Here is a 288,358-nt window from a genome sequence, read left to right as displayed (position 1 = left end):
TATGCACTGCCCAATAAATCAATATAAAAAAAAGGCAGTGCAAGTCCCCCTACCTCTTTAGGTTTGCATAAGTGATTTATTTTGATTCTATGTGTTTTATAGTCCCAGATAAAATTGGTAATATTAAAGTCTAATTTTCTTTTTTAATGTTTTGGTATATATACTGGAATGGATTGAAATAAGTATATTATTTGTGATAGAACTATCATTATTTTAGTGTTTATTCTGCCAATTAATGATAATGGGAGCGTTTTCCAAAATTTAATCAGAGCATTCAATTTATTTGATAATGGAGTAAAATTAGCGTTAAATAATGATTTATATCATCTAGTAACTTGAATACCCAGATACTTGAATTTTTCCGTTGCAATTTTAAATGGAAATTTTAATAGGTGATTCGCTTTCTACGGCTTTAGTGCCATAATTTCACTTTTGTTCCAGTTTATTCTATATCCAGAAATAGAACCAAATTCCACTATTAAATTTAGTAAATTCGGGATACTCGTTTGTTAATTTGTAATATATAAAAGTATATCATCCGCATATAATGAAATTTTGTTATTAGTCAGTATTATATCCCTGAATATTCGGATGCGTTCTTATCTTTTCAGCCAGCGGCTCTATAAGGGCAAATAGCAGGGGTGGTAGAACACAACCCTGCCTATTGCCCCTTGATAATTGGAATTTTGGAGATAACATATTATTAGTTAATATTCTTGCCATCGGTTTATCATATAGTAATTTTACGCATCTAATAAAATTATCTCCCATATTACATTTTTGGAGTACTGTGTATAAATACTGCCACTCTATCTGATCAAATGCTTTCTCTGCATCCAAAGATATAACTGATAAGTCTTCCTTTTCCGTTTTATGTGAATACATTATATTAAAAAGTTGTCTCAGATTATTAGATGATTGTCTTTTAGGTATAAACCCCGTTTGGTCCAGGTTTATCAATTTATGAATATATTTACTCAATCTTCTTGCTAAAGTCTTTGCTAAAATTTTCTGATCTGTATTTAAAAGTGATATGGCTCTTTATAAATCTTTATATTTTTTTAGTATAAGCATGATTGTAGATTCTGATAGTGTTTCTGGTAATTTCTTTTTGGTAAAGGCATACGTGTATAATCATGGGACCATTAACTCCTGAAATCTTTTATAAAATTCATCATTAAAACCGTCTGGTCCTGGCATCTTCCCATTTTTCAGTTCTTTTATTGTTTCTCTTATTTCTTCACGTAATCTGAGCTCCTAATTCCTCTTGTTCTAAGCTATCCAATTTTGGCAGATTACAATTATCTAAAAAATGTATTATTTTATTGTCTTCTATTTTAGTTTTAGATGTATATAAGTTTTGATAGAATTGAGCGAACCTTTTATTAATGTCCTTAGGTAGAGTTAATAGTTCCCCATTCCCTGATTTGATTTTAATAATAGTATTTTCCTTTTCTTGCTTCTTCAATTGTCGTGATAGAAGTTTATGTGGTTTATCGCCAAATTCAAATTGTACCTGTTTTGTAATCTGAAATAATCTTATTACTCTTGCCGATAATATTCGATTATGTTTAAATTTAAATAATGTAATCTTATTATGTTTATCTATAGTTGGGTCTTTTGCGTTATCTAATTCTAATAGTTTAATTTCCTTTTCTAACGTCCATTGTTCCGTTGTATTATTTTTATTTTGAAAACTTTGATATGAAATTATAACTCCACAGATGAATGCCTTCAAAGTTTCCCATAATAAAGATAGTGAAATACCTGGTGTCTTGTTTGTCTCAAAAAAAAATTCATTTGTTGTTTTAAATATTCGTATCCTTGTGGGTTTACAGCTATTTGTTTATTAAATCTCCAAAAAGATTTTATACCTGGCATTCCCTCAAGTTTTAAAGTAAAAGTCAATGGGGAGTGATCAGAAATAATACTATTATGATATTTAGGCTTAATCGTGTATGGGATTAATGTTGTATCCACTAAAAAAGAATCAATTCTTGAGTAGGTTTTGTGTACCGATGAGTAGAACGAGTATTCCCTTCCAGTTGGATTAGCTATTCTCCATACATCTGTTATATTAGTGTTTTTTATATATGTGTTTAAAAATTCACTAGTCTTTGATTTGACGCTGCCTGCCCTTCCTTAGTTTTATTGATTTGTCTAAATATGAATCTATAACACAGTTAAAGCCCCCCCCCCCCCCCCCCTAATATTACATTTTGGTAATTATACTCATCTATTATATCCGTAATTTTCTTTAAAATTTGGGGGTTATCAAAATTTGGAGCCTAGATATTTATCAGAGTCAATGGTGTAGAGTAAATTTCTCCCACCACTATAGTAACTCCTACAAAACCAACCTACAGCCGTTATGCACAATACAAAAAAGAGCAATAAGAATCATTAATAACGTTGGATATCTTGAACATACCAATTTATTATTCTTAAAGTCACATACACTGAAGTTCACCGATCTGGTTAAATTTAAGACTGCACAAATCATGTACAAAGCAAGAAATAATTTACTTCCAGGAAACATACAAAAACTGTTTATGGAAAGACAGGGCAGTTATAATTTGAGATGGGAACTTAATTAAAAAAAACTCAATGTCAGAACAACTCTGAAAAGTATGTGCATAGCAATCTGTGGGTTGAATTTGTGTAATGGTTTGGAACAGGAAATAAAACTTAGCACAAACATAATTCAGTTTATAAAAGGTACACAAAAAAGCTGGAGAAACTCAGCGGGTGCAGCAGCATCTATGGAGCGAAGGAAATAGGCAACGTTTCGGGCCAAAACCCTTCTTCAGACTGATCGGGGGTGGGGGGCGCGGGGACAAGAAAGGTAAAAGGAGGAGGAGCCCGAAGGCTGGGGGATGGGAGGAGACAGCAGGGGGACTGAGGAAGGGGAGGAGATAGTAAGGACTAACAAAATTGGGAGAATTCGATGTTCATGCCCCCAGGATGTAGACTCCCCAAGTGGAATATGAGGTGCTGTTCCTCCAATTTCCAGTGCTGCTCGCTGTGGCCATGGAGGAGACCCAGGACAGAGAGGTTGGAGTTCCACATGTTCCACACCAGGACATCTGAAATGTCCTCATTATTCAGGGAACGGGGGTTCCCCTCCTCCACCATAGATGAGGCTCGCACCAGGGTCTCTTCCATACCCCGCAACACTGCTCTCTCTCCCCATCCCCCCACTCGCAACAAGGGCAGAGTCCCCCTAGTCCTCACCTTTCACCCCACCAGCCGTCACATACAAAAAGTAATCCTCCGTCAGTTTCGCCACCTCCAACGTGACCCCACCACTCACCACATCTTCCCATCTCCCCTATATCTGCCTTCTGCAAAGACCGCTCCCTCCATAACTCCCTTGTCAATTCTTCCCTTCCCTCTCGTACCACCCCCTCCCCGGGCACTTTCCCTTGCAACCGCCAGAGATGCAACACTTGTCCCTTTACCTCCCCCCTCGACTCCGTTCAAGGACCCAAGCAGTCGTTCCAGGTGCGACAGAGGTTTACCTGCATCTCCTCCAACCTCATCTATTGCATCCGCTGCTCTAGATGTCAGCAGATCTATATCGGTGAGACCAAGTGGAGGTTGGGCGATCGTTTCACCGAACACCTCCGCTCGGTCCGCAATAACCAAGCTGACCTCCCGGTGGCTCAGCACTTCAACTCCCCATCCCACTTCGTCTCCAACCTCTCTGTCCTGGGTCTCCTCCATGGCCACAGCGAGCAGCACCGGAAATTGGAGGAACAGCACCTCATATTACGTTTGGGGAGTCCGCATCCTGGGGGCATGAACATCGAATTCTCCCAATTTTGTTAGTCCTTGCTATCTCCTCCCCTTCCTCAGTCCCCTTGCTGTCTCCTCCCATCCCCCAGCCTTCGGGCTCCTCCTCCTTTTTCCTTTCCTGTTTTTTGTATGGCTTTGTAAATATTTGATTAGTGTATAAATGTAAATAAATTGGTGAATACATGGAAATAGGTGTTTACTAGACCATGTGCAGACCCGTTGGGTCTGCTCCCCAATGGTGTGATCCCCCAACCCAATATTCCACCATGCACCCATCTCCTCCAACGGAACTGAAGCCGTTCCCAAATATAAGATTCCAGCACTCCCCTGCCTCCCTCAGCAGTGGATTAAAAAAAATTCCAATTGCACCTCCCTGCCTGCTGCAGCAGTGAGAAGTTCAGAGTGTTACGTTCTTGCAACTTTGTTTTGAAGTGTGTTGGAAGCTGATAGGAAGGAGCAGCCGTCAATGAATCAAAAGGCAGAAAGGCAGCCGGACGGACGGACGGCAGGCGGCAGCCACAGACTTTTATATAATAACTAGACCAAGTGCAGACTCGTTGGGTCTGTTACCCCAACGGGGGGGGGGGCTGCGGCATCACACTCACATTAACCACCCCCCACACACACAGGTGGAGGGAGGGGGGGGTGAGAAGAGGGGAGTGAGGGGAGAGGAGGAGGAGGAAACGGGACAGATTTGGGAGGAAAATTGCAGAGCGGGGTAGGGGGTGAGAGAGGGGGGATGGGGAGAGAGATGTGGGGGAGGATGGGGGGGGATGGGGAGGGAGGGGAGGAGGGAGGGAGGGGGAGAGGGGTGGGGGGAGAGAGGGGGAAAGAGTGGGGAGGGAGAGTGGAGGGGGAAGGGGAAGGGGGAGAGAAGTTGAAGAGTGGAGAAGGAGGAGGAGAGTGGTAGGGGAAGTGATGGAAGAGGGACAGAGGGGTAGGGGAAGGGGGCGTGGGGACAGAGGGAAGGGGGTGGGGTAGAGAGGGATGGGGAGAGGGAGAGGGGAGAGGAGTGAGCAGAGGGAGGGGGAGGATGAGAGGGGGAGAGATGGGAAGGGGGAGAGAAGTGGAACAGTGGGGAGGGAGGGGTAGAGAGGTAGCGGGAGTGGTGGAAGAGGGATGGGGGAGTGGTGGAAGAGGGACAGAGGGGTAGGGGGGAAGGGGTGGGGGAGGGAGAGGGGAAGGGGGAGGGGGAAGAGAGAGGGTGGGGAGGGAGAGGGGGGGGGGTAAGGGGAGAGAAGTGGAAGAGTGGGGAGGGAGGGGTGGGGGAGTGGAGGAAAAGGGACAGAGAGGGTAGGGGAAGGGGCGGGGGGGAGAGAGGGAAGGGGGGTGCGGTTAGAGGAGCGAAGGAAGGGGGGTGGGAGAAAGAGGGATGGGTGGGAGAGGGAGAGGGGTGAGGAGAGGGAAACATAGAAACATAGAAATGAAGTATCCTGTACCTGCCTTCTCTCCATACCCCCTGATCCCTTTAGCCACAAGGGCCACCACTTAAATATAGCCAGTGAACTGGCCTCAACTACCTTCTGTGCCAGTGAATTCCAGAGATTCACCACTCTCTGTGTGAAAAATGTTTTTCTCATCTCTGTCCTAAAGGATTTCCGCCTTATCTTTAAACTGTGATCCCTTGTTCTGGACTTCCCCAACATCTGGAACAATCCTCCTGCATCTAGCCTGTCCAACCCCTTAAGAATTTTGTAAGTTTCTATAAGATACCCCCTCAATCTTCTAAAATCTAGCGAGTACAAGCTGAGTCTATCCAGTCTTTCTTCATATGACATCCCAGGAATCAGTCTGGAGAACCTTCTCTGTACTCCCTCTATGGCAACAATGTATTTGAGCATTGGGCATTGTGACATCACACGATGGAACGTTCACCAGGGGCTGGGGCTGGGGCTGCTTCTATGGGTGTGAAGCCAGTTTATTTTTGAAATATTGGGGGGGGGGGGGGAGGGGGGGAGAAGGATTTGATTAAAAACGTGTACTTAAACACGACGAAATGTAATCAGGAGTGGATACTTAGAAAGAAAAGTGAAATCTCTACCGAAATGGAAAAGATCTCTGCGATTCTTCGTCTGGTTTCGGAGTAGCAATGAATCAAAGGAAGTAAGGCGGCCGGCAGCCATCCATGTAAATGGATCCATTCCGATTGGACATCTGCGAGCATTGGGCATTGTGACATCACATGATGGAACGAATCAAAAGGAAGAAAGGCAGCCGGACGGACGGATGGACGGCAGACGACAGCCACAGACTTTTATATAATAATAGATAGATAGATAGATAGATAGCTGGTAAATTTGTATAAGTTAATTATAAAGATGAATAAGGGGTGTAAATTAATAAGCTTTGGCTTCTTCCTGCTCCTTTTCGGACACATACGATTCATTTATTTATAAATATTGTTTATGATACTTTATAAATATTCTTGTTTTGTTTTTTTGTATGCTGTATGATACTTTATTAAGATTAAATGATAACTTACAAGTTAGAAGTTTGATCTTTATTTTATGAGGAGTTACTTTGGTGATTACGTGAAGAAGCCCGCCAGTGCGCATGCACGTCAAATTTTAAAGCAGCGGTATGCAATCACAGATAACATAATATTTGAAGTAACATAGTAAGATCAGCAACATGAGAACTACCATATGACCTTTATGAGAGAGAGGGTTGGGCGTGGTGGGCACGTAATCACCAACGTAACTCCTCATAAAACAAAGATCAAACTTCTAACTGGTAAGTACACGTTTAGTCTTACTATTTTACTTCGGAGTCACGTGAGTGATTCCGTGAAGAGTTCAAAGCTCTATGATGAGACAGATGTTCGGCAGCTGTGGCAGGGCCTGAATGCAATCACCTCCTACAAGGCGAAACCAGGAGGCAGCTCGAATGTCGGCGAAACATCACTCCCTGATGAGCTCAATGCATTTTACGCATGCTTTGATAGGGAGAATACTGATGTGCCTTCCCAAGCCCCCATTCGCTGTGATGGTATTTCAGTCTCAGTCACAGAGGCCGATGTCAGGAAATCCTTCTGAGGGGTGAACCCCCGAAAAGCACCTTGACCTGATGGTATACCCGGTCGTGTTCTAAAAACCTGTGCGGACCAACTGCTGGGGTTTTTACGGACATTTTCAACCTGTCACTACTGAGGTCTGAGGTTCCCACCTGCTTTAAAAGGGCATCAATTATGCCAGTGCCCAAGAAGAGTAAGGTGACGTGCCTCAATGACTCCCGACCTGTGGCACTAACGCCTGTGGTGATGAAGTACTTCGAGAGGTTGATCATGGCGAAAATCAACTACTACCTTGACAAAAACCTGGACCCACTGCAGTTTGCTTACCGCCACAACAGATCAACGGTGGATGCGATCTTCAGATTCAGATTCAGATTATTTAATGACCACACAGTCAAGCTGGTGGAATTCATGTTCAGTACAGGATGTTACACAATAGGCTAATTCCCGTCAAACATAACATAAAATCCAACAACATACAGTATATAGTGCATGCACAAGGTGGCTATGTGATATTGTCATAGTGTTCAGAGTTCGAATTGCATATGGGTAGAAACTGTTTTTAAATCGTGATGTTTTGGCGGGCAGTGAGCTGTAGCGCCTTCCTGAAGGCAGCAGGGGGAAGATGTGGTGAGCTGGGTGGGAGGGATCAGAAATGATTTTCTTCACCATTTTCTTCACCCTGGGACCGTTTGAGATTGAGTGATTCTATTGATGGGAGGGGAGTGCTGATGATTTTGGATGCTTTGTTGACAATGCGCTGTCGTTTATTACGGGAGTGAGTGTCTAAGCTGCTGTACCAAAATGTTATTGATGAAGTGAGCATGCTTTGGATGATGGCTGTGTAAAATCGGATTAGGAGATGTTTCCTCACTCTGAACTTCTTGAGCTGACGGAGAAAGAAAAGTCTTTGGTTGGTTTTTTTATAAATGTGATCTGAATTGATTTTCCATTTGAGGTTATTGCTTATGTGAGTGCCAAGAAATTTGAATGAGTCAGTGGTGGATATGGGTTCGCCTGAGATGAGTAGGGGGGGTCTTGGGTTGTGCTTTACGTCTGAGATCAATGATAAGTTTGTGTGTTTTTGATGTGTTGAGTAGGAGGTTATTGTCTGTGCACCAAGTGACTGCTTTGTGTGTTTGAGTGCGGTATTCTGTTTAGTTGTTGTTAGAGATGAGACCTATGATGGTTGTGTCATCTGCGTATTTATATATTTTGTCTGAACTATACTGGGATGTGAGTTGATTGGTGTAGAGTGAGAATAACCAGGGTGACAAGACGCAGCCCTGAGGAGCTCCTGTACTGAGGTGCAGAGCATGAGATATGGTGTTATGTATCTTCATCCTCTGTTGTCTGTTCCAAAGGAAGCTGTAGATCCAATGACAGATGCAGGGGTCAATGTTCATGTCCGTTAATTTATGGAAGAGTTTGACCGGGTTGATGGAGTTGAATGCCGAACTGAAGCCCATGAACAGGATGCGGGCGTACGTGTTGGCGGTTTCCAGGTGTTACAGAGTGTGATGGATGGCCAGGTTGACTGTGTCTTCTACTGACCTGTTGGCTCTATATGCGAATTGATGTGGGTCCATGTTGGAGGAAGTGCTGGTTTTGAGGTGAGCGAGAATAATGCGCTCAAATGACTTCATGGCCACAGATGTAAGGGCAATCGGTCTGTAGTCATTGAGGCAGGATGTTGTGTTAGACTTGGGCACAGGAATGATGGTGGATTGTTTGAAGCACTGGGGCACTGAACATTGGCAGAGGGAGGTATTGAAGATGTTGGTGAACACAGGGGCCAGTTCTGCAGCACAATGATGGAGCACTGCTGGGCTGATGTTGTCTGGGCCTGCTGATTTGTTTTTCTACTGTCTCCTGAAGGTAGTCCTCACCTCGGCCTCCTGGATGTGGAATGGAGGGGGAGGAAGAGGAGAGGGGGACGATGGTGGAGGGACTGGAGACTGTTCAAACCTGCCATAGAAAGTGTTCAGTTTATCTGGAAGTTGATGATCATTATCAGGGATGGGGGTGGATTTCTTTTTGTAGTTGGTGATTTCCTGAAGTTTTTTCCAGGCAGTTCTAGTGTTGTTGGTTGAGATTTCTTGTTCTATTTTGGTGGCATAATTGTATTTGGCTTTCCTTATTGTAGACCTTAATTTATATTTTTGCAGCCATGTAGTCTGCCTTATTTCCAGATTTATATGCAGCATTTTTCTCAGTTCTTAATTGTTGAATTTATTTTGTGAACCAGGGCTTATTGTTGTATTGTTTAACCGTTCTTGAAGGGATACAGAGTTGCTCGCAGAATTGGACATATGACGTCACTGTGTCCGTGTAGTCGTGGAGGTCACCAGCTGTGCGGAAAGCTTCCCAATCAGTGCATGCGAAGCAGCCTTGCTGGCCCTCCACTCCACTCTGGACCACTTGGACAATAAAAACTCATATGATTACAGCTCGGCATTTAATACTATCATCCCCTCCAAGCTGGTTACCAAACTCACAGAACTGGGTCTCTGCGCATCCCTCTGCAATTGGATTCTCGACATCCTCATCCACAGACCACAGTCTGTTCGTATTGGTGGAAATGTGTCAGACTCGATAACAATCAGCACAGGAGCACCTCAAGGCTGCGTGCTCAGCCCCCTGCTGTACTCACTCTATACTCATGACTGTGTAGCCGGTCATAGTGCGAACTCCATCATCAAGTTCGTTGACGACACCACTGTTGTGGGACGTATCACTGATGGGGATGAGTCCGAGTATAGAAGAGAGATTGAGCAACTGTCCATATGGTGCCAGCACAATAACCTGGCCCTCAACACCTGCAAAACTAAGGAACTGATTGTGGACTTTGGAAGGAGTAGGATGGGGACCCACAATCCCGTTTATATCAACGGGTCAATGGTTGAAAGGGTCAAGAGCTTCAAATTCCTGGGCGTGCACATCTCCGAAGATCTTTCCTGGTTCGAGAACACTGATGCAATTATCAAGAAAGCACATCAGCGCCTCTACTTCCTGAGAAGATTACGGAGAGTCGGTTTGTCAAGGAGGACTCTCTCTAACTTCTACAGGTGCACAGTAGAGAGCATGCTGACCAGTTGCATTGTGGCTTGGTTCGGCAACTTGAGCGCCCTGGAGAGGAAGAGTCTACAAAAAGTAGTAAACACTGCCCAGTCCATCATCGGCTCTGACCTTCCTTCCATCGAGGGGATTTATCACAGTCGCTGCCTCAAAAAGGCTGGCAGTATCATCAAAGACCCACACCATCCTGGCCACACACTCATCTCCCTGCTACCTTCAGGTAGAAGTTACAGGAGCCTGAAGACTGCAATGACCAAGTTCAGGAATAGCTACTTCCCCACAGCCATCAGGCTATTAAACCTGGCTCGGCCAAAACTCTGAACATTAGTAACCCATTATTTGTTATTTGCACTTTATCAGTTTATTTATTCATGTGTTTTGTAGTCAATGCCTATTATGTTCTGTGTGCTGAAGCAAAGCAAGAATTTCATTGTCTTATCAGGGACACATGACAATAAACTTGAACTTGAACTTGAATTTGAACGCAAAACAGAATGGGCAAAACAGCCTTGGTCGCCAATCAGCCTATGGTAAAAAAAAATTGAATATGCATTCACTTGACCATCATGCGGTCGCGAGGATATGGACGATGAGAACGTCCATTGTCCTGGCCGCTGACGTTGATGCCGTCCTGATGGAATGAGATGTAAAATCGTCCGTATCTATACGTGCATAAAACCAGAACCTGCTTCAGCCACCTTGAAATAGTCTGAACTGACTATCCCTTGTGTGACTGTTTGTGGCTAAACCCAATGCTGATTCCACACCTCGTAGGGTTCTAGTGGCCTCGATATAATATAGCAAACCTGCCCTCACACATAGACGTGAGTCCGTGGGTTATGTCGCAATACGATCTTAAATTCTGCCACCCTTGGTCTGCTCTGCTTGTGTAGATCAGAATTTAAAACGTAATGGCATCTGCAGCCATTTCCATCCTATCTAGACGCAGCTTCTGCAATGTCTGACTCGCTGTGCTGATCCCATGACTAAAGGATGTAGCTGGCTCTGGTGTAAATTGTTAACCCAATGTCAATATCCCATACTACGTTTACGTATACTGGGAGAAACTTGTGTTACAGACATCGTTTGCAACTCGATATCCGGGGTTGAAAAAACCCGACTGGAAAACGTTAGTAATCTGTACCATATTAAATGTAACATTAACATGAAACAAACCCCTTTCCAATATCCTGAATAGGAATGTACTGCTTTTTTGGTGCTCTCCCTACAATCTGCAGTGAGCACCTGCATGTGCATTCAGAATGTGTAAATCAATAATATTTATTATACAGAGGCTGGTTTCCAAACTCACTGTTTGAACCAGCAAAGTTTTCGTTTTTTAAAGTAACCTTATATGGTTGTATTATCGTGCCTGACGGAAGCAGGAAGCATGGCTGCACAGCCAGACAGATAGTACGAAAAGCGAGATATTGCTGACTTTATTTCAAGGCCCGTCTGATGAGGCAAAAATGGAGAAAGGCATAAAAGAACATTCCTCCTTCTTGTGTCGAGAGTGTATCTCTCACCACTGTTATACCACATATTTCTGCAATCAATGTAAAGCATGAACCATATTTGATAAATACTTTGGTATTTAACACTATTCTTTGTTGTCCTGAATCGGAACTTGATGATACACGCGTGGCAAGGAATTAGGTAAATATTCCCGGATATTTTACTTGACTGCCATGTGGCTAACATCTGCCACCACCGTAGTGTATCAACTTGAAGTTGGGCTTGTAGATTATCTATTTCCTCAATAGCCCTTTACCCATGGGATGCGTCTAGAGTCTATAGCTAGGTTACACCAAGAACTGAAGACTTGGCAACTCATGCAAATCTCCAATTTTCCCATCTTAGAGCTCTTAGCTGGAGCAATGCTGAATACTGTTTGTTCATCATTGTGACTTGGGTTGCTTCAGCTGATCATAGCATAAGCCTGTTAACAATCAACCAAATGCTCATTAGAGAGATTGCTAATTTCGACTTGCACAGCTGAATCACAGCTACTATCTTGCTAATACTCTAGATGAATAGAATTCAGTGCTTTGAAAGGCTGGTCCTAGGTCACCTTAAATTATCTCTCCCCCCCCCTCACTCGACCCACACCAGTATACATATAGGGCTAATAGATCTACAGAGGATGCCATAAACACTGTCCTCCATGCTGCACTACAACACCTAGAGGAGAAGGGGTCAAATGTCAGGATGCTTTTTGTTAATTACAGCTCAGCTTTTAATACAATCATACCCAGCAAGCTACAAAATGCTAGACCTTGGCCTCAGCAGTCAGTTGATATTGGACTTTCTCAGTGAACGCCCACAGACGGTGAGACTTGGACCCCACACCTCGACATCCCTGACCCTCAGCACAGGAGCACTGCAGGGCTGTGTGCTCAGTCTGCTCCTCTACACACATGACTGCTTGCCCCATCACCCTGCAAATAGGATCATAAAATTTGCGGACGATACAACCGTGGTGGGGCTCATCTTAAATGGGAACGAGGTCACCTATAGAGAGGAGGTGCACAGACTTTCTGAGTGGTGTGCTCACAACAATCTCTCTCTGAACACTAAAAAGACAAAGGAGATCATTACTGATTTCAGGCAACATAGAGCGGAGCTCAGGCCACTGGAGATAGGGGGCGAGGAGGTGGAGAGGGTGCCTAGTTTTAAATTTCTGGGGATCAACATCAGTGAGGATCTTAAATGGTCTGTGAACTCTGCTGTAGTTGTAAAAAAGGCGCAACAGAGACTTTACTTCCTCAGAACACTGTGCCTTGCCTAATTGAAACGTTGGTTTGAGAATGCCTTGCCCAATTGAAAAGTTGGTTTGAGAATGCTAAACTTGCCTTGCTTAATTGAAAAGTTAGTTTGAGAATGCTTTGCCTAATTGAAAAGTTGATTTAAGAAGGCCTTGCCCAATTGAAAAGTTGGTTTGAGAATGCTAAAGTTGCCTTGCCTAGTTGAAAAGTTGGTTTGAGAATGCTAAAGTTGCCTTGCCTATTTGAAAATTGGTTTGAGAATGCAAAAGTTGCCTTGCCTAATTGAAAAGGTGGTTTGAGAATGCTAAAGTTGCCTTGCCGTCTACATAATTAAAAGTCTAATCTTGACCACTTCCTGTTTGCACTGTATATTGATTTTAAGAGAAATTGTACCACGTACGGCTGTGATTATTGGCCATCACTCAGAGACCCCTCCACTCATTAGGTGTCGAGGATTTTTCCCAACGATAAAAAATAAAAGAGTTATTAGTGTTTAAAAAATGTTGAGATTCTCTCTCCTGTCAATCACACCATGAAGGCCACACCACTTCAGGTGGGAGGGGCAGGGACTATAATACCCAGAAGTGTGGGTGTGGCTTAGTCTCTGCAAGATGGAGGAGGGGGAGGTTACGACTCGCTGTCTTTAGTGGCCTTACACTGTGTGGGAAATGGTATGAAACTGCACTTGAATTTGGTGGCCTTGCACCCTGCTTGAAGTGGTAAGCAACTGTACTTGAATTTGGTGGCCTTGCACCCTGCTTGAAATGGAATTATAAGGAATAGCCGTGAGCGAACTGCCAGCCCACCAGCCGTGAGTGAGTGAGCTGCCAGCACAACAGGCTTGAGTGACTGAGCCGCCAGCCCAAGAAACCATCTGGCCCACAATGTCCGTACTAGCCCACTGGAAACCAGTCACTTCAGCCGACTACACCCATACTAGTTATCACACTGTAAGTATTTTGTCCATTGTGCCACTGGATAGATAAAAAACACACAATAATTCAGGAATGCCTCTTGCAATCCTAAGATGAGGTGGTTAAAGAGTACTGTCTTAATATCTTTCCCCGAGGTCTTCAGTAAGAGATTTACAGGCTAATTCTTGGGATGAGAGTTTCCTATCACAAAAGCCTAAAGAATTTAGATCTGTAATCTTTGGAGTTTAGGAAGAAAGAAGGATTGCCTTATTATACAAGAGCCTGAGGGGAGTCCTTCTCTCCAAAGATGCTGCCCATCCTGCTGAATTACTCCAGGATTTTGTGTCTATCTTTGGTTTAAACCAGCATCTGCAGTTCCTTCCTACATGGGTAGTTGCTAACTATGGGAAAGGCAGTTTAAGATTTAGTTTGAAAGGATGGGGATAAGAGGTCAGAGAAGGTGCTGGAAGAGCGGTTGAGTTTGGGCTGACAGGGTAGATTGCCGGTCATTAGCAAGTTCAGAACCATAGAGAGAGAGAGAAATACAGGATTAGGAACTTCAATTTGAGGATCAGGAGGCCAAGGAAGTCAAGCAAAGAAATAATATGTGAAGGAATCAAGGTAAAAATTCCGTAGAGAATGCAGACAGGGAGACTGTGAATAATCGAGTCAGGGGATATCAGAGACACAGGGAGGGGTTCCAAGTGACAGTTGGAGATACTGAGCAATGTCAAGGTGTGATTGAGAAAGTTGGAGGCAGAAAATTCAGTTGAAGCTCAGGAAATTAAGCAAGAATCAAGTAACGAACGCTAAATTCAACGTATTTCAGCAGCTTCTGCTTTGTACCTGTTTAAATAGACTCGGTCCATCAGTGACCTGCTGTCTCGCTCTATCTCAGCAGAGACATCAAGTGGAGATGTTGCCCAGACTTTGGATTGTGACGACCGCTCTCCTGTTTCTTGCCTCGTGCATCTTGTGTACAAACCCAGGCTTGAAAGTGAGAGTAACGCAGAAAGCGTTGGACTATGGTGAGTGTGGACATCCCTCCGCCAAGATGTGGGGGTTTTATTCTGTAAAAGTTGAAGCACTCGAAACAATTGCCACACGTTGTGACTCGTACTGCCAGAGTGAAAGCAGAAATATTTATGTAAGATTGAAAACTTGAGAGGTTCACACTACAGGTAGAGCGGGGGTGTTGAGGGTTGGGGTAAATCAGACATACTCACCTTAAATGGCAGGGCAGGCTTGATGGGGTGAGTGGCGTACACCTGCTCCCACCTGTACACCTGTGCTCAATGTCCAGGGCATTATCCTGAACGTTGCTTTTTTCCTTTTTTCATCTTTAAAACAGTGCCCACCTCTGCCCTTTGAGACTGGTGGAATGCCCCCTTCTGCCATTGTGAGCCCCAGATTCTTTCTCAATTTCCACACCTATCACTAACAAATCCTCCATCACCTAGCACAGAAGTACACTGCACACATGCATTATTCACTCATACTCAGCTGCAGATAACATGGGGTTTATTCATTCTGTGTGGTTCTCTTGGTCTCTCTTCACCACTACTAACTCCCGTGCCTCCGCACTGGTTCCCTGTGCTCTATAGCATTTGCACCATGTAGGAAGCCATTGGCTCGCTGTACATAACCACTATCTCCCCTGCCTCGCTGCTGGAGCCCTCAACTCCCCTTCTACCCACTTGCTCCTTGGCCACGTCCATGACTCTTTATTCTTCCATTGACTCTCTGAGCTCCAAGCACTAGATCTTTGTACTCCCTAAAGATTGGTTTTCAATTAGCCTTTTAGCACTTGCACCTGGAATATTCAGTAGCTCCTTGTACCTATCTGCTGTCTCCCTGTGTTTCACCGCACCCCTGGTTTCCTGACCATCTCCCCATCACTGGCACCCTTTCTGATTACTGAGCCCAATCCTCTGCACTGGCCCCTTCCTGATTGTTGGCCACCAGGGTCCTCTATATCACTGGCTCCATGAGTTATTCTACATCTCTTTCTCTTATTTCTGAATGTCTGTGAAACCAAGCCTTGCTGAATTCCTTTGACATGCATGACCCAAGCTGGGCCCTCAAAACCACCTTAGTAGTGCAGCTAGTCAAGTCCCACAGCATCAGAGACCCGGGGTTGATCCTGACCTGGGGTGCTGTCTGTGTGGAGTTTGCACGTTCCCCCTGCATGATTTTCCTCCAGATGCTCTGGTTTTATCCCACAACTCAATAACACGTTTGTGGGTTCATTGGCCTCTGTAAAATTTTCCCTTGAGTGTAACAAGTGGGTAAGAAAGTGTGACTTGTGTGATCAATGATTGACACATTGGGCTGAAGGACCTGTTTCCATGCAGTACCTTTAAACTAAACTAAGTCACTCCAATTTTTCTTATTGCTTTACAATGCCTCCTCTACAGAAAACAAGGATGTAAAATACAACATTCTGCCTCCTTTCTATTGTACAATTTCACAAACAACACATCGATCATTTTAACTTCACACTCCAAGCCTTGCAGAAATTAGTATTGTAATCGCATGGCTCATTTCATATTTCTCTCCGCTGATGCTGAATATTTCCAGCATTTTCTGTGTTGATAGCAACACTGACTATTAATCATTAGTTACAATGCAAAAGTGTGTCTAGTATGGGAAAGTTCCCTCTGTGTAACTTCAGACTCTCCTACCACCGGGCTATGTAGCCCTTGGCTTCAGTAACTGTACTGATGTGAGTATCCAGCCAACCATGTGCAGTGGTACCGTGGGAGAGAGGGTTGAGTGTAGCTAAGAGCATGGCTGTATTGATCCAAACCCCACTGTGCACTGAATTCTTGCATGTTTTTTGTCATACAGGTCGACAGGTTGGGATCGGTGTGTTGCAACAGAAGTTGCGAGAGATGCATTTTTCAGATGTTAGCGGTAAGGCGAAAGTCAGCGGGATTGGCAAAATAAAATTCTGGGTCAAATCGTGAGTAGCATATTTCATGCAGTTTTCAGATATATACCGGTTAGACGAAAGTCAGCGGGATTGGCAAAATAAAATACTCAGTCAAATCGTGAGTGGAATTTGTGCTTGATTTTAGTTCATGTATATCAGCTGTTAAATGCAACTGTTATTTTAGGGTTGATGGACTCATTACCACATTAAACTGTGTTAACTGGCATTGATTATGCAGCTTTGTAAATACCACGTCACGTGTTCAGCTGAGGTTTGGAAGCAACAATGAACAGTACGTTCCAGGTATCCACCACTCTCTGTGTGAAATAAAACTTGCCCCACATATCTACTTTAAACTTCCTTCATTGGACTTTAAAGCTATGCCCTCTAGTATTTGAGAGTTATTATTGTCTATACTATGCAACTTGTAATTTTGTAAACTTCCATCGGGTCTCCCCTCTCCCCTGCAATATTGGCTATGTTTCATCCACTGTCGAGTGTTCTAGGATGTCAAAAAAACCTGGCATGGACCAATTATATATGAAACTGTTTGAATAATGAAAGGTTTGCATAGAGTGCATGTGGAGAGGATGTTACTGCTAGTTCGAGAGTCTGGGACCAGAGGCCATAGCCTCATAATAAAAGGACATACCTGTGGAAAGGAGATGAGGAGGAATTTTGTTAGTCAGAGGGTGGTAAATCGGTGGAATTAATTGTCACAGAATGATGTGGAGGCCAAGTGAATGGATATATTTAAGGTGGAGATTGAAAGGTTCTTGATTAGTATGGGTGTCAGAAGATATGCAAAAAAGATAAGCGAATGGGGTTGAGAGGGAAAGAGGTCAACCGTGATTGAATGGTGGAGTAGACGTAATGGGCCGAATGGCTTAATTCTGCTCCTATAACTTGTGAACATATGAACTTTCCATGTTGGAAGACATCTATATTTCATAAAGGCTGAGTTGTGACTAAGGCAGCTTAATGTTGTTTACCAGATAATTCTAATGCTCATCTTGATTTTCCTAGTTTCTGCATTTTAAATGTACTGTGAGTTTGATTTTTATTGAAATTTCTGGAAATAATAATGATCATAACAGCATTCTCTTTAAAACTACTTCTCCCTTTATCCTGTCCATCTCTAGCTATGTTGAGAATATAACGTTAACTCATTGCACCGAATCTTGTCTGCAGGTTAGCCATTGTCAAGTTGGGTTTACCGGAGTCTAATCTGAAATTCTCTGCTGGCCGGGGCATTCAGCTCTCCATCACAAATGGTTTCATCCATGTGAAGGGTGACTTTAGAGTTAAAAAGCGCTTTTTGTAAGTATTCCGTCTTTGTTTTACCTTTGGTTATTTTTCCTCTGATCTTTTTGGAGTAACTGGATCAATTCCAGGGTGCTGTCCACTCTCTGTTTCGTGTTGGACTTGGGAATTTTGAAGAGCTGCTGTAATCCGTCTCGTGTTACCTTCCCTCGCCCCAGGGAACAGAGGCTGTTGCTCAACTCATATCATTCCACCCGCTATTGGTCACTGCAGCACTATATAAAATAAATTTGAAGTATGTGATGGTGTTGTTAATTCTTTAATCGATAATTGGAGAAGATACAACATTAATTTTTTAAGAAGGAACTGCAGATGCTGGAAAATCGAAGGTACACAAAAATGCTGGAGAAACTCAGCAGGTGCAGCAGCATCTATGGAGTGAAGGAAGTAGGCAATGTTTCGGGCTGAAACGTTGCCTACTTCCTTCGCTCCATGGATGCTGCTGCACCCGCTGAGTTTCTCCAGTATCTTTGTGTGCCTACAACATTAATTGCTGGAACTGTTGGTTAACATCCAATTCGGTGCATAATACATGTCTTATAAGTAATATATTTCTTTCATCTAATGAGTTTGTAAATTAAAACCAATGGGATGGAGAGAATGATGGGAATTTTAACCCAACCAGAAACCTTCATCTTAAAAACCCCGCAGATTTGTTGACGTTTGGTGAGTTGTTACCTTTTTTAAATGGTCTATTTGACCCCAGCACGTCTCTGATGTGTTCAATTCCAGGATCAACAGAAGTGGAACTAGAACGGGGCCACTAACTGATTCCTAGAAAGTGGGGGGGCAGTTTCAATGTTTTAATGAGTCCGGCAGCTTCTGATTTAGCCGGGGAACACACCAGGCCCTGGAGAGGTGGGACATTTATGGGAGGAGGGAAACTGAAGATATCTTGGAGGGAAATCTTGGATGGGACATTTCCCTCCATGCTCAGGTTATCAAACAGCCTCACTCCCTCTCTCCTGGAGGCCTCGAGTTGGAAGCTTACTCATATCGTGTTCCACCCAGGGTTCTGAATCCAGCTCCGTACTCTGCTCTCCACTTGACTGGAAGCAAAGTCCACCGACCAGACTGATTGTCAGACAGGCAATCTGTCCAGAAGAAAATTCCCTTGATGTCCTGTTAATGTTGCTTCTCCTGTGGGAATAAAAGCCATGTTTTACATCGAAAACTCCACCTGCAGCCGAGGTAGACAAGTCCAGGCAGTTATGGAGCTGTCTGCAGACTGAAAAAAACCCTCGGAACGTGGTGGGAGCAAAGTGTGTAGACTTACGGAGTTACACAATAAATCATTGGAATGTAATTAACAAGCCACATCAAACTTGCCGTGTGCTTGAAAAGACCGGTGATATCAGGCCAGGAGTTCCCCAAAGAACTCTGGCAGTGGGTTCCCCGGACCTTAGCTCTGTGACTGCCGCAGGACATAGACTGGAATGACTGATCAACAGCTCCATCATAGTTGGACCTTATGGTGGTTGGATGAGGGACAATGAGATTCATGGGACAGCATAATCTCTGGCACAAAACTGATGGGCTGAACAACCTGTTTCTCTGAAGCAAATATGCAATTCCCACAAGAGTATCAACTTCTCAAAACTATATCTCTCTGGATCAAGATAGAGTGGGGTTTAATGCCAGGGACAATAAATACTGGCAGAGCAATGCATCTCCGTTCATTAGTAAGTTTGTCTTCCAATGGTTAATTATCTGATGACTTATGGCATCTTCTCATATCTCCTCACAGTCGGACGAGTGGATCATTTGAAGTGTCTGTGAGCCGTCTGTCAATATCACAGACGATAGGAATGACCCGTGACAGCACTGGCCGCCCAGCTCTCCAAAGCGTTGCCTGCTCAGCCAATATTGGGAAAGTAGACATCAGGTTCATCAAAAAGAAAAGGTAATGTGCAAATTGATTTTTAAAAGAAACGTCTGCATATTTCAATTTACTTTCATGCTCCAGTTTTCCCTCCCCCATGTTCTTTCGTGTCATGATGCAGCTTTACAGGACTTTGGTTAGTCCACTCTTGTAGTACTGTGTCGAGTTCTAATCATTCCAATGCAAGAATAAGGTAGAGATTTTGGAAAGGGTGCAGAGAATGTTTAGCAGAATGATGCCTGGATTAGAGAACAAGGTGAAGTTAAACTTGGATTGCTTTCTCTGGAACCTGATAGGAATGATCAACCATGATCACATTGATTGGTGGTGCTGGCTCAAAGGGCAAAATGGCCTACTCCTGCATCTATTGTCTATTGCCTATTGTCTATATTTAAAATTAGGAGAGGTGTAGATAAGGTTGACATTTTGACTCTTTTTCCCAGCATGGACATATCAACTACTAGAAGGCATAGCTTTAAGCTGAGAGGGACAAAGTTTAAAGGAGATGTGTGGGGCAACTATTTTACGGAGAGGGTGGTGGGTTCCTGCACAGCATTGCCAGGGATGGTGGTGGAGGCAGCTACAATAGTGGCATACTGTAAGAGGCTTTGGGATAGGCAGGTTAATATGCAGAGTATGGAGAGATATGGATTATGTGCATTCAGACAAAAGTTACTCTTGACAAGATGTTTGGCACAGATATTGTGGGTTGTAGGGCCTGTTCCTTGGCTGTACTCTACTATGTACTTGCTCTCTCTCTCTTACCCCTCTACAGTCTCAGCTCATGGGGATGTGCTAAATTTAATGCCGGTGGAATTTGAGTGCAGGTACGGGCGGGCAGGACGGTGGCATTTGCAAGGATGATGAAAGTTGGTCTTGGCATCATCCAGCAGGAACTTAACTTTTTGCAGACATCCAAAGTAATTTTCAGCGCACCTTATGAAAAACGTCACTGCACTATGGAGGACTATGGGTCAAATGCAGGCAAATGAGACTTGCACAGAATGCTAACCGGGTTAGCATGAACACTGTGGGCTGAATGGCCTGCTTCCATGCCATATAGCTCCATGACTATAATTCTGGGAACCAGGGAGAAGAGTCCATCCTGGTATAATAGAAAAGCTCACAGAGGTCAAGACTCGAGCGAGTCCTGAGCTTAATGCTCAGTTGTCAAAGGCACAACAGCACAAAAATAGAAGATCAAACACACAATACCATCAACCTGGAATTATAGCTCAGTCTGCCCCTCGTGGAAGCTGCCTGATCCGCTGAGGATTTCCAGAGCTTCCTGATTTATTTTGGAAGTGCTATTGATGGTCTTGAAATCTGAAACCAAAGACCACGGCAAATGGACACATGAAATATTTAATGTTGCCTTAATAAATACATCCTGGTAAATGTGAAGAGCAAATGGGGAGGAATCCTGAGTCCAAGTCAGAGGCCTCCAAGTTGGAGAGGCACTGAGGTGTTTGGGATAGTGTTGACACAGAGCATTGATGAAGTGTTGTCACAATGTGGTGCAGGTGAAGGCACTGATGCAAAGTTGTTGCAATGCAAAAGGATCCAACCCACTAGGTCCCATCTTCCACTTGGGTAGCATCTGTGGTGGGAAATGGAGAGAAGTGGTGGGGCAGGAGCTGGCAAGTGAAAAGTCGATTTATGTAAAGAAAGGTTTGGCAGATGAGTCAGACGGTGGAGAGAAGGTTGAAGATAGTTACCAAGGCTGCAGGTGAGAAGTGGAGAATACAAGTGCAAATGGTGGTCTGTTAAGAAAGGAAGGAGTGCAGTGTAGCACCAAATGGTGGGTGAAAGTGAATACAGGTAAAATATCACCTCCACACTTAACCTGAGTGTTTTCTGTATTTGAGAGTGTCTGCACAATGCAAATATTTATTTTGTTTTGACTGTAAAATTGTGCTTTGCAGGTGGTTGTACAATCTGTTCCGCAGCTTCCTCGAGTCACCCATTCGTAAAGCTCTTAACAAACAGGTAGGTCTGCTTCCCTCACCATTCATATTGAATATTTGTGCTGTTAACTTGCACAGCTTTCGAGCTGTATAACTCATGGTGGAGCCTGTATCAAACATGGTCATTTCCTCATTGTCATTTACTATTTATTTGATACAGATTTGTCCTAAAGTTGCCAGTGCACTAAGCGGGTTGGAAAACAATCTAAAGACCATGGAAAGTATGTTGTTTTACATTCTCCCTCCAAAAACTCTCGCAAGATGGCTGCTTCCTTTTCTCCAGAAGCTGTCTCCACCCCCCCAACCCTCCCTGGCTCCATCAGGCTCCAGAAGCTTATCTCCACCTATCATAGAAACATAGAAACATAGAAATTAGGTGCAGGAGTAGGCCATTCGGCCCTTCGAGCCTGCACCGCCATTCAATATGATCATGGCTGATCATCCAACTCAGTATCCCGTACCTGCCTTCTCTCCATACCCTCTGATCCCCTTGGCCACAAGGGCCACATCTAACTCCCTCTTAAATATAGCCAATGAACTGGCCTCAACTACCTTCTGTGGCAGAGAGTTCCAGAGATTCACCACTCTCTGTGTGAAAAATGTTCTTCTCATCTCGGTTTTAAAGGATTTCCCCCTTATCCTTAAGCTGTGACCCCTTGTCCTGGACTTCCCTAACATCGGGAACAATCTTCCTGCATCTAGCCTGTCCAACCCCTTAAGAATTTTGTAAGTTTCTATACGATCCCCTCTCAATCTCCTAAATTCTAGAGAGTATAAACCAAGTCTATCCAGTCTTTCTTCATAAGACAGTCCTGACATCCCAGGAATCAGTCTGGTGAACCTTCTCTGCACTCCCTCTATGGTAATAATGTCCTTCCTCAGATTTGGAGACCAAAACTGCACGCAATACTCCAGGTGTGGTCTCACCAAGACCCTGTACAACTGCAGTAGAAACTCCCTGCTCCTATACTCAAATCCTCTTGCTATGTAAGCCAACATACCATTCGCTTTCTTTACTGCCTGCTGCACCTGCATGCCTACCTTCAATGACTGGTGTACCATGACACCCAGGTCTCGCTGCATGTCCCAGAATGCACTCGCAGGAAATTCCCAATCGGCCACCATTTAGATAATAGTCTGCTTTCCCGTTTTTGCCACCAAAATGGATAACCTCACATTTATCCACATTAAACTGCATCTGCCAAACATTTGCCCACTCACCCAGCCTATCCAAGTCACCTTGCAGTCTCCTAGCATCCTTCTCACAGCTAACACTGCCCCCCAGTTTAGTGTCATCCGCAAACTTGGAGATATTGCCTTCAATTCCCTCATCCAGATCATTAATATATATTTAAATAGCTGGGGTCCCAGTACTGAGCCTTGTGGTACCCCACTAGTCACTGCCTGCCATTGTTAAAAGGACCCGTTTACTCCTACCCTTTGCTTCCTGTTTGCCAGCCAGTTCTCTATCCACATCAATACTGAACCCCCAATGCCGTGTGCTCTGTTTGTATACTAATCTCTTATGTGGGACCTTGTCGAAAACCTTCTGGAAGTCCAGATACATCCACTGGTTCTCCCCTATCCACGCTACTAGTTACATCCTCGAAGAATTCTATAAGATTCGTCAGGCATGATTTACCTTTCGTAAATCCATGCTGACTTTGTCCAATGATTTCACCACTTTCCAACTCACCACATCCATCTGACTGTCCCAATACCGTTCCTCCTTCTCCAGTAATTTGGTCAGGATGGGACTACAGGATACATAGGTGACAACACAAAGAAGTTTTGTAAACCTTGGGATTGAGGCCTGTGACTAGTGGTGTATCTAAGGGTTCGCTGTTGGATCCATTTGTGATCTATATCAATGATTTGGTTGAGAACATACATGGCAAAATTAGCAAGTTTGCAGATGATATAAAAGTGAGTGATATTGCAGATAGTGAATATGGATGTCAAATATTGTGTTCAGTTCTGGGCACCATGTTACAGGAAAGATGATGTCATTAGAAAGGGTACAGGGCAGATGAGCAAACAAGATCTGTACAGTAATCTGATAATGATGGAAGAGTTGGATACATAGATGACAACACAAAGAAGTTTTGTAATAGTTGAGATCTCAAGGATTTTAATGCAGGTGGTGATGGTAACTCATCATTAAGGACCAGGACTTCAGCAGCAGCAGCAATCAGTTGCTGAAGTAAGTGATGTGTTTTAGGAACTGAAGGATGGAGTGCTGGCAACAGACTTGATATGGAGTAAAGCAAAAGCTCATCGTGGACTCACTGAGGATGCTAAGTTTAGTTGTTTCATCTCAACTCTCCACGAGCTGGGTCAGGTCAAGAGTCAGACTAGCTGTGCCACAAAATGTCCCCACGTAGACCTGGAACAGGAGCCAAATGCAGTCCTCGCCTTTTACCCAGGTGGTGGCCAAAAAACAATCTGGATGAAGAATTTGGAATGTTTTGTACTGATATTTTATATTTCATGTTCTTTTCCCCCTGTGTTCTTAGTATCGTTCAAAATTAACCCATTTGCTGAGGTTGACTATTCACTGGTTAATCAAATTGAAATCACCAATGACGCCATGGACCTGGATTTTAAGGTATGTCCTTGTCTCCTGGGGAGGGGAGGGTGATGCGCGTGTACTCGGGCAGTTGGATGGGTTGATATTTGGGCTGTTTCATAGTTCTGCTCGCTTTAGACTTATCCAAGACTGTTTTTGAGTTCTCCATTTATACGTTGCCAGTAATCTTGTGATGGATATTCGCTATCCAGGCTCAAAAGTCTTATTGCTAACCTCAAAGTTCTAGCACAACCGAAGCTGACCTAAGTTCAGAAAAGCTTCATGTTAATTAAGATAAGCTTCTAACCAGTGCACTTTGTCCATCACCTTGACATTATCTGACCATGCCACCCTTAAGAGTTTGGTCCTCCTGGTACCAAGAACTGTGGGACCAGTAACCCACTCACCTCTTGAATCCTTGGTTCACATTAGGACCAAGGAAGTGGTGGTCTGTGACCTTGTGGTCAAGTCCAAACTAAGGTTCTTCAGGCAACAGAAGTTTCAAAGATCATTTATATTCAGAAGTTTGAAAATACTTAAGCTGTTGGTAAAAAAATATGTTATTGACCAGCTCTTTTCATTATCAGTGCATTTTGTAACTTTGAAGGTCTTTTTGCATCACGTATACTTCCTGCAGTCTATGTGATTTGGCATCTAATTCTTTTTACAGGGTCAATTCTACAGAGTGGGACAAAGGAAAGAGCCTCCCTTCAGGCCACCTCCAATAAGCCTTCCCACTCAATCCACTCACATGTTGTACTTGGGAATATCTGATTTCCTTGCTAACTCAGCGGGGTTTGTGTATTATGAAGCAGGAATCTTACAAATGAAAATCACTGATAAACTGGTGGGTAAAAGCCATCCTTTCATCATTCAAAGGTTTAGTTTAGTTAACTTTAGTTTAATTTAGCAATAGTGTTACGTGTGCCAAGGTACTATGAAAATCTTTTTTGCTGCACAGTATCGAGTCAGCAAAAAGACTTTACAGGTACACCACTGATTTTCTGGCAAGATATGGTCCTACAGGCCAGACAAAATAACGAGAGTGCATTTGAAATGCCACCGTGAAGTCTTCCCAAAAATGTTGTGCCTAGGCCAGGTGAGGCGCCTGATCTCGACCTCATGGGACTTCTGTGGCCAGACCTCTGATCAGCAGTTTGAATTTGCCCACTGCAGCCGGGGCTCTGGAACTCCAGCCCGGCTGGATCTGGTGGATCCGTTCCCATAGCTGACATCCGAGGCCGACTTTGTGGGCCCTTATCTCGGTCCGCCAGTGGCTTAGGCGGCCTTCGATGCTGTCATGCCTGAGTTTGCGTGTTCTTCCCGTCGCCGCATAGGTTTGACCCGGAGGCTCAAATATCCTAACGCATCCCAAAGACAGTCGAAAAGGCTGATTAGCTGCTGAACACTACTTCCAGTAAATGGTAGGTGGGAGAATCGGGGTGGCTATTTGACATGTGTGATAGAACAGGTTACAAAATAAATGTGGGAACTGGAGGACTAGCATAAACTCAATTGACTCCTAAATTGAGGGGAAAATATGATATGAAGATGAAGCATAGAATAAGATGCAGAAGTAGTGTATTGGTTAATAACTTTCAGTAAATCCAAATTTATTAATAGAGCTTCTTTACAGTTTACAGTTTAGTTTATTGTCACGTGTACTGAGGTACAGTGAAAAGCTTTTGATGCATGCTATCCAATCAGCAGACAGACAATAAACAATTACAATCGAGCCATTTACAGTGTATAGATACATGATAAGGGAATAACGTTTAGTGCAAGGTAAAGCCAGCAAAGTCCGATCAAGGATAGTCCGAGAGTCACCAAGGAGGTAGATAGTAGTTCAGGACTGGTCTCTGGTTGTGGTAGGATGATTCAGGTGCCTGATAACAGCTGGGAAGAAACTGTCCCTGAATCTGGAGGTATGCATTTTCACACTTCTATACCTTTTGCTTGATGGGAGAGGGTAGAAGGGTGTGGCCAAGGTGCGACTCATCCTTGATTATGCTGCTGGCCTTGCTGAGGCAGTGTGAGGTATAAATGGATTCAATGGAAGGGAGGTTAGTTTGTGTGATGGTCTGGGCTGCGTCCACAACTTGCTGCAATTTGTTGCAGTCTTGGATGGAGCTGTTCCCAAACCAAGCTGTGATGCATCCTGATAAAATGCTTTCTATTGTGCATCTGTAGAAGTTGGTGAGAGTTATGGGGACATGCCGAACTTCCTAAGCCTTCTAAGGAAGTAGAGGCATTGATGTGCTTTTTGTCAATGGAATCCTGCAGTTATTTACAAATCCAACCTCAGAATTGCAGTTGAGTTTGAAATCCTTACCAACTATTCAGCGCACTTGCCTTTCAAGATTGTACAATGATACAGTTCCACAAATGACCAAAAATAAAATTGGCTAATTCCTTTCTGTTTTCCTCAGATTCCACCATCATCGCCTATCAGATTAAACACAAAGTCCTTTAGTTTAATTGTACCTGAGGTAAGTGTTTCATGGGTTTGTAAACTCTTGTCTGATATTAACAGCTCCTTGTCCCATATCACTTTTGTTAATATAAACATAGAAACATAGAAAATAGGTGCAGGAGGAGGCCATTTGGCCCTTCGAGCCAGCACCGCAATTCATTGCGATCATGGCTGATCGTCCCCAATCAATAACCCGTGCCTGCCTTCACCCCATATCCTTTGATTCCACTAACCTCTATCTAACTCTCTCTTAAATCCATCCAGTGATTTGGCCCCCATTGCCATCTGTGGCAGGGAATTCCACAAATTTACAACTCTCTGCGTGAGTTACAACTCTCTTTTCACCTCAGTCTTAAATGGCCTCCCCTAAGTCTTATTCTAAGACTGTGGCCCCTGGTTCTGGACTTGCCCAACATTGGGAACATTTTGCCTGCATCTAGCTTGTCCAGTCCTTTCATAATTTTATATGTTTCTATACGATATCCCCTCATCCTTCTAAACTTAAGTGAATAAAAGCCTACTTTTCAATCTTTCCTCATATGACAGTCCTGCCATCCCAGGGATCAATCTCGTGAACCTACGCTGCACTGCCTCAATCACAAGGATGCCCTTCCTCAAATTAGGAGACCAAAACTGTACACAATACTCCAGATGTGGTCTTACCAGAGCCCTATACAACTGCAGAAGAACCTCTCTACTCCTATACTGAAATCCTCTTGTTATGAAGGCCAAAATTCCATTAACTTTCTTCACTGCCCGCTGTACCTGCACGCCAACTTTCAGATCGGTGCACAAGGACACTCGGGTCTTGCTGTACCTCCCCATTACCTAACCTAACCCCATTGAGATAATAATCTGCCCCCTTTTTTTGCCACCAGTGGATAACCTCGCATTTATCTATATTATACTGCATCTGCCACGCATCTGCCCATTCACTCAACCTGTCCAGGTCATGTATCATGCTTCTTTGCACGTTACTCTATGATGGGAGAGATGAGCATTACCAATGCAAAATATTATGGATTCTGAAAACATGAAATAAAAATAGCATAGAATACTAATGCTTAGAGACTAGGCACAATCTCAGGGGGAGAAAATGGTTAATGGCAAAAATATACTTCTTAACAGCTGGAGAAGCTCTATCCTAACTTGCCGATCGAAATGCACCTGCACGCCACTCGATCGCCAGTTCTGAAGGTTGCAACAAACAACATCAACGTTCAAGCATTTGGTGCATTTGACGTAAACGCGGTCCTGCCAAATTCATCCCTCGCATCACTTTTTGTCCTGAACATTGTAAGTACTAAAATCTACTTCTGCTGTAGTACGTCATAAATTTTACAGTTGACAAAACTATTGCCATGAGAAATCTCCTTTATTATTTTCTCTTGTTGTAGGAAGCGAGTGTCTCTGCTCAGGTGAACATTGTTCAGACGAAACTGATTGGATCTCTACAACTGAATCGGTAAGGAAAATAAAACTGAATTACTTTTCATGCACTCACATGGGCCCAGTTTGCTGATTGAACTTCACCTGTAAAAAACAAGTCGTGGTTAAATTTAGTGCAGATGAAATCCTCAAATGTTTAGATTGTGGTTTTACTCCATAACCTTCAGAGGTATATTCATGGCATATTCGTTCCCTCCTACTGAATGCACAACTAACATTTAATACATTGATAGCTAATGACAGTCAATATTGATTAAATATTTTTGCTTATTTCATTAGCGTAGTTTAGACATTTGATCTCTGTTATTAGTTGCTTCAGAAAGGGTGCAACTCCTGTGTTCCTATAGTAGGATGAATCAACCAGATTTTTCTGTGACTCCTGTCTAGTGACATTGAGTGGACTTTGTGCAAGTGTGTACATTGGTTATGGTGATGTTCAAGCAACTAATTTGCACCAACTAGCTCAAAACTCAGCCAAATAGGAGAGCTGTATTGGGAGATCATTATATCCCGAGAGAACTGATGCCCTTCAAATTGATTAAAATCTCTTTCCAATGCTGCAAAAAATTAAAGATAAGGAAATCTTTATCTCTGTCAGACATGCTGCCTGTTTAATTCATGCCCTTCTGCCTGCATTGGATCCCTGTCCCTCCATCCCCTGCATGTTCGTGTGTCTATCTAAAAGTCTCTGAAACACCACTGATGTAATTGCCTCCATCACCACCGTGGCAGCGTGTTCCAGGCATCTATCAACCTCTGTGTAAAAATAACTCATTTAAACTTAACCAGGTTAATTCACGGGATGGCGGGAATGCCATATGATGAAAGAATAGGTAGACCGGGCTTGTATTCACTGCAATGTAGAAGGATTAGATGGGGATCTTATAGAAACATATAAAATTCTTAAGGGATTGGACAGGCTAGATGCAGGAAAAATGTACCCGGGGTGTTGGGGGAGACCAGAACCGGTTTAAGAATAAGCGGTAGGCCAGTTATGACTGAGATGAGGAAAAGCTTTTTCACCCAGTTGTGAATCTGTAGAATTCTCTGCCACAGAAGGCAGTGGAGGCAAATTCACTGGATGGTTTCAAGAGTGCGTTAAATTTAGCTCTTTGGGTTAACGGAATCAAGGGATATGAGGAAAAAGAAAGAACAGGGTTCTGATTGTGGATGATCAGCCATGATCATATTGAATGGTGGTGCTGGCTTGAAGGGCCAAATGGCCAACTCCTACACCTACTTTCTATGTTTGTACTTTACCCCTCTGAACTTCCAGCTTTGTCCTCTGGTATAAATAACTTTATTTCTGTCTGAATAGTGTAATGTAAGTCAACCAGAAGGCAGATACTTTCTACAAAAGCATTAAACCATGGAGGAGGTTTTCAATTGTGCTAGCCTAACAAATGGCAAATCCAACCAATAAGTATATTCAAGAAAAAGTGAACGAATATCTCTTATATTGGACAGAACAATCAGTCAATGGCTACAACTTGGCTCATGTTCCTTAGAATCACTATTGGTTCTTCTCACTGTTACAATATTATTTTTTTTTCTATTTTCTTGACCATTATTACCCATTGACCATTATTATTGTTGAAGACCGACGTCTGTTGAAGTTTGCAATCCTTAGCATCTGAAAGGAAGGAAAACTGTTGCCTGCAGCACTGAATGTGGTAAAGGATAAAGTGGAACTGTGTGCTAGGACAGCACTGAGATAGGAAGGGTCAGTGGTGTTGCAGGGAGAGGTCAAGGGCATGCGTGCACTGAGGCGTGGCGATACGTCTGGATCTCAGGATGCAAAGAGAACAGCGCCTCGAGAAATGCGGGATCGTTTAAATATGTCTGTGATCCAATCCTGCCCATTAAGAATTCAGTGCAAACCAAAGCTGCCATTATATTTGTTGCATGTTGCCTCGTTTCACTGTACCATCATCTATTGGATGAGTTTAAAGTCAGATTGCACAAACATTGCTAAAAAACAACTTCCTTTGTGTGATATAATAGTGTTTTGCTCTTTTACTTTGTTTTTTGTACAGTCTCAAATTAACTCTTGGACATTCTAATGTTGGCCCTGTTCCGGTAAGAAAATCGTCTTGTATATTTTTAAATATCTCATATTCTGCTTGGGTAGCTTATAACCCAATGGCATGGGCATTGAATTCACCAATTTTAGGTAACTAGCAATCTACCCCCCTTGCTTCATCCCGAACCCCTCCTGGACTTATACCTATTTCTCCAATTCCCCTCTGCTTCTATCAACATTCCTTCCTCTAGCTTCACAATTCACAACTATTTAAAACCTGTCTTCATCCATCCATCTCCCTTTCAAAACCCTCTCACCTGCATCAACCTGCCAGGCTGTATCCTGCTTGTTCTCTTTTCCAGCTTTATACCTCCCCCCTAAGCAGTCTGAAGAAGGGTCCCAACCTGAAACGCCACCTATCCATGTTCTCCAGAGATGCTGCCTGACTTCTGAATTACTCCAGCACTTTCTCCTTTTTATTGTCTTGCTTGGTTGAGATAACACTTGATTCTTGGGTGCAAATTGAAGTCTAATCAAAGCCACACCCTTAGACAGTCATCATATCACAAATACATTTTACTATTAAAAAATTAAGAGAGTGAGAGAAAAAAACACAAAACCACTTTAAAAACAATGAAATACAATTATTCAATTCAATAGCAACATTATGGCAGCACAGTGTAACGGCACCTTAAAGTACATACTCTATTCATCTTGGCTATCTCACACACCATATGAAGTATTTATGGGCAAGATCTTCTCTGAGCATAACTCAAAAGTGTCTCATCACAACATTTAGAAAGATACTTCTCAGATAACACGAATGAAATGGGAAAATTCAGCCTCTAAACAGTTGTTAAAAATCCAAGTTCCATGCAATCAAAACAAAAGTTAAATTCACAAAAGGAAAATACTGTGGATTTTAGTTTAGAGATACAGCGCAGAAACAGGCCGTTCGGCCCACTGAGTCCGCACCGACCAGCGATCCCGGCACATTAGCTCTACCCTACGCACACTAGGGACAATTTTACATTTACACCAAGCCAATTAACCTGCAAACCTGTACGTCCTTGGAGTGTGGGAGGAAACCAAAGATCCCGGAGAAAACCCATGCAAGTCACGGGGAGAACGCACAAACTCCGCACAGACAGCACCCATAGTCAGGATTGAACTTGGTTCTCTGGTGCTGTAAGGCCATATCTCCACTGCTACGCCACCGTAAATACTGTGGATGTTGAAGATTTTAAATACAATCAGAAAATGATGCAAAATCGTCAGGGGGTGGTGGATGCAGAGTTCTCAGGGCAATGATCAATCACCTTGTGCTGTGATGATAAGCATGTGGTCACAGATAGCAAACAACAGTAGTTCTGCATGAGGAGACATTATCCAATCCTTTATGAAGAAAGACTGGATAGGCTCTGCCTGTACTCGCTAGAATTTAGAAGATTGAGGGGGGATCTTATAGAAAACTTATAAAATTCTTAAGGGGTTGGGCAGGCTAGATGCAGGAAGATTGTTCCCGATGTTGGGGAAGTCCAAAACAAGGGGGTCACAGTTTAAGGAAAAGGGGGAAATCTTTTAGGGCCGAGATGAGAAAAACATTTTTCACGCAGAGAGTGGTGAATCTCTAGAATGTTCTGCCACAGAAGGTAGTTGAGGCCAGTTCATTGGCTATATTTTAGAGGGACTTAGATGTGGCCCTTTAACCACAAGGGGTCAGGGGGTATGGAGAGAAGGCAGGTACAGGATACTGAGTTGGATGATCAGTCATGATCATATTGAATGGCAGTGCAGGCTCGAAAAGCCGAATGGCCTACTCCTGCACCTATTTTCTATGTTTCTATGTTTCTCACCTACATCCAGGCTACCCTCTAGCACACAGAATTTCCAATTCCTCAGCCCAAGCCCCCTAATAATTTCCATGGATGTCCAGCCCCTTTACACTACCATTCCCTGTCTGGAAGGCTTTGGGGCCCTCCATTTCTGCCTGGAACATGGAACCAACCAGTTTCCCTCAACTTGCACTCATCACCTATCGGAACATATTCTCACCTATAGCAACAACTTCTGATTGCTCTAAGTCTCTGAAGGTTAAGGATGTTTTAGGTCAAGTCTCAGTTGTTGATTTCTCTGTCTCCGTTTCAGGATGTCTGAGCTGTTCTCTTTCTTCATTAAAGGTAGTTTACCGCCCCTCCCTCTTCCTTCCACCCTAGCAGTTGTGAATGAAGCTCTCACCCATGTCTCCTTACATCCCGTGGTTTTGCTGCTCCCTCCAGACAGAGCCAGGATAGAACTCCCTGGTCCTTACCTTTTATCACACCAACCTCTGCATCCAACACATCATTCTGCAACATTATTATCAGCATCATTAGTCACATCTTCCCCCATCTCACTTTTTTCCACTTCCCACAGAAACTACTGTCACTCTGCGATTTGTTGGTTCATCATCCCATTTTAATGACTAACGTGGACCTGGTGGACCGAAGGGCCTCTTTCTGTGCTGGGTCTCCCCACGATCATACGTAAATTAGCTTAAACAACTGTCTCTGATAGAGCCATGCCGCTCCAATGAAATAAATGTAGTCACTGAATCTGTTTCAGTTCTAACCTGGGTCAGCTCCCTCTCCAGATTCCTCAATGAGCTAACAGGAAGCCAACATTCCCACCATCAACCCCATGAGAAGTTCTGCTCAAGAGTGCAGTCAAAAGGACCACAGTGAGGACATCCTGGGAAGCCTGAGACTTCCTTGTTCATATGAGTGGTCTTTGGGTTGTCAATTCCAGCCCCCCCACAACGATGTTGTACACCAGTACTCCCCACTCCCCACCGTAAACATTACATTATCCTAGGACATTAAATTGAGAGAAACCTTTTTTGACATTTTCTTTCTCATCATGTCTTGTTGAAGGTGGCTGGTCTGGACCTGATAATGAACATTGCAGTAAAGTTAGCGGTGTTACCAGGCGTCAATAGTAAGTACATGCTGGAGGCTGTTTGGGATTTCCATGGTAAAAAAGATGGTGATGATGGGGATTTTTCATTTAGAGAAATCTCATTTAAATGATGAGGTTTTCTCCAGTGCATGCTGAACTTCATAAGCTTTAGTCTAGAAAAAAATACCTTTGCTCATTTGCCCTGCAGTGTAAATATGCTGTTCTGAGACTTTGGTTTGCAAATGAAACATTTTACTGACTTGATTATTGTATTGTGTTATGTTGCGTTGTATTGTAATTGTAATATGAATTGCCAAAGAGTAAATGCATGGATCATAATAGGAATTATATTCCTAGCTAAGTCCGTTGCGGTTGAGGGGGGCCTCAAACGTATCTCCATTCTTTGACAAAAGATAGAATGAACATTAAATTATCAACCTCAGTTCATCACAATCTTTAAACCTTTTCCTCCCTCTTCCCCCCAATTTTTCCCCCCAGCTCTTTTCCCTGTGCTCCACCTGGATGTGTGCCCATTTTCTCCCACTGCCCATCCCTCCTTTCCTCCCCCCCCCCCCCCCCCCCCCCCCTTTCTACTTACAATCCTTCCTCTGGCTTCACAATCAAGCCTCCCACCCCCCACCCCCAACACACCTGTGTCCACCAACCACTTACCTGGCTTTCTCCCGCCTGCACCTCATTTCCAGCTTTCTCTTCCCAATACAATCAGTTTGAAGAAGGGTCCAGATCTGAAACATCACCTATCCATTTTTCCCCAGAGATGCTGCCTAACCTGCTGAGTTACTCCAGCACTTTGTGTCTTGTTTTCCGGGAAATAGAAAGTAGGGTAGAGGTAATGCTATTGGAAATGAGGAAGAGGATTAGACTTCATTGCCTTCCATCACAGTGAGGAATGTGGGAATCCACTATGGTGGATGCTTATGTTAACTTTTATGTAGTTGTGTGTATTGTTGCTTTTTTAGTATGGCTGTATGGTAATATGAATATCACTGTACATTAATTGGTACATGTGACAATTAAAGACCTTTGACACCTTTGGAACCTTTGGATAGATGGCCTAGGAAAAAATATTTACAAATAAGATGAATGATCACTTAATACAGTTGGATAGATGGGTGCAAGAAGAATATTTGCAAATTACCCCAGGATCAGACCAGATCAGTCTGAAGAAGGGTCCCAACCCAAAATGTTTTGTCATAGTCATAGATACAGCATGGAAACAGGCCATTCAGTCCAATTTGCCCACGTCGACCAACATGCCCATCTACACTTGTCCCACCTTCCCGCACTTCACCTATAACCCTCTAAAGCTATCTTATCCATGTACCCACCAAAATGCCTCTTAAAAGTCAGGATAGCATCTGCCTCAACTACCTTATTTGGCAGCTCTTTCAATATACCCACCACTCTTTGTGTGAAGAAATTATCCCATAGGATCCCCCCTGTCATCTTAAACCTATGTCCTCTGGTTCCTGATTCCCCTAATCAGGGCAAAAGACTGTGCGCTTACCCAATCTATTCTTCTCATGATTTTGTACACCTTTATAGGATCACCTCTCATCCTCTTGCGTTCCAAGAATAAGGTCCTAGCCTGCTCAACCTTTCACTATAGCTCAGGTTTTCAAGGCCTGGCAACATCCTTGTAAATCTTGTCTGCACCCTTTACAGCTTGATAACATTTTTTCTGACCAAAACTGAACGCAATACTCTAAATGTGGTCTCATCAATGTCTTATACATGATTTCCTAAGTTCTATACTCAATACTCTGACTGATGAAGGCCAATGTGCCTAAAGTCGTTTTGACCACCCTGTCTACCAGTGATGCCATTTTCAAGGGACTATGTACCTGTACTCCTAGATCGCTCTGCTCTTCAACACTCCCCAGAGCCCTACCATTCACTGTGTAAGTCCTGCCCTACTTAGACTGCCCAAAATGCAACCCTCACACCTTTTTGCATTAAATTCCATCAACCATTCTTCAGCTCATGTGCCCAACCGATCAAGATCCTGCTGCAATTTTTTGCAACCATCTACACAATCTACAATATCACCCACATTTGTGTCATCTGCAAATTTGCTGATCATGCCTTGTACGTTCTTATCCAAATTATTGATATAGATGACAAACCATGGGCCCAGACCCAAACCCTGAGACACACTGCTAGTCACAAGCCTCCAGTCCGAAAAGCAACCTTCCACCATCACCCTTCCATGAATAACAATAATAAATTTTATTTATGGGCGCCTTTCAAGAGTCTCAAGGACACCTTACAAAAATTTAGCAAGTAGAGGAAAAACATGTAAGCGGAATGAAATAAATAGTAGAGACATGACTAGTACACAAATTAAAGACAGAATTCAATTCAAAACACAATACGAGGCAATTCAAGCACAGATGAAAAGGGAGGGGGACGTGGGGCTAAGGATAGGCAGAAGTGAAGAGATGGGTCTTGAGGCGGGACTGGAAGATGGTGAGGGACACGGATTTGCGGATCAGTTGGGGGAGGGGGTTCCAGAGCCTGGGACCTGCCCTGGAGAAGGCTCTGTCCCCAAAACTGCGGAGGTTGGATTTGTGGATGGAGAGGAGACCAGCTGATGTGGATCTGAGGGACCGTCAGGGTTGGTAGGGGGAGAGGAGGTCAGTGAGATATGGGGGGGGGGGGGGGGGGGCAGATGGTGGAGGGCTTTGTAGGTGAGGACCAGGATTTTGTAGGTGATCCGGTGGGAGATGGGAAACCAGTGAAGTTGTTTGAGGACTGGAGTGATGCGATACCAGGATGTGATGCCAGCCAATTTTATATCCATTCAGCTATCTCTCCTTGGATCTCATGCGATCTAACCATCCAGAGCAGCTTAGCATGCGGAACCTTGTCAAATGTTTTGCTGAAATTCATACAGAAGCTCCCCGATTTACGATGCTTCGACATACGATATTTTTACTTTACGATCGGCAAATGCTCGGCAACGGCAGCGAGCCGCACGTCACTTCTGGTCACGTGATCACAATGTATTAAACGTGTTTTCAACTTGCGATATTTTCGATTTACGATGGGTTTATCGGAACGTAACCCCATCATAGGTCGAGGAGCAGCTGTATATACAATGTCTACAGCTCTGCCCTCATCAAAATTTTTGATCACATGTTCAAAAAACTCAATCGGATTCATGAGACATGACCTCCCATGTACAAAAACCATCCTGACTATCCCTAACCAGTCCTTGTTCATCTAAATACATGTGTATCTTAACCCTCTCTTAATACTCTCTATTAACTTAATATCTCTTAATAACCCTATCTTAATACTCTCTTGTAACTTTCTGACCACAGATGTTAAGCTCGCTGGCTTGTCCAAGCTTTTCTCTGCAGCCCTTCTTAAATAGAGGCACAATATTTGCCACCCTCCAGTCTTTCAGCACCTCACCTGCATCGAATGATGACTTGTAAATCTCAGCCAGTTGTCCACTGTGTCCTTGGATATATCTGACCAGGCATAGGAGATTTATTTACCTTCATATGCGTCAGGACGTTCAGTGCCTCCTCAACCGTAATACTGATTGCCCGCAAGACACTTCCATTGACTGTCCCAAGTTCACCGGTCCCCATGTCTTCCTCTACAGTGAAAACGGAGATGAAATGCTCATTGAGGACCTTTCCCATCTCTTTTGGCTCCACACAGCGTTGGCTGTCTTGATTTCCAAGGGGTCCCATTCTCTCTCTGGTTATCCTTTTTCCAATTTTATATATATAATCTCTTGGGATTTTCCTTAATATTATCTGCCAGAGCTACCTCCTGTATCCTTTTGTCCCCCCTGATTTCCTTTTTTGGCTTGCTCCTCCAGGGATGCACTTGATCGCACCTGCCCCATGATTCCTTCTTGCCCAGAGCCTCAATATCTCTTATCATCTAAGTTATCTCATGCCACCTGCATTGCTCTTCACTCTAACAGGAACATGCATGTCGTTGACAAAAACATCACACTTTCCTGACATTCCTTTTCCTACAAACAACCTGCTCCAATCAACTTGAGTGAGTTATTGTCATAATCTGAAAGTTGGCCTTGCCCCAATTTAGAATTTAAATTTATGGGCAAGCCATGTCTCTATCCATAACTATCTTAAACCTAACAGACTGGTCCCAAAAAGTAAGAATGCAGAGTACTTTTTAAATGCTGAGAGATTGAGCAGTGTTGGTGTTCAGTTGGACCTGGATGTACTTCTACACAAATCACTGCAAGTTAACAAGCAGATACAACATCAATTAGGAAGCAAGTGATATGTTGGCTGTCATTACAAGTGGAAATGAGTCATTTTGTTTAGAGATGCAACATGGAAATGGGCCCCTCAGTCCACCAAGTCCGTGCCAATCAGTCATCTGCGTACGCTAGCCCATTCTACACTCTAGGGACAATTTACAATTTTACCAAGTCAATTAACCTACAAGCCAGTACATCTTTGGAGTCTGAAAGGAAACCAGAGCACCTGGGAATAACCCACGCTGTCATGGGACGAACATACAAACTCCATCCAGATATTACCCGTAGTCAGGATCGAACCCAGGTCTCTGGCACTGTAAAGCAGCAACTCTACCTTTGCACCACTATGCCACCCCTAAAGATGTAGAAGGGGAAATATATCTTTTGTAATGCAATATGGTGCTGGTGAGAGGCCACATCTGGAATATTATGAGGAAGCCTGATCGTTTTGCAGAAGAAAGGATCAACTGGCAAAGGGGGAGAGCAACAAAGGTTCATCCCGTGATTCCTGGGAAGTGAGGATTATATTTAAAGGAATAAGTAAGTGGGCTGGATCTAGAATTGAAATGAATGTGAGGTGATTTCAATGTAATGTGTTAAATACTTACAAGGTTTGATAGAGTGGACTCGAGGGTAATGTTTTCCTCAGATCAGTGCTTGCAGTCTCAATGTTTACCACAAAGTCAAGCATCCTCTACCTAACACGAGAATCCTCTACCCAAGAGTGTAGTGGAGTCTCGATCATCACAGATAATCAAAATGGAGATCAATAAACCTTTGGATGTTTGGGATTTGAGCAGGAAATTTGTACCAACATAAAATACCAGGCCTCATAGCGACAATATACTATGCAGCTGTGAGGGGCAGAATGGCCTCCTCCCACTTCTATTTCCTGTGTTGGGTCTTTTAAATGTTACAAAAAATTCTCATATTTTTCCTTACAGAGAAACTGGCCCAAGGTGTTCCACTTCCAAATGTGAAAAACCTAAAATTTTTAAATCCCAAAATTGAGGCGAACAAGGTGAGTTACATAAGATGATCTACATGATGTGAAATACGTGTGAATGAAGTTGGGTCAAAACAAATGTCATGAGGCCTCAGTTTCCCTTGAGGATACAAATGACTGGAGACCTATGAGAGACCTATATGTGACCTATGTTCACCTTGTCCCATCTTGGGAATATGGTTCTTTACTGTGAGCTCGCATTACAGTGCAGAGTTTCTACATCTTTTTTGGCCATCAGTTATGATGTTACGACTCCATTTATTAGTGTGATCCTGAGCCATTCCCATTGACTTTAAAATAACTTTAGCATTAAATGTTTTGGTGCCCGACTTTTTTTAATGTTGGAGTTTGAGGGAGTGCATTACTATGAATGAAATTACCTTTCATTTTCATGATATGGGTTTCAATTTAATCCCAGTGTAAAAAGTAAACACTGAGGCACCTTAAAAAGGTATAATCTTTCAATTCCTCAAATTGTTGAATATTTAGAGAGATATAAAAAAGAGCATCAAGCTTTTTAAATACTAAAGCGCAGCTCGAGCCTTTATTACAACTTAAAATGTTTACACAATTAGTGTTTGAGTACTGTAATCAGTTCTGGTTCTTAGACTTTCTGGTGGCCATCTTGGGGTGGGAGTGGGTGCACAGGTTATTGACAATGGTTCCATGATTGAGATGCTCCAGGTACACGACGAGGCTGGGGAAGACGGGATCTTGCAGTCCAGCTTCATAACTCCCTGAAATTGGCAACACAAACAGAAAGAGTGGTAAGGAAGTGTGCCTGCCTTCATTGGTTTTGGCATTGAGTATAAGAGTTAGGAAGTCATGATGCAACTCTATATGGCTTTTGTTCAGCCATTTGTGGAATAGTGCATGCAGTTATATGAATATCAGTACAGGGAGGATGTAAAGTGTTTGGAGAGGGTGCTAGGGATTTTCCAGAAGGCTGCCTAGATTAGCTTTTATTTGCCTCAAAGAGAAGTTGGACAAACTTGGATTATTTTCTCTAGAATGCCAAAGAGACCTGATAGAAGTATATGAATTATAGACGGTCAGAACCTTCAAGTTCAAGTGAGTTTATTGTCATGTGTCCCTGATAGGACAATGAAATGCTTGCTTTGCTTCAGCACACAGAACATAGTAGGCATTTACTACAAAACAGATCAATGTGTTCATATACTATAATATAAATATATACACACATGAATGATAAAGTGCAAATAACAGATGATTGGTTATTAATAATCAAAGTTTTGTCCGAGCCAGGTTTACTAGCCTGATGGCTGTGGGGAAGTAGCTATTCCTGAACCTGGTTGTTGCAGTCTTCAGGCTCCTGTACCTTCTACCTGAAGGTAGCAGGGAGATGAGTGTGTGGCCAGGATGGTGTGGGTCTTTGATGATAACTCCAGCCTTTTTGAGGCAGCGACTGCGCTGGAGAGGAAAATACCTTTTTCTCAGAGTGGAAATGTCAAAGACTAGAGAGCACGGCTTTAAGGTGAGAGGGACAAGGTTTAAAGGAGGCAGCTGCAATAGTGGTTTTTAAAAAAACATTTAGATAAACACATGGAATGAAGAGCTGTGGGATTGGTTATCATGTTCAACCCAGACATTGTGGGCTGAAGGGCATGTTCCCGTCCTGTGCTTTCCTAAGTTCTATGTTCTTGTAGGAGCAAATAAGGCAAACGGGAGATGTAGGGAGTGTTCAAAGCCGTGAGCAAGTTATGAGAATAGACGTGAGAAACTGGTTCCATGGGCAGGAGGCAGAACAAGGGGCAAGGATCTCGGGAGGTGACGTGGTGACCTGTTATGATCAGAAATGCTCTCCTGATAAAGTTGCCAAAACAGATCTAATAGTTACTTCCACAGAAGGAACTGGACATGGCATTGTCATTAATGACCAGAGAGGTGATATCATTAAAATCTCTTTCAAAGGATGTTTCAGTCACTGTGGGCTGAATGGCCTCCTGTGGTGTTTGGCTTTGTTTCATGAGATATAAACAGTAAGCTGTGGCATATCATGCATCTGGGCCAATAGATTTAAACTGTACTTTGAAGCAAGCACCGATGCCATGTGAAGGAAGATGGGAGAGCATTATTTTAATGTTAATATCTTGCTTCTTTTCAGAATATTCTGGTGATTGCAACTGATGTTGAATATCATCCATAACCAGCCGATACTTTGATGGGAAAGACAACTAGTCACTGATTGCTTTGGTTACCTTAAACGATCTGGCCATTTACTAAGCTGGGATTTTATCTAAGGCCACTGTTCAATTTTCTGCATGTTGTCAAATATTAATTTCTAGCTTGTTGGCTTTTAATCCAATATATTGCAAAAAAAAATAAGCTATTGTTAAACTCTATATGCAGAGTTTTTATAAATTTCCAAATTTGAACTTTTGTTTAGGACTTTCATGTCCAACAAAATTGTGCAGAAAGTGATTGCTTCTGAAATCTTCCTGCAAACGCTTTTGGGGAAAATATGAAGCAAAGATCAGGAAATTAAGAGGAACTAAGCTTTTCCTCTAACAAGTAAAAGTAATTGTGAAGCTTCATCATTTTTGATCGCTACTTTTCGTTGAGAAAGGGGTTGCGAGAAACTGTTGGTGTTTTGGAACAATTTTCATTTGAGCTCAACAATTTGTGCTGAGCCCCAAACAGTGCACATTCCTCAGCATATCTGCGCATGGATATTTGTTATACCTAATAGTCATGAAACAACCTGCAAACTCTCTGTAGAGGCGCCTTCACTTTTCTTGCTGAGCTATACAAAAATAAAGATATGAAAGAAAAAGCAGATTTATTTATTTTTAGAGGTCAGAAATGAGAAGAAAAACCTACATGTTTTCAGTTGTGTGTTCTGCCAGTCATGATTCACTCCTCCTCAGAGACCCCTGATTTTAAACTAAGGAAGCATCAGTTTTAAATCAGTAGATTTCCTACACTTTCTTCTGGGGTTCCATGTAATGTCTCCTTTCATTGATATACAAGTACTGACAATTACATATTGGGGCTTATATGATCCATCTTTCCAAGATGCATCTGAAATAAACCAATTCTGGGTATTCTTCAGAAATGAATATAAATGAATATTCCTCGAGGATTGAATCTTCTGATCTTTCCCACACACTGGCTGTTATTTCTTTTGTCACAAGAAATTTCTGTTCACCATTGTGCCATCCAGTAGGCTCTGGTAATGATGTTAACTGAACATGTAGGATCATTCATGCATTGCTTTGTGTAATTATGTTGTGGTGCCTACTGTCAACACACTGATCACGAGAACCCATCTCCCAAACAAGTCCCAGCATTTCAACATGGCCCACGTCATGAAAACGATTCAATATTGTGGTTAACATAGGAAAGTAAGTAAGTAAAACCCCTGACCCACAGTGCAAGTTTATTCAAGAGCTCTCCCGAGTTTAAAAAAAAAATCAAACTCATGGTAAGCACGGAGAATGAACGTAGCAGGTACGTTGGAGTTCGGGGACATCTCTTGGTGGCTCGTAACGCTAATGGCATGCACTCGGGAAGACTCGCTAACGGCAGGTAAGCACGGAAAGACTCGTGAAGATTTTTCAACACATTGAAAATTGTCCACGAGAGCCCCGAGTACCGATGAGTGGCCATTACCGTAAATCTCCAAGTTTGAATCAGGGCAAACTCGGGAGAGCTCTTGGAATGAACTTGCACCGTGGGACAGGGCTATTAGTAAGTAAGTTTATTGGCCAAGTATTCACATACAAGGAATTTGCCTTGGTGCTCTGCCCACAAGTAACAACATGGCATTCAGTGACAGTTACGAATGATTCCGAAAACACTAAACATTAATAATAATAAAACATTAATGATAAAACATCATTGCAAACACCAAACAACAGCAAATTCACACTGCATGGAAACACTGTGTTCTTTCATATCGTAAATTTGAGGTAATATCAGAAAATGCTGGAAACATTGAGCAGGTCAGGTGGCATCTTTGAAGAAGAAAGAGTTGATGTTTCAGGTCTGGAACCCTTTGTCAGAACTGATTATGGTTATGGGTCTAGGACCTGAGACATTCATTGTTTCTCTCTCCAGAGAGGCTGCCTGAACTGCTGAGCATTGCCTGCATTTGCTGATTTTATTTCAGATTTCCATTATCTGTGGTTTACTTTTATTTTATTCTTCAATTTGAGATCATGTTTTCATGCGACAAACTCGCACAACACCTTGTGAGAAAATATTACTTCCCTAATTTTGCTTGTATCAGGTTGTGAGAATTAAAGGTCTTCAAAATGAAGAAGGGTTTTGGCCCGAAACGTTGCCTATCTCCTTCGCTCCATAGATGCTGCTGCACCCGCTGAGTTTCTCCAGCATTTTTGTGTACATTCAATTTTCCAGCATCTGCAGTTCCTTCTTAAACCCAATGCTGATCACATGCTGGGTATGCGAATACTCAGGAAATGACAATAAAGATATACAATACAATACTTCTAAAGCATTTATCTTCCTCGGTAACCATTACGGCCCTGCAAAGCAATAGTATCATAACTTCAAAATATACATTCTTGTATAATCACTTCAGTCAAGATTTGAGATGTTAGATTGAATTGCACATTCTATAAATAGCTTTACTCGACATTACTAATGGTGATGTGAAAAATATTTTGATTAACAAAGATATCAGTTGGAAATTAGAAAATGTTATCTACTGTAGATGATGCATCTAGAGATCCAGATCCCATTCCCAGCACAGAAAGAGGGTTGAATCCAGTTGACGATATCTTGGATGTACAGATCTAATTCACAGATGACTTTAAGGAAATGTTCTATCCTTATTGCATCTAACTTTGATGTGGTTCTGGGCCGGACACAGCCCCAAGCTAATTGGCCATTCCAAAACTCCACAATAACAAAAATAGATGAAGATTTGGCCCAAGGACTGTGGTTCTGCAGGTCAAAAGCAAATCCAGCCCAGACAAAACCTGCAAAATCTTCATCAAAAATCATGCCATGTGGCTGTGTTGTGTTTGCATGCTGACGGTGGGCCAGTCTTGTTGAGCCGTAGGATATTCAGGACGGGTTATATCACACATGATATGATGTTATGTAATTGCCAAATGAGTTCGCTGGGAAGAGAAGGGTAGAAATAGTAACCAAGGCTGGAGATGATAAGCGGAGAAGACACAAAGAAGCAGATGGTGTTATCTGATAAGAAAGGAAGGGGGGATTGAAATGTCGATCCAGTGGGAGGGATGAAGGATAGGGCCTGTTTCCATTCTGTATCTTTAAACTAAACTCTAAACTAAGCTACTAGGTGGAAACCCATGGGCTCACAGGAAGAGCGTGCAAACTCCACACAGATAACACCCAAGGTCAGTTTCTGGCATTGCATATGTGCTGCTTTATCAGCTCTATCTGAAGGAGGGTGGTGACACGAAACATTGCCTGTCCAAGTTCTCCAGAGATGCTGCCTGACCTGCAGAGTTACTCCAGCACATTGAGACTTTAGTACATCAATGTGTTGTGTTTGGACACTCCTTCCTGGGTTTCAAAAGTCAGAGTCCTGTATTATGATCATGAACAAATGGTCTGGCAGTTCTGATTGTTCACATAACTAATGTAGTGTTTCTATTTTCTCCCTAACAGTTTCTACAACATTTAAATCCATTATCATTATTGTTACAATTCTGATTGGCAGAAAACATAAATTATGTGACAGAGCGTGAAATAGACTGTGGCTTTTTGTTAGTTTGAAGTTGGCAGTTAGTTTTATAGTGCCGCTTGGTGCTGAGCTGTAAAGAATTAACTTGCTGATGTTTTACTACCCTTTAATAAGTAGGAGAGCTCTACCAACCATTTAAATAATTCAAGTTCAATTTGATTCAAATTTATCCCACAATACGCAATGTGTGATAACTAATCTTCAATCCATGCAAACACATCTACCCTAATAAAGGGAGCTACCATCTAATACATCAGACTTTACATTGATCCAGTGGCAGTTCCAGACCAGGAGAGGAGTGGCCATTAAATAAAGGCAGTCACCAACCATTGTTAACAACTTCAGAAGGTTTTGTTTGTAATTAAAAGTGAAATAAAGTATTTTTAAGTTAATTTTTCTTGTCATTAATTTTTTTTAATATAATTTTTAAATGTCTAATATCCGAAACATTTAAAAACACAACAAATACCATGAACGTCAATGAGTGGTCAAAGCCCGTCAGGTTGTGCTGAGGGCACTGCTTGAGGCCTGGTCACCTCTTGTGGTGCTTTGCATCCCTTTCACAAGGCACGGGCCTCCAGCAAGTTACATGGATAGGACAGGTTTGAAGGGATATGGATCAACCGGTATGGGCAAGTTGTGCCGAAGTTGTGCCGAAGGGCCTATTTCCACCTTGTATCACTCTATGTTGCCATGGTATGCCTCTTCCCTAGTCTGCTATGGCAGGTAAAAGCAGCCATGGGGTTAGCATGGGGTGAGAGAATAGCCTTGCTTTCTTATTTTAGATTCCAATTCCCACTGTTCCTTACGTCTGAACAAATACTGCAATTAAATTACAAAAGTGCTGTGTAAAGAGGTACAGAACTCGTGGCTCGCCTTAAAAATACCTGCTATGGATAGGTGACCATTTGGGCAACCAAAAGCAGTTCAGAGAAGCAGAGACCAAATGTTCGAAGTCCTCCTCCAGACAATACAAGCAGCATATTTAGTAAAGCTGAGGTCTTGTGGTAGCAAAATAATTCTCTGAAGCAGACAGGCTGAGTCCTTGGCATTCTGTTATATCACACAGGACATCACAAGTTATTAAAGATTTATTTCCAATTGAAATGTACAAAATCATGAGAGGAATAGATCGGGTAGATGCACAAAGTGTTTTTGCCCAGAGTAGGGGAATCAAGAACCAGAGGACATAGGTTGAGGGTGAGGGTGAGGGTGAGGGTGAGGGGGGGGGGAAGGAAAGGGGAAAGGGAAAGGGAAAGGGAAAGGGAAAGGGAAAGGAAGGGAAAGAAAATTTAACAGGAACCTGAGGGATAACTTTTTCACACAAAGGGTTGTGGGGATATGGAACAAGCTGCCGGAGGAGGTATTTGAGGCAGGGACTTGGCAACTTTTAAGAAACATACAGACAGGTACATGAATATGACAAGTTTAGAGGAATATAGAAAGGCAGGGGTGGGACATGAATGGCACATGTTGGTCAAGTTTTAGGTAGGACAAAACCTACCTGAATCGCCAAATCTGCCCACAGGCGCGATTTTTGGCAGGGGGGGTTTTAAAACGCGATTTTTACTAGGCTGTACTATGGCACGATGTTCAGCCTAGTAAATCATCAACGAAAAAATCGCTGGGCGCAAAAGTTGTTTTTTATAGGCCTCGATAATATAGTTAATAATTTTAAATTACTGTTCATTCCATGCCGCCCCAGTATCACTCTTAAAGTATGTACCTTATTTTTACATTAAATGGGGCTATATAAACCCTATATATCACGTTATCTATAACGAATTCATTTTGGGCTTTTTATATCCCGCAGTATTTTTCGCGGCATTTGAGGGCACTAATCTACGCGCTGTCAACATTCTAATCAGTAGAACCCACTGGAAAGCCGATTTAAATGGGCATTTATTTACAGCAATTGAACACTAAATTCCTTCCATTTGGCCTATAAATTAATGTAAATTAGATATAAAAATCATGTTATATTGTGAATTAATTGTGAATAATCTTTGGACACTTAGGCTATTTAAAAATGTTAATCTTTCCTTAAGAAATGGCCTGTTGACTATCCAAGATCACAGCTTTTTTGTAATGTCCATTGAAAATCAATAGGGAACAAGATGCTAATTTCCGAGTATGAAAATGGCCATAACTTTTTCAATACTTGAGATATGAAAGTGAATTTGGTGTCAAATTAAACTTATTGTTATGCTTTATCTGATGGGATAAATTGCAGACTTGATTTTTAAAATCTCAAAATTTTGTAACATTGCTACAAGTTGGGCCGAAGGGCCTGTTTCCATGCTGTATCACTCTTTGACTCTATGAACATATTTAGAATCGTACAGCCTTGCAACACACAATGTAGAGAAAAACAAAACAGGCTACTTGATCTGACATTTTTTATTGTGCTCCTGTTTGATCCAAGCCCTGTCTCACTTCTCTTTATCACACCCTTTTAGTATTCACTTCTATTTCTTGCTCTTTAATATGTCAACAACCCTTTGTTTAATCGTATCTATACGAATGCTTCAACTACCACTCCTGGCAACAAGTTCCCCATTTGAATTTCCCTCTGGGCAAAGAATTTCCAGAATTGCTCTGCTCCCCACCAGTTGATATTCCCCGTCTGTCAAAACACATCTGCAGTAAACACAAGGCAGGAGACTTTTAAGAGCCCGGTTTTAACAGTGTTTCTTAATAACAATGTTAGTCCTGGTCCTGCTTTTATCATCTTTGACACCTATTAGTTACAGTGCCTCTGTGGTGACCAGAATTGCTCACAAATCGACCACTTCTTCAAAATCTAGTTCCTGGGTTACTCATCTCAGTAAAGTACACGTCAAAAGTCAGTTTTCAGGAAGGATTAATGCTGATGTTTCAATAAAGTGCTGAGTTAGTGCTGTGCTGCTGGACCTGCACTCCATCAAAGCAAAAGCTGCCTGAATTTATAAAATGCTGTTAACAAATCAGCAGAATAGAACTCTGATAACCCGGCTCCCTTGGGATTTTGGAATGCTGCACCAGCAGGTTTTCTGGACTATTGGATATTAACGCATAACACGTTTACTTTTGAACAAATTCCAATGAACTTAGCACATGCTGTCAATAGGATTCTGTAAATCGAAATAGTTTCAAGTTGGTTACAAACTGCGTAATGAACTATGAGCTACAGTAACAACTTCAGTTTTATACTACAGCAAATATTATATTTCAAATAACCAGAATAAACATGAAAATAAATAAACAAAGGAATACAAGCAGCACAAACAGGAGATTTGGAATCTGATAAAGGAAAAAAAAACAAAATGTCTACACCCTCTACACATCAATGATACAAACTGTACCAACCAGCTCCATGCCATGCTGATGAAGGCAGGAAATACGTGGCAATTTCTGCAACCAGATCACACATTCAGACACTTGAGATTGAACCGTGGTGTAAAGTTATGAAGCATCATACAGACACTGCTTTTTGTTAATAGAACAAAGGTGGCTTTCTGTACATTTTTAAAGTGAACAACTGTGTTTGCTTCGGAATTAAAGCACCACAAACAATATGCCAAAGAAGATCAAAAATAATAAATTCCAATTAAAATCCAGCTTTCAAGTTCTCATTCACCTGAAACTTGACAGTGCCAGATTTGACAAGTACACTAACTGATGTCATTCTTGTCAGCTTTCATTTCAGATGGCATTCATTCCTGTCAGCAGAAATTCAATTCTTGGAGCTGGTGATGAGCACTCGTTGTTCTAGATCAACAATGTGCGCTCTTTACACAAAATATTCACAGATTGGATAACCATCCCCATTTTGGAATCATACTCAAAGACAAGGTAATTAATTTGCATTATCTCATTGTATGTACACAATAATATTAAATCATTTTTTTAGTTTAGTTTATTATTGGCACAATAAAACCTTTTGTTTGAGTGCTGCCCAGTCAAAGAAAAGACTACATATAAATACAATCAAGTGCAGGGATAAAGGATAAAGGGTACAATCTATTAGTGCAGAGATTTCAAGTTTGCCAAAGTCTGCTTAAAGATAGTTCAACAGTCTCCAAAGAGGTCAGGATTACTCTCTAGCTGAGGAAAGGGCCATTCTGTTACCTGATAGGAGCTGGGAAGAAACAGTTCCTGAATCTGGAGGTGTGCAGTTTCAAACTACAGTACCTCCTGCCTAATGGGAGAGAGCAGAAGAGGAAATGACCAGGGTAAGGCTGGTCGTCGATTATGCTGGTGGCCTTGTCGAGGCAGCGTGAGTATAGTTGGAATCCATGGGAGGGAGGCTGGTCTGTGCGATGGTCTGGGCAATGTGGACATTCTCTACAATTTCTTGCGGCCTTGAATGGAAATGTTCCCAAACCAGGCTGTGATGCATCCTGATAAGGTGGTTTCTACAGCACATCTGTAGAAGTTGGGGACATGTCAAACTTTCTAAACCTTCTAAGGAAGTCGAGGTGTTGGTGTGCTTTCTTGGCCATAGCTTCAATGTGGCTGGTCCAGGAAAAATATGTGGTGATATTTATTCCTAGGAACTTGAAGCTTTTGTCCATGTCTAATTCGGCACCATCAATGTAGACTGGGGTGTGTATACTGCTTCACTTCCTGAAATCAATCACTATTTCCTTTGTCTCGCTAACATTGAGGAAGAGGTTGTTGTCTAAGCACCAAGTTACAAGGTTCCTAATCTCCTTTCTGTACTCCGTCTTGTCATTATTCTATAACTGGCCCACTCCAGTGGTGCCGTCTGCAAACCTGTCAATTGAGTTGGATTGGTATTCCACTGCACAGTCGATAGTATATAAGATGTGTTATAGGGGATTGAGAACTTATTCTTGCAGGGCACCAATAGACAATAGGTGCAGGAGAAGGCCATTCGGCTCTTCGAGCCAGCACCACCTTTCAATGTGATCATGGCTGATCATCCCCAATCAGTGCCCCGTTCCTGCCTTCTTCCCATATCCCCTGACTCCGCTATTTTTAAGAGCCCTATCTAGCTATCTCTTGAAAGCATCCAGAAAACCTGCCTCCACTGCCCTCTGAGGCAGAAAATTCCACAGACTTACCACTCTGTGAGAAAAAGTGTTTCCTTGTCTCCGTTCTAAATGGCTTACTCCTTTTTCCTAAACTGCTGCCCCTGGTTCTGGACTCCCCCAACATGGGGAACATGTTTCATACCTCTAGCTTGTCCAAACCCTTAACAATCTTACACGTTTCAACGAGATATCCTCTCATCCTTCTAAACCCCATTTGTAACTAAGCCCAGCTGCTCCATTCTTTCAGCATATGACAGTCCCGCCATACCGGGAATTAACCTTGTAAACCTACCCTGCACTCCCGCAATAGCACTGTTGAGAATTATCGTAGACTGATCTGTGCCCTATTCTCACTGATTGTGGTCAGTGGGTCAGGAAGTCGATGATCCATTTGCACAAAGGAGCGCTAACTCCACGTTCCACAGGTGTGGAGATGTGCTTGGATGGGATAATGGCATTGAAAGCAGAGTTGTAGTCGAAGAGTAGGTGTCTGATGTAGGTGTCTTTCAGGGATGAGTGCAGGGCTAGGGCGATGGCATCATCCGTGGACCTGTTGTGGCGGTTGGCGATCTGCAGTGTATGAAGGCTACTTGATAGACTGGAGTTAATATGCGACTTAACCAGCCTCTCAAAGCACTTCATGACAGTAGGTGTCAAGGTCAGTAAACGGTAGTCATTAAGGCATGAGATTTTGATTGTCTTTGACACCAGGATGATAGTGGTCTTCCTGAAGCAGATGGGTACCTCGGAATGGAGTAGGAGAGGTTAAAGATGTCCATGAACAATCCTGCAAGTTGGTCCGTGCTTGTCATAATGATGCAGCCAGAGAATCCATCCGGGCCAGTTGCTTTCCATGGGTTCACCCTCAGGAAAGCCGATCTCACCTCTGCAACGGTGACAGGGCACAGTCGAAACTGTCAGGACAGATGTTATTGCCCTGTTGACCTTCTGCTTAAAGTGAGCATAGAATGCATTGTTCATCAGAGTGGGATGCGCTATCGCCAGAGATGCTGCCTGATTTTGCTTGATAGCCCATTGTAGATATTAGGCTTGCTATGTGTAGGAAAGAACTGCACATGCTGGTTTAAATCAAAGATGGACACAAAATGCTGGAGTAAGTCTGAAGTCTGAAGAAGGGTCTCGACCCAAAACATCACCCATTCATTCTCTCCAGAGATACTGCCTGTCCCGCTGAGTTACCTCAGCATTTGTGTCTATCAGGCCTTGCTATAGTTGACGGGTGTTCGAGTGGTTACGCTGGGACTCTAGTTTGTCTTTTAGCATCCCGGTTGACCTGAGCAAAGATCACAGCAAGATTTCTTGTACCACTCGGGATCGTTTGACTCGTACACTTAGATTGGACTTGTACGTCACAGATTGGATACCGTCCCACTCACAAGTATTGCTTCCCCATTTCGGAATCATACTCACAAATAAGGTAATAAATTGGTATTAATCAAATAATGCCACAATGGTCATTCCATTTGAATTAGAGTTTTATAAAGGGTAAATGCAGAAAATAAAGTTTTAATTTATCTCAATAGTCAATAGTCAATAGTCATTAGTCTATTTAATTGTCATTTGGACCCCTGGAGGTCCAAATGAAATGCCGTTTCTGCAGCCATACATTACACACAAATAGACCCCAGACACAACATAATTTACATTTTACATAAACATCCATCACATAGCTGTGATGGAAGGCCAAAAAAAAAATTATCTCTCCACTGCACTCTCCCCCCTCATGTGAGAAAGGAATGGATTATGTAACAATCTTAATACTCTCTGGCTATAATCCATTTGGAGTGGCTGTTTGAGGTCTGGAAACCATCTCTGGAAAAGGAAAGGAAATGTGGAGTGCAGATACTGGGCCCAAGCATTGTACCACAAGGCCAGGTTGCACACATTAAAGTTCTATTCCCTTGAGTACAGAAATAAAGAGGTGATTTAATGCAATTTTGAATATGATTGAAGGGGTTGATAGGGAAATCAGACGCATATTTGGGGAACAATATAAGTGCTGGAGTAACACAGCGGGCCAGGCAGCATCTGTGGAGAACATGCATTGGTTACATTTCGGGCCAGGACTCTTCTTCAGACTAATTGTGTTGAGGGGAAGACAGCTGGAAGGGAGGAGAGGCAGGTCAAAGCTGGCCAGGCGATAGGTGGATATAGGTGAGGGTTTTTTTGGATAGACAGATGGTTGCACAAAGACCAGAGATGAAAAAAATAAAAATGTGAGATAAGGATTGTAGAGTTACGAATAGTGAAGCCAGAGGAAGGAATGTAGAGGGAAGGCTTAAACAGGTCCGAGTCCAGGCGGGGTGCAGGGAAGAGAGAGGAGAGGGATTTAAAAGTTGGGGGGTGAATTTAGTTATCTACCTCAAACAAGAGAATTCAATGTTCATACTGTTGGGTTGTAAACTACCCAAGTGGCACATGAGGTTTTGTTCCTCCAGTTTGCATGTGGCATCACTCTGGCAATGTACGAGGCCCAGGACAGGAACGTCAGTACGGGAATGGGAAGAGGAGATAAAATGGTTAGCAACTGGGAGAACCAGTAGGCCTTTGCCACTGAGTGCAAGTGTTCAGCAAAACGATTGTCAAGTCTACACTTGGTCTCGTCGATGTACAGGAGGCCACATCAGGAATACCCGATGCAGTAGATGAGTTTAGAGGAGGTGCGGGTGAACCTCTGTCTCACCTGGGAGGGTTACTGGGGTACCTAGATGGATGTGAGGGAGAGGGTATGCCTGCCCCGCTGAGTTACTCCAGCACTTTGTGCCTTTTTTTTGTAAACCGGCATCTGCAGTTTTCTTGTTTCTATGGTATAATCTATGGTAAGTGATAAGCCATTCAGTGGTAACATTGGGAAGCATTTCTTCATGAAAAAGTTCAAGTCAAGTTTATTGTCATATGCACGAGAACAGTCAGGTACAGGTACAATTGACTCAAAGTAGTGGAGTCTGCAAACAGATCGACCAGAACTGCTTGAAGGGCTGAATTGCCTACACCTGCATTTAATTTGTATGTTTTTGTATGTCAGCTATATTCTCATTCAGTGGTCAAACTGGTTCTAGTGGTGGAATGCCCCATTTCTGTATTCCTTTACCATTAATTTGAAATGCCGGCATTAAGTTTCACATCATATGATACACAGGGTGTTGAAATACTGTATTTGCTGTTAAACTGCAATACACCTTGATGCATCATTTGAGTAATCTCATGTTTCAACTTTAAACAGAGCTCTATGCACACTATCCTGCATAAATGATAAAGGAAATAGGTCATTGTTTTCTGTAGCCTAGGTTAAAACAAATATAGACCCAACAAGATGACTTTGAGGCTAGAACAATGCAAGATTTACTTGAAGTTGGAGAAATTAATATTCATACCACTGGGTCGTAAGCTGTCCAAGCGAAATATGAGATGTTGCTCCTCCAATTAGCGTTGGCATCACTCTGACAATGAAGGAGGCCTAGGACAGAAAGATCAGGATGGGAATGGAAAGGGGAATTAAAGTGTTTAGCAACTGGGAGATCAAGTAGGTTCAGCGAAACGATCGTCCAGTTCACGTTTGGTCTCGCCGATGTATAAGAGTCCACACCTTGACCAATGGATACAGTAGATGCGGATAGAGGTAAGCTACTGACTCGTACAACTATCTAGACTACACTTCTACCCATCCTGATTCTTACAAAGATTCTATCCTCTACTCCCAATTCCTCCTTCTACGTCGCATCTGCGCCCAAGATAAATTGACCAGGACTTCTGAGATCCTCATTCACTTAGGGAATGGGGATTACCCCCTTCCATCAAAGATGAGGTCTTCACACGTGTTTCCTCGGTGTTTCCTTTATCATTGTTGCTTTTTTACATATCTCGCATTCGTTTTTCTCTATCTCTCTAGAGCACCGTCATTATCTCTCGTTTCCCTTTCCTCTGTCTCCAAGTCTGAAGAAGGGTCTTGACCCGAAACGTCACCTATTCCTTTTCTCCAGAGATGCTGCCTGTCCCACTGAGTTGCTCCAGCTTTTTGTGTCTATTTTCAAATTTGTAGGTTAATCAGCTGCCATAAAAATTGTAAATTGTCCCGTGTGGAGAATAGTGCTGGTGTATGGGAATCGCTGGTTGGTGCGGACTCGGCAGCTGAAGGGCCTGTTTCCATGCTTCATCGCTGAACTAACCTGAACTAAAATTTCCATCCTGGGGAAAAGTTGCTGACTGCCTACCTTCTCTATGCCTCTCATTTGTTTATATTCTTCAATCAGATCTTCCTTCTAGCTCTGGCATTTCAGAGAAAAAAAATCAAGTCCCTTCAATCTCTCTGTGTGGCTAATGCCCCCCTCATCCAGGCATCATTCTGGTAAGGGACACAAACTGCAGAAGTAATCTATGTCTTCTTTTCTAAACCAGCACCTGCGGTTCCTTGTTTCATAATTCTGGTAAATCTCCTCTGCACACTTTCCAAAGTCTCCACATCCTTCCTGTAATGGGCAAACCGGAATTGCATGCAAACCTCAATGTCCTAAAAAGCTGCATCATCACTTCTTGACTCTTATACTCAATGCCCCGGCCAATGAAGACAAGCATAATATATGCGTTCAAAACAGTAATACTGTATGTCAAGTTATATAAGCCAATTCACAAATCTATCTATTTACTTGTCTATCTACCTACCTATGTACCTGTCAAAGCGTTTTTAAATGGTGTTACTATACCGGCCTCAATTACTTCCTCTGGCTGCTTGTTCCATCTGCCCATTGCCTTCTGTGTGAAAAAGGCTCGCATTACCCATATTATACCCCATTTGTCAACATTTTGTCCACTTACGAACCTACCAGCATCTCTATACTGTAACATCATGCCACATTTGTGTAGGAAGGAACTGCAGATGCTGGTTTAAACTGAAGACGGACACAAAAAGCTGGAGTAACTCAGCGGGACAAGCAGCATATCTGAAGAGAAGGAATGGGTGATGTTTCGGGTCTCTCCAGAGATGCTGCCTGTCCCGCTGAGTTACTCCAGCTTTTTGTGTCTATCATCACATATTTCCTTTCCCCATGGTTCTGTGTCATTTGTACATTTGTCTATAGCACATTTCCAGCTCCCAAAGGTCTCAGTTTACATCTTCAAAATTATCCCTTGTGAGCTACTAGCTCTGCTTAATGAATCCTTTGCCTGAATTAATAAATTACCTCCAGCACCAGTAACCTTGCTGAATGCCTTCTGAAAATTAAAATATATCCCCGTTACTCATTTCACTCTGCAACACTCTAGGTAATACATTCTTAGATATGACTTCCCCTTCAAGAATCCATGATGCTCTTTGATCAGGTTATGATTTTTCCCATTACTTCCTTGGTAATTTTTCTGGAAATTTTCCAACAAAAGATGTTCAGCTCATCAGCGAATGGTTATCCATTTTTCCCTTCTCTTCTCTTTTCGGATAAGGATATGACATTGGCAGGATTTCAATTCTCTGGCACCTCTTCAGAATCAAAGGGGTTTGAGTAGATAACAACAGCTACATCCACCATCTCATCCACAGTGACAGATGTTTCATTATTTGTGCAATCTTCTACTGTAATGACTGTCTAACTCTTGTGCCATTGCCCAATTCTCCATAAATATTTCCTCAGCTTCAATCACTCACAGGGTTCAATGTTTGCTTGGAACTTTCTGTTCCTTATTTATAAGCTTAAAGAAACTCTCATTCTCCCTTTACATATTTCTTACTAGTAGGTTGGCCCTTGGTTTATTTTCATTTTCTTCTGGACTAATTTTCAGTCCTCCTCTGTTGGTTTCTAAATTTGTCCCAGACTTAGCACTTACCACAAGCTTTTGTCCCTTTATTCACTTGCTCTTTGAACCTAATGTCTCTTTAACTTGTAGACACAAGGAACTGCAGATGCTGGTTTACCAAAAAGGGCACAAAGTGCTGGAGCAACTCAACAAGTGAGGCAGCATGTCTGGACAACATACTGTAGATAGTGACGTTGAATATCCATGTTGCCCAGGAATGCTGCCTAAACCATTGAGCACTTCAATACAATACAATACAAAACGGTTTTATTCGTCACATTGCACATAAGGTGCAAGTGAAATGAATTTGCCAGCTGCGGTACAATGATAAAGAACACACAATACACAATAAAAATTTAACACAAACACAAACATTCATCACTGTGGTGGAAGGCACACAATTTGGCCAGTCCTTCATATATTTTATATCTTTTAACTTCCTTGATGAGAAATGATTTGTTCATAACTTCTTACAAATCTTGTTGGGAGTCATAAATTAACTCCTTACGTCTCACTCACAGCCTGCCAGTTGTTTTGCCTTTTACCTGCTAATCTATTTGCTCAGAGCACATCAGTTAACCCTATCCTCATTCTTTTATAATCTATATATATATATATTACTAAACTCTCATTTTGACCACTGCGTTGTAATTAAATTTGCCGAAAAACGATCCACCATAGCGCTACGATTTATCGCCAGCTTACTCACCATTCTCCTCTGCTGCAAGTCAAATACGTTTTGTTCCGATCAGTGAAATAGTACAAAAGTTATGAAGGTTTTCAAGGCTCCCCCTCCCTGAGACACTACATCTTGAAAACATGAGACTTGTCTTAGCAGGAAAATCAGAGCAATTTTCAAAGACATGGATTCCTTTCATTGATTCATTACAAGGATAGTATGGTGCAACACAACTTCGGAATTAAACCAATTTACGGACTGGGTGATGGGTGGGGAGAGAAATGAAGCAGGTATATCAACACTTTTATTTTCCGTTTTTGTCTTTTTATTTCTTTACGTTTTTCCTATTTCTTTTACTTATTCACTCTTCGACTACACTCATTTGGTAGCTTAGGGGTTCTATTCTTACACATTCACTATCTCTTTCATTTTCTTTCTTTCTTGCATCTTTCTCTCTTTTTCTATTTCATCTTTGTTAAAATTAAAATTGAAACTGTACAATAAATGTATTATGTCATGTGCCACGGTTTATAATTTTGTACACTGCTTCTAATAAAAATATTTTAAAAACTTTTTTTTAATATAAAAAAAGAAAAAAAAAAAAGGTCCCCTCCTCCCAAACACAGACCCACTCCCCCACCCCCACCCCCACTTTCCCCCCTCCCCCACACCCCCCCCCCCACACCCCCACACCCCCCTCCCCCACACACCCCTCCCCATAGTGGTGGAACATTGCTTTGAGGGAATGGGTAGCGATGGGGAGGACAGGCCTCCTGTGAGACTGGGTCCCAGCGGGTCCCACTTAGTCTAGAATACTATTACTTGTTTGTGTGTGTGTGATTGAGATGGTATCTACGCCAAAACGGTACACGGTAGCGCTTACTCACCTTACTCACCTTGGTCCCGTGGTCATTCCTATAAAATTTCGATCCCTTTGATCTTTTATTTCACAAGTTATTCATAATTTTTAAGATTAAGCATTCAAGTTTAAGAAGAATTAACAGCTAAATCCTTGCGGGCCCAGCTTGCAACAAAGTTGCAATCGAGTCCTTTCAGCAGGTTTTAAGCTCAACGGAAGAGGGCAATTGCATTATTTTTTAATGTCCTCGAAGCAAGAGTGGGGGGGTGGGGTGGGGGGAGGCAGTGCTGGGGATACGCCCCTACACAGTTGGGAGCTATGGGTGAGTGCTGGAATATGGGGGAATGAGTGAGTGGTGGAATATTGCGTTGGGGAATGGGTTGAGTTGGGGGACCAGGCCTCACATGTGTCAGGGACCCAACGTGTCTCACTCATGGGACTGTCCCACTGTACGAGCTAATTCAAGAGTTCTCCCGAGTTTCCCCTGATTCGAACATCGGAGAATTACGGTAATAGCTGCTCGTGGGTACTTGGGGCTCTCGTGGACATTTTTCAACATGTTGAAAAATCTTCACGAGCTTACCGCGTTTCCTGAGTACCTGCCGTTAGTGTTACGAGCCGCTAAGAGACGTGCTGAGCTCTGACGTCCCGCTACGTACATGCTACGTGCTTACCACGAGTTTGATTTTTTTTTAAACTCAGGAGAACTCTAGAATTAGCTTGTAGAATGGGACAGCCCCTTAAGTTTATTTCCATTAAAAACTCTCCTCTTTCTTCCTCTCTATACACCTCTTTTGTTCTACCCCTCTTTTTTTTTAGAAATGTGCAATACATGATTTGTAAGTTTGCAGATGACACTAAAATAAGTGGCATCATAGATGGTTATCAAGAATAACAGCAGGATTGTGATAAGCGGGGAATGGTTAATGGAGTTTGATTCAGATAAGTATGAAGTATTGCATTTTGCAAAATCAAACCACGGCTGGATTTATAGTTCTCTCTAGTAAGCATCCTCGGTAGTGCTGTAGAGCAAAGATATCCAGGAGTACAAATACATAGTTATCTGAAAGTGGCATCGCAGTAGACAAGGTGACAAAGAAGGCTATTAACATGCAGACCTGCATCTGACAGGGAATTGAATATAGGTGTTGAGAGAAGGTACAAATTGCTGGAGGAGCACATAGTCTTCTCCCAGGGTACAGGAACCAAGAACTAGACATCATAGGTTTAAGGTGAGAGGGGAAAGATTTAACAGGAACCCCTCACAGGCAACTTTTTCATGGCAATATGCAGAGTACTGCCCTGCCAACTACAAATTCAGAATGTTCAGAAGGATAGTAGAATTAGGCCATTCGGCCCATCGTCTACTCCACCACTCAATCATTGCTGATCTACCTCCTATCCCCATTCTCCTGCCTTCTCCCCATAACTTCTGACACCTGTACTAATCAAGAATCTATCTTTCCCTGCCTTAAAAATATCCACTGACTTAGCCTCTATAGCCTTCTGCGGCAAAGAATTCCAGATTCACCACCCTCTGACTTAAGAAATGTATCTTCCTCTTCTTCCTACAAGAGTGTCCTTTAATCCTGAGGCTATGACCTATAGTCTGAGACTCTCCAACTAGTGGAAACATCCTCTCCACATCCACTCTATCCAAGCCTTTCATTATTCTGTATGGTTCAATGAGGTCCCCCCTCATTCTTCTAAACTCTGTGGTTGAGGCAGGTACAATAATGACATTTAAAAGACATTTGGACATGTAAACAGATTGGGACGCTTTCGAGGAATGTGTGCCAAGCGCAAGCAGAGTGGACTTGCATTTGATCAGCATGGGTTAGTTGGGCTGAAGAGCCTGTTTCAGTGCAATACGACTCTGTCTATGACACCCCCTCTATTGCCTGCTTGTTTGCCATTCAGATTCAGACAGTGGCACTGATCCAGTTTTGCCCCATTGTTTGTATAACTGGTATAGTTAGTTATCCATGCATGCTGATGTCATTCTTTACCATTGGTGTCAGCTTCTCTGGAATTTTTTTTAACAGCATGAGCAAATTTATATTATACTTTAATTGACTTCCTGTTTAGGTTTATGAGCCAATTGAAAAGCTGGGCATTACAGAAACACACATAGAAACATAGAAATTAGGTGCAGGAGTAGACCATTCGGCCCTTTGAGCCTGCACTGCAATTCAATATGATCATGGCTGATCATCCAACTCAGTATCTTGTACGTGCCTTCTCTCCATACCACCTGATCCCTTTAGCCACAAGGGCCACATCTAACTCCCTCTTAAATATAGCAAATGAACTGGCCTCAACTACCTTCTGTAGCAGAGAATTCCACAGATTCACCACTTTCTGTGTGAAAAATGTTTTTCTCATCTCGGTCCTTAAAGATTTCCCCCTTATCCTTAAACTGTGACCCCTTATTCTGGACTTTCCCAACATCGGGAACAATCTTCCTGCATCTAGCCCAGTGGTTCCCAACGTGGGGCGTACGCCCCACAGGGGGGCAATTGAGCGCGACTGAGGATGTCTGGGTCCAAATTTTTTTTTTTTTTTTGATTTTCCATCAGCTAAACATATGTAGTTTATTTTTCAGATGTTATTGATCATTATTATTATTTTATTACCACCTAATGTTTTTTTCTTTTTTTTTTACAATTTTTTAGTAATTTCTTGCTCAGAACTTTAACTGTCTTTTGTTTATTTCATTTTTCTTTTTCATGGATGCCATGTTCTTTTGAAGCTTGTTTAAACCAAGGTATTGGCGTTTTAAGCTTCTTCAGCTGAAACGGAGTTCACTTTTTAAATGATAAGAATTATATATCACCACATGGGGGGGGGCATGAGGATTTTAGAGGTGATTAGGTGGGGCATGGCCAAAAAAAGGTTGGGAACCACTGATCTAGCCTGTCCAACCCCTTAAGAATTTTGTAAATTTCTATAAGGCCCCCCCTCAATCTTGTTGCCTCATATTGTGTTTTGAATTGAATTCTGTCTTTAATTTGTGTACTAGTCATGTCTCTACTATTTATTTCATTCCGCATACATGTTTTTCCTCTACTTGCTAAATTTTTGTAAGGTGTCCTTGAGACTCTTGAAAGGCGCCCATAAATAAAATTTATTATTATCATTATTAATCTTCTAAATTCTAGTGAGTTCAAGCCGAGTCTATCCAGTCTTTCTTCATATGAAAGTACTGACATCCCAGGAATCAGTCTGGTGAACCTTCTCTGTACTCCCTCTATGGCAAGAATGTATTTTCTCAGATTAGGAGACTAAAACTGTCTCACCAAGACCCTGTACAATTGCAGTAGAACATCCCTGCTCCTATACTCAAATCCTTTTGCTATGAATGCTAACATACCATTCGTTTTCTTCACTGCCTGCTGCACCTGCATGCCTACTTTCAATCTGAAGAAGGGTTTCGGCCCGAAACGTTACCTATTTCCTTCGCTCCATAGATGCTGCTACACCCGCTGAATTTCTCCAGCATTTTTGTGTACCTGCCTACTTTCAATGACTGGTGTATCATGACACCCAGATCTTGTTGCATCTCCCCTTTTCCTAATCGGGCACCATTCAGATAATAGTCTACTTTCCTGTTTTTGCCACCAAAGTGACATTTATCCACGTTAAAGGTATACAAAAATGCTGGAGAAACTCAGTGGGTGCAGCAGCATCTATGGAGTGAAGGAAATAGGTGATGTTTTGGGCCGAAACCCTTCTCCAGACTGATGGGGGGTGGGGGGGAGAAGGAAAGAAAAAGGGAGGAGGAGGAGCCCGAGGGCAGGGGGATGGGAGGAGACAGCTCGAAGGTTAAGGAGGGTTAAGGTTTATCCACATTATACTGCATCTGCCATGCATTTGCCCACTCACCCAGCCTATCCAAGTCACAAACAACAACGTTACCAGAGCCTATGTTCAAAATCTTGGAAAGGATTAATTTCTTGTGTTTTGTGCTTCAGTCTTGGTGTCTGATTTCTTCAGAAGGTATGACAACTAGTATTGTTTCAATTCATCTCATCCAGTAAATCCATTCTTGCCTCTTTACAGTCTTCCTTTACATTGCTATTATCATGATTTACTCCAAGCTATCACGTGAGGTGAATTTCAGACTGATCTGACAATATTAAGAGTTCACTATGCCAGCTACTCCGATTCTTAAGATTGTTTGTCTAATTTCTTCTGCTTCTTCCCCCCCCCACTGCCTTTGTAAAACACACACACACTGCACATAGTCTGACTGTGATATACACACCAGCAACATAGTAATTTTGAAATGCTAGGGTGCATTTTAACTTTACCTTGTATTTCCTGATCTAAAATAACAAGGCGTAGACTTGGCTGAATTGACAAAAATGCCGAGCTGAATGCCAAACAATAACTGTTTGATTAATTCAACTAAACATCACCAAACTTGCAATCTTTTGCAAACCCAAAGGACGTCTTGAGCTGCCTGTTGAAGTTACTGGAGCCAAGGAAGGATTTGGACGGCTTGTAAAACGGTAGGATTGAAGAAGTCTTGAAATATGAATGGGGGGTGGAAAAATGTAAAGGAGGAAATTGCAGGCATTGGGACAGTCGGCTTACGATTTAGTTTGAAAAAGTGGGATAAGAGGTGAGAGAAGATGTCAGAAGTGGGGATCAGTTTGGGCAGACAGGGTGGATCACAGATCTTCCGGTCACTAGAACGCTCAGAGCAATAGAGAAATATAAGTACAAAATTAGGAACTTTGGGTTAATGAGAGCTAATGGAAGTCAATGAGGAAATAATATGAGAAAGAGTCAAGCTAAAACTTCCATAGAGAATACAGACAGGGAGACTGTGTGAGTGATCAAGTCAGGGGATATCAGAGGCACAGAGAGGGGTTCCAAGTGGTAATTATACACAATGAGCGACGTTAAAATGTGATAGAAAGTTGAAGGCAGGAAATGTAGTTCAAGCTCAGGAAATTGAGTAACCATCAGATGACGCAAGCCGAAATCAAATATTTCAGCAGCTTCTGCTTTTTATGTTGTTTAAATAGACTCGGTCCATCAGCGACCTGCCGTCTCGCTCTATCCTGGCGGAGACGACGTGGAGATGTTGCCCAGACTTTGCATTGTGACGACCGCTCTCCTGTTTCTTGCCTCGTGCATCTTGTGTACAAACCCAGGCTTGAAAGCGAGAGTAACGCAGAAAGCGTTGGACTATGGTGAGTGTGGACATCTCTCGGCTTTTATTCTGTAAAATTTGAAGCACTTTAAACAACTGCCACATGTCACGGCTCAATCTGCCATAGTGAAAGTGGAAACATTTCTGTAAGATTGAAAACTTGAAAGGAATGTGCTACAGATAGAGAGGGGTGTTGAGGGCTGGGTAAATCAGACATGATCATCTTCAATGGAGGCTTGATGGGGTGACTGACATACACCTGTTCCTGTCTATTTGTACTCGATATCCAGGGCATTATCCTGAATGTTGCTTTCTTACCTTTATGCAATCTTCAAAATATCGCCAACTTCTGCCCTACTCCATCCCTTGAGACTGCTGGAATGCCCCGTTCTATTATTGTGGCCTCAGATTCTTTCTCTATTCCCACAGTTATCAATAGACAATAGGTGCAGGAATAGGCCTTTCAGCCCTTCGAGCCAGCACCGCCATTCACTGTGATCATGGTAGATCATCCACAATCAATATCCCATTCCTGCCTTCTCCCCATATCCCCTGACTCCGCTATTTTTAAGAGCTCTATCTAACTCTCTCTTGAAAGTATCCAGAGAAGTGGCCTCCACTGCCTTCTGAGGCAGAGAATTCCACAGATTCACAACTCTCTGGGCGAAAGGTTTTTCCTCATCTCCGTTAAATGGCCTAACCATTATTCTTAAACTTTCTTTCTTTTCTTTTAAAATCTTTTTATTAATTTTTTTCAAAAGCAAAAACAAAACAACATCAAAAAAACAATAATGATAAACATAACAGTGATATTGATACATAGGGATCAGGATTACATTAATAAGAAGTATGACCTAAGTATGAGTCCAGTGTCAAAATACACATTGGGCATAGACCTCCCGGTCTCTATGTAAATATCGTTAACTGTTTAAAAGAGAACTCGTATAGATAAAAACATGAAGATAGAAAGGATAAAAAAAGAAAAAAGAGAAAAAAGAAAAAAACAAAAAACCCACTAAACAAAAAAAAAAACAGAACAAAATCTGGGCTACAAAGAATTTCAACAATTTAAGTCCCAGTTTGTCGTCAAGTCCGTTCCACCGTATAAAGGTAAAATAATTATTATAGCGGTTGGAGAGGGGACAATTTATATTGTATGAAAATGTTGAATAAAGCTTCCCCAAGTTCTATCAAATTTAGCCAAGGGTTCAACAATATCACTCCTCATTTTTTCTAAATTTAAACATGATATCGTTTCAGAGTACCAATGAAGTGTGGTAGGAGGATTAGAATCTTCCCTTATTCTTAAACTGTGGCCTCTGATTCTGGACTCCCCCAACATCGGGAACATGTTTCCTACCCCTAGCGTGTCCAATCCCTTAATAATCTTATATGTTTCAATAAGATCCCCTCTCATCATTCTAAATTCCAGAGTATACAAGCCCAGTTGCTCCATTCTTTCAACATATGTCCTGCCATCCCAGGAATTAACCTGGTGAACCTACGCTGCGCTCCCTCAATAGCAAGAATGTCCTTCCTCAAATTTGGAGACCAAATCTGCACACAATACTCCAGGTGTAGTCTCTTTAGGGCCCTGTACAACTGCAGAGGGACCTCTTTGTTCCTATATCAACTCCTCTTGTTATGAAGGCCAACATGCCATTAACTTTATTCACTGCCTACTGTACCTGCATGCTTACTTTCAGTGACTGATGAACAAGGACACTCAGATCTCATTGTACTTCCCCTTTTCCTAACTGGACACCATTCCGATAATAATCTGCCTTCCCGTTCTTTCCACCAAAGTAGATAATCAAAGATGCATTTATCCACATTAAACTGCATCTGCCATGCATCTGCCATACATCTGCCCACTCACCCAACCTGTCCAAGTCACCCTGCATCCTCATTGGATTATCCTCACAGTTCACACTGCCACCCAGCTGTGTGTCATCTGCAAATTTTCTAATGTTACTTTTAATCTCTTCATCTAAATCATTGATGTATATTGTAAATAGCTGCGGTCCCAGCACCGGGCCTTGTGGTACCCCACTAGTCACTGCCTGCCATTCTGAAAGGGACCCTTTAATCCCTACTCTTTGTTTCCTGTCTGCCAACCAATTTTCCATCCATGTCAGTACTCTACCCCCAATACCATGTGCTCTAATTTTGCCCACGAATCTCCTATGTGGGACATTATCAAAGGACACTTAGAACCGTCGAATGACCCCCTAATGGATATTCACAGAATGGCTCCATATTAAGCCAATGGAAGAAATCCATGTGGGCTCATCTATATTGTCCAGTATTAATGCATGACTACACGTTACACTTGTAAACTTACCCACAAAAGCATTTAGCACCATCCAACCAAAAGGATGTAAACTACACATATACTGCTTCCTTTCCATTTAACAGTTTTACCAAGAACACATTGAATGTTTAAAGTTCTCACTTCATGCCTTGCACAAATATTTTTATCACATGCCTCATTTTATTTTTCTCTCCGCTGTTGCTGAAATTGCCAGCATTTTCTGTCTTGATAGCTACACTATTGATCATTAGTTACTAACCAAAAGTGTGCCTAGTATGGGAAAGTTCCCTCTGTGTAACTTCAGACACTCCTGCCACTGGGCTATGTAGCCCTTGGCATCAGTAACTGGACTGATGTGAGTATCCAGCCAACCATGTGCAGTGGTACCGTGTGGGAGAGGGTTGAGTGTAACTAAGAGCATGGCTGTATTGATCCAAACCCCGCTGTTCACTGACTTCTTGCATGTTTTTTGCCATTCAGGTCGACAGGTTGGGGTTGCCGTGTTGCAACAGAAGTTGCAAGAGATACACTTTCCAGATCTAGATGGTAAAGTGCATTTAGATGTGATTGGGACCATACATTACTCTGTCACATCGTGAGTGGAATTTGTGCTTGATTTTAGTTCATGTATATCAGCTGTTAAATGCAACTGTTATTTTACGGTTGATGGACTCATTACCACATTAAACTGTGTTAACTGGCATTTATTATGCAGCTTTGTAAATACCACGTCATGTGTTCAGCTGGGGTTTGGAAGCAACAATGAACAGTACGTTCCAGGTATCCACCACTCTCTGTGTGAAATAAAACTTGCCCCACATATCTACTTTAAACTTTCCTCATTGGAGTTTAAGGCCATTCCCTCTAGTATTTCAAAGTTCCACCTGGGGAAAGAAGTTCTGCCTACACCCTGCCTCTCGTAATTTTGTAAACTTCTATCAATTCTCCCCTTTGTTTCCCCTCCTCTGGAGAAAATAATCCAATTCTGTCAACCCTTTCCCCGTAGTTAATATCCTCTCATACAGGCAGCTTCCTGGTGAACCTGTTCTGTACCCTCTCCAAAGCCTCAACATTCGTCCTATAATGGAGCAACCAGAACTACACACAATACCCAAATGCAACAAAACCAAAGTTTTAAAAAGCTGCAACATGTTTTCCTGACTCTTGTGCCCTGATTGATGGAGACAAGCATTCCTTGTGCCTTCTTTTCTACTCTAAATACTGTCTTGCCACTTTCATGGAGTTATGCACTTGGATTCCAAGATCCTTTTGCACAGCAATTCTCCCAAAGGTCCTGCCATTAACTGTATATCTTCCTCCAACATTCGACCTCCCAAGTACAACACCTCAGACTTGTTCAGGTTAAACTCGCTCTGCCATTTCACCGCCCATATCTGTAACTGACCTCTATCCTGCTGTAGCCTTTGACAGCCTTCTTCACTGTCCGTAACTCCACCAATTTGTGTGTCGTCAAGTTTCAATGAGTTCCCCTCTCTTTTTACTCAACTCACCTGAGCGTAATTACATCAATATGAAATCTCTCCGCCATGCCAGGCGTCAATCTGGTGAACCTTCGCTGCACTCCCTCCGTATCAAGGACACCTCTCCCTAGGTCAGAGTCCAGGACTGCACACAAAACTCAAGGCGTGGTTGCTCTAAGGCACCATACAATTACAGTAAGACATCCCTGCTGCTTCTCCCTGTCATGGCCGAGATACCGTCTGCCTTGAAAACCACCTGCCGCAAACTTGGAAGTGGTGCATTCAATCCACAATGCATTATATCACTAATATATAATCAGGAATAACTGGGGACCCAGCACTGAATTTGCAATTCTGGGTATTTGCCAACAATCTGCCCACCAAACTAAACCCTTGCCTATGGTCACCTATTATCAGCCATGCTCTGTCCGGCCCTTCCTCTTTTCCAGCTTTCTTTGCTGCCCCCACCCTCAGTATTATTGAATAAAGAGAGACTGAAGATGCTGCAATCTGCTGGGGGAACTCATTGGGTCATATGACATCTGTGAAGAGAAATGGACAGACAATGTTTCCGGTCGAGATCCTTCTTCAGACTGATCATTATATGTTCATTTGGGGTAATATCAGATATTCTGGGCCCTTCTCTGGAGAATTTATTGGGAAGTTAACAGCAATTTTGGGGACTTTGTTCAGCAAACTGAACAAGGCAAAGTGCATTTTAATTTTATTGTGAGTTTGATTTTAAGGTAAATTCCTGGAAATAAAAGTAATCATAACTGCAGTCTCATTAAAACGACTTCTCCCTTTATGCTGTCTGTCTCTAGCTACAATGAGAATATAAGGTTAACTCATTGCACCATCTTGTCCGCAGGTTACACATTGACAAGTTGGGTTTACCTCAGTCTGCTGTGAAATTCTCTGCTTGCCGTGGCATTCAGCTCTCCATCACCAATGGTTACATTGGTGTGACGGGGAACTTTAGAATTAAAAAGTCCTTTATGTAAGTATTCAATCTTTGTTTATATTTTATTATTATTATTATTATTATTATTATTATTATTATTATTATTATTATTATTATTATGATCCTTTTGGAAGAACTGGATCCATTGCAGGTTGCTGTCCACTCTGTTCTAATGTTGGGCTTGGGAATTGTGAAAAGCTGCTGTAACCTTTTTCCTTTTACCTCTTCCCTTGCCCATTGGTACAGAGGCTGTTGCTCAACTCTCATCATTCTACCCATTGCCTCTCTATTTTTCACTGCACCTCAATACAATACAATACAATACAATACAATACAAATACATAAAGTGAATTCGAAGGATATGATGGTGTTGATAATTCTAGCATTGATAATTGAAGAAGATACACCATTTTACTGCATGAGCTGTTGCATAACATTCAATTTGGTGCCTAATACATTTCTTATATGCAAACCGAAGATAGACACAATCTCCCTTTTGCCATAAACTTTAACTCCCCTTCCCATTCCCACGCTGACATTTCTGTTCTGGACCTCCTCCATTGTCAGATTGAGGCCAAATATAATCTGGAGGAACAGAATTTCAAATTCCGCTTGGGCTGTTTTACAACCAACCCAGCAGTATGAATATTGATTTCTCTAATTTCAAATAACCCTCACATCCCCTCTCTCTCCGTCCCTCCCCCAACCCGTCGTTGTACGTCATCCTGATGACTTTCATTGTCTGTAACTCGTTTTCATCTAGCCTCTAGCCAACAATGACCTGTATCCTTTATCGTTGTTACTGTTTTGCATATCATTAATTCATTTGTTCTAAATCTCTCTACATTACCATCTATATCTTGTTTCCTTTTTCCCCGACTCTCAGTCTGAAGAAGGGTCTTGACCTGAAACGTCATCTGAGATGCTTCGTTTCCACCAGAGATGCTGAGTTACTCCAACATTTTGTGTCTATATTTGGAACTAGAACTGGGTCACTAACTGATTCCTAGAAAGTGGGAATCAGTTTAAATTATTTAATGAGGCCGGCAGCTTCTGGTTTAGCTGGGGAACACACCAGACCCTGGAGAGGTAGGACATTTATGGCAGGAAATAAGCTAAAAATATCTTGGAGGGAAAAGTTTCCAACACATCTTGGACAGCAGGTGGAAGCAGCAAGTTTTCCTCGCTATCTGCTGCTCCTTTTCGGCCTCCACTCATCACGTACAAGTTCCGTACAGACAGCACCCGAAGTCAGGATCGAACTCTGGTCTCTAGTGTTGTGAGGCGGCAACTCTACCACTGGGCCACCAGTGCTGTGTTCATTAATAGGTTCGTCTTCCAATGGTTATTTATCTGATGACTTATGGCATCTCCTCATTTCTCCTCACAGTCGGACGAGTGGATCGTTTGAGGTATCTGTGAGCGGTCTGTCAATATCGCAGACGATAGGAATGACCCGTGACAGCACTGGCCGCCCAGCTCTCCAAAGCGTTGCCTGCTCAGCCAGTATTGGGAAAGTAGACGTCAAGTTCACCAAAAAAAAAAAGTAATGTACAAATTCATTTCTAAAAGAAACGTCTGCATATTTCAGGTTTCGCTCATCCTCCATCTTCTCTCTCCTCCACCCTCTTTCATGTTATGATGCAGATTTACAGGGCTTTGGTTAGACTGTATTTGAAATACTGAGTAGAGTTCTGGTCATTCCAGTGAAGAAGGTATGGAGGTTTTGGAAAGTGTGCAGAGGAGGTTTACCGGAATGATGCCTGGATTAGAGGGTATTAGCTACAAGGAGATGTTGGACAGACTTGGATTGCTTTCTCTGGAATGCCGAAGGTTGTGGAAGACCTGATTAAAGTATATAAAATTAGGAGAGGCCTTGATAGTCAGAACCTTTTTCACAGCACAGGAATATCAAATAGTTGCGGGGCACTGCTTTAAAGTGAGCGGGGCAAAGTTTAACGAAGATGTGCAGGGCAAGTATTTTATGAAGTGGGCGGTGGGTTTGTGGACTGCACTGCCAGGGGTAGTGGTGGAGGCACATACAAATGTGGCATAAGAGGCTTCTGGATAGTCACATGGATATGCAGGGAATTGAGGGATATGGATTATGTGCAGGCAGATAAAGGTTGGTCTTGGCATCATGTTGGGCACAGATATTGTGGGTTGTAGGGCTTGTTCCTTGGTTGTACTCGACTATGTTCTTGCTCTCACTCTCTTGCCTTTCTGCAGGCAAATGGGACTTGCCCAGAACACAAACTTGGCCAACATGGAGAAGAGCAGAGGTAGCTGGTAGAAGTGGTGGGGCAGGAACTGGCAAGTGAAGTGTTGATTGGGAGATGAGCCAGATAGGGGAGAGAAGAGTGAAGATTGTAACCAAATTTGCAGATGAGAAGTGGAGAAGACAGTAGGGTGCAAATGATGGAAGGTGGGGAGTGAAATGTAGAACCAGTAAGAGGGATAATAGGTAAAAGGGGTTGCAGGTAAAATATTACCTCCGCACTTTCTGTATTTGAGAGTGTGTCTGCACAATGTTAAGATTTATTTTGTTTTAACCAAGTAAAATTGTGCTTTGCAGGTGGTTGTACAATCTGTTCCGCAAACTCCTCGAGAAACCCATTCGTAAAGCTCTGACCAGTCAGGTAGGTCAGCTTCCCTCATCGTTCATGTTGAATAATTGTGCTGTTAACTTGCACAGCATTCGAGCTGTATAACTCATGGTGGAGCCTGTATCAAACATGGTCATCTCCTCATTGTCATTTACTATTTCTTTGATACAGATTTGTCCTAAAGTCTCCAGTGAAATCAACAAATTGGAAAACAATCTAAAGACCATGGAAAGTATGTCATTTTACCTCCTCCCTCCTCCTCAATCTTGCATCATCTTCTAAAAACTCTGAAGGATAGATTGCATGGGATCCAAAGAACGATAACTGAATGGATAGAACATTGGCTTCATGGAAGGAAGCAGAGGGTGATGGTGGAAGGTCACTTCTAGGGCTGGTGGATGCGTCTAGTGGTGTGGCTCAGGGTCCATTACTCTTTGGCATCTATATCAATAGATGAGAACGTACATGACAAAATTAGCAAGTTTGAAGATTATATAAAAGTAGGTGGTATTGCAGATAGTGAATATGGATATCAAAAATTACAGCAGGATCTTGTTCAGTTGGTAAGGTTGACTGAGGAATGGTTGATGGAATTTAATACAGAGAAATGTAAGGCGTTGCATTTTGGAAAGTCTAACATGGGCAGGACCTCCACAGTGAATGGGAGGGCTCTTGGGAGTGTTGTAGAGCAGAGGGATCTAGGAGTGCAGGTATAATGATTCCTTGTAGGTGGTGTCACAGGTAAATAGGTTGGTCAAAAAGGTTTTGGGCACATTGGTCTTCATCAGTCAGGGTATTGAGTATAGAAGTTGGGAGGCCATGTTGCATGTAAGGTATTGGTGAGACCGCATTTAGAGTATTGTGTTCAGTTCTGGGCACCATGTTACAGGAAAGATATTGTCAAGTTGGAAAGAGTTCAGATTTACGAAGATGTTGCCAGGACGAGGGTCCGAGTTATAGTGGGAGGTTGAGCTGGCTGGGAATCTATTCCTTGGAGCGTAGGAGGATAAGGGATTATAGAGGAGTATAAAATCTTGAGAGGACTAGATTGGGTAACGCACAAAGTCTCTTACCCAGAGTAGAGAAGTCGAAAACCAGAAGACATAGGTTTAAGGTGAAGGAGGAAATATTTAATAGGAACCTGAAGGAAACTTTTTCACACAAAGGGTAGTGGGTGTATGAAAGTAGCTGCTAGACGAGGGAGTTGAGGCTGGAACTATTGCAATGTTTAAGAAACAATTAGACAGGTACATGGAGGGATATGGACCAAAGGCAGGCAGATGGGACTAGTGTCGATGGGACACAGTTGTTCAGTGTGGGCAAGTTGGGCCGACGGGCCTGTTTCCACACTATGTACAAGTATATTTGAAACTCTCACAAGTTTGCTGCTTCCTGCACTTGCACTATCCCTTTCCTCCATCAGTCCTTTATTGCCAGCATCTACCTTTCATCCATCTGCCTCTTTCCCAATACCTCCCCTCCCCAGCTCAACCTCCCCTGCATCTATCGGCTCCTGACTTTCCCCTTCACCTCACCCCTCTTTGCACTGGCTGTCCTCCTTCTCCATTCTCAGTCCTGATGCAGGCTTTTGACCTGAAATTCTGATCATTTTCCCCCACTGCCCCACATATGCTGTGGTGTTTCTCTAGCAATCTGCTTTTTACTCCAGATTCCAGCATCTTCAGTTTTTCATGTCCCTCTTGACGAATAATTCAATGAGTTCCCAAGAGTTACCAATGACAAGATGATCAACTGGCCTTTAGTGGTGTTTAAGAAATAAATATTGGGAAAATCCAAGGGAGATGGCATTTGAAACAATGACATCTCATTTTAATTGTGGGTCTTAATTTAACATTTCACTCAAAAGATGTAATGACTGGAAATTCAGAGCTCTATCTGGAGATTGTGACTGGAACCAAAGCTTATACACGATAATTAATGGCCATTGGCTTAGACACATTGTGAAGGCAATGAAGGAGTTGGCCATGGGGCTAAGAGGGGCAGGATTGGATTCTGAGAAGAAGGAATGCAGTCAAATGGACTGGAGGAGTTATGCCCCTGTCCCACTTAGGAAACCTGAACAGAAACCTCTGGAGACTTTGTGCCCCACCTAAGGTTTCCGTGCGGTTCCCGGAGGTTGCAGGTGGTTGCCGGAGGTTGCAGGTAGTGGAAGCAGGTAGGGAGACTGACAAAAACCTCGGGGAGCTGCACGGAAACCTTGGGTGGGGCGCAAAGTCTCCAGAGGTTTCCGTTCAGGTTTCCTAAGTGGAACAGGGGCATAAGAGATAAGAGACAGGGGTTACAGAGATAGGTTGAATAAGTTAGGTCTTTATTCTCTGGAGCGCAGAAGGTTAAGGGGGGACTTGATAGAGGTCTTTAAAATGATGAGAGGGATAGACAGAGTTGATGTGGACAAGCTTTTCCCTTTGAGAATAGGGAAGATTCAAACAAGAGGACATGACTACAGAATTAAGGGACAGAAGTTTAGGGGTAACATGAGTAGGAACTTCTTTACTCAGAGAGTGGTAGCGGTGTGGAATGAGCTTCCAGTGGAAGTGGTGGAGGCAGGTTTGTTGGTATCATTTAAAAATAAATTGGATAGACATATGGATGAGAAGGGAATGGGGGGTTATGGTATGAGTGCAGGCAGGTGGGACTAAGGGAAAAAAAGTTGTTCGGCACGGACTTGTAGGACCGAGATGGCCTGTTTCTGTGCTCTAATTGTTATATGGTTATAAGGCTGGGTGTATTGAAAGAGAAGCATGACTAGTGCTTAAGCACATGACTAGTGGTCAAAGATGAGAGTACGAGATCTGTATGGTAATTTGATAAGGATGGAAGGGCTAGATACATAGGGGGCAACACAAATAAGTTTTGTAATAATTGAAATCTCAAGGATTTCACTGCAGGTTCTGCTGGTGGTGGCGCCTGAAGAACCAATGCCCATTGTTAACGATCAGGACTTCAGCAGCAGCAGCAGACAGTTGCTGAAGTAAGTGATGTGTTCTAGAAGCCAAAGGATATATTCCTGATATGGAGTAAAGCAACAGCTCATCGTGGAACCACTGAGGATGTTGGTTGTTTCATCTCAACTCTCTAAGAGTTGAGGAGGGTCAAGACTCAATCTAGCTGTGCCACTAAAAGTCCACACATAGACCTACGGTTCACAGTTTAGTTTAGTGAAAAGCTTTTGTTGCATGCTATTCAATCTGCGCAAAGACAATACATGATTACAATCGAGCCATGATTACAATAGACTTGGAACTGAAGCCAAATGCAGTCCCCACCTTTTACACAGGTGACAGACGAATAACAATCTGGACTAAGAATTTAGAATTTTTTGTATTGATATTTCATATTTAATGTTCTTTCCCTTCTGTGTTCTTAGTCTTATTCCAAATTAACCGATTTGCTGAGGTTGACTATTCACTGGTTAATCAAATTGAAATCACCAATGATGCCATGGACCTGGATTTTAAGGTATGTCCTTGTCTCCTGGGGAGGGGAGGGTGATGCAAGTGTACATGGGCAGTTGGATGGGTGGACCTTTGGGCTGTTTCATAGTTCTGTTGCCTTTAGACTTATTCAAGACTGTTTTTGAGCTCCATTTATACATTACCAGAGGTCTTGTGATGCATATTCACTATCCAGGTTCAAAAGGCTTATTGGCAACCTCAGTTTTCTGGCTCAACAGTAAGGAACAATAGGTACACAAAATTGCTGGAGAAACTCAGCGAGTGCAGCAGCATCTATGGAGCGAAGGAAATAGGCGACGCCTATTTCCTTCGCTCCATAGATGCTGCTGCACCCGCTGAGTTTCTCCAGCAATTTTGTGTACCTTCGATCTTCCAGCATCTGCAGTTCCTTCTTGAACAGTAAGGAACAATAACCTACTTGCTTCTAGAATCCCATTCTTTGATTCATGTTAGGACCAAGGTCTGTGACCTTGTGGTTAAGAATAAACAAAGGTTCCACTAGCAACATATGTTTGAAAGATAATTTATATTGAGAAGTTTGAAAATGGCCAGGCAGTTGTTAAAAATAATTTTGTTGACCAGTTTTCTGCCTATTAACAGTGCATTCGGAGTCTTCATGCCTTGTATGTGATTTGATGTCTAATTCTTTTTATAGGGTGAATTCTACAGAGTGGGACAAAGGCAAGATCCTCCCTTCAAGCCACCTCCAATCAGCCTTCCCAGTCAATCCACACGCATGTTGTACTTGGGAATATCTGATTTCCTTGCTAACTCAGCAGGATTTGTGTATTATGAAGCTGGAGCTTTACAAATGAATATCACCGATAAAATGGTGGGTAAAAGCCATCCTTACACTGCCCCAGTGTATATGAACGAGGTTACTATTTTCACTGGTGGTGGGTTTCTGCAGTAGGTTGCTGCGAAACTATGCGGAGGTGCAAAACTGAGGCAACATTCACCTGCTGATCACAATTACTCTGAAGATGCACTGGACACCTCATTCCAAGCACTCGTTACCACCTGTGCAGTGACGCGAGTGGGGGTGCATTGCACAGTCTGATTCCATCTTTGCTGTCATTGCTGTCTGAGTTAAAATATTTCATTTTCGACAGAATGACTGATTTACCTCACGGCCTATGTGAGGAGTCATAGTGTCACTGCTGTTTTTACTCCAAATTCCAGGCCGCTGAGTTCATTCCACTGTGCCAGGAGGGCATAAAAAGTAAAGCACCTTCAGACAGAAGCTTGCTCCTTTTTCAGTTGTCTCTTATGAACCTCAGTGCTTTGTTTCAAAATAATAGATCAAAATAGGAATATAATAATAATAATAATAATAAATGTTATTTATGGGCGCCTTTCAAGAGTCTCAAGGACACCTTACAAAAATTTAACAGGTAGAGGAAAAACATGTAAGGGGAATGAAATAAATAGTAGAGACATGACTAGTACACAAAGTAAAGACAGAATTCAATTCAAAACACAATATGAGGCAATTAATGCACAGATGAAAAGGGCGGGGGGTGTGGGGCTAAGGATAGGCAGAGGTGAAGAGATGGGTCTTGAGGCGGGACTGGAAGATGGTGAGGGACACGGAATTGCAGATCAGTTGGGGGAGGGAGTTCCAGAGCCTGGGAGCTGCCCTGGAGAAGGCTCTGTCCCCAAAACTGCGGAGGTTGGACTTGTGGATGGAGAGAAGACCGGCTGATGTGGATCTGAGGGACCGTGAGGGTTGGTAGGGGGAGAGGAGGTCAGTGAGATATGGGGGGGCAGATGGTGGAGGGCTTTGTAGGTGAGGATCAGGATTTTGTAGGTGATCCGGGGGGAGATGGGAAGCCAGTGAAGTTGTTTGAGGACTGGAGTGATGTGATGCCAGGATTTGGTGTGGGTGATGAGTCGAGCGGCTGCGTTCTGGACCAGTTGGAGTCGGTTGATGTAGGTGGAGCTGATGCCAAGGAGAAGTGAGTTGCAATAGTCCAGTCGAGAGGAGATGAAGGCATGGATGAGTCTTTCAGCAGCGGGAGGTGTGAGAGAGGGTCTGAGTTTGGTGATGTTGCAGAGATGAAAGAACGAGGTTTTAATGACATGGCAGATGTGAGGCTCAAGGGAGAGGGTGGAATCAAAGATCACGCCAAGGTTGCGGGCCTGGGGAGATGGGGGAGACAGTGGTGCCGTCGATGGTGAGAGTGGGGTTATTGATTTTGCTGAGCTTTGTTTGGTCACAGAGCAACAAGGGGTAGCAATGTCAGGTGATTTATGGGGCCTGTTTCCGTGGTTGATCAATTGGCAGAGAGGCACACTGATTCATACGTTCATAAGTGATAGGAGCAGAATTAGGCCATTCGGATAATCAAATCTACTGTGCCATTCAATCATGGCTGATCTATCTTCCCTTCATAACCCCATTCTCCTGCCTTCTCCCCATAACTTCTGACCCCTGGTTCTGTAGGTCACGCTACTATATCACTATTCCAGTGACCTGGCATCAGTTCTGACCTTTGGTGATGTCTTGCCTAAGTTTGCTTGCTCTCCATGTAGCCACATACGTTTTGCCCAGTAGCTCATATATCCTTCGACATACCAAAGACACCCTGTTACGCTAATTAGCTGCTGTACTATACCTCTAGTTTAAGTGGTTGGTGGGAGAATCGGGAAAATTACTTTCCACGTGTGATAGGACAGCATGTGGGGGAATGGGAGGGCTGACATAAATTAAAGGGACCCAATGGACTCCAATATGTGAAAAATATGAAACGAGGATGAAACATAGGGCAAGAGGCAGAACTAGTGTATTGATTAATTACATTCAGTAAATCTAGATTTATGAATAGAAAATTAATTCTTTAGAAATGCTATACTCTTTGCAATAACTTCAATAATGTTCCAGGTTTTTGTCAATGAAATCTGCAGTCATTTACAAATCCAACCTCAGAATTGCAGTTGTGTTCGAAATCCACACGGACTGTTACACAATATTTGCCTTTCAAGATTGTACAATGACACAATCACACAAAATACTAAAAATAAAATTGGCTATTTCCTTTCTGTTTTCCCCAGATTCCAAGTCAATCACCTATCAGATTAAACACAAGGTCCTTCAGTGTAATCATACCTCAAGTAAGTATTTCATGGGTTTGCAAACTCTTGTCTGATATTCTGTTTGTCTGATAGTCCTTATCTCATATCACCATGGGCATTGTTATCACATCATGATTCTTTGCACGTTACTCTATGATGGGAAAGATGAGCATTACCAGAGCATAATACTTAATATTCTGTGAAACATAACATACTGATACTAAAATACTGAGATCGGATACAATTTGTGAAATAGGAAATGAAGTCAATGGCATAAATATTAATAGAATATATGTCTCAACAGCTGGAGAAGCTCTATCCTAACATGCCAATGGAAATGCATCTTCGAGCCACTCAATCACCAGTTCTGAAGGCTGCAACAAGCAACATCACCGTTCAAGCATTTGGTGCATTTGATGTGTACGCGGTCCTGCCAAATTCAACCCTTGCATCGCTTTTTGTCCTGAACATTGTAAGTACTAAAATCTACTTCTTCTGTAGTACGTCTTAAATTTTTTAGTTGACTCAACTATTGCCATGAGAAATCTCCTTTATTATTTTCTCTTGTTGTAGGAAGCGAGTGTCTCTGCCCAGATACACATCGTTCAGATGAAACTGAATGGATCTCTGCAACTGAATAGGTAAGGGAAAGACTACTTTTGAAAGGCTGTTCATGCCCTCATATGGCCCCATATGTGCATGTTAAGATAATCACCACACAATTTATTACAGCAATCATCAAAGAAGAGAGGACAGGACAGGTCACGTTTAAACTAAAATGGCAGGGGGATGGGAACCAATGCAGGGAGACAAAGGGCGGTAAAATGCGGGCTGAAGCAAAAGGTAGAAGGGAGAAAAGAAAAGCAAACCTGAAAGATTTGTGCCTTAATGCGAGGAGCATCCGTAATAAGGTGGATGAATTGAATGCGCAGTCAACGGATATGATATCATTGGGATTACGGAGACATGACTCCAGAATGACCAAGGTTGAGAGTTAAACATGCAGGGGTATTCAATATTTAGGAAGGATAGACAGAAACGAAGTGGAGGTGGGGTGGCATTGCTGGTTATAGAGGAGATTAAAGGACCTGTCCCACTTCTACGAACTAATTGCCGACCTCTGCTGAGTTTGCCCTTGACTCATACTCGCAGCATGGTCACCACGAGGTTGTAGGAGTTTCTGGGAGGTCTTCGTTAACTCTTCCTCATGCTCATGAGTGATCTGCACGTACTCGTTGCCTCAAGCAGGTGGCGGTGTTTCTTCAACATGCGAAAAAATGTCCACGAGTAAAAAAAGGTTGGCATAAGTCGGCCATGTGGGACAGGGGCTTAATGCAATAGTAAGGAGAGATATTAGCTTGGATGCTGTAGAATCTGTATGGGTAGATCTGCAAAATAACCTGGGCAAAAAACACTTATTGGAGTTGTTTATAGACCACCAAACAGCAGTAGTGAGGTTGGGGATATCATCAAAAAGGAAATTAGGGATGCATGTAGCAAAGGTACATCAGTTAACATGGGTGACTTATTGGAGACAGTGTAGATGGTTGTCAATAATTACAGCAGGACCTTGAGCGGTTGGGCGTGGGCTGAGGATTGGTTGATTGAATTTAATGCTAAAAGATGTGAGGAGTTACCTTTTGGGCAGTCTAAGAAGGGCAGGACCAACACAGTGAATCTCCAGATCTCCAGAGTTGGGAGATCATGTTACAGTTGTACAAGAAATTGGTGAGGCCATATTTAGAGTATTGTGTTCAGTTTTGGTCATCCTGGTATAGGAAAGGATGTTGAAAAGACTTACGAGGATGTTGTCAGGACTCAAGAACCTCAGCTATAGGGAGAGGTTGAGCAGGCTATGCCTTCATTCTTTGGAGCGCAGAGGGATGAGGGGTGATCTTATAGAGGTGTACAAAATCAGGAGAAGAATAGATCAGGTAAGCACACAAGAGTCTCTTGCCCTGAGTAGGAGAATCAAGAACCAGAGCACATAGGTTTTGGTGAGGGGGGGGGAAACATTTAATAAGAACCTATGGAGCAACATGTGTGGTAGGTATATGGAACAAGCTACTGGAGGAGGTAGTTGAAACATGTACTCACAAGGTTTAAGAAACATTTGGACAGGTACATGGTTAGGATATGTTTAGACAGATATGGACAAATGCAGGCAGGTGGTACTAGTGTAGATGTGGTATGTTGGCCCACGTGGGCAAGTTGGGCTGAAGGGCCTGTTTTCCACACTGTACTATGACTGTAAGAACTACCTGCTCTGTATTGGCAAAATGTCAAAACATCTTTAATAACTATCTGAATTTACCTACAAAAAAAAGTTGTAGTTAAATATAGTGTAGATGCTATGCTCTACATTTAGATTGGGCCTTCACTCCATAACCTTCTGAGGCATGTTCATTCTGTTATACTGAATGCACAACTAACAATTAACACTCATTGATAATACTGATAGCACTCACAGTCAACATTAATTAAATATGTCTACTTATTTCATTAATGTAGTACTAAGGCCTGTAGACTAAGATGAGCCTAGATTTGACCCTTGATCTATGTTATTAGTTACCTCAGAAAGGGTGCAACTTCTGTGTTCCTATATTAGGATGAATCAACCAGACTTTTCTGTGACTCCTGTCCAGTGACATTGAGTGGACTTTGTGCAAGTGTGCACAATGAGTAAGATGAGGTTCAAGCAACTAATTTGCACCAACTAGCTCAAAACCCAGCTAAATGAGACCTGGGACCACTCAGCTGTATGCCAGGGTAAACTAGCATTAGGAGGTCAGTGGCACTATTGAAGACCAATGGCTGTTGAAATTTGCAATCCTTGGCATCTGAAATGAAATAAAACTGTTTCCTGCAGCATTGAATGTGGCAAAGGGTAAATTGGAACTGTGTGCTAGTACAGCACTGAGATAGAAATGGTCGGTGCTGTTGCAGGGAGAGGTCAAGGGCTTGCATGCACTGAGGTGTGGCTATACATCTGGATCTCAGGATGCAAAGAGAACAGCACATTGAGAAAGTTTAAACATGCCTGTCCATCCAATGCTGTCCATCCAAGTATTCAGTGCAAACCAAAGCTGCCATTATATTTATGTGTGAGAAAGAACTCCAGATAATGGTTAAAATCAAAGGCAGACACTAAATGTTGGAGTAACTCAGTGGGACAGGCAGCATCTCTGGAGAGAAGGAATGGATGACGTTTCGGGTCTAGATCCTTCATCTGAAGAAAGGTCTAGACCCAAAACGTCACCCATTCTTTCTCTCCAGAGATGCTGCCTGTCCCGCTGAGTTACTCCAACATTTAGTGTCTGCCATTTATATTTGTTGCATGTTGCCTCATTTCACTGTACCATTATCTACTGAAGGAGTTTAAAGTCAGATTGCACAAACATTGTTAAAAATCGGACCCTTTCCTTTGTGATATAATGGTGTTCTGCTCTTTTACTTTGTTTTTTTGTAGTTTGAAAGTGTCTCTTGAACATTCTAATGTTGGCCCTTTTTCGGTAAGAAAAAACTCCTGCACATTTTAATTATCACATATTCTGCTTGAGACCAATGTTAGTTAACTACCAACCTACCGCCTCCTTTCTTCCCCAACCTCCCCCCTCCCTCCCCCGCCACTTCTACGTATATTCCTTCCTCTAGCTTCACAATTCTTCGAACCTGTATCAACCTATTACCTGCCAGGCGGTGTCCTGCTCCTCCTCTTTTCCAGTTTTCCACCTCCTCAATAATCATTCTGCAGAAGGGTCCCAACACAAAACCCCACCTGTCCATGTTCTCCAGGGATGCTGCCCCCTACTGAGTTTTTGTTGTCTATTTTTCAAGTCATGTTTGTTTGAGGTGACAAATGATTCTTCGGTCAAAGAAACATTCTTAGACAGTCACCATATCGCGAGTAAGTTCTACTATGAAAAATTGAGAGAGGGAAAAATACAAAACCACTTTAAAACCAATTGTTCAATTAAAAAGTAATAATTATGGCAGCACAGTGTAATGGCACCTTAATCACAGACTTTAATCATCTTGACTTGGTTATCACACACACTCCATATGATGCATTTATAGGCAAGATCCTTTCTGAGCTTAACTCAGTAGTGTCTCAGATAACATGAATGCAATTGGAAAATTCTAAACAGTTGTAGAAAATCCAAGTTCCATGCAATAAAAATGTAATTAAATTTACAAAAGCAAAAATACTGTTGATGTTGAAGATTTTATATACAAACAGAAAATGCCGCAAATCTTCAGTGGGTGGTCGAAGCAGAGTTCACGGGTTGATGATCAACACCTTGTGCGGCCATGATAATTATGTAGCCCCAGATAATAAGCAACAGTAGTTCTGAATATGGAGACAAACAGGACTGCAAATGGTGGAATCTTGAGTATCCCTTCTGAGAATGCCCCCCTCCCCACAACCTCCAACATTGTTGTGCCCGTTTCTATCGCAACCCAAAATCCACCGACAGGACAGCGCTGGTAGGACCATTGTTTCCACTGCTCTTGCCCTACGGAGGTCATCTCCACACATCAACTCTGCCTTGACCCCCTCCCCCACTATGCTGACCCTTCCCACCAACACCTAGCAGGCCCCTCTACCAGAAATAAACTTTAATGTCTTGACCCACACCTCCTAATCATTACCATGGACATCCAGTCCCTTTACACTTCCATTCCCTATCTGGAAGGCCTTAGGGGCCTCCATTTCTTCCTTCCGCCAATATGCAGGTTCATAGGTTAATTGACCGCTGTAACTTTCCCTTGGTGTGGCTAATGGGAATGTGTCAAGAATAAGTTGTGTAAAAATAGATTTTTGATGGGCAACATGGACAGTGGACCAAAGAGCCCATTTCCATGCTGGGTCTCTCCACAATCATAAATTGGCTAAAATAACTGTCTGTAAATAGCCATTCCTCTCCACTGAAATAAATGTAGTCACTGAGTCATTTTCAGTTCTAACCTGGGTCAGCTCCCTCTCCAGATTCCTTATTGAGCTAACAGGAAGCTAACATTCCAACCTTCAACCCCACGAGAAGTTCTGCTCAAGAGTGCGGTCAAAAGGACCACAGTGAGGACAACCTGGGAAGCCTGAGACTTCCTTGTTCATATGAGTGTCAATTCCAGCCCCCCCACAACGATGTTGTACACCGTCACTCCCCACTCCCACCATAAACATTACATTATCCTAGGATATTAAACTGAGAGGATCTTTTTTGACATTTTCTTTCTCATCATGTCTTGTTGAAGGTGGCCAGTCTGGAACTGCTGATGAACATTGCAGTAAAGTTAGTGGTGTTACCAGAAGTCAATGGTAAGTACGTGATGGAGACTGTTTGGGATTTCCAAGGTAAAAATGGGTAATGGTGCAAAGTATTTAGATGTTGGGGATTTTTCTAGTGTGTGCCGAACTTCATAATCTTTAATCTAGAAAAATTAGCTTTGCTCATTTGCCCTATAGGATAATCATGGTGTTCTGAGACTTTAGTTTGCAAATTAAAGATTTTACTGACTTAATTAGTAGGACGATCTTAATGTCAGTTGCCAATTGGGAAATGCAGGGAACAGATGTTATAGTTCTATTTCTGCCTAGTTGTAGATATCAAGGGAGAGAAAAATGAGTGACAGGAAAACCAGCTTCGAACATGATTCTGTCAGATTCTCAACAGATCGATGAGGTTAAAGTGGCCTCCAACATATCTCCATTCAACAGATTGATGCAAGAAATAATTAAAAAATATAGATGCTCTAGATCAGAATTAAAAGCAGAACTGCAGAAACACTCAGCAAGTCAGGCAGCATCTATGTAAATGTTAAGTCAAAGGAAATGTTAAGTCAAAGGAAAGAATCAACATTAATTTATCAACGTTATAACACCCTCAGTTCATCACAAACTATCTCAAATCAGTGAAGTGCATTCACTCTGCCCCCCCCCCCCCCCCCCACTCCCATTTATCTGCCACCTCACGTCATTGTGCCTCACCTAAATATCACTCACTTCCTTGCCACACCATTTCTTCCACTAGGTCTCCCCTTTCTCCTCTCTCCCCCACATCTCTCTATCTATGTTCCTTCTTCTGGCTCACAGTTCACAATTCATATCTCCATATTTCACAGCTTTTATTCATCTCTGGCCTTAGTTCACCTGTGCACCAATCAACAATCCCCCTCCCACACCTGTGGCCATCGATCACTTGCCTGGCTTTCTCCTCCCCCCCCCCTCCCCCCCCCCCCCCCCCCCCCCCCCCCAATACAATCAGTCTGAAGAAGACCCCAACCTGAAACATCACCCGCTGAGTTACTCCAGCACTTTGTGTCACTTTTTCCAGGAAATAAAAGGTAGGGTAGAGGTATTCCTGTCAGATAGATGATCGAGGGAAGAATATTTGCAAATAATACAAATGATCACTTAATACAGTTGAATAGATGGGTGTGGGAAGAACTTTTGTAAATTATGCCAGGATCAGACTGGAGCGTCTTTGAAATGTCACAGAAAATTCTCATACCTCTCCTTACAGAGAAACTGGCCAATGGAATTCCACTTCCAAACGTGAAAAAATTAAATTTTATAAATCCCAATCTTGAGGTGAACAAGGTGAGTAATTGCATTACATACGATGGTGTTAATGGTGTGAAATACGTGTGCATGAAGTTGGGTCAAAACGATAGACATGAAGGGGACAGTTTCCCTTGAGGATACCCATGAGGGGAGACTATGTTCACCATGTCCCGTCTTGGCTATTTTATTTCTTTGCAAACCCGCATTACAGCGCAGAGTTTCAACATCATTTTTGGCCATCATTTATTATTATAGAACATAATTTATTGGTATGATCCTGAGCCATTCCCAATGTCTTAAAAATAACTTTTAAATTATTTTTTTTGCCAACTTTATTTTATTCTCTAGCTTGAGTTTGGAGTGCATCACTATTAGGTGAAATTAACTTTCATTTTCATGATATGGGTTTCAAGTTGAACCCAGTGTAAGAAGTAAGCACTGAGGCAGATTAAAAAGGTATAATCTTTTCAAATCCTCAAAAATGGTTGAATATTTACAAAGATATCAAAAAGAGCATCTAACATTTTAAATACTGAAATGCAGCACATAAGAATGTACCTTTAGATTCGGATTCAGGTTCAAACTTTATTGTCATTGTGCAGTGTACAGTACAGAGACAACAAAATTACAAATTAAAATGTTTACAAAATTAATTTTTGAATACTGTAATCAGTTCTGGTCCTTAGACCTTCTGGTGAAGATTTCTGAAGAAGCGTCTCGACCCGAAAGAGTCTGATGGGCCTCGCCCCGAAACATCACCCATTCCTTTTCTTCAGAGATGCTGCCTGACCCGAGTTTCTCCAGCATTTTGTGTCTACCAGAGATTTGTGACAATGGTTCCAGGGTAGAGATGATCTAGGTACTTGATAAGGCTGGGGAAGATGGGATCTTGAGGTCCAGTTTTATATCTGCCTGAAAATGAGAACATAAGTAGAAAGAGTGGTAAATAAGGCATATAATATGCTTGCATAGATGGGGCATTGAGTATAATAGTTAGAAAGTCATGATGCAGCTCGATATGGCTCTGGTTAGACCACATTTGGAATACTGCATGCTGTTCTGAGAATCTCATTACAGGAAAGATGTATAGGCTTTGGGGCGGGAGAAGCGAAAGAGGTTTACCAGAATCCTGCCCAGATTAGTGGTTTAGCTAATAAGGAAAGGTTGGATAAACTTGGATTACTTTCTCTAGAACGCCAAAGGTTGAAGGGAGGCCTGATAGAAGTATATAAAATTATGAGAGGCATAGATAGTCAGAATCTTTTTTCCCCCAGAGTAGAAATGGCAAAGACTAGAGGGCATAGCTTTAAAGTGAGGGGGACAAAGCTTAAAGGAGGCAGTAACAATAGTGGCACTTAAATTACATTTAGATAAGCACATCGATATCTTGGGCAAGGTGGGTTATGGATCTTGTGAGGGAGATGGGATTAGTTTATCTTGGCATCATGTTCAGCATAGACATTGTGGGCTGAATGGCCGGTTCCTGTGTCGTATTTTTTTTATGTTCTCCTTGGAGCAGATAAGGCAAATGGAAGATATAGAGTGTTCAGGGAATTGAGTGAAGAAGTTAGAATAGATGTGAGAAACTGGTCCCATTGGCAGGATGGGCAAGAGGCAGAACAAAGGTTGGTTAGCAAGGGTCTAGGGAGGTGATGTGGTAATGTGTTGTGATCAGAAAGGCACGCGTTAAAGTTGTCAAAGGAGATCTAATAGTTACTTCCATAGGGGGATTTGGACATGTCCTTGTCAAGAATGTCCACAGAGATGATATAATTAAAAACTCTTTCATAGTCTGAAGAAGGGTTTCGGCCCGAAACGTTGCCTATTTCCTTCGCTCCATAGATGCTGCTGCACCCGCTGAGTTTCTCCAGCTTTTCTGTGTAACCCTCTTTCATAGGATGTTCCAGTCACTGTGGGCTGAATGGTCTCCTGTGGTGTTTGGTTTGGTTTCATGAGATGAACAGTAAGCTGTGACATATCATGCATCTGGGACTATAGATTTAAACTGTACTTTGAAGCAAGCACCGGTGCCATGTGAAAGAAGATGGGCGAGCATTATTTTAATGTTAATATCTTGCTTCTTTCAGAATATTCTGGTGATTGCAACTGATCTTCAATACCAGCCGAGTGTTTGATGGGAAAGACAACGAGTCACTGACTGCTTTGATTACCTAATTAGGCCACTGCTTCAATTTTTTTGCATGTTGCCAAATATTAATTTCTAGCTTGTTGGCTTTTAATCTAGTACATTGCAAAAAAATAAGCTATTGTTAAACTTTATATGCAGAGTCTTGATAAATTTCCAAATCTGAACTTTTGTTTCGAACTTTCATGTCCAAGAACATGAAGCAGAAAGAGATCGCTTCTGAAATCTTCCTGCAAACGCTTTTGGGGAAAATATGAAGCAAAGATCAGGAAATTAAGAGAAGCCAAGCTTTTCCTCTAACAAGTAAAAGCAAATGTGAAGCTTCATCATTTTTGATCGCTACTTTTCAATGAGAAAGGGGTTACGAGAAACTGTTGGTGTTTTGGAACAATTTTCATTTGAGCTCAACAATTTGCGCTGAGCCCCAAACAGTGCACATTCCTCAACATATCTGCGCATGGATATTTGTTATACCTAATAGTCGTGAAACAACTTCTGCAAACTCTCCGTGGAGGCGCCTTCACTTTTCTTGCTGAGCTATACAAAAATAAAGATATGAAAGAAAAAGCCTTTTTATTAAAATTAGGTCAGAAATGAGAAAAACCTACATATTTTTCAGTTGATTTCTTTCAGTCACAATTTAATTCTCTACAGATTAGCAATACAGGTGCACAACCTTTTATCCGGAGTTCCGGAAACCGAAAAACTCCAAAAACCGGCCATTTTTTCCAGGATGTCGTCTGCACACCAAAGCTCGCGTTTGGCGCCAAACTTGACCCGAAACGACCCACGGTCAACCCAGGTCTGTACTACTGTAGCGGCTGCCTCCTCCCCGGAGACCGGGGAGACACATAAACATCTGTAAATCATTGCTTAAATGTTAGTCAGTTAGTTTGGAGGGCTTTTATGTGAAAGGGGGGGGGGGGGGGGGGGGGGCGGGGGGGGGGGGGTGAAGGGGTAAACTTTAATTCTTAGTCCCCTACCTGGTCGGAGAGGCGAGGAACGGTCAATGCCTTACCGGGTCGCCGTGCAGTAAGCTCCGCAACGCTGCGGCCGCCAACTCCCAGCTGGGGCTGCGGGAGTCCGGCCGCGGGCGGCGCCGGTTGGAGCTCCGACTCCGGTAACTCTACCCCTGGCTGCGAGGCGTTACAAATCCACCGCCGCCCGCGGCCAGACGCCCGCAGCCCCCAGCTCCGCGAATGTTGGGAGTCAGCGGCCACAGCGCTGGGATACCAGCGGGAAGCGGGCAATGCCTTACCGGGTCGCCGTGCGGTAAGCTCCGGGGTGCTGTGGCCGCCGACTCCCAACATTCGCGGAGCTGGGGCTGCGGGCGTCCGGCCGCGGGCGGCGCTGGATTTGGAGCGCCTCGCAGCCAGGGGTAGAGTTGCCAGGGTCGGAGCTCCAACCGGCGCCGCCCGCGGCCGGATGGAGCCCCCAGCTCCGCTATGTTGGGAGTCGCCGACCAGGTAGGGGACTAAGAATTAAAGTTTCCCCCTTCACCCCCCACCCCCACCACCACATAAAATCCCTCCAAACTAACTGACTAACATTTATGCAATGATTTACAATGATTCCCCAGTCTCCGGGGAGGAGGCAGCCGCTCCAGACTTTTCAAGCCGCCCGCGCAACCTACCTAATCTACGCTAAAAATCTTCCATTCGGAAATCCGAAAATGTCCGAAATCCGACAAGTGTCTGGTCCCAAGGCTTTCGGATAAAAGGTTGTGCACCTGTAGTTTTAAATCTGTAGATTTGCCACCATTTTTCCCGTGGTTGCCAGTGTACTCTGGTGATGGTGGTTACTGAACATGTAGGTTCATTCATCCATTGCTTTGTACACTAACGTTGTGGAGGTACTGTCAACACACTGATCATGAGGACCCATCATCATAACCCTAGGAAGAAACAGGATTTGGTAAACAAGTTCTAGCATTTACAGCAGGACCCACATTTGTACAAAATAAAAATGAACATGAAGCAGCAAGTCCACTCTATATGAAACACTATGTTATTTCATATCTTAAATTTGAGCTAAAAATGGAAAATGCTGGAAACACACAGCAGGTCGGGCGGCATCAATAAACGAGAAACAGTTAATGCTTCAGGTCTGGAACCCTTTGTTTGAACAGACCCTTCTGATTATGGGTCCAGGACCTGAAACATTCATTGTTTCTATCTCCAGAGAGGCTGCCTGAGCTGGTGAGCTTTTCCAGCATTTTCTGTTTTTATTTCAGATTTCCACTATCTGAAGTTTATTTTTTTTAATTCATCAATTTGAGATCAGGTTTGATAACATTGATAACATTGCCAATGGTGACGTGAAAAGTATTTTGATTAACAAAGATATCAGTTGGAAATATAAATGTGCTTATGTTTTTAGGGTAGTAATTGAGAGATCCAGTCAAGACTTCTATTCCCAGCACTGAAAGAGAGTTGAATCCAGTTGACGTTATAATCTGGGATGTAAAGTTTGTATGAGTAACCAGGGCTATGCATTTACATTATCATGCAAACCTATCTAACTCACAGATGCCTTTTAAGGAAATTCTCTATTCTTATTGCATCTAACTTTGATGTGATTCAGGGCCAGACTCAGCCCCAAGCAATGGATCCAGGCTGGCCAGCCCTGCAAATCCAGGCTGGCCAGCCCTGAAAAGTCGTGCCATTTGCCCGTGTTGTGGAGGCCGTCAGTGGGCCAATCTTGTTGAGCTGTAGATTTATTTTTTTGACAAAAGGCACATTAGTTGTGGAATCAACACTGAATTACCTAAATTTATAGAAATTGGCTAAATGTGCAGATAGGCACGAAGTGCAGGAGTAACTCAGTGGGTAGATATAGATATGCCATTTATTGTCACTATACATGTACAGTGAAACTGAAAGCTGCTCGTACTCAGTGCATACATACAATTTTACACAAAAAACAAGAAACAGAAAAACAAAACAGAAGGGAGATGGGGGGGGGGGGGAATAGGTGCACACAAATTCTACGGCGCTACATACATATATACATATATACAGATGGAAGTCCGTGTTGGGCGGTGTAGTCAGTGCATGTGTGGATTTGAATTTATGGTAGATATAATTCTCGGGAAGCAGCTATTCCTGAGTCTGTTTGTCCTGGATTTGATGCACCTATAGCGCCTTCCAGAGGGCAGCAGGTCGAACAGTCCAAACGCAGGATGGGAGCTGTCTTTGGTGATCTTCTTTGCCCTGCTAAGGCAGCGGGAGGTGTAGATGTCCATCAGGGAGGGGAGAGGGCAACCAATGATCCTCTGCGCTGTCCTGGTTACCCTCTGAAGCCTCTCCCTGTCTGCCATGGTGCAGCTGCCATACCATGCTGTAATGCAGTATGTCAGCAGGCTCTCGATGGACGAGCGGTAGAAGGTCAGCAGCAGGTTAGAGTCCAGGTTGTGCTTCCTGAGGACCCTCAGGAAGTGCAGCCGCTGCTGAGCCTTCTTGATGACCGCTGTCGTGTTGTCCGTCCAGGAGATGTCAGCCGCGATATGGACGCCGAGAAACCGGAAGGTGTTGACCCTCTCCACACACTCGCCGTTAATGTGTAGGGGGACTAAGTCGGTGCTGTGCCTCCTGAAGTCGACAATGAGCTCTTTTGTTTTCCTGGTGTTCAGAGCCAGATTGTTTTCTGAGCACCAGGTTGTCAACTTCAGGACTTCCTCTCTGTAGGCTGCCTCGTCTCCCTTTGAAATAAGTCCGACCACAGTAGTGTCGTCAGCAAATTTGACGATGCGGTTGTTGTTGTGGGCCGGACTACAGTCGTAGGTGTAGAGACAGTATAAGAGGGGGCTTAGCACACAGCCCTGTGGGGAACCGGTACTCAACCTGCGAGTGGAGGAGAGGTGGGGGCCAAGTCTCACAGTCTGGGGGCCGGTTTGTGAGGAAATCCTTAATCCAGGCACATGTGAGAGTGGGGAGGCCGAGAGTGACCAGTTTACCAATGAGGATGTCCGGGATGATTGTGTTAAAGGCTGAACTAAAATCCACAAAGAGCATCCTGACGTAGCTCTGCCCCTGCTCCAGATGGCTCAGCACAGAGTGGAGAGCTACGGTGATGGGTCAGGTGGGATCTCTGGAGAATCAGGACTCAGTGTAATGCAGTCTGCGTCTGGAGAAGGGTTCTGACCTGAAACATCACAAGTCCGTTTTCTCCAGAGATGCTGCCTGAACCACTGAGTTACTCTAGCACCTTGTGTTTATCTTCAGTATAAACCAGCATCTGCAGTTCCTTCCTAAATATTTTAAGTGCACAGAACAGCTTGACTGGGTCTTGCTGGCGATCATACTGGAGTAGAATTACATACAAAGCAGCCTTGCCATTTGCTGAACAAGAATGGTCACCCTGAGACTGTCCCGGTACTAAAACGTGGTGTGATGTTTCTCAAAACGACGACCAGCAATGAGGTTGAACACTCGGTTCATATTGCGTCTACAGGAAAACACGGTTAAACCAGTCGTGCCAATAATGAACAGTTCCGGTCACCTGAATCCATGTCTCGGTGTTTCAAGAATGAAAGTTATTTAGTTGGTGCGTGCACATGTTGACATTACTGGGCAGCTTCTCTCCTCCATTGCTAGACTGAGGACACATGCAAACTGGAAGAACATCACCTCATATTCCGCTTGGGTAGGTTAAAGCAATGGTATGAACTAAATTCTCCAATTTTAGGTAACATTTCTCTTTCCTGTGCCTTACTTCAGTAAGCGCACATTTCTCCCACTATCCCACCCCCTCCACCTATATCCCTCCCTCCGGCTTTACATTTCACTCCTCTTATCCGACGTTTCATTTTGATCTCTAGCCTTAGTTCATCCATCAGCTAATCAGACCCCTCTCACCTGTATCACCTTTTCACTTACTTACCAGGCCTTGTCCTGCTTTACCTCTTGGTCAGCTTCCTCCCTCCTGCTACAAAACCTCTATCCTCAAATGTCACCTGGGGCCTCCAGAGATGTTACCCGATCGCTGAGTTACTTCCGCCGTTTCCTGCAAGATTCCAGCATCTGCGGTCGCTTGAATCCACAGGAAATAGCCCACTGCACAACAACCATACGATGAGAGCAAAGGCAATGCCACATGAATTTCAAGATTACTGACATAATAATTGAGTGTTCTTATTTAATGTGTGGATGCTGGAATCCCAGTTACAGTATTTACAAAATATATTAACGATTTAGATGAGGGAATTAAATGTGACATCTCCAAGATTGTGGATGACACAGTGGGTGGCAGTGTGAACTGCGAGGAGGATGCTATGAGGCTGCAGGATGACTTGGATAGGTTGGGCGAGTGGGCAGATGCATGGCAGATAGTATAATGTGGATAAATGTGAGGTTATCCACATTGGTGGCAAGTACAGGAAGGCAGATTATTATCTGAATGGTGTCAGATTAGGAAAAGGGAAGGTGCAACGAGACCGGGATGTGCTTGTACATCAGTCACTGAAAGTAAGCATGCAGGTACAGCAGGCAGCGAAGAAAGCCAATGGCATGTTGGCCTTCATTGCGAGAGCATTTAACTTTAGGAGCAAGGAGGTCCTACTGCAGTTGTACAGGGCCCTGGTGAGACCACACCTGGAATATAGTTTGCAATTTTGGTCTCCTAATTTGAGGAAGGACATTATTGCTATTGAGGGAGTGCAGCATAGGTTCACCGGGTTAATTCCCGGGATGGCGGAACTGACATATGGTGAAAGAATGGGTCAACTGGGCTTGTATTCACTGGAATTTGGAAGGATGAGAGGAAATTTTATAGAAACATGTAAAATTCTTAAAGGATTGGACAGGCTAGATGCAGGAGAAATGTTTCCGATGTTGGGTGGGTGCAGAAACAGGGGTCACTGTTTAAGAATAAGGGATAGGCCATTTAGGACTGAGATGAGGAAAAACCTCTTCACCCAGAGTTGTGAATCTGTGGAATTCTTTGCCACAGAAGGCAGTGGAGGTCATTTCACTGGATGTTTTAAAAAGAGAGTTAGATTTAGCTCTTAGGGCTAAAGGAACGGGGTACTGATTTTAGATGATCAGCCGTGATCATATTGAACGGCAATGCTGGTTCGTAGGGCTGGATGGCCTACTCCTGCACCTATTTTTCTGTTTCTAAAAGATAGCTCTAAAAAAAGGTCAAAGTTCATTGATAGAAGTTAACTCATTGCAAAACTCCACAAAGGAGACTGCTTTAATTTTTTTTTTAAATGCTGGAAATATGCATGTCAAGCAGTACATGAGAAATGAGAAATAGTTTATGTTTCAGGTCAAAAACCTTTGGTCATGCTGCCTGATGATGATTGTTTTCACATTGTTTTTTTCAGATTTTCATATCTGCAGCTTTAAAACAAATGTTTTTAACTGTTTATAATATTTGCTTTTCCCTTACATGTTCTGTTTATATCAACTCAGGCTAGAATCAAAAGAAAAATCCCTTTTCACAGTATGAACTGAAATGGCTGGATATCCATTAAATACAACTTTCAGATGGAATCAGCATTCATCTGAAATCTTTTGACCAAGTGTGCTGATGTTACTACTGATTATAGCAAAAACTTTGATCGCATATTGATAAACATCACCTCTTCAATGAACCCAGACACACCAACAATGGAATATTGATGTGCAGAATGACACCCCTTTAGTGCAATATTTTAAAGTTCTATACTTGCACATTTAGACTTGTATTGTATTGTGATATGAATGTCCTATATCTCTCATCCAAATAGTTTGCCTGAGCAAAGGGGTAAGGTCTAGAAACCCATGGAAAGCAGATGTGGAGCTCCAGCATTTCAGGTTCAGTCCTGACCTCTGATGCCGTCTGTGTGGAATCTGCATATTCACACTTTGACTATCTGGGGTTCACCATGTGCTCTAATTTCTGCTGCATCCCAAAGATGTGTATGTTGCACTGTGCACTGCTATCGTCTGCAGGCAAATTTACAGAATCTGTGGAGATCAGATAGGAATCTGGGGAGCATAAAATGAGATTGGGAAAAGGGACGGTGAAGACGAGGGGGAGGGAGTGTATGAGCCGCGCCTGCGCAGTTAGGGGCTATGGGTGAGTGGTGGAATATTGCATTGGATGCATTAGGGGAATGGGTACATCGCAATGGAATCTCAAATTTCGATTTTCTTTGTGGGGGGTGGGATGGGAGGTCCCCGTTTCTTTGTGTGGGGGGGGGGGTGGAATAGGGCAGAGGTTTCATTTACACTTTCCTTGTTGGGGGAATGGGATGGGAGGAGGGGGGGGGCAGTGGAGGTCCCCATTTCATCATCCCCCCCCCCCCCCCCCCCCCCCCCCCCCCCCCCCCCCCCCCGTGTATGGGTTTTCATTGTGGGGGGGGGTGGAATAGGGGAGGTTTAATTTACAATTAAAAAATCCAGAATGTTTCTTGTGGGGGTGTGTGTGATGGGAGAGAGGTGATCGAGGACAGTTTCCTGCCATTTCAAGCAGTGTGCAGGGCCACCAAATTCAAGTGCAGTTTCATGTCAATTTAAGCAGGGTTCAAGGCCACCAAATTCAAGGGCAGTTTCATACCACTTCAAGCAGGCTGCAAGACAACCAAATTGAAGTGCAGTTTTATACCAGTTCAAGCAGGGTGCAAGGCCACCACATTCAAATGCATTCATACCATTTCAAGCAGGGTGAAAACTGCCATAAAACCACACAAAACCCCTCATTAACACAACGCTCCTCTGCACCTGATGAGTGGCAACGAACTGAGTAAGATGGCCAAAAAAAATCACAGCGGTAAGTGGTAGCTTTATCTAAAATTAATATTCAGTGCAAACAGGACATTATCAAGTTTTCACTAACAACAGCCATTTTTTTTTGCCGTGAAGCCTTTCAAAGCCGTTACCACACCAACACTCATTTTTTACTGCAGTGCAGCCTTTCAAAGCAATTATCACAAGCAGCCATTTTTTTTTTGCAGTGCAGCCCTTCAAAGCAGTTACCACCTCCACAACCACTTTATCTTTTTGCAGTGCAGCCTTTCAAAACAGTTACTTCCACCAACAGCCATTTTTTTGCAGTGCAGCCTTTCAAAGCAGTTACCACCACCAACAACAGCCATTTTTTTTTTACAGTGCAGCCTTTCAAAGCAGTTACCACCACCAACAACAGCCTTTTTTTTGCAGTGCAGCATTTGAAAGCAACCATATTTTCATTTTCAAACCACATTAAGGGCACTCACAGTTGAGCAGACATGTTTTCAGTGTTATTCAGAGTTCAGAGAGACGTGACCCTCTCGCCTCCTCCATCTTGCAGAGATTGTGTGAGGCACACCACTTCCGGGTTTTATAGTCCCTCCCCCCAGCAGGGGCAGCAGAGAGAATGGCATTTTTTTTTTTTAAACATTAATATATCTCTGATGTTTCATCGATGGGAAAAATGCTCTGGTCCAGTCTGGCGCAGGGGGTCTCTGAGCAAGAGAGAGAGAGAGAGAGAGAGAGAGAGAGAGAGTGTGGAATAAGAGAGAAAGCAGCTGGAGAGAGAGAGGAGAAAGAGAGAGAATACTCCAGCACTCTGAAAGAGAGAGAGAGAAAAAAAAGAGAGAAAAAAAGAGAGAAAAAAAGAGAGAGTGAGTGTATATATGTATGTATATGTATATATGTATATATGTATATATGTATATATGTGTATATATATATATATGTGTGTATATATATGTGTGTGTGTGTATATATATATATATATATATATATATATATATATATATATATATATCGATATATCATATATATATATATATAGTGGCTGGCAGTGTTCCTGTCTTGCAAACTTTGTATCAAAGTGTGTTGGAAGCTCTGAGGAATGATTTGAAAAAAACATTTTAAATTTGAACATGTTTATTAATAACTCGAGAAATAAAGCATGATTTTTTTCAGATAAGGCGATTTTGGACTACACGGAAAAACTCTCTACCGAAATATGTAAACATTTTGCCGTTAGCGCGTCAGTTTTTCGAGAAGTTGTAATTATACACTATCACACACACTCACAAATAAAGAAACAAGATCAGAGTTTTAATAGTTACTATTACTCAACCCATTGCCGAAAGAGCACTCCTCAGCAACGATCATAGCTTGTGAACCTTCCCTGGCACTGGAGTTGGAAAAAATAGCATCTTCCCAATTGCAATACCAATTGACCCCCCCTCTCCTGTCACTCCCTCAGAGTGTTCCTGCACGTGTTCCTGTCTTGCAACTTTGTATCGAAGTGTTTTGGAAGCTATGAGGGATGATTTTAACAGGAAAAAACATTTTAAAATTCAAAGTTGTCTCAGATTTTTAAACATTTTCATTAATAACTCGAGAAGTAAAGCATGAAAATTTCAGATAAGGTGATTTTGGACTCCATGGGAAAAATCTCGACTGGAACATTGAAAAATCTTACCGTTACCGCGTCACTTTTCGAGAAAATGTGATCACACACAAACAAATACACACACATCCAAGATAAGACTTTTAATAGTCTTATTAAAAGTCTGATCTTGTACGTGTGTATGTGTATGTGTATATATATATATATACACAAATATATATATACACACACATACACATATATATATATATATATATATATATGTGGTTGTCTTTACATCTTCGCAAAAACACTACGCGGTAACGATAATATTTTTACATATTCCGACTGACGTTTCCCCTCGAGGTCGGGATCAACTTATCTGAACATTTTACCTTTATTTCTCGACTTATTCTCGACATTACTGATTAAAAGTCTAAAAAGTCAAAAGACTTTGAAATTAAAACGACCAGCTTCAACTGATGATGTCACAATGGCTCTGCTAGCAGTGATCAGCCTCACTGAAGATTTCATCCTATATTTGACACATTATTCGCAATTAAAGCTTTAAAAATGCCAACTTTCACAAGAGTTTTACATATTCTGATTCACATTTTTCCCCTCTAGGCAGAGATCACCTTCACAACATTTTAAGCTATATTTCTCGACTTATTACTGATTAAAGTTTAAAAAAATCAAAACGACCATCTTCAACTGATGATGTCACAATGGCTCGGCTAGCAGTGACCTCACAGGAGGGGGAGGGCAAATTGCTATTGCAACACGCAGGGAAAGTGCAATTGGGGGCTACGGGTAGGGAACGGTTGCGTTGGGGGGGCAGACCCAACGGGTCTGCACTTAGTCTAGTATTTAACTAAAACTCTCATCTTGTTATCTGCAGGTTTGCAATGTTTCTCTATTTGCACATAAACAGTACAGGATAGCTCTACGATTTTTGGCCCACCTTACTCACCATTGTCCTGTGCTGTAAATGAAAAAAAGTTTTGTTCAGATTAATGGTATATTTTAAAAGTTATTAAGGTTTAAAAAAATAAAACAGCGCCCCCACCCGCGCATATGCAGTTGGGGGAGAGTTCCTGTGCGCATCTTTACGGGCGTCGAAAAGGGCACCCAATGGGTCCACAGCCGCGCCTGCGCAGTTGGGGCCTTTCCAAAATTCAGAGCGGCATCATTTTTTCACCACGGCGAAAGATGACTTCCATTTTAAATTCTGCCGCCCGGACCCGCTGGGATCCGCCGCCTTGGCGCTGAGGCTGGGGCTGTGACTACGGGCGGATGCGGCAGCCGGCTCCGGGGGCGGGGAGATGAGAGGCCACACCGACGATCCGGGACCTGGGCACCGAGGCCGGCTCCACCGCCTTGGCGCTGGGGCTCGGTCTGCATCTGTGGGCACCGACGATCCGGGGCCTAGACACTGAGGCTGGCTCAGAGGCCTACGGCTGCTGCTGATCCGGGCCCGCGCAGCGGGCTGATGCTGCGCCGAGGACCCAAGGCCTGGTCGCTGAGCCTGGCTCTGAGGCCGACGACTGCAACCTCAAGATCCTGGGAAGGTGAGGACATAGACATAGAACATAGGTGCAGGAGTAGGCCATTCGGCCCTTCGAGCCTGCACCGCCATTCAATATGATCATGGCTGATCATCCAACGCAGTATCCCGTACCTACCTTCTCGCCATACCCCCTGATCCCTTTAGCCACAAGGGCCACATCTCACTCCCTATTAAATATAGCCAATGAACTGGCCTCAACTACCTTCTGTGGCAGAGAGTTCCAGAGATTCACCACTCTCTGTGTGAAAGGGAGTGCGGATTGAGGGAGATGAGGGAGTAGGGAGTGGGGAAAGTGGGAGAGAGAGTGGGAATTGAGGGAGAGGAGGGCAATGGGGGAGGTGAGGAGTGGGGGGGGAGGAGAGGTATGGAGGGAGTGACAGAGTTTGGGAAAGGAGACGGAGGGAGGGATTGGGGGAGGGGAGGAGGAGAGGGGAAAGAAGAGGGAGGATGAAGAGGAGGGGGAGGGAGTGCTGGGGAATGAGGGGAATAAGCCGCGCCTGCCCTGTTGCTGGCTATGGGTGAGTGGTGGAATATTGTGTTGGGGGAACGGGTTGCGTTGGGGGAAGGTGTATGTGGTGGAATATTGCGTTGGGGAACGGGTTGTATTGGGGGACCAGGCCTCCCATGTGACAGGGACTCAACTGGTCCCACTTCATCAAGTTGTTAATTAAAATCACCCACATTAGAATGTAAAATAATTCACAGCTATTTCAATATAAAGTCAGAGAACTTACAGCTACAAGAAAAAGACACAGGAGGAGGTCATAGAAAGACTGAAGTGCCAAGGTATAGCGAGAAGAAAAAAGTGAGAAATGTGTAGAGGAAGGGTTAGTGTTTAAAATTCCAGCATTTAAGGCAAATTTCTTAACTGAAAAGAGACAATGTTAACTCAAGTGGTGAACTGACGAGTTTGTATCATTTTCCCCATGAAAAATGGTGCAAATTACTCCTGAGAAATTACAGCGATAAACTCAAATTAAGAGTTAATCCAGATAAAGATAATTCAGGTGATATATCAAATCAAATTTGAGTGCCACTGAGACAACTATTACCTCCCCACATGATATCAAGGTTCATACCTCATTTTTCTGTCTGCATAAATCAGTCCTTTTTCTTGACAACAGGTAATACATAAATACTTCAATTTAAGGCAACCTCGTCACCAAGCTTATTCAATAAATTAGTAGAATCTGATTATAAGAAAAAGATAAATTGCTGTTTCAGCACTGTACAATACATCTTCCACCACAAGTTGCTATGACCACCATCCACAGTTCTTAATCAACAGTAATTTCACCCAGAGTTGTATAGCTGAAAATATTCTCTCCAAGGACCCAAATTTGATGATCCAAATCTTAACTGAAGAATAGACATTTCCCCACCATTCAAATGGATGCAAAAATGTGCAAAGTAACAGCATTAAAATGGATTTGATATTTTCACTGTAACCTCAATCCCTGCTCTTGGTCAGAGGGATGTCCATTCTCAGTGCAATAGACACCTCTCTAATTAGTTCCAATCATTGCAAGGAAAACATCGACAGTGTTTAAAGCTAATACAGACATATCTTAGCACAGCACATGTACAACATGGGAGGCAAAAACTTGGAATGGTTGACAACATAGACGCAAGATATCAAATATTAATGGACAACTTCATCTTCTTCACTCTCATTTGCCTGTCCATTTCTTAGAAGTAACTCTGTTGCAACTTCACTCAAAGCCACATCATGGATTTTCTCCATCCTTGTGTCTTTGGATGAATCTGTGAAAGATAGAAGGATATATACAGGTCACACTATGCATGAACAATGAAACTGGGACACAACTCTGAAGATGACTATTCTACTGATTGGCCTTTGCCTTGACATTATTTGTAAATTACAGAACTGTTCTATCAATCATGCAGTACAACTGGAATTATGTTAAATGCAAATTTTGAATAGTTGAATTTAAAAAAAATGTATTGGTGCAAACAAGCTTCATTTTAAAAGAAAAAAAGTCTTGTACCTTGGCGCTACTCTGTCACAGCTGTCTTACAACTCCAGCTATCCAGGTTCAATCCTTACCTCTGGTACTCTGTATGTGCAGATTGCATTTTCTCTATATAACTGCATGGGTTCTTCCTGGTGTTCTGGTATCCTCTCACATCTTGTGGACATGCAGCTTAGTAGGTCAAATAGGCACCTTCAACATCATTAGCGTGAAGGTTGTGAATCTGTGGAATTTATTGCCACGGAAGGCTGTGGAGGTCTTTACTGGGTATTTTTAAGGCAGCGATTGGCGGATTCTTAATTAGTAAGGGTGTCAAGAATTATGGGTAGCTGGATGGACAAAGGTTCAAGATGAAAAGGAGACAAATGATTGTAAAATAAGGAGAGAAGCATGACATGTGAAGCCAGAGGGAGTGATATAGGAGGATGGGGGGGGGGGGGGGGGGGGGGGGGGGGGGGGGGGGGGGGGGGCCTGGCAATGGAGGAAGCCCAGGACAGAATAGTCACCATGAGTTAAAATGATTAGTAACTAGGATCCAGCAGGCCTCGGCGGACAGTGTGTAAAGGTTCAGTGAAACAGTCACCTAGTCTATGCTTGGCCTCGCCAATGTAAAGGAGGTCACATCAGGAGCACTGAATGCAGTAGACGAGTTTGGAGGTGCATGTGAACCTGTCACACCTGGAAGAGCTGCTGGAGTTACTGCATGGATGAGACGCGTGTAGGGACTGGTATTACATCACCTGCGGTAGCAAGGGAAAGTACCCGAGGGGAGGGCTGTTTGGGTGGGAAGAGGTGTGTGAACCAATGAGTTGTGGAGAGAGTGGTCTCTGCAGAGAGCGGAATGGGTGGGGATAGGAGGATGAGACCGGTGGTGGATCTTGGCTGTACCAAAGCCAATTAATACACACACCTTCTAACTCGGGTAAAATTTACATCTTGGCCTCAAGGTCAAGACAAGTTTTATATTAATGTTTGTGGAACATAAAAACCTGGCTCCTGAATCATGGGAGAAATACAGGACACGAGGAAGTGTGAAACCTAACTTTGCTAAAAGGTAACCACTTGGTGGTGGTCGGAGGGGCCGTAGGCGCAGATTAGCAGCCACGCTTCCGTCAGTCTGTGGCTACAGAAGTAGCTCACCACCACCGAGTGTGACTGAGGAGTGAATGAATAATGCGATGCAAAGCGCCTTGAGTATCTAGAAAGGCGCTATATAAATCCCATCCATTATTCACACTACTGTAGCAAAACCTGTTTTTAATTCAAGAAGAAGTGGCTGTACCTTCTGAATAAGTTACTTTAAGTGCAACATGTAATGATATTCCAGACAGGCACATTACAAATCCCAACCAGTTTAAAAGAGTCAGCTGGTCACCCATCAGATGGCTCGCAAGGATCAGGACACAGACTTCCTGTAAGAGAAGCATAGAATTCTTTGGATCTAGTATCACAAATTGTTCTTTATAAACCCCCACAAAGCACATGCCACCCCCACTCTATCATTGAACATAGCAAATACAAATGGGCTACTCTGCTCTTCTAGACTGCTCCACCATCCATCAACATCATCACTGAACACCCAATACCACATTCTCCCCATGTCCCTCAAGCCCCAAGTATTTAAAAGAATTCCACAGGCTCACTCTAACAGTAGAAATGTTTCCCTCAATAACTTGCCCCCATATTCTTTCACCAGGAACCTTGGTCCATCAGTCATTAGGACTGTCCCTGCACTGTCCTGTCTGACTAGACGTTTGAAGTGATCTCCTCTCATTCTTTTAAACTCTAGCAAATACAACTCTGACCAAATATCTCTTTGTAGGATTCCAAGAATTAGCTTTATGAACCTCTGCTGAACTCCTTCGATAGCAAGAACATCCTTTCTCAGACAAGACAATGGAGTTAGGGAGTCTAAAACTAAAGGATACAGGGTTTAAAGTGAGAGGAGAGAAATTTAAAGGCAATCTGAGGGGAAGGTTTTACACACACATGTGCACAGTGGTGTTATATTGAACAAGAGGAGGTGGGGAGGCAGATCCAATTACAATGTTTAAAAGACATTTGCACAGGTATTGTTTAGGAAAGGAGAGGAATGGAGTCCAATGCAGAAACATGATCAGGTAGGAAGGCATCACAGTCAGTATGGATGAGTTGTAACCAAAGGCCCCGTTTCCGTGCTGTTCAACTTTACGATTAATTCCCTCTGAGGGGACACAGTCTTGACTGCCTTACAGGCCAAAATAGTTAAGGTGCAAGAACTGGGGTAATCCACTGGTTACATTTTCCCAACTTGAAAAATAAACATTTATTCCAATTTTGTCTGTGTGATAATTACTCTTCAATCCATGCCAACACATCCACCCTAATAAAAGGAGCTTTCCTCTTAAACATCAGACTTTTATGTGGCATTTTATCAAATGCCTTCTGAAAATCCAAATACACTCCATCTCCATGTCCGCCTTTATGAATCCTGCTCATTGCTTCATCGAACTTAATAGCAAATATGTCAAACATTATTTATCTTCCTCGATTGATTTTCTTCCTTGATCATAGTCTTAACATCTTACCCAATAAGCACATATTCCTATGTAGTTAAATGTATTTTGTCTTCCTCTCAAACTGGAAAGTCCAGAGGCCAAGGACTGATTTTTATTTCATCTGATTTGATCTGAACCCAGAACATAGTTAACGTCGACTAACGTCTATTTCCTTCGCTCCATAGATGCTGCCTCATCCGCTGAGTTTCTCCAAATCATTTATATAAATGACCACCTTAGGCAGTCCCTTGAAATGGAGGATGGCTCCAGTTCACTGGGTTCCCAGGTGGCAAAAGAGTGATTGTGGGGATTGCAGACCCTTCCATTCATGGGCCAGGAGTCATTGATGGAGTGGGGTGGGCAAGTGGCGAGATTTTAGTTTAATGTATTGTCACGTGTACAGAGGTACAGCGAAAACCTTTTGTTGTGTGCTAACCAGTCAACACAAAAATAATGCATGATTACAATTGAGTCATTCACAGTGCACAGATAGATACATAAGGGAATAATGTTTAATGCAAGTTAAATTACATAATCTCTTCTGTCACTTGCACCGAACCTCTCTATACCCCAATAATAATTCCAGGTTCTCAAAGCCATCTACGTGGTTCTTCTCCATTGTGCCAAAATCTCAGATTCCATAATGTGGTAGGGAAGCCTTGACGATGTCCGTGAATATTTTGTGTAAGAAGAAACTACAGATGCTGGTTTCGTGTCGAGACCCTTCTTCAGACTGATGAAGGGTCTCGACCCGAAAACATCACCCATTCCTTCTCTCCAGAGATGCTGCCTATCCCGCTGAGTTACTCTAACTTTTTGTGTCTATCTTACGTGATTATTTTCCTCCATCCTTCATGAAATCTCATGTCATGACAGAGCTCACAATGGATATTTTTGAACATCATTTTCCACAAGATCTAGACTAAGAATTATATATTGTTTGGCTATTGGTAGTGTTTTGTGAAAGAAAGATAACCCAGATGTGGAAAAAGTATTCAAAATATCCTGAGGACTAAAATAAATAATTTTGACTAACTAAGAAAATAGTCACCATTTACGCAATATTTTCGGCACCATCATAGTCGCAGCAGGTCTTCGACTTTCAACATGTTGAAAATCCAGCAGCGACCAGAAAATGGTACAACTCTTTGGGCGACTACTCACGACCATACAGGCGTCACCCCGCAACGGGTAAGGCTATATCCTAGTAATGGTTTCATATTTTTGGGTGGGGAGCAGATAACAAAGAGGACTGACAAGTAGTTTAATTAACATGGAATATCTAGACTTCAGCAAGGCTTTTAACAAGTTGCTAATTGGCAGATTTACATATATAAAACCCCATGCATGCAATCCAAGGCTAAATTGTTAGAGATCAAAATTAAAAATTCAACAATTAGAAGCAAATTACAATGGTCTATGCATGTACAGGAAAATGGAAAATTATTTGAAGTGGGGTTATGCTGGGCTCAGTCTCAGATATTTGGCTTTATTCAGTAAATGCAGAAATCTATTGAAGGTTAGTGATTTGGTGGCATCCTCCATTTCTCTTTCAAATGCTGAGTAATCCACAATGCATTCTTAAAAGGAAGGGCCAGCAGAAATAGCTGCAGAATTGCTGCTCAGTGTATTTTTTTCCGGAAGTGGCGGCGCTGGGAACGGCTGCGGCTCGCCTGCAGTCCGTTTGTCTTTTACTTTTTTGTGTTGTTTTTTTCGTTTTGTGTAGTTATGTTTTTCGTTTTTAGGCTGTGTTTATGTGGGGAGGGGGGGGGGGGGGCAAAACGGGGGCTGCTGTCACTCCCTTCGGGGGAATACGACCTTTTTGTCGTATCCCCCTTCTTTGCCTCCGTCTACGCTGAGGCCTAGCGGAGCCGGCGACCTCGGGACTCTGGAGGCAGCTGACAGGACTCGTCCTGAGCTCGCTCCCGGCCCAGCCCGGGATGGAACGGTGCTCCCGTGAGAGCGGCATGGTGAGGGGCTGGAGTGGCCCAGCTGGAGTGGCCCAGCCCGAGGGAGGAACGGCACTCCCGTCGGAGTGGCCCAGCCCGAGGGAGGAACGGCACTCCCGTCGGAGTGGCCCAGCCCGAGGGAAACGGCACTCCCGCTGGAGTGGCCCAGCCCGAGGGTGGAACGGTACTCCTGTCGGAGTGGCCCAGCCCGAGGGAGGAACGGCACTCCCGCTGGAGTGGCCCAGCCCGAGGGTGGAACGGTACTCACGTGAGGGCGATCCGGTCCGGGGGCTGGGACGGTGCTCCGGTGGCTGGGATGACGTTCTGGCGGCGGTGTCCAGAGTCCTGGGTTCAGCCGCAGGCCGGCGGCTGCGTGTGCTGGACTGGAGGTGCGGCGGCTTCGACCACCCCGGGCCGCAGTGTTTGAACCGGCCCGTTCACGGGGTTCGGTGAGCTGCGGGACTGTTTGTACCATCGCCCGGGGGGGAATCGCCTCAGCGCAGAGGGAGAAGAGGGAAGAGCCTGCAGCCCTAAGATTTTTGCCTCCACCACAGTGAGGAGGTGTTTGGAGGACTCACTGTGGTGGATGTTAATGACTGCAGGCACAAAATTTCATTCCGACCGTAAGGTCTGAATGACAATAAAGGAAATTCAATAAAGGAAATTCATTTAACGTTGAAATATTGCACTACAATATGCAAGTCAGAAACACACTGGAATGCCAAGTCTGTCGCATCTGATCTCTTGCTTTGCTGCACGAGCTCACCATACAATGCAATGGCAGCTCCAGACCATGGGGTGGAGTGGCAACCACATGAAGGTAGTCACCAACCATCATTAAAACATTCAGAAGCTTTTTTTGTAATTAAAAGTGAAATAAGGTATCAAAGGAATTTTTTTTGTTAATTTTTGAAAATGTAATCTTGTAATATCCAGAACATTCAAAAACGCAGAAAATATATCAGTGAGCGGTCAAAGCAGCTATGGGGTTAGCATGGGTGAGAGAGTGGTCTTGCTTTCTTATTTTAGATACCGCCTGTTCCTTATGTCTGAACAAATACTGCAATGAAATTACAAAAGTGTTGCGTAAAAAGGTACAGAACTCAAGTGGCTCACCTTAAAAATACCCGCAATGGATAGGGTCAGGCTGGATGTTTTGGCAACCAAAAGGAATTCAGAGAAGCAGAGTCCAAATGCTAGAAATCCTCCTCCAGCCAATACAAACACCATATTTAATAAAGCTGAGGTCTCGTGGTAGCGAAATAACTTCTCTGAAGCAGACAGGCTGAGTCCTTGTGAAAAAAAAACTTGCTGTTATATCACTGCCAAAGTTATTAAAGATTTATTTCCAATTTAACATATTTAGAATCATACCGTCTTGCTAACATAATGTAGTACAAAAAACTAGCAGGCTACATGATTTGACGTTCATTATTGTGCTTTTGCTTCACCCAAACCCCATCTCACTCCTCTTCATCTCACGCTTTTAGCATTCACTTCTATTTCTTTTTCTCTAATATGTTAACATCCCTTTGTTTAAACATATCTGTACAATTGCTTCAACTACCAATCCTTGCAACAAATTACCCATTTGAATTTCCCACTGAGCATAGAATTTCCAGAATGTTTCCAAGCTTTATCCTCCATCTGTAAAACCACCTCTGCAGTAAACAGAAGGCAGAGGGACTATAAAGAGAAGATAGACACAAAATGCTGGAGTAACTCAGTGGGGCAGGCAACATCTCTGGAGAAAAGAAATGGGTCACGTTCCTTTTCTCCTGCGATGCTGCCTGTCCCGCTGAGTTACTCCGGCATTTTGTGTCTATCTTTGATTTAAAACAGCATCTGCAGTTCTTTCCGACACGGGACTATAAAGAACCTGGTTTTAAGTGTTACTTATAACAATGTTAGTCCAAGTCTTGTTTTTAATAATCTTTGACACCTATAACAGTGCTTCTATAGTGACCAGAATTGCACACAAAATCTAACACCAGTTCTTCAAAACTTAGCTCACGATTTGCTCATCTCAAGTAGACTACATGTCAAAAATCAGTTTTAAGGCAGAATTAATGCTGATGTTTCAGCAAAGTACTGAGCTAGTGCCGTACTGCTGAACCCACAATCCATCAAAGCAAAAGCTGCCCAAATTTATAAATTGCTTTCAAATGTAGAATAAAACTGATACACCAGCGCACTTGGGATTTTGGTAATGCTGCACCAGCAGATTTCCTGGACTATTTGACTATTAAGAATAAGGGGTAGGCCGTTTAGGACTGAGATGAGGAAAACGTTTTTCACCCAGAGAGTTGTGAATCTGTAGAATTTTCTGCCACAGAAGGCAATGGAGGGCAATTCACTGGATGTTTTCAAGAGGTAGTTAGATTTAGCTCTTAGTGCTAAAGGAATCAAGGAATATGGGAAAAAGCAGGAACAGGGAACTGATTTTAGATGATCAGCCATGATCATATTGATTGGCGGTACTGGCTCGAAGGGCCGACTTCTGCACCTATTTTTCTGTGTTACTCCCATTAATGCCTACCGTGTTTATTTATGTTTTACGGGATTAAAATGCAGGTTTGTATTGGTTGTCATAGAGGGATTTGCTCGGACTACAAGCAGATGAAGAAAACTCAATCTGCGCTTCCGTTCCCGTTTTTTTTTTTTTTTTAAGTTGCTGGTCAATTGCATCGCTGGATTGAAGTTAAACGCGACTTCTAACTCCTTCAACATCACGGATCACAAGTGCAAGACAAAACAAAGGGTATGTCATTTATTTAACATCTTATCTTGCTTTTTGGTGTGGTTTCATTTTAATCTGATGATCCGAAATATGTTATTTAGACCCCGATATCGACCGCGTCTTGCCTGCCAATCGGGGCTTAAATCATGGCGGTGGCCACATTCCCAACTTTCACAATCCAGAAACATCCACTCTCAAGATAATCAAATTTTTTTTTTTGCACAATCATGTCGTAAGAACATCTAAATCATCTACATTTTGTGTTATTGTCTATCCATGAACAATATTTTCATACTAAATATCTGACTAAAAACTGCCACAGTCATATGTTTAGTATGAAAATATTGATAGACAATAACATAAAATGTAGATATTGACATGATTGTGCAAAAAATAATGATTTTGATTATCTCGAGAGTGGATGTTTCTGGATTTTGGATTTTACAAACATGTCTGTGTAAAACGACATTTGCCTGCTGCAGTTTATAAACCAACAGAGTAAAATCTATGGGAATTATACATTCAATTCCTTCCATTTGGCATAGAAATCCATGACAAAGTGAGATTTACAAATCATGTGATATTGTGAATTATTGTGTGAATGGGATCAGTTTGTTATTTGGATGCTTTGGCAATTTAAAACATTATTTTTAGCTTTTTCTTAAGAATGGGATAGATGTTTAGATCTAGTAATTGAATTTAGATTAATTTAATTGATTTGATGACACTGATTATGATTTTTTTGTGGGTATTAACTATTTGTTTTAAAGTTACAATAATATTAAAGTTCTGATCTTGAGAATATCACATTTTTGAATTTTCAAAGCAGTCTGGGGGTTTAAATACTATTTCTGTCACAATGGTTAATTTTGTAATTAGCTACTTAATTAGGTGATTAACTAATTATATACTTTAATTTCAGGTCATCCAAGTAAGATGTATCATATTTGTTTCAGAATGGTTCAATCTACAATAACTGAAGATGTCATTCAGTTCTCTTAATTTTTAAGAAGGTTATGGGCTTTTATGTCAATTGACAGTCCTCAGCTTTTGTGGTAAGTTAATGGAAAAGCAATAGGGAACAAGATGCTAATTTCCGGGTATGAAAATGACCATAACTTTTTTTAATACTGAAGATATGAATGTGAATTAGGTATCAAATGAAAGTTTCCTTTATGCTTTATATGATGGGGTAAATTACGGGCTTGATTTTTAAAATCTCAACATTTTGTAACATTCCTAATATTAGATCAGATAACAAACAGTTTATCTAAGTTGCGGGTTTTACGGACAGTCTTAAAGAAAACGGTGGACAGGTTTAGGGAATTCTATAGCTTAGGACCTTATCATTCAAGGTCAAGATTAATGGACATTAAAATCAGCAACCTGCAGGAGGCCAAATAGGTGGAACTCTTATCTTGGGCATGGGGTTGGGGGACATTAGAAGACATGATTAGAATATATTTGAATACAATCCTGGTCAGCAAATCATCGCAAAGTAGAAGTAGGACTTTGAGCAAGTTACTCCACAGGCAATGAAGAAGGCAGGCATGGAATCTGGAGGTAAAAGGGTTTTCCCATTTGAGCAGTACTAGAGTTAAGCAGTATTGCATTTGAACTTGGTGATGTTGGCACCCCAATGAACTGGTCGGAATCTGATATGGCAATGAAGTTATGCAGTGTCTTTGCACTGTTGAGTTAAATGGCAGGGAGCAACATGGAAAATGTGATTAGATAATTGATTTTGTAATGGGCCTTATATTTAGTTCACAATTAAATTTAAATTTGATCTAGTCTGTCTCAATGCCTGACAACTAGACTGGAGAAGGGAATAAAAGAGGTGGTAGCTAGATATCAAAGATAGACATGGTAGTTGATTAATATTGCTAAAGGGCAATAAAATTAAATATTTGGCACCTGGAACTTTGGTCCCTGTTCTCACACTCCAAAAAGCCCACCACAGTTGATCCCCTGGCCATGAATGGAGAGAACACATCTCTCATTCTCATCTTGGACACATGCTCAGTGCTTCGGTGGCCAGTCTTTGAATTTCTACACTGTTCCAATGAAGTGAATGCAAGCTGCAAGAGAAGCATTTTTTTTCCATCCGGGTTAAATCTGATACACGGTCAACCCCCTTAATGTTACCTTGTTTTATAACACTTCACCTGATCTGTTGGATATTCCAGTAGGAAAGAACTGCTGATGCTGGTTTAAATCGAAGGTAGACACAAAATGCTGGAGTAACTCAACCTGAAACGTCACCCATTCCTTCTCTCCAGAGATGATGCCTGTCCCGCTGAGTTATTCCAGCATTTTGTGTCTACATGTTGAATATTCCCATCATTCTCTTTTGTTATAGATTTGCAGCAATTGCTGCAATTCTTTCCATGTCAACCTTAATCCTGAAGCATTTATCAATCCATGCAGTATGTTCACTCTCTCTTCCCCCTGCCTTCCCCTCCCCATTGTCCTCACTCCCCTTTCAGACAACCTCGATCTCCATTCTATCACAGACTTTTCCTTTATTCCTATTTCGATTTGAAATACACTTTAAAAGGGCTATCGACCAGAAACATCTATTCAGTTTCTCTCCTAACCCAAGCTTTTATTTCAGAGCTCCAAAAAAAACAGCCACATATTTTTTTTGGGGGGGGGGGGGGGGGGGGGGGGAAATAACATGTGTGAATGGCATGTTGGCCTTCATAACAAGAGTTAAGATTAGGAGCAAAGAGGTCCTGGAGTATTGTATGCACTTTATCTCCAAATTTGAGGAAGGACATTCTTGCCATTGAGGGAGTGCAGCACTGGTTCGCGAGGTTAATTCCTGGGATGGCGGAACTGTCATACGTTGATAGAATAGAGCTACTGGGCTAGTATACACTGGAATTTAGTGTGAAACGGGATCTTATTGAAACATAAGATAATTAAGGGATTGAACACGCTAGCGGCAGGAAACATGTTCCAATGTTGGCAGAGTCCAGAACCAGGGATCACTGTTTAAGAATAAGGGGTAGGCCATTTAGAATAGAGATAAGGAAAAAACTGTTTCACCCAGAGAGTTGTGATTCTGTAGAATTCTCTGTATCAGAAGGCAGTGGTGGCCAATTCACTGGATGCTTTCAAGAGACAATTAGATACTCTTAAAGATAGCGGAGTCAAGGGATATGGGGAGAAGGCAGGAACGGGGTACTGATTGCAGATGATCAGCCATGATCACAGTGAATGGCGGTGGTGGCTCGAAGGGCCGAATGGCCTAATCCTGCACCTATTGTATATTGTCTATTGTTTAAGGGGACTGAGAGGGAAGTTGGAAATGGAGCACTAATTTGCAGTGGGGAAAAATGTCAAATGTTGGCCTTTTGAAGCGTATTATTGGTGGTATATTTGAAAAAAAAAATGAAATTACCTGGAGACAGAAAATTAGCAGCATTAATGAACACAAGAGATATGAAGGAAAACCAAAATGTAGAAACACAGAATTGCAGATGCTGGTAGATAGACACAAAGAACAGGAGTGACTCAATAGGTCAGGCAGCATCTCTGGAGAAAAAGGATGAGTGACATTACGGGTACGGACCCTTCTTCAGACTCAAACACTTTGTGTCTATCTTAGGAAGGGAAACCAGTTGGTCAACATTTCAGTGCGAGTAGAGGAGAATGAGCAAATGATGGATGAGATAGAAACATAGAAAATAGGTGCAGGGGGAGGCTATTTGGCCCTTCGAGCCAGCACCACCATTCATTGTGATCGGTGATGAGCTTGGAGAAAAAGCAGAAAAAGATGTTAATTGTACGGTGGCAGGAAATGCCTAAAGTTATGTCTGGCAAGTCAGGGAGAGGAAGGAAAGCAGCAGAAACGGTTTTACTGGGTAATCTCAATCTGACAAATCTATAAACCCTCAGACATCTCAGTATAAATCCCTTGCTCTTGTGTCATCACCAACAAAAAGATTTCCACAAGGGGAAAAAAAAAGGTTTTCTTTGACTTCCAAGATGATCCTGGAAAAAGTGAACCGTTTTGATTGCTGAAAAAAGGGGTTTACTCGGGCCATTGAGATGCTGCAGTTAGTTGCCAGTCATCCATCCAACTTTGCTTTCCATTCATTCATTATCGTTGAAAACATTAGCTACGCAGTGGTGCTGGTTTCCAACGGGAACAGTGACGGATGCACCACACATCTCTGTCCTCTAATTTCTGCGGACTTCCACCGCTGGGAGTATAGGATTTTGGTGTGTGTGCTTTATCATCATTCCTTACAATGCTATGTACGACAGTGATCGCGACTTCTATTGAAGTGTGGATGGCCATTGGCTCGCTAGAAGCTCATCCGCCCTTTGACAGGTCTTGTTTTTGGTCCTGCTGGGGACCCTCAGCCCCCTCCTCACTTGGCAAATCATGTGGGGGGGGATACGGTTTAGTCGTTGACTATCCGACCATGGAGCAGGTAGCACGGGATTACATGGTACTTGTGGTGGGAGGAACTCCTCTCGACCTAACTGTGAATTGCTTTCCAACATCAGAGAAAATGACGGGTACATTGGAAAGAAAAGGTACCAAAAATGGACAGGTTAGGAGAAAGCACACCAATTGCTGCTGAAATGCTGTGGGGAAATGGAAAGTCAAAGACTTGATTTTAAAAGTACATTTTTAATGGAAGATGCTTTTGCTCAGAACCTAACAGAGAAAGATGTGCTTGACCCAGAGTTCTTCCAGCAGTTTATCTTTTGCTATATGAAGGTGTAGAGTTGGCAAAAAAATGTTGATCTGGATAGAAGAGAGAATTTCAAAGAAAAATCTCAGTCAATTCATCCCAATTCCAAAATCCAGACATATGAAGCAAAAGCTGAAAAGGAGATCAATGCATTTCATAAAAAAGCAACAATATTACTATGTCGAATCTATTGTAAATTACCCAGAGCAGAGGAACCCATAGTTTGAACTTAAGATTTGTTCAGTTGCTATTTTTGAAATAAGCACAAAGATAAAGGTAGACATTCAGCAGATAGCTGTTAAGTTACAGCTGTTGATCCAAAATATTATCTACTTTCCATTCATCATTGCCTAAATAGATGAATATTGGCTCTCATTGTAGTGAGGCTTCAGTGGTGTAATTGTGCACTATATTTGTATGAAATGCAAATATTTCACAATTAATACTGTGACTATTTGCATTTTATGCAAATTTGAGAAGTCGTCTTTTGTTGAGAAGTCTTGAGATCATGGGAGTCATGAGAAGTCATGAGCTGCCTCAAAAAGGCTGGCAGTATCATCAGACACCCACACCATCCTGGCCACACACTCATTTCCCTGCTAGCTTCAGGTAAAAGGTACAGGAGCCTGAAGACTGCAACAACCAGGTTCAGGAATAGCTACTTCCCCACAGCCATCAGGCTATTAAACCTGGCTCAGACAAAACTCTGATTATTGGTGGCCCATTATTTGCTATTTGCACTTTATCAGTTTATTTGCTTATGTGTGTATATCTATGTATTGTGGTACAGGTGCACAACCTGATCTGTCCTGTAGCAAATACCTACTATGTTCTGTGTGCTAAGCAAAGCAAGAATTTCATTGTCCTATCCGGGACACATGACAATAAACTCACTTGAACTTATTAATCAAGAGGAGATCAAATAAATGTTAGTCAGTTAGTTTGGAGGGATTTTATGTGGAAGGTGGTGGAGTCAAAGGTGAGGGGGAAACTTTAATTCTTAGCCCCTACCTGGTCAGCGACTAAAAACCTCGCGGAGCTGGGGGCTCCGTCCGGCCGCGGGCGGCGCCGGTTGTAGCTCCGACCCCGGCAACTCTACCCCTGTCTGCGAGGCGCTCCAAATCCAGCGCCGCCCGCGGTCGGACGTCCCAGCTCCGGGAATGTCGGGAGTCGGCGGCGTCGCAGCGCTGGGATTGCGGCAAGCTCCGGAGCGCTGTGGCATGACACACAACATCGCGGAGCATCGCTGGATTTGGAGCCGCGGAGCTGGGGGCTCCGTCCGGCCGCGGGCGGCGCCGGTGGGAGCTCCGACCCCCGCAACTCTGTGGTGCCGGCTCCAAATCCAGCGACGCTCCGCGATGTTGTGTGTCGGCGGCCACAGTGCTCCGGAGCTTGCCGCACGGCGACCCGGTAAGGCATTGCTCGCTCGACGCTGCAACGCTGCCGACTCCCGACACTTGCGGAGCTGGGGCGTCTGGCCGCGGGCCGCGCTGGATTTGGAGCGCCTCGCAGCCAGGCGTAGAGTTGCCGGTATCGGAGCTACAACTGGCACCGCCCGCAGCCCCAACGGCCACAGCGCTGCGGAGCTTACTGCACAGCGACCCGGTAAGGCATTGACCGCTCCCCGCCTCTCCGACCAGGTAGGGGACTAAGAATTAAAGTTTACCCCTTCACCCCCCTTCACATAAAAGCCCTCCAAACTAACTGACTAACATTTAAGCAATGATTTACAGATGTTTAAGTGTCTCCCGGTCTCCAGGGAGGAGGCAGCCGCTACAGTAGTACAGACCTGGGTTGACCGTGGGTCGTTTTGGGTCAAGTTTGGCGCCAAACGCGAGCTTTGGTGCGCAGACGACATCTGGAAAAAATGGCCGGTTTTCGGAGCTTTTCGGTTTCTGGAACACCGGATAAAAGGTTGTGCACCTGTATATGGACACACTGATCCGTCCTGTAGCAAATACCTACTATGTTCTGTGTGCTAAGCAAAGCAAGAATTTCATTGTCCTATCCGGGACACATGACAATAAACTCACTTGAACTTATTAATCAAGAGATAATGAAAGGAGAAGCAGGTAAATTAAAAGACAGTGAAGGTGCGACAAGATGTGGGGAAACATAAGCACAATTAAAAAAACTAATGACTTGCAACAGAATTTGTATCCCAGTGTATTTCAACATATTTAAACTATGGCTCACTAATTTATAAAATCAAAATTACATTAAATACAGTAAGAGAAAACTCACACAAGGGTAAAGATGGTCATGATCAATGCACCAGCTTGCATGAAAATTCATAACCAAAGTCGGTGGGAATAACCCACCGACTTTGTGGTCCTCCAATGCTTTTGCACAGCATTCCTCTACACCAATTGAATTTGGGCTTGACCTTGTCCTTCTGTCATAGCCTTCTCAAACAGCTGTCCTGCACCCAAACCTGATATTCGCTAACCCTGCAACCCTTTCCCCAATACATCTACATACACTCGTATTAATAAAAACATTTAATCAGAAATAGGCACAGCAATTCACTTTCCTCCAAGGGTCAAATTGGGGGGTAGAAAGGGATAGGGGCATAGAGGGGGTAGCGGGAGCAGGGTGAGGGAGAAGGAGGGGGGTAGAATAGAATAGGGGGGGGGGGGGGGGGGGGGTAGACTTTCCACCTTACCCCTTCCTCATTTCCCTCATCCTCCTCCCCTCACTCGCATTCCCTGCCCCAGTACCTACCCAGATCGTAGAGCAGCGCCAGGGCCTAGAACTCGGCCTGGTTCTCTTACTTGGACCAGCCCTGGCTGTAGACTGCAGCCGTCAGCTCAGCCACCGCCTGGGCTCCAGTCCAGATCCTGACGTCTTCTCCGTGCTCGTCCCTGACCCCAGACCCAGGCTCGTCCTTGGTTCCAGCAGCGGCTTCTTTCTCAGCCCCGGTCACGGCCCCATCCCAAGCCCTATCCCTTCACTCCAACCCCAGCACCACTCCCCCCCCCCCCCCCCCCCACCGGGCGTTGGCAGCTGCCGCCACTCCTCGTTCACCGCGAGCAATGGAGTGTGCCTCCCTACCGGAGGGTCCTGTCCTGCCTTGCGAGTACATTGTGACATCACTCGAGTTTTCGGGCTGTTTTTAAAACTTTAAACAGTTAATAACTTCGGAAATATAGGGAATGCGACGGGAAGATGTTTATCGCCTGGACGGGAAAAATGTGTGAAAATGGGAAGGCTGTGGCCCAGCGTTTGGAAGAAAATAGGAATTAACCAGATAGACTCACACTCACACAGTCACAAACAAGACGAAGAGTTTTAGTTACACAAGATGTCAATCAATAGTTTGTTCCCTGTGTTGAAAACAGATCAAGAAAGGGGAGAGAGATGTCAGAGATAGTCCAAGTGAATTTGAGGTCAGGGATGGAACGTAGTGGTAAAGTTGATTAAATCAATACATTTTTCACAGGTGCAGGAGGCAGACCCGATGCAGTCATCGATGTAGTGGAAAAAGAGTTGGGAGATGGTGCCAGTGTACATTTGGAGCAAGGACTGTTTGACGAACAACCAAAAGGCAGACATAGCTGGGGCCCATGCAAGTGCCCATGGCTACACCTTTAACAGAGAAGGTGAGAGGAGTCAAAAGATGCTATTGAGGGCAAGGACAGGTTCCAGCAGGTGGAAGATAGAATTAGTAGAGGGGAACTGTTTGAGTCTTGTTCAACGAAGAACCAGAGCCCCCCCCCCCGAGGCCTTCCTGGTGGGGGAAATTGAGGTGTAAAGGGGTAAATGTTATAGGAAAGATATTGTCAAGCTTAAAAGGGTTCTGTAAAGATTTACGAGGATGTTGCCAGGACTAGAGGGTATGAGCTATAGGAAGAGGTTGTGTGGGCTGGGTTTCTATTCCTTGGAGTGCAGGTGAATGAGGGGGGGGGATCTTATAGAGGTGTATGAAATCACGAGAGGAATAGATCGGGCAGATGCACCGAGCCTCTTGCCCAGAGTAGGGCAATCGAGGACCAAAGGACATAGGTTCAAGGTGAAGGGGAAAAGATTTAATAAGAATTTGAGGGGTAACTTTTTCACACAAAAGGTGGTAGGTGTATGGAACAAGCTGCCATATGAGGTAGTTGAGGCAGGGACAATCCCAACATTTAAGTAAACAGTTAGACAGATGCATGGATAGGACTGGTTTGGAGGGATATGGACCAAGCGCAGGCAGGTGGGACTAGTGTAGCTGGGATATGTTGGCCGGTGTGGGCAAGTTGGGCCGAAGGGCCTGTTTCCACACAGCATCACTCTATGGCTCTATTAATTAAAAGTTAATGAAATGTTGAAGTGAGTGCGAGTTGTCTTAGATGTAGGTCTAAAGGGATTGGACAAGGTATAATCAAGGTATTTGGAGATGAGTTAGATGAGGCAGGAGCAAGCAGAAACATTGGGTTTACCATGGCAATCCATTTGAGGATTTTGGGAAGGAGATCAGGATGGGCAAGATGGGGCTGGGAAAATGTTGGAGATAGTGACGAGGAGAATGCTCAAGGTGACGAGGTCTGGGAGATGGTGGTCTGGTGCTCATCTGTGGTCAAGGTGGTGTCCGAGAGCTGGTGCCTGGCCTCGATGTGGTACAGGTCAGCATGCCACACTACAATAGAGCCTTGCAGGGGGTTTGATAAGAATATTGGGATTGTTACTGAGTGAGCAAAGGGCAAAGTATTCATAAGGGGTGAGATTGGAGTAGTCAAGCAGGTATAGCAGGCAGTGAAGAAAGATAATGGCATGTTGGCCTTCATTGCGAGAGGATATGAGTTTCGGAACAAGGAGGTCTGACTGCAGTTGGCCCTGGATGAAACCACACCTGGAGCATTGTGTGTAGTTTTAGTCTCCTAATTTGAGGAAGGACAGTCTTGCTATTGAGGGAGTGCAGCGTAGGCTTATCTGGTTAGCTCCCGGGATAGTGAAACTGACATAGGATGAAAGAATGGGTTGTCTGCGCTCGTATTCACTGGAATTTAGAAAGATGAGGGGATACTTATAGAAACATAATATTTTTAAGGGATTAGACAGGCTAGATGCAGGAAAAATGTTCCCGATGTTGAGGGAATCCAGAACCAGGGGTCATAGTTTAAGAATATGGGGTAGGCCTTTTAAGACTGAGATGAAGAAAAACCTCTTCACCCTGAGAGTTGTGAATCTGTGGAATTCTCTGCCACAGAAGGCAGTAGAGGCCAATTCATTGGATGTTTTCAAGAGAGAGTTAGATTTAGCTCTTAGGGCTAGTGGAATCAAGGGATATGGGGGAAAAAGCAGGAACGAGGTACTGATTTTGGATTATCAGTCATGATCATATTGAATGGCGGTGCTGGCTCGGAGGGCCGAATTGCCTACTCCTGCATCTATTTTCTGTTTCTAGGGTAGAAGGCCAGCAGCTGTAGCTCATGAGGAAGAACGTTGGAGATGTGAGAAAGGGTCATCACTGAGAGAAAAAGGCTTGGAGACAGATAGCTTGACCACTATCCCACCCTACTCCAACCTTATCTGACACCCTGTTTGCTCCTTTTCACTTCCAACCTTTGTTACCTACTCCGCCGATCTGCAAAACAAACTGTCCCCCCATCCCTCACCTGTCTCCACCCATCATTTGCCAGGCTCTGTCCACCCTCACCTTTTCTTCATAGCTTTCTCCACACCCCCCTTCCCTCCACCACTACAATTATTTTTAAGAAGAGTCCTGAACCAAAACGTCATCTATTGATGTCTTCCAGAGATGCTCTGTGACCAGCTACATTTCTCCAATACTTTGTTTTATTTTGACAAACCAGCATCTGCGGTTCTTAGTGCAGTTATTGTAAATGGAATTTGGTCTGTGGTGATCAAGATCTTCAGAGCACTGGCCACCGACCCAGCTCGCAGACCTACCTTCATTGAACACAAACAGCGGGAAGAGACCAATAAACATCAGAGGCTGGAGGTGGTACATGGTGTCAATAGGATTCTGTAAACCTGAGCAAGAGTTTCAAATTCAGTTACAATCTGCATAATATTCCATGAATTATAATAACATCAAATTTAGTTATAATTTATACCACAGTTAAAATTGTTATTTAATAGTAATATAACTTTGGTAATAATCCAAGTAAAAACAATTATTATGAGCAGCACGAACAGGAGATTTCAAATCTGATAAAGGGGAAAAACAAAATGTTCACATCCCTTGACACCAATGATACAAACTGTACCAAGCAGCTCCATGCCATGCAAATGAAGTCTGGAAATACTTGGCAATGTCTCAAACCAGATCACACATTCAGACACTTGAAATTTAACCGTGGTGTGTTATGAAGCTTCATATAGACACTGCTCTTTTTAATGGAACAATAGTGGCTTTCTATTAGTTTAAGTGAACAACTGCATTTGCTTTGAAATTAAACTGCCACCAACAATGTGTCAAGGAAGATCAAAAAATTAAATTCCAATTAACATCCACTTGTCAAGTTCTCATTCACCTGAAACCTGACAGTGTCAGGTGTGACAAGTACACTAATTTATATCATTCTTGTCGGGTCTGGGAGATTAAATTCAATTCTTGCAGCTGGAGATGAGAACTCGTTGTTCCAGATCAACAATGTGTGCTCTTTATTCAATAATATTTAATAACTTTTACAGATTGGATATCCATCCTACTCAAGCATTACTTCCCCAATTTGGAATCTCACGCACCAAGGTAATTAATTGGCATTATATCAAATGAAGCCACAATTGTCTGTAATTTTAACTCGTTTTCTAAAGGGCAGGTAGAGAATATAAAGCTTTAAATTGTCTCTTAGGCACTGGTAGAAGAGAGCAGATTATGTAACAATTGTTATGCTCTCTGGCTAAATCCATTTGGAGTTCCAGTTTGAGGTCTGGAAAACTATCTGCTGGAAAAGTAAGGAAATGTAGAGTGCTGATTCTGGGGACAAGCGTTACATCACAAGACCAGGTCGCACACATTAAGGTCCATTCTGTCAAATACATAAATAAATAGGTGGTTTAAGAGAGTGTTTAACATGACTGAAGGAGTCGAATGGAAAATTATGTGGGTTGTTGGGGAATAGACAATAGACAATAGGTGCAGGAGTAGGCCATTCGGCCCTTCGAGCCAGCACTGCCATTCAATGTGATCATGGCTGATCATACCCAATCAGTGCCCCGTTCCTGCCTTCTCCCCATATTCCCTGACTCCGCTATTTTTAAGAGCCCTATCTAGCTCTCTCTTGAAAGCATCCAGAGAACCTGCCTCCTGAGGCAGAGAATTCCACAGACTCGCCACTCTCTGTGAGAAAAAGTGTTTCCTCGTCTCCATTCATAATGGCTTACTCCTTCCTTCTTAAACTGTGGACCCTGGTTCTGGACTCCCCCAACATCGGGACCATGTTTCCTGCCCCTAGCGTGTTCAAGCCCTTAACAATCTTATGTTTCAATGGGATTCCTTCTCATCCTTCTAAATTCCAGAGTGTACAAGCCTAGCTGCTTCATTCTCTCAGCATATGATAGTCCCAAATGCAGAACAAAAGGTATAATCTTTTTTTAAAAAGCCACACATTGCTGGAGTAACTCAGTGGGTCAGGCAACATATCTAGGGAACTTGGATAGTTGATGTTTCAGGTCGAGACTGTTAGTCATAGTCATAGAGAGATACAGTGTGGAAATGTGCCCTTTGGCCCAACTTGCCCACACCGGCCAACAATGTCCTATCCATGTACCTTTTCTAACTGTTTCTTAAATGAGTGCCAAACATAAATTTGCGGTCAGGGAATTGAGTCGTGGTGGATTGCGGGAGGAGAAATTAGCGCCATGGTGTGACTTTTGCATCGGTTTTCCCTGCTCTGCTGATCTGACGACAAATCGGTCATACACGTGCTTGTGCTTGGATTCCCGACAAGATCGATAGAAGATTAGTAGTCTGGCGAGCACTGAGGGCGAGGGTTTGAGGCCCTGGAGAGTTTGAGTCCCCGTCTAGGGGGTTTGAGGCCCAAGGAAGGTGGGAGTTGGGCTCAAAAGGTTCTTCTCTGGTGGGTTAAAGGCCCCACACCATTGGTAAGGCAACAGCTGTTGCAATCGGGGTTCCACTGAAACTGGCCCGAGGTTTGAGGGTTGGTAGACCCTGGCGTTTTAGGGCCCCACTCAGCCTGGGATATAGATTTCAAGATATCCTCAAAGACAGGACTGAGAAGGTCAGTACTAAGAGGGAAAGTACTGAATCGGTGCTGAGAGTGCGACTGGAAAGACGACACTATAAAGATCAGCATCGAGAACCAGCACGAAGCGGGTAGGTGCTGAAGACCAGTATTTAGCGGGTAGAAGGGTTTGAGTCCTAGGGGCTTCGAGGCCGCGCCTGTGTGTAGTTTAAGTCCCAAACAGTACTGGGAACTCAGTGCTGGAGAAAAATTGGCTGAGAATACTTTAAAATCAACACTGAGAGGGGGGAGACGCATCTAGTATCTGGACAGTGATCTAAATTTTCCGATTTAAATTTTACCAAATTCAGGGCGTTTATATTGAAGGCTACTGGTTATTGTATAGAGATCCATTTTGATCTTGTAAAATAGCGCCGTAATTGTATATAACTCCGTAATTGTAATATAGCGATTGTGTGATTAATGCTGCTGTTATACAGGTGCACAACCTTTTATCCGACAGCCTTGGGACCAGACACTTTTCGTAATTCAGAATTTGTCGGTCTTCGGAATGGAATTTTTTTAGCGTAGATTTTAATGGCTGGCTCAGTGGTAGAGTGCTCGGCTCATATCCGCAAGGTCGCGAGTTTGCGCCTTGATCCCGGCAGTTACTCGATCGCGAGTTTGAGTCTTCAATGTCGTTTTTTCTTGCAGAATAAATGTCTGTATGAAATGCAGTGTGTTGAATGAATTCCTGAATTTGTAAATGTGACCGCAGCATTGAATCACCTCTCGCACTCATGTCACCCTAGCGGGGCTACATGCCCTTAGGCGGCCTAGCTCGGGGATTCTTGAATCCCTGAGCTAGGTCGCGAGTTTGCGCCTTGATCCCGGCAGTTACTGTCGCGAGTTTGAGTGTTCAATGTAGTTTTTTCTTGCAGAATAAATGTTTGTATGAAATGCAGTGTAGGAGAGGTGTACTGACTGTGTGGGCAGAACTTTGGAAGTGATTGCCCACTAGTCTAAAAAGCCGCTGTGTCTCCCTGTCCCTGGGATAGCAGGGGGCGATCCAGAGGAATCCTCTCCCCGATGGGCCGCTACGGCGACAAGTGGCAGTTTGCCCATAGCCCGAGCTGCGCCACCCCAAGAACAAGACCACCTTGCACACCATCCGCTTCCCCCCCTATGTTTTCCTCTGCAGTTGGAGCGGGGCTGGGCTGGAGTTGCTGCTGGCTGTGGGTCTCTGGGATCTCCGTGCTTGCAGTGGGGCTGGGGGTCGGTGTCCCGTTGGTCCTGACGTCTCTGGCCAACCCCCTGGACTGGAGCTGAGACTGGGAACTGTACCGCCCTTGCCTCCTCTCTCTGCAACTGCAAACAACCCCACTATCCTGCAAGGGCGGCACAGTTCCCGGAGGATAGCAGGTGGCCGGAGACGTCAGGACCAACAGGAACCTGCTCCCCGATGGCCCGAGCTGCGACCCGTCATCCGCAACCCAGGTTCCTCTGTAGTTGGAGCGGGGCTGGGCTGGGCTGGGCTGCTGCTGGCTGTGGGTCTCTGGGTTCTCTGTGCTTGCGGTGGGCCTGGTGGTCGACGTCCAATTGGACCTGACGTCTCCGGTGACTGCACTGACCTGCTGCCGTCGCCGACGTGAAGACAGTACAAAGCCCCCGCGCCGGTGCAATGAGCAGGGAGCTGGAGAGGGGAGGGAAGGGGTCACACACATGGCCGGGAAGCAGATGGGTGTAGGTGGGGTGAAACTGAAGGGAGCGACAATCTGCTGCTGCCTGCACGCCGAGTTAAAAAGTTCCCACGCTAGACTCACGATACACTGTGTATCGTGTCTACCGTGGGAACTTTTTAACTCAGCGGGCAGGTAGCAGCATATTGCCAATTATTAACCCTCCCGCGCAATATACCCTCACCTTCTCTTTTATGAATGGGGATTTAGTTCCCCTTTCTTCGAGGACCGACCGGAGGTTCCGCTGTCACCTCTGTGGGCCGCCCTCGGTGAACGTCCTGTCTCCCTGTCCCAGGGATAGTAGGGGGCGATCAAACAGCACAATACCCCCCTCCCCCTCCAACTCCAGAGGAATCTGCTCCCCGATGGGCCGCTACGGCGACAAGTGGCAGTTCGCCCACAGCCCGTGCTGCGCGACCCCAAGAACAAGACGTACTTTGCACACCATTAGCTTCTGCCCCTACGGGGAGCTTGTTCCTCTGGAGTTGGAGCGGGGCTGGGCTGGAGTTGCTGATCTGGGATCTCCGTGCTTGCAGTAGGCCTGGGGGTCGGTGTCCCGATGAGGGGGCGCAGCTCGGGGAACGGCTTCTGGTGGTCCTGACGTCTCCGGCCAGTTTGCATTTTTCCTCTGGAGTTGGAACGGGGCTGGGCTACTGCTGGCTGTGGGTCTCTGGGATCTCCGTGCTTGCAGTGGGCCTGGGGGTCGGTGTCCCGTTGGTCCTGAAGTCTCCGGTGACTGGCATTGTATGCTGGCATTGCCGACGTGAAGACAGTGCAAAGCCCCCGCGCCGGTGCAATGAGCGGGGAGCTGGAGAGGGGAGGGAAGGGGTCACACACATGGCCGGGAAGCAGAGGGGTGTAGGTGGGGTGAAACTGAAGGGAGCGACAATCTGCTGCTGCCTGCACGCTGAGTTAAAAAGTTCCCACGCAAGACTCACGATAAACTGTGTATCGTCAGTCTACCGTGGGAACTTTTTAACTCAGCGGGCAGGTAGCAGCATATTGTCAATTATTAACCCTCCCGCGCAATATACCCTCACCTTCTCTTTTATGAATTGGGATTTAGTTCCCCTTTCTTCGATGACCGACCGGAGGTTCCGCTGTCACCTCTGCGGGCCGCCCTCGGTGAACGTTTTCAAGGACCTTTCTTCAAGGACCGAAAAAATGTTCGCTATTCGGAGGTTTTCGTTATTTGGATCTTCGGATAAAAGGTTGTGCACCTGTAATCGTAGTTTGAATCGTGGCTATATATTAATATAGAGTGATCTAGTGCAATTTAAAATAGTGCAATTAACTTTAGAACTGTACTGTAATCGAATGCTTATATTTTATATTGTAGTGTGTTTATGTTTCATAATTATTAGCAGTATTATTTCTTGTTTGAGTGTGATTTTGCTTGCGTGTTACACCTTATCTGCTTTTGTTTGGATCCAAGTGTTTAAGTTCAGGAGATTTGCTGCTGAAGTGCGTTTGATTGTTCCATGTAGAAGGTGGTCCCCACCTTGAGCTGAGAGTGTTTACCATTATAAAAGCTTGTGTGATTTCTGTGTGTGAGATTCTTGGGTACCCGGTTGAAAGGAGAAAGGTTGTGTGAAAAAATTTGTTTGGTGTTAGGAATTTGTGTCCTTGTCTTCTTCTTCTTTCGTGTGGCGTGCACAGCCTAAAGTTGTTGGACAACTTGTTCTATTTGATCTTCCGTTCGTGCACGTCGAGTTGATTGCATTAGTCAAAACAGGGCGGACCACGTGAAGGTTGCAATCTTCCACCCCGTCCTTGTCTTGTGAGGGACTTACTAGTGCGTTGAAGAACTTATAAGGCATTGTAAGTAACAATGGGAAACCAGATTGAGATTGATGCAGCGGCAGACCCCGAAAGCCCATTACAAATGGTTTGCAGTAAGTTCTCTAAAGAGGCAAAGAGATTAAAGTATTTCTCGGGAACTTTGAATAAGAAATTAGAAGATGAGTTGTTGCCTGAAGGAGGGGTTGGAACCCTGAGGGCGTGAGATATATTGAAAAGATTATTTGTCAATATAGTCAAAGTGAGACAGCAAAGGAATTCTTTGGGCTGTGGGGACAATATTATGAAGGATTAAGAAAACATAGTGAGGCTGCAATAATGACAAATTGGCAGAAGGCAGCTTTGAAACTTGGAATAGAATTAAAAGATAAAAGGAATAAACCTCTGGATACTTTGAAAAAGGAATGTGGATGTGCTTATAAAGAACATAGGGAACGGGAGACTAAGAGGACTCTTGAAGGAAAAGTGGCACTTGTAGAATTAGAGTTGAGGGACTCGTTGGTTGGCTTTGGTTTGGAAGGTGAAGACGAGGAATATTTGGAAGATTAGGAAAGTATTCATATCAAGAGAAGTTTGCAGCATCTACCTTATTCCCCTTGAGCTCCCTATGTCACCTCCATCTCCAGCACCTTATGTACCTCACAGACCTCCTGTGCCTGCAGCATCACCCACGCTCCCTGCTCATAGTAATCCTATAGTATCACCTGCTCCCCAGACAGCAGCACCAGCACAGAGTTCCTTGACCCCAACAGCTCCAGCACTAACAGATATTCCAGCAGCGCTCAGTACAGGGAGCAAGACAAAGAAAATAGCATCGATATTTCAAGAAAAAGAATGACCACCAGAACCAGTTTATGAACCTAAACCTAGGAAAATAAAACAACCACCCAGAGAGAAAAGACATGCTTTTAAAAAGTACCGCCTTCCCCCTAGTGATGAGGATGATACATCGGAGGGTTATGTAGTATCTGGGGACACTGAGAGGGAGTCAGGCATAGGAAAAATTATGCAGGCAGAGCAATTATCTCGCCGCCAGTTCCCAGTTAGGGAGATGCCTAACCCAGCCTTTGAGCTGCCTAATGCAGTTGGTGCCAACAATCCTCGAACTATTGATGTGTACTCCCCATGGAAACCAGATGAAATGATGGCTGCACCGAGTAAAATACCTGACAGAAAGAAATCACCTGCTTCCTTTGTGGACTATATCCGGACCACTATGCGTGTGTATCAAGCGGATTTGAGAGATTTGTGGGCTGCAATACAACAGATCATAACTCCTATAGAACATACCAGGTTCCTCGCCACTTTAGGACACCCAACTCACGAGGCACAGGCTAATGTAATTGCCAATAACAATGCAGGAGAAGATGCAGTTTTAACTGCCCTTGCCACTACCCTCCAAACGCCAATAGACATCGCTAGGATTTCGGATGTTAGACCAAAGAAAGGAGAGGGATCAGTGGAGTTTTTAGTAAGGTTCTTTGAACTATGTATGGATCAGTCGGGAGATTTAAATTTTCGGAATGAGGTGAATTCTCCCCAGTACTGTGCAATTTTATTAAACTGTGACAACTAATGTAGGAGAAGCAATCAAGACAAACAACATGGATTGGTCCGAGAATAGTGCAAGTCAAATGGTCCGTGAAGTTAGGTATCACTGGAAAGATATTAGAAAACAAGAGAACCAGCCGGTCGCCAAGGCAAAAACTGAATACATAATGAAAAAGGATGTGCCAAGATCTAATTTAGACTTATGGAATAGTCCTCAGGCAAGAGCAAGGCATGATCCGCCAGATTGGACAAGGGCGCCAGAACGGGATTGTCCAGGTTACCCTGAAGAACCACCTCCCTTAGAACCAATTTCTCCAAGACAACACGGGAAAGGGAATAGAGTATTGGGACCAGGCCAACGTTGTACTTGCGGCGGACAAGGTCACTGGAGTAGGGGGTGCCCAACATGAAACAACAGGAAGGAGGGGGCGAACAGAGACAGCAGAGAGGGAACAGGCAAATAAATCAGTGACAGAGAAGAGAAAAACCCTTCTTTCAATATAAGTCATTCTCATGTTCCCGATTAGCCAAGTTGGTGGTGAACGGATGCAAATCTGATGAAGAACATGTACTATCATTGCGAGTAGAAAGAAGGATATGCACCTGTGTGATAGATACAGGAGCATCCATGTCATCTCTTCAATCAATTTATAACCTTGCCAATTCTAGTGAGGTTCAGAGCCTGTCCGGATTTCAGGGACAAATTTGCCAGTATCCCATCTCTAAGCCAGTTGAAGTTGTGTATCGAAGCAAGGCAATAAAACATAGATTCGTAATAACAACTGGATTGGATTGCAATTTAATGGCTAGAGATTTGCTCTGCGCATTTCAATTGAAAATTGAATGCTACGATGGTGGAATAATAGTAACCCCCATGGGCTCCCGAAAGGCAGTGCTATTCAACAGCAACACCCCAATGGTGGTCCTTAGACTTAGAAGATGAGCTTCCACTTCATATCACATTGGACTATGATAGAAGTGTCAAAAATAAAGAATTAGAAAACAATTTTCAGACCTCAAGAAGGAAAAAAATAAAATGTGAGTATTTTGGCACAGGCAACAGGACAAAGAGGAACTACAGAGTACATTAAAATACCCCAATATTTATGGAAATGAGCTTCAGAGGTTGCTCCACACATAACGAGGAAGGTGAATTTTCCAGCAAGTGTGAAGGACTTGGGAGCAATGGTAAAGAAAGCAATTGATCTGGCAGATCCGAATATATATGAAGAACAGAGCTTGTCTAACCAATGTACTGTTGAGTTTGATCAGACCCCAAGGACAGTTGTCGCCCAGCTATGCCAGCATCTGGGAAGTGAGGTATGCGAGTATGTGGACCACATGTGTGGGCAGAAGATGCAACTCAGATAGGATGTGTTCGCATTGATCCCATCCAGGTTGCTCTCCAGAAAGGGATGACGCTGCCTTCAATACAGCAGTTGCAAACACATGCTTGGGATTAGTTGGGGAAATGATGGGTTGCAATGTTGCAGAGTCTTCCCGCTGCTAATTATGATTGGTCCAGAAGAGGGACCTTACCCACAATGTTTACTTTACCTGGGAGAATGTTTCTTTACCTAACAGAATTGTTTCCCCCCAAGTGCTTTGTGTGGAAACTATGTTATGTGATATTTTATGATTGGGTTAGGGAACTGTCATTCGATGTATTCTGCAACCTTATCGATAAATGGCTTGTAGGGGTTGCCCCCCCACCCCCCGTGTATTTTCACGCCAACGGTCTGTGAAGGTATAAAAGAGGGGGGAGCTCATTGGGGTGTGTTGATCTTCTGGGGTATGTGTTCTATTTGCGCGAGGCTGTTGGGCTCAAATAAGTAGAGACAAGGATCGGACCCACAGTATTGGATTAGGTATTGTATTGGTTTGGTGTAATATAAGAGTTGGATTTCCAGTGCTCATATTTGGTGTTTGACTGAACCAGACTAAGGGGAGTAAATTTAGGACCGGAATTACACATACACCAACCACCCTTTGTGTGAAAAAATTACCCCTCGGATTCCTATTAAATCTTTTCCCTTTCACCTTGAACCTATGTCCTCTGGTCCTCGATTCCCCTAATCTGGGCAAGAGATTGTCCATCTAACCGATCTAGTCATCTCATGATTTTGTACACCCCTATAAGATCTCCTCTCACTCTCCTGCGATCCATGGAATAGAGACCCAGCCTACTCAACCTTTCCCTATAGCTCACACCATCTAGTCCTGGCAACATCCTTGTAAATCTTTTCTGAACCCTTGCTAGCTTGACAATATCTTTCCTATAACATGGTGCCTAGAAATGAACACAATATTCTAAAAGCGGTCTCACCAACGTCTTATGCACTGCAACATGACCTCCCAACTTCTATACTAAATACACTGACTGATGAAGGCCAAAGTACGAAAAGCCTTTTTGACCACCTTATCTACCTGTGTATTGATCTTCAAAGAGCCATGCACCTCTACTCCTAGATCCCTCTGCTCGACAACAGAGGCCTACCATTTACTGTGTAGGTTCTGCCCTTGTTTGACGTCCCAAAATGCAACCTCACACTTCTTAGTACAGGTGCACAACCTTTTATCCGAAGATCCAAATAACGAAAAGCTCCGAATAGCGGACATTTTTTCAGTCCTTGAAGAGAGGTCCTTGAAGACGTTTACCGAGGGCGGCCCGCAGAGGTGACAGCAGAACCTCCGGTCGGTCATCGAAGAAAGGGGAACTAAATCCCCATTCATAAAAGAGGTGAGGGTATATTGCGCGGGAGGGTTAATAATTGACAATCTGCTGCTGCCTGCCCGCTGAGTTAAAAAGTTCCCACGGTAGACTCACGATACACAGTGTATCGTGAGTCTTGCGTGGGAACTTTTTAACTCAGCGTGCAGGCAGCAGCAGATTGTCTCTCCCTTCAGTTTCACCCCACCTACACCCCTCTGCTTCCCAGCCATGTGTGTGACCCCTTCCCTCCCCTCTCCAGTTCCCCGCCCATTGCACCGGCGCGGGGGCTTTGCACTGTCTTCACGTCGGCAATGCCAGCATACAATGCCAGTCACCGGAGACGTCAGGACCAACGGGACACCGACCCCCAGGCCCACTGCAAGCACGGAGATCCCAGAGACCCACAGCCAGCAGCAGCCCAGCCCCGTTCCAACTCCAGAGGAACACGCTTCCCGTAGGGACAGAAGCTGATGGTGTGCAAGGTACGTCTTGTTCTTGGGGTTGCAGATGAGGGGGCGCAGCTCGGGCTGTGACGTCTCCGGCCACCCCCCTGTACAGGAGCTGAGACTGGGAACTGTACCGCCCTTGCAGGTGAGCAGGAGAGTGGGGTTGTTTGCAGTTGCAGAGGGAGGGGGCAAGGGCGGTACAGTTCACAGTCTCAGCTCCTGTCCAGGGGGGTGGCCGGAGACATCAGGACCAACGGGACACCGACTGCAAGCACGGAGATCCCGGAGACTCACAGCCAGCAGCAACTCTAGCCCAGCCCCGTTCCAACTCCAGAATAACCCGGGTTGCGGATGAGGGGGAGCAGCTCGGGCTGTGGGCGAACTGCCACTTGTCGCTGTAGCGGCCCATCGGGGAGTGGGTTCCTATTGGTCCTGACGTCTCCGGCCACCCCCCTGGACAGGAACTGAGACTGGGAACTGTACCGCCCTTGCCCCCTCCCTCTGCAACTGCAAACAACCCCACTCCCCTGCTCACCTTCAAGGGCGGTACAGTTCCCACTCAGCTCCTGTACAGGGGGGTGGCCGAAGACGTCAGGACCACCAGAAGCCGCTCCCCGATGGGCCGCTATGGCGACAAGTGGCAGTTCGCCCACAGCTGCGCCCCCTCATCGGGACACTGACCCCCAGGCCCACTGCAAGCACGGAGATCCCAGATCAGCAACTCCAGCCCAGCCCCGCTCCAACTCCAGAGGAACACGCTCCCCATAGGGGCAGAAGCTGAGGTTGTGCAAAGTACGTCTTGTTCTTGGGGTGGCGCAGCTCGGGCTGCGGGCGAACTGCCACTTGTCGCCGTAGCGGCCCATCGGGGAGCGGATTCCTCTGGAGTTGGAGGGACAGGGAGACACAGCGGCTTTTGAGAATGGTGGGCAATCACTTCCAAAGTTCTGCCCACACAATTCCGAATTAGAAAAGTGTCTGGTCCCAAGGCTTTCGGATAAAAGGTTGTGCACCTGTATTAAATTCCATCAAACATTCCTCCGCCCACCTGGCCAATCGATCCAGATCCTTCTGCAATCTTTTACACCATCTTCACTATCTGCAAAAGCACTCACTTTTGTGTCGTCAGCAAACTTGCTAATCTTGCCTTGTATGTCCTCATCCAAATCATTCTTCTGACTGATTGGGGGGGGGGGGGGGGGGGGGGAAGAAAGGGAGGGACAGGAGGGGGTTTTGACAGACAGATGGTTGGGCAAAGGCCAAAGGAAAAGGAGCGATAAAAAGTAGGAATTGGAAATAGCAAAGCCAGAGGAAGGAACACAAGGATACAATACAGCAATAGCAGTGACTCAGGACCAAAGGATCAGTATGGGAATGGGAAACGGAATTAAAATGGTTAGCAACTGTGAGATCCAGTAGCCTCTGATGGATTGAGTGGTCATATTCGAGGAGAAGGTTGCCAAGTCCACGCCTGGTCTCGGCGAATTTGTTAACCAGTATCTGCAGTTCTCTCTTTTTACAGTATAATCTTAAAGCAGGTGACAGGCCATTCAAAAAGTAACATTGGGAAATATTTCATATAAAATGGGTGTCAAATTTATTGTCATATGTACACGAACAGTACAACTGACTTATAATAGTGGTGATGACTAGCAGATCGGCCATAATCTTATTAACAGGTGGAGCAGATTTGAGTAGCCAAATTGCCTGCACCTGCACCTAATTTGTATGTTTTTGTATTTAAGCTCTGATCTCATTGAGTGGTTAAACAGGTTTAAGTAGTTGTATGCCCATTTCTGTATTCTTTACCATTAGTTTTAAGTGCCTGTGTTTAGAGTCACATCATATGGTACACAGCGTGTTCAAATAATACTGTATTTGCTATTAAACTCCCACACTTAATTGACCCTATTACTGCTTTCCCCAACATTGCAGGCAATTTTATACACCTTGCTGCATGGTCTGAGTAATATCGTGTTTCAACTACAAACAGAGCATTATACACACTGCGCTGCATCAAAAAGAAATCAAAATTACCTAGATCAGCCTTCTGGGTAAGAATCTGTGTCAATGTCCATCGTATTCCACCGAGGAAGGATGCAATCAATACCAGGATAAATCCTTTTGTGTTAAACTGAGTTGACTTGTATGTGAACATGAAGAGGCCTCCAGCTATTAACACAATAACTATTAATAGCCATGATCTCTGAGAAAATAAATAGCAATACAGAAAACACATTATTCAATAAATGACCCGAAAAAAATATAATACATCTGTACTCAATTAGACAGATAATTAAAATACTGCAGATAAAATTCTCCCATCCAAAACAACACTTTTAGACAACAACCAATCAGTTGGTCCGTCTTCAAGTAATCCCTCGAGATGGAATAATTGGTGAATGCAACACAAACCTAACTCTACAAGAATTACAACATATAGCGAGAAATCAGAACAATTTAGGTTTTTACTTTTACATTTACTATATTCAATATCCATTTTTTATGCTCTATATTTTCATTTCAAGTTTTGATAATTTATTTATTCACATGTGTTGATTAAAATGAAATTAAAGGAGAATAGAAACAAATGATTTAGGACTAAAGAGTGAGTGGGCAATGTCACATGGAAAGTCTACAAATGGAGTTTTATCCATCAGCATTGCAATCGGTTATGCCCGTCCCACTTAGGAAACCTGAACGGAAACCTCTGGAGACTTTGCGCCCCACCCACGGTTTCCGTGCGGTTCCCGGAGGTTTTTGTCAGTCTCCCTAATGGTCGAAAGTGGTTTCCACTTCTTCTATGTTCCGGTGTTTCAAGCTCCCCAGGAGCTTTGGATTCCTGCTTTATCCAAAAGACACACTAGTTGGTAGGCTAATTGGCCACTGTAAATTGCCTCTTGGCGAGTGGTGGAAAATCAGGAGAAGACGATGTGCATGAGTGAGAGAATAGATTTTAGGGCAAAATGTGAGGTAAATGGGATGGAATAGAATGCTCCAAGAGGCGGCAGAGACTCGATGGGACAGATTGCTTCCTACTACATTTTAAATGAATAAGTTAAATTATCCTGGCTCCAGAAAAAACACATCAATGTTGCTGATTGGTTCAGTGTGTTCACAACTAGCCATTTTATTGATTAATATACAATCGTTTTCAACCATTGCATTCCCTGTGGTGAAGATATTCTTAACATTGCTATTAGGTAGTGAGTTCCAGAATTTTAACCCGTTGACTTAAGAATAAAGCATTCCACCACATGTTCAAGTCACACTAATGAGACATGTTCCCATTTGTCTCATATATTCCTGTTATATCAACATGTCCTCATTTAATCTACACACGAGTCAATATTTTACTACTATTGTTTTATCATTGCAAACAAAGATGGATACAAAATAAAACCGTGAGCCCAAGTTTAATTGAGGACGTGTAAAACCTTTCTCTAACTATGCGGGAAGGGGAGCAAGAGAATTATTAAATGATGAGTTTCCTCCCAAGGAGGAGGGGAAATAAAACAAAAATAGAATACGTAGTTCCATAAACTGATTGTTGATTGTGACGCCTGCTGAAATATATTGGCTCTGGTCAAGTGGACAGAAACAGTCCAGGCAGGCTACGACACCCACTGCAGCAAAAGAGCATTGTGGATCACTGATGAAAAAGCCAACAAGGTGCCAGAGAGATGCATCTTACACAGGATCTTACTACCTTTCTTCTTGGAGAAATAGCGATATTGAGACTTAAATATTGAAACTGCCACAATATTTGGATACGATTCTTGGTTTCCAAATGAATTACAGGTGAATATCTCTATGCACACAATCCACACTGTTAAAATCTACAATAATTGAACCTTCTCGCCTTCCCAGATGAACTCAGTTAGTCCTATTCTACCTACCTCTCCCACTTTTGAATGAGCTGCACTTGGATAGATGAGCAATAAAGTAAGTAAGTATATTGGCCAAGGAATTTACCACATACAAGGAATTTGCCTTGGTGCTCCACCCACAACATGACATACAGTGATAGTTATGAATGACTCAGAAAACACTAAACAAAGCTAAACCCAAAACTGTACCATTATTTTTTATTCGGTATACTATAACAACAGACCACTAGCAAACTTTTAATATACAGAATCACAAAGTATTTCTTCCATTAATACTTTATAGTTCCTCTTCCCCAATTCATTGTTGTATTAAAATCAAAACCGAATACAATTTAAGCTCAATATTTTTTTTCAATACTCAGAAAAGTGGGACATTACCCATGTGTCCCCCTACTGTAAACTCTTCAAAAGGTAAACATGGCACCATACTTCCTCATGTTATTGGGATTATTCGGATAGTTACGGCAATGGTTTTAGACCAGTAGTTGAAATATAACAATGCTTACCAATTTCTCTAGCTTGAATATGATTGCAAAGAATAAAATAAATAGGACAGCAGTCGACTTTGTCATTGTATACCTAAAAGAAACAGTAGCTCTTACAAAGGCTCATTACAGTGTGATAAATCTTAACAACAATATTTTAATGCAGTTAAATGCTTTGGGCTGCTTCACAAGTTCTTCAAGACCCAGAGCCAAATCTTACAGGAAAAGTGATCAAAGTCGAGCTTAATGAATACCTTAAAAGAGGAGAACGGTAAATGAATTATGGAGGGAATTTCAGAAACTTGTAAGTTGAAGGGATTATTGCAAATTGATCTATCTGCTACTGATAATTAATAGACAAGCATAATTGACACCCAGCCTTTTTTTACCTTGAGCACAGAAAAAACATAACTGAAAGGGTTAAACTAGGTCAGCACTACTCTGCATACAAGATTAAAAATAGGTACTGATGATTTGTTACAAAGCTTGTAAAAAAAAAAAATCACCAAATTAGAGCAATTGATTGAAAAATATAATGTTCAAATAGCTTAAGCATGATGACATTGCACAGAATTTAACATTATAAGCAATCTCAGTACCAAGCCTGGTGACTTACAGTGAGATAGTGATAAACATGAAGCTCCAATTAGACAGCCCAATGTCTAATGCAGTTGCCAGGGCTGCAATAGAAAAGGTTTTATTTTAAAATAAGATAGGTAGGAAAAATAGCACAATTAAGTTAATAATCAGTTTTTCTTCCATGCCATTGTTAATAAATGAACACAGTTCCTACGTGCATTTGCCAGTTTACCACAGTAATCTGCTTTCTCTCTCTCTAGCCCTTGGGATGCTATATTTGCTTCTCCTACTTGTTTTGGTCAATATCTTAAAAGTTTCATTTCCAATAACATAGTAAAACACTCAAATTAATTTAGCAAAATTCAATTCCATTGTTTTATTGTCTCTCTCTCTTTTCATTGGCTATCAATTTCAATTTATTCTCCGCAGATTCAAAAATAAAATTCTAGCCTTAAGATCCCTCCATAAATATACATGGTATGCAGCATGTTTTGAATGACTGTTCTTCAAGATCCATACACAATGCTGTGCATTACCATGTTGATTAACTATATGCACTCTCTGGACCACCTTCATCAACAACATTCATTCACTAGTTATCCTGATCTATAGTTACATGAACAGCTTCATGTGCTTTGGAATCCTTTTCCTTACATGTGTCAAGGACTCCAAGCAAGAACCATGTCTTAAACTTGCTTTGAGTTAAACACCGACACTTACTTAGTGTTAAACTTTCTGTCACTATTCCTTCTTCTGCATATCACTGCTTCTATTGACCCCCAAACAATCCCCCAAGAATACCACCTTCACGCATACATGTCAATCTATTTCAAGCTCAAAGTCTCATGGCGCCTCCATCCTCAGTTCTTTGGCCAGGAATCTTTCCTCAAGGAACCCTTCTATGTACAGAATTCACTTTTCACCTGGAGCCCTCCGTCTATTTTTTTGTCATCCTCTTTCAATGTTTGCACTGCCAATTTCATCACAACACGAGTGGTCTCAATTTCTCTTCTCCCTTCACTCATTCTAACCTGCAAAATATCTGAACTTACAGCTGTTCTCCAAGTTCCGATCCTGACATTATAAACAATCTGCTGAGAAATATTGCTGGAGATTGACGACAGACACTTTTTTTTTTAAAAGAGAGGCCGAGTGCCATAACCCTAGCATTCCTTCCTTTATTCTCATAGACTACAACACCATTAACAAACATCAAGCCGTTATTTTCCAGATCATCACTGATCGCAGCTGACCTATATGCCATCCAACGTTGCCCCCAGGCCTTCAGGTCATACAACACAGAAACAGGTCCTTTGACCAAACACATCCATGCTGACCAAATTCCCATCTAAGATTGTCCCATTTGCTTACATTTGGCCCATCTCCCTCTTTCCTATACAAGAGGCTTATATATGCTGTTATAATACTACCCCAACTACCTCCTCTGGCAGCTCATTCTACATATGCACCAGACTCTGCATTCATCCTGTCTATTCCCCTCCTAATTTTATACACCGCCAAGATATATACCTCACAGCCTGCAGCACTCCAAGTCCTAGCTTGGCCAATCTCTCCCTATAGCTCAGCCCCTCAAGTCCTGGCAAAATCCTGAATTTTTTTCTGCACTCTTTCCAGCTTAATAACATCCTTCTTATAGTCAGGTGACCAAAGGTGAACACGGTACTCCAAATGGGAACTTACCAACGTCTTTACAACTGTAACATAAGGCCCCTCAACGTCTATTCTCAATACCCTGACGGAAGAAGGTCAATGTACCAATAGCCTTCTTTACTACCCTGTCCACCTGCGATTTTCAGGGACTATGTACCTGTAATCCTAGATCCCTCTGCTCTACAACACTCTCTAGGGCCCCATTATTCACCATGAAAGTCATGGCCTGGTTTGATTTTCCAAAGTCAACACCTCGCACTTTTCTGCATTATACTTCATTAGGAATTCCACGACCCACTTGCCCATTTTTGATAATCATCTTACTAAACACGCCTTGTGTAGACTTATCCAAATCATTGACATAAACCACAAACAGCAATGATCCTTGCAACACACCACTCGTCACAGGCCTCCAGTCCAAACGACACTTTTTCACCATCCCCTTCTGTTTTCTTCCATGAAGCCAATTCTGGATCCACTCTCCCTGGATCCCATGTGATCAAACCTTCCTGAGCGTTTATCTCTTTTGCATAATTGAGACTGGATTGGTGCCATTTACATTTTGCCTGGAACTGAAAACTTATCAACTTTGCTTCAAACTTCTTCGACTTATTCACCCTCCACCTACATTTCTGATACGAATCCTCAACTTCTGCCCATCATTACTGCGACTTTGATTGTACTTCCTTCCACACCTTTCACTTCAATAACTTGATTCGAAACTGAACCTCTGATCTACACTGAATACTAGCTTTCATATCTGTGCTTCTGTTAAGATTTTCTTACCCTCTGCCTTCACCGTGTTGAATCTACCACTAAACCACACCCATACTCATTGCCCACAATTTTAATCTCACCCTTTTTCTCTTCTCACAAATTAACAAAGAAATGTTTGACTTAAAACTCACTCAATTCACCATAAATGTTCAAACACAGCTCCCAACCACAACCTCAGAGTACCACCAATTTAATTTTTCAAATTCATGTTCACCTCACCACTCCCTGAATTCTACAAGCAATATTGCTTCAGGTTAGCCGAGTGAAAGGTTGTAGTGGTGCAGTTTACCACATTCCCTACGCTGATCTTAAATTAACCATTACAGGGTTAGGAAGCAGGAAATTGCTTCCAGCAGTGGTTGACCAAACTCTACAGCAATAATTGAAGAGAGACCAGCAGTTGCACAGAGACATGGTGAATTGTGGACCCTGTGGCTGCCATTCTCTCTGCTGTCTTTCCTCTCCCTCATCACTGTCTTGTTAAACCACTGAAGGGTCATCTGTCAGGGCTCATTCAACTTTAGGAAATAAGTCAGTCATACGACATGGAAATGGACTCCTTTGACTAATTTGGTCATGCAAACCGTGTTGTTTAACAGAATTAGTCTAATTTGCCCGAACCTGGCCCATTTCCCTCCAGAGTTTTCCTATCTATGCACCCGTCTAAGAGTCTTAAATGTCATAATTCTCTACCACGTCCCCTGACAGTTTCAAATTTACAAAATTCAATGTGAAAAAAGTCACCCACCACATTGTACAAACAAGGAAATGCAGATGCCGGAGTCTCACAACATTTATCCCTCGTCCTTTAATATTCCACTCAACTGCATCCAAACAACAAGCTTATATATTGGAGGAGTCACTCTAGCCAACTACCATCTGATAGGCCACCCATTCCTGCTGTCACCACTGCTGCTGATCCACAACCTGGCAGCCTTTGTCTCTGATACACCATTCCCGTCCCTTACACCTAATCTAACACAACATCAGAGAAAACCTACATCTTCTTCCCTGTGCAGAAAGTACTTTATTTTACCTTGCTGCTTAATATTATGAAATGGAATAATATTAAATGGAAAAAAGTAAATTCCCTTCAACGTTCCTTTCAGTTGAAAGTAATATACTATCCTTTTCATTTAATATTATGGATTTGTTGCTTATTTATGACACTGCTTCCAACATGCAGACTAGGTAAACATGCATGCAAGACCAAATGCAGATCAGGTAAACATTTTGCTGCTCACACTTCTGCGAGAAATCTCCAATCTTATAATAGTTTGATACTTCTGCCACTCAAACCTGATCTCTCTGACCTTTGCCTCTCACTACAGATAAACACCATCACATCTTTCAGATTATACCCCTCTGGATGCAAGTAACTGCAACTGTGGCTTTCATTATTTTCCACTAGACAGTGATGATTCTGTCAATCCCATTTACACCTCCAGACATTTTTGGATTCTTCTCTTTTCTCATGAACATTCACTGCTGCTTTGCAGCCTTGTCATTAACTCCCATTCCAATAAAAAACTATTATTTCTGCTTCTGGACATCAGACCCTTTCGCCGTCTCTGTATTTTTCATTTAATATTTCCCAGTTTTAACAAAAACAAAATCGCAGAACTAAAACATTAACTTCAGTTCATTCTCTACGACTGCTCTATGGCCTGGCATGTATTGTCAACATTTTCTGCTTTATATTTAACTGTTATGCCTATCTTTGGTTTAAAGCAAGAAGGCAGCAAGGGAGAGAGAGGGCCCCTTAAAGATCACGTCCCCCTCATGTTTTGAGAGGTGGGGGACATCCCCACCAAGTTTTTGTAATCCGGATTTTAAAACCCGGTGACATCTCCGCTTTCCACGGGACAGGGGGGTGGGGGGCTGATCGAGGGGTTGGTCAGCAGGGGGGGGGGGGACATGATGCTTCAGCGCGATCATTGGAGGAGGGAGGAGGAGGGGGGGGGGGGGGGGGGGACTGACCTGCGCCTCATCCGCAGCCAGGATCGATCCCGGCCGGCTCTCCGGCGCTGTCCCGAGTGCCCCCACCCCTCCCCACCACGGGTGGCCAGAGAGGTCGGGATTCAGACAGGCGTGGTGCCCCCAGGCCCACAGCCAGCGATGAGAAGCAGCGCTAAACCCAGCTCAACTCTGCCTCTCCCGCCAGGTAAACCTGCCTGGGCTTGCAGGAAATATGGCCCAGGTTTACAGCCAGCGCGGAGAAGTATCGCTGGTGTCCCGTCAGTCCAGAGGGGGCTGTAGGTTAACCCGGCGAGACAGGCAGTGTTGAACTGCGTTTAGCACTGGATTGAGCCTCCAAAGCCTCGCGCATGTGTGTGAGTGTGCGCATTCGCGCGGAGCCGCCAAATAATTGTGCCCCCCTGTCCCCCGGTCCCCTCCATATTTTGATAGGGAGTTCCATGCCTGACTGGGGCCCTGGCTGAGATTGTTATATCTTTGTTAGCCCCAGGTGAGGTACCTGCACTGATAGTTAATATTTTGCCTATATTTAAGAAGCGAAGCATGGATAAGTCGGGGAACTACAGGCTAGTGAGTAGTTGGAAAGTTATTGGAAGGGATTAAATAAAAAAGTATCCAGTTGCATCTGGACAGTCAAGGTGTGATGATGGAGAATCAGCATTGTTCACATCTCACAAACTTCATTGAGTTTTTGTTTTGAAGAGGTGACTAAGATGAAGGGGTGCACATTTGCTACGTGGACTTTAACAAAGACTGGTCTGGAAATTTAGAACACATTGGATACAGTGCAAGCTAACCATTTAGAATGAAACTGGCATGGTGGTAACGAGCAGGCATTGATAGAGGAAGGGTATTTTGCAAGATTGGAGGCCTGTGACCAGTGGTGTGTCACAGGGATCGGTGCAGGGCCCCAATATTTGCCACATATATTAGCATATAAAATATACGTGGTTTCAATAGCAATTTTGCAGATGAGACCAAAACTGGTGACATAGAAGACAGTGAATGTGGCTCTCCAAGGTTACAACAGGATACAGATAAACAAGTAGGCAAGGGATGACAGGTGCAATATAATTCAGTGACAATTTGAATACTGAACAGATTGGGAGTCGGCTCTACTGTTTACACGAGTATGACTAGCAGTCTACGAAATGAAAACGGTTCCTGTGACCTGGGATTCTGTCCCTATGTGTCCTTGCGCAAATATCACAGATTGTCACAAAATGATGGAGTAACTCAGCAGGACAGGCAGCATCTCTGGATAGAATTAGTGAGTGACGTTTTGGGTTGTGACCCTTCTTTAGATGCGCGACCCAAAACGTCACCTATTCCTTCTATCCATAGATGCTGCCTGTCCCACTGAGCTATTACAGCATTTTGTGTCCATCTTTAATGTAAATCAGCATCTGCAGCTCCTTCACACACATATCGCAGATTGACATTGCCTGGTGTGGATTAACAAAACACAGTTGTACGAATATAGAATAAAAGAGTTACCTGTGGCAGCAACCCTCTTCAGATACGGTTTCCATGACAGACAAATGTGTGGCTTCCCTGTATACCATGAGACGAGTGTTCTGCTTATTCCAGAGAGCACAAAGGTCATCGCCAGGTGAACCAACGTCATGAAGATAGGATAATGAAACCTCTAGAAGACAAAGGGAAAAATTGCTTAATCATTAAAATGTGAGAATATCTACTATTGTCATTAGGATTTTAGTAATGCAATAGAATGTAAAACAGCGCAAGAACAATGTATGTGCCAAACACCCCCCAATGTCTGTGCCAAACATGATGCCAAAACCATCTCTTATCTGTCTGCACATAACACATATACAGGTACCTCCATATCCATATGTCTATCCAAAAGTCTCTTAAATCCAACATTGTATCTGTCTGCATGGCCACCCCTGGTGGTGTGTGTCCCCCCCCTCCCCTCCCATCCCCCCTTGTATCTCTTTTAAACGTTCCTCCTCTCACCTTAAAGCTGTGCCTCCTAGTATTTGCAGTAGATTCCATCCTGGGAAAAGATTCTGACTGTCTACCCTATTTTTAGACTTTAGACATACAGCACAAAAACATGCCCTTCAACCCACCGAGTCTATGCCAACCAGCTATCATCCTGTACACTAACACTATCTTACACAATAGGGACAATGTTTCCAAAGCCAATTAACCTACAAACCTGTACATCATTAGAATGTGGGAGGAAACTGGAGTACCCAGAGAAAACCCACGCAGTCACAGAGGGGACATACAAACTCCGTACAGACTGCACCCGTTGACAGGATTGCATCCAGGACTGTGGTGCTGTGAGGCAGCAACTGTACTGCTGTGCTGCCCTCTATGCCCCTCACAATTTCATATACTCTGCCAGATCTCTCTGCACCATTCCAGAGAAAACAATCTAAGTATGTCCAACCCAGTAAGTAATACCCACTATTCCTGCATCTTTCTAGTAAACATCCTCTGCACCCTTTCCAAAGCTTCCACATCATTCCTGTAATGGGGGCAACCAGTACTGCATGCAATACTCCAAATGGCACCCGAACCCAAGTCCTATAAAGCTGCATCAGGACTTCCTGACTGTTACATTCAATGCCCTGACCAATGACGGCAAGCATACCATATGTGGGCAGGTGGGATTAGTATAGATGGGACAACGTGGTCAGCATGGGCAAGTTGGGAAGAATGGCATGTTTCCATGTTGTATGACTCGATATGGTTTCAATACGGTAATGTATCATTTTTTTTCCAAAGTTGGACTGTGTCCTTTAATATTAAACAAATTATCTGTGCTTAAAACTTGGTGAGGTCAAAATGTACTTTGATTTTTTTTTACTGAGATCAGAGGTTAAATGAATAAGAAAGTATGGATAATGAAAGTATTTGCTTTTCCTCGTGGGGTTAACTGATCACAACAGAACAGAAAAGTCCAAGTAAACAAATGGGTAATAAAACAGATACCGATAATTACAATAGAAACAAAATGTTATTCTTCTCTCCCAAATAGCTATTCCGAAGTGTTATCTTGCTTAACTGGGAGTTAATCAGAACTAGCTATCAATACCATTGGACTTGGGAAGGAAATTAACCAAACAGTGTGCTTTAATGCAGCAATATACTGTGGATCAACTCACTCAGCAGACCACTATCTGAACTCTAGACCTTTAGTTTTGAGTGGTTTAGTGCTGTACCAGCACCAGAATATCGAGATACGGTTTTACAATTTAACAATTAGAGTTTTTAAGTTCAACATTCCAACCATTTAAACATTCAAAATAATAAGACATTAATCCCAAGTTGCCATATGCAGAAAATGCTTGTTTATATATTGCAAGTCGGAACTCAAACTCATAATTGATTTGTTCACTGAAGCATACACCAGAATGGCCCTTACATTTAACATTCACAAAAAGCTCCTCTACTAACTTATCCCTGCTGCAACATCAGATTCAACAACACAGATCCATGATGAGACTCTGGAAAGCATGGATCACTCCCATATCGCAGAAGCTATTTTTCCATAAAGACGTATCAATGAGGATTTTCACCATCAATGCACCAGCACTACCTTCTGACATCAGGGAAACCTGGCATAAACCTCGTGGTCAACCAGGCTTCTGATACATGGATCACCTTTAACAGGTTGTTTAAGAAGGAACTGCAGATGCTGGAAAATCGAAGATAGACAAAAATGCTGGAGAAACTCAGCGGGTGCAGCAGCATCTATGGAGCAAAGGAAATAGGCAAACTTTTTGGCCCGAAACGTTGCCTGGTAAGAACTGGGGATATACAACTAACAGTGCCTCTGCAAAAACCTCCAAATCTAATATTAGAAAAAGCAAACTAATATCGTAAACATGGAGCATTAATGTTTTTATGGGATTAATGTTTTATCATGTTGAATGTTTGTTCTGAGAATTTGTATGTTGTATTGATTAACCTTGTAAAACTATAGTTATTAAGTTTCTAAAATGTCCTGCACTGATATAATTAAGAGACTAAAACGAAAACTGCTGCAGAAACACACCAAGTCATGCAGAGAAAGGACTTTGCGATGATTTGGGTTGAAACTCACTCTCAGTTCCAATGTAAGGCCTCAACCTAAAAAGTTCACAATCCCTCACCATCCCGCCACAGATGCTGCATGATCCCCGAGTTCCTCATCAGTGTGTATTTTGCTCCAGATCCAGCACCCGCAGTCTTGTGTTCCGTGCACAGCAACTTTCATTCCACTCAATCTTCTACATAGGGCAGGCTAGCTTATCCATAACCTGACAGTAATGTCCAGACATTCTCCTCAAAGATCCATCATAGCATGGGGGATACAGGGAATTATTCAAATGTGTTCTCAAAATCTATACATAACTAAAACTCTGATCTTGTTGTATACCGGTGTGGTGGTCATTCTATTTGCGCAAAAACAGTACGCGATAGCTCTACGATTTTTCTCCAGCTTACTCACTGTTCTCCCATGCTGCGATTGCACCAAGTTTTGTTCCGATCGGTGGAAGCTTGTAAGAGTTATCGAGGTTTAAAAATCTTAAAAACCGGGCAAGCGCAGATCGATTGCCTCTCCTTCCATTCAGCGCCGCGCGGATTGGTCCCTTCTACAGTCACTCCTCGGGACGGTCCACCCCTTCCTGCGCCATCGCGTCTTTACTGCAGTTGCGGGAGGCTGGCGGAGGTCTCCAACCGGACACAATTTTCGGAGGGAGGGCTTGGAAATGGCCCGACCCAACCCAGCCCAGCCAGCACGGACATAAACGTGCAATGTAAATTGGTGGAAGGAATGCATCACTATTCGGTTCACCTATCCTGTCAAGCTGAGTCTGCAGGCTCCACATTACCTCATCAGCTACAATAGACGAGAAGCTGTGTGTAGGAAGGAATTACAGATCTTGTTTTAAACTGAAGATAGACACAAAAAGCTGGAGTAACCCAGCGGGTCAGACAGCATCTCTGGAGAAAAGGTATAGCTGAAGTTTTGGGTCGAGACCCGTCTTCAGACTGACTCTGATGAGTCTAATTCACACACTCCGATTCAGATTGAGTCTGAAGAAGTATCTCGAAATATCACCTATTCCTTTTCTCCGAGATGCTGTCTGACCCGCTGAGTAACTCCAGCTTTTTATGTCTATGGAGGGGAAGTTATTTTGTATTCACTTTGGGTAAACAGTTGTCACAATAGTAAGGAGCATGACGTCAGAAGATTTGAAGACCAACCAAGCCTCAGATCACAGATAAGGAGTCCAAGTTACAGCCATAAAAAAGCATTTGCAAGATAGCATTACAATCTGTTGCAATACAGGGGCAAAAAAACAACCAAGATGCAATTAAACAAAATGATACATCAGCAACTTACCAAATCACATGTTTTAGGTGTGGACTCCTTGATTATGGCAAGACCAAGAGCAGACTATGGACAATCGACAATAGATGCACGAGTAGGCCATTCGGCCCTTCGAGCCAGCACCGCCATTCACTGTGATCATGGCTGATCATCTACACTTAGTACCCCGTTCCTGCCTATTCCCCATATCCCTTGACTCCGCTACCTTTAAGAGATCTATCTTTCTTTCTTGAAAGCATACAGAGAATTGACCTCCACTGCCTTCTGAGGCAGAGAATTCCACAGATTCACAACTCTCTGGGTGAAAATTTTTTTCCTCATCTCCGTTCTAAATGGTCTACCCCTTAATCCTAAATTGTGGCCTCTGGTTCTGGACTGCCCCTATATCGGGAACATCTTTCCTGCGTCTAGCGTGTCCAAATCCTTAATAATCTTATATGTTTCAATAAGAATCCCTCTCATCCTTCTAAATTCCAGAATATACAGGCCCATCCGTTCCATTCTATCAACATATGACAGTCCCACCATCCCGGGAATTAATCTCGTGAATCTACGCTGCACACCCTCAATAGCAAGAATGTCCTTCGTCGAATTTGGAGACCAAAATTGCACACAATACTCCAGGTGTGGTCTCACTAAGGCCTTGTACAACTGCAGAGGGACCTCTCTGCTCCCATACCCAACTCCTCTTGTTATGAAGACTAACGTGCCATTCGCTTTTTTCACTGCCTGCTGTACCTGCATGCTTACTTTCAGTGACTGATGAACAAGGACTCCCAGATCTCGTTGTCCTTCCCCTTTTCCCAACTTGACACCATTCAGATAATAATCTGCCTTCCTGTTTTTGCCACCAAAGTGGATAACCTCACATTTATCCACATTAAACTGCATCTGCCATGCATCTGTCCACTCACCCAACCTGTCCAAGTCACCCAGCATCCTCATAGCATCCTCCTCACAGTTCACACTGCCACCCAGCTTTGTGTCGTCTGCAAATTTGCTAATGTTACTTTTAATCCCTTCATCTAAATCATTGATGTATATTGTATTCGGCGATGGTTTTGCTGAACACCTTCGCTCAGTCCACCTACGCCTACACGATCTCCCGGATATTAATCACTTAAACTCCCCCTCCCATTCCCATACTGTCCTGGGCCTCCTCCATTGTCAAAGTAAGTTCAAATGCAAATTGGAAGAACAGCACCTCATATTTTGCTTGTACAGCTTACAACCCAGCTGTATGAATATTGATTTCTCTAACTTCAAGTAACCCTTCCTTTCACTCTCTCTCTGTCCCTCCGCCACTCGAGGACTCCGATTAATTTCACTGTCCTCCTGATTGATTTTACTGTGTGTATGCCTCGTTGTCACCTTCTCAACGGCCAACAATGAACCATTCTACATTTCCTTGACCATTGTCTGCTTCAATCTGTCCTTTTCACACCTCACCCTTCCATATCTCTAGTTTCTCTCTCTCCTGTCTCTCAGTCTGAAGAAGGGTCTTGATCCAAAATACCACCCATTCCTCTCCAGAGATGGTGCTTGTCCCACTGAATTACTCCAACATTTTGGGTCTATCAAGTCATAGTCCTACAGCATAGAAATAGACATTTCGGCCCAACATGCCCATGTCAACCAAGATGCTACATCTACACTAATTCCACTTGCCCATGTTCAGCCTGTATTATTTTAAACTTTACCTATTCATGTATCTGTACAAATGTATTTTAAATGTTGTTTATAGTACCTGCCTTAATTACCTCCTCTGGCAGCACGTTCCATATACCCACAAACCTGTGCAAAATTATTACTCCTTGGGTTCTTTCCTATTAAATCTTTCTCCTCTCATTTGTAACCTATGTCCTCTACTCTGGGTATATGACTCTATGCATTCACCCAATCTATTCCCCTCATGATCTGATACATCTCTCAGATCACCCCTCAGCCTCCTGCGCTCCAAAGAATAGAGTCCTAGCCTGTCCAACCTCTGCCCATAGCTCAGGCTCTCATGTCCTGGCTCCCTTGTAAATTTTCATTGCCCTCTTTCTAGCTTAAACACATCAATGTTGGGTATTTGCAGGTCAACCAAAACTGAACAATACTTAAAATGTAGCTTTAGCAACGTCTTGTACAACTGGAACATAACATCGCAACTTCTACACCCAAACGAAGGCCTTCTTGACCACCCAATTTACCCGTGATGCCATTTTCAAGGAATTATATACCTGCACTCCCAGGCCACTCTACAACACTCCACAAGGCCCTGTTATTTACGGTGAAGGTCCTACCCTGGTTTTACTTATCAAAATGCAACATCACACACTTGTCTCCCATAACCACTCTTTGCCCACCTGCCCAAATTAACAAGATCCAGCTGCAATTTTTTGATAACCATCTTCGCTATCTATGATACCACCCACTTTGGTGTCATCTGCAAACTTACTAATTATGCCTTGTACATTCTCATCTAAATAATTGATAAAAACCACAAACAGCAATGGGACTAACAATACCTATCCCTGACGCACACCACCAGCCACAAGCCACCCTCTCCTTCCTTCCACGAAGGAAATTATCCAATCAGTCATTTCTCTCTGTATCCCATGTGATCTAATCTTCCAGAGCAACCTACCATGCAGTACCTTATCACATGCCTTGCTGACGTCCACGTAGACAATCTCTGCTACTTTGCCCTCAATATAAATCATATTTGTAAAAGGCACAGTCGCCTATACACCAAGTCTTGTGCAATCGTTAACTTTAAGGACGAATCTTTGCATGCAGCAAAATACCCATCAAATATGCCAGGTGGGCAAACTCCCACTACCACAAGTTCCCCAGAATCATGTAACTTTTTACACTCCTCTTTGCTGCACCTCTACTACATAGTAGCCGCTACATATTTCACGTAACAACGGTGATTGCCTTCATTGGATATGAAACACACTAGTGTGGTCCGAGATTGTAGACTCTCAAATTTAAAGAAAGGTGAAAATGCAAGACAGTCGTTATGCTTTATGTAGGACGGAACTGCAGATGCTGGTTTAAACCGAATATAGACACAAAAAGCTAGGGTAACTCAGTGGGTCAGGCAGCATCTCCGGAAAAATGGAATAGGTGACGTTTCGGGTCGAGATCCTTGTTCAGACCATGCACAGTGCCTGGTGATTTTACAGCCGCAGAGTCCAGTGGAAACGCTGCACAGTCAGTGAAAGGAGGTCGCATCGATCAACTCACCTTCATCACCCACTTGTTGTAGAAGGTGATTCCGATGGAGAAGCAGTAGTAAAAGATCACCAGTAAAACTGTCAACGAGGCTTTCTTTATGAAGGACAGGTACAGATCAAAATGAGTCATGCTCTCTTGCTGCCTGTGCTGCTGCTGCTGCTTCTCCAGACAAGTGTGTATTGCTGTCAGCGGCAGCTCCAGGCTGCTGGAGGTACCAGAGCAGCCAGATGCCTGCTGTCCATGGCCATGTCCATGTCTGCCGGGACACGGCGCCACGTTTAGCGCCCTCACCCGCCCGCCCGCCAGCCAGCGCCGCGACGCGAACGGCACTATGGGCGCCTACACCTGAGCACTAAATTATTGCTTCGAAGCACGGTGTCCGTCCGCTTCTCTCCACAAACGCACATTCGTCGGGGTGGATCAAGAATCTCTTTTATTTTCTCGCAATGGTAAATCAACCAACCAGGAATGTTGTCCGCCGTGGTCCGCCATGTTGGTGAGGTCAAAGATAGCCGTTGCTTCCAACGTTATTCTGTTAGGGTCATAACTGGGGGCAGCTGGAGATCAGAACTAATCTAGTACCTCAACCAGAGTCAATGATGGTCACTTTCTCCACGCCTTGCCATACATTGGCACCAAGAGGGGTGGTGAATATAGAACTAAAGATGTTACATCCACATGCATGAACTTTTTTTCTCGTTTATTATGTTGTTTACATAAGAGTACTATGTTTACATATTCTGTTGTGCTGCTGCAAGTGAGGGTTTCATTGTTCAATCTGGGGACATATGACAGTAAAACACTTGACTGTACAAAACAAGGTGGGTGCGCTTGTAGGTACACAAAATTGCTGGAGAAACTCAGCGGGTGCAGCAGCATCTATGGAGCGAAGGAAATGGGTGACGTTTCGGGCCGAAACCCTTCTTCAGACCAAAGATCTTATACCAGATGGGGGGGAGAAGGAAGGAAAAGGGGAGGATGAGGAACCCGCGGGCGGATGGGAGGGTGGGAGGAGACAGCTCGAGGGTTAAGGAAGGGGAGGAGACAGCAAGGGCTAGCAAAATTGGGAGAATTCAATGTTAATGCCATCCGGACGCAAGGTCCCCAGGCGGAATATGAGGTGCTGTTCCTCCAATTTCCGCTGTTGCTCACACTGGCAATGGAGGAGACCCAGGACAGAGAGGTCGGATTGGGAATGGGAGGGGGAGTTGAAGTGCTGAGCCACCGGGAGGTCAGGTTGGTTATTGCAGACTGAGCGGAGGTGTTCGGCGAAACGATCGCCCAACCTACGCTTAGTCTCCCTGATGTAAATCAGCTGACACCTAGAGCAGCGGATGCAGTAGATGAGGTTGGAAGAGATGCAGGTGAACCCTTGTCGCACCTGGAACGATTGCTTGGGTCCTTGAATGGAATCGAGGGGGGAGGTGAAGGGACAGGTGTTGCATTTCTTGCGGTTGCAACGGAAAGTGCCCAGGGAGGGGGTGGTGCGAGAGGGAAGGGAAGAATTGACAAGGGAGTTGCGGAAGGAGCGGTCTTTGCGGAAGGCAGACATGGGGGGAGATGGGAAGATGTGGCGAGTGGTGGGGTCACGTTGGAGGTGGCGGAAATGGCGGAGGATTATGTGTTGTATTTGCCGGCTGGTGGGGTGAAAGGTGAGGACCAGAGGGACTCTGCCCTTGTTGCGAGTGCGGGGATGGGGAAAGAGAGCAGTGTTACGGGGTATGGATGAGACCCTGGTGTGAGCTTCATCCATGGTGGCGGTGGGGATTCCCCGTTCCCTGAAGAACGAGGACATTTCTGATGCCCTGGTATGCGCTTGTAGCTCAGTTAGAAATTGGCAGATATGACATTCTAGGCATCACAGAGTTGTGGCTGAAAGAGGATTAGAGCTGGGAGCTGAACATCCAAGGATGCAGGCAAGTGGGCAGAAGGGGTGGGTTGCTCAGTTGGGAAGGAATGAAATCCAATGCTTAGCAAGAAACAAAATGGAATCAGATGTAGAATCCTTTTGGTTAGAGTTAGGTACCTGCAAGGGTAAAAGATCCTGATGGGAGTTATAGACAGGCATCTGAATAGCAACCAGGATGTAGGGTACAAATTACATCAGGAGATAGAACAGGCATGTAAGAAAGGCAATGTTACAATGGTCATGGTGATTTCAATATGCAAGTAGACCAGGAAAATCAGGTTGGTACTGGATCGAAGTGAAGACATTTTTAGAATACCTGCAAGATGGCTTTTTAGAGCAGCCCGCAGCCCACTAGGGAAAGCAATTCTGGATTTGGTGTTGTGTAATGAACCAGATTTGATTAGCGAGTTGAAGACGAAGAAACCCCAAGGAAGCAATGAACATAACATGATAAAATTGAACATGTAGTTTGAGAGGGAGAAGCTAAAATCTAATATATCAGTAACATTGTTAAGTAAAGATAACAACGGAGTCTAGAAGGAGGAGCTGAATAAAGTTGATTGGAAGGGGACCCGAACAAGAATGATGGTGGAGCCGTAATGGCAGGAGTTTCCAGGAGTAATTCAGAAGATGTAGGATCTCTTTATCCTAAAGAGAAAGAAACATACAAACTAAGGGAATAATGAGACAACCGTGACCGACAAAGGAAGTCAAAGACAGCGTAAAAGCAAACGAGAAAGCATATAATATGGCAAAGATTAGCAGGAAGTTAAAGGCTTGAGAAGCCTTTAAATACCATCAGAAGGCAACTAAAAAGCAATAAGGTGAGAAAAGATAAAATATGAAGGTAAGCTTGACAATAATATAAAAGAGGATACCAACATTTTATTCCGATATAAAGAGTAAAAGAGAGAAGAGTGGACATTGGACCACTGGAAAATGAAGCTGGTGAAGTAATAATGGGGAAGAAAGAAACGGAATAGATTTTTAGCGTTGGTCATCTCAGTGGAAGACACCAACAAGCCAGAAACTCAAGCGAGTCAAGGGGCAGAAGTGAGTGAAGAGGTAACTGTAGAGATTATGGAGGCATTAGTAATGATCGATCAAAAATCACTATAGTTAAGAATAGTTCCAGAGGACTGGAAAATCGCAAATGTAACTCTACTGTTTAAAAAGGAAGCGAGACAAAATAAAGGAAATTATAGGCCGGTTGGTCTCACTTCTGTGGTTGGTAACATTTTAGAGACGATTATTAAGGATGAGGTTTCTTGGAAGTGCATCTAAAAATAGGCTTGTCATCTTGTTTTTGTTAAGGGGAGATCCTGGCTGACAAACCTGTTGAAATTATTTGAGGAAGTAACAAGCAGGACAGACAAAAGAGAGTGAATGGATATTGTTTACTTGGATTTTCAGAAGGCCTTTGATAAGGTGCTGCATGTGAGGCTGCTAAACAAGGTAGGAGCCCATGGTATTAGAGGCAAGGCAATTTCATGGATAGATGATTGGCTGAGTAGCAGAAGGTATAGAGTGGGATTAAAGAGGGCCTTTTCTGGTTGGCTACCAGTGACTAATGGTGCTCTGCGGAGGTCAGTTTGGGGTCTGTTACTTTTCACGTTATTTTAAAGTGGAATAGATCAGCCATGATTGAATGGGGGAGAAGACTCGATGTGTCAAATGGGCTAATTCTGCTCCTATGTCTTTTTGTTTTTACCAAATTAAATCTGATTGAGGGATTGTTAAAATGTCCACCACGATGGGCACCGCCAATGCTTGACCTGCTCAATCAGCACCATCAATAGGCTCCTCAACTGTAATAGCGATAGCAATGAAGAATTGTGACAGGAAACTCAATATAGGTGTCCTGGACAACCCACAGCGAAAACTATTCAATTAGCGCCTATCAACAACTTGACAACTTATTTTTACTGTCCAATTGCACGCTGTCTGAGCTGGCCTGATGTCCTCCAGAATTAGCACCGGTGAAGAGATTTTCAGCCTCCTTAACAGAAGAATCAAGGTTGGTAGAAGATATAATAACAAATTAGTTATAAACCTCTAATATACTTATGATAGACACAAAAACCTGGAGTAACTCAGCAGGACAGGCAGCATCTCTGGAGAGAAGGAATGGGTGACATTTTGGGTCGAGACCCTTCCTCAGACTTGGTTAATATACTTGGTTAGGAACCAGCAGCAAATCTTAATGTGTGGGGGAGAGAAAAGATTAATTGACATCTGAAGGTTTGAGATCCAATATAAAAGAATTCTTAATTTAAAGAACAGATGGTGGGTGCAAAGAGCACTCCTTCAGGATGAGGACAACACGCAGACTAGTCTGACTGTTTACCATCCTCCTGAACATTCATGGGGCCCAAGCTAAAGTTGTCTTTTGTTGATTAATTATCTCCCAATCAATTTACTTGCAATAATCAGTAAAATGATGGAAGTTGTAATTAACTATGCACTTGCTCATTTGGCACAAAATCCCTGGGTAGGAAAAAGAAATAAGGTCCTGCAGAGCGAATACAGGGAGCTGCGCAAAAGGTTATAAAAGGGCTCAAGGATAGTAATCTCTGGATTGCTCCCAGAGCTATGTACTCATGAGAGTAAGAACGGGAATATATGACGTGTACATGTGTGGTTGAGGAGTTGGTGCTGGGGGCATGTATTCAGATTTTTGGACCATTGGGATCTTTTCTGGGACAGGGATGGCCTGTACAAGAGCTCTGGGTTGCACCTGAACTGGAGGAGAATCAAAATCTTGGTGGACAGGCTTGCTAGTGCTACTCGGGATGGTTTAAACTAGATGGGCAGGGGGCGGGATCCAATGCAGGAATGATGCATGTGAGGCTGGAAGTTGGTACTGAAGGCATTAAGAACAAGTTCAGTAGGCGGCAGCAGCATAGCAGGGAGTGAGGACGGACTGGTGGATTAAATTGCATTTATTTCAGTGTGAGAAATACTCAACAGATCTGGCAGCCTCTGTGGAAAGAGACAGAGTTAACATGGATAAGATTTTATCTGTACTTTATGTGAAAGTAACCATATTTTCTAAATCAAATCTGGGGACAAACATAGATAAGACCTGAAATATATGTAATGTAGAAAAAGCAGCACAATAACAGTGGTTACTATATTTCTTCCTTAAGTTAATGACCAAAAAGACTTCAATGCTCCAAAGTGTTTGGGATGTCCTATGGTTCTGAAAGGTCTTGTTTACAAACAATGAGACTAAACGCTTCCAACATGATCCACTAGATGGGGATATTTCATTGAAGAGATTTATGTAAACTGAACATACATAGTAAGTGTTCAAGAAGGAACTGCAGATGTTGGAAAATCGAAGGTACACAAAAATGCTTGAGAAACTCAGCGGGTGCAGCAGCATCTATGGAGCGAAGGAAATAGGTAACATTTTGGGCCGAAACCCTTCTTCAGACTGATAGGGGGTGGCGGGGAGAAGGAAGGAAAAAGGAGGAGGAGGAGCCCGAGGGCTGGTGGATGGGAGGAGACAGCTCGAGGGCTAAGGAAGGAGAGGAGACAGCAAGGGCTAACAAAATTGGGAAAATTCAATGTTCATGCCCGCTGGATGCAGGCTCCCCAAGTGGAATATGAGGTGCTGTTCCTCCAATTTCCGGTGTTGCTCACTCTGGCAATGCAGGTGACCCAGGACAGAGAGGTCGGATTGGGAATGGGAGGGGGAGTTGAAGTGCTGAGCCACCGGGAGGTCAGGTTGGTTCTTGCGGACCGAGCGGAGGTGTTCGGCGAAACGATCGCCCAACCTCCACTTAGTCTCACCAATGTAGATCAGCTGACATCTAGAGCAGCGGATGCAGTAGATGAGGTTGGAGGAGATGCAGGTGAACCTCTGTCGCACCTGGAACGGCTGCTTGGGTCCTTGAATGGAGCCAAGGGGGGAGTGTTGCATTTCTTGCGGTTGCAAAGGAAAGTGCCCGGGGAGGGGGTGGTACGGGAGGGAAGGGAAGAATTGACAAGGGAGTTGCGGAGGGAGCAGTCCTTGCGGAAGGCAGAACTGGGGGGAGATGGGAAGATGCGGCGAGTGGTGGGGTCACGTTGGAGGTGGCGAAAATGACGGAGGATTATTTGTTGTATTTGCCAGCCGGTGGGGTGAAAGGTGAGGACTAGGAGGACTCTGCCCTTGTTGCGAGTGCGGGGATGGGGAGAGAGAGCAGTGTTGCGTGGTATGGAAGAGACCCTGGTGCGAGCCTCATCTATGGTGGAGGAGGGGAATCCCCGTTCCCTGAAGAATGAGGACATTTCAGATGCCCTGGTGTGGTAGTAGTAAGTGTTCATTCAGTAAGGGCATTGACAAGGACCACAAGGGAGACCTATCCAAGTCCTTGGATTCAAAGCAAGTTGGCAAGCTGGATCCAAAATTGGTGTGATAATGGAGGGTTGCTTTTGTGATTGGAAGCTTGTGACTAGTGGGGTAGCACGGAGATTAATGCTGACACCTTACTTTTGTTATATGCATTTTACGATTTGAATATGATTGTAGGAATAGTTGTTGAGTACAAGATAGTATTGATCAATTGATAAGATGGGCAGAGCAATGACAGATGGAATTTAATCACAATAAGTGCAAGAAGATGCACTAATGGTATACACCAAGAATGGTAATGAGTATTATTGTGAGTATTTAAGAACAGAGGATTTTCAGTGTACAAGTTTAAAGAAGATAGCAGCACACATAGAAGACAAACGGATACTTGTCTCTACTTAATGGGCCATAGAATATAAAGCAGTGAGATTAGCTAACAGCAAGAGTTTGTGTACAGTTCTAGTTGCCATGCTACAGGAAAATGTAATTGCACAGGAAATAATGCAAAGGGGCAAGGGATAGTTGACATTTTGGAATCTCAACACCACTAATGTAAGAGACTGCAGATAGAAAACAGAACTATATAGCTCAGGAACAGATAGAACTATATAGCTCGGGAACAGGCTTTATGGCCCTCAACGTCCATGCTAAACACAAGGCCAAATTATACTAATCTTTCCTGTCTGCATATGATCCATATCCCTCAATGTCATACATATTCATGTGTCTTGGATCACGGTTTAAGGATAAGGGGGAAATCTTTTAGGACCGAGATGAGGAAAACATTTTTCACACAGAGAGTGGTGAATCTCTGGAATTCACTGCAACAGAAGCCAGTTCATTGGCTATATTTAAGAGGGAGTTAGATGTGGCCCTTGTGGCTAAAGGGATCAGGGGGTATGGAGAGAAGGCAGGTACAGGATACTGAGTTGGATGATCAGCCATGATCATATTGAATGGCGGGCAGGCTCGAAGGGCTGAATGGCCTACTCCTGCACCTATTTTCTATGTTTCTATGTCTTATCCAGAACCTTCATAAATACCACTATCATCTGCTTCAATCACCACCCCTGTTAGCAGATTCCAGGCATCTGTGTAAAAGAACTTGCCATGCACATCTCCGTTAAACATTTCCCCTTTGCTAAGACAGCAAAGATGGTTATCAAGAATCTTAATTCGCTGGGCAAATGGCTAAGAAATAGCCAATTGAGTTTAATTCAGATAAATATAAGATTGTTGCATTTTGGGAGGTCAAACCGGGGCAAGATTTTCATGGTGGAAATGGTAGGTCCCTGGAGAACAGTAGGTTCCAAGAGTAAAAGTAAATAGTTCCCTCTATGTAGTGTCACAGGTAGAAAAGGTGGTGAAGAATGTTTTGGCACCAGTCAGGGAATTGAGTATAGAAGTTGGGATGTCATGTTCCATTTGTATAAGCCATTGGTCAGATCCATTTGGAGCATTGTTTTCAGTTTTGATCGCCCTGCCATTAGGAAAGACATTAATAAGCTGGAAAAGATAAAGATTCACGAGGATGTTGCCAGGGTTCGAAGGCTAGGCTATAGGGAGAAGTTACACAGGCTAGGATTTTATTTCTTGGAGGGCAGGAGGCTGCAAAATCATCTTATAGAGGTCTATAAAATCATGAGGGGAACGGATAGAATCCCTATCTGTAACTGATCTATATCCTGCTTGCATCAATTTCCAAGTTATTTATATATATCACAAAACAATAGAGGACACAGCACTGATCTCTGCAGAACACAAATGATCACGGATCTGCAACCAGAATAACACCCTACCACCACTACCCTCTGTTCTTTCATGGGTAAGCCTGTTCTCAAATCTATCATGAAGGCAGTTCCATGGACTGCCTGTTACTTTTGCTAATGTTTAAACAATGGATCCCATGCATCTTAATCTTCTGGGGTAGTCAGTCTATCATGAGGGACCTGGCTTGTCAAATGCCTTACTGGTCTATAGAGCCACCATTCACACTCCTACTCTCATCAATTATCTTTGTTATCTCAAAAGATTCATTCAAGTTGGTAACACCTGTCCTGGCCCACACAAAGCCATGCTGATTGTGCATAATTAGATAGATAGATAGATCCTTTATTGTCATTCAGACCTTACGGTCTGAACAAAATTATGTTGCCTGCAGTCATACACAGAATCAATAATAACAAAACATACAATAAACACAAATTAAACATCCACCACAGTGAGTTCACCAAGCACATCCTCACTGTGATGGAGGCAAAGTCTTAGTTTCCATCTCTTCCCTCCTTGTTCTCCCTCTGCGCTGAGGCGGTCGATCCAGGCCGGAGATGCCGCTCTCCAGTCCAGCGGACCTCCGTGGTGATGTCGCCGCTGCCGAAAGCCAGAACGCCATCTCCGCTCCGAGACGGCCCGCCACAGCATCAGCTCCGGGCCGCCGCCCCAGCTCCAGGTCCCGCAGTCTCCGCACCGGGTCGCCGCCCCAGCTCCAGGTCCTGCAGTCTCCGCTCCGGGCCGCCGCCCCAACTCCGGGTCTCGCAGTCTCCGCTCCAGGCTGCTGCCCCAGCTCTGGGCAGCCACCCCAGCTCCAGGCCGCCGCCCCAGCTTCGGGTCCCGCAGTCTCAGCTCCGAGTCCCGCTGCATCAGCCCCAGGCCGCCGCCGAAAGCCAGAACGCCGCACCAGCAAGTCGGGCCACCGCTGCTCAGCCCCGAAGACGGCCAGCTTCTCGTTGGTAAGTCCTGGCTGGCTCTGCCTCCGGAGCCTCGGGGTCAGTCGCAGGCTGGAGGCCGCCAGCTCCGCCATTAGGCCTCAGCGCAGACGGAGGCAGAGAAGGGGGATACGACATGAAAAAAGTCGCATTCCCCCGAAGGAAGAGACAGAGAACATGTTCCACCCCCTCTAACACAACCCAACAAACTAAAACTTAACTAAAACAAGACAAAAAAAACAACAGAAAAAAGTAAAGACAGACGGACTGCAGGCGAGCCGCAGCTGTTAACAGCGCCGCCACTTCCGGATGTGCCCATTCTCTTCCAAATGGGAGTAAATGCTATCCATTAGAATCGTCTCAAATAGCTTCTGTACCACTGATCTGAGGCTCACTGCCTAGAATTTCCTGGATTATCCCTATTTCCTTTCGAAAGCAAAAGAGCAGCATTGACTACTCTCTCCAGTCCATTACTCTGGGACTTCATCTTTGATAGAGGGATACAAAGATCTTTGTCAAGGCCCCTTCAATCTTCTCCCTTGCCTCACTCAATAACATGGGATAGATCTTATCAGGTCCAGGGGACTTATCCATCTTAATGCACTTCATAAAAGCCCTACCTTCTTCCTTGATCACAAAACACCCTAATTCTGGTCTCACTTTCTCTGTGTCCTTGGTGAATATTGATGCAAAGTACTTACTTAATACCTTGTCACATTCTCTGACTCCAAGCTCAAATTTCCTCTTTTATCTTTGTGTCGTTATAACCTCTCCCTAGTTACCTTCTTGTTTTTATTGAATGTATACAATGCGTAGGAATTTTCTTTATTCGGACTTGCCAATGACATTTCATGGCCCTCCCAATTCCCTGCTTGAGTTCTTTTCTGATCTCTTTATATTCCTCAAAGGCTCTGCGTGATTTCAGCTTTCCTTCACCTCTTTTACCTCCCTCTCTATCACATCTGAAATATTGAAACATTGAAAGGTTGAGCTGCCATTCATGTTCTCTTGCAACTAAGTCTCTGTAATGGCTATAAAATCATAATTTCAGATACTACAACTGGAGCAAAAAATAAACCGTTTAGTTTATTGTCACGTGCACCGAGGTACAGTGAAAAGCTTTTGTGTTAAAAAGAACTACAGATGCTGGTAAAATCAAAGGTAGACACGAAAAGCTGGAGTAACTCAGCGGGTGAGGCAGCATCTATGGAGAAAAAGAATGGGCGATGTTTCGAGTCCGAAGAAGGGTCTCAACCCAAAACGTCGTCCGTTCCTTCTTTCCATAGATGCTGCCTCACCCGCTGAGTTATTCCAGCTTTTTGTGTTGACCAGTGAAAAGCTTTTGTTGCGTGCTATCCAGTCAGCGGAAAGACAATACATGTTTACTGCTGGAATAACTCAACAGCTCAAGCAACAACTATTGGGGCAAAGTGATGGTCGATGATTCAGGTCAAACCCTGTATTAGGCTGCAATTTCTTGTGTCTGATCTCCTTACCCAAGAAGAGATATATGTATTTGCTAAAGAGGGCAATGAAAGTTCACCAGCTTGATTCCTGGGAATGAGGATTTGGCTTGTGAGAAGATTAAGCAGATTACGCATTATATGAATAGAATGCCTTTTATTGTCATTCAAACAAACAAAAGTTTGAACGAAATTTCACTCCCTGCAGTCATAACAGCAAAAAAACAAAACACACAAATTAACACGCAAACATCCATTACAGTGAATTTCCAACACCTCCTCACTGTGATGAAAGGCAAAAGTCTTATCTCTTCCCTGTTCTTCTCCCGCGGTCAGGCAGTCAAACTGCTGCGTCAAGGTGATTGAGGCTCTTTACTCAGAGAGTGGTAGCGGTGTGGAATGAGCTTCCAGTGGAAGTGGTGGCGGCAGGTTCGTTGGTATCATTTAAAAATAAATTGGATAGGCATATGGATGAGAAGGGAATGGATGGTTATGGTATGAGTGCAGGCAGGTGGGACTAAGGGAAAAAAAGTTGTTTGGCACGGACTTGTAGGGTCGAGATGGCCTGTTTCCGTGCTGTAATTGTTATATGGTTATATTAAAGCCTCCCGGCGGGCAATGGTAAGTCCCGAGCCGATTAAGCCGCGCCGGGCGATGAAAAAGCCCTGCGATGGGCCGATTCAAACATCGCGATTCGGGGAGGGTGAAGTTGCCGTTGCGGGTGCTCTCGAAAATCAGTCTCCTACCGGGGACCTGCAAGCTCCCGATGTTAACGTCCACAGGGCCTGTGGCCGAAGCTCCGAAGTCGGGTCGCAGCCACAGCACCACCGCAGCCTCCGAAGTCAGCCAGCTTTGTGATGGTAAGTCCACAGGCTCTGCGACGAGAACCATCAGATCGATTCCAGTTGGAGGCCGCCAGCTCCACGGTGTTAGGCCTCAGCGAAATGAGGACACGACAAGGAAAAGGTCGCGTCCCTGTTCAAGGAAGAGGTTTAAAAAGTTTCCCCCACCTACCCACATATACACAACTGAAAATAAACTAAAAACATACCTCTAACAAGACAAAAAAAAAGACAAAAAGAAAAAAGACAAACGGACTGCAGGCGAGCTGCAGCTGCTTAGGCAGCCCCGCCTCTGCTCTAAAGTTTAGAAGAATTATAAATGAAATATAGAAAATTCAAGTGGATTTGGCAAGTCAAATGCGGGGATGATATTTCCTGAGCTGAATTGTTTGGAACTAGGGACACAGTGACGAAGATGCGGGTGGATGCTCGGTTGGTGTTCTGGATCACCAACTACCTGACTGGATGACCACAATATGTCAGGCTACAGAACCGTGTCTCGGACATGGTAGTGAGCAACACAGAGGCCCCACACCGAACGGTCCTCTCTCCCTTCCTGTGTACCATCTACACCTCGGACTTCAGATATAACTCCGCCTCCTGCTACCTGCAGAGGTTTTCAGATGACTGCAATTGTGGGCTGCATCAGTGAGGGAAGAGAAGCTGAATACAGAGGTGTAGGCAACAACTTTTTTGAGTGGTGTGGGCTGAACCACCTGCAGCATCACACCGACAAGACTATGGAGTTGGTGGTGGACTTTAGGAGGAGAGGAACACCCCTGTCCTGTTTCCATCCATGGTGTGGATGTGCAGTTTACCAGGGAGTACAAATACCTGGGAGTGTACCTGGTCAGTAAACTGGTCCAAGAACGTTGAGGCCCTGTAGAAGAAGGGACAGAGCCTCCTGTACTTTATGAAAAGGCTCCACTCCTTCAACGTCTGCAGTGAGATGCTGCAGATGTTCTACCAATCAGTGGTAGCCAGTGGCATCTTCTTCACTGGCGTATGCTGAGGCAGCAGGGCGAAGGCTGCGGACACCAATGGGATCAACAAACTCATCAGGAAGGCTGGCTCTGTCCTGGAGGCAGAGTTGGATTCATGGGAGATGGTCTTGGAGGGGAAGATGCTCCTCAAACTGTAGAGCATCCTGGACAATACAGCTCATCCCCTTCATGACGTCACTGGTCAACCTGAGGAGTACCTTCAGCAACAGACTGGTTCTACCAAGATGCAGCACAGATCCTTCTTCCCTGTGGCTATCAAACTTCACAACTCCTCCCCCTGTCGTGGGGTAGACGGAGACTGAATCCCTCCCCCCCCCCCACCCCCACCTCCTCAATCTTTGCACATCTCCAAAGCCTTTCCACTCATCACTTTAATTTCATGTTTCATGTATTTTGTATTTTTTATGGCTGTTGGCAAATTCATTTCCCTCCTGGGATAAATAAATTCTATCGTATCAAGATAGGGGCCAGATGTGCAGGAAGACGGAAGAAATTCTTCACCCAGGATAATATATCTTTGGAATACTGCATAAAGAGAACAGTGGAATCTCAAAGAGAATAAAATATTTTGGAGTTATATGGAACACATGAAATGGGGGTAATATACGAATGTGGTCTAAAAGTCAGTTAATGGATAGAGAGCATATAGCAGGTAAAAATCTTGAGTACTACAGTAATTCATGTTTGAGTCCCAACTGTTCACATCCATTACAATGATGATGGAAGAGATTAAAAATAATATTTCCAGCATTGTTATTGATATGAAATTGAGTGTGAACGTAAGCTCCCCAGTGTCCTGGAGTTCAGTTCGCACTGTCCCTCCCCTCAAATGGAACAAGGATAGATGTAATAAAAAGGAGCTTCAGATGCTGGTTTACACCAAAGATAGACAAAATGTTGAAGTAAATCAGCGGGATGGGTAACATCTCTGGAGAAAATGGATAGGTGACGTTTCTGACAGGAGTGTGAATGGTCCTGATCCAAAACGTCACAGATCCATTTTCCCCAGAGATGCTACCTAATCCGCAGAGTTATTCCAGCATTTTGTGTCTTTGGAACCAGAGTCCAACGTGCTTTCACCCCACCTGCTTCCGCATCCAACACACCATTCTCTAGTTTCCACCACATTCAAATGATCCCACCACCTGTCACATCTTTCCCTCCCTACCCCTTTCCGCATTCCAAAGAGACCACTCTCTCCACAACTTCTTGGTTCTCCTTGGTTTACTAATCCCTTCCTACCCAATCACCCCCTCCCCAGGCATTTTCCCCTGTAATTGAAGGAGATGTAATGCCCTGCACCTTTCTCTCTCACTTCCATCCAGGAGCCCAGCAGCCCTTTCTGGTCAAACAGGCTCACCTGCACTTCTTCCAAACTCACCCATTGCATTTGGCCTCTTTTATATCAGCGAGACCAAACATAGACGACCGCTTCACCACACATGTGCTCCGTCTGCTGAAGCTCCCATTTGCTATACATTTTAACTCTCGTTCCCATACTGACCTTTCTGGAATTGGCATGCTCCATGGCCAGAGTGAGGGCACGCCCCTCTCTTTCAACCACCCCCTAATACCCACACATTACTCCCAACATCTCCCATCTCTCACCTTGCTCATTTCCCTTCTTAATATGCTCCGTTCCCATCCCCAGGTCTCAGCAAGGCCCCTACCAGCCTCACCCCGGTCACCTCCTCTTCTCCCACCTCCTATCAGGCAAGAAGTACAGAAGTTTGAAAATGCATTCCCCAGATTCAGGGACAGATTCTTCCCAGTTCTTACGGTCCTCTTCAGCTAGAGTGCGGTACTGGTCTCCCATCCACCTCATCGGAAACCGTTGGACTATCATTAATCGGACTTTATCTTGCACTAAAATATGTCCCTTTCTTTATCTTTGATCTGTGCACTGTGGAAGGCTTGTTTGTATTCATGTTTTATCTTTTCTTTGACTAGATACCACGCAAACAAATGCTCTTCACTGTACACATGACAGTAATAAACTAGACTAAATATATTTGCCTTTTATCCCCCCCCCCCCCAACCCCCTCCCATCCCTATTTCCTCCCCTCTCATCCACTCCCGTCCACCTGCCCCCCCCCCCCCCCCCCCCTATTTCCTTCATCCACTCCCGTCCACCTGCCCCCCCCCCCCCCCCCCCCCCCCATATGCTTCCACCTGGCTTAACATTTCACTTTTCTTTTCTCCTTTTCACCTCTAGCTTTTGTCACTTACTCTATTCATCTTCAATCACCTCAGCCCTTCTCACCTTATGTACCTATCACTTAAGATAGACACAAAAAGCTGGAGGAACTCAGCGGGACAGGCAGCATCTCTGGAGAGAAGGAAAGGGTGACGTTTCGGGTAGAGACCCTTCTTCATACACTTGCCAGGCGTTGCCCCACACCCACCTCTCTTTTCCAGATTTCTCCCCACTACCCCATCAGCCTGAAGAAAGGTCTGGAGCTGAAACGGCGTGCAGCCGCCCTTCCACAGATGCTGCTCAACCCGCTGAATTCCCCCAGCACTTTGCCTTTCCCTGAAGATGCCAACATCTGCAGTTTCCTGCGTCTCTATTTCTAATCACCGCATGTAGTGGTGTGCACCATTTAAACACCGTCTCAATTTGCAAATAATACGTGTTTTAAAAACGCTAATTCGCCATAAGATCTTTAGAATGAATCACCCATTCACAATATGCAGAAATATCCGATGACCATAATAACTTCCGCAACGCTCGGATTCGCTTTAATTAATGTTTACATAAAACGTCGCCAAGCACGCCTTGTAGCTAAAATGAGTGATGGACGGTTGGGCCAATGGATTTGCAAGTTGCCTGTATTTTATGTTATTGGCAAAGCCCCGTTTGGCCGGTTGCACCAACGGGACGGGTTGCTTCCTAGCTGGTCCTGCCCTTCACACAGAGAGACGAGCCGGCGGTGCGGTGTATCGAATAGTGTGGCTGAGGCAGAACTGGGAAGAGGACGTCGGGTTTGCTGAAGGAGACTGCAGCCTGAGCTCAGGTAAAACGCAACAGAGGCTGAACCTTGTTTCTGGGCATTAATGGAGGATATCTCTCCTAGTCCTACTGCCCCCTACCTCACCCATTCTATCTGCACCCCCATCCTCCGCATTGCAACTGGCTCATTAAGGTAACACTTCATCGGTATGATGAGGTTGCAAAGTGGCTTTAATGTATTTACCAGGAACTCTTTTACCAAAAATATATCTGGACAGTTACTTCAAACAGATAAAATGCGTCCCGATAGTGTTTGGTGCTGTATTGGAGAAAGTTTTTGAATATCAAAAATAATAAATTGCATCCAAGGAAAAGAGCGAACAGGATGGCCTTGAGGTTGAGCTATTAACACAAAGGCAATGCATAATTATTATTCGGGTGAATTATTATTTAATTAGACGAGAGCAGAGTGCGTGCCTGTAGATTTAATCACAATGTGGACAGGAGAATTATTCACACCTTCAAGAGGGAGTCAGAATCTGTCTCACAACCATATGGAGATGGTGATGCTGGAAAATCACATCATCAGCACTCGGATGCAACATATTTAAATATGCTCAAGTGAAGCTGAAGTAGCAGGAGGGTGCTAATTTGTACAGATGTAATTCAATTGGTTAGGCTACACTTGTATATTTTTTTCTCAAATTGTGTGTAGAGACCGTTTCAAAAGATTAATTTGAAAGTACAACTGTTCAAATTGAATTGTGTTGTATTTCTAGAAAAACCTTATGAGCTGAGTCCTGCTACAATGTAGTGTGAAAAATGTTTAGTTTTTTTTTATAAATATATTCAAATTGTGATCTGGAGCTATGGAAATCCTTGATTATTTCTATTATTCTGCTAGTAGATGGTTTTGATGTAACCAACTATCCTCAATGAAGGATCTGTAGGACGGTTTTGGCATGAATGTCAGTTGCATACATTCTACTTCATTGGCAGTTCAGCTTCACTGTAAGGATGTGGCTTGCTTTTTGGGGAGGGAGAAAGGTTGCTTCTGATCCATCTGTGAAACTTCACATTAGGCAATTGGGTAAGCTTTCACTTTTCCCCCATGTGCAATGTTTCCTTTAAGTAATTTGAAATATTAATCAGTTTTCCTCAATGTACAGCAGGTAAAGGAAGATAGGGAAGCTGAAGTGCCAGGAGGGTGATAACTTGTACAGATGTAATTCAATTAGTTAAGCTACACTTGGAATATTGTACGCAGTTCTGGTTGCTACACCATAGAAAGCATGTGGAAGCACTAGAAAGATTGAAGATGTTCACCAGAATGTTGGACACAAAAGGCTGGTGTAACTCAGCGGGACAGGCAGCGTCACTGGAGAGAAGGAATGGGTGAAGTTTTGGGCCGAGACCCTTCTTCAGACTGAAAGTCACGGGAAAGGGAAATAAGAGATATATAGACGATGATGTAGAGAGGTATAGAACAAATGAATGAAAGATATGCAAAAAAGTACCATTGATAACGGAAACAGGGCATTTGCCGTTTGCTAGGTGAAGTCCAGTTTGGCTTCACCAGAATGTTACCTGGAATGGAAGGTTTTAGTTACAAAGAGAGATTGGGTAGACTGTGATTGTTCTTGATGGAGCAAAAAAAGGCTGAGCAGTGACCAGATGGAGGTTTGTGAAAGTATAAAGGGCGTACATACAATAGATGTGTCACAGACTTTTTCCAAGGATAGGAGAGTCTAAAACTACAGGACATAGATTTAAGGTGAAAGGGAAAACATTTAAAGGAGATCTGAGAAGCAAGTTTTTCACACAGGGTGCTGGGGATATGGAATGAGCAGTCAAAGGAGATGGTAGAACCAGATACAAGTGCAGTATTTTAAAAACAATTGGACAGGTGTATATATAGGGAAGGAATATAATTTTTTTTTTCTGCCTTGGATCATGGGATTAGTGTAGCTGCCTATCTCGGTCGTCATGGCTATGTCGGGCTAAAGGAACCGTTTCTGTACACTGACTCTATGAGTCTCTAATTCCATGTTTAAAGTAATGCAGTCTGTTTCAGTTGATTATTACAGTTATGTGAGGATGTTTGTGCTATCCTTTCAGGAGACCTAACTGCTGTGGTAAAAGATGTAATTACATTCTGCAAGTGTGCATTGATATTTTCCATTGTGGCTATGCACAGAGGGATTGGCAAAGCAAATGGAGCATGCAGCCAAAAGATTTTTAATGTTTCCAAAATTAAGGGACATATACAGAGTAGCATAAAGTGTGAATGAGAGATAACTTAAATTAGGAAGTGGTAATATCAAATGTGAACTTCGGAATGTCAAGAGAAGCCTGAATGTTTGCAAAGTAGAAATAATTAGAGTTGGTGTGGCACTCCATGATTTCAACGTCATGGAATCCAAAGGAGAGAATGCTGTGCTGGGAGATATGATCTGTAGCTCGGGAATTTAGTTAATTCTGAGTGGCACAGACGAATAGCAGTGATGGGAAAAGAGGAAAACTATTGTTACCAAGAGAGAAAATTATGTAGGAGGATATTTAGAACATGTTAGAAAGTTGAGCAAGGATGCAGCAGGACATAGATCAGGTGGAGTGGTGTAAGATGTAATTTAATCCAGACAAGTGAGGTGACATTCTGGTCAGACATAGGGAGGTGATATTTTGGGAGGTGACATTCTAGTTCAGACATGGTGTAAACGGCAGAAATCTTGGGAGCATTGATGTGCAGAGAAACCTTGGGATGCAAGTGCATAGGGTCCTGAAAGTGGCAATGCAGGTGGATGGAGCAGTGAAAAAGGCATTTGATACGTTTTCCTTTGTAAGCCTCGACCTTGAGCAGGCACGGAACTCACTATCAAAATATGGAGGGGACAGGGGGGACACAATTTTTTGGCAGCCAGGCGTGCATGCGCACACACACACGCACATGTGCGTGGCTTCGGAGGCTCAATCCAGCGCTAACTGCAGCTTACTGACGGGACACCGGCGCTGCTTCTCCGCGCTGGCCATATTTCCCGCAAGCCCAGGCAGGTTAACCTGGCGGGACAGGCAGAGTTGAGCTGTGTTTAGCGCTGCCTCTCTGCGCTGGCTGTGTGCCTGGGGGTACAGCTCGCGCCTGACTCCCAACCTCTCTGGGCACCCATGGGGGGGGGGGGGCTCTGGGTGGGGACTGGACAGCGTCGGAGACCCGGGCGGGATCGATCCTGGCTGCGGATGAGGCGCAGGTCTGTGCCACGTCGCCCTCCTCCAATCACCGCACTCTATCTCCCCCCCCCCCCCCCCCCCCCCCACCCCACTCCTCCCCCACCTCCAATCATTGCGCTGAATCATCATGTCCCGCTCCCCATTGCCTGCTGACTGACGTCTCTCACGTCCAATCTGCGCCCTCGATCAGCCGTCCTACCTCCACTTTCTCGCGGAAAGCGGAGATTTTAAAATCCGGATTACAAAAACTTGAATAGTATAATATATAAGAAGAACCCAATTATTCACAATATAATAAGAATTTGGAAGCAAATAAAAGTATCCTTGTGCCTCAATAATTTATCAGTACTAACTCCACTATTGAACTACCCCGCATTCAAACCTTCTCTTATCGACAACACATATCAACAATGGGATAGACTGGGGACCCATGAAGGGGGGGGGGGGGGTGACTTTATGAAGAAATATACACATAGATTTCAAACTATATTTTTAGATCCTTTAGAAGAAGCAATGAATTAAGGCTGATTCACAAAAATTAATATCATACTTTTATAATAATATATTAAATAGAGAATCACCCTCAACAGAAGCATTAAGGGAAGATTGGGAACAAGAGTTAATGATAAAGATCTCGAAGGATAGATGGGATGAATACACATAACTGTTCTATTAATGCAAGACATAATTTAATTCAATTCAAATTATTACATAGACTATATTATTCAAAAAAACGAGGTTGAATAAATTTTATCCAAACGTCTCTCCCAGATGCGATAAATGTTTGTTTCAAATCGCTAATCACACTCATTTGCTGGATGTCTCAAAGTTGAATAAATTTTGGAGTGATATATTTACAAAGATTTTCAAGTCAAGAATAGAACCTAAAACGGAATGGATTATATTTGGAATAATAGGAGAAGATACCAATTTAAATAAAGATCAAAATGTTTTTTTTTAATTATGGGTTAATAATTGGAAAGAAATTGATACTTAAATTTGGAAAAATACCCCCCCAACTGTTAAAATGTGGATTAGGAATATGATGGACATAGCACCCTTGAAGAAATGAGACTCCGACTAATAGATAAATATGACCAATTCTTAAAGAGTTGGTCTCCTTTCATCGACTTTTTGGATCATGTGATGCAGCGGCGCTGATTTCATCATGACCGGATAGAGTTACATCCCGATACGCCTTGAAAAATTCTCTTTTAAGGGGCGACGTTTCTACTTTCCACTCTCTCTCTCCTTTTTTTTTTTTTTTTTGTATACACACTTCACGTTTTTCTACAGTCTATTTTCCACTTTTTCCCTTTCATTGTTTCTTCCTTCTTATAACATAAAAAAGAGGTTGTACATAGAATGGATTACGGTATTAATAGTTGGCACCTACTGTTTTGTGCTGTATTATTATAAAATAAAAAAAAAAAAAAAACTTTGGGGGGGGGGGGGGGGGGGGGGGGATGTCCCGCACCTCTCAAAACATGGGGGGGGTCATATCCCCTCTGGCCCACCCGGGTTTTCCGTCCCTGACCTTGAGTGAGAAGAGTCACAACATTCCATTGCAGTGGTACAAATGTTGCGTACGTAGTATTGTGTACAGTTCTGGTAGCCACACTACAGGACGGATGTGGTAGGAATAAAGCAAATGCAAAAGAGATTCACCAGGATGTCGCCTTGAATGCATGGGTATACTTATAAGAGAGATTGGATCGACTGGCTTTATTCTCACTGGAACGTAGGAGGTTTATAGAATTGCGTGGCATGGATGGATTAATATTCAATCTTTTACTTGGGGCAGGAAAATCTAGAACTAGAGGCCACGGGATAATTTAAAGGAGATCTGAGTTTTGCCACACTCTGTGATGAATATATGCAACGGGCTGCTGTGAAGGTAGCTACTGCTAAGTTTAAAATGTGTTTGGACTGGCACTTGAACAAAACAGTCATAGGCAGATGTCCCTAATGCAGGAAAATAGATTGTTCTCAAAGTTGGCATGGATGAGGTGGGTGAAAAGGGCATGTTTCTGTCAATACGTTTCTGATTTTATGATCTACAAGAAAGCGTGTTCCTTTATTCGTCTCCTTGGCAAGAAATGATCGAGGAAGAATCGGTGCTTGGCAATTATTTCACTTATTTTTGCTGTGCTAAACCACCATTTCATTTATTGCTGACATCTATGTGGAACATCCACAAGAATAAACCCGAGAACTGGCATTAGGGTAGTTTCATTGAGCAACGTGCTCTCAAGAAGGAACTGTGCAGTCACTGACAGAATTAGACTCTGCTGAGTGCACCTTCTGACAATTTGCTCCACCCCATCTAAGAAGGGCTTGATGGCAGCCAGACACAAAGGGGAGTTGCCAAGGTTGCGAGAGAAGCTGAATGGGATGGGGGGGGGGGGGGGGGGGGGGGGGGGGGGGGGGAGAGAGAGAGAGAGAGAGACCCCCTCAGATTTTTGAAAGAGACTTGCACATTTTTATCAATGAGTTGAATGACTCGATGTCCTGTGGGCAGGGAGGCCAAAGGGCTTGTCAGAATCTAGTTGAACCTTGCTTCCTTAGCTTTAGTTACCTCCTGCAAAGCACAAACACACATCCCACTGCCACAAGAGATGCTGGGGTGAGCACAGAACAGTTGCATCAAGCTATTTCTGTAACTAGATCGGGGACTAATTTGGTGAGGTGGGCCCACAACACGGCATGTATTGGATAATATTACGCGTGCTTTGTGCATGAGTGCATTGTATTGTGGTGGGAAGATTGGTCACAGGGTTTCATTTACAGAACATGATTTTGAAGGCTCCTTTTGAGAAGTGCCTTTCTATTCACGGACTTGCAGGGCCGAGATGGCCTGTTTCCGTGCTGTAATTGTTATTCTGGAGGTACATTATCCTGTGCCAATAATTCTTGTCTGTTGAGGTGGATGCTGAGGCTGTGAATGCTGAGTTGGGAAGTTCGAGGCGAGCCTTGTGACTCTCTGCCTGTAAATGTTTGCTTGCTTCTGACACCAGTTGCTGTCTTTGGTTGGCCAGATTGTAGCACACCATGATAAAATCTCAACCTGGTTAGCCTATGCGGCAGGCTGTCCCTGTATTGAAGAAGGTGACAGCATCTCATTTTTAGAAGATTGTTAGCATTTGTACAGTAGTTCTAGTGATTATGTGGCTCTATATTAGGTCTGTGAATTGATGCTTGAATCCAGAAAAGCAGGGAACTGCCAATTACCCCAGGATCCAGCACTCTGAGTAGCACTGGCCACTGAAAATGTCTGCGTGGAATGTGGAATGGTGCAGCACAGGAACATGTCTGTGCTGTCTACGATGCCAATCTAAACTAAACCCATCTGCCTGCATGTGGTCCATTTTCCTCTATTCGTCCCTGCCCATGTGATTGTATAATTGTCTATTAAAATTTCCCATTGTATCTCTTCCACCACCCCCTTGGCAGCATGTTCCAGGCACCTACTTATATAAACAACAAAAAAAGTTGCCTTGCAGATCTCATTTTAAATGTCTCCCATTCACCTTAAATCTACATTCTCTGGTATTTGACATCCTACCTTTGATTATCCATCCTGTCGATGCCCCTCATAATTTTACATACTTCTATCGGGTCATCCCTCTGACGCTCCATAGAAACCAATCCAAATTTGTCCAACTCTCCTTTCAGCTAATATACTCCACTCCACTCTAGGCTTCAACCTGGTGAAACTCTTCTGCCTTCTTCTAAAACCTCCACATCCTTGCAATAGTATGGCAACCGGAACTATACACAATACTTCAAATGTGCCTAACTAATTCAGTCTGAAAAAGGGTCTCAAGCAGAAACATCACCCATTCATTCTCTCCAGAGATGCTGCCTGTCTCGCTGAGTTACTCCAGCATTTTGTGCCTATCTTTGTGCCTAACTAAAGTTTCATACAGCTGCAGCATGACTTTCCATGTATTATACACTAAGCTCTGACTGATGAAAGCAAGAAGACCAATTCCATTTTCAGAGAACTGTGGACTTGAATCATAAGATCCCTCTGCACGTCAATGTTCAAAGGTCCTGCCATTTATTGTACACTTGCATTTGACCTCTTCTAAATGCAACACCGCACTCTTATCTAGATTAAACTTCAACTGATGCACATCTCGTTGTTTTCCCAGAAAGGTAACATTGACCCTAAGAAAACCTAAGGAGGCTAAGGAAATATGTTTGGGTTATTAATGGCTGATTGTTAATATTTCTCAGTGTCTGAGATATCACAAGTTCCTCACTAAAATTAAATTAGATGAGCGCTTTCTTTGCAAACAAAGTCTTCTTTGAGTAGTAAGCAGCAGATTGGGAGATGTGACATCCTGGTAAACTCCTGTGATAATGAAATTGAGTGTCAATGTAATTTTAACCAACGTGATATTGTTAATAAGGGTTATAGAATTAAAGTGATAAGATGTTACAATGTCTTTCCATCTTAATCAATGATGATTTTAACGGAACATACTTTAGAAGTTTAATGATCTACATGCATGTTCTTTTGCCAATATCTCGGATACAAGATTCATATTTGATGGCTTTATAGCAAGGTGAGGAGATGCGTCTAGCATGTCCATCTACCATTGTTGGCATGCTATTTGTATGTACAGGAAGTTATGAGCCAACAACATTCCGAGTTTCCTCTACAATCAATGTGTGTACATACAGTAACTTCTAAAGGGTCACATTGAGCAATTTAGCGAGCCTGGCCCTGGTTAATTCTAGATCTGCTACAACCTAGACATGCTACAAGTTGTAGCACTACAGTTACTGCCATGCTAGACACTCACCAACTCACCAATTCAGTATTGACTCGATAGAATATCTCTCCCCCCCCCCCCCCCCCCCCCCTTCTAAATTTTCATCTTGCCTCCTTCCATGGTGGAACTTCCTGGTGTCTTCTGATATTTTTCCCAAATGTCCATTTTCTTTCTTTTAAAAGTGTCTTTTGCTGGGTATTGTATTGTGCTGATATACCACAAGGGGAACCCAAGATTTCTATCCTTGGCTTATGACCATACACACTAATTTCCGAAGATAGACACAAAGCTGGAGTAATGGCGGGGCAGGCAGCATCTCTGGAGAAAAGGAATGGGTGACGTTTCGGGTCGAGACCCTTCTTCAGACTCTGCTGTCCTGGTGTGAACAGCTGAATCCCTGCTTAAGAATCCTTTACAATGGAAGTGAATGGTTCTTTGGAGCTCCTTATTTGGCTAAGACTTTCTGGAATTCAATGTAAAAATGTTAATGAGACTTCAAGGGCATTGCATGCTATTTGGCTTGGAAGGTTTCGTGAATGATGTCATTGAATCTGAAGGCAGAGCTTTTATTTTCATTGTTCTTTGTTATCATTGAGGGTATGAATGCCTTTTTTTCACTTCCCAGTTTCACTAGAGCTATGTCTAGTAAAGAGCTATGTAAGTAACTGATGAGTGGCAGGCTCTCTAATCTGCTTCTGGATCTCTGCCAGTCTCACTATTGAATGGATAGATGAGAGGAAATAAGTAATTGCCTGAGGATGACTGTTTCTATTCCCCATCTCCTCGCCCCTTTTGTAGAGTTCGAACACCAGGGCCTGTGTCCTGCTCTTGCTGTTGTGGAGCAGGATGCTCTATACAGTTTTTTAAAAAAAAAATTATTGCTGCACATTTTCACTTTTTACTCTACCCTGTATTTGTGCTGCAAGCTCTGTTGTATCTTCATTAATGCAATTATTGGTTTTGCTTGCTAAGTACAAACAAGGAATTTTATAAGGCCACCACCTCCAATTGTTGGCAAGTTTTGAGAAATTTCAGTCTCACTGGATAGCCATTACATTTTTTTTCTTTACGATTTTGGACTTCCACTTAAAGAGGTTGAAGCTATTTTAATGAAACATCTGCTTGGACGGCGATATTAACCCTTTACCGTTACCCCAGAGCCAGGGATGATATTGATTTTTTTATTGCTCTTTGAGTAAATGGAATATTTCACTCCATTCCTATCCAGGGTGTTTAGAAGTCTCAGAAAAGATATAGCACAAACTGAGTAAAAAGTAATGCATGTTTCAAAACGGGTAGTATTTATTTATTTTTGATTGAAAACTACAACATGGAAACAGGCCCTTTGCCCACTGAGTCACCCAAGCCATTGGTCACTCCTTCACACTAGTTCCTATGTTATCCCATTAGCATCCTCTCCTTACATAGCAGAGACAATTTTCGGAGGCCAATTGGTATGTTTTGAGATGTGGGAAGAATTTAGAGCATCTAGAATAAACCTACAAGGTCACAGGGTGAATGTATAAACCTCACACAGCACCCGAGGTCAGGATCGACCCCATGTATCTGGCGCTGTGATGAGTTTGTATTTGTTCCATCATTGGAGATTGAAGAACTTGATGATGAGAAAAAGAGGAAGGTCGTCATTTTAAAATCTTTTAAGTACAATGAGAGAGTTAGTAGACTTTTCTGCATGCTGATTATGTTTGGAGTGTGGAGTGTGTTACCAATGTGATCAGTGGTCCAGTGATCAACTGAAGATCATCAGTTCAAGTCTCAACCAAAATCCAGCCTGAGGTTGATTTGAGTTCTCTGCTGGCTTTTAGACGAGACATTAAAACAAGGTTGCCTTGTTGGATGACCATTTAAAAACTCCCATGAACCTTCAAAAAACAGTAGGGGATTTATTTTGGAGTACTGACCAATATTTAGTCATCAATCATCATCAAAATAACAATACTCGTTATGTAGTTACTGTTTGTGGGACTTTAATATGCAAATTGATTTATTTTTGCTACAGTGTAATAGTGACTACACTTCATTCACTGTAAAGTGCTTTGGGCTGTTGCATTGATGTGAAAGACACTATAAATCTATCTTAAGTGAATCATTATTTCAAGACAATGCGTAAGTAGCATGCCAATGGAACCTGTTTGAATTTCTGTAAACATCCAGAATAGATCAATTTAATTATGTGTTTTTGTGATATTGTTAATGCATTTAAAACAATTATTAGGTGATCTAAATTGGTGCTCATTGCTAGTAATTAAAAGTAGTCCAATCTGTATCTGGTCAGGGTTATTCCGGAGGATGAAGTATAGTTGTGGTCCGTTGCAGGTCTGGATTGTGAGAAGGGTTTCGGCCCGAAATGTTGCCTATCTCCTTCGCTCCATAGATGCTGCTACACCCGCTAAGTTTCTCCAGCATTTTTGTCTACCTGTATCTGGTCATGTCACTTAAGGGCCTGCCCCACTTAGGCTATTTTTTCGGAGACTAGGGTGTCGCCACATGGTGCCGCCTGTATGGTTGTGAGTAGTTTCCACAATCACCCAAAGAGTCGTAACGTCTTTCTAGTCGCTGCTGGATTTTCAACATGTTGAAAAATGTTCGGAGACTATTGACGACAGTGGCTTTGACACCAATGAGAGTAGCTTGTATCCCCTGACGTAGTTGCTGTCGTAGTTATCGTCAGGTTAACGTAGGTTGTCGCCGGTGCTGACTTTGGCTTTTTTTGTTGTTAAAGTAATGATTCTATTTCAAATTTTATGTCGAAGGTGGGGGGTGGGGGGGGGTGTCCAGTCGCCGGTTTTCCCGCGACCTGCTACGACTATGACAGTTGCCCGCAGTTGCCTTAAAATAGCCTGTTAAAGGACAGGGCCTTTAGGATGAGTTCCCTTCATCACATTAAAGAATGACCCACTGATCATTGTCAGTTTGCTTTTTATTTTCAGTGTTGAGTTTGATTTCAGTGACTGTTACATGGGCAGAAGAAGGTCATTTTTCTAGTCTTTGTCTTACATTCAGAGTGTCACGGGTAAAACTGCAATCTTTTTCTGACATGTAGCTGCTTTTCTTTGGTCTGATTTTGCTTCTGAAGAAGCTTGGATATGTTACTCAGCAATCGGTTCTCTATAAATACAATGAACTGTTGTCATTGACTAAGCAACTCTTCCTGGACATCGCATCAAAGGGATGAAAATCTAACCTTGTAGGGTCGTAGAGTAATACAGTATCCACTTGATCTGCAATATGAATGTTGAATGGGAAAGTAATGATCTTGGGATCAGCATTGCAGATGAAAACAGGAAGGTTATGCTAAAATCTACTGAGTTGGTAAGAAATGGAGTCTGAAGGATTCTCGAAATGTTGCTGAGATGGTATAAAAATGCTGCAATTTGGCATATTTAAAACTACTGCAACTCATTTCTGTATTAGAAGTCTCCAGATTTAAACAATGCTAGTAAACCCAACTGCCTTGTGGTCTGGCTTCAACATTTACAGTTTTGAGGGATGGGAAGTCTGTTTGGAATTGCATCCTTAATTTTTTAGTCGGAGACTATGACTGTGAAATAGTCTGACACGTTGATTGCACATTGTGCTCATTCATTATATTGATACTGTCTATTAATTTAATCTAATCATATCAAATTTTCATCCTAGATTCTCCATAAAGATTCCAGGATTGAAAAGTTGAAAAGACGGGAATGATTGAATAATTGTGTCTTTTATTCCCTTGAAGGTAGACGATTAGGGGATGATTTGATAGCTGTGTTCAAAATTAAAATATTATTTAGGCAAATTAATTTGGGTTCACTATGGGAATCCAGAAATAGAGAGTTTATTAAAAGTAGAAATAGGCTATTCAGGAGTGATATTAAAGAAGCTCTATTCAAAAGATAGTAGAAATCTGGAACTCTGTTGGCGTGAAACACTGAACAATGGTGAACAGAAGCCATCAATACTGAGAGTGCTGGGTTGGCAGTTGTCCACTGTTTTATAGATAGGGCAAAAATGGAAGAAAAATAGAATTAGTGTTTTGATCAGCTATAATTGAATAATGCTTCAGACTTGCATTACTGCGGTTCTTGTTAAAGATCTTTGACCTCTTTAGTCTAGGATCACATTTTGTGATTGTCAATTTGCTACTGTGCCACGATGGCACAGTGGCAAAGTTGCTACGTTACAGTGCCAGCAACCTGGGTTCGATCCTGACTACGGGTGCTGTCTGCATGAGTTTGTACATTCTACATGTGAAAACTCCCTGTGTTTTCTCTGCGTGTCCGGTTTCCGTGCTCCAAAGAAGTACAGGTTTGTAGTTTAGTTGGCTTGGGTAAAATTGTAAATTGTCCCTAGTGTGTAGTACTAGTGCTAATTTACAGGGTGACTGCTGGTCAGCACGGACCCGGTGGGCCAATGGGCCTGTTTCCATGCTGCATCTCTAAACTAAATGACTTGAATTTCAGTATACAGTTATATCCAACATTGAAGAATAAGTATATTAGGGCAATTTCACCTCATTTTTTTAAGGTAAGCATCCATTGTTATTTTCCTTAAATGGAAATAAAATTTTATCCTTAGCATGTATAAAACTTGAAGTTGATAGTTGTTTGCACTAATCTTCAATGGGAATTTTCCAAAATGTAGAGTAAAAGCAATGTTCTCTACTTCATCTCTTTTGGGTGGCCCACATCTATGTTGCAAGATATCATAAACATCTTTTCCTGGCATTGTCATAAAGGCAAGGGGTTGTTGGATTGATTGAAATATGTAATAAATTACAGGGCTGCCAACATTGGGTGAGAGTTTGGAGTGAGAAATTGCGAGAGACCAAGTCCCCTCTCCCCCCCCCCCCCCCCCCCCCCCCCCCCCCCCCCCCCCCCCCCCCCCCCCTCCCATTGGTGTGGAGCTTTTGCATTTTTCAGCTTGAAATTGTGAAATCTGGTGCATACTGTAGTGAGTCTTTTAACTTACACTTGAATGCAATATTTCCTTGTTATGAAACATGCTAGTTACTTTGCCAAATAAGTCATCAATTGGTTGAACACAATTTCTCATCCATAAAATTATATTCACTCGGCTGTGTAAGTATTCTGTTACCATTTCCTTCATTTTCCTAAAAAACTGTCCTGAAGTCATTTGCACCCTCAATATTTTCAGTAATTTGCTGTCTTCCTCTCAGCTGGGACTTTTCTGAAATGCAAGGTCCAATAACTATATATTTAAGCAATAATATTCTATTTAATGTGATCTTGAGAGTACATAATATTTGATGTGATATTCATAACACAACAATGATAAAAAGATCTTTGTTTTGATTGCACCTACCAACATGCATATATTATTATATTACAGTTAATTTGTACCGAGGGCAAATTTTTGGTCCAATGCTCCCCATTCCCAATAACTTTTAGATTGAAGTGATTGAAATCCAAGTGAAGTTTAAATGGCATCAGAAAAATGAAACCTCCGGTGGTTGGTTAGTTGGAGTCAGTATCAGCACAATTACTATATTAAACTTTGAATCTTCAGATATGCTGGTTCAAGCTAAAACTAAAGACAATGAATAACCTCCTCACACATTCCCCTGCGTCTGTCACTCCTTTAAAATATGCCCCTTCTTTGAACAATGTCTTAAACATCACAACTGAATCATTTTCCATCTGATTACACTCCTTGAGGATGTTCATCTATGTGTTCAATTAATAAAACAATGAGATTGGGAACATTTCTATTCAACCTGTCCAGGGAATGTGTGGGGGTGGGAGGGGGGGGGCTAGAAATACTCAGTGAGGTAAACAAACACAATAGTTGAGTGGCAAATGACAATACTCCAGAACCAGGGGCCACAGTTTAAGAATAAGGAATAAGCCATTTAGAACGGAGACGAGGAAACACTTTTTCTCACAGAGAGTGGTGAGTCTGTGGAATTCTCTGCCTCAGAGGGCGGTGGAAGCAGGTTTTCTGGATGCTTTCAAGGGAGAGCTAGATGGGCCTCTTAAAAATAACGGAGTCAGGGGATATGGGGAGAAGGCAGGATCGGGGTACTGATTGGGGATGATAAGCCATGATCACATTGAATGGCGGTGCTGGCTCGAAGGGCCGAATGGCCTACTCCTTCACCTAATGTCTATTGTCTATTGTCTATAATAGTGCTACCTTCCCAATATTTAACTGAATGAAATAATGGGTTGTTGAGGCTGTATGTTGTGACAGACAGCCTGACACCTTGCATATCATTTTAATATTACTTATCCCATCCCCCCGGATATTCCAGAATAATAAATTAAGGTTTTGCAAACTAATTACAAATCAGGCTAATTACAAATCGATAACATTAGCCACATCTGAAACACGAAGCGCTGAACATTGAGATCCAGACATCACGGACAACCGGCCTCAGTTCCCCGCTCACATCTGGCAGTATTCTCCGTCTGAACCAAGCAGAGCGTTTTTGAAAGTGGGGAAGCTGAGTGATCACTGATCATTGGCCTTGGAGATACCCGGCGAGGGAGTGGAGTGGCTCAGTGGGGGGAGGATATGGGAGGGGGGGTGCCCCCCCCCCCCCCCCCACTCCCACAGTAGGGACTTTTGAAATTTGATGTATCAAAATCATGTTTTAGTGCATTGTAGAAGTATGATTTTAATGTTTTTTGTTTGAATTATTTTTAAGAGGTTACTGTTTAAGGGGTAACTTTTTCTACACAAAGTGTGGTGGGTGTATGGAACAAGCCGCCAGAGGAGGTAGTTGAGGCAGGGACTATCCCAACATTTGAGAAACAGTTAGACTGAAGCATGGATAGGCAGGCTTGGAGGTATATGGACCAAAAGCAGGTAGTGTAGCTGGGATATGTTGGCAGGTGTGGGCAAGTTGCGCCGAAGGGCCTGTTTTCACACTGTATCTCTCTATGACTACATTATACCTCCGCCATGCATGAATGCTTCAAAATCAAGTGGCCGAATTTCTTGCCATATACTCGAGCATAGAAAATAGGTGCAGGAATAGACCATTCGGCCCTTCGAGCCAGCACTGCCATTCAATATGATCATGGCTGTTCATCTAAAATCAGTACCTCTTTCCTGTTTTTTTTTTTTTCCCCATATCCATTGATTTTGCTAGCCCCAAGAGCTAAATGTAACTCTCTCTTGAAAACATCCAGTGAATTGGCCTCCACTGCCTTCTGTGGCAGAGAATTCCACATTCGCAACACTCTGGTTGAAGAAATTTTGTCCTCATCTCAGTCCTAAATGGCCTACCCCTTATTCTTAAACTGTGAGACCCCTGGTTCTGAACTTCCCCAACATCGGGAAATGTTTTCTTGCAGTTACAGTAAGTGGAAATCTAGCAGGCAAGCAGGATGCTTTCTCCAACCACCGCCATTTGAAGGCCACTATCTTCCACTGCTTCTACCTAGCGCTTGATACCTACTTCCAGCAGCCACTGGTTGTCCTCCAGGATGCACCGAGCCACAGCCTGGTCCAAGCCGGTCACCAGGGTGAATTTGGCACAGAGACTCTCACGGCAGCGGTGCAACACTTCCAACGAACGCCCGGGACTCTTGCGCTGAGGCTGCTCCATGTCCGGAGCTACAGCGAGCGTCTCACCAGCCCTGCAAATACTCTCCAGCCCCGGATCCCGTCTGCATCTGCCCCTGCCGCTCCATCCCTCCCTCCGCCCCGGCTCTCCAACACAGTTTATATTAGTTTTGAAATTCTCGTTGATCACAAAATTTCTCAGAATAGAGCATGAGAAATTCTGTGATCAGCGTGAGAGCGTGAGAATTTGGCGAGATGCGTGATTCTCACGCTCAAGGTGTTGGCAGCTCGGTAAATGAAACCACCCTTCTTCCCTCTGCTCAATTACAAGGGAGAGGTGAACGAGTTCCTTCATTGCAAAGGATGACAATGTTATTTGTATTTCCGGAGCACCTTTGTGAAATTAATTGAAATAGAAAATGTAGGAAATGCTGAGTAAGTCTGGCGGCATCTGTGGCTAGACAGTTAATGTTGACCTGAAATGTTAATTCTATTTCACTCTCCATAACTAAAACCTGATCTGATGAGTGTTCCTTGCATTTTCTGTTTGTATTTCAGATTTTGAACAACATTTTTGTTTGCTTTTCACCTTTCTGAAAGAGCTTTTGTTTTAGTATATTGAAGGCTGTATACTCTACTGAGTACTGTGTAATTATGAGTACTATTTTAAAAGTACATTTTTTGTAGATTAGACGGTGTAATGTGGCATCACTTTTTGGAAGACCACTGCAGTACCTCTTTGGTGTGAGGTAAAAAGGAACCAGAAACGGAACTCTTTACTCCATTAGGGAAACACTTCATTCAGTTCCCGTTTGGGAAGCGAATAGGATCCTATTCTATCCATCATATTCTATCCATATGATCCTATCCATCATAACTGAAAGTTGACACCAATGACAGTGCAACACTCCATGCTGAATGCACCAGTCTATACTGCTCAATTCTGTGAAAGCTTGAACGAAACCAACTGAACTGATACATGACTTAATTCTTGTTGTAACCAGGCGCAGGCACCAGCAAATTTCTATTGCTGTAGGTTTTAATTTATTTCCATCATAGTAAATAGTAAGGCTCCATCGCAATTGATTTGGCTTTTAGACATGATAAAATTGCATTACCAGCTAGAGTTAAAAAAATGTAGTAACTTTGAATATTGCTAAGAGTAGCTGTTATTACTAGCAGAAAAGATGATAACTAGAGAAATAGATTCAAAATGATTACCGAAAGATCCACGCAGCAGAATGCCAAATCTGGAAAACTCCTCTGAGAGGCTGGGAGAAAGTGTGTGGGGTAAATGAATAAAATGATTTAATAACTTTTAAAGGAAAATAGGATATTTACTTAAAGGATATAACTGCAGTGCTATGTTAAACTGCAGGAGAATGGTGCTGATTGAATAGCTCAGAGCCAGTATGACCACATGTCTCTTCTCTGCCCTGTAATGCCACCCCTAACTGTGCTGGATGTGATGGCTTTATCATTTCTCTTTCCTTTCTCCCTGCAATATCTGATGGACGTTCCATTTTAAATGACTTTTTTTTAAATACCGCATATTCCTGGAAATCCCTATATGAAAACGAGAGGTAGAAATGATCACTATTGGGTAGCTTCTGTGGTTCTGATGAAGTGTGTGACATGAAATGTTAACTTTGTTTCTCTTTTCCCCAGATGCCTGACCTGCAGTGTTTTGAATCATTTTTTAAATTCCATTTTGGTATTCATATTATGATAAATCTATGGAGTCTCAACTTAACATTGGTACATGAACACTTTAGTTACCTGTGGGCTGATGGAATTGAGAGATGAAAAGACAACATTGACCTAATCCAAATTCATCACATGGTCCTCCTAAGAACCTCCTTCACACCTGCTGCTCCATTCATTCTTCAATTCAAAATAGTTGACACAACTTCCAATTGTCCCTATAAGCTTTGTCCCTGACATCAGTTCGCAGTTGTATAAGAATTTAGTAATGTTTATATACTTGCAAGTTGTAACACTGAGTTACTTTAGGGAATAGGTTGGCAGAGGACTTCTTCACTGGCTTTGCATACTGTGTGGGTATGTAATGTGGCAGAATGGAGGTTGCTAATGAAAATGGAGAATGGTGAGAGTCCTCAGCAGATCAGGCATTAACCATGGAAAATGGAACTTAGTTTCATCAGAACCTCTATGTTGGCTCTGGTACTAATGGGAGCCATGTTGAATGGAGACTGTGATGCCATCTATGGGGGGGGGGGGGGGGGGGGGGGGGGGGGGGGGGGGGGGAGAGGATTGAAATTGAAAAGGATGATGTCTCAGACCAGCCAAACATGACGTCAACAGTCTGGAAATGAGCTGCTTGCTCATCTGGTCACCATAGAAACATGATGAGGCATGTGACTGCAGCAGCTCTGGGCATGGAGATGTCACTGAATGCCAGCAGCCTGTTGAAAAGCCGCTGGATTGGGGTGAGGGGGTGGAGATGGAAACGTGGATGGGTCTGATCTTGTTTCCTAGTGACAAAACCATGACTTTTTTTTAACCATTTCCCTCTTGAGTCATATTGGTTTATTATTGTCATGTGTACGGAGATACATCAAGAGTCAAGAGAGAGTGTTTTATTGTCATATGTCATATGTCCCAAAATAGAGCAATTAAATTCTTACGCAGCAGCACAACAGATAGTTTAATGGTGCTTTATTTGTCCCATATGCAACTGTACAGTGAATTTAAATTTGCATATATTGCACATGTGGGCATCATTATTCAAACTCTAAGGACTGGTCGGCCCAGATGCTCCATGTGTTAGAGCAGTTAAACATGGTACTCTGTAGACACTTTCATAAACAACAAAAGGAAGTCCAATATATAAAAACAAACAAACAATGTAGTGCATGAGTACAAAGGTAATGCAAAAAGAGAAGGGAAACAGAGTGTGGAATATAGTGTAGGAAAGAACTGCAGATGCTGGTTTGACTAAGGTAGACACAAAATGCTGGAGCAACTCTGCAGGACAGGCTGTGGAATATAGTGTTACAGCTTTAGGTAATGTAGAGATTTTTTAATGTTCAAGGGCTGAAACAGGGTAGATTTAGGAGATCAGGATATTATTTTATAATCTTGAAAAGGACAAGTGGTTTTTGTGGTAATCCTACATTCAGGTTTGTTTAATGAGCACTGAAATTTTTAAGGAGATGATGCAAACTAGCACTTAGTTTGATGGGTCAGCTTTTAATCTGAAATATGATATTGCCTAGTGACGTGAAAGCCGTCTTTTCTAGGGGGAGAATTCTTACACAATTGTTTTGGTTCTAGGTGGCTTGAAACCATCTGTGGACAAACTCATCCTTTCAGCAGAAGATGGCAGATTTGATTAGGAGGAACTGGTTAAAATGCAAAAGGAGATACTGTGAGATTAAAACTGAAGAGCCTTGTTGAATAGGGTGGAAGGAGTTTCACTCTACGTATAACCTTGTGATATTGCTTGTAGCAGTGGGGTGATGGAGATGGGAAGGGGAGGAGTTTTGACTTCTGGATTAATATCCCCACTTTGACGGCAAAACCTCAAACAAAACCATTTGTCAGGAAATTTAATAATCAAATATCACTTATCGTCCTGATTTCTAATTCTACTTTACAAAGTATGGCATGTCATATCCTCAATATAATGGCACAGTAAGATTGCACAAGTTGTCAATAAATATTGGGGTGCACAAAAGTCTTGAACTGTGGGGCACAGTGGTTTCAAATTGTCCAAAATGGAACTTTTCCTTGTGCCTTGGACATGAAGCAGAGTGCTTGCAAATTGAAAATTGGACATTTTCCTTGGCAGAGTAAATAATTGAATTGAGTTTATTAGGCAGGCAGCCATGATCAAGTTCATTTCGGAATTGGACATGTTAAAACTAATCATAATCGTAATTTATTAGCCAAGTTTCTTTTGCAATATACGTGGAATTTGGTTTGCCATACAGTCATACCAAAAAAGTAACAAGACACACAACTACATAAAAATTTGACATAAACATCCACCACAGCGGCTCCTCCACATTCCCCACTGTGATGGAGGGCAATAAAGTCTTATCTTCTTTCCTCCATTCCTCCTGGGGTCAGGGGAGTCGAACCATCCACAGCCGGCGATCGAGCTCCCGCATCGGGACGGTGCGGGACCTTTGCTGCTTGGAGTTCCCAAAATCGTCCTTAACCAGGGATTGCGAGCTTCATGATGTTAAAGTCCGCAGCTCCCGCAAGTTGGAGCACCAAAGGCCGACCCCTGGCAAAGGAATCGCCCGCTCAAAGTTGTTAAAGTCCGCAGGCTCCACAGTTGTGGAGCTCTAGAAGTCCCAAACTATAGGCCGCCAACTCCACGATGTTAGTCTGCAGTGTGGACGGAGATATGACACGAAAAAAGTTGCACCTCCGTCGAGGAACTCCGTGGACTTTGGTAGGAGAAGGATGAGGACCCATAATCCTGTTCATATCAATGGGACGATGGTGGAGAGGGTCAATAAGTTCAAATTCCTGGGCGTGCATATTTCCGAAGATCTTTCCTAGACCCAGCACATTGATGCAATTATATAGAAGCGACTATACTTCCTGAGAAGATTACGGAGATTTGGCATGTCGAAGAGGATTCTAACGCGACTCACTTCTACAGGTCACGGTTCAGCAATAAACACAACAGCGAAGCTAGAGAGACTGGTTTGCATCATGGCCCTGGTTGGGCAACTTGAACATCCATTCTGACTGGTTGCATCATGGCCTGCAAAATTCTATATTATTTTGTTATTTGCACTATATTTGTTATTTATTGAACTTTGTTTTCAACTATGAACATATTCACAGTTGTGCTGCGAAAAAGACTTCATTGTCCCATCCGGGACATATGACAATAAAACACTCTTAACACCGCACTGTAGATGGCACAAATTTGAAAGAGGTTCTTAGGAGGGCCATGTGTTAAATTTGGATTAGATCAATGTTGTCCTTTCATCTCCAACTTGCCCATGTAGACCAAGCTGCTCAATCTACACTAGATCCACCTTGGTACATATCCCTTTAAATCTTTCCTGGTATTGTGGTAATATCAGAAGAGATCTTGATCCAATCTACTGCCACTCAGGCGGCGCGGGTGGGGGGGGGGGGTGGATTGGGGGGTTTGAGGGGGGGTGTGGGGGAAAGGGGTGTGGGGGCAGGGGGGCCGTTATGAGGGAGGGGAGTGTTGTGTGGGGGGGGGGAGGGGGTGGGGGGGGGAGAGAGCTTGGAGAAAATTCTGGGAAGAGCCATGGGGGAGAGTGCGGTATCACGGGGGAGGGGGGCCAGAGGGGAAGCGGTAGGCGGTGCGATGGGGACTCGCAGCGGTCGCTGGCCGCTTCGCTGGTCGTTCTCTGCCGGGATCAGAGTCTCCGGTTTCCGTTTGGCGACATCGGCGCCATGTCCAACTCCACGCTGGGCTGGGCTGGATCGGGCTGTTTATGGCCCCTCCCTCCGAAAATTATTTCCGGTTGGAGACCTCTGCCGGCCATCCAGAGCCTTCCGCAGCTGCAGTAAAGGCGTAATGGCGTAGGGAGGGTGGACCATCCCGCGGAGTGACAGTAGAAGGGACCAATCCGTGCAGCGCTGAATAGCAGGAGAGGCAATCGATCTGCTCAAGCGCGTTTTTTAAGATTTTTAAACCTCGATAACTCTTATCAGCTTCCACCAATCGGAATGAAACTTGGTGCAGTCGCAGGGAGAACGGTGAGTAAGCTGGCCAAAAATCGTAGCGCTATCGAGTACCGTTTTTGCGCAAATAGAATGACTGCCAAAGATAACAAGATCAGAGTTTTAACTATGTGTAGAAGATAAATGGCTTTATCCCACCATATCTTTTTATTCTGATGAATTTGTGCCTCATAGTTCAGGCCTTTTGTGCAGCCCAATATTGCTGCACGACCGACAATTGTTTTTTCAATTATCATGGCCTTACGTTTTAGAATTCTGTTTCCCAATACATCTCTGTATCTTTATCCTTTAAGATAGTCTTTAAAATCTGGCCCTTTAACCCAACATTAATGATCTGACCTTAATTCTTTATGTATCAGATAGAGCATCTTCCAGTATTTTACTTTGCATTATGTACATAGAAATGTTTATGTATTTTTTAAAAAAGATGCCACGTGCCAAATAGTGTTTCTTTCACCACCAATCTCTGTAAATTCCCCTTAAGTCTTGAGGCAGGGTCTTAAACCAAAATGTCAACGTACACCTTTTGCTTCCATAGAAGATTACTGCATGCTCTCCTACTGTTTGATTAAAAAGGGAGGTCATATACTGAATACTTTACCCCTTTGTATAATGCTTTAAATATAAGAGCAAGTAAATCTCACAATTTGAATCTACTGTAGTCTAATTTGTATCCACTGTCTAATATACTGGACCAGGCCATGTAACCAATCAAATCTGCTCTGCCATTTTTTAACAACATTATTTTTTTAATCTTGGCCTCAATCACCCAACTCTCATTGTTCTTGGCTCAACAATTCTTGGCTTTCTTATGGTTCAATGTCACTTAAATATTCAACACAGTAGAGGGAATTCCAAACATTTACAGCCCTCGAAGAAATGCTTCCTTGCCTTCTGTCCTCTCATTGTACAGCTTTTGCCAGTTTTTTCCCCACATCACCGATTGTCTACTTGCAGCCTCATTGACGCTTTCCCACCCAGGTCTTGAAGTTTGCTGAGCATACCAATCTAATTTCTCCAAAGATGCTGCCTGACCCGCTGAGTTACTCCAGCATTTTGTCTATCTTTGTGTTAAACATTTGTATTACTCTTAAGTGACACCTTGTTGAATGAAATAAATGCAGAATATCTACAGGCTATGTTCTCAAATATCTTTTTTTTTAAATTGTCAAATGCTGTTTTCCTTCCACAGAATTTGAGTCAACATGATTTTAACTTCTATACTCTAACCTCTCCCCCCCTGAAACCTTACCTACTCTAACCTCCCCTCCCCCCCTCCCTGAAACGTTACTTGCGCTAACCTCTTGAAATGCTGAGCTGCCCTTGCACAGAGGACTCCCCTAATGTTTGTTTCTTAAAAAGCAGATAGCACCTATACTACACTTCTTCTTTACCCTGCTATCACCAATGAGCACAAACTTCCTTCCCGGGCTTCCAGAACAACCAGTTAGCTACATTTTCTTATGAGTAAAACAGCTTCTACCAAGTCTGAATATGCAGAAATGAGGTTTTCCATACATCCAATAACAAGTTATTAGGTCATCGTCAGATATCCTCATTCTTTAGGAAACATGTTATTACGGCGGTTTTATTGAAAAGACCCCTCCATTCCATTATGGATGAGGCTCTCACCACGGTCTCCATCGATTGAGTATTAGATGCAGATCCGCTCTTTGCTCCCCCTCCCCCCTCCCATCCGTAACAAGGACAGAGTCCCCCTTGTCCTCGGCTTCCACCCAATCAGCCGTCGCATACAGCATATAATCCTCCAACATTTTCGCCACCTCCAACGGGATCCCACTACTGGCCACATCTTCCCATCTCCACCCCTTTCTGATTTCCACAGAGACCGTTCCTTCCGCAACTCACTGGTCAACTCGTCCCTTCCCATCCTCCAAACAACCCACTTCCCCAGGTACTTTCTCGAACAATCACTGCAGGCGTACACTGCCCATCCCTGAACTCACTTCGGTACCTCCCCCCTTCACCACTCGACTCCATCCAAGGACCCCTACTGTTTCATCTCATCTTTGCAGGCGAACCATTTGAAACCCACTGACTCCCATAGTTCACTTTCCCACCCTGCTATCCCCCTCTTCCACCTCATCTACGCCGTATCCGCCCAGGGTGTTTCCAGGTGTCAATATCCTCCTTCTTTAGGATCAGCCCTCTTCCATTATAGACTAAACGCAGGCTTGGCTATTGTTTGTCGCTGAACGCACTTTTCGCTCAGTTCCCACTACCTTTTCCAACCTACAACTGGTCATCTCCCCCAGGTACTGCTCAGCAACACCTTCACTTTACCTCCCCCCCTCGACTCCATCCCCCTTCCGAATTCCCAATCCTGACCTTTCTGTCCTGGGTGTCCTCCATTGTCAGAAAGTGAGGCTCGAGCACAAATTCGCTCAGTTCGAACACCTGCACCTCTCATTTAACTCCCCCTTTTTCCCAATCTGACTTGGGTAGATTCACACCCAGCAGTACGAACATTGACTTCTCTAACCTCAAATTGCCCTTGCTTTCCCTCTCTCTCCATCCCCTCCCTTTTCCAGTTCTCCGACCAGTCTTGCTGTCTCCGACTACATTCTATCTCTGTCCCGCCCACTCCCCTGGCATCAGTCTGAAGAAGGGTCTCGACTCGAAATGTCACCCATTCCTTCGCTGCCTGTCCCGCTGCGTTACTCCAGCATTATGTGTCTACCTATGGTTTTATTATGATTTTTTTAAATGTTTTGCTAATGCTTCCTTAATAATAAATTCCAGAATGTTCTCAATGACAAACGTAAGGCCTAATGTTCCTGGCTTTCTATCTCTCTACATTCTTATAGTGGGGTTAGATTTGTTGTTTCCCACTTTATTGGGACATTTTCAGAATAGAGAATTTTGGATTATTATAACCAATGTCACCAGTTACCCATGTCACCTATGTAATCCAGGTAATTTCAGCCTATAGTTCAATTAGTTTGCTTGGAGCTTTTCTCTGGTGCTAGTGATGGAAAGTTCCTCCAGACTTTCTGCCCATATGTGGATGCTTTTATCATCAAGACAGAATCAAAATATTTGAAAGCCTCTGCCATTTCCTGATTTCCCACTATTAATCCCTGTTTCAGCCTCCAAGGAATGATTGGTTATTTTAGTCACTCATTTTCTATACTTGTGGGAACCGTCACTGTCTGTTTTTGTGGCTTAACAGTTGACTCGCATAATCTATATTTTTCTCTTATCTTTAATATCTTTTAGTCACTCTTAGTTTTTAAATGTTTTCCTGTCTTTCATCGTACATGTTCTCTTTCAAATTACTATATATTTGACCTGTTGAGTCTTTGTTCAAATGGAATATATGGTTATATATGGAATATGTTCTTAAATGTCTGCAAGCCACCTTTTTAGTCTATTTTATCAATTTCTGTGCCATCTCTGCAATTGCTTTTATTTCTGACTCGAGCCAAATGGGAGATTCTGCCATATTGTTATTATTCTTCCCCAGGGCATCCTTCAGTTTTCAGTTTTGCTTGTTTCATTATATATGATTAAGTCTACAATTTCTTGGTCCTTGCTTAGTTTCACAACTTGTTGTATTCAGCAGTTTCTGAGAGCAATATGAATTCATCCATGAGATTGCTTTCTAATCGTTGCATTGCTTGTCTTACAATTATTTCTTGATTTAGAACTTGTCCTACTGCTGGAGTGGCATAGCACCACTGACTTCATCCCCCTGCTAGTTCTCATCTCCACTCGACCTTGGCTACTTGGTGGGCCAAGATAATTTCTTATTAATTCACTAGTTTCTATCCGTTGGTTTACTAGAACGACCTCACTTATTTTACTTTTTTGTTTCTGCCTGTTGGTCAGTCCCAGAATAATCTACAATTTATGAGTTGCTCGTTCATGATTTATGTACAAGTTACTGTTCTTATTTTTTTCAATAGTTAAGCCTTGTGATTAATTTTGCAATAGATAAAGGGGATTATCCAGAAGAAATGAGTTATGTTGTACTGGACTTGGACAGAACACAGCATCTTGTTTTGCTGCTAATTAAGAAAAATACAGGTCAACATGACCGTCCACTCTTGTTTCTGTGTGACTGGTGGAAACTGTTGGATGATGCACAGTGAAGCTTGGGTCTCTTACAATATTGTACTTCTCCGCATCTTCAGCACGGTGGCGCAGCGGTAGAATTGCTGCCTTTGAGTGCCAGGGACCCGGTTCGATTCTAATTATGAGTGCTGTCTTTATGGAGTTTGTATGTTCACCCCGTGACCTGCATGGGCTTTCCCCGGGAGCTCTGGTTTCTTCCCACTCTCCAAAGATCTACAGGTTTGTAGGTTAATTGATTTGATAAAATTGTCCCTAGTATTTAAGAAGGATAGTGCTAGTGTACGGGGGTCGCTGGTCGGCGTGGACTCGGTGGCCCGAAGGGCCTTTGTCTGCACTGTATATCTAAAATTAACCAAACTTTGTTTTGAAAGATCACATGGGTTTCTGTGATTGGTAAATAGAAGAATATGTGTGGTTGCCAAGAGCAGTTATTGTGGGCTTTGGAAGGAAAATAACAGGTGGAGTAAATTGTTTTCCTGCGCAGGCCTTGCTCGTGGCCTGGTCTGATGCCCACATTTGCCAAGTGTGCAGCAATCTGGACACGATGTGGACTGACCTTGTCGGGTTGCTCCCGTTTACCAGTCAACGAACTACGAACCCAACCAGAGTGGTGTGTTGGGCAGAGAAAGAGTTACAAAGGCTATCAAATCTCTGTAGTATAGCTTTTAATTTGACTTGCACTGATGTATAGAGCTATCTGTTTGTATGGCCTTGGATTAAATTTATTCCTTTTAATCACTCTCCGCTCAGTGGCTGCTAGTATGCCAAGAATTTGTTCTTTCACGGTGGAAGTAATGAGTTTGTGAGGTTGCCAAGGTAATGGCAGTCTAACTCAATGAAAAACGTACTCCCACTGGGCTTGCTTATCCCCTTCATTGTTTGTTTGTATTTTTAGTGTAAAATGCGACCACACAGACACTGATTTTATTTTTCTCTCTCTGACCAAAATGTGCTTTGATACAAATGGAATTGAGGTGTTTTGAAGATCTATGTGTCAGTAAATAAGAACTGTCCATTTCAAAAACTGGACAGGTGACTATTGAAATGTAAGGTTCTTATGGTGGACAGGATAAATACTTAGATGATGCTTTTTCTCATGGGAGAGTCCAAGAACAGAAGGGGTTGCTTCAGACTAAAGGGGCGACCATTTACGCCTCTGAGATTAGGAAGGGTTTCTTTCAATGGATTGCAAGTCTTTTATATTCCTTGCCCCAGAATCAGTGGAGACTAAATCCTTGAATTTATTCAACAGTGAGATGGATGGATTTTGTGTAACAGAGTAGTGCAGCAGTTTTGAGTTGCTGCCAGCACCAATAACCAGATATCAGACCTATCATCATACGTGGAGTTGGAAGGTCCATATAGCCATGTGGGTTTCCCTGGTTGCTGCAGTTTCTTCCCATATCCCAGAGACTTGCCAGTTGATGGTGTATTGGCTAATGTAAATCATCACTGGTGGATAGACACAAAGTGCTGGAGTAACTCAGCGGGTCAGCCAACATTTCTGAAGAAAAGGATGGGTGATGTTTTGGGTCTGGACCCTTCTTCAGACTGAAAGTAGAGGGGAGGGAACTAGAGGTAAGAAAAGGGCCGGCAACAGATGGCCAAGGAAGGGTGGAGCCCATGATGTTCCATTGTTGGCTGGGGAAGAGCTTGTAATGAAGGATGCGAACAGTGGAACTTGTAGGACAACCAGGGTGGGCGGAGGGGGAGAGGAGGGTGTCAGAGGGAAAGCAAGTAGCGGTTACTTGAAATTAGAGAAATCAATGTTTATACCGCTGGGTTGTAAGATGCCCAAGTGAAATATGATGTTCTACAGCTGGCATAGACGATGTCCCAAATGGGTTCCTGTCTCATAAGAAGGTACAAGAATATATTCATCCGATAGAAAATGTTCTGGGAAAAGCAACAAGGAAAATTGGATCAGTCGTTATATTGTTGTGGATGTAACCCAATCCATCTCTCAGACCCGACTCCCCACCATTGACTCCCATCAACACATCATGCTGGCTCGGGAAAGCAGCCAACATAATCAAAGACCTTTCATATCCTGATCATTACAGTGTATTCAGAATGTATTCAGACCCTTCACTTTTTCCACATTTTGTTACGATCTCCCCAGTCCTATCCGGCAGAAGATGCAAAATGAAAGCACACACCTCCAAACTCGGGAACAGCTTCTTCCCCTCTGCTTTCAGGCAACTGAACGGTCCTTCCTTAAGTTGGGGTCCCGTCTGATTTCTCCTCTACCTCATTGTGGACGTTAGACTTTGTCTCTGAAACTATTGAAATATAATGCTGAGAACTATATTCTGCACTGCATTAGGGTTAGGGTTTCCTCCCGCACTCCAAAGGTGCACAGGTTTGTATAAATTGTCCCTAGCGTGTGTGGGATAGTGTGCGGGGGGGGATGGCTGGTTGCAGGTTGGGTCCACAAATGGGGGGGGGGGGGGGGGGGGGGGGGGGGGCGGGGGGGGGGGGAAATGGGGGCAGGGTGGGGAATGGGAGAAAGGGGGTGAGAAGGAGATGTGAGGGGAGGGGGTGGGGGAGAAGAGTGGAGCAGGGGGAGGGAGGAAGAGGGTAGTGGAGAAGGGGAGGGAGGGGGGGAGTGGAGAAGGAGGGATGGGGGGAGAGGGGAGTTCAGTCTACATTCATTGAATCCATCCCTGTGAAAAGTTATAGAGACGGCGATCGGATCTGGAAGCGGACCAATACATTTATAAATAAAACAGAACGACTTGGACATCATTTCATTTGCACAATTGATTTTATTGTATTAATTTTAATATATTAATGTTTAAAATCCATGCATTGAAGGAAGAATATTTTACAGCCACAACCTTAACCGGGCTTCACCCGCATGACAGCATCCGTCAACGTGTATGTCTTGCAACTTGGTGGTTTTACGGGCGTCAGTCACTGACGCTGCGCAGTTGCCCAAATGTCGCCCAAGTGGGACAGGTCCTTAAGTCATCAGTCACATGCTTAGGAATAGCATTTGGCTGTATCTTTGATGTACTGAGTGAAGTTTAGTAATTGGCCTGTACAAAACCCAAAACCCACTTGCTCATGCAATCTATCAATGGTGAAATCTGTTGCAATTTAAGATGCATTAGCAGTTTTGTATGGCTGTTGCGGATGGAGAATGATCTATAGCATTCTGGTGATGAAAATATAGCCCTGGTTCAGAGCTTGTAAGACATAATGAATTTGTTGTTATCTATGCATTATTGTTATTTTGATGAAGTACAGTAAATAAAACGAGTTTATTTATGAATGTATCCCTTGGCAGCACCATTCAACTCTTTTTGGAGCTTCATATTTGGGGCTGATGGCGGGTTTTGTTGTAACCATCTAGATTTGCTCACTTGTGAGATTAGTCCCTTACGCTTTCCTTCCCCTACACTGCCCATTCAGGGATTCTCCCCATGTAATGGTGGATTCTGAGGATGAGATAGTTGGTATTAGTCGCTCTTCCAGGGAGAGAGCATGTGGGTTGAATGTTAATTGCCAGGGATATACCCAGCATATCAGACCCACGCCTCACAAAAATGGCAAATCCCATTGTTGGGGCCGTTGATTCCACCACTGTGAGGAATATTCGGTAGGTTTTCTTCAGGTTGAGTCTGGGAAGAGTGGGTGCATGCACTGTTAAAGTGGAACCTAGTTTGATACTTCTCTGGCAGTGTTCCGTGAGAAGTATGTGTTCTGGCACCGCTTCCTTTTGTATTAGCTGTCGGATTTCACTGTTCTTAAACTTGATGTCAAGATTATATCCTGTTTGCCTACATCAGCTCGTTCACGACATGGGTTGTTGAGGTTCATTGTAATGGCGTCACTCCCTACTGTTGTACTAGGAGGTTGTTATTGTTATCTATCTTCGTGCATTATAGGAATTTGATATCTTGCTTCAGGTCGGGCCGGGGGAGGGGTGGGTTTCCCCGCCACGGGTACCATGTAATCCCATGCTACCTACTCTATGGTCGGATAGTCGGCAACCAAACCGTCTCCCCCACTTGCTTTGCCAGGTGAGGAGGGGACTGTGGACCCCCAGCAGGACCAAAAACAAGACCTGTCAAAGGGCGGATGAGCTTCTAGCGAGCCAATGGCCATCCACACTTCTGATAAAAGTAAAGTAAAGTATTGTCATTCAGACCTTTCGGTCTGAATGAAATTTCATGCCTTGCAGTCATACATATAATAAAATAAACAGAAATTTAACATCCACCACAGTGAGTTCACCAGGCACCTCCTCACTGTGATGGAAGGCAAAAGTCTTAAAGTCTTCGTGTCTTCCCTCCTTGTTCTCCCTCTGCGCTGAGGCGATCCAGGCTTCCGATGTTGTGACCCCACCGGGTGATGGTAAGTAAGTCCCGCGGCTGAACCCGAGCTCCACGAACGGGCCGGTTCAAACTCCGCGGCCCGGGGTGGTCGAACCTGCCGCCCTCCAGTCCAGCGGACGAAGCTGGTGTTGCGGGAGCTCCGGTAAAACAGGTCACCGACCTGCGAGCTCCCGACGATGTCGTCCACTGGCCCGCGGCCGAACCTCTGAGGCTCCGAAGTTGAGTCGCCGCCGCCGGATAAAGCACACACAACAAAACCCTATACTTCCAGCAGCGGAAGGACACAGGAAGTGGAGGACAGAGATGTGTGGTGCGCCCTTCACCGTTCCCGTTGGAAACCAGCACCACTGCGTTGCTAATGTTTTCAACGATGATGAATGAATGAATTCTCGATGCTGCGCTTGTGAGCTCCTGTATGGTAAATTGCACCCCTGCAAAGACCTTGATGATGGTTTATGTAATGTTTAATATTTTTAGATCAACTTCGCTGTATTAATTTTCTGCTCACTTACTGAATTTCCAGGCGAGGGCAGAAAAAAAATCTATAAACCACATTGCAAACATCTTAATTAAACAACAAATGTTTTCCCTTTTGATGGCAGGCTAGGGATTACTGGATCCTTTAGTGCATCTCCCTTGTCTAGTTTTCCTGTGGAATTACTTGCAATTATTATTAGCTTTACAAAAGTAATGGCCTTAATGTAAATTGAGAGAAAGGCATTGACTCTGCCAGTGGCATGCATTTCTGACACTGGCCCAGTCGGAGCTGCATGTGGTTAGTTAAAGTGTAGGACGGAACTGCAGATGCTGGTTTAAACCGAAGATAGACACAAAATGCTGGAGTAACTCAGCAGGACAAGCAGCATCTCTGGATAGAAGGTAATCTATATAGCTTTCTGGCCTGACAATGGAGGAGGCCCAGGACAGAAAGCTATCTAGTCTGAAGAAGGGTCTCGACCCAAAATGTCACCAATTCCTTCTCTCCATGGATGCTGCCTGTCCTGCTGAGTTACTCCAGCATTTTGTGTCCAACTGTGGTAAGTTAATGTTTAAGAAGGAACTGCAGTTGCTGGAAAATCAAAGGTAGACAAAAATGCTGGGGAAACTCAGCGGGTGAGGCAGCATCTATGGAGCGAAGTAATTAGGCAACGTTTCGGGTCTGAAGAAGGGTTTCGACCTGAAACGTTGCCTATTTCTTTCACTCCGTAGATGCTGCCTCACCCGCTGAGTTTCTCCAGCATTTTTGTCTACCTGGGGTCAGTTAATGTTTGCTCAATGCTGTCTGATGCAAAGTGGAATTGTTATCTGACAATCTGTGGGTTTGAGAGGGGCAGCTGCATGTCATTGCCGTCAAGGTCTGGTGGTTTTGCTATTCTGACAGCAGCGTAAGATGAATGCTGCCAATAATCTGAAAGGGGGAGAATGGCAATGCGCTGAAAACAAATGTCAACAATATCAGATTAAAGAGCACCTGCAGTAAGTATTTTTTCGAATTCCTCTAGGCCATTCTTCCCTTAGCCACTGCTGGCGAGGAATTTTGTACATTCACAACTGGAAATATTGGAAAGGGAAAGTTGAGTGATGTGATTTGACACTCTGGTTAGTATCGATGAGGAGATTACTGGTGTGCAAGGGCTACTTAATAACACTGTAAAATACAACTGATTGTGTTCAGGGTGGTAATTGGCTGGATTGGATATCCCCTGCTTTCTGAACAGGATGATCAAGGCAATTCTTCACATTATCAGGTAGATGCAAGTAATTGTTCTATACTGGAATGGCTTGGGAAGTTATGGTGCGTGTTGTTCTTTTGCTATAACAAAAGCACTTGGGCATTTCTCTATTGCATGGAATGAATTGTCTGAAAGTCTGACTTCTGTGATGCAGAGACCTCGGCAGGAGGCTAAGATGGATCAATTCAGAGGTGAGGGTAGCTGCCAAACATTCAGCCTTGTCATAGAATCATACAGCACTGATCCGGTCCTTTGCCTTACCATGTCTATGACCATCAAGTGCCCATCTATACTAATCCCATTTACCAACAATGTGTTAGCAATTCAAGTGTTTGCCTAGATACTTAAATGTTGAGAGATTACTGTCATGGTAACTGACGTTATATTTAAATGTATCACGTGTTACTATGAGTTAGAAAGGTCAGGGGATACATGTTGCAGCAATGTAAAGGAATGGTGGATGAATAAAACAAACCGTTTATGTTTAGTGTCCTTGAAGCGTGTTTATTACATTCAGATCCAGGCGAGCATCTGACAATTACAAGCCGTCATTACCCCCTCAATGCATTCCAGATTCCAATCTGTCAGAGAATCTTCCAATCACCCCTAAATCTCTTGCCCCTAATCCTTAACCACTTGCCCCATACCTGTTGCACTCTACTGTTAGATTCCTCTACCAGGGATATGGTAGGAAACTTTTCCCCATATCTCTGAACCTCAAATTAATGCTGGGATTGCTTTCTGGTAGCAGGGTGGAGTCTAGGAAAGTTGTATCAAAGGCACAATCTTATGAGTCCTTTTGGTTGATGTTGACTGCTTATTTGTACTTTATGTACAAACTTGCCTCTCAATGAGTTGGTCAGCACACAGAGCTATTGCATTTCATTTGCTTTCTTCACCCACCGTATGCTTTTTATGTCATGAGTTTCTAGTGTGGCCAGCATTCAGATGCTGACGTGATGGGTCTTTGAGCCATGGTGCTTTTGATTAAAGGAAGCCTAGTGTTTGTGATTTATTAGCCCTGGATCTCCTGATCATTGTCCGCAAATCAGCCTAGGTGTATTTTGTTTTGTTTTGAAGGAAAGACCAGTTCTGGGGTTGAGCTGATTATGATGAAGTACAAGGTTGACTCGGATCTGTGGAAACTGCTTATGATTCACTGGTACTTAATTGGCACATGTATCTAGGTACAGTGGTCTTCCTTCAGTAGAAAATCTTGCAATACATAAGCACAATCATGCCAAGATTATGCAAGAGTGTAAGAATAGTAGATTATACTGAGGCAGCACATAAGAGTTGCTATGTTTCCTGCACCACCCTGTATTCTACAAGTTCAAAATTCTTTAAAATGTGGTGTCTTAGTTTGGCCTTTAAATAATAATAATAATAATAATAATAATATCATTTATTGTCATTGCACATCAGTGCAACGAGAATTAGTATGCAGCTTCCAACCGATGTAAAAAATAATATAAATAAATAAATAAACTGTGTGACGTGACCATCCGAGGGAGACAGTCCAGGGGGGATGGGGGGCACTCAGCAGGGCTGGTTCAGAGCCGCTATAGCTCTGGGAATAAAGCTGTTTCTGAGTCTGGAGGTTCGGGCGTAGAAGGCCTTGTAACGTCTGCCGGAGGGAAGTAGTTCGAACAGTCCGTTACAAGGGTGTGATGAGTCTTTATGGATGCTGACGGCCTTCCTGAGGCACCGTGTGTGGTAGATGCCCTCCAAGGCTGGTAGCTGTGTCCCAATAATCCTCTGCGCTCTGTGGACGACGCGCTGAAGAGCTCTCCTCTCCGCCTCCGTGCAGCTGAGATACCACACGGAGATGCCATGCGTTAATATGCTCTCTGTGGTGTAGCGGTAGAAGGTTGTCAGCAGCTGTTGGGGCAGACCAGTATTTTTTAATGTCCTCAGGAAGAACAGTCGTTGCTGTGCCTTCTTGACCAGCGCAGCGGTGTTGGTGAACCATGTGAGGTCCTCTGAAATGTGAGTGCCCAGAAACTTAAAGCTGGGCACTCTCTCCACATTTTCCCTGTAAATGGAGATTGGGGCATATTCTCCATTATGGAACCTCCTGAAGGTGTTTTGGTCTTGGAGGTGTTTAGTGACAAGTTGTTACGTGTGCACCAGTCGGCCAGGTTCTGCACCTCCGCTCTGTATTTTGTTTCTTCACAGTTGGTGATCAGCCCAATCACTGTTGTGTCGTCTGCAAACTTCACGATGGTGTTGGTGTCGAATGCAGGAACACAGTCATGAGTGAAGAGGGAGTAGAGCATGGGGCTTAGTAAACAGCCCTGTGGTGTGCCGGTGCTCAGGGTGATAGTGGAGGACAGGTGCGGGCCCAGTCTCACTGCCTGTGGTCGCTCCGTCAGAAAGTTCAGGATCCAATCGCATATCGGCGAGCTGAGGCCTAGCTGGTGGAGTTTGATGGTGAGCTTGGTGGGGATGACCGTATAGAATGCAGAGCTATAGTCAATGAAGAGCATCCTCACGTACGTACCCTGTCTGTCCAGGTGAGTCAGGACAGTGTGAAGAGCCAGAGAGATGGCATCCTCTGTTGATCTATTTGCCCTGGATGCAAATTGATGAGAGTCCAGTGAGGCAGGGATGCTGGATTTGATGTGGGAGAGGACCAGCCTTTCGATGCTTTTTAGCACTTCATTGGGATTGGAGTTAGGGCAACCGGGCGGTAGTCGTTCAGGTTGGTGACTTTGGACTTTTTTGGCACCAGCACTATGGTGGCTGTTTTCAGGCACTTGGGGACCGTTGCCAGAGATGGAGATAGATTGAAGATTCTCGTGAATACCTCCGCCAGCTGTACAGCACAGTCCTTTAGTACCCTGTCCTGAACTCCATCCGGGCCTGTAGCCTTGCGTGGATTGATCCTACGCAGAGCGCACTGTACCTCCTCAGTGCTCAGTGTTAAGGCCTTTCCTTCCGCCATGGCCAGGGTTAATCCACTCCTGGTGGTGTTGTCAGTTTCGAAGCGGGCAAAGAAGGTGTTTAGTTCATTGGCCAGTGTGATATCCCCGTGAGGGCAGGCGGGGCTGCTCTTGTAGTCAGTGATGTCCTTGACACCCTGCCACATGCTTCTGGTGTCCGCGCCATTGAAGTGGTCTAGAAGTCCACCCTTTGCCTGTGGATGTCTTTGGCTTTTTTTATGCCTTTGTTCAGGTTCGACCTGGCCGCACTGTATGCAGGCAGTAGAAACAGTGAGAGGCGATCGGATTGTCCCAGGGATGGGCAGGGGAGAGCTCTGTAAGCGTCCTTGATGTTGGTGTACACTTTATCCAGTGTGTTTGAGCCCCTAGTGGGGCACTGCACATGCTGGTTCGAATTTGCGGAGTGCAGCTCGTAGGTCGACCTGATTAAAGTTCCCTGCAACAATGAAGGCACCGTTGGGGTGAGCATCCTGCTGCTTACTGATGGCCGAGTGCAGCTGTGCTAGCGCTAGGTTAGCATTAGCCTGTGGTGGGATGTATATGGCCATGATGATAGCCACAGTAAACTCCCGAGGCAGGTAAAACAGCACGACATTTAAGCAGTAGGTATTCAGTCTGGGGAAGAACAGTAGCTCTCTACACAGCCCTGTGGTGTGCCGTGCACCAGTCATAGTTGATGTAGATGCAGAGCCCGCCACCCTTGCTCGCTCCGGAGTCCTTTGTTCTATCAGCATGATGCAGTGACCGGCTGGTGGAGGTCCACAGCCCCTTGGTGGGAACCAGCGCGCTGATAGGTCAATGAAGAGCAGCACACAGCAGTCTTTCAGGTGATCAGGGGTGTGAAGAGCCAGATCCTTACCTCATCCTCTGTTGTTGGTAAGTGACCGGACATTTGCGGAAAGACCAGTGGGAGCGATGGTCTTTGTGGAGCCCTCCTTTTAGCCTATCCTGCACCCCCGCAATCGGGCCTTCCACATTTGATGCTTTCGCTCGCTATGGTGGCTGGCTTTCAGGCACTTCCTACCCTCCGGAGTGGTGATCCAGGGGGCTGTTCTGCCCAGCTCCATCGGGATTTTGGTGCACAGTCCTGTAGTACTCACAAGCCAGTTCCCGGCCTGTAGCCACGTCCGATATTGAGAGCGCACTTCCGTCCTCAGTGCTCCATGTGCGATCCGTTCGGGATTGCGATGTGGTTAATCCCTGGATTTCCAGTCCTGGAGGTGCAAAGAAGTGTTGAACTGACAGCAACACTAGGTTGGAGTTACAGGGGCCGGCCTGGCAATGATGTCGATGCACTTCCCGGGGCTACTGTAAGCGGTGTTGGATCCGCGCGCTTGGCTGATATCAATGGCACGTCCAACGACGCCTGAACCAAGCGATCTACGTGCTACTCCGGGCCCTTCTGAGGCCGACCCCACAAGGAATTCATGTGAGCTCCTGACTGAGTACAACTGTCAATCCTTTGTTAGTTTTCCTGTTACAGTTTCTGTTGCATCATCCTTTTGGGCTTGCTGAGGACCGTCTAGATGAGATGTTGGTCAGTCTAACAGTTGTTTGCTTTTGCCGTGGCAAGGGTGACACTAATAATAATAATAATAATAACTTTATTTATAGAGCACTTTAAAAACAACCAGGCAGGTGCAACAACGTGCTGTACAGTGATTCCATCATGGGGAAAAGTAGCTCACTATTGCACGTGTGGTTGGTACACCATTCAAAGTTGATGTAGTAAAAACCCGCCACCCTAAAAACTTACCGGAGTCCTTTGTTCTATCAGCACGATGCAGGAGCAACAGTCCCATCAAGCAGCGCGCAAGCCAGCCAAAGATCATACACAGCAGTCTTTAAGGGATCACTGGTTGTTGAAGATCCTTACCTCACAGTGAGGGGGACCGGACGTTTGCAAGAAAGACGCTTGGGAGCGGCAGGTCTTTGTTCCAGAGTAGCCTGTCCAGCAACAGAGAAGGCTGCTATCCGCTCTGAGCTTGCTCCGTTAGACCCTCCGGTACCATCCAGGGGCAGCTGATCAGCTGACCTGAGGCACCGGGCAGGAGTGTATGGATGCTGTAGTACTCAGAGAGGCCAGGCGGGGCGCAGCCCATTTAATATTTTTAAAAACAAATAAAATGCGGCTCCAAATGCGACCCGTCGGGATTGCGACCGTGGGCCAGTGGAGGGAGGCCAGAATTGGCGTGTAAGTGCTCCAACACTTTCGAGTTCCAGTTAAAAGGATGTCGATGCACTTCCCGGGGCTACTGTAAGCGGTGTTGGATCCGCGCGCTTGGCTGATTTCAATGGGACGTCCAACGACGCCTGAACCAAGCGATCTACGTGCTACTCCGGGCCCTTCTGAGGCCGACCCCACAAGGAATTCATGTGAGCTCCTGACTGAGTACAACTGTCAATCCTTTGTTAGTTTTCCTGTTGCATCATCCTTTTGGGCTTGCTGAGGACCGTCTAGAGATGTTGGTCAGTCTAACAGTTGTTAGCTTTTGCCGTGGCAAGGGTGACACAAACCTCCTTGTAACCCCTTCCTCAATGATGATGTAATCCATCGGGTGAAACATCTAGGGGTGTGCTGTTGTGAGGTGTTGTGCTTGTAACCAGCGTCTTGCAGTAGAATGATAATGAGTCCATGCAGTAATCATTTTACGACTTGGAACTCCAGTTCACCAGTACAAACGTTTGACTGCCTGAGAACGAGTATGGAGATCAAGATCTCGAACCTCGCGACAATGTCATGGTCTACCAAGCAACAGTGATTCTGGTCTTCCTGTATGCCTTAGAAATGTGGACAAATTCTAGCAGGCCCTCAAAACAGTGACAATACTAAACCAATACAAGCATCCCATCCTAAGCCAGTGTCACTGGCCTTCAGACACTTGAGCTAAGTCACTTCCTCTGTTTCCAAACTCTGCCATGTTCAAGTAAATTCTTAAAGTAGTGGGATTGGGGAGGGGAGAGTGAAAGGGCAATGCCAGCATTAAAATATTGGAAACCCTAGTCCAAGGCTGGGGCTAGTCCACCCTAATATTGTTAAAATCTCCAGACACAAATCCAGTGTTGTGTGCAATTTTGGTCTCCTTACCTGCGAAAGAATGCACTTGACTTGGAGAAAATGCAGCAAAGGTTCGTTGGAGTGGTTCTCAGGATAGTGAGAGCACTAAGTGGGAAGTGACTCGAGTAAACTCTGATGGTGTTGCCTCAGTTTGAAGGAGAGATTATGTATCAAATTTAAAAGATCTTAAGAGGATCTTATGCCCGGTGCAGGAAGTGTCCATGACTGGAGTCTCAGGACCAAGAGTCAAGAGTGTTCTATTGTCATATGTCCCGAAACAGAACAATGAAATTCTTACTTGCAGCAGCACAACAGAATACGTAAACATTGTACTCTGTAAACATCATAATAAACACATATGGTGGGTATACATATGCGCACGCAAACACGTGTGTATGTATATAAAACAATACATGGAAATTTCAGGAACCTGGTTTTATTTTGGAATTTCCAGCCACAAATAGGAAATAGTTTCAAATAACCTTTGAAATCCCACTGTCTTTAAATCATTGCATCCTCTTTAGTATCTTATGCGATTCATTAAGCTATAACTCTATTAGTTTAAATAGATATTCATCAGTAGCTGTAGCTCCAGGAATATGAACAATACGGAATAATGCCCGGGTGTCCATGTTCTTGCTTGTTCTGTGATGAACTTCCGAGAGCCTTGCCTTATAGCCGTTCTTTAGATGTATGTTTCATTCTTGATTAGTACACCCTTACTAATCAAGAATCTACCTGTCTCTGCCTTAAAAAAAAAATAAATAAAAAAAAAATCAGTCAACTTGACCTCCACAGCCTTCTGTGGCAATGAATTCCACAGATTCACCACCCTCTAACGAAATAAATTCCTCATCTAATTTCTAAAGGTACGTCCTTTAATTCTGAAGCTATGGCCTCTGGTCCTAGACTCATCCACTAGTGGAAACATCCTCACTCTATCAGGGCTGCCAGCTCTCACGCTTTGAGCGTGAGACTCACGCCCTCAAGCAAACTGTCACGCCCTCACGCTGATCAGAAGTTTCTCACGCTCAGTGGTGAGAAATTTTGTGATCAACGAAAATGTCAAAACTCGGTTAAACTGCATGGTCCGCGGGTGTTGGAGAGCCGGGGCTGCGGGAGGGATGGGAGCAGAGCCAGCGGCGGGAACAGATGCGGGGAGCCGGGACTTGCGAGTGTTTGTGGCGCTGTCGAGTGTTTGCGGGGCTGACGCTGCAGCTCTGGCCATGGAGTGCGAGTGTCCCGGGCCGCGGAGCCGCGGAAGCGTTGCGCCACTGCCGCGAGAGTCTCTGTGCCGAAGGGGCAGACTCTCAAAGGTGGAGAGAGAGAGGAAGGAGACAGGGAGCCAGTGGGGGGGGAGAGAGGGGGGAGAGAGGGGAGAGACAGAGGGGACGTGAATGGAGAGAGAGAAGAGGAGAGGGGGGTGAGAGAGGTAGGGGAGAGAGAGAGGGGGAGGAGTGACTTGGAGAGAGGGGGAAGAGGGGGAAAGCGGGAAGAGAGAGGGGGTGGAAGAGGGTAGGAGAGAATGTGAGAGAGGGGTGGCAAAAGAGAGGGAGAGGGGGGGGAAAGAGAGGGGGGGGGGTAAAGAGAAAGAGGAGATAGAGAGACAGAGGGAAAGAGAGGGAGAGAGAGAGAGGGAGAGAGAGAGAGGGGGGGGGGAGAGAGAGAGAGGGAGAGGGGGAGGGGGAGAGGGAGAGAGGGAGATAGAGAGAGAGAGAGAGAGAGAGAGAGAGAGAGAGAGAGAGAGAGAGAGGGTGAGAGAAAAGAAAGAGGGGGGGAGAGTTAGGGGAAGGAGAGGGGTGAGAGAGGGGATGAGAGAGAGGGTGAGAGTGAGGTGGTAGGGAGAGAGAGGGGGGTGGGAGAGAGCGATAGAGAGGCAGGGCTGCCCAACTCCCATGCATTGAGCGTGAGAATCACGCATTTCACCAAATTCTCACGCTGATCACAAATTTCTCTCGCTCTGTTGTGAGAAATTCTGTGATCAACGAAAATTTCAAAACTCATATCAACTGCATGGGCCGCGGGTGTTGGAAGCGGAAGCAGCGGCGGGGACAGATGCGGACGGGGAGCGGGGCTGGAGAGTGTTTTCCGGGCTGGCAAGTCGCTCACTGCACCTCCGGCCATGGAGCAGCCTCAGTGTAAGAATCCAGAGCCATCGGAGGCGTCGAAGCGTTGCGCCGCTGCCGTGAGAGTCTCTGTGCCGAATTCGCTCAGGTAACCGGCATGGATTGGACTGCGGCTCGGTGCATCGTGGAGGACAGTGGCTGCTGGAAGTAAGTACCAAGCACTGGGTAGATACGGTGGAAGATAGTGGACTTCAAATGGGGGTGGTTGGTGAAAGCATCCTGCTTGCCTGCTAGATTTTCACTTACTGTAACTGCAGGAAAAATGTTCCCCATGTTGGGGGCGCTCAGAACCATGGGTCACAGTTTAAGAATAAAGGGGGATGTTTTCAAGAGCGAGTTACATTAGTTCTTGGGGCTAACGACATCAAGGGACATGGGGGAATAAACAGGAGTACTGATTTTAGATGAATAGCCATGATCATATTTGATGGCAGTGCTGGCTCGAAGGACCGATGGCCTATTCCTGCACCTATTTTCTATGTTTCTATGCTTGAGTATATGGCAATAAAACTTGATCACTTGATTTTGAAGCATTCATGCATGGTGGAGGTATAATGTAGTCATAGAGTGATACAGTGTGTTAACAGGCCCTTCAGTGCAACTTGCCCACACCCGCCAACATGTCCCAGCTACGCTACCTGCTTTTGGTCCATTCCTCCAAACCTGTCCTATCCATGTATCAGTCTAACTCTTTCTTAAATGTTGGGATGGTCCCTGCCTCAACTACCTCCTCTGGCAGCTTGTTCCATCACCCGTTGTGTGGATAAAGTTACCCCTTAAAAAGTTACCTCTTAAAAATACTTCATACAAAAAAACATTGAAATCATATTTCTACAGTGCACTAAAACATGATTTTAATACATCAAATTTCAAAAAGTTCCTACCCTGGAAGGGGGGACACCCTTCTTCCACACCCTCTCCCCACTCGGTTGCTCTACCCCCAAGGCCAGTGATCAGTGATCGCACAGCCTCCCCCCTTTCAAAAACGCTCCAATCCAATTTAAAGCATATATATTGCATTCAAGTGTAAATTAAAAGACTCGCTACTGTATGCACCATACTGCACAATTTCAAGCTGATAAATGCAAATTTTCCGTACCAATGGGAGGGGGATACTCTCCCCCCCCCCCCCCCCCCCCCCCCCCCCCCCCCCCCCCCCCCCCCCCCACCCCCCCAAGCGGGTCGCTATACTCCCTCTGGCTTGGTCTCTCGCAATTTCTCACTCCCATCTCTCACCCAATGTTGACAGCCCTGTCTCTATCCACTCTTATCCAGGCTTCTTCACATTGTGTCAACGCTCTTTCCATCCATTTCCTGAAGAGCCCTCTGGATTTTTAGTTCAGAAAATCTGTTTACATCAGGTGAGAAATGCATCAACTTGGCTACGACGCCTATGGTCCAACATCCAGCTGACATTTGTCTTTGGCAGGATCTTTGCCTCCATTCGTAACCCCTGTGGGTGCATCTGAAACAGTTGCATGTAATTACAGAGAGCGCAGATTCCAGCAATCTTCATTTCTGTGCTGTGGTCTGCTTTGTTTTGTGTTGTGCATTTCAAAGATTTAAACGAGTACAGTCTCTTAAAAACCCCAATACTGGCCGGCTTCCAAACTGCTTTTTGTGCAAGTTTTATGAAATATTTGGAGCTCTGCAGACTGGCCTGTCTGGGATCTTGGGGCACTAGGTTTATTTATTTTCCAAGCCGAAAGATGGGTTATGGGAAGGGGTCATAGGGAAGGTGGAACAAATGTCTTCCACTCTCCTTCAGCTGAGCAATTGTTTGTTCAAGTGTTATTCAGGAAGTACTTCACTTCCTGTCTTCAGTCCCTGCTTCCCAAGGCACACTGCTCCCACAGTTTTAATTATTCATTTCCTGTCAGACAGCAGTTGACTTTCCTTACTTGAAGTTATACTGTCTTAGTTTACTTCTCTTTTTGAACCCTTGACTGCAGATGCTGGACTTTGGTGGTGAAGTGGCACAGGTGGAAAGTAACGGCGGACAGCATTTCCTTGTTATTTTTTCATTTGAAAATACTTCCCAGCCTCTACGCAATGGTATCCGTTTTGCAGGACCATGTATTCAATACCCAATATTTTGGTCCAGAAACCAAAGCATGCAGTCCAGTGTGACAGCTCATTGCAGTACCAAGGGAACTCTGCAATGTTGCTCTTTGCTCCTTCGTGATGATATCAGGGTCCTTGAGGTACAATTTCAAAGGAAGAGACAAAATTGATATAAAAATAAAAAATAAATCACTGTCTTCACAGTGGAAGACACCAGCAATGTGCATGAAATTCAATTCAGAGGTGGTGGGGGCAGAGGTTAATGGAACTGCTATTACTGAGGAGAAGATGCTTGGGAAGCTGAAAGGTCTGAAGATGGATAAGTCACCTGGACCAGATGGACCACACCCCCGGGTTCCAAAAGAGGTAGCTTTAAAGATTGTGGTAGTATTAGTAGTGATCTTTCAAGAAACAGTGGACAACGGGCCAAAAGGCCTAATTTAGATCCTTCTGAGCATGTAAACTCGGCATTACATAGTAATACCTGTTTGCAACCAATATGTATGGTTCCACATGTAATACTGTTGGAGGAAGTTTTTCATCTATTGTTAAGAGTTTTATAAACTGGCAAGATCTTTAATAAGATAGAGATTTGTAGTTCTTTATATTAACCATACAATTTGGGTTGCGGTTCTGTTAAGTCAGAAGGTCAAATCTCTGAAATGTTAACTCTGTTTCCCTCTCCCTGACCTGAGACCTCCAGCATATTTCTGTTCTTTATTTTAGATTTTGAGGAATTCACTTTTGGCATCAGCAGTAAGCTTGAACAATGGATGCTAATGTAGATGCTGCCGGTGTACAATAGCCACTTTCATTTTTGGCTGTACCTGTAGCTCCCTAAAATTGAGGAAGATCTGTACAATTTCCATGTTCTGTTATTAATTCAGATTTGTTTTGTCGTATGTGGACTTTGAAAATCGTTTTACATTCAACATTGGTGGGATATTTCAATATTTAAAAAAAAAATAAGGTTTGCATTCTGAAATTATCCATATTAATATACAGTGCCCTCCATAATGTTTAGGACAAAGACCCATCATTTATTTATCACCAGTGCGCTCTTTCTTCGTAATGATGTTCCAAACAGTTGATTGTATTATATTGAATTTTAATGAATTTTGGGTTGTCAGCAGTGATACAATAATAAAGAACACACAACCACAATAAAAAAAATGTAACACAAACATCCACCACAGCATTCATCACTGTGGTGGAAGGCACAAAAATTTGACCAATCCTTCTCCATTTCCCCTCCGTGGACAGGACCAGAATCAGTCCAGGATCGGCTCTTCCTCATCGGAGACCGCCGCTTTAAGTTGTTGTAGGCCGCAGGCCGGCGGTCAAGATTTAAAGTCTCCGCCGCAGCCAGGAACACCGTAGACTGCAGGGCCGGCGGTCGAAGCTCCCCTCCAGGGGTGTTGGTAAGTCCATGCCGGCCCTGCGGTAGAAGTTGGCCGCGGGCCGGCAGTGATGGCTTCTTCTTCCCCCGGGTCCCCCACGAGGGATCCCGGGCTGTAGACGCCGCACCAGCTGGAGCTCTGCAGACCACGACTTCAGGCTGCCGGCTGCCCCGGGCCAGCGAAACGCCGAGAGTCCACGCTGCGCCTGCCGCTGAAGCCCCGGGCGCGTCGCCGGGAAGGGCCGCGCCGATCCTTGATGTTAGGCCACGGGGGAGGCGACCTGGGAAAAAGTCGCCTCTCCATGGAGGAGGCGACCAAAGCGGTTTCCCCCTTGCCCCCCCCACACAAAACACACCAAGAAACATCAAACACATACTTTAAAACATACTAAAAAATAAGAAAAAGTTGAAAAACTGACGCGTTGCTGACATGGCTGTTGCCAGAGCAGCGCCCCCCCTTCGACATATATGATTTTGGTAAGTCTAAGGTTTGGCTGATGTCTCTAACAGTTTTATTCGTGTTTCTCAGTCTCATATTGGCTTCTTTGACTTTTATTGGCACAAGTTTGGTCCTCATGTTGATGAACAGCAATAAAAGTTTCCAACGGTGATGGAGGAAAGACTAGGTGCTGAGAGCTCTCTTATTACTGCATTAAGGAGGCAATTAAACACACCTGAGCAATTGCAAACCCGTGAAGCCGTGTGTCCCAAACATTATGGTGCCCTGAAATGGGGGGACTATGTATAAACAAAGCTGTAATTTCAACATGGTGAAACCAAAATGTATAAAAATTTCCTTTAATAAAATCTGACAATGTGCACTTTAGCCACATGTCATTTTTATTCTATTCCAAATCAAAAATTGTTGAGTACAGAGGCAAATAGATAAATGATGGATCTTTGTCCCAAACATTATGGAGGGGGCTGTACTAGGGCCAGATGTGCAACTGAAAAGGTGAATTAATTGCACGTTTCAGGTCCTGGCACTGGGATTTGCACGCTCCACTTTTCTCATATTCTGTCTCCCTACTTAAGTTATATGTGCCATAAAGCTCTGATGATAAAATATACAGCAAAGTTGGAAATGAGGCGCATTTGGCATAGCACAATTTGTCAGTGATTCCATATCCTGGGAGATGCAGTCTTCTATCTGTACGTAGTTGGATGGAGTGGGTGTAGGGGAGAGCAGGGAACAATGTGATAAATCGCGGCAAGTTTGCAGTGTGATTAATATTTGATGAACCTGTCTCTGCTGAGGATCCTGAAACTCCATCCTAGGAATACATTTCATTACTAGAATTTTACAGATAATCTCTTCCTTCCTCTTGGAATTGCATTACTTCAAACATTGTTTTCAATTAGTGCTTTGGGGTTTCAAACAGTGCATCAATCATCTTTTAATAAATGCTAGTATCTGTGGACATGAAGAGGAAAACTATTTTGGATGAAGATCCTGAGGTGGGAGCTGCTCTGTTCTTTATTAGTGTCTTTGTGGTATGCCTAAGGTTCCAGCCCCTTGGTAAAACTTGAGATTTTGAATAGATTTCCAGGACTTTTGACCAAGGTCTCTTGACAATGAGGATGTTTGGGTACAAAAGGAAATGGACCAGACATTCTTAAACTTGCAAATAGGGTGTACGAATTGCAAAATACACTTATAGGTGTTCTATAAATGGAATTCTGGGGGATTAAATACATTTGGAAAAAGCTGGTTTGGGATGGATAGCATGGTTATGCACCTGGGAGATCATGACTCACAAATTTGAGTTTTGAGAAGAAGTAACCAAGAAGGTGATGAGGTTAGCGTTGTAGATGTTGGTCCATATGGACTTTGGCAAGGGCTTTAAGGTTCCTTGTGAAGGCTACTCTGGAAGGTTAAATTGCATGGGATCCAGGGAGAGCTAGCTAACTGCATACAGAATTAGCTTCATGGTAGGAAGCAGAGACTGGTGGTGGATGGTTGTTTTTCAGACTGGAGGCCTCTGACTAGTGGGGTGTGCCTCGTGAATCGGTGCGGGGCCTGTTGCTGTTGTTACCTGTATAATAATTTGAGTGTGAATGTGCGAGCCATGGTTGGCAAATTTGCAGATGACACTAAAATTGGTAGTGTAAGGAGGAACTGCAGATGCTGGTTTAAACCGAAGATGGACACAAAATATTGGAGTAACTCGGCAGGATAGGCAGCATCTCTGGAGAGAAAAAATGGATACTGTTTTGGGTCGAGAGCCTTCTTCAGACTGATAAAGATAAAATTGGTAGTATTGTAGACAGTGAAGAAGGTTGGCATGAATTACAGTGGGATTGTGATCTGCTTGGCAAGTGGACCAAGGAATGCTAATGGAGTTTAATTTGGATGTGTGAAGTGTTGCCGTTTTAGTAGTTGAACCAGGATGGGGCCATCACAATAAACTGCAGGACCCCTGGGCATTGTGCAGAGCAGAGATATCTTGGAATACAAGAACATAATTCCTTGAAAGTGGTGTTGCAGCTTGATAGGGTGGTGAGAAAGGTTTTCTAGTACATTGACCTTCATCAGTCGGGTATTGAGTGAAGAAGATGGGATGCTATGCTAGTTGTACAAGATGTTGGTGAGGTTGCTTTTGGAACATTGTGTTCAGTTTTACTAACCCTGCTACAGGATAGATGCCATTTAGCTGGAAAGACTATAGTGAAGATGTACAAGGAAGTTGTCAGGACTCGGGCCTGAGCTATAGGGAGAGGTTGGGCAAACTCGGACTTTATTCCCTTGGACACCAGAGGCAGAGGGGTGATCTTATAGAAGTGTATAAAACCATGTATAACAAATGTATGAAAAGTGCTGGTTGGGGCTGGTGCACCACTGCTTGTTTTCAGCATCCTAATGCCCCTGTCCCACTTGGGAAACCTGAACGGAAACCTCTGGAGACTTTGCGCCCCACCCAGGGTTTCCGTGCAGTTCCCGGAGGTTTTTGTCAGTCTCCCTACCTGCACTACCTGCAACCTCCGGGAACCGCACGGAAACCTTGGGTGGGGCACAAGGTCTCCAGAGGTTTCTGTTCAGGTTTCCTAAGTGGGACGGGGGCATTACTGTGCTGTTTGAAACTCTCGCCCAGTGACGTTTTACTATCAGAAGCTACTGGTGATCCATGCAGGAGCAGGTATACCACTTAACTGTGAGGTAGTAAGGCAGGGATTTGCACTGTTAAATCCTTTCTAATGAAGTCAAACCTGTAAATAAAGACTCTCAATAGGAGAATGTAAAAGATTCTCTGGTATGTTTGAAACTGCAGCAAGAGAATTCTTTGATGACCAGGACAATGTTTATTACTTAACTATCGCCACTAAAGTGGATAATCTGGTTTTTATCACACTTGTTTTGTGCTTTACTCTTGACCTACAATCCAACTGTGACAATATTTTAAAAGTGCAAATCAGGACATGGTTTTATTCTGAGATCCTGTCAGATGTTATATAAATGCAAGCCGTTGCTTCTCAATCCACGTACTGAAAGCTTGTTGTTACTATTGGGACTTGATGACTATCATTAATGCATTTATTGTATCTTGACCTAACGCATGTGTTAAATTGTACATTACAAGGAAGACGTGATGACATTTAGAATTTAGAAAAGTACAGCAGAAAAACAGGCCTTTGACTCGATGTTTGTGCCAAACATGCCTAAACTAATCTCCTCTGTCTGCACATGATCCAGATCCCTCCATTCCATGCATATCTATGTGCCTACCTAGAAACTTTTAAACAGTACTATCATATCTGCCACCACCTCTCTGCAGCGGGTCCCATGTGACCATTGTTTATGTTTAAAAAAAAAAAAAAAAAAAAACTTGCCCTACTCATTGCTCCTTTCACATTAAAGCCATGCCCTCCAGTCTTTGACATCTCCATTCTGGGGGGAAAAGGTTCTGGGTGTCTACGCTGTTCATTTGTTAATGAAATCCCAACGTGGTCTCAACATCTAGAATGTTTTGATGAAAGAACCCACTCTTAAACTTGTGGTATGTACTTGGTATATGGAATGGTCGCTGTGGCTTAGGCTGTCTCTTGGGAAAGAACAATTGTGCATTCAGAAGCACAAACTAGGCTATCTGAATGCAGCATAAATCTGGAGACCGGAAGTGGCGGCGCTGCCTGGCGGCTGCGGCTCGCCTTAGTCCGTTTGTTTTGTTTTTTTGTTATTGTTTTCTTTTGTCTGTTTTAGTTAAATTTAGTTTATTAGGTTGTGTAAGTGTGTGTGTGTGTGTGTGTTGGTAGAAACAGGGTTTTAATCACTTCCTTCGGGGGGGGGGGGTGCGACTTTTTCTTGTTGTGTACCCCGTCTCCGTCTGCGCTGAGGCCTAATGGTGCAGCGGGCCCAGTGGATGACATCGTTGGGAGCTCGCAGGTCACAGGTTGGCTCCCGCAACAACAGCTTCGTCCGCTGGACTGGAGGGCGTCAGCGTCGACCACACCGGGCCGCGGAGTTTGAACCGGCCCGTTCGCGGAGCTTGGATTCAGCAGCGGGACTTACTTACCATCACCCAGTGGGGTCACAAAGAGGGAAGAGATAAAGATTTTAAGACTTTTGCCTTCCATCACAGTGAGGAGGTGCCTGGTGAGCTCACTGTGGTGGATGTTAAATTTGTGTTTATTGTGTGGTTTTGTTATTTTTATTATATGTATGACTAGAGGCACGAAATTTTGTTCAGACCGAAAGGTCTGAATAACAATAAAGGATACTTTGACTTTGACTTTGACTTTGATATCATATGAGCAGGGAGGGATTCTGGTGTCCAGCGTGCATTTCCATCATCCAAGAAAAGTAATTCCTGTAAGTGTAGACTGCCAACCCTTCTGAAGAAGGGTTTTGACCTGAAACGTCATCAATCCCTTCTCTCCAGAAATGCTGCCTGTCCTGCTGAGTTACTCCAGTATTTTGTGTCAACCCTCCTGATAAATTGGGCAACTGTGCATTGCTCTCAGCATGATTTGTGTATGACTCAACCCAGTGAATACATTCATGGAGCGCAAGTATCTTTATTTCTTGTAACCCTTTTCCTTTCTAATACTTTTCCATAAGTTTTTCATGAGCATTTTTGCTACTTGAATCTCCTCATTGCAAGTAGAGGCCACGAAATGTGTTCATTTGATACATGTCTTAACCACTGATTTGAAACTATTGATTTATTAATTGTCATTAATTTCCGAAGGTAGCATCAGCGAGTTGGTTGTATTTAGTATTTCTTGCGGGAGTGCCGTGAACAGTTGGTTGAAGGATAATTGATGAGGTAAAATTACACGGCTCTAAATGAAGAGCAGGAGTAAGAGGCCATTTTAAAATGATGGCTATGTCAAAAGCGTGGCACAGGCATGATGGGCTGAATGGCCTTCTGTGTTATAGAATTTTATAGTGTAACCCTGGCCAAGTGTGCTGGTGAATAATTTCTCTGTTGGTGTTTTATCGGTTGGGCTGCATCAATACACCTAGTGGCTGCAGGTAGAACTAGAAAGTGGCCCGGGAGCTTTCAGTCGATTCCCTACTGAGGCGCCCCTACTGAGGTTTGCAAACTCCACTTATGTGGAGACAACTGCAATCTTCTGATTTGGTGTGGTTAAGGTGTGAACAGTTGAAAAATGTACTTAATTTTGGTCGATTTTTAATTCCAAATTATTTTTGCACAGATTTGAGCTCCCAATGTGTCCCCATGCTGGTCGGTCTCTTTGAGTTGCAGTAGAAGAGGTGCTGGACGGTCTGTTCCCAATGCCACCCCCATCAGACATTGTGAAGGTGGCAATCGAATGGCCAGGAGCTAATGCCCAGCTGATCGAAATAGACCAGGTGAGTGGCTGTGGTGCTGAGCAGAGATCTTGTGATGTGGAAGCTGTGTCATGGGGAAAGAACACTGACATCTATCATCATACATACTACCTGAACTGTTGAATATTTCTAGCATTTTCTCTTCTTATTTTGGATTTTCAGTAACTGCATTTTTTTTTGCTTGTTTGTCAAAAACCACTCTGGACATTTCCACAGTGGAACTGCTGGGACAAACCAGGGTAATTACAGAAGGATACAACAAACTGCAGATGCTGGAACCTTGAGGGGAAAAAAAACAAAAGGCTATACGAACTGAGTGGGTTCAAGATTCAAGAGAGTTTATTGTCATGTGTCCCTGATAGGTCAATGAACAACAGAACATAGTAGGCATTGACTACAGAACAGATCAGTGTGTCCATATACCATTGTATATAAATACGGTATATACACACATTTGAATAAATAAACTGATAAAGTGCAAATAACAGATAATGGAATATTACTGGTCAGAGTTTTGTCCGAGCCAAGTTTCATAGCCTGATGGCTGTGGGGAAGTAGCTATTCCTGAATCTGGTTGTTGCAGTCTTCAGGCTCCTGTACCTTCTACCAGAAGGTAGCGGGGAGATGAGTGTGTGGCCAGGATGGTGTGGGTCCTTGGTGATACGGCCAGCCTTTTTGAGGCAGCGACTGCGATAGATCCCCTCGATGGAAGGGAGGTCAGAGCCGATGATGGACTGGGCAGTGTTTACTACTTTTTGTAGTCTTTTCCGGAGGGGGGGGGGGGGGGGGGGGGTTAGACAGAGACAGAGGGGGGTGTATTGTGATAAATGTAGGACAGAGCCTCCTTAATTGGGATAAGGTCAATGTCAAAATTCCTTGCTGGTTCCCCATGTGTGCCATTGTACAACAGGTGAGATGTGCTATGCGGGGCAATTGTAACTTTCTTTCTGTGCTGTAAAGTTCTGTTCGGTCAAAATATTTCTTCTAATTGGCAGCTTGGTTGAATGACAGCCCGTATCACTCAGTACATTTGCCAACTACTGTTGAGGGACTTTCTTTCATATTAATTAAGATCTTAATTTGACAGCTTAATCAGGCTATCAACCAGAATATTTGACTGCAAAATGTTAATCCAACACATTGGACTCTTGTTATCCCCACACCTGCTGGAACGTCACTTTGTCTATGTGACATCAAATCTTTGCTGATGAATTTTTTTTTTTTTAATTAAACAATGTAAACGTGTGAACTAAAGTTCTGACCATCTGTCCAATTGTTGCAAGTTTTCGTCTGATTATACTCCTGTGTCATGCTTTGAGATGTTGCAATGTCTTTTTTAAAACTCCATAAAAATCAATGTTTCCCTCTCTTAATGCATTCTTTAATTCTACTCACTTTAACGACAAACTGAAGACAAATTGGGACATATGAAGATGCTGATATTATGCGCTGGTGACTAGCTGAATCTTGGATTTTCTTTATATTTGCCTTTAATTATAGGATATTTGGTTCTTATGATACTCATCCACCAGTGAAGAGTTGACAGATTAGGAAGACTTCAGGCTTGTTTCCAAATCACTGATAGACACAAAGTGCTGGAATAACTTCAGTCTGAAGAAAAGTCCCGACCCGAAATGTCACCTCTCCAATTTCTCCAAAGATGTTGTCTGGCCTGATGGTTTAAACCAACATTGTTATTTCAAACCTCTGAATTGGATAATTTGGCCAAGCTGATACACTAGCTTCAAAACCCTGATCTAGGGCATGTGCTGCTGGTTACCATCCATTGACTTTGGTGTCAAATGAAAATGAAATCCTGTTTTGTTACTGCTACATTTTTAAGGATTGGGGAAAAAGCAAGCCTGGATGGGCCCCATGCATCTGCTTGGCATATTAATTTGTTAATATCTACTTGTCCACTGCACCATTGCTGCTCTGCCATTCTCCATATCCCTTAACTCTCCTGTGCCAAAAATCTATTTGTCTCAGATTTGAACATAGACTTCCCATGCATGCTTAATTTTTGCAGTTAAAATTGTTATACTGCTCACCATGACTGTGTACTTCAAGGATAGCTTGTACCCTGCGGTGTTAAGATACCTGCACTTTGATCTCTATGTAATGTCTCCAAATGTCGTCATATGATATTTTAAAATAAAAGGCACCCCCCTCCCTCCCCAGTCCCTCACAGTTCTTCTGGGTAGGGGACGAGGGAGTGAGAGTAGAATGGAGCAGGTATGGTTGAGGGGAACCCATATTTTGCAAAAAAAAACTTTTTGGTAGCATTAATATGAAAGGTGTAATCCATAGAATATTCTAGTTAGATTATTCTAATCCATCAGAATAGGTAAAATGCAGCCATAGGAAAGGTGGAAATGGATTATTTTGCAGGATTTAAGGTTGGTGGGTGTACAATTAGGTTTGCTACAGGGTTCTGTGAGTTTGTAAGGGGTACTGATTACCAACCTGTGCTCCGCTATGGAGATGAAGTCGAGGAAGGGAAGAGTTGGAGATGGACCATGAAGGTGAATGTGGTTTTGGGGGGTGACGCAGGGTTCAGCAAAGACCACACCGACGCTTGCAGTGGGATGAACTTGTGATATGTTTTATTGACATTGACCAGGAAGTCCAAGACCGCACGGGGGCATTGTCCCTTGTTGTCATGGAGCATGTACGGTAATGCTGGCAATCTCCGACTTGTCCCGGGAGCTCAGACTTTGTCTAGAAGGAGGAGATGTAGTGATCTCTGGCTTCTCTCTGCAGTTCACTCTTGCCTCTAGAGGAAGCGTTGGCAGTCTGGTAGCCAGTGTCAGCCAGTGATAGGGATCAGAGCGGCATCCGAGAGAGGTTACAACTTGCCGTGGGATCTTCCATCACCCGGCGAGGGCTTCAACATCGGGACCCTTGATCGCCTCGACGCAGCAATTTGACCGCGGGGCGATGGAAGACCCAGCAGCCGGTTTTAACCCGCGCCAGGCCGGGCAATGAAAGGCCCCGCGAACGGGCCATTTTAAGCTCCGCTCTATGATCTTTGCTCCACCAGGACATCTCCCTCCTCCAATCACCGCGCTCTATCCTCAGTCCCACTCCCCCTACATCTGCCTCTGACCGACACCTCCCTCCTCCAATCATCGCGCTGAATCATCATGTCCCTCACCCCCACCCCCCCCGAGCCACTTACGCGATCTTCTTCAGCAAAAAGAGCTGAAGAAGATCCTGAACCATGTGTCTGTTCCTTGTGCAGATACCTAACCCACTGAGTTCCTCCAGCACTTTGATTTTGCTTGCGTTAAAGAAGAAGTTGTTCATTGGAAGATTATGTTTGGTGCTCAGGTGCTTGAGCAATATCTCCTCATCTTTTGAATCAACATATTATATCTCCCATGACTCATTGCTAAATCACACTGCCTTTCAAGTTTAACAGGTCATCAACCTGTAATAACTTTTTTTTGCTCAGCATAACTGTTGCCTAACCACCTGAGTATTTATAACATTCTGTTTTATATTTCCACCGCCTACAGTTTTTATTTTGCTTTCTAGCAGTGATAATCTAACATGGTTCTTCAGCCTATGGGGACTAAATGAAGTTATGAGTATGAATCAAAAAGATGAGAACTGTCGGATCAGAAAAGTCAGCCGTAGTTCATTTGCTGTCTTCGCATGGAGCAATAATGCGAATGTGGTCAAACTCCAGTAACTGATCTCTAACAATCAGCCTCCCAAAACCATAGGCATTATGTAAGGGCAGATTCTCATAATAAAGTGCTTTGGTAACCCCAGGCAAAGACACTTCTTTCCTCCGCAAACTACACTTTGCATGGTATGTGCTCAGAAGCTGCATGCAATTGCAGCTCCCCCAACAAGGCCCCAGGAGAAACTATAAATGGAAACAGTGGGCAAAATAACTGGTGCTTCAAATTCATATATTATGTAGGATTGACTATTTGTGCTCGTTGTTTGCTCAAACTAGTATCAGTTTTCTTGGTCATTTTTATCAGCATTAATATCCTATATTCTGCGGTAACATATTTGTGCCCTTAAGTGTTTTTATACTACTTGCTTCAGCCACTCTCTGTAGGAGTGAGTTCAACATTCTCACCATGCTGTGGATGAGAGTTTCTTCTTAATTTTACTTATGGTTTTCTTGGTGACTGGTTTTATATTGATGGCCTTCAGTCACCCCTTTCCCACTTGGAAGCATTCTCTCTATAACAACTTCAACAAAGCTTCCATAATGTTGTGGACCTCTACCAGGTAAACTTTCAGCTGCTTTAAATACCTATATGACCCGGTACAGGTGCACAACCTTTTATCCGAAAGCCTTGGGACCAGACACTTGTCGGATTTCGGACATTTTCGGATTTCAGAATGGAAGATTTTTAGCGTAGATTAGGTAGGTAGCGCGGGCGGCTTGAAAAGTCTGGAGCAGCTGCCTCCTCCCCGGAGACCGGGAGAATCATTGTATAAATGTTAGTCAGTTAGTTTGGAGGGATTTTATGTGGTGGTGGTGTAGGGGTGAAGGGGGAAACTTTAATTCTTAGTCCCCTACCTACCTGGTCGGCGACTCCCAACCTCGCGGAGCTGGGGGCTCCGTCCGGCCGCGGGCGGCGCCGGTTGTAGCTCCGACCCCGGCAACTCTACCCCTGGCTGCGAGGCGCTCCAAATCCAGCGCCGCCCGCGGCCGGACGTCCCAGCTCCGAGAATGTCGGGAGTCGGCGGCGTCGCAGCGCTGGGATACCAGCGGGGTGCGGGCAATGCCTTACCGGGTCGCCGTGCGGCAAGCTCCGGAGCGCTGTGGCCGCCTTCTTCCAACATCGCGGAGCGTCGCTGGATTTGGAGCCGCGGAGCTGGGGGCTCCGTCCGGCCGCGGGCGGCGCCGGTCGGAGCTCCGACCCCGGCAACTCTACCCCTGGCTGCGCGGCTCCAAATCCAGCGACGCTCCGCGATGTTGTGTGTCGGCGGCCACAGCTCTCCGGAGCTTGCCGCACGGCGACCCGGTAAGGCATTGCCCACACCCCGCTGGTGCGGAGCTGGGGCGTCCGGCCGCGGGCCGCGCTGGATTTGGAGCGCCTCGCAGCCAGGGGTAGAGTTGCCGGGGTCGGAGCTACAACCGGCGTCGCCCACAGCCCCACCGGCCACAGCGCTGCGGAGCTTACTGCACAGCGACCCGGTAAGGCATTGACTGCTCCCCGCCTCTCCGACCAGGTAGGGGACTAAGAATTAAAGTTTACCCCTTCACCCCCCCTTCACATAAAAGCCCTCCGAACTAACTGACTAACATTTAAGCAATGATGTACAGATGTTTAAGCGTCTCCCGGTCTCCAGGGAGGAGGCAGCCGCTACAGTAGTACAGACCTGGGTTGACCGTGGGTCGTTTTGGGTCCGGTTTGGCGCCAAACGCGAGCTTTGGTGCGCAGACGACATCTGGAAAAAATGGCCGGTTTTCGGAGCTTTTCGGTTTCTGGAACACCGGATAAAAGGTTGTGCACCTGTATATTCATTTTTTCCCGATATTACTTGCACCTCTATTGTCCTTGTAAATACTTTCTGCACCCTCTTTGCTGCTATCATATTTATTTTTTTAATTATAAACCAGCTAACCAGGTTTTGATTTTGTGTTTAGCACAATTTCTCTAATCTTGGGTTATTTTCCTCCAGATGTAAATCTGAATGTGGAATTTGCTTCCTTTTTAACAACCTTTCAAATCAGCAGTGCAACTTCTAGTTTGGTTTTGTACTTCCTTTGTTCCCTTCAGGGCCTGAGCCACTTGCACGATTTTCTTTTGGCACCCTTCATAGTCGCGGCGGGTCGCAGATCACTGGGTGGCACCTTCTTCTTCTTTCGTGTGGCGTGCACAGCCTAAAGTTGTAGGACAACTTGTTCTATTTGATCTTCTGTTTGTGCACGTCGAGTTGATTGCAGTAGTCGAAACAGGGCAGGCCACGTGAAGGTTGCAATCTTCCACCCCGGGTGACGCCTGTATGGTCGAGAGTAGTCGCCCAAAGAGTCGTACCGTTTTCTGGTCACGCCGGATTTTCCACAATTTGAACATTTTTGGCGACCTGCTGTGACTATGACGGGTGCAGGCAGTCGCCGAAAAGATTGTGTAAGTGGGACAGGCCCTTTACTCTTCTCTGGGTTCAACCTCTGCAAATAAATGACCTTTCTTCCTACCAAAATACACGATCTTGCCTTTATCTGTGTTGAACTTAATTTTAAAATTGTGGGTCTGTTCTGCAACTTATTAATGCCCTATAATTCTCAGCTTTTCACCCAATTTGGTGTCATCAGCAGCTTTAGAAATGTCATCCAGATATAATGTCATCCAAATCGTTAATATAAATTGTGGACATCAGTTATTCGAGCACTGACTCTCATGAAACACCACTGCCCCTCTTCACACTTTCCACTATGATTGACTGCACTTTACTGCTATCCATCCTAAAGCCACCTGGCTATCCTTTTGCAGACTGTCCACTGGCTTGTTATCTGACATTATTCATGCACCTATTATACCATGCCTTATCAAAGACCTTTTGAAAATCCAGCTAGATTGCCGGTCCTGTTCCCACCCCAATCTTTAATTGATGTAAAATATTTAACTTCTGCATGTTCTTGTATAATTTAAGCTCCTCAAAGATTTCTTCATTGTTATTGTTGGTCTCTCTTATTGTGCATTCCTCTATTGTCTGCGTATTGCACGTACATCTTCTTTTGCCCCATTGTTCCTGTGTCACTATTCAACTCTGCATGTTTACTTCATCTTTTATCACACTTTTAAATGTTCCCTGTTCTACAAACTGGAAATGGAAGGGGTGGGGTGGAACAAAAAGCTGCAGGTTTTAAAAAGCTGAACTAAAAACATTTACGTGATTGGAGACTCAAGACTGCAGATGGTGCAATCAATCTTGAGCAGAAACAAAGGATTTGAGGCACCCAGCTGGTCAGGCAGCATCAAGGGGATGATTTTCTGAGCGTTCCTAACTTTTTTGTTAATATACGAAAGAGGAAGATGTAGGGAAAAGGGATGCATGTAAGGAATAAACAAAATCGCAGGCGGGAAGTGAAATTTGAAGGGGTTTTTTTTGGGCGGGGGAAATGTGTGGTTTGCTGGAATTGCCTCTGTAGAAAGTTGAGAAATGTAACCTCGTGTTTATAGGCATTTGTAAGTAAAACCAATACTCCTGTGTCTTTGAGTTGCTGATGAATTGGGGATTTAGTGTAACTGCTGTAAGATGAATGTGATCTGAAATGTTAATTGCTTGAGTTGGTTGGTAACCTTTAAACTCTTTCTTCTTTGCAGAAAAAACCACTGATTGCAATAATCAGAGAGGTTTGCGATGGGTAAGTACTACAGTGCCAAAGCAGCATGGGTTTAAAAAAAGGTGTCCAATTTTGTAATTGGCAAAATGACAATGCTATTCAGGAGGTTTTCAAAGAAATAGAAAGGTATAGAATGACTGTTAAATAAAGATTTGTGGGAGGGATTTTGTATTGAATGTTGCATTTAACTAAGTGTCGGTAAACTTGTATGATAATGAATTGGTAATATTATTTTGTACTTGTAAAAATTATGCAGATTATACCAAGGCATCGAGTGATTATATGTAGAACATTGTACATGTTTTTGCTGGCTGTAAAACAAAGGTGTTCAGCTGTGATATTAGCTTTGCTTTGTGGAAGTTTAAACCGAAGTTGACTGTTGTGTTTGGCTACAACGTAATTGATTCGCGTCTGTTATGATTTAGTTTAGAGATACAGCACGGAAACAGGCCCTTCGGCCCCCCAGGTCCGTGCTGACTAGCGATCCCCACACATTAACACTATCCTACACCCACCAGGGACAATTTTTACATTTAGCAAGCCAATTAACCTACAAACCTGTGCGTCTTTGGAGTGTGGGAGGAAACCGAAGATCTCGGAGAAAACCCACGGGGAGAACGTACAAACTCCATACAGGCAGCACCCGTAGTCAGGATCGAACTCGGGTCTCTGGCGCTGCATTCGCTGTAAGGCAGCAACTCTACCGCTTTGCCACCGTGACAGCCCTGGTCTCTACTGCACAAGTCAATAGCATTCCTCAATATGGAGTACTTTATTTATTAAATATTTATTAACCTTCATTTAATAAGCCTGTTTTTGGTGGGACAGAGATTGCAGATGCTGGAATCTTGAGTGAAACTCAAGTGCTGAAGGATGTGGGTCAGGCAGCATCTGTGAAGGGAGAGAACAGATGAAGTTTTGGGTCAGGCCCCTTCTTCAGACTGGAGTAGGGGGAAGACTGGTGGAAAAATGTGATGGGGGTTGGGGAAGATCTGGCAAGTGATAGCTGGATGCCGGTGAAGGGGGGTGGGGGGGGGGGTTGACTGGAAAACCAGTAGAGTGAGTGACAAAAGCCAGAGGTGAAAAGGAGACCAAAGGGTGTCAGATAAAGAAAGAGGAGGATTGAAATATAAGGTGGATGGCGGGATGTGGGGAGGTGTCGGATTATGGATGGCGGGATGTGGGGAGGTGTGGGATTGGGGACAAGTGGAAAGAAGGAGGTTAAAAGTGAAATATGGATTTTTTGAATGAGAGTTCAGTGTGGGGAAAGGGGCAGGGTGTCCAGGGTGATGGGAGATGGTGAAAGAAATGGGGTGGGGGTGGAGGCATGTGAGCCTGTCGCATCTGAAAGGGCTGCTAGGGTTTCTCATCTGGAAGTACGACTGGGGTACAAGCTGCCTGTGCTCCCAATGTGGCCTCCTTTAAATGACCATATATTTGAGTCCCATGTTTCCCTTTTATTTGTCCTCTCCCACCACACCCGTTGCCATGGATATCTATCCCTTACACCTCCCCTTTCCTTATCCAACACTCTTGTGTCTCCTTTTCACCTGTAGCCTTTGTCACTTACTGCATCCATCTGCCAATTTACCCCCCCCCCATCCCCCACGTATCCTCCGACCACTTGCCGGGCTTTGCCTCATCCCCACTCCCCTATTTCTAGCCTTCTCCCCAACTCCATCAGTCTGAAAAGGCTCCCGTCCCAAAATGTCATCAGTCCGCTCCCTCTTTGTTTGCTGCCAGACCCATTGAGCAATTTTGTTTTATCGTCTATTTGAAAGGCATTACTGCAGCAAAAATGTGCTTAGATGCTGAAATCTGTCAGCTCACGGCTTGAATCCAAACCTGCTGTGATGTTTAATTTTTATACCTTTTATCTTGCACACTCTACATGTGTTGTATTATGTGAATGTAGAAAATCGCCCCATAATTAGCTCCAGTTTCTTTGTACCTTGACAATTTGCTGTTTTTCCTCAATTTATTATCAATTGGTTGCACTCCTGTTACATAAAGTCGCTTTCTGCCAATTTTCCCAAATCCTAATTCCCTAGGATTTGGAAAGGAAATTCCAGACCTTTTGGGCCTCCGAGAGAAGAAAATGTTGGATGTTGATGGGCGTGATGTAATGTGATGCCCCTAGTCACCGCTTACCACATAGAATGGTGCCTTGGGTAAAATGCCCATGGGTTTGCTGCCAGCTGAATTGTAACCCAGAGCATTAGAGCTGAAGAAGAACATTTGGATGTGTTGCCTGGTTGGTGTGGAGAGAGTTGGGAAAGTGGAGGGAGGGGGGTGTTGGGACCAGGAGGTGGTGGTTGAGACGAGAAGGGGAGATGGAGAAATTTGGAAAGTGGGTCGTCATCATCAGCCTCGCAACTGAAATTCAAAACGTTCCTAATTGCATACAGTGACTCGTTTCAGGGCCAGTTACTTGTATCTCTTGATAGCTGATAGTCGCTTTTAACTTCACGTTTGTCCCTTGTTTAAAAGACTGCCCAACAGGGTTCTGCCGCTGCGTGATTACTCCCAAGGCAACTGGATCGTAAATCTCCCTGCTTTTTTGGTGCCGTGGACCTTTCTATCTCTGTCTCCCTTCTTCCTACCTCAAGATCCTTTTCAACCAAAGTTATTTGTCAAATATTGAAACTGCTCTCCATATCTGATGCTGGATGCTGTTGAATGAGTAATTGGAGGTTCTACCACATTAAATTGGCTCTATAAATGAAAGTTACCATTTTTATACCTTTTTATGTCCATGAACCAACCCACTTTGCGTGCTGTTCAGGAAGAGACCACACACAAGAAGGAATTTAGTTCCCAGTGGCCCACTGCTGTCAGAGCCAAGCCATCTAGACTAATGCAATCTAATTTGTTCCAGCCTGCAATCATTGAGTGAGAGATGGATGGGAATTGTAAAAGCAGTGATTAACTCCAGCACTATTGTCTACATTTGCTTTTTTCAATGTAACCTTAACCCAAGTCTGTGTGTGGGAAGTACGTTTATTCAAGCTGGTGAACATTACTGAATGTTCGTGCATCTCTGGAGAAATCCCTGTGTGTGTGTGTGTGCTCCAGGTTGTACTGCTCTCTGTGGTGCTTTCTGAACCCTCTGATCTCAAATCTGGAGCGGATAATAGGGATCCCCTATGATAGGGAAATAGCTTGCCGATGGGGAACCAATCTGTGAAATAGTGTAACTGATGAGACGAGTGGCCCAAGGATAGCTATGGTCTGTAGAAAGAAGAAAGGGGCTGATGGAATGAAGGAGAATTTTAGCCAAGCGTGAAGTAAAGGAATGAATAAGAATTGTAGATTTTCTCATTTATCGTCCCATTATACTCATCCTGGATCCTTGGTTTAGGTTTATTATCGTCATTTATACCAGTGTACAGTGAAACGCTTTGTTATGCAAGCTACCCAAACAGATTGGATGTATTCTGCATAAATACTATCAAGTCAAACTCAAGTACAATAGTTGAGGTAAAGGGGCAAAATACAGTGAGAATATAGTTCTCGGCATTGTAAAGCATCAGTTCCATGGACTAAGTCAATGTCCACAATGGAGTAGTGGTGAATCGAACAGTACCCTAGCTAATGAAAGGACCATTCAAAAACCTGACATCCGGGAAAGAAGCTGTTCCCGAGCCTCTGTACCTTTTTCCATTCTGGATTAGAGAGGCGGAGGAATAACCGAGGTGGGATAAGTCTTTGAGCATAAGAGCTGCTTTTCCGAGGCAGCGTGAAGTGTAGATGGAGTCAGTGGTGGGAGTCTGGTCTGTGTGATGAACTGGGCTACATCTACAAGTCTGTGCAATTTCTTGCAGTCTTGGACTGATGGCCCCGTCCCACAGCACGAGTTAATTCCAAGAGCTCTCCCGAGTTTGCCCTGATTCGAACTCGGAGATTTACTGTAATGGTACTCGGGGCTCTCGTGGACATTTTTCAACATGTTGAAAAATCTTCACGAGTCTTCCTGAGCTTACCTGCCATTAGTGAGTCTTCCCGAGTACCTGCCGTTAGCGTTACTAGCCGCTAAGAGACGTCCCCGAGCTCCGACGTACCCGCTACGTTCATTCTCCATGCTGACCACAAATTTGATTTTTTTAAAACTCGGGAGAGCTCTTGGAATGAACTTGTACCGTGGGACAGGGCCATGAGCTGTTCCAACATCAAGCCGTGATGCATGCAAGCAGTAAGCTTTCTATGGTGTACGTGTGGAAATTTGTAAGTGTAATTAGAGACATTCAAAATGTCTTCAATATCCTGAGGAAGTAGAGGCATTACTGTGTCTTCTTGGCTGCAACTTGCTTCAATGTGGTTGGCCCATGATAGATCATTGGTAATATTAATGAAGCTCCCAACCATTTTCACTTTGGCACCATTGATGCAGATTGGGGCTTGTACTCCACCATGCTTCCTGAAGTCGATAACGAGCTCTTTGGTCGTGCTAACATTGAGGGAGAGCTTATTGTCCTTGCACTATGATACTAAGTTCTCTATCTCCTTCCTGTACGGTACCTTATTTTCCCACCAAGTACCTATCCAATTTTCCTTTCAAATAATACATTTGAATCTGCTTCAACCACCTTTTTAGGCTTCCAGATTGTCATTTTTTTAACGAGCAGTTTCCTCCTAAGATTTTAGAATCACAGAATCGTAACAGTACAGCAAGAGGCCATTCAGCATTTAGAATCCATATTGGCTCTCTATGGTGCCCTTTGTTTTATTATTTAGCAAATTGGTGATTCCACTGGTTAGTGAGTGCAGTTCACATATTGATCGCTTGCCTCTGATTGCGTTACGAATCATAATAAACCTACCTCTTTATTGATTCATTGACTGATGGAAGCAATATTCTGGCTGGCCCCTCATTGTTTTGAACACCTTCTACATCTCTTGGCCTTCTCAATGGGAAGGTGGAGTATCCCAACTTTGCAGCGGAAGCTTGTTTACACTTGGGGTTGGGACACTTTTTCTGACCTGTGCTATCACCTCTCCATGTTCTCCAGAGGTGCTATCTAACCCACTGAGTTACTCCAGCAATTTGTGTCTTTTTTTGGGGGGGGGGGGGGGGGTGATCATTGTCACTTTACTGAGTGTCTGAGGTTTGTGCTGTCTGGAAATTTTCAAATTATTTCTGTGTACGTTCAAATCCAAGTCATTAACATATACTGTGAAAACCAATAGTACTTGCACTGACCTTTGAGCAGCATTACTCTGTATATAGCTCTTGCTGTTGGTCCTATTGCAAATCATCTCATCTCTCAGTCCTCTGGGAACTGAACTCTTTATTGTGACCCTTATTGATTTTGAGCATCTCTGCAAAGGGGAACAACTCCAACTTGCCTAATCTTGCCAAGTAACTAAACGCCTTGTCATTGGCAACGTTCTGCTGAATCACTTCTGCCTTCTCACCATTGTTATAATGTTCTCACCCCAAAATGGAGCATGGGCCATGACTTGTAGCGCCACCACCCTCTTTCCCACTATTTCCCTCCCCTGCCTGTTAAGTTTCCAGTCCCAGTAGATCCTTTACCCTAGCACAAGGATGCAATGGAACTTTTGTGCCAGTGGTTGTGGTTTTACCCGACTCACTAGATCTTGTTATCTGACACATACATGGAGATGCCCTGGAGCAACTTGCCCAAGGCTTTTGTCTTTCCTTGGCTGCCATGAGCTCAATATTTGTTTGAGAATGTCAAACTAGGAGATGATTCCTGCTTCCTATCCCATTTGGTGGTTACCCCCCTTAGTTTTACTGAACATTCTGCAGCACCACAATGAGCAACTCCTAGAATCTCTTTTCTTTCTGTCAGCTGATCCTCGAGCTCTAGACCTGTAGTTAAGTTTGAGCAATTGGTCGTACTTTCTACATGCCTGTTTATCCAAGGCCTACTACATTATACACCACTGAGGTGAATTTGGTATGTTTATAGCAGTCTACATAAGCATTGGTTTATTGTTGCGTAATGGGACAAAGCTAGATATCATGACAAAGTGATTTTGTTCGGCCCTAATGGCTGCCGTGAACCTCCCTTTGTTGACTTGGGTCCACTGGCAGTGTTCGTAAAGCCAACAGTTTTAAACCTGGGTTTTATGATGGACAGTGATTTTAAATTGGATAAACAAATAGGCCCAGTGGTTAAGTCCAGCTTCTTTCACCTAAAGAAGCTGGCAAAGGTGAAGCCCATTCTCTAGCGGCAGCATTTTGAAACAGTAATCCATGCCTTTATTACATCTCGGCTGGATTACTGTAACGCACTCTACTCTGGAGTTTCACGAGCTTCGTTGGCTCGTTTCCAGTTGGTCCAAAATGCTGCCGCTCGCCTTTTAACCGGAACTCGAAAGAGGGAGCACATTACGCCAATTTTGGCCTCCCTTCACTGGCTCCCAGTGCACTTTCGAGTTCATTTTAAAATTCTTTTATTTGTTTTTAAATCATTGAATGGCCTCGCCCTGCCTTACCTCTCTGAGCTGCTCCACCTATATGCTCCTGCCCGGTGCCTCAGGTCAGCGGATCAGCTGCTCCTTGAGGTACCAAGGTCTAAGCGGAAGCTCAGAGGGGATACAGCCTTTTCTGTTGCTGTCCTGGCACTTTGGAACACCTTGCCGCTGCAGATCAGACAGGCCCCTTCACTGTCCATCTTTAAATCCTCCCTAAAAACTCACTTTTATTCACTGGCTTTCGACACTGGCTGAGACATTGTTCCTGTTTTTAGTGCTTTTAATGTCTTTTAATTTTTACTGTTTTTATAGTCCTGTCGTCTTAATGGTTTTAGTAATTCGTAATAACTTTTTGTTGACTTCCCCTGTACAGTACTTTGTGGTAACTGATGTTGTCTAAAAGCGCTTTATAAATAAAGTTATTATTATTATAAAGTTATTATTATTATGACATGGGTTGGAGGAGGAGAGGGGTGAAGAGATATTCCAGTGTTTAAGGTTGAAGGAACCATTATCAATTGAAGGGACAAAAGGAATCCAGTCACGGGATGCTGTGGAGGGAAGGGTGCAGGAACTAGCTTCACTATTGACCAACCTGGCTGTGCCTGGTCCATTGCCCTGGGACACTGCAGAGCAACGGAGGAGCAGGCTGCAGCATTGCTGAGATGGAAGGGAGCTGAGTTACCTTTGCAGTTTGTGTGTGATGACCCATGATGCTAATTACTGTGGAGGAGATGTTGAGGATTAAGAGCTGGAGAATATTTCCTTAGTGTCAATGTCCTCTTAAAAAATATATATATATTTTCACCCTGGTTTTGACTGGATGTTATCAGAGTAATTAGTGCTCAAGGGTGGTTAGTAGCATCTGTTTTTTTATTATTCGACGAGCCAAAGCAGGTGACTAGAGTTGAGGACAAGGTTTATTGTAGACCAGCTGGAGTGACAGACAGGTCACTCATTTTCCCATGCTCCTGATTGTTGTATACTGGTGATGTATAGTCATTATGTTGTCAGCTAGTGGTAAACTATTAACCAAGTAATTACATTTAGGCTTACTGTTACTGATAACCAACTGTTAAGAGTTACTGCTGTTTATTACGGTTGATCACTGGTCCATGTGACTTTGTGTCGATTTTTGGTTATTATTATTATTGGGTATGCGTCACAATATGGTTTTGGAACAGCTCTGCCCAAGACCACAAGAAATTGCAGAGAGTTATGGATGTAGCCCTATCCACCGCATAGATCAACCAACCCACTGTCGACTCCATCTACACATCACACCTTGCGAAAGCAGCCACCATATTCAAAGGTAGACAAAAGTGCTGGAGAAACTCAGCGGGTGCAGCAGCATCTATGGAGCGAAGGAAATAGGCAACGTTTCGGGCCCGAAACGTTGCCTATTTCCTTCGCTCCATAGATGCTGCTGCACCCACTGAGTTTCTCCAGCACTTTTGTCTACCTTCGATTTTTCCAGCATCTGCAGTTCCTTCTTAAACAACATATTCAAAGGCCCTTTTCACCCCAGCCGTAGCGTCATCTGCCTGACGGGTAAGGGTAGAAGAAATACAATCTTAAAAGCACGTACCGTACGTTTCAGGAGTACAGTACATCTATAGAAGTTGGTAAGAGTCATATTTACACCTTGAAGCTCTTGACCATCTCCAATACAGTACCATTGATATTGATTGGAGCAATTACTTGAAGTCAATAACTACGTCCTTCGTCTTGCAGGCAATGAGGCGGAGGTTGTTGATAAGAATCTGTTTCTCACAACGTTTTCTCTCCTTCAACTTTGTACTCCACCTTGCCATCATTTGGGATGCAGTGCACCACAACGGTACCATCTGCAAACCTGTAAATGGAGTTAGAGCAGAATTTGTTTGCACAGATATGAGTGTATAAGCAGCTTCGTAAGGGGTTGAGAATTATGGAGGATGCTTTGTCACCTAGCCTCGCTGGTTGTGGTCTATGGATTAAAGTCAAAGGATGCTAATTCCTAGGTCCAAGATTTGGAGATAAATTTGTTTGAGATTATGGTGTTGAAGGTGGAGCTGATGTGAAAATGTCCTTGTTATCTAGATGTTCCAGGGAGGGATGTAAGGCCAGGAAAATAGTGCCTGCTGTGGATCTGTTAAGACGATGGACAAATTGTAGTGGATCAAGTGTATCTGGGAGGCAGGAGTTAATGTGCACCATGACCAGCCTCTCAAAGCACTTCACGATGATAGATATCAGAGCCACTGGACGGTAGTTATTAAGGCAAGCTACTTGACATTTCTCAGGCAGGTAGTAGTTGGTTTAATGAGGGTGGAATCTCAGAATGGAGTACGGGGAGGTTAAAGATGTCCACAAATGTTCCTGCCATCGGGTCCATGCAGGTTCTGTGGATACGATGGGGTCCGGGTTCGTTGCTTTCCTTCCATCTGGGTTAATTGCTTTCCACTAATTTACTCTGACATTTGCAACACTGACCCATGGGTACAGATGTACCTGAAGCAGTCGGGGCGGATGACATCATTCAACGGATCTTTTCAAAAAAGTGTAGAATGCATCAAGCTGATTGTGGAGGAACATGTCGCTGCCAGCTGTACTGCCTGGCTGCATTCTTAGCCTGCATACCTTAGTTAATACTCTTGGTGGCAAATTACAATGTTGCCTGCAGAAGTTGATGGCTCTCCTGTGACGTAGTTTGTTTTCATTTGCAGGTGGTCCTTGCCAAACCCAGAACACTACACACTGCGTTACGCTGATGGGACTCAGCTGTACATCACCGAGAAGGTCAGTCCCCCCCCCCCGCTCTTACATTCGTACCAATTTACATAATCCCTTGAATATAATTTTCTTCAGTAACTTAGTAACAATCATTTCATGTGCAATATAAAGAAGGATGCGCTCATGCACCATCCATCTCTTTCTTGAATTGTTCCCAGATTTCCCCTTTTTGGAACTGTACATCAATTTTTAGGCAAAGAGGTAAAAATTTCACTGTTCTTTTTAACGAGGTTTCCTTTTTTTTCTCCCCCTCTCTCTCAACCTCTCTAGACTCGCAATGAAATCAAAAATGGGACTATTCTGCGGCTGGCTATCTCCCCAGTGAGTATTCATAATGGTGACGATGCATCTTCTCAGAGATGGTAACAATGAAGGGGCAGTTTTGGGTCACATTAGCCTGCTGCAACCGTGGGATCTGAGGCACATTGGATATTGGACTGCGCCTCATTTAGATGAGACTCGTGAGTTTCCAGATGCCAGATCTTTGTTCCTGTGATTCCAGATTGGTTTTATCAATAGTCAGTCATGCTATTTAAAACTTGGAAAATTGCTCACCTTATTTATGTGCATCGTCTGAAAGACCGGAACCATCAAAATATGGATATTCAAAAGATCAAGGAACAAAGTTCAGCATTGTGCTGTGCTGAGGGGATAGAATTACAGTTGAAGCATCTGAAATGTTGCCAGAATCTATTCTTGTTGACTGATCACATGAGGGCAAGATTTAAAGAGGCTGCTATTGTCACCGCACATCATTCAGGAGCCTGTTGAGAACACTTAGGACTTGCAGGATAGGGCCATTGTGAGGGAGGCCTTAACCTTTCGGGAGAGGAGGAATCCGTTGGCCTGCTTCCTGAAGGGCAGATATGTCAAATATAGAAACTGATAATACCAGCCAAATGCATAACTTTTGAGAGGGTGTGTGTGTGTGTGTGGAAGTCAGGCATGTAATATGGAAAAGTGTGGAAGCTTTGTCATTGCTCATTTTTGCAGCGAAAGATATTTTTGGTTGTAGAGCTTGAGATGCTGAGAACATCGATGCTCCTAGTGCAAGATTAGTAAAGGGCCTGTCCCACTTGCGTGTCCTTGGCACGCAAATTACGCGACCTCGTGCTCGCGTTGAGCCGAGACGGTCGAGCGAAGGTCACATGATTACATGCGTACGCATAGGTGTCTGGAGCGCGTGACGTCATTTGAAGATGGGCACAAAGTTGGAGTAACTCAGCGGGACCGGCAGCATCTCTGGAGAGAAGCAATGGGTGATGTTTCATGTCGAGACTCTTCTTCAGTCTGAAAAGTCTGAAATTTGCGAGCCACGTACGCGCAAGTGAGACGGGCCCTTAAGTCTGGCACACAGGTCTAGCAAGTACTCTGCGCCTCGCATTCCACTTGGATACACAACTACATGAACATTGAATTCTCCAAATTTAGGTAACCTTTAACTAATCCCCACCCTTCTCCTCCCATTTATCCCACCTGGAATCCCACCTATTTCTTACCCCCTCGTTATTTTCCTCCCTCTGGCTTCACAATTCACAGCTCTTCAATTTTGTTTTACACCTGTTTTTATCACTGGCCTTTGTTCCAGCCATCTGCCTTTCAAAAACGTCCCTCGCCTATTACCTGCCATGCTGTCTCCTGCTTCTCTCCTCTTCCAGCTTTCTTCTCTCTCTCTCTCCCCCCCCCCCCCCCAACCCCAACAATGTTTGAAGAAGGGTCACTCTCAACCTGAAAGTTAACCTATTCACCTCGGCATACCTGACTGCTGAGTTAGTCCAGCACTTAGTGTCCTTCGGTGTATTAACTAACATCTACATTAGGAAACAAGAGTTATCTCTGATTACGAGGAAAACTGAACACAAAAGTGAGGAGGCAGCGTGTATTTACATAGACATCAGTGAGACCACAGCTGGAACACAGTGAACAATATTGGCCTCCTTATTTAAGGAGTTAATGCAGTGGAAGCATTTTGGAGATGGTTTACTACACTAATGCCAGGAATGGGCATGTTTTCTTTTTGAGAAGAGATTGGGCAGGCTAAGCTTGTGCCTGCTGATGTTTGGAAGAGCAAAGGGAACTTGGATGAAACATGTAGGTTTACGAGGAGTCTTAACGGGGTGGATGTGGAGAGGGTATCTTTTCTTATGGGAGAATCTAAGGCGCACTATTTTCTAATAAGGTATCACTTAATTTAGACAGCAGAGGCAAAAATATTCCTTTCAGATGTTCCTCAAAGGGTGGTGGAAGCAGTTTTTGAACATTTTTAAGGCAGAGTATGGGAGTACAGTAAATGAAGATGGAGCTAAGATTACCGGCCGGTTTGCCATGATTTTACTAAATGGGGCAGGTTTGATGGGCCGACTGGACTAACCACTCCCTGCTGCTTATTTGTCAATAATGGGATGGACCTCTATGGTGTTATGTGGTTGACATTTTTTTGTTTAAATTGTAATCTTTGATTTTGAAGAAGATGGTTAAAGTGATCTTTAGGGATTTTGATGAATCCTAACCCAACTCTTGTCCATAGAATCGTGCAGCCCGTCAGCTGTTGGAGAGGATCCAGTCCTCGTGCCTGGACTCGCGACTGGATGCTCTGAAGGAGCTGGCCAAGCTCTCAGCCGATGCCACCTTTGCTACTGAATTCATCAACATGGAAGGAATTTTTATCTTGATGTTGCTGGTGGAGAGTGGAACCAAGTGAGTTGCCTTTTTTTTTGTTCAATACATTGTAATGCTGAAGTGAAGCAGTTATTTGGAGGTTATTCTGAGAGAAGATGTTCAATGGGGAGGTTATGGTAATAGTTATAAGGAGAGCTATAATGAACTTGAAACTACAGGACATAGAATTGAGGTTATTAACAAAATTAGTCTCGAGATGAGGGAAAAAAATTGTTCGTTGGTGATTTCTTATAATTTGGGACATGCTGTCTGAATGGATGTAGATGTAGACTCAGCAGTAATTTTTGAAACCGAAATAATAAGCACCAATGAATGACCGGTTTTAGGGAATGTGCGTTGGTATAACCAGAAGGCTAAACGTAAACACCTTGAAGGAACAGTGGATGTGCTGTATGAGCCCATGCTATAAATTGGTTATAGCCTTCTGAGCACATTGCAAACAGTCTTCATTCTCACTTAAACCATGGGCATCGATGCCTTGAGTCGTTATAGAGAACGTCCTTTAGCTAGTTACCGTGCCCAATGCTTGTCAAGCAAAACATCTTCTGCAAATGGCGATCTGCCCTGGAAGCATCCCTTCTTGTGTCATGGTGCCGACAACGACCCCTTGAAACCAACATGCTGCATCCTGTGCATTCAGTTGCTGGTTTTCGCACGGGCTCCTTTTGGTTAAAGTAGCCTCCAATCACTGGCAGTTTTGTTAATCAACCCAGTTGCTGTGCAGCAGTATGCTGCCTCCCTTCAGTAGCTTCCTGAATTTGCTGTTTACAATCAAACTCATTCAGAAGCTTTGGCATCACGATGCTTTGGTTACATGGCTTCTAATCTTCTGGAAAGTGGACAGTAACATGGGATCACCTTGTCTTTCCTGAGCCTTAAAATTATCTTCTTATAAGGGTAATTTAACAGGCTAACCATTGGCTGAGCAGCTTACTCTGAAGTTAGCTGTTGACTTAAAGGGCAGCACGGTGGCGCAGCAGTAGAGGTGCTGCCATACAGCGCCAGAGACCTGGCTTTGATGCTGACCACGGGTTCTCCCCGTGACTGCGTGACATTTCTCCCTGTGCTCCGGTTTCCTCCCACGCTCCAAAGACGTGCGGGTCTGTAAGTTAATTAGCTTCTATAAATTGTCCATAGTGTGTAGGATAGAACAGGTTTATGGGTGATCGCTGGTCGGTGTGGACTTGGTTGACCGAAGGGTCTGTTTCGACTCTGTATCTCTAAACTAAACTTTGAAATCTAAACTTTGACTAGATCTAGCTTGAGATGAAGTGGATAACTAGCTGATTTGGAGGACTTGTGTATTCCATGTTGCTGGATTGCTCTTGCCATGGCATAGAATGAACCCCTGGTTATTGTTCCTTGCACAGCCTCCCAGACCATGTTTCTGGGATGATCCTGTGAAGGGTAGAGAGTTGATTGCCATGAACTCTATGTATGACAATAATATATTGTGGAAAACAATCCAAGTGCATGAACTCCATGCTGTGTCTACTATGACAGTGTTGGTTAGACTTCAAGAGAAGCAGTGAGTATTGTTATGGATTTGTGGATGAAAGTGAAAAGTAAATATTGCCTGTTCCTCCTTTCTGGTCTGTTCTAACACCAAGTATCCTCGTTTACCTCCTTTGTCCATCACTTCAAGCAACTTGCTGGATAAATTCAGGTAAATGATGCTCTTGTGTGAAACTATTGAGACGTGCTTGGCTGTTTTGCTTCACCCTCATTGGATAACCACTTGTATCAACATTAAATAGTCATGTTGCTTTATAAGTAATCGACAGCCATGGCCATGTTAAAGAGTGTAACATTAACAGTCATGTCCCATGGTAAATCCGACGTCCTTCACACCATCCTGAGGTGAAATATCATAAACAGCTGAATAGCTGCCTGCCGACTGGTCTTTGTTTATTGGTTGATTTGTCCAAACCCTGGTGTGTACCTTGAGGCGACATGGGTTCTAATCATCTGGAAGGTGGTCAGTGACGTGAGATAATACTGAACATTAAAAATATCCTATTACAAGGGTGATTTGACAGGCCAACCATTGTCTGGGCAGTTTACTCTGAAGTTACCTATTGACTGACTGAGCAGTATTCACGAGTCCTGTCTGATTGTCTGCTCTCTGTCTGTAAATAGTGTCATTGTCGTATAGCATTGAAACAAGCCCTTCAGCCCACTGAGTCAGTGTTGCCCATCAAGTAATCATTTATTCTACTAACCAAGGGTCAGTTTACAGAGTAAAGGGTCTGTCCCACCAGCATGCGACGAGCGCGACCAAACCGGAAGCGGGGGCCGCGCGGAGGTCGAGTGACCCCGTACGAGTTGACATGAAGTTCGAGCGAAATCCACGGGAAGTTTGCGTGCGACGTACTGCGTCATGACGCTATGTACGGCGTTGAGACGCTGCGCACGCCCGTCGAGGCGGTGCGTATAGCCTCAATGCAGCTGCAGGCTGTTGCCGCGCGGAATTTTTTGACAGCGTCAGTTTTTCGGAGCCCCGCACGATGTCGGGACCAGCTCCGCACAACTCCATACGGCTGGCGATCGAAGTGGGACCGGCCCCACGAGGCCATACGGCTCAAGCGACCACGTCAGGTCGCGCTTGCCGCATGCAGTCGCATGCTCGTGGGACAGGCCCTTTATCCTACCAACCTGTATGTCTATGGGAGGAAAAGGGAGCGCCCAGTATAAGCCCACATAATCGCAGAGAATGTACAAATTGTAAAGGGCACTGGCGATCAGGATTGAACAGTCACCGAGCTGTGAGGCAGCAACATAACCTCTGCACCACTGAGCCCCTACAATGTAGGTGACCTCTAAGAGAAGCAGCTTGTGCTTGTAGATTTCTCTGAGCAGGCAGATCAGATGCTATGTAAAATCCCATAAACACTGGTAATCAATCAGAGCCGAAGACTTCTAGTTATTATCGTGGTGGGCGACGATTGACAGGTGATTGGATCGGGTTGATTAAAATGTTCTAAGAATTTGTTAGGTTAGGCATATGGGAAATTATTTCCTGTAATATGATGATCAAGATCAAAGGGAGGGTTGCTGGCCGTCGGAATAAATAGTTGGTTCTCACTCAAAATGAAAATATTTTACAGTTGGAGCAAAGTCTCTAGATGGAGAAAGTATTCAACCCCGGATGTTTGACTACTGCTCTGTATGCACCACAATTGAACTGAAGGCCGTCAGTGTGAAGGCAGAATTGAACAGAGCTGCCATGAATGGCTCAAGATGGCAGTATCTGCATCGTGTATCTCCACAGTCGGGGCAGGTCTTGTCTGTTTGGATCATTATCTGTGTTGGGTAATGCATTTCCAGCTGGGTAGTGTAGATTGGTGAAGGTTGTCTGATTTTCACACAGGATGGTGTGATCACTGCTGTTGCTTTCATTCATTGATTGAAGAAATTGGATGTACTGTAACTGACTAGTTTCTGTGTGTTGACCTTTGAAATGTTTTGCATGTTTCATTGCAGCTTTGGGGAAATGCTGGCCTTCACACTGACGGCCTTCCTGGAGCTCATGGACCACGGTATCATCTCCTGGGATATGATCTCCACTGCTTTCATCAAACAGGTCAGAGGAATGAGAGTGAGAAGGAGACTAATTAACTGATCATGAGGTTAGCTTCCTGTTCAAGATTCACTTTGCCCTTAGTTTATTGAGTTGGTCAAACATGGGATTTATCGCTGACTATCAATTAGTATTGTCATTATTCATTCTTGCGATTGTTGGAAGAAAATATTTGAATTTCATGTCTTGCAATACCTCAAAATGCCAAATGTTGTGCAACTAATGAAGTACAGATATTCCCCGACTTACCTAAGGGTTACGTTCTGTGAAGCCTTATGAAAGACAGATTTTACATGTTGGAATCACCATCCCCTGCCCGACATAACTCTAGTATTAAGCTGCCTCCGGGGCACTTTCTGTAGCCCACTGCCTCCTGGGTTTCACTGTCGCCATTGCAGGCTTAAATTCCATCTCGGCCCTGGGCCACTTCCTGCTGCATGCGGCCCTCTGGGTAAGCACCTCTGCCATTGCCTGCTTGTTTCCAATGTAAACTTGAGCGTCTGGAATCTATTTCCAAAAGGAGTGGTGAAGTTAGAAATATACTCCATAGTTAAATAGTACCCATAGATATATATATACTTGAAGCCATGATCTGCAGAGTTGTGAAGCCGGTCCTGGAAGACCTAAGAGCTCAATCTCAATTGCCTTAGTCTAGTACAGCCTGGGTCAGAAACGTTCCATTATATTATAACTCTGGCTTTATGTATTCTTGACCTTGGGACTTGGTGTTGTCAATCCAAAATGCTTTGCATTTATGATTTATTAGCTCCTGCCCATTCTCACGGTACCAATACTGGTGTTTTGTGGTTGACAAGCTGTTTATTAATGATCCACAGCAACACACATAGTGAAGAGCAATCTTGATTTCCACAGGCAAACAGGAACATTCAAACAGCAGAGAGAGAGGGGACTTTTAAACTTCTGTTATGCTAGTGGCCTTGCCGAGTTAGTGCAAAGTGTAGGTGGAGTCAATGGAAGGGAGGGTGGTTTGCACCGGTGTAGGACTGTGGTCGGGGGTCAGATGCCCCCCCCTATTTTGAGAGGTGGGGGACAGCCAGCACACACATACGGGCCCACAACCAGCGCAGACAAGCAGCGCTAAACCCAGCTCAACTCTGCCTGTCCCGCCAGGAAAACCTACAGCCCTGCCTGGGCTTGCGGGAAATATGGCCCAGACTTATAGCTAGTGCGGAGATGCAGCACTGGTGTTCCGTCAGTCCAGGTAGGGCTGTAGGTTAACCCGGCAAGACAGGCAGAGTTGAGCTGCATTTAGCGCTGGATTGAGCCTGCGAAGCCTCGTGCGCGTGTGTGTGTGAGTGCGCATGCGCGTGTGGCCGCCAATAAATTGTGTGTCCCCCCTGTACCCTGGTCCCCTCCATATTTTGATAGTGATTTCCATGCCTGGTTTGCACGATGTCTTGGGCCACATCCACAACTCTGCAATTGCTTGAGGGCTTGGATGAAGCTGTTCCCAAACCATACTGGGTCAATAAAATGTTTCCGCAGCACATCAGTAGAAGTTGGTGAGGGTGGTTGGGGAGGCTGAACTTCATAAGTCTTCTAAGGAACTTTTTCCCATGTTGGCCATTCTTGTGGTTAACATCTAAAATGACTAGATCTTCACTGGTGCTGAAGGAGGTTGGGTGTCATGTGGCTAGAATCAAGGAGTGTCTTCGAGACGGAGGGAGATTCACTCTGTACCTTTGACATACTCAGCCTCAGTATCAACAACTCGAAGGCTATGTCTCTTGAAGTTGTTTCTGATGCGTTGTTCCCTGGGGTTCTCACTTCAATGAGCCAACATTTGTTTGTTTTTGTTGATGAGCGAGTATTGCTGGTGAACTCCTGGCAGGAAAACCTCAGATTGGGCACTGAATATTTTCATCCTCCAAAGAACGCTTTTAATCCTGAAGCCAGTACTGTCTGAAAATTCTGGTTGGAATTGTGGGGGAAGGGTGTGATGACTGGAGGTTGGGGGAAAAAATATCCACAAGCTCCATGTGAGATGTTCTCATCAGCCAAGATAAATGAAGCCTTCAGAGTATAAAGTTGATTAATGGGATTGTTGGTTTAAAAACCAGGAGTGGTTTTGTGTCTGAGCAAATGAGACCAATGAAGGAATTGCCACAATCAAACGTTTAACCTCGAGGGTTTGTAATTCCCACTGACTCTAATCTTTACTTGCTGTGACACAAAGAGTTATTGCGGCTGGAAGCAATTCCAGACTCCCTGTCTTCTGGGGGATCTCTAGTGCTTGCTTCAGCCAAGAGATCCTGTTCCCACGACCTGATGGCACAGAGCCAGTGAGTTAACTCATTTTATGCTGTGTTCTCCCCACTGCCCTGAGCATGTGTGCACTACTGCTGTTTAATGACCCACCAAGGCATTCCTTCTGAACAGGTGAGGAAGAAAATGGAAATGCTGGACAATCAGCCTCAATACAGAAACTGCTGAATTACAGCTGTGTTCATGTGTGTGATTACAGGCTAATGCTTTGATGTAAACTCTTGGTAAGAATTCACTTCAAAATTAAAACTGAATAAGAGATAATCATACTTATTTTGCCATACTTATTTGGGTGGAATTGAGCCTTTTTGCATGGCAGCGTAGAGGGGGGAGTACATGAATTTTTTTTTCATTCACACAGATTATAACTCTACTTGCTCTCACTCACTAGCCCATAAGTTCAGGCAGGGTCAGGGAGAGAGGAACCATGTGTTCTCATGGTCCCGACACTACAGTTCAGTTATTGTACCTTCTCCACCCTCTGCTTTCATAAACTCTCAGTACTCATCTTGAAATTTTAATTGCAGAGTTAAAATCTTGAACTGGGTCATTCTGAGCAGTCGGGAGATCTGGGTCATCCTAGATTGTAGGAAATGACAATCCATTTGGTTCCATGTCTGTGTGGGACTGTGTCTGTGTGGGAGATTTAATTTCCACACAGACTTTGTTTGCCATCACTGTGTGTTGTGTTATATTGGCAATATATTTATCAGACTATTCTGGACATCTGATTAGCGCTGATGATTCTGAGAAGAGTCATTCATTTTAATCTCATTCCCCTATTTTGATATTTCTCTTCTCGTGCAGTTTTTCGACGTCACCGTTACAATAAGTAAGGGTGACAGTGGCGTGGCTGGTGGAGCTACTGCTTTGCAGCACCAAAGATCAGAGTTCAAATTGACCTCGGGTTTTATCTTGTGGAGTTGGTACGTTCTCCCTGTGACCATGTGGGATTCATCCGAGGCTCCAGTTTCCTCCCACATACCAAATTCGTGCTGGTTTATAGGTTAATTGTCTGCTATGAATTGCCTCGAGTACTTAGGGAAAAGATTAGAAAGTGGAATAGCATAGAACGAGTGTGATCAGTGGTCGGCATCAACGTGGTGATCCAAAAGGAGCTATTTCCAAACTGTATCTTTCCATTCAAGAGTTGGGTCCTTGAAATAAGTGGGAAAAACTTGCAGGGAAAAAACGACCAAGTGTACCGTTGAATAGACATACTTATTGGTGGGTGTGTTTATTCTTTACCATCGCCTCCATCCCATGCCCCCTTCATTTATTTGTCATCTTACCTCACTCTAACACACGTCCGCACTCGGATCCCCTCTCCAGTTCCCCCTTTTTACTCCTGGATTCTTCCCACTCTTGCTGTCGTGGTTTCCATCTCTTTCTCTTCTCTTCATTCCTCTTCCACACTCTCTCACCTTCCTATCTGTCTTGTTCCGTCTGTTTTTCAGTCAGTGGTTTCTCCATCCCACTGTGTTCCGTGCAATGCCATGAGAATTGTCGAGGGTGCGAGATCCTCTATCATCAGCAGTGGGTCACACTGCAGCTGAGTGTTGAGGTTCGCAGGTTTTCATGTCACACTCTGGGAACGTGCTGCATGGTTTAATTAACATCAGCCCTGCCTTGTCCTAATTGGTGCTGACAAACTGTGCCTGATTAATGCTGTTTGGTTTTCCAGGATTTCGGACTGTAGTCATTCATTTTTGGTGGTTGAGTAACTTGGAGCACATTGAGAGTGCGTCTGGTTTGAGTACAAGCAAGAAGAGAGCTGGTTACACAGCCCAGTGGCCTGCCCTAAAGAGGGAAAGCAGAGTGCCACTGTGTTGTGCCTGTGTTGTCCACTGGTGTTGAGTGGCCCAGCCAAGCAGTATTCTTTCATTGAAGATAGACACGAAATGTTGGAGTAATTCAGTGGGTCAGGCATCATCTCTGGAGAAAGGAATAGGTGACGTTTCGGGTCGAGACCCTTCAGACTGAGAGTCAGGGGAGAGGGAAACTTGGGATATGAAAAGCTACAGAACAAATCAGCCAGCACTCTGGAAAGGTGGAGCCCACAATGGTCCATTGTTAGGTATTGAAGAGGTGAAAACTAAGGCATACACACAGTGAATCAGTTCTATGTCTATGTGAGGACAAGGAAACACCCAGGATGAACCCACATGATCGCAGAGAATGTCCAAATTCCAACAAAGAGCACCAGAGGTCACTGAGCTGTGAGGCAGCACCATAACGTCAGTCAGATGAAGGGTCCTGACCCGGAATGTTGCCCATTCTTTTTCTCCAGAGATGCTGCCTGACCTGCTGAGTTACTTCAGAACTTTGTGTGTCTCTCTTTGATCTGTGGTGGAAGGACAATGTTCAGGTTGGAGATCTGTGACCAGTGAAATTCTGCAGTGATCTGTGCTGGGACCTCTGCTGTTTGAGATGTATGATTTGGATGTGAACATAGATGGGTTGGTTAGTAAGTTTGCATGTGTCACCAAGATTGCTGGGGCCACAGACTGTGAGGAAAGTTGTCAAAAGTATGCAGCTGGATTCTCTCACTGATTGAAGTGTATAAAATAATGAGAGGCATAGATGGGATAGACAGTCAGACCTTTTTACCTCCAGGATGCAAAAATCAAAAACTTTATATTTTAAGGTGAGAAGGGCAAAGATTAAAGGAGATGTGCGGGGCAAGTTTTTTTAAACACACAGAGGGTGGGAGTACCTGAAACACGCTGCTGGAGGTGGTAGTTGAAGCAGATACGATCGCATTATTTCAGACTTTGAATAGTCGCAGGGATATGGATTATGTGCAGACAGGTAAGTGTTGGTCTTAGCATCATGTTTGGCACAGACATTGTGGGCCGAAGGGCCTGTTCTTTATCTGTACAGTTCTATGTTCACACTCTGTTTTAATAATCGTACAGTTCAAATCCTTATCTTTGCTTCCAAGCCTGATTCCTTCCTGATGCACCCATTCTTACCCTTGCTTTTCTTTCCTTGACTTTATTTTCTCTCTGCTCCTGCCTCTTGTGGTCACGCCTTGTGCTCCCTGTCCTTTCTGTAGTTATATTAAATTGTCTCCCCTGTTGACTGGACATTTAGAAAATTGACCGGGCATTTACAAAGACGATTCTGCTCAGACCCCTGGGCGATATTTATCTTTGTTTGAGAAATAAATTATCACAAAAACATCTTTATTTGATGTACCTTGTGCACAATTTGTCAGCCATGTCGCTTTCCCTCCACCATGTCAACAGTATAAAATTGATTGTGAGCGGTAAATTGCTTTGGGATGCTCTGGGACTGTAAAACACAGTCTGGTTTCTGCAGACTGAGGAAAATCAAAATGATTCCAATTGCAGGGTGTTTTTGGACAGCTCTTCTCCATTCCGGATTTATTTATGGTGCTCTGCAGTATTGAGCATTGCCATATGTTCTGTTTGTTTACTGTGGTGATGCAAAATAGCCACAGAGAATGTTTGACTGGTTTGTATCTGATCCACATACCAGTTATAAAAAATTCTAGGATGCTGTTAAAATTTGTTCTTAATTTGTGTATGTTGCCAACATGGCCCTCAATCAATGTCCATCTCTAATCCCTCGCCAACGATCGTTGAGAGCCCATCTCGTTGGTGAATCTGATGTCTCATTCAGCCCATCCAGCTGAAGGGCGGTGGATTTCTTTTCTTGAAGGAGACGGATGTGTTTTTAGAACAGACTTAAGGGCCTGTCCAACATGGCCGTCATTTACGCAGCAGGCCTGTAGTGACTGTCGCGCGTGCCATCATGCGCCCGCACAGCCGTCTGGAGTGCGTGACGTCATTTGAAGATAGACACAAAATGCAGGAGTAACTCAGCGGGACTGGCAGCATCTCTGGAGAGAAGGAATGGATGATGTTTCGGGTCGAGTCTGAAGAAGGGTCTCGACCCGAAACTTCACCGATTGCTTCTCTCCAGAGATGCTGCCGGTCCCGCTGAGTTAGACACAGAATGCTGGAGTATCTCCAATCGTTTTGGCCCCGCTCTGGGAGTAGGAGTGGGGGCGGATCCGGATCCGAAACGGCCATGAGCCCCAGGCCGAGCTCGGCGATCGTTTCCCTGCTTCTGCTGCTGTTGGACGTGAGACGTGAGACGTTGCGCCACGCCAGGGCCTTGGGCCTGTCCCGCTTTGGCCGTCCGTTACGTGACAGGCCGGTGGCGCGCGAAGATTTTGTGCAGGACGAAGTCCACGCTCCTCCACACTCCATGCGCCCGTCCCGCGCTACCCACGCGCTACCCACACGCTAGCAGGTCGTGTAAATGGTGCGCGAATGACGGCCAAGTGGGACAGGCCGTTTAGTTTAATGACTTCCAGAAACAAGAGAGACTGCAGATGTTGCAATCTGGAGCAAAATATCAACTGCTGGAAGAAGTCAGCAAGTTGAACAGCAAATGGATGGTCGACATTAAGATTTGTAACCTTGTATCCAGACTGGGAGTGTAGAGGTACAATGAGCAGCATATAGAAGTGAGCGGGAGCGTGTGATGCAGGCTGTGAGGTGATGGGTAAACAGGCGAGTTGAAAGATGATAGGCAGATGGAGTGTAGGAAAGAACCGCAGGTGCTGGTTTACACCGATCATAGACATAAAATGCTGGAGTAACTCAGTGAGACAGGCAGCAGCTCTGGATGGGTGATGTTTTGGGACAAGACCCTTCTTCATGCAGATGGAACAAGGTGGTGGGGTAGTTGGGAACATGACCAAGGAAGAAACCCAGGTAGATATGTGTGGGCAGACGGAATCAACAGCAAAGAAGTTGGCAATGAGGGAGGAATGGGCAAAGTGAATAAAAGGAGAGTGATCAAGGTGGGTATGGGGAATGGAACATCCTCTCCCCTTCCCCAACTGGCTCCATCAGATTGTTTTCTTATCTTTCCATCTATTAGCCTCTGCCTCGCAGGTCCCGCTCCCTTCTATGTACTAATTATCTTTCTTCTACACTCTGTCCTGATGCAGGTTCTTCATCCAAAATATCGACCATCCCTTTCTATCCAATTCTATGCCAAATTTTTCCAGCAATTTCTTTTTTTTTTTCTGGCTACTGCTATTATTTTTATTTGTACTGGATTTATTTTCATTAGTTTAATTCTGTCTCCTATCCTCAACCTGCCTACCCCTTGTGGAATGGTACAGACCTCTGCAGACACACCTGATATTTGAAACACAATGCCACTGCACCAGCCCTGTCCAGCTCGCCGTCTGTAGGTTAGGTCATCATTTGCTCAAGGACTGTCTACTGGCTTCTATCCATCAAATTGAATGTGTTTTAAATGGATGTTAATTCCAAATGTTAATAACTTTCACAATGCTGGGGTGTCTGTCTCTGTGTTGCCTCTTTGCTTGAGTGACCCTGGGAATGTTAGATTTAACTTTCTCACTCCCAAATAAGGGACAAAAGGTCAAAATAAGGGACAAATTCCCGACGGCAATTCGTTGACCGACTCGTCTGTGGCTGGGTGAATAATGAGTTGGCCCGGGTGCTGGACTGCACACAAAGCCCAGCCGGCGGGCCAGCTGAGGAGTTTTGGCCCGGGCGCCAGGCTTTGCGCGTGACATCGCAGTAAGCGAAGGTTGGACAGCTGGCCGGGCTGCCGACCGACGGGGCCATGGGCGAGGCGCTGCTGCTGCACTCCATGGGCTGCACTAGCTTGGGACAGGTGAGGTGGGGCCAGACGCGACGCGACGCTCTGACCCGACAGTCCCCTCGACCTGAGTAGTAGCAGTCAAGTACGGGACAAGGGCGGTCCTGTATGGGTCAAACCAATTTAGCCCGATATACGGGATGTCTCAACTAATACGGGACAGTTGTCAACCCTCGTTAGATTTGACCCTAGGGGAAAGAGTAAACAAACTGGGCCGAAATACTCCAGAGTTGAAAAATGTCCATTTTTTTTCAGTGTAATGAACTAAGTTCTTGAGGGGTTTGACTGCTGGTCTTTTCCCTGTCTAGGGGGTTGAGAACAAAGAGTTACTGTCTCAAAATAAAGCCATTCAGGATAAAAATATTTCTTCACCCTGGCAAAATCCTGGAAATATCTAAAAATCTAATTAGTTGCTGAGTCGGTTCCAGATAGAGTGGTAAACTATTAGATGTTAAATAAGAAAAGAGAGATAGGTTTAGTGTGGGCAAGTGGATCTCTATAGAAAGATCGTTCAGCCATAATCTTACTGTATAGCAGAGCAGACATAAGTGACGGAATGGCCTGTATTCTTATCCAAAACTCTTCTATGTTCATGTATTTATCCCTGTTCCAAATTATGCTCAAATTAAGTATTAAATGGAACCAGCATCCGCAGTTCCTTGTTTCTACACTCCACTCTGGGAGTTCAGTACAGTCAGTCCAGTGGAACATTTAACCCACTTGCACTTGTGTATTTGGCTATTGGTTCCTACCATTCACGGGGAAATGTTTGATTCCTCAGATTGCAAGCTATGTCAACCAAACGACGGTGGATGCTTCCATCCTGCAGAGGTCTCTGGCCATTCTAGAGAGCATGGTGTTGAACAGCCAGAGCTTGTACAAGAAAGTGGCCGAGCAGATCACTGTGGGACAGCTGATTGCACATCTTCAGGTGTAAGTATTACAGAGCTTGCTACACCAGTCTAGATTGGTGCACCTTGAATCCTGGCCAAAGATATAACAAAAATCCTAAGAGTTCTTTTGGGAATGGCTGCGTACATGTTTGTTTCCGCGACTGCATTTCTTGTTTTGGAGATGATGCTTGTTTTGTCATCTCACTGTGATGAATGCTTCTCATTCGTATACTGAAAATGTATGCCCACCTGCCCAAGAGTGATTTGCTGCTAAACAAGAAGCCTTGGTGAGTCTTGTCCGAAGATAGACCGGTTAAACATAATCCTGGAGTAACTCAGCGGGACGGGCAGCATCTCTGGAGAGAAGGAATGAATGACGTTTCGGGTCAAGACCCAAGAACTAATACGTCACCCATCCCATCTCTGCAGAGATGCTGCCTGTCTTGCTGAGTTACTTCAGCATTTTGGGTCTATCTGCTGTTGCTTCCTACCAAACCGGATAGACGAGCTGTGGGAATAAGGATTTAGTGGAGGACACTGCCACCTAGTGGCACTCTGCCATTGACAATGCACGGACACATTTCAGATTAACCTGTGTAGGAAGGAACTGCCTGCATTAAACCGAAGATAGACACACAAAGCTGGAGTAACTCAGCGGGACAGGCAGCATATTTGGAGAGAAGGAATGGGTGACGTTTCGGGTCGTGAACCTTCTTCCTCCAGATTAACCTGTTGTTGTCACACTAAAGAAGAAAATAGAAAAAGCACAATCTCGTGGCCTACTGTCTTGCATTTCTTGGGATAGAATTCTGCGCTTTTATCCTTTTTCAAATATTTATCTAATTCACATTTTAAAAGTTACTATTGAATCTGTGTCCAGCATAGTTTCAGCCCTGGTATTCCAGAACATCGTAACTCTTTTCTAGAGAGAAAGAGAGTTCAAGAGAGTTTTATTGTCATGTGTCCCTGATAAGGCAATGAAATTCTTGCTTTGCTTCAGCACACCAGAACATAGTAAGCACGAATACAGAACAGATCAGTGTGTCCATATACCATTGTATAAATATATACACACATGAATAAATAAACTGATAAAGTGCAAATAAACAGATTATTGACTATTAATGTTCAGAGTTTTGTCTGAGCCACGTTTAATAGCCTGATGACTGTGGGGAATAAGCTGTTCATGAACCTGCAGTCTTCAGGCTCCTGTACCTTCTACCTGAAGGTAGTGGGGAGATGAGTGTATGGCCCGGATGGTGTGGGTCCTTGATGATACTGCCAGCCTTTTTGAGGCAGCGACTGTGATAATCCCCTCAATGGATGGGAGGTCAGGGACTCTTAACTCCTCTGTTCTCCTAGAAACCCTGGATTTGTGTGGCTCTAAGCTTTACTTGGGTGCAATTCATATGAAACTTAAGCAAAAGCTTCCTTGAGGTCCAGGTTAAATGCATCATTGGCAGTTCATCCTCTGCAGTATCAAAGTGGATTGGAAGGTTATTGGGCCAGGGCTTCCCCTTTACATCCAAGCGGTTTGTTTCTTGATGAATTATTGATTTTTAGATATGGATGCAAATTTAAGGCTTAAGAATAAGACGTGGTTTTTTTTCGCAAGTTTGTGGGAGTACTGAGAGAATGCTGAACTGCAGGCGAGTCATTAACTAGATGTCTCTGCAATCTTTTGAAGATAAATAAAAAGTTCTGTAGACTGTTCAAAGAAGGGAAAGGTAGATTTCCAACTATCCAAGAAACAGAATTAGTACCGGAGCACCTCAAGGCTGCGTGCTCAGCCCCCTGCTTTACTCACTCTATACCCATGACTGCGGTGCCGGTCATAGTGCGAACTCCATCATCAAGTTCGCTGATGACACCACTGTGGTTGGACGAATCACAGATGGGGACGAGTCAGAGTATAGAAGTGAGATCGAGCAACTGACCAAACGGTGCCAGCACAACAACCTGGCTCTCAACATCAGTAAGACCAAGGAAGTGATTGTGGACTTTAGTAGGGGAAGGATGAGGATGAGGATAAAAAATCCTGTTGATATCAACATAATCGTAATTTATTAGCCAAGTTTGTTTTGCAATATACGTGGAATTTGGTTTGCCATACAGTCATACCAAAAAAGGAACAAGACACACAACTACATAAAAATTTGACATAAACATCCACCACAGCGGCTCTTCCACATTCCCCACTGTGATGGAGGGCAATAAAGTATTATCTTCTTTCCTCCATTCCTCCTGTGGTCAGGGGAGTCGAACCATCCACAGCCGGCGATCGAGCTCCCGCATCGGGACGGTCGAAACTTTTGGAGTTCCCAAAATCGTCCTTAACCAGGGATTGCGAGCTTCATGATGTTAAAGTCCGCAGCTCCCACAGGTTGGAGCACCAAAGGCCGACCCCTGGCAAAGGAATCGCCCGCTCAAAGTTGTTAAAGTCCGCAGGCTCCACAGTTGTGGAGCTCTAGAAGTCCCAAACTATAGGCCGCCAACTCCACGATGTTAGGCTGCAGTGTGGATGGAGATATGACACAAAAAAGTTGCACCTCCGTCGAGGAACTCCGTGGACTTTGGTAGGAGAAGGATGAGGACCCATAATCCTGTTCATATCAATGGGACGATGGTGGAGAGGGTCAATAACTTCAAATTCCTGGGCGTGCATATATCAGAAGATCTTTCCTGGACCCAGCACACCGATGCAATTGTAAAGAAGGCACATCAGCGACTCTACTTCCTGAGAAGATTACGGAAATTCAGCATGTCGAAGAGGATTCTCCTAAACTTCTACAGGTGCACAGTAGAGAGCATTCTGACTGCTTGCATTGTGGCCTGGTTCGGCAACTTGAATGTCCAGGAGCGAAAAAGATCACAAAAAGTTGTGACCACTGCCCAGCCCATCACCGGCTTTGACCTCCCCACCGTCGAAGGGATCTATCGTAGTCGATGCCTCAAAGGCAGCCAAAATCATCAAGGACCCACACCATCCTGGCCACACACTCATCTCACCATTGCCATCAGGAAGAAGGTACAGGAGCCTGAAGACTGTAACGTCCAGGTTCAGGAACAATTTCTTCCCCACAGTCATCAGGCTATTAAACACAACGAATAAGCTATGAGCTCTGAACTGCAAAATACTATTTTATTATTTGTTATTTGCACTATATTTGTTATTTATTGAACTTTTACTTTTTTTCCCATTATATACAATGTTTCCATATTCACATATTCTGTTGTGCTGCAGCAAGTAAGAATGTCATTGTCCAGTCCGGAACACATGACAATAAAACACTCTTGACTTGACTCTTGACAGAACTGCAGATGCTGCTTTACAAAAAAGAATGTGATCTGTGGAGAACATGGATAGGTGATGTTTTAGGTCAGAACCCTTTTTCAGAGTTATTGTGGGGGGAGGAAGAAAGGTGGAAGAGAGATAGGGCAGGCCAAAGCCTGACATAATAGGTTGATACAGGTGAGTTTGATAGGCAGTTGGTTGGACAAAGGCTAAAGATGAAAAGACTGAAGGTGTGAGGCGAGAGGTTTGAAAAGTTGCACATTGTGAAGCTAGATGAAAGAATGTAGGGGAGAAATAGATGCGAGTTTTGGCAGGGCAAAGGGAAGGGGGAGGGGAGGGAGGTTTAGTTTCATATCATTGGCGAGTTCAATATTCATACCATGTAACCCAACCGTATAAACGTTGAGTGTAGGAGGGAGCTATAGAAGCTGGTTTACACCGAAGATTTGTGGACACAAATTGCTGGAGTAACTCAGCGGGTCAGGCAGCCATTCTGGAGAAAAGGAATAAGTGATGTTAAAGGTCGAGGCATTTCTTCAGACTAAGAATTCTCCAGTTTTAGGGAACTGAACCGCCCCCACTCTTTTTGTATTTCCCCCAATTATCTTGGTCAATAATCAACCCATGTCACTCTAGCAGATAGTGTGGTCATCTATCTCGCGACTGTTCCTGCAGCTGTGCTCTAGGAACATTGATCATCAGTCTTTTCTATCTATGGTGACTACATTTAATTTTTTTTTTTTAAAACAGGCAGCTTTCATTTGTCCAACTTTCCTTTCATTTGTAAATCTATTGTGATGGATTCTTTGGATTGCAGGTTTCAAAGTGAAATCCACCTTCTTGGTGCTGTGAACAGAGAGCTTGGTTACCACAATATTAATGTGTCTTTGTACTCCTGCTATACTATCTAGACTGGTGTTTATTAAATCATGCTGCCATTGAAATGTTTCGTAATACCGGATCATCATGTAGTCCAACAATCTCAACCGTTTCTGAACAATCTTTCGCCTTCCTCAACCAAATGTGACTAAAATACAAATTTGATAGTTTTGCTTATTAACTGAATTCCTTGTGACTCCTGTGAATATTAATCTATTATAATTTGAATGCTGCCTCATATCCTTTGGCTGTAATCTAGCCCAAGCAGTGAATATATTTTAAGTAAACCTAGAGAGGTTGAAACTCTGCTCATCCGACTGAAGGAATATAAAGCTCCATTTTTCCATTTGTTGATTCCCAATGAGCAGGGTATTTCCACAAGGTCCTCTGTACGTGAATTTGAGACAGCGCTGTTTCTCTCTTTGCTATTCAACTTAACAATGTTGTTTTTTTACAGTGAGTTTAATGCAGTATAACTTCAAAAGCTCAGAAAAGGACACGCAGTGTGGGAGTAACTCAGCTGGTCGGGCAGCAAACCTAAAGAACATGGATAACTTCAAAAGCTGTTTACAGGAACATATTTGCATGAAATTTGACACTGAGCCAAATTATTAGCGATGAGACAGGTTTTAAGGAGCATCCTAACGATTGTGAGAGAGACGGGGTGGTTTTGGGAAAATCCTACAGTCTGGCATTGAGGTATTACTAGCAATGATAAGTCCAGGAAAACTGCAAATGCAAGAGACCAGAATTTGACGAGCACAGATATATCAAGAATTGTTGGGCTGGAAGTTGCGGAAGAAAATGTGGATAAAGGCCATGGAATAAGTTGAAAGTAATAATTTGAAAGTGTGACTTAAAAATCATGACAATAGCCCCATGGATCACCAGTCATGTTTGTCTATTCACTACATTCTATCAGTACCCTGCTGGTGATCGCTGATGATCCATAAAGTGAATACATGGCCTCATTGTTATGAATTAGGTTAGTTTCCCAATTAGAATATTGGTTCTAATATTTTGTCTTTGTAGAAGCCATTATAATATCTGTAAATGGTCCATTGGGTAGCACTCTTGTCTGGATTCAGAAGATCATGGATTGAAGTGATGTTGCTAAACCAATACTTCAAGCACATGGGCTACTGCATTTTTGAGCTGTTCTCTTTCGAGTGGTATATTGAAGCCCAGCTGGTGTTTGGCGACGTAGAAAATCTTGGGGATTCTCCTAGTTGCCCGGGCTAATATTTTGGTCACCATTATTTTGGGACATTGATATATCTATGTTAGATACCATATTCTCTGTTCTCACAATAACTATGTGTCAAAAGGCTGTATCATTGTTTACGGTGTGCTGCAAGATATACTGAGGTTGTGAAAGACACTTTCTATACTGTAAAAGAAAGGTAGCTGGATGCTTGTCTGCAGTGGTCAGATCAGTAAACGTGTCTTGGCTGGGTTTGATGCTCCCTATACAAAGGAGGGACAATTTGAAAGCACAAGGGTCGATCTGGAATGGCTTAAACATTCTGTACATGCCATTCTCTCTGCAGATCGAACCAGGAGATCCAGACGTATGCAATTGCACTCATCAATGCTTTATTCTTGAAAGCACCAGAGGACCGAAGGCAGGTTGGTCACATTGTGTTTTTCTTCTCTCTCTCTCTGGGTTTTACTGTATGGGTATCTCATTCTCCTGTCTGTAATCTCTACATGTCCCTCCTGTAGCTTGCTTATCCTGTATTGTCATCTGCCTTGGAATGTCGCTTTGCCTTTGTTACTAACCGCGTCTCCTCCGCTGCTCACTATCAACTGAAACCACTCTCCATTTCCAAATGCTCTCGTTTCCAAACTTTCCTTCCGGCAGCAGCAGCTGCTCACACTTGAAAGGCCATTATTCCTAAAGTGCTTGAGGTGACCTTAATTGGGACAAAATGAGATTGCAATTGAGGCATTGGGACAGAGAGCTGAACATCTCAAGGGCCCAAAATGGTAAGAGATGAAAAGGTTTTAGCAGAGAATTCCAGACAATGGAAATGAAGCCACTAATGGTGGAGTGGAGGAAGTGGGGATGAATGACATCACAATTTGAGGAATGCTGAGATCTCAGGTTGTAACACAATTAAAATATAATCTCAACACCCTCAAATCGATGTGCAATGGAAATGGTTTCTTTACCAAGACCTTTGTATTCCTGAATCGTATTTTATCGTTCCTCCCCTACTTTCGTTACCCCAGTTGCTCCTTATAGCGGAAATCACTCGCGCTGACTTAGTGAATCTCTTCTATACCTGACATTCTTTCTTGATGGTAGTTATAGCATATTAATGTAGATTAAAATAATATTCTGATTTCCACATTCCCCTTGTGACACTTGACTATGTTTATTGACCATAAACACACAATGAGTATGCTTATTGACGAACCATGTTGATCCAAATTTAATGGTTTCCCAATCCTGAACTCTCCCTTTTTCAAAAAGAAACTTGTGATCCTCCTCTACGTCTCTTGTGTTCTTTCCTGTCTCTCACATTAACCGCTTGTCTCTTCTTGTTGCTGCTGTAACTCGTGCTGTGTGGATGCGGCCCGTTGGCTTCACAATGTTGCTTGGGGTCTCTGCTATCATCATCAGTCTGTTCTTCCCTCCTCAGAAGGGGAGGATTCTGATCTCCATCTACCTTTGACAGTAAGTAGTGACTTGTGGAGGTAATAGGAAGCGTTGGGACCTTTTGAGGCACTGCCTGTAGGAGGGGAAAGTGGTTTTGTGCTAATTTGTGGATAGTTTGTGATCAAAAGGTTCTTCCTTGAGGTGAACATTCAAGTGCCACAAAAGGCACTGCTTTCTGCTTGTCTTGTTACCTCTAGTGGAATTGAGTTGGTGGCTCTCTGGTATGTGATGTCTGCGACATCAATGCTTTCTTTTAGACACCACACCACAAAGTTTAGTTGTTTAATTCAAATTCCCCACACGAATTACTGGAATTTCCTCCCCTTTCCAGGCTTTCATCCCTGGAAACCAGGAATTTCTATGGATTTTTACATAGATTACAGAGGAACATTTGGCTCTTTGACCTGTATTGCTGTTCCACAAGATGATGGCTGATCTGTCATCTATATGGATATAATTGGCATTCTAAATTCATTTATTTATTCGATTGGTTAACAATTCCCTCGGCCTCCTGCATTAAAATTAACAACTGACTGGCGTCACTGCCTCTTGCTGCCAAAGGATCTGATGAGCCTCTGTCCTCTTTGTATGAATATTGACAGGCAATTTGGCTATGGAATGTGTCAAAACCCAACTGATGATACTAATGGATGGTTCCCATTCCCTGCACAACCCACTGGGTAACAATGATCGATAGGAAGTCTGACTAAACCTTTTCCCCAGCTTGCTCTTGATTTTTTTTTTTTTAAATTCTGAGACACAAGCTTTATAGAGAGTGAGCCTGATATATTTCCCATACTTGGGAAGAGAAGGAAGTGGTGTAGGGGGGTGTAGAGGGGAGATGCAGAGTTAGGCTAAAACGATGGAAGGCTGTGGGTGACCATAAAAACTGCCAGCTTTCCTGGCATTCGTGGAATTAATCTTGCTCCATTGCCACCGTATACCGGGATCTGGATATGATGTTGGCACTCATTCATCACATCAGTCCTGATCTGCTTCAGTTTATGCAGCTCAGTCTCCAACTCACAGATGAAATGGAGAATTACGTGCAATCAAATCCGGGCCCATCCAGTTAGACTACTTGCCTCTGTTCAGAGTGTCTGTGCCAATCTTGTCTCTGGCAATTGCTATCGGCAACAAGCCTGGTGCACTAGGCTCAAGCTGACCACCCTGACACTAGCTTGTAGATCAGAAATCCAATTGTATAATGAGGTGCAATTTATAGATTAGTGGAAAGAAAAAAGAGCTTTTGGTCGGAGCTCAGCGGATCTAACAACTTCAGCGGAAGGAAATGGACAGTCAACGTTTTGGATCGAGATCCATTATCTACACACTGGATGAAGGAACCTGACCTGAAGTGGCAACAATCCATTTCCCTCCATAGATGCTATCTAACCAGCTGAGTTCCTTCCGCAGCTGTTTTTCCTACAGATTCCAGTGTCTGTAGTATTTTGTGCCTTCATAGACTAATGTCTTGGTTCAACTATATCCTACGTTAAATGCTATAAATTCCTCGGATTGGATAGGTGGAAAGTAAATCAGGGAGTTGGTGAACATGTGGTAGAGAACAGGTTACGGAGAAATAACTGGGGGGATAGGACTGATGAAATTGCTCGGAAGGTGGTACAGGCTGAGTGAGTAGCATCCTGTGTTGCAAGAAATTATGACAATTATAGATTTACAGAATCAAATGAGAATTTTGCATCTGTTGTGACGAAAATATGGAGGGACATTTCCTGATGTGGTTTAAAAAAGGGACGCCATAAATGTGTGCTAAAAGCTTGCAACAGAATGCCGAAAGATTGTGATAAGCAAACTATGACGTAAAATGAGCTCATTCAAACCAAAAAGACATTAGACCGTTCTAAATGGATCTTTGGAGAAATGGAGTTACCCATTAGTTGTACAACCACAAACAAATTAAGTGAGAACTAGTGAACAAGGTACAAGAAAAATAAGGGAATTTTTTGATAACCATCGTGAATACACAGGGACCAAAAGTTGCTATGTAGTTTTATAAACCTTTTGTTGATCCAGGTACTTGCTGGTTAATTCTGGACTCTCACAGGAAGGATAAATTGGACACGGAGGCTGGTTGAATGAAGAGGATTAGGTGCAGATGCAAGATTTTAATCTGTTTGAGAAGAGACAATTAATGGAGAGTATAATTAAGTTGTTTTGACTGATTAATGAAGTTGATAGATAGGAAGGTGGGCTGTACATTGGTAAAAGAGCATTTCTTTATACATGTATGGCGTGAGATTATCACCAGCAAGACTAACATGTATTTGCCTTTACTAATTCTCATCACATGTTGCCATCTTGAGGTGCAGTATTTCGGCTTGATCTGTTCCCACAGTGATGTTCAGTATAGGTTTAGAATCAGCAATGGTATTTTTTTTTCACACAGAGGAATGGAGACCTCAAAAAATTATTTAGAGAATAGAACCGAGAACTGGATGAAGTTAACACGCAGATCAAGGGAGATCCATTTGACTAGTGGAACAAGCTGGATGCCGGAATAACATGCTCCTAATCTTTTATTCTAGCTGCAGATTTAAAATTACCTTTAAACCAGTGAAGCAATGTGAGATGTGCTGTTTCAAGATATCAAACGTTTCCTGTAGGTGGTGCACTAGTCCAGCCTAAGGCCTGAGATGTGGTTTACACTACTGATGTAGAAAAGAGAAATTGCAGATGCTGGTTTACAAAAATAGACACACAGTAACTCAGTGGGTCAGGCAGCATCTCCAGAGAACATGGATGGGTGACATTTTGACCTAAAACAACATTTTTGCCATGCTGCTGTTGAATTTTGGTATCCAAGTGAAATCTGTGTCTGAATCCTGCTTTGTTTCCACAGGAAATGTCCAATGTCCTGGCACAGAAGCAGCTACGGTCCATAATATTAAATGTAAGTTCAGTGATTGGCAAGAAGTCAATTGAGTTCAGATATTTTAACAAGGGTAAAATCTGTTTCATTTCCAAGATGGACACATAACCATATCAATTTGGGGATAATGGGCAACTGTCTCACATTAGAGTAATAGGTGACTCCTGTGTGGGAAGCAACTGCAAATACTGGTTTAAACTGAAGATAGAGACCAAAAGTTGGAGTAACTCAGCAGGTCAGACAACATCTCTGGAGAAAAGGAGTAAGTGACGTTTCGGGTCGAGAACCTTCTTCAGACGGTCTCTGTCTGAAGAAGGTCTCGGCCCAATACGTCACATATTCCTTTTCTCCAGAGATGCTGTCTGACCTGCTGAGTTACTCCAGTTTTTTGTGCTAATAATGGATAACTCCTCCTTGGAACAGTACAACAGTGGTCAGAGAACAATGGCTGAAATCCTCTAGGAGGTTGAAGATTTAATTTTAATTTTAATTTTTTTTAAAACACAGTAAAAATGACTTTAAAGGAGGTTCATTGAATTGACTCAGTGATGTGAAACAAGTTATCCTGAACTCATTTGGCCCATTGTTACTCGATCCCACAATAAATGCTTGATTCTTTATTTTCATCTAAGATCATCTAAGAGGCAGTCATACCCCCATCCATATAAACGGGACTGAGGTGGAGCGCGTCTCCAGCTATAAATTCCTTGGAGTACACATCTTGGAGGATTTGTCCTGGTCCCCCAACACCTCCAAGCTGATCAAAAAGGCACAGCAGCGCCTTTACTTCCTGAGGAGGCTCAAGAAAGCCCACCTGTCCCCCCGGATCCTGACCAACTTTTACCGCTGTACCATAGAGAGTATCCTGACCGCCTGCTTCACGGTATGGTACAGCAGCTGCACTGCTGCGGACAGGAAGGCACTACAACGGGTGGTGAAAACCGCGCAGCACATCATCGGTGCCCCGCTCCCTGCCATGGATGCCCTCCACCGAAAACGGTGTCTGAGACGGGCTGGGAAGATCATCAAAGACCCCTCACACCCCAACCATGGACTGTTTGCCCTCCTCCCATCAGGGAGGCGGTACAGGAGCCTCAGGCCATGTACTAGTAGGATGAGGAACAGCTTCTACAATAATGCAATTACATTGCTGAACTCGGAGTCCCGCCGATAGATTTCTCCGGTCCCTCCGTCCCCATTGTTTAATTATTCTGTATTTTTTGATTATTCTGTATCTTCTCTCTTTCTATTTTTTTTTTATTTCTTTATGCACAACTACTACGGACTGACGCAAAACTGCATTTCGTTGTACTCATACTTGTATTTGTGCGATGACATTAAATTTGAATTGAATTGAATTCTCTCCAACTAGTGGTGGTCAATAATTATTAGTTCGGAGGCATTGTTAATGTGAAGAATGAATGGTTAGAAAACCTGACTCCTGTGGGTGCAGCTTTATCTATGCTGGTAAATATGCAGTTCTGATGGAAATATAACTGGCCATTACAAACTCTTTATTTAGACTGGTTTGACTTGGAAACTATTTTCAGTAGATCCAAGATTATTGAATCGTAGATGAATTTTTCAGTCGCGAATAACATATTGTGTTTATTCATTGTCAAATATGACGTCAAGGGTTTTTCAGGACTGGGGTGTGCTCTGTGAAGAGTCTGCCTCTTGTACAATATTTTGTAACAGAGTAAGTACTGTAAAGAACCTTTGCGTTTCCTTTCTGCAGCATATTATTCGAGGAAATCGTGCAATAAAAACAGAAATGGCCCATCAACTTTACGTCCTTCAAGTTTTAACATTCAATCTGCTGGAGGAGCGAATGATGACCAAGATGGACCCTCAGGATCAGGTCAGTGATTGATTTCATAATTAGGCTTGGTCTTACTGTTTTCCTGCCATTCTGTATGTTTTTTCTCTCTTGCATTGTTTTGTGTTTATTTGTCTATGAGCTAGAGCCTCTCACTTTGTGGGCGCATATAGTGTACGAGATGGTTTACTGCTTTGCATGTATATGTGAACGTATCTTTAATTATAGTTCCTCACCTGATCTGTGATCCTGTTGCAATCCTAAACAACTGTATGGCATGTCAGCTCTGAATATGGGTTCAATTCTCAAGTGGTGATTGAATCAATGACTGTGACATGTAAATGTGGTCCTAATGATGTGGTTGAGCAAAAATTTTAAAACTAGATGATGGAAATCTGAAACTAAACGGGCATTGCTGGAAGCACTCAACAGGTTAGATGGCATCTAGATGGAAAGATGAAAACAGTTAACAATTTGGGTCCAAGGTCCAAAGTTAGAAGTGAGATTGCAGAGCTGGCCTGTTTTAATGCAGATGGAGGTGGTTGAATTCCAAATTGAGACTGGCAGGCTGCAGTTGCACAGAGGAAAGATGAAGTGTTCTTCCTCAAGCTTACTTTGGACCTTGTTGGGAATTGGAGGAAGCCACAGTCAGATCGGTGGTAGTGGGATGGGTTTGTCCCATAAAGTTCTGTGTTTGTCCACTTCTGGTGTGGGAGCAAGGAATACTGTGGGTGGGAGATGGGGTGCCGGTGCTGGGAATGGAGAAGGGTGGGGCTGGTGTTTGGGGTTCGTGACCTTTGGTGCTGGGGGAGGGGGAAAGAAGATCAACGACCTGAAGCATCAGCTCGGTTTCTCTCCCCATGGAACATTTTCTGTTTTTAATTCAGATATGCAGCAACTACTGCGTTCTGCACCTCACAATTCCACAGCCTCGCTCTATTCACACCTTCCCCTAGACAGATGAGTTGCCATTAAGAAGCCTGCAGCACCCTCCCCGTTTGACCCAACCTATATCATCCATTTTCTCTAGGTTTCTACCAATGACAGACATTTGTTCTCCCCACCCCTATCACTTCTCAGCAACTTAAAATATGCCTGTTTTTTTTTTTTAACGTTTTAACGTTAACTCTGTTTCACTTTCCACTGGCCTGTATTTGGTTTCTCCGATGTCGAGGAATATCAGCAGAGTTGGTGTTTTGTGTTGATTATTTTTATATGGTCAAGTGTCATCTGGCAGTCATGCTTCTCCCTCCACAAATGCGGACTGGCTGAGTAACTTTGGCAGGTCCAAGCTCCCCCTTCAGCTCACGCTCCCCCTTACGCTGCTGGGGCTGACATTGAGGTGGTGCAGACATATAAATACCTTGGAGTGCACCTTGATAACAAACTGGACTGGTCTGTCAACTCTGACTCCCTCTACAAAAAAGGCCAGAGCAGACTCTTTCTCCTCAGAAGGCTCAAATCCTTCAATGTGTGTAATGACATGCTGCACATGTTCTACAACACTGGGTTGCAAGTGTTATTTTCTACGCTGTTGTCTGCTGGGGCAACAGCACTAGTGAAAAAAACAACAAGAAGCTGGTCAAACTGGTTAAACGAGCTAGCTCAGTGCTGGAGGGGAGAGTAGACTCTGGGATGGATGTGCTTGAGAGGCGTATGAGGCACAAGGTGCAGGTCATCCTGAAAAACCCCGGGCATCCCCTCCATGTAATTCTGGAGAGTCAAAAGAGCACTCGGAACAACAACCAGCTCCTCTCCCTGCCCTGTAGAACGGAGCGGTTCAGGAGATCCTTCACCCCTGCAGCCATTAGATTTTATAATTCAGACCGCTAGGCTGTAGGGGGATGCATTTTTGCAATTTTTAATTTTTAATTGTTAATTATTGGTCTTTTTAAGTATTTATTGCTCTCAGGTAGTGTCCACAGTGTATTCTATGTATTTTCTGTCTGCGTTTGTTTTGAATCTGTGGGTTGTTGGTTGGGGGCTTCTGGACATCTGAATTTCCGTGAGGGGATCAATAAAGTATTTATTATTATTATTATTATTATTTCCAGCATTTTCTGCTTTTATTTCAGATTTGCAGCATGAGCAATTAGTTGCTTATTTTCTTCCTTCAAAGATGCAATATTTTTTTTTACAGTTCCAAAGGCATCCTTTGTCAATCTCCTCCACACGCGTTCTGGTGTAATCAGTCTTTTCTCTAAACTGGTGACTGGAACTGTGTACAAAACTCCAGCTGTGATCCGATGAGTGCTGTTTGTGGTTCTCGCTTCACCTCCCTGCTCTTGCATTCCTTTGCTTCAGTCTATGAAAGAAAGGAATCATTGGAGCTGCAGGCTGACAGGTTTCCAGGCCTTCACAAACTTCTTTCTTGGTTTTGGTAGAAGTGGCAAGTGATACAGTTCATTCCCACAAATTGGGAAGGTTCCATTGGATTTAATAATTAAAAATGTAACTCCTATATTCAAAGAAAAAAGGAAGGAGACAAAGCAGGAAGCTGCACGCCAGTTAGCTTAACATTTTCATTGGAAACATATTAGAAACTATAATTAAGGGTGTTATGGCTGAGCAGTTAAAGTTGAAAGACAATCAGAAAAAGTCAACCTTTCATCAGAACCTGCATGGTATTTGCAGTGTTTTCTGTTTTTCGAAGGAGGACATAAGGAGGCTGAACAATAGGGAGAACAAGAATCTATTAAATGAATGTGAGAAAATGTGGAATTGTCCTCTATGATAGGAAAAACAAAGCAAGTATATTATCAAAATGGTGAGGGATTACCAAGCTTGAGATGCAGAGATCTCAGGAAAAGTCACTACAGTTTAATGGGAGTGTGGAACTGATATGACTATCAGGTCATCCATGACCTTATTAAATGGTGGAGCACACTCGAGGTGCTAAAGAGCCTGTTCTTGTTCCCAATTTGTATGTCCATATAAATATCTTTAACTGCTTTATCTTCCTGTCCTGTTACCTTATAAGAATGTGTTTGTCCGCTCAGGTCCTTTGTCCTCCACACTTCTCTGTCCACCCAATTACTGTATATTTAATTGTTGTGAATTTCACTTATCTTGATTAAATTCCATTTCATATTTCTCTGCCCAACTGAGCAGATCATCTATATCTTCCAGCAGTCTAAAGCTTTTTTCCGCTTGGCTTATTTTTCCCTTTTCGACCGTTGTTTGAACCTGGGACACCATCGTGCAGTGAACTTTGCCTTGATATCTGTAATCTGTTTATATCCATATTTTGACTTTACTGTTTTTGCCACCATTGCATTCTTTTCTCTGAGAGTTGTCTTGTCCTTGCACTAACTGCATGCATCTGTGTTTGTTGTCCAGGTCTCCTGTTGCAAATGGAGACGACTCGCGTTACAAATGTTTACTGTCCCAGCCTGCGTTAGATCCACCATTACATACTTTCCTTTTTTTGTTTTGCAGTCACAAAGGGACATAATTTTTGAACTTCGAAAAATTGCCTTTGATGCTGAATATGATCCAAACAGCAGTAGCAGCCTTGAGAAGCGCAAAGCCATGTATGCAAGGGATTATAAAATGCTGGGATTCATGGTACGTACAGTAATTGGAGTATCTGATGCACGATGACATAGTGTCTTTCCCACAATAACAACTCCATTAAGATCTGAAGTTGAGAATTAATACCAAGCTATGCAGTTTTGGTCACCCAGCTATAGGAAGGACATCCACCAGCTGGAAAAGGTGCAGAAAAGATTCACAACAATGTTCCTGGGGTTGGAGGGCTTAAGTTCTAAGGAGAATAAGTTAGGTCTTTATTCTCTGGAGCGCAGAAGGTTAAGGGGGGACTTGATAGAGGTCTTTAAAATGATGAGAGGGATAGACAGAGTTGATGTGGACAAGCTTTTCCCTTTGAGAATAGGGAAGATTCAAACAAGAGGACATGACTTCAGAATTAAGGGACAGAAGTTTAGGGGTAATATGAGGGGGAACTTCTTTACTCAGAGAGTGGTAACGGTGTGGAATGAGCTTCCAATGGAAGTGGTGGAGGCAGGTTCATTGGTATCATTTAAAAATAAATTGGATAGGCATATGGATGAGAAGGGAATGGAGGGTTATGGTATGAGTGCAGGCAGGTGGGACTAAGGGGAAAAAAAAGTTGTTCGGCACGGACTTGTAGGGCCGAGATGGCCTGTTTCCGTGCTGTAATTGTTATATGGTTATATGGAGAGACTAGATAGACTAGAACTTTTTTCCTGGAGCAAGGATGGTTGAAGCGTGACTGTATAAAGATAAAATCATGAGGGACCTTCAGATACGGTCACAATCTATTTCCCAGGTAGGAGAGTCTAAAACTAGAGGACATCGTTTCAAGGTGAGAGGAGAATGATTTAATGGGACCTCAGGGGCAACTTTTTCTCACAGTGGGTGATGGGTATAAAGAACGAGCTACAGTTCCAGAGGCAGGTACAATTACAAAGTTTAAAAGACATTTAGGCAAGAACATGAGAGAAAATGTTTGGAGAGGTATGGGCCAAATGCAGGCAAATGGGGCTAGCTCAGCCAAACATCCTGGTTGGCATGGACAATTTGAGACATAGGGCCTGTTTCTGTGACTTTTCTTAAAAGCAAGTTACCAGCTACTAGCAAGTTGCACAATCGGAATCGTTTTTGTTTGTATCCGTGCAGAGGTACGTTTGGAGGCACACACTTAATGCAGTCTAAAAATCACTTGTTCACTCTCCCCTCACCGCCTGCCTGAAATGTCTCGTGCATATACTAACATGCACAATGATGAGAACTTTGCAGCGTTGTGGCCTTGTGACCTCCCATTTCAAATGAAGCAAAGTTGTAGTAGCTGAAAGTGGGAACATTCACGGCAAATGATGCATTCCAAATCAGTGCCAGGATAATAGCCCATTTGTAATTGGCTTCCTGCTCCACCAAACCGGACACATCCCAGCAGGTGCTCATCGTAAATCTCCTCCTCCCTATCTTAACCCAGGAACACAGTTGACAGCCTGACTGTTTTGCTGCCTCTTTGTTGTTCCCACTGTTAAATTGTTGTCACTGTGTCATTGAGCTGCACATTTCTGGTTACAAGCTGCGTTGGTTGGCACTGATTCAAACTCTTCCCCTACCCCTTGCCAACGTTCCCCTTTGTCTTGAAATTATGTGTCTCTTGCCCGTCTACAATTCACTGAAAGCCCTTCACACTTCGAGTAGTGACAGACAATTCTGTAAAAGGAAATTACATTTGAGGTTAATGCTGTCCTCCACCCAACCTCCTCGTAAAATCACTTTCTAACACTAAGTGGTTATGAAAGAGCCAACACGCCATCTTTTTTTAAATATTACTCCAGTAACGTCCAATTAACTTGTGGGTAGATTGCTTGCTTTTTTGACCACTTGCTGTTTGTTCCCAAAACAGTTTTGCCCACAGCAAATCAATATGAAATACTGGACATCTATTTATTCCTGTAACTGTAGATGAACAGCAACAAACAGGAAGAGATTCATCGCTCTATTTAGCCTGTCCCTTATTGTGATGGTTAATGTGCACATCCCCATTGGTACCCAGAGCCTGGGAGAGGCAGCGACTCAGTTAGAAGCCCAGACCAGTCGTAGAAAGTGTTAACCAACCAAAATGAGTCCAGAGCGTTGTAGCTGTAAATGTGTAAAGCAGTAGTTATCGGCTAATCTCCGGATAACTGCATTTTGTTGTCTCTGTACTGTACACTGACAATGACAAGTTGAATCTGAATCTGAATCTGAATAAGCCACGCATTTACAGAAGTTCATGAATTGTCATCCAAGAGTGTATTTTTTGGAAATGGTTCTTTTGAAGTGGTACAGCGGTTTAGTTGCTGCTGCACAGCGCAAGTAACCCGGTTTCGATCCTGACTACGGGTGCTGTCTGTACGGAATTTATACATTCTCTCTGTGACCCCGTGGGTTTACTCCAGGTGCTTAGGTTACATCCCACATTCCAAAGACGAGCAGGTTAGAAAGTTAATTGACTTTGGTAAAATGGTTAAATTGTCCCTGGTGTGCAGGATAGTGTTAGTGTAGGGCTAATTTCTGGTTGGTAAGGACTCGGTGGGCCGAAGGGCCAGTAACCATGCTGTATCACCAAAGTAAACATTCCTTGTATCTGTCTTGCTGATTGTATTGCATAACTTGACTGTCTCATTGTTTTTGAATTCTCAGAAACAATAGAAGATTTGTGTATTTTTCCCACATCAATACTACACCTTCACCTTGTATTCACAGAATCATGTCAACCCAGCCATGGACTTTACCCAGACTCCTCCTGGAATGCTGGCACTGGACAACATGCTGTACCTCGCAAAACTCCATCAGGACATGTACATCAGGGTGAGAATCCATGCAGTCCGTTCTTTCCAAAGTTCCTGCCTCCTGATTTGATTGAAGGAACTAGATATCCCATGGTAACTTGGCCAGCAGCTGGTTTTCACATGTGCCATGTGAATTGGAACCCCTCCCCCACCCAAAATGTGGGCATTATCCAGCAGCATCACTGAGCAGCTGTGTTTTTTCACTGCTGTTCTTAGCCATAACGTTTAAAATATAACATTTGGACAGGTACATGGATAGGATAGCTTTAGAGGGATATGGGCCAAATGCAGGCAGGTGGCACTAGCGTAGATGAGCATGTTGTTTGGCGTGGACCGAAGGGCCTGTTTCTAAACTGTATGAATTTATGACTAAATTATCTGAGGCCAAACGTAGCAGGCCTGTAAATCCCGTGACTTAAGCATAAATCTAGGATAGGACTTTGGAATACAGAAATGTATTCTATGGGATATCTCTGTGGGAGTGAGATATTACCAAGGGCATGTTTTAAAAAATGCATGTAGTGCAGGTAGGGACTGTTAACATGCTGGCTAACGTTTACCCCTTCACCAACTATTGGCATTCTAAATAGACATTCACGTTTCTGACATTTGGCAGTGCATGTGCCAACAGATACATTTGCTAAAGATACACAAAATGGTGGAGTTACTGGGTCCCTCCTCCACCCGTCACACCAGCTTTTTGTTCTCGCTTAACAAACAGCTGACAATGAATGGCCTGTTTCCTTTATCATTGTTACTTTTTTGCATATCGGTGCGGTCATTCATTTGTTCTATATCTCTCTATATCATCGTCTATATCTCGTTTCCCTTTCCTGTGACTTTCAGTCTGAAGAAGGGTCTCGACCTGAAACGTCACTCATTCCTTCTCTCCAGAGATGCTGCCTGTCCCTCTGAGTTACTCCAGCTTTTTGTGTCTATCTTGTTTTAAACCAGCATCTGCAGTTCCTTCCTACACAGATATATTTGCTAACATTGAATGTGTGTCCTGAGATTTTGAAAGGTGAACAATAGATGTTTTCATTATTCTCTCTCACTCGCAAAGTAACATTTAAAGTTTTGAAAAGATCTCTAAAATCCAAACAAGTTGAGTTAACAGCAAGCTAATGAAAACTAGTCAGATACTCTATTTCCCAGTGTGAAAATGTTAAATACAAGAGGGCATAGGTTTAAGGAGAGATGTATAAAAGAGATTTGCGTGGTCATAGATTAAAAAATGAGGAATGAGCCATATCGGAATGAATTGGAAAGAGATTCCTTTCCTCTGAGTGAAGAAAATGTTTGGAATGTTCTTCCAAGGAGGGCAGTGGAACCTCAATAGCTGAGTACATGGAAGCATGTTCGGAAATTGGAGGCACAAAGGGAATTCTGGTGCTGGATATCCAAATAGTTAACTTGCAAGTTGAATCAGTAGTAAAGGCAAATGCAATGCTAGCATTTATTTTGTGAGGACTAGAATATAAAAACAGGGATGTCATTCTGAGGCATTATAAGGCACTGGTCAGACCGCATTTGAAGCGCTGTGAGCAATTTTGGGCCCCATGTCTGAGGAAGGACGTGCTGATGCTGGAGAGGGTCAAGAGGAGGTTTACGAGAATGATCCCGGGAATGATTGGGTTAGCATTTGATGACACCGGGTCTGTACTCGCAGGAGTTTAGAAAGATTGAGGCGGGATCTCATTTAAACTTGCCGAATTGTGAAAGGTCTGGATTGGATGGATGTGGAGAGGATGTTTCCATTGGTGGGAAAATCTAGGTGCAGAGACCATAGCCCCAGAATAAAAGGAAGTGCTTTTAGGAAGGAGTTGAATTTAGTCTCCGTGAATCTGTGGAATTCATTGCACAGAAGGCTGTGGAGGCCAAGTTAATGGATATTTTTAAGGCAGAAATGGATAGATAAATTCTTGATTAGTACGGGATTCACGGGTTATGGGGAGAAGGCAGGAGAATTGGGCTGAATGATAAATCATCCATGTGTGAATGGTGGATTAGACTTGATGGGCCGAATGGCCTAATTCTCCTCCTATCACTTCTGAAGCGCAGGCCCAGTCAATTTTGGGAAATTAAGGGATATGAAGTTATGTCCTGTAATACCCCAAAGAACGGAAGAAGCACTGAGAAGAACTCAGCTGTGATATTACTGTCATGTAGGTATGAAAATTGTCAAATGGCCTGCTCTTATAGCTAAAGTACTTGCACCAGACCTGGTTAGTTCAATTAATAATATCCATGTTGGACAACTTTAGGAAGATCGGGTTCAAGTTCACTTTAAAGTGAATGCAGCATTTGTTCCAATGACTTGTGTTTTCTGTAATGTTCATGGATCTACTCACTGATGTTAAACATCTGGCTGCAGATTGTCCTGGAAAACAGCAGTCGAGAGGACAAACACGAATGTCCTTTTGGACGCAGCAGCATCGAGCTGACTAAGATGATGTGTGAAATCCTGCAAGTTGGAGAGCTGCGTAAGTGTTATTAAACATCTACACACTATCCCCGTGACAGACTATAATACAGCCTGTCTCAACATGGGGCCTTACTTGTGCAGCGTCTTTAACATTTAAAGAAAATCTTGAAATACTTTGCAAGGTCGCAATCTTATGACACCCTTCCTAAAAGTAACATGAGATGAACAGTTCAATGAAGGCCTATTTCCTTGCTTCGTCATCCTTATGATAGCATTAAAGAAGGCCCTTCAGCTGATTTGGTCCACTTACTGCCTGGGAGTAAAGAGGGGTCCCATTTCCCCTCTTTTTATTTGCCCCTGCAATCTGTTCTCTCATGCCCATCATCTCTACATTGAATCCTATTGCCACTCACCTATATAAAGGGGAAAATCTTATGGTAGGTGATTATCTCGGTGGGCGGCGCGACTCGCGTCGCAGCGGCCTCTGCAGTCCGTCTGTCTTTTTGTTATTTTTTGTCCCGTTTTAATGTAGTTTTTATTTTTTTTTTGATGGGGTATGTGTGTGTGTGTGTGTGGGGGGGGGGGACTTTTAAAATCTTTCCCCTGCACGGAGAACCCGACCTTTTCCCTGTCGGGTCTCCGTTGTCGTTGGGGCCGAGCACCGTGGAGCGGCCTCCAACCGGAACGACCTGGGGCTCCAGTCACGGAGCTGCGGACCTACACACCATCGTAGAGCTGGCCGGCTTCGGAGCGGGTGGAGCTGTGGTGGCGCTCGGCTGCGACCCGACCCCGGGGATTCGGAGGCTTACTGCAGGTCTGGTGGACAGTGACACTGGGAGCCCGCGGGTCCCTGCTGGGAGACCGCTTTTCGGGGCTTCCACAACGGCGACTTCTCCCGCCCGAGTCGCGGGGTCGAAGAGTACCTGGAGCGGAGCCTTACATCGCCCGGCGTGGCTTCAACAGCTGCGGGACTTTGCCAGCGCCCGGCAGGGGCTCCAACAACAAGACCCCGAGCGTGGCCTTGCATCACCCGGCGCGGCGTTAATGGCCACGGGACAATTGCCATCGCCCGCCGGGGGCTTTGACTCTGACATCGGGAGGGGAATGGGGAGTGCAGGGGAGATACGTTTTTTTTGCCTTCCATCACAGCGAGGAGGAGATGCGCTGTGATGGATGTCTGTGTAAATTGTGTTGTGTCTTGGGTCTTTTTTTCTTGTGTGTATGACTGCAGAAACAACATTTCATTTGAGCCTCTGAGGTTCAAGTGACAAATAAATTGTATTGTGTATCCACTCCTGCCAGAGATAAGCAGATGGTGAGAACGTGCTCCATTGAGAGGATGGTCGGCTTCTGCCTTGTGTAGGGTGCCATTGCCTGCACAGACATTGCTTTGTGGCATCATATTCACTAATGTCTAACAAAACATTGAAGGATGATCCTCCCTCAGAAGGCAGCTGGTTTGCTAACCTATGTAAACCTATGTTTGATAAAATATATAAGCAAACATAATGCAAGTCCAAGATGGATATCCTGACACTCCCCATTCTTTCAAACCACTGCTGTAATCGCTGCATTTCATCCATTACAGCCAACCAAAAGGTGGCTACTAGGCGATCAGTTGATGCATAACACGCAACTCTGCTACTTATCTGCTGTACTGTTAAATAACATGTGTTCAACAAATTCATTGGCGTACAAAGAGTAAAAGTCGATCTTGGACGGATATGATCCGAATGCAGATAAATGGAAATAGTGCAGATGGGTAAATAGGTCAGCATGAATATAGGTCTGTCTCTCTGCTGTACAACACAACTGAATGGTTCTTTTGGGTGGTGCAGGTAAGTCTCTGCAGAATAGGCCCCAAGATCTGAGTGTTCTGCATAATTCAGCCTCAATACAGAGGGCTAAGTTATTGCCAGCAAAGGATGTGAGCAGTTGGGTAGAAGAGAGGCAACATAGATGTCTCATTCCTGGCCAGGGTGCCTAGACTAATTGTCCATTTGATAGGGGTGCTAATCTGTATAGAGTTTGTACGTTCTCTCCATGACCTGCATGGATTTTCTCTAGGTGCTCCGGTTTCCTCCCACACTCCGAAGACATACAGGTTTGTAGGTTAATTGGATTGGTAAAATTGTAAATTGTCCCTTGCCTGTGTAGGATAGTGCTAGTGTGCGGAGATCGCTGGGTCAGAACGGACTTGGTGGGCCGAAGGGCCTGTTACAAGGCTACATCTCTAAAAAACTAAAAGGCAACCCAAATAATACAGGTTGGTCTATAATAGGATAGATCGTTGAATCCCCAAGAAACCTAATATTATAGAAAATCATGTCACAAAGACCACTATATCAATGGAGTACAGCGGGTTAGCGGACTAGAAAGTTTCAGACTTGCTATAACAAACTGACATGCCAAGTGGAAGAATGCTAGTGATGAGACCTCATTCATAGAGATTGTGGTTGGATGAGTGTTAAGGCTTTGTTGAGAATGTGTAGCTGATGGTGCAACTTGTTAATGTGGTCATAGAGAATGCATTTACTCACCTTGAGCATATTTTGAGGTCTGTGTACATCCTGTATCCCTGGTCTTGAGTTTGGCTCCTGGCTTTAACTTTCACAGCTGTCCTCACAAGTTATTGGTGTAGAATTAGGCCATTCAGCCCATCGAGTCTTCTCCGCCATTCAGTCATGGCTGATCTCTGCCTCCTAATCCCATTTTCCTGCCTTCTCCCCATAACCCTCGACACACGTTCTAATCAAGAATTTGTCTATCTCTGCCATAGATATATCCACTGATGGCCTCCACAGCCCTCCGTGGCAATGAGATCCACAGATTAACTACCCCTCTGACTAAAGAAGTTCCTCCTCACCTCCTTTCTAAAAGAGCACCCTTTAATTCTGAGGCTATGACCAGTGGAAACATACATTCCACATCCACTCTATCTGTGCCTTTCATTATTCTGTAAGTTTCAATGAGGTTCCCCTCAACCTTCTAAACTCCAGTGAGTAGAGGCCCAGTGCTGTCAAACGCTCATCGTATGCTAACCCACACATTCCTGAAATCATTCTTGTATACCTCCTCTGGGCCCCCTCCAGAGCCAACACATGCTTCTGCACATATGGATTCTCTCACTCTCGTCTTCTCCCACTGGTATTCTTCACTCTTCACTCACTACCTGAATCCGTTTGAAGCAGCTCCAAGAGGATCTGTTTTCCCCATCGTCCCCCATTAGGGATTCCAGTACAGTGCCTGCAATCTATGGCCACGAATTACATGGTAAATTGTAGTCGCCTCTGAGGTGGCTTCCTCCGCTCCTGCACGTTATGACTTGTAACCGTGCTTGAACCGGTGCAATCACGTGTACTCCCTCCTAAGGCGCAATGGTTCGAAACAACATGCTTAGTACTGGAAAGACCCGGAAATAATTGAACAGACGGCAAAATAAGTGTGCTGTCCGCATCAGATCCAATGCCCTTGAGTTCTCTCACCGATTTTCATGTCTTACTAATTTAACTTATAGACAAGGCGGCACTGCGGTAGAGTTGCTGCCTTTCGGCGCCAGAGACGCGGGTTCGATCCCAATATGGGTGCTTGTCTGTACGGAGTTTGTACGTTCTCCCCGTAGCCGAGTGGGTTTTCTCAGTGATCTTCGGTTTCCTCCCACACTCCAAAGACGTACATGTTTGTAGGTTAATTGGCTTGGTTTAATTGTAAAATTGTTCCTAATGTGTTTAGGATAGTGTTAATGTACGGGGATCGCTGGTTGGTGCAGACTCGGTGGGTCGAAGGGCCTGTATCTCTAAACTGTGCTCATTTTGTTTTGTTATTCGAGTGTGGTAAATTGAGTAAAAAAAATGTTGGCGTCTAATTGTTATTACTTTGTGGGTGTAGCTAATGAAGGCTGCAATGAGTACCATCCTATGTTTTTTACTCACGATCGAGCTTTTGAGGAGTTCTTCTGCGTCTGCATCCAGCTACTGAACAAAACGTGGAAGGAAATGAGAGCAACATCAGAGGACTTCAACAAGGTGAGGTGGTGCTGCCAGATCAAGTCTAGTAGTGACTGAAACAGGAATCTTGAATTGCAGACTCTACATTAACTGCACTTACACGGAGAATTGTTTCCTAATATTATACTTCCCATGTAATTTGAATTCCCCTAACAGCAAGTCATTCTGCTCTGGGAAAGGGATGTATTCCATCCACCCACTGTGCAGCTGCTAATGGCACTCGCTTCTTGAGCGTAGGATGTATGTTATACAACTATAATGACAGTAGAATGTTGTGGAGTATCACTTTGTGCTGCGTTGACAAGGCCACCAGCATAATACACGATTCTCACCCCAGTCACTCCCTCTTTTTCCCCTTTCCCATCAGGCAAGAGGTACAAAGGTTTGAAAATGCAAACCTCCAAATGCAGGGACAATTTCTTCTGTTATCAGGCAACTGAACCCTCTTCTGATCAGCTACAGAGTGGTCCTGACCTCCCATCTGCATTAATTCAATTAACAGTGCTTCAAACTATCTATAATTGGCATTTATCGTGCACTAAACGTTCTACCCTTTCCCCTGTACACTGTACACTGTGAATGGCTTGGTTGGCTGACTGGATAGCATACAGCAAAAAGATTTTCACTGCACCTTGGTACATGCTATAATAATAAACTAAACTAAACTCTTTGTGTTTGTATTATGCTTTTAAAACATCCAAAAGCATTTTAAGAGTGGAAATGGGGGGAGAGATTTGGATCTGAATGAAAGGATGTCCTCGGGCAAGGCTAGTAATGGTGGTAGATTTTTGTGCGAAGAGAGATTAAAAGGACAGAACAAGAAGTTAAGACTTGGGCAGCTCAGTACAGAGCCTGTCAGTGGTGGATGAAAATGAGGGATTCAGTACGGACCAAAGTTTGAGGAAATGGGAAGTCAGGAGGTCGTTTGGTGGGTCAGTGGTGGAGAGTTAGCAGCTGCAACGGTCTGAAGAAGGGTCTCGACCCGAAACGTCACCCATTCCTTCTCTCCAGAGATGCTGCCTGTCCTCGCTGAGTTACTCCAGCTTTTGTGTCTATCTAGCAGCTTCAACACTGATGATCTATCGTGTGTTCAGCACGCAGGTGCAATCATGAAGAAACCGTGTCAACTTACTACCTTAGAAGTTTAGAGAGGTTCAGCAGGTCTTTGAATATTCTAATTTTTTAGAAAGTATCTTGACTAGTTGCATCATGGCCTGGTATGGTAATTCCAGCACACAGAAACTCAAGAGGCTGCAGAGTGTGATGGACTCACATGCACAGAAGCCATTGCCTCAAGAAGGTACCATCTATCTTCAAGGGTTTCCACCATCCGGGCCATCTGGTACACCAGCCACCATCTCCTGGCACTGTCACCATATGATACAGGTGGCAGGTGATACAGAAACCTGAAGTCTCCCACAACTAAGTTCAGAAACAGCTATTTTCCTACAACTGTCAGGTTTTTGAACCAACCTACACAGCGATAATGCTGCCTTGCACTACTGTAGCTTTTTCTTCTAATTATGATTTTGCACATGTTTTTTTCTTTCTTTTAAAATTGTGTGTATAATTTGCTTTGAAAGGCATAGTTAGAGTGGATGTGGGAAGTATGTTTCCACTGATGGGAGAGTTTAGGACCAGAGGCCACATTCTCAGAATTAAAGGGCACTCTTTTAGAAAGGTGAGGAGGAACTTCTTTAGTCCGGGGGGGGGGTAGTTAATCTGTGGATCTCATTGCCAGAGGGCCGTGGAGGCCATCAGTGGCAAAATCTCCTCTCGGGCGTAGCAACTGCCAACTTAAAGGGCCTGTCCCACTGTACGAGGTAATTCAAGAGCTCTCCCGAGTTTAAAAAAAAAATCAAACTGGTGGTAAGTACGTAGAATGTACGTAGCGGCTACGTCGGAGCTCGTGGACGTCCCGTAGCGGCTCGTAATGCTAACGGCAGGTACTCGGGAAACGCGGTAACTCGTGAAGTTTTTTCAGCACTGCAAAAAATGTCCACGAGAGCCCTGAGTACCTACGAACGGCCATTACCGTGATTCTCCGAATTCGAATCAGGGGAAACTCGGGAGAACTCTTGAATTACCTCGTACAGTGGGACAGGCCCTTCCGAAAACTGATGTAGTAGGAGGTCATAAAGATTGGTCAATTCTCTCTCAATCACTAACAAAAAGGGTCTTTTTGCACAAAAGGCCTTTGCAGACTGTGAATGAAAACGTTCTGAATTGTGGCTGAATAGACTTGACTCAGTGGCAGCATTTGAATTGGAAGGTTGTGGGTTCAAGTTATGCTTGAGGATGTTGTGGGAATATTTTAAGCTGCAATCCAAAACTGAATTGAAGATCGCTACATTGTGGTGGGTGGGGGAAGCATTTAAACAAAGTCCCCTTTTGCTTACTTGCATGGATGTAAAAATCCCATGCGGTGCTGTGGGATGGAATGGGGGGAAAAAAATGAATTTTCTTGGGAGTCTCGTGCTATGTTTATCCCTTAACCAGAACAGTGAAATAGCTTATTTTTGGTGATGACTTCATTGTTGTTAATGGGGGTTTGTTATATCCAACTTTCTACACTACAATGGCGACTACTTTTGAAGTAATTAATTATCAATGAAGTAGCTTTGCAGTACTGGGCAACTGTGGAAAAAAATCTCAATGTCGTACTATATTCTTGCCAATGGATCTTTACCATAACATTCACTAGGGCAATTAGAATGGCAAATGCCTTTTGCCTGTGTAGTCGAATTGATTGGGAAGTAATGCTTGTAAACGATAGGACTATGAGATCCAAGGGGCTGCTGGTTTTTCCAGCAGGATGATTGATGCTGTCTGGCCTCTTACCTTTGAGTTCCTTTGGCAACCTAAAATTACAGGGTAGCAGATAATTGCAGGGGACCTGAAGGGGGAGATACAGTGGAGCAGCTCTGCTGTCAAAATAACTGCCAGCCCCAGCTGTGATGGCAAGGTTATTCTCTGCAGTTTTATAATTTCACTCCCATCAAAATTGCTCAGAAAATTAACATTTTCTGTACGAAGCAGGCAATTATTTTCTACCCTTCCCATCGCTTCGATATTCTTTCCTTACTGCAACGTGGTTGCGCTTTTGGTATGTGCCCAATGATCTAAACACAGAATGCAGCAAGGCGGCAAGGAGGCACATCAGTAGACCTACCGCCTAGCAGCAGCGGAGACCCGGGTTCGATCCTGACCAAGGGTGCTGTCTGTACGGAGTTTGTACGTTCTACCCGTGACCGTGTGGGTTTTCTCCGAGTTCTTCCGTTTCCTCCCACACTCCAAAGACGTACAGGTTGGTATGTTAATTAGTTTGATATAAGTGTAAATTGTAAGTTGTCCCTAGTGTGTGTTAATGTGCGGGGATCATTGGTGGGTGCAGACTCAGTGTGCCGATGGGTAAATTAAATTAAAAGGCATCGCTAGCACATGGAATCTGTTGTGCGGCTTTGTCTATTATCTGATACCTGCACACACACACGTGCAATATCACAAGATGCAGGGATGAACATATGGACACTTGTAAACGACAGGACTATGATATCCAAGGTTAGTCGGCCAGGATTGATGCTGTCTAGCCTCTTGTCTGAGTTCTTTGCCAACCTAAAATTGCAGGGTTAGAGATAATTGCTGGGGACCTGAGGGAGAGATTCAGTGGAGCACACTGCTGTCTGTGGATGTGTGTCTTCCAGATATACAGGTATGGACGGTGTCATTGTATCTGATGGACACGGAGATGGGCAGGGAGATGCATGAACTCACGAAAGCTGGATCAGGACATCCCAGCCACCCATCCCTTGAACTCTCGCCCACACTAGCCTTCTCATCCATGCAGATTGTGTTCTGAACCTAATGTTCGTCAGAAGCAGGATAGACCAGGGTGCAAGACGGGTAATGGCAGTAGGCTTGGATCGGTGGACAGATTACCAAGTGGCACAACTACAATGCTTCCAGCCATGCCGAGGTTACTCATGTACCTCATCTGTCACGTTCAGGTAGAGGTGGATGTGTCGGTACCTACCCCCCCCCCCCCATCCAAAACGATATGACCATGACGGGTTCAAGAAAAGTGTTTGTGGCAACTATAGAACAGTTTGTGGAAACTATCCAACAATAAAAATCCTATATCAGGTCCCATGAGAGCTGATCCCACATCGGTTGATCCATCATTCAAACAAAGTTCACAATTTCATCGAGGCATAGAATGCTTGTAAATCAAGACCTCAAAGACCTTAATAGACTCGTGGTCTATTAAGTAGATGTGATTCCTACCCTCCTGTATACTTCTGAGATGCATGTAAAAATGCCATGCCGTGCATGGTAAATTTAGTTGACTTGATGTGAAAGGTTGTTGCATGCTTCCCATGCATATATTCGCAGGGGAATAATATCATGGGTCATTGGTGTACCTAAATCTACCGTGTACCACCTGCATGTTGTCGTGGGTGGACGTGAGTGAACTAATGAATGGCTGACTCTCAGTCTGAAGAAGGGTCTCGACCCTAAACGTCACCCATTCTTTCTCTCCGGAGATGCTGCCTGTCCCTGTTACTCCAGCATTTTTGTGTCTATCTACTGAATGGCTGAACATGCAAGGCAAAATATTTTATGAAATCTCAAAAAAGGTATACCAGAATTACAAATGACTAATTCAACGACTAATGTAGCAACTTTATGATCTCATTGTGTGGCATTGTTGGGAAGCCAGTTGTTCTATTAACATGGAGTTTGCTGACTGCACTGACAGGAATGTTAATTTGCAAAATGTACAGATGTCTTCAAATCAACGTTGCACAGGCGTTTAACTGCTGATTGGAAATTGTTGATTCAGTTGTACAAACCAAGTTGGGTTACCTTCGATTGAAGAGAAGCATGGAACGTCACCGTCCATATCTACCATCGATCACCTGCTCGCACTAATTCTATGTTATCTCACTTTCACATCCACTCTCTACACATCAGGGATAATTTAGAGGCCAATTAGCTTACAAACCCACGCACCTTTGGAATGTGGAAGAAAACAGGAACACCGGAGGAAACTCACGCAGTCACAGGGAGAATGTGTAAACTTCACACAGATAACACCCAAAGTCAGGATTGAACCAGGATCTCTGGCAGCAGTGTGTTAGAATTAGGTACCTGGTAGAATTAGGATTATGTTTTCTTCTCTAGGTTGACTGCAAAGTCTAAACAAAAGCTCTTGTGCAGTCCAATTTAGCCCCATTACATTAGCACAAAGTGAGCAAAATCTATTATTGATTTTATTTTTATTCTTGCATTGGTTAGTGCTGCAGCCTTGATAATTGTCCTGAGAAAAAAGCAACTTCTGTTTGCACAACTGAGTTACCTTAAACCAGCCTTGTAGATGGGATTGAATGTGTTGGTAATATGGGCAAGTGTTTATAGTTTGAACTCAGCGGGTTCCTTTTAGTTAGATTTTTGGAGTAATTCCACAACTTTCTGGTAGCACGTGACCAGATTTGGCGCATTCTGCTCTACTAACAATCAAATTTGCTCATTTCTAATCCAGAGGACTGGCTACTGTACCTTAAGAATGCGTTGAACGCCCCCAATGGTTTATTTAACAATTAATGTTACACAGTAACCTCTGGCTTGATGTCCAATTGAATCTGTGGGTTCTGAGGCACAAGAGACCGCAGAAGCAAAGAAAGGGATCTGCTGGAGGAACTCAAGGTGTCAGGCTGTACTTATGAAGAAACATGGATAGCAAATATTTTGGGTCGAGACCTTTCCATAGGCGGAGGAGTGAGAGGGAGCCTCGCAGAACTCCCATCAAAACGCGGAAAACTTGTTCAAAGAGAACATACCTTGAAAAATCTTCACAGTAAAGTAGTAAGTTACACATGTAGTAAAACATTGTAATAATGAACATTGAATTCTTCAATTTTAAGTCATTTCTACAAACACCCCCCTTCTTCTTTCCCCCTTCACACCCCCCCCCCCCCCTTATTTTTCCACCATTCCCTTTCCCTTCCACTGCCTGACCCTGCACCAGTTTCTTCTCTTCCCCCCCCAAAAGCCCCTGCTAAAAGTCAGTTACCAGCTTCACCCCTGTATCCCCTTGGCCTTGCGCCTGCTTCTCCCCCCCCCCCCCCCTGGGGAACCCCCCCCCCAAGCCCTATGCTAAAAGTCAGTTACCAGCTTCACAGTTTGCCCTGTATCTCCCTTGGCCTTGCGCCTGCTTCTATCCAACAATTTGCCTATCTGGGGAACCTCCACACCCAAGCTCATCTATTGCTGACCCTGATTTTCACTTCATTCCATTTATTTTTCCTCCTCTCCCAATCCCAATTCTCCCAAGTCTGAAGAAGGGTCCTAAACTGAAATGTCACCTATCCTTTTCTCCAGAGATGCTGCCTGACCCACTGAGTTACTAGAGCATGTTGTGTCCATCTTTAGTGAATTAGAGATGTCGAGACATGAAATGTTGACTGTACATTTTGGTCCACAAATGCTGCCTGACCAGCTGAATTCTTTCCTCCTTAATCCTTTGGTTAGTGTAAAGAATCAGTGGTCATCTCCTAAAATGCACTTGACATCAAATGTATTTTCTTGGGAACACAAGGAACTGCAGATGCTTGTTTACCAAAAAAACCCACTGCTGGAGCAATTCAGCAAGTCGGGCATTTCAACTCTCCTGGAGAGAAGGAATGGGTGATGTTTCGGGTCGAGACCATTCATCTTGAGTTACTCCAGCTTCTTGTGATGCTGCCTGTCCTGCTGAGTTACTCCAGCTTTTTGTATCTATCTTCGGTTTAAACCAACATCTGCAGTTCCTTTTAACACATTTCAACTCCCGTCCCATTCCCATACTGACCTTTCTGTCCTGGGCCTCCTCCGTTGCCAGAGTGAGCCCGCACGCAACATGGAGGAACAGCACCTTGTATTCCACTTGGGTACCTTACAAACCAATGGTTTAAACATTGAATTCTCCAATTTTGGGTAACTGCCCTCTCTCCCTTTTTTTTCTTTGCCCCCCCCCCCCCCTATTCCCTGTGTCCCACCTGGGTGCGCACCCATGTTTTTCACTATAATAGCCCCCTTCTCCATCAACCCTTCCACCTATTTTGTTTTCTCTGGCTTCATATTTCACACATTTTCATCTTTCATCTTTGGCCTTAGTCCACCTGTCTGCCAATTATTTAAAAAAGCTCCCCCTCTTCACTGCCTCCCCCCCACCCCCACTGGTACTCATCTATCATTTGCTAGGTCTTGTCCAGCCCCCATCTCTTCCAGCATTCTTCTCTCAATTACAATCAGCATGAAGAAGAGTCCCGACAAAACATCGCCTATCCATGTCCACTAGAGATGCTGTCTGATCTGCAGAGTTACTCCAGCACTAGTTTTTTTTTTAACGTATTTTATTATAGACCTGTAGCGTTTGTGTGATGTATGGGAGATTAATACCTATGGAATTGTCTTAATACAGTCGATAAAAGGAAAGATGTTTAGTTGGGTTGGGAGCTAAAGAGAAAGTAATGCGTTCCCACCTTCTGATGAGGACCATTTAAAATACTCTGGTAACAATGTTATTTCTGAACAGAAATTATTCATACACACATTTGGATTCCGCTTCATGTGTAAATTTAACATGTGCCAGTCTTCAAAGAGCTGGTGCATTACAAAACATTACAGAAAAATCTGCATAATAGTTGTGGAATGGGAAGTGTTAATGAGATGATGAGGGGAGAAATGGAGTGAGATTTCACAGCTCATTGAGCTCTTTGCCACACCCCTCGATATATCATTCCTGTTTTGTATGTGTTATTTGTCAGTGACTGTGTGGCTCTGATTGTCCCTGCTCTACAGACATGGACAGGCCTGTTGGTGAGTGTTTTGCATTTTGTGTTCTACGACATGGATTTGTTTGCACATTGGATGTTCTTCACTTTATTATTATTTAAAATTCTATTCATTTCCAACTGCTCTTGCAATTCTACCTTTTTTCCCTTTCTTTATTTCTTCCAGTTTAGTTTTGAATGCGTATTAGTTTGTGGCCTTAGAAAGAAATAAGTATTAAATATGCATAATATGTTTACATTTTGTACATCCTGTAAATGTATTCCCGTCTCATTAGCTTAATAAACATCAGCCATAGACCTGGATGAATATTAAGCCTTGGTATATTGCTATTCATTTTGTGAAATCAAAGATACTTGATCATTTTCATATAAGAAAATATTTGACATTGAGAGATTTAAGACTAGTTACTGCAATAAACATAGCCTTTGTTAGTTCATGCAAATTGATACAATTCCTTTTGTCAACACTCTGCTCCCAAAATTGGCATTGGCTGTGCCAAGTGTCAGCAATGTTTCAACAAATTACTCGAGCACTATTAGAACTACTACTGTTTGCTGTATTAGTTCTGAATTTAATTGTGCTTAAGTACATCTTTGGCCCCCTTTCAGGGATCACATCCTCCATGACTTTGGTAATTGATTCTGAGATTGGGTTCCCCCAGAATTAAAAGTTCAGATATCAATTGCAGAGACATCTTGAGTTAATGACTTTATTATCAAGGTAAATGTTTGACCAGGTGTAACATCTCTGAGCCAGTATTAAACTGAAATCAATTTTATTTGAGGGTAAATCTCTGTGCAAATGCTGGAGTTTCACACAACTCAAAGAGAAATAACCAGAACCATTTTAACACATCAACACCAGCGCATGGGCTTTTCATGGGGTGGCACCTAGGTTCTGTTTCTTCAATGGCTTTTATTGCATTACAAGTCCAGAGCTGGTGATGTTCTCTGAATACAAAAGATTCAGTAAAGTTCCATTTATCACTGCATGGATTGTGAAACAATCCATCCCTGTGTGTAGCAAGGCAGGACAACTTTGAGGCTATCAATATCTAACAACCATCTCCACTTATTCAATGGCAATACCAATGTTAAATTGCCCACAGTCAACATCCGTTACTTGCTTTAGCCACATGCAAACTGTGGCTGGATGTCCTGTAGCATATGGCTTGGCTGTCAACAGTCTTTCCACCATCTGTGAAACACACCCAGGAGTGTGATAGAATACACTCCTTCTGCCAGAATAAGTGCAACTCTCAAAAATGCCTTAAACTGGCTACCAACTGAAACAAAACTTAACTGGCTCCTGATATACTGGCAGTGTGGCTGCAGTAGGTAACACCAACAAGATGTACTGTAGCAACTCGCTGAAGCTTCTTCAGCAGCATCTTCCATATCCTTCGCTCCATAGATGTTGCTGCACCCGCTGAGTTTCTCCAGCATTTTTGTGTATCTTCCATATTCTTGACGTTTACCAGATATAAAGGTGAGAGCAGCAGGTACATGGAAATGTATCAGGTATCATTTTGTTCTAATTTTTTATTAGGGCAAAATACTTTGGGATATTCTTATGCAACTAAACTCTATCAGTACCATTATCAAGTTGACTGTAGCATTTAAAGGTGGCAGCTCATCACCTCTGGTACAATTTAAAATGGGCAATATCTGGTGGATTGTCAATAATACCTACATCTCAAGAATTAAACAATATAATGGAACTCAAGAATCAACTATTTTGTTATAAATGAATATTTTGCCGTTCTTCGTTCCATTGTTCATTGTGCATATGTAAGGTAGTATTGTATTTGCATTTTCAACAACCAATTGTCTTCAAATTCATGGACCTTGCAGAATGCACTGACCCAGCAACACTGCATGCCATTAGACTGACGGTGATAGCTGATAAAGAATGAGCATGCAAGATAACTGCTTGTCAACTGCTCTACATCAGTGCGACCAACGCAGGCTTGGCGATTGCTTCGCCCAACACCTCCGCTCAGTTCGCAATAACCAACCTGATCTTCCGGTGGTTCAGCACCTCAACTCCCCGTCCCATTCCAAATCCGACCTTTCTGTCCTGGGCATCCTCAATGGCCAGAGTGAGTCCCACCGCAAATTGGAGGAACAGCACCTCATATTTTGCTTGTGTAGTTTACACCCCAGCAGTATGAACATTGACCTCCAATTTCAGTTTGTCCCTGCTTTCTCCCTCCTTCCCCTCCCCTTCCCTGCCCTGAAGAATGGTCTCGACCCGAAGCGTCGCCTATTCCTTTGCTCCATAGATGCTGCCTCACCCACTGAGTTTCTCCAGCTTTTTTGTCTACCTTTTTTACAGCTTGCACCCTGGCCTAGATTTTTCCAGCATCTGCAGTTCTTTCTTAAACATGCAAGATAAATATGGTGTTTTCAACCTTTGAACTGGTCTGCTGGTTTGTCATTGCCTTGCTCTGCATTTGAATTTCTCAGCTGGAGCCTGATTTCTTAAGATATACATAATGCTTAAGATATTGCATAAGGTGAATGTTTGATCAACATATTGAATGAATTCTTTATATTAATTTTTATAAAGGGGTATATGCAAAATAATTTTGCTCGTCATCTAACATGCCTGATTGCGTTATTCAAGAAAAGAAAACTGTCAGAAAGAAACTGAATTCTTTGGCAGATAAAACTTTCTGAAATCCTACCCGAGGAGTAATTGGTAATCAAAAAAAAAAGCAAAACTTAAATCTGATAGCTACAGAGCAATTAGCCTAATTCGGCAAGATTAAAAGCTTAAAAGATCTTCCATTTGATGCTGGCAATGAACATTTGTGATCTTGCGTGTGAATGGATCATAACTTGCGACTTCCTGGTATTCATGGGTGGCACAGTTGGTAGAGTTGCTGCCTCACAGCGCCAGAGACCTGGGTTCGATCCTAACCTCTGGTGCTGTCTGTGTGCAGTTTGTACGGTCTCCCTGTGACCATGTCTGTTTCCTCCGGATGCTTCGGATTTGCCCCACATCTCAACGACGTGCGTGCTAGTAGGTTAGCGTAAGTGGGATAACATAGAATTAGTGTGAATGGGCGATCGATGGGCGGCATGGACTCAGTGGGCCGAAGGACCCGTTTCCATGCTGTATCTCAAAACTCAACCTTCAAGTATAACCCTTGTTTCAGCATAAAACTCTGATCTGCAGTGTTCTGCACCTGTGTTTGGCTTGTATATTTACCCCTGCTGTGACACAGATTGCTTGATTTACTGACTCTAACACAAAATGCTCTTGCAGAAACAGCTGAGAAATACCCACATGTACAGAAGTCTTTGCCAATGATATTTCAAAAAACTGAGGTGCTCTGGCAGATTTCCAGACTCTGTGAAACCAGATCAAGCACATTCTCTTTTGCTGCAGTTGCAACACTCGTATATATTGTTCATGCGGATCGCGTTCTGGAGACAAGGTAGGATTTTGCGCAAGTCGCACTGCTTGGCCTGTAAACATCGCTGACTAGTTGTGGTGAGTGATCCTAAATTGGACATAATTACTTAGGATATTTCTAATTCTAGATATTAATAGTGAGAGGATGGACATATCTGTCAATGCATGCTGTGGGTGTGGAATTGAGAGGAGCAGAAGATACATGTGCAATCTTGTCTAATTTTTAAAAAAAAATCAATCTTGCCAACAATTACCAATTTCTGTACTGTAGAGGGCAGGGCCAGAAACTGGTCATGGGATAGTGTAGATGATGACTGAAAGGCAAAGAGACGCAGTGTGCATCATGTGAAAGCTTTGAAAGACTTCAAGAAATTAAAGTGGTTTCCCTAATATACATGTGAACAGATTTAAAAAAAAAATTCAAAGTAGAAGTCCATTGAGTCGCTGGAAAGAAATTGAAAATATTAATATTGCTTTTAAATCAAAGTGGCAAGCCTCCACAAATATTTGTCTTTCAATATTCATCTTTAAGATGCTGGACAGAAACTGTTCTGATCCCTGCTGCAGTCCTGTGTTGAAGGCAATTGCTTAGAGCTGTCGAAGACCCAAACATGAGGAGCTACACTCTGCCATGGGGCCTGCACCCAGAGCTCCTCTTCGTGGCAATTATTATTATTGAACATTGATCTTTTGTACAACTACAAAGAACATCTACGGGATTACAGTACTATACACATTTCTGGTCTCCATACTAATTAATTGAGCGGAGGTTTGTGAAATAGAATTATAACGATGATAGTTCTTTGAGAGATTAAAGTTGTGGGGAAAAAAAACATGAGTTGAGCACATTTTCCCAGAAAATGAAACTGGATGAAGACCCAAGAGATCCATAAGATTATTGAGGGGTTTGATGTGTGTAGCAGGAATGTGCAAACTGTAGGCCATATTCATGGAGATGAATGAGTAGGCAAATTGAGGTTGAGAAACTCATTGGCTTTTGTTCATTCAGGGTTGCTAACTTTGACTGACCTCCAAACTAGCTGCAGATGTCAATATTCTCACAGCCCTTGCTTGCTGTAGAATTATGTATGTGACGTCAAATGGGGACCAGACAGCACTCTGCATGCCCTGGGGCCTCTGTGTGCTTGTGTGTCATGTGCAAAGTGGTGCCAGAAACAGCCTGACCTGAAAATAATTCTTCAAACATTAAAGTCTGTGTACCCCGGCGAATATATAATGATTCAATTTTTGGTAAATTTGTAAACCAGGAATAAATAGTCTGTAATAAATCTATAGGAATGTTTGTAGAATATATAATCTGCTGCCAATTGGAGTGGTAGTTAAAGTTGGCTGAGTACATGAGGAAAAGAACAAGATGAGTTTAGTTTTGTTTATTATTGTCATTGTATCGAGGTACCTGTACAGAGAAAAGCTCAGCGGATCAGACAGCATGATTCGCTGAGTTACTTCAACTTTTTGTGTCTATCTTTGGATTAAACCAACATCTGCAGTTCCTTCGGGTACAGTGAGAATCTTTTTGTGTTCTATCCAGTCAGCGAAAAGACTATACGTGATTACAATCAAGCATTTAGTTCAAGATAAAGTCAGATTTACAGATAGGTCTCCAATGCGGTATATGGGAAGTCAGGACCGCACTCTAGTTGGTGAGAGGACGGTTCAGTTGCCTGATAACAGCTGGGAAGAAACTGTCCCTGAAACTGGAGCTATACATTTTCAAACTTCTATACCTCTTGCCTGAGGGGTGAAGGGGGTGTGACCAGTGACCTTGGAGATGAAACAATGGTTCGCAGAGGGCATCAATCTTTGTGTTTTAAATGCTCTAATTCTCTCCTCCTATCTTGGCAGGTAATGCAAGTGGTGCGTGAGCAGATAACAAGGTCCCTGAGTACAAAGCCAAACTCTCTGGATCAGTTTAAGAATAAAGTCCGTTGCATGAGTTACTCCGAGATCCTGAGGCTGCGCCAGTCTGAGAGAATGAGCCAGGATGACTTCCAGTCGCCACCAATCATGTACGTCACCTCCACTTCACTTTTCACCACATTACTTTTTAATAAGATCATAGTGGGTGCAAAGCCGTGTTGGTGTCTGCTTGTCCTGCCTAATTTAGAAAATAACATGTCCAAGTTGCTCCTAGACTTTGCAACACAAATTAACCTGATGTTCCAGTATTTCATTGGAAGTGTGCTGTAATACCAAAAGCTTATGTTCAACTCCTCATACAAAGGACCTTCATGGTGGTTCCCACAGCGGTTCTGGATCCCACAGTTATATTTGATGATCAGGGAGTATCCTCGCATTCCTTTTTCGCTCAGTACAATGAAATGAATACATTAATTAGATGCTTGTGCAATGCTTGAATTGCAAAATGGCTGCTAGATTTGCTCAACAATTACTGCATTATATGTATATCTGCTTGAGATTTCACCTTGCAAAGCAAGGCCAGGTCGCACTTTTCCAATTGGTTCTGAATCCAATTTATGACTCCATTTTTTGCTTTTAATTGCACTCAAGGCAAAAATGGTCCTCAACATGTTATGGTATGAGTGCAGGCAGGTGGGACTAAGGGGGGAAAAAATGTGTTCGGCACAGAATTGTAGGGCCGAGATGGCCTGTTTCCGTGCTGTAATTGTTATATGGTTATATAACATGGACATCATCGGTTAATAATGAGAGAACCCAACAGCAAAAAGATATCACTGAGAGACAATGATGTGTAGAATTGCAGAGTTAATTTGAGCATTTTTTGTTTCTGACATGTACAGTGTTCCTCCTACATTTCATGTAACTATGTACTTTTGGTTCCATCATTGATGCTGACTTCAATTTCCCTTCTCAGTGAGCTACGGGAGAAGATTCAACCCGAGGTGGTGGAGCTTATCAAACAGCAGCGTCTAAACAGACTTTGCGAGGGCACTAGTTTCCGTAAAGTTAGCAATCGTAGGCGGCAAGGTATTGGCTAACTGCTGGTAACTGTTGTGAGTTGTGTGGTTAAAGATAAATATCGTATGCGGTTTCACTGTTCATTCTGATCTCTCTAACTTCACCTTGTAAGGTCAGGCTCCTTAAAATACTTCTTCAGTCTTCCTATCCACTGTGCCTGCTTTTGATATATTTTAATCGTATCACTTTGTAGTACTTTGTTTATTTCCTTCATTTGACTGGTTCCATCTGCTCTCTGGTAATGTGATGTGTCATTCTTTACCTTACTAAAAATAGGTTGCAGCTGTGCCTTTACAGGCAGGTGCTGATGGAATCACTATATAACACAACTTCCAGTGCTTCTGTAGAACCCCCCTCTACCCACCTTGCTCTTCAGAGCAGTAACACTGTGACCATTACTGTCCAAAATGAAATAAATGCAGAAACGACCCAGGTTTAGTTCCGAGTGTGCAGAAGCAGGCCCTTTGGCCCATTGAGTCCAGGTTGACCATTGACCCCGCACACTAGTTCCACTTTATCCCACATTTGCATCCTTGGGGCAATTTACTATAACCAATCAACCTGCATGTCCTTAGATTGTGGGAGGAGACTGCAGCACCTGGAGAAAACACACGTGGTTACAGGGAGAATGTACAAACCCTGCACGTGCAACACCCATAGTCAGGATCATACCTGGACTCTGGCACTGTGAGACAGCAGCTCCACTGTTGTGCCAATGTGCCACCCCATTTGTTTCTTTTCTTTTGCTTGAGACGGTCTCAAGGTCCATTGCCTGGCATGCTGAATCTTTCTAGAAATTTCAGATTTTTGTTAATTATATCTGAAATGAGATAAGAAAACCTGATGAATAATGGTAAATACCTGTGAGTTTTTTTGGTCGTGTGTGCATTTACTCGCCAGCTGCCTGCCAGTTGAGGCAATGTGACACTGAAGTGGCAAGAACTGTTCTTGATGGTAGTTACAATCTCAGTAAAACCCACGCAGGTCACTGGGAGAACATACAAACTCCGTACAGACAGCTCCCGTAGTTGGGGTTTAACCTGGGTCTTTGGCGTTGCAAGTGTTGTATGGCAGCAACACTACTGCTGCGCCACCGTGCCACCCGATCTCGACTCTGTCTGTGCCTTAAAGAATATCCATTGACTTTGCCACGGAAGGTTGTGGAGGCCATGAGTATTCTCTGGTATTAATGCTAGATGGCAGAATTTAATCAGCTATTCTTGTGTGTGAATCTTAATTAGTGCAACTGTAGTAATTTGGGGATACCTGGTTGTGATGTTCATGGAGTTGTGTGTGTGGGGTGAGGGGTGGGGAAAAATATATCCGTGCCCTGGCCTGTTCTTATTATTCCTTCCTCTACTATTTTCCACAGATAAGTTCTGGTATTGTCGACTATCTCTCAATCATAAAGTTTTGCACTATGGAGACCTGGACGAGAACCCACAAGGTGAAGTGGCCTTTGAGTCACTGCAGGAAAAACGTAAGCAGACATACATGAGTGGAATAGTGTACAGGGCTGTGTATCTTTCTTCATAATAAATGGAAGCAGGCTTTGTGGCTCCTTGTGACTGTTCAGCCATTTCATCATTCTTTTTCCCCAGCACCACTTTACTGCACCAATCTCTTTATTTAACATCTAAAAAAAAAATCTAATGTCCTCCATCTTGAATATACTAAATGACTGAGCTTCTACAGCCTCAAGCTATGAATTCAAAAGATTCTGCCTCTGGGGGAAGAAACCTATTCTCTTTGTTCAGAGTGGCCGACTGCTTTTTTTCAACTGTGCGCAAGAAAAACAAGAACACAAGAAAATAGGAACAAACATAGGCCAATAAGCCCCTTAAGCCTGCCTCCTGTTCATTGCAATTATGGCTGATCTGTCCCAAGCCTCAACTTTCCTATGCCAGTTCACCATAGCTCATTATTCCCCAATCTTTGTCAAATTTATCTGCTTGTTTTTTAAATGCCTCCAATTATCCAGCTTCCATAACCCTCCATGATAGCAAATTCCAGAGATTCACCAACCTTTGCAAGAAGAAATTCTTACAAACCTCGCTTTTAAATAACCACCCTCAATCTTGTATCAATATCCACTTGCAAAATATCTCAACATCTACCCTTTATACTATTAGGATCTGGTAATTTTCAATTAAGTTCACCACTCATTCTTCTAAACTCCAAAGAATACAAATCCATCTTCTTTAGCTATTCACTGACTGACACGCCATAAATGACAACCCTCTTATCTCAGCAAGTAACCCAGTAAATCCTCTGGCCCGCCTCCACTGCTAGTACATCCTTTCTTTAATAAGAAGACCAAAACTATGCAATATTCCAGTTGCAGCCTCACTAGTACCCTGCCCAGTACTAACAATACTTCTGTATGTCTACACTCTAACTCCCTTGCAATAAATGCCCTCCTAACCACTTGCTGCACCTGCCTGGATACCTCAGTATTTATTTACAAACTCTCTCCATATGGATCATAGTCCGCCATTAGATTCCTCTTAGCGAAGTGCAGAACTTCACACTTTCCCAAGTTAAATTCCATTATTATTCATTTTATCTATATCCGTGTACAGTATACAAATATCCTCATCACAACCTCCCACCTAATTTCTTTCATGTCATTAGCAAATTGACACCGTGAGCTCTCCACCCTGCCGAATGTCATTAATATAGATTGTAAATAATTGAGGGCTAAGAATTGATCCTTGGAGCACTCTATTAGTTACATTTATTCTGACCCATTTATTCATGATAATCAGTCTTCAATTTACATTAACATGTCTCCCCCAGTAACATGAGCTCTTACACAATGTTTTTTTATGTGGCATCTTGTCAAATGCCTTCTGGAAATTAATCTACAGGTTTTTCTTGATTGACTCTGCTATATCTTCAACCAACTACAAAATTTGTCAAACACTATTTTCCTTTCATAAAATGATGTTGTTGTTAAATGTATTGCATTTTTCTAAATGACCAGCTTTTCCTTTCTCAATTGTAGACCCCAGCATCTTGCCAACAATAGATTTAAGTTCACTAGCCTTGGGTTTTGTGCATCCTATCCTAGGAAAACATTGACCTTGCATCTATCCTGGCTTGCCCCGAAAGAATTTTGTAGGTTTCCATGAGATCACCTACCATTCTTTTTCTAAATTTGAGAGTATAGCCCCATTCTGCTTAAATGTTCCCCATGGCATAAACTGCCTAATCCAAGAATCTGTCAGATGCATTTTGGTTGTATTTCTCTATGAACAGCATTTCTTCTAGACAGAGGTTGATAGTCCAGGTATGTAGGAAAGAACGGCAGATGCTGGTTTAAATCAAAGTTAGACACAAAATGCTTGAGTAACTCAGCGGGACAGGCAGCATCTCATTCCTCCTTTCCAGAGATGCTGCCTGTCCCGCTGAGTTACTCCGGCATTTTGTGTCTACCTTTGATATTCTAGGTGCAGTTTCAAAATGCCCCTGTATAATTTCAGTAAAATATCTTTACTTCTCTTGCAATAAAGACATCCGCAATTTGCCATCGCATTGATTTTGTCCCTTTTGTGTAAACTTTTAATGATTTGTCACGGTCTGATTACACCCCAATGGCTTTTGATTTCTTGCCTTTTTGAAAAACATGCAGCCTTTCCATTTCTACTATAATGTTTCTGTTATATTTCATCTGGCACCTCCTTATCTATCCATCCAGTCTAGACATCCTTGAAGTCCCTCTCCATCTTCCCTGCTACCTGCATTCCCACTCGGCTATATATCATCAGAATATTTGTGTCTATTTCACCTGGTCCCTTTATTCAAATCATTGATATAGATTGTGAATAACTAGAGACCCAGCTCTGAGCCCTCCGGCACTGTTCACAACCATTGAAAATAACATATTTACTGTTTTCTATCCATTGACAAATCTCTGCCAGTTTATTACTGTCTATCCAATGTGTAATTTTGTCTAACAGCATGTTACTGAAAGACTTCTGAAAGTCGAAAACACACACGCTGTTCATCCTAATCTATATCAAGATGGGGGCACCATCTAATTTTTTTCCTTATTTAGTTCCTGTTGCAGATATTAAAGCTGTGGTAACTGGGAAAGACTGTCCCCATATGAGAGAGAAGAGTGCCCTGAAACAAAATAAGGTACATTGTGTGTTTGTGTGTTTGTGTTTGGATAGGAGCATTGTAGGTGTTTAAAGTATACCAATATGGCAACAGTTGGATGAAACAAGACTAAGGTCCCTCCAGTTTATTTATCACACGAGGAATCTTGCGATGGTGATAATGGAGTAGTTGACTGATTATTCACCTCTATCAGTTGTTCTGCATCAGCTCTAGCCAAAGTGAGGAAAGCTGTGGTAGTGGAGAGCTTCGGAAGAGTGTCCTGTTTTATTTTCCTCAAGAATTGTATACATAACCATAAATCATGTCTAACTTTATTCGGAGTATCCTAAAATGGTGATTTCTGGAGAGAAAAAAAATCTTGATTTGCACTTAAACTAGTCAATAGCAAATACTTCAATCTATGAAGACTTTTTCTTGGACTACATTCATTCAAATATATTTTTGAATTCATTTTAATTCAAATGTTATTCAATTTCTATTTCCCCCTGCCTGACTATTTAGCCATCTCCAATCTTTAAAAGCCTAGGCTATGTATTTGCTGCCACTGCCCTGTAGACAGTGAATTAACTCGTTATTTATATAATGATGTCCCTTTAGAATCATAAAAACAGCAAGCATGTAGTCTTCTAATATCCATTCTAGCAAGAACATGACCAATTTACTTTATCACTCCTCACAATCCAGTCTTTTCACACCATAATCATTTTCATAACCTTTTATTGGCAATTTTATTTACGCGGTGATGATGAGAATTGTAGATGATATTTTAAGTCTTATAGTACAGATGATTTATAATTGGCGGTATGAATCTTTAACTGCCCCTGAGCATACATCAACATAATCTCTATATGTACAAGCATGAATGCAGTGTGTGTGTCCCAGCTAAAAATAGAGATTTTACACTTCACAACAAGACTGGACACTGCTGTTATGTCCTACCTAAGAAATGCATAGACCCTCTGGGAAAAGATTATCTTGCTCTGTATATAATGCAATAACTTTAAATTTGATGAAGCATTATTATGGTGTTCATTACATTATTGGAATTCACATTTAAAAATCTGAGATCTGCTGTTTGATATATAATATCATTGTAGGATCAGACCAGAAATGCAGAGGTTACATAAATGTCAATTCATTTCTACGCCTAACTTTGTGTACAGTTTTCATTCCCTTTCCACTTCCTTTTCCAGGAAGTCCAAGAATTGGCTTTCTCAATCCTACACGATCCAGATGAAGCTCTAAACTTTATTGCTCCAAACAAGTATGAGGTGAGCACAATTTGCTTTACTTTTGAGAAGTGTCTGTTGCTCAATATACAGTTTGACAGAACATGCATTTGAAGAGAAAACTCATTCCGAATCATGGTGTTCTCTTTAACTCAACAGAGAGACTTCGAAATGCTGCTTAATAACCTTTGAATACCTAGGAATCGTTTTGCCATAGTCAAAGCACATGCCATTATCTTTCTCCTGCCCCTTCTCTACTCCCCTACTGTCAGTTTACCACTTTCAAGCAAATGTCATAGTACTTCAGTCTGGGACATGCTTAGGTGGTCAGTGAACTTTGTAAGCAGGCACACTATGGTAATGCGTAAATCCTGAGCCTGTCATTTTCCGTGGTCAATGGCTCTGCGCCTTTTGCAGGGATATGGGTTATAAGGAAAGTTTGGATAGCCTGGGACTTTTTGCTCTGTTGTGTACGAAGCTGAGGGGGTGATCTTATAGAGAGATGTATGAAATTACGAGGAGCGTAGAAAAGGTGAATAACAGTCTCTTTTCCCTGAGGGAGGAAGTCTAAAACTATGGTGGACAGATTTAAGGAAAAGACTTAAAGGGAGCCTAAGAGGCAACTTTCTCAAGTAGAGTATGGTGGGTATGTGGAACGAGCTGTGGTAAAGGTTGGTAAAATCACAAAGTTTAAAAATCGTTTGGACAATCGCAGGCAAATGGGACTAGTTCTGGCCTAGTTGGACTGAAAGGCCTGTTTCCATGCTGTATAACTGACTCTGGCTCCTTTTGCTTCTTTTTAACACTCTGTTTGTGTTCTCTGCAGTACTGTATCTGGACCGATGGACTTAATGCCCTTCTGGGAAAAGAAATGACTAGTGAACTGACCAAGAATGATCTGGATACTCTGCTGAGTATGGAACTTAAACTACGACTGCTGGACCTGGAGAACATACAGATTCCAGAGGCACCTCCTCCCATTCCTAAAGAGCCAAGCAGCTATGACTTTGTGTATCACTATGGCTGAACAACAGTGTGACCAACACCTGTCAAGCACAAAGACAATTAAAACAAAAACACCCAACCAATAATGCCCTATTTGACCAGCTGTTTAAGTGACCCCTTTGTTAAGAAACATGCAAAATCCTATCATCTATGGTGAGGCAGCATAACGGGAAGCAAAGGTACAAACCTGGTGTGTTTTTGTTCGGTATAATGTAAACAAACAGAAAACTGGTCCCCTTTACAAAGAGGTATATAGCCCAGTCTTTTTTTGACAGGTTGAACAATTTGGTGAATAATGTGATTTGATACAGTGAAGTTTGTATGCTGTTTAATGTTCAATCAAGCTAACTAGATCTTTCACTGTATTAGGCAATCCTCCGAATGCTATTCCACCTTTAGGATTATGTATATTTTAATACTGTAATACAGCACATGCAAATTGTCACAGCACAAATTTACAAAGAGAGCCTTGTGCACTTACCATTTCTTGGATTGTCTGTGAGTTTGTTGCACGGAGATGCTTTCTACTCTCTCGTGGTTCTTACTTTGAGGACCAACTTTTATTTTTCTTTCTTTATTCAAATGTATTCTTATTTAGCCAAATCTCTGCTTCAGCACCATCAGTTTTCCAGTGGTAAAGTAAGATGCAAGGACAATTGGAAATACTAGCACATAGATGATTGGATCGAGAGTGCAGTGCATCCATTAACGTTCCATGATTTGATATTGTACATAATTCGTGCTTCACTTTTCTCTTTAAATTATCTACAATATAATTAGATCAGAGCCTTGTATCTTATTTTGATTACATATCCCAAGTCCATATCATTTTTAAAGTCCAGGAGCACATGTTAGGCAGGAGTGAATAATGACTAGTATTGGTTTATTATTGTCGCCTGCACCAAGATACAGTGAAAAACATTGCGTACTATCCTAATATAAAATCAAATCACAATATACATGAGTACAATCAAGCCATACATAAATATAACAGATTGTCATTGAAAATGAAATCTGATGCAGAATATAATGTTACAGTGTAGTTACAATGTACAGTTAGAGACATTTTCTTTTAAAGTGCAAGGTCTGTAATGAGGTGGGTTACACAGGTTGAATGGTTACACAGTTGCATGGTACTAGGTATGCTTAAAACCGTTTGAACTTCAGGAAATCAGTCTTATTGCTTTGTCTCAGCTTTTGCATTTCAATTGAGACCTTAGCACAGGAATTGAACAGGTACTTGAATGGATTGTATTAAAGAAACTGAAAATATTCATTTTGTGTTGGCGAAGTATATGAATGAAGTTGACTAGATTATAGACTGAACTTAAACCATACTTGAATAATAGGCAAAAATACTAATTTGAACAATTCATATTACTGAATTAAATCAGTCAATCAATGATAGCTATAGTATTACTGTAAATAAAATGACCATTAATCAATAGTTTTAGGCATTCCTCTCTAATCAGTAGCGTTTTTAATCTTAAACTAATTCTGTCACTAGGTAAAATAATACTTTCAATGGCAAACCTGTGTTTCATTGAGGTCAGAATAAAGATTTCCAGACTGGAAACAATTTATGGCCGGTCTCGTTTCTGCTCCCATGCTACTGTGATTTTAACTGACACCTTTAAAAATACTTCACTTAATTATAGGATGCAGGAACACATAAATACTGAAGAGAATGTGATAACTGAAACCACTTAAATGTTTTTTGTTGCTTTGGCTGACTGGTTTTTACTTTGAGGTAGTCATTGACTCTACAGGGAAACCAAGAAGTAATAAAGATTTAAAAGCAAGGCGCACAACTTCATACTGTATCATAACTTCTAATCTATGAATGTCTAAATCTGAGCATATGGTGCTTCAGATTTACAATCTTTGACAATTGACTGTTTTCGTCTTCACAATAACAGGATCATTTGGGACTAATTTAAAAGCTTCAGCAAGCAATCATTGCATATGTTCATACATACTGCACTGGTAATCTGTTTGGCCAAGGATAACATACGTAGGAAGCATATGTGACATCAAACTGAGCTGTATCTAAGATAATTTAAATGGCACAGTGTTAAGGGGCTTTAATATTTTTATAAAAGTACAGAAGATTGTACCTAAAATCTTCTGATTTAAGTGCAGGAGATTTGGGCAATAACTCTATGGGTGATGGTAATCGGTACCACCTACTATTCTAATTTCCTTGTGGAAAAGGAAGAAGTGAAGAATGTGAAAATACTGACGTTAAGAAAATTACTATAAGTCTAGTGCCAGATTATTTTGTTTTGAAACCTTGCATTGTCCATATCCATAATATATTGGCAAAGCCGTGCACTCTTTACTTTTTGGTCTGATCAAAAAATGTATGCTTATTTCTGTTAGGAATACAGAGTGAGTAAAACAAATTATGTTTGTTCCAATTTAGCAATTAAGGTGAAACATTTTTTTGCAAGTACTTATAAAGAAAAATGTTACAATTTTAAATTGGGAATTAATTCTTCCAATGTTGCTGATTCTTTCACAAACCCTGTTGTTAAAAGCGTGGCTGAGTGCACTTGAATAAATCAAGGCATTTGTGCTGAAACAAGCTTGCTGGAAGCCACCATATTTACCCTCATGAGGTGGCAAGCTTAATGAACCTGGAGACAACCTGTTAAAAAATTAAGGGATCTTAAATGGATGTCTGTGAACATTATTTTCTAATTACGTTAATTACTTCCATGGGACGACAGTGAAAAGGCTTACATTGTAAACTCCAATATATATCGCTAGCAAAAATATTTAACAATTTATTATGATCCTTCCCCTGTAACAATCCCAGAGGTAGTATGTGAAACTTTTTGAGAATATTTGTCTATTATATCTGTGCATTGGTCAGTGTTATAATTGTTGGAATGTAAACATTTACACTGATAAATCTGCTATAATGTGTCTTCATTTTTATTTTGAAATAATTGGTGACAAGCAGAATCTGCATTGAACTGGTGATGTTGGAAGACTACTACATAGACTTATTAACAAATGTTACATCACTCGCAACTGTGTATGATCATACTTTCCAGTTGCAAGGAGTTGCTAATCTCAATGTCACGAAAAATGATGAAAACAATGTAATTCAATCTGCCCTGGGTACACCAGTGCACTTGTTTCTCCCCCTCATCTGCATTGCAGAGCACCATGATCTTAAAATCTGTTTATTGAATATCATCAACCTGCTAATAACCAAAACTAAATGAGGTGTTGGTGACCCAAGTCCACCCTCTCTCTCCATCTCCCCTCCAGTCAGCTCTGGAAGCATAATTTAATTGTCTTAATGTCTTCACTTCCTCACTCCAAAACAATTGAATAATCTTCCCAGTTCTCTGGTTGCTCTTTTTTCAGGTACTAATTGTTTTGTATATATGGACTGATCAGTAAACTGTTCATTGCCACCTCAAAGTCCCCATGTAAGAGATTTATTTTCAGGGGCAAAAAAAATACGGTTGGAGATACTCAGCAGGTCAGCCAAAATGTGTGGAGAGTTAACATTTCGCCCTGATGACCATTCAATACAATTTTTGAACTTTGTTATTGCCCACCCTTTGCCTCTCCTCCACATTTCTTGTTCAATACTGAAACATAAAATCTAGTTAAATAGATATTTTAGTTTTGGTATTTCTGTGCATTCTGTTCTATGTAGGCTTGGAACTGAATTAAAAGCTTGGCTTCTGGGCTGGGATGGAGGGTACTCCACTCCAAAATAAATAATAGAGGATTTTTTTTGTGCTGGTATATTTAATGATCTTGATTAGATTTAACACACTGGCAGATGCACAAGGTCATAACTAGTCAATCCTCGATCTTCAATATTCTTTTTCTGGCAACTTTTATTAACTTTTTCCTTAGACTTTCAATTCTTCTATTATCCATGAAAGGATTTTTATTTTTTTACTGCTATGGTTTTGTGTCACATACCAAGGTATGTCAGAGATTTGATGGGAATCTCTCCACTTGCCTGGATGAAAGCAGTTGCTTGGTGCCATCTAGGACATTGCACCCCACATCATCAGTACCACATTCACAGAACCACACCCTTTGGCCTAACTTGTCCAACCAAGCTGGCACACTGGGCTAGCCCCATTTAAGTCCAAATGCCTTTTTAAAGTTGTAATTTTATCCTAGCTGGGATAACAAATGTGTGTAATCACTTTATCCATTATCTTGTACACCACAATAAGACAACTAACCCCTCGGCTTTCTATTCACCATAATATGGTGAGTGGGTGGGCGAGTGGGGTGGGTGGGGGTGTGGGGGGGGGGGGGGGAGTTGGGTGTTGTAGTTGTTGTCTGCACCATTTC

General features: G+C 43.5%; 3 protein-coding genes across 5 annotated transcripts; 2 read left to right on the top strand and 1 right to left on the bottom strand.

Annotated features, from left to right (window-relative positions):
- Positions 1-14,263: 14,263 nt before the first annotated feature.
- LOC129707581 (uncharacterized) lies at positions 14,264-84,852 on the top strand. Its single transcript, XM_055652729.1, has 31 exons — positions 14,264-14,596; positions 16,419-16,533; positions 17,695-17,823; positions 19,574-19,729; positions 21,634-21,697; positions 21,836-21,896; positions 24,192-24,283; positions 24,915-25,091; positions 26,674-26,733; positions 27,846-28,013; positions 28,115-28,182; positions 30,203-30,245; positions 33,102-33,165; positions 38,344-38,420; positions 40,531-40,567; positions 60,469-60,493; positions 61,526-61,698; positions 64,453-64,567; positions 66,325-66,453; positions 67,808-67,963; positions 68,993-69,056; positions 69,195-69,255; positions 72,412-72,503; positions 73,155-73,331; positions 75,554-75,613; positions 75,879-76,046; positions 76,148-76,215; positions 79,044-79,086; positions 80,831-80,894; positions 82,099-82,175; positions 84,227-84,852. The coding sequence occupies exons 1-31, from the start codon at positions 14,485-14,487 to the stop codon at positions 84,272-84,274; spliced, it is 2,943 nt and encodes a 980-aa protein (XP_055508704.1). The 5' UTR covers positions 14,264-14,484; the 3' UTR covers positions 84,275-84,852.
- Positions 84,853-93,859: 9,007 nt separating this feature from the next.
- On the bottom strand, positions 93,860-143,966 carry slc35c2 (solute carrier family 35 member C2). The gene is made up of 9 exons (XM_055652012.1): positions 143,453-143,966; positions 136,357-136,507; positions 130,472-130,535; positions 129,877-129,949; positions 127,518-127,686; positions 114,995-115,078; positions 102,764-102,939; positions 98,444-98,573; positions 93,860-96,931 (listed from the first exon to the last, which is right to left on the bottom strand). Exons 1-9 carry the CDS (start codon positions 143,570-143,572, stop codon positions 96,810-96,812), a joined length of 1,089 nt encoding a protein of 362 aa, XP_055507987.1. The 5' UTR covers positions 143,573-143,966; the 3' UTR covers positions 93,860-96,809.
- Positions 143,967-158,578: 14,612 nt separating this feature from the next.
- On the top strand, positions 158,579-287,736 carry LOC129707191 (engulfment and cell motility protein 2). 3 transcript variants are annotated; one of them, XM_055652011.1, is made up of 23 exons: positions 158,579-158,725; positions 207,334-207,490; positions 214,774-214,814; positions 223,946-224,018; positions 224,283-224,333; positions 226,540-226,709; positions 228,337-228,357; positions 230,175-230,274; positions 239,015-239,166; positions 244,851-244,929; positions 245,930-245,983; positions 248,829-248,879; positions 250,597-250,719; positions 254,116-254,244; positions 256,924-257,028; positions 259,384-259,492; positions 263,323-263,459; positions 276,567-276,730; positions 277,558-277,670; positions 279,034-279,141; positions 281,722-281,804; positions 282,980-283,057; positions 283,842-287,736. In XM_055652011.1, the coding sequence occupies exons 2-23, from the start codon at positions 207,413-207,415 to the stop codon at positions 284,040-284,042; spliced, it is 2,220 nt and encodes a 739-aa protein (XP_055507986.1). In that variant the 5' UTR covers positions 158,579-158,725; positions 207,334-207,412; the 3' UTR covers positions 284,043-287,736. The 3 variants fall into 3 exon arrangements, with proteins under 3 accessions (XP_055507986.1, XP_055507984.1, XP_055507985.1); XM_055652009.1 differs by lacking the exon at positions 245,930-245,983 and having other exon boundaries at positions 283,842-287,733; XM_055652010.1 differs by lacking the exons at positions 228,337-228,357; positions 245,930-245,983 and having other exon boundaries at positions 283,842-287,732.
- The last annotated feature ends 622 nt before the right edge of the window (positions 287,737-288,358 follow it).

The sequence above is a fragment of the Leucoraja erinacea genome, chromosome 21 (assembly GCF_028641065.1).
Source record: "Leucoraja erinacea ecotype New England chromosome 21, Leri_hhj_1, whole genome shotgun sequence".
Classification (NCBI taxonomy): domain Eukaryota; kingdom Metazoa; phylum Chordata; class Chondrichthyes; order Rajiformes; family Rajidae; genus Leucoraja; species Leucoraja erinaceus.
This window is presented reverse-complemented; position numbering and strand designations above follow the sequence as displayed.

Bases quoted from the DNA above. Each gene is read 5' to 3' on its own strand.
- LOC129707581 (XM_055652729.1), top strand. From the start codon at position 14,485: ATGTTGCCCAGACTTTGGATTGTGACGACCGCTCTCCTGTTTCTTGCC. The intron at 21,897-24,191 runs GTATGTTGTTTT...CTGTGTTCTTAG, and splicing joins CAATCTAAAGACCATGGAAA to TATCGTTCAAAATTAACCCA. The intron at 72,504-73,154 runs GTATGTCCTTGT...TTCTTTTTATAG, and splicing joins CCATGGACCTGGATTTTAAG to GGTGAATTCTACAGAGTGGG.
- slc35c2 (XM_055652012.1), bottom strand. From the start codon at position 143,572: ATGACTCATTTTGATCTGTACCTGTCCTTCATAAAGAAAGCCTCGTTG. The intron at 130,536-136,356 runs GTAACTCTTTTA...TTTCTATTGCAG, and splicing joins GAAGAGGGTTGCTGCCACAG to CCCTGGCAACTGCATTAGAC. The intron at 102,940-114,994 runs GTAGGTCTGCGA...TTTTTTCACAAG, and splicing joins GCTGTTTGTGTTCAATGAAG to GACTCAGCCTGTCTGCTTCA.
- LOC129707191 (XM_055652011.1), top strand. From the start codon at position 207,413: ATGCCACCCCCATCAGACATTGTGAAGGTGGCAATCGAATGGCCAGGA. The intron at 207,491-214,773 runs GTGAGTGGCTGT...TCTTCTTTGCAG, and splicing joins AGCTGATCGAAATAGACCAG to AAAAAACCACTGATTGCAAT. The intron at 259,493-263,322 runs GTAAGTGTTATT...TTGTGGGTGTAG, and splicing joins CCTGCAAGTTGGAGAGCTGC to CTAATGAAGGCTGCAATGAG.